This window comes from Calliphora vicina, chromosome 2 (assembly GCF_958450345.1).
Source record: "Calliphora vicina chromosome 2, idCalVici1.1, whole genome shotgun sequence".
Taxonomy (NCBI): Eukaryota; Metazoa; Arthropoda; class Insecta; order Diptera; family Calliphoridae; genus Calliphora; species Calliphora vicina.
The window spans coordinates 109,173,742-109,462,099 of NC_088781.1; the positions used below are offsets into that span (position 1 = coordinate 109,173,742).

The window sequence follows — 288,358 nt, forward strand, 5'->3', positions numbered from 1 at the left end:
TACAATACTCATTTAATTCTAAAAGGCCTTGCTATCGAATTTGGTTATAATTCTAATATATAGTCTAGTCTGTAGCAGATATACCTTTTTTGAATATAAATTTTGAATTTGATTTCAAAGACATCATAAGTTATTGTAATGGGCGAATTAGATTTTTTTAATTTATCATTGCGAATGATTGATATTAAATAATGTATGAAATTAATAATACTCATACGTAATTCAAAACTGATAAAACCAGTAAGAGTGCTATATGCGGCTGTACCGAATCTTTAAGATAAATAAAAACAATATTTATGATAGAAAAATGTTTAGGTAAAAAATAAAATCTCGTGAAAAAAATTAGTGTAGAATAAAATGGTGAAAAAATATTGGGGAACAAATTGTTAGAGAAAAAAATGTTGGTGGAAAGAAAATTAAAAAAAAAATTGTGAAAAAATATAGGGTGTCGCGGTGTTTTGATTTAGTGATTTTAAATAGCAATCTAAGTTAGATAACGGATATGTTGATGTATCATTCATGTATATAAGTTATTTGGTATCTTCGGAAATTTGATTTCAACAGACAGATGGACATGGCTATATCGATACCGCTTTATGGGGTGGCATTTGAAAAATATGATAATTAAGATACAAATGGTATGACAAACTTATATATACCCGTACCACTCATGGTGAAGGCTATATAAAGAACAGATTGCTTGAAAACTCTGCACATAAATATTCAATATTTTGTGTTTGTCTCTCTACGTATGTATGCCTTTGATAGTGTTTGTACGCTATGTACTACACTTGCATGTAATGCCTTTATGATAAATACTACAAGCACAAGTAGTTGTGCAAGTCTCAGTCAGTGCTCTCGTGTACTTCATCATCAATGAATCTGATTTTGGTATTTGATATCATGGATGTTATGGTTTCTGTCACTTTGAGTTAAATTACTTGCCACTACATTTTAAGCACAATTTGGCGTTGTTGCATGTATGTTATCTGTAAAACATATTTCTTCTACTTTTCCTATTTTTACATCTTTTTTTTCCAATTTTTCTTCTTTTTTCTTTGCATTTATTTATTTTATGCTGAACTTTAGTTTTTAACAGAAATGTATTGTGCACACAGATACTCTGACATCTATACACACCTACACAATTACATTCCTAAGTTATTTACCTTTTAGTTAGTTCAAGTTTCATTTTTCTCTTTTCGGTTCATTTTTAAAGCAGAAGAGAACGTAACAAATTGAAAATAAAAGCACACAGCAGAAGTAGTAGACTTTGAAATTGGATTTTTAAAGGGCGTAGAGTTTGAAATTGAATTAGGAAAATTCTTGAAATTTCAAGGACTTTTAAATAAAATTCACTTCAATCATAGCAATCAGCTTTAGAGAATTGTTTTTCTCATTAGTTGTTTAAACTAAAGAAAAATGTTGTGCTATTATATTCTATTCTTTATCTTTTTTTTTGCATTTTTTCCCTTTTTCTGCAAACATTTTAATTTTAGTACAATTTTTTTTTTTTTGCTATTTAAGTAACACACTGTAGAGCTGGTTTTTTGTATTGTGTCTCAATTTGCTGTTACAGTCGTACATCACTTCAAAAAGAGGACAATTATCCTAAATAAATATTTGGTAGAACATTTTCCTTAGAATTATTTTGTGTAGCATTTGAAGAAAATTTAACAGAAATTTGTTAGTGATTTTAACCAGGCTGAATGAAATGTTTACCTTTCATTAAGAAATGTTTATAAATACTAGTATTTATGTATAGAAATAAGAAAATATATTTAAATATTTATTTACATTAATATTTCACAGTTTTCTGAAGTGATTTGCAAAGAAGCTGGTTTTTGGTATTGTGTAACTATAAAAGGTTTCCAAAAAATCTCAGAACTTACTTTAACTTAAACCGCATTATGTTTGTAATGCCGATTAAGTTAAAGTAAATTCTTGAACCATTTAAATGGATTCCATTAATTTTAGTCTAAGATACATGCAAAACACGATTGTCAATATTTGTCGGTTTTTTGGATTGTTCGGAAAATTTCGCAACCTGAACTTTTAAAATCACACTCATTTTTACCCCAAGTGCTATTAAGGGTTAATTTTCATTTTTGTGCTGTTATTGTAAATACTAGACTTCATGTTATATTTTTTTAAGTTTCATCAAAATCGGCCTAAAAATATATAACATTTCGCTATCTTTCCATTACAAATTCAAAATATTGAAAAATTTGACCTTCACGATTTAAGGGATTTTAGGAAAACTTTCAGACTGTATTTAAAATTACCTGGACTATAATATTCTGAACAGATTTTACTTAAAATTAATAACAGTAACGAAATTGGGGTCATTCGCCAAAATATGGCCAAAATATTAGTTTTTCTCCAAAATCGTAAAATTTAAATCGAAGGTTCGAAAAAACTATAGGAGGTATTGTCTTATTTTTTCATATTTTTATTCCCTATTATGTTGTCAATAAATCCCCATATGATGATCAAAAACTTCTGAAATTTGTTTAACAAAATTTTTAAAAATTTGAAATTGGAGTTTTGAAACTGCCGTTAAAAAATATATTTTTTTTGGTTATACCTTCGAATAGGTTAACTGTATCCTATGAAGATAAAAACTCATATACAAGTAAATATGGATATATTTATTTTAAGTAAGAATAAACTTTTGTTTTAATATTTCTCAAAATATGTTATTTGTTCTTGTTCTAGTGGCCTGAGACACGTTAATGGCCTGGCAATTTTTTAATAACTTTAACATTTTGTAACCAATTTTTGTCTTTTATATCTTATTAGAACAGCAATTACGTACACATTTCGATTCTTTTAAATTAAATTGCAAAATTTAATTATTTAATGTCAAAAATTAAAAAAAAAAAAAAAAACTGAAAAAAATCACGTAGGTTCACTTCTCACTTATGAATTATATAAAAAGTGATTTCAAATATTTAAACGATTATAAAAAACCAACTTTTTTTTACGGTGTATTCTGGGAGTTTTTACCCATTCTTCAAAAATTTTGTTTCGTGAAAAATTGGAGGTCCTACTGGAAAAGCGAAAAAAATTTATGGCGGTCGAAAAAATACTCAAGATGTTTTTGATTTACCTTAAAGTGAACACTTGAAAGATTAACCCAAATATAGTTTTACACCGGAACTATCCAGAATAAATAGCTTAAAATCTACTTGAAAAAAGGAAATATTTTATTTTTTCCAATTTCTGATAAAGTATATTTCCCTGAAACAGAGCGTAATAATAATAAAAAGAATTATGACAATAAAATCACCGTAGCCTTCTTAATCATAAACCAAAGTCACACAAAAAATACACTTCTCTTTGAAATCTGAATTTACCTGTTGACAACAACTAACTTTAAAGCTGAGTTTTTCCTAAACATGAATTATAGTTACCTATTGTATTGACAAGCTCATTCAACGATCAGAAGGAATGTTGCCATTTTTTTTAATTTTGTCCAGTGTGGATAGCATTGAAATGTTCACATTTAATTTTATTTTGAATTTCCAAGTGGCCGTGGCACCTTCCATACAAAGTAAATAGTTATTATGGAATATCTGGTGAAATTTAAATGTGAAAGCCGAAGAAACTTTGCGGGATTAACTTCGGTACGATTGTGCGCAGCTTGACCGAAAATGGGCGTGGCTCTCACCACCCATACAAAGTAAATAGTGATTTTCAAATATTTGCAGAACTATAATTGTGACAGTCTTCAAACTTCATACAAATCAGTTTATTTTCACTGCATGATGTTTAACCAAAAAATGGGATGGATCAGTGGCATCTCCCATACAAAGTAAACAGTTATTTCTAAATGTTTTGATAACTTAAATTTTGCCTGGATAGTACCCTTTTCATTTTACATAGTTTTGCTGAAAATGGGCTATATTGGATTAGAGGGCGTGGCAACTTATACATCCATAATACTAATGTTTTTGGGCATAATTATCTCATGTTCGAAAATAATATCAATGACGAGGTATCGAAATTCTTTTGAACTCAAGTTCAACCAATCAATATGAAGAATGTCAAATATACTGATCTTACCATTGTACTTCGAAATTTATGTTTGGCTCTCTTCTCCTCTTACCGATTTCCTAAAATTCACTGTCCACGAAAACACCTTCAAAACATTCATGAGTCTACTTGGCTGTCCCAGATCATAAAGTATGAAATCAAACTGATCATGTTGTAATAAGCGGAAAGCTTGTTTCCAGTGTACTTGATGTAATAGCGAACCTAGGAGCCGCACCAGATTACACAGAGAAAGCTATACATGGAAAAAGTTGGATATATAACAGACAGCCAATGAGTTTTTCCATCACTCTATACCCATTGCTCCAAAGGAACATTCCTGCCTCTGATAATTTAGTGAGTGGTGGAAGCATATTTCCTACTTAATGTCGACAGGAAATTGGGTACCGAAATCCGCTCCCACGGAATCCAAGGTGCGACAACGAGTGTAAATATGCTACAGAAACAAAGGACGCAACCCTTAAAGCAAAGCTGCAGGATGTAGCAATGATATCAGCATGACAGAAATATCGGAAAGTGAGAATCGATTATTCCAAAAAAAAGAAAAATGAAGACGTCAATGGAATTGCGTGAGATGAGGAAAATGAGATGTATATAATTAGAAATGATGTCATAAAGTTCTACCAAAGAGGGTAACATAAGCCTGAAGATCCTAGAACTGGTGTGGACTACTGTATAGATGCAAATATAGATCGGTAAGTGTACTAAGAATATGACGATAACACTTATCCGACCTATTGACGCCAGAATAAGCTGTCGGACAGGACTACCCAGTACCAATCATACATGGCTTCGTAGATTATCCAGTCTAGTTGAAGTCAAGACTGCAATCGCGCATCTTAAAAATAATAAGCCGATTGTTAAGGATCATGCATTCATTAAACATAATCATGCAGATACGAATTGGTTTAATGAAAGTATGTCTGATGTTTGGAACGGTTTGCACCAATTACCGTGGTAAAAGTTTACTACTGATTACAACTAAGTTCTCTCGAGCATATTGTGTGAACTGCTAAAGACCCGTTAAATTTTCACGGTCAGATTTTCACATTGCTCCAAATCCAGCTCTTCGTTAATTTTAAAGCTGCCTTCGACAACCGGTGGCTTAGAACAGTATTGATTGCAAAATTCGTGTGAACTGTTCGATTCAGACAAGGTGACAATTTTTCTTGCAAACCGTTCAATATACTGCTGCAAAGAATTGTAGAAAAAGCAGCCAATGACATTGAATCGAACGTAGGATGCAAAATAATACCATCACAGAGAATGCTACTCGCATATGCATAGGACATTGACATCATGGAGAGAAATAAATTATCTACAGCTGCTCCCTTTGCGAGTTTACTGGTGGACAAACGAGAACAAAACAATTTTATTGGTTGAAACTGCTTGTACGACGTCACGACAACATCCACAAGGCAGGGAAGGTAATTCAGGTATATCGGATCCGCTTCGAAATTACATGAAGAACAATCAAAATGTAGTTCTAGCCTTCTATTAAGACTAGAATCAGTTATGGTCCGAACTGTACAGAATTTGATAGAGTGATTAATTTCTTAGGGGCCAATTATGGACCGATCCTCACAAAAGCTGGTAGAAAAATTTAGTTTCCCATAAAACTTGTTTACGTTCAATTTTATTAATTAATTACACTAATTTACAAGGTTTTTGCTCATGAATTGAAACATATGGGGATTTGTGTACTTATGTCTTCTAACTTCGGAAAAAATATTAAAAAAATCCTGGACGTCAAACTTTTGAGATATTTATTAAAAACGATACATATAAAAATGTACATTAAATTAGGACAAAAAATTAAAAGTGAAGTGTTTTAGTCCTTTTTTTATAATTATTTTCTTTTGTCTCTCTCACGACATTCCAACAGTAGTCTCCTAGCATATTCTGATCTCAAAAACCTTGATAATTCCTCTCGAAAAACTTCAAATCTTGATGGAAACGCTCTCCATGTCCATCACTCATGTGTCCGAGGTTTTCCTTGGACACATGAGTGATATATTTACACCCCTCAGTTCAAAATTATGTAATAAATTCGCAACAATATCTCTATAATTTTGACTTTTCTAATTCCCCAAAAATTCTTGAACAACAAGTTTAAAAGAATTCCATGCTGCATCAACATCGACACTCAAATTTGGTATCAACCAAAATTTTTCTTATTTGAGGACCCACAAATATCCCTTCTTTTAGTTTAGCCTCAAAAAGACTCGGGAACACGCTGAATAAATATTTAAATGCTGGTTTTGTCTTATCTAAAGCTTTTACGACATTTTTTAATGTAAATAATGTTTGTGTTATAGGAAAACCTCGATTTGACTGAATAATTTTTCCGCAAATAAAACAAAAATGATCTGGGTTTATTTTACATTTTCTAGAAGACATTTTAAAAAAGTTTTTACTTTAGAGTTTTGTATTTAATAGCGATTTATTAACGTTTATCTACAGGAAAGATGTACTTTTAAACAGTATTTATTTTTTTCACGTTAATTTTTTTTGGAATTTGTCAAAAGAATACAACTCTGAAAGTATCTAGTAGCTTCGCCAGAGTGTTCAGTACCCAAAAACGATGTAAATACTTAATTACTACCATTCGGTACACTACAGTATGCATTAGTAGTACTCAGGGCAGGTGAAAAATAAAAACCCATATATCTCAAAATTTTGACGTATAGGTGGGAAATAAAAAATGGTAAATTAACTTCTCAGGTTTCATTCCATGAGCAAACAAAAATGTTTGATTTGTAAACTAGTGTTATTATAAGACAGGGCCTTGTAAGAGGACTAGGACCAAATGTTACAAGCCGCTGTACTTCCTTATGACTCTGAAACATGGATATTTCCACAAGCAGGTAAAGCGATTTTGAGAGAAAGATTTTTCGAAAATTCTTCGGATACATATGCGTGAACGCAAAATATCGATAACGCACAGTGACGCCCGTAGAATAAGTAAGTTTGTCAAAATCAAACATTCCACGTGCCCCTAAAAAATATTGAATAAATCTATTTTACAGCAAATTGTCCAACGATTTCAAATATGGTACTCTTATTTCAATCAGATTGGTTCAGAAGATATAGCCCGTCAAAGTTGACTGATTTTCAGTTTTCAAAAAAACAGTTTTCAAAATACATGGATCTATTTATTAAGAAAAGAATAAACGAAGATTGTACAGTTTGCTCTGTATTTGTCCAATTAAATCGATATTTACCAACTATCCTTTTTTTCAATTTTTCTAAAATTTGATGGAAAATAAAAGCAAACTATCAATTTCTATATTTGCCATATTTTCAAAATAAATTCTTTAATTATTCCTTTGCCTAATGCAAAAATGACCGTGAAAAAACCAACCAAAAAAATTTAAAAAAAAATTAATCTTTTCTGGAATAATTTTAAATCATAAAAGCCTTTAAAAAGAAACATAAAAAATTAAAAAATTTTAAAAAATATTTTATTTTACTTCCAGTAAAATTGATTTTTCCACAAATTTCAACTTTGCTAACCCATAAGTAGACACCTGAAAGGCGTAGAAACATTTTCAAATACTCATTTCATAGGCTGATCAATTATCTATCATACACCTTTTAAATTTTTTGATTATCTCAGTTGGTTGAAAAGTTATGATTTTTGCAACGAAAAAACTCAAATGGCGCCATTGTGCGACGCACGTTGGGTTGAATCATGGTCAAAGTGGCGGTTAATTCATTTCTTAAAATTAATATTTATTAAATTTGGTACCGGGTAAAAGTAGACAAAATTCTACATCACCAATAGTTAAAATTGTTATTCTAGGTAGCAAACTTCTTCTGCAATATACTGTCAAAGTGGATAAATTTTTCGTATTTTTAGATAAAGTAATAACAATTGAAATTAAACATAATTAGGCAGGTTAACTTATCAAAATTTTAAACATAGTTAAAGCATAATCAATGTTTAAGTTTATTTTTTTCATATAAAAAAAATTATTTAAACATTGATTAAGCTTAACTATGTTTAAAATTTTGATAGGTTACCCGGCCTTAAAATAATTTTTTTTGTTTAAAACATTTAAAACCTAACTTTTTATGATGGAACCATCAACTTCAGATATTTGAGTATATGAATAAGAATCTTTTATTTAGATTTTTTTTGGAAAAGTATTTTTATTTATTTTTTTTCTAAATGTTCCAAATTTAGAGTATTTTTAAGTTTTGATGGATAATAACTAAATATGTTTGTAGTTGTTTGTTTTTCAACTATATAATGAAAAAGATACAACATTTAGGCTTTTATTTTAACAAAAAAATGTTGCGCATGTTTGAGCGCCTTTCTTTAAATTAAGATTTTATTAAAAGACTCGAGCTGCACTGTGGCGAAAATGAAAAACTGGAAATAAATGAAAAAAACCTGTAAATACTAAACGTATTGCCCGATTTTAATAAAATTACCCACGGCTATAGAGTATCTAAGTTTAAGTTTTGAATTTGGAGTTAAATCACTAAAAAGGCCTGAAAATGAGGTAACTCGGGATGAGAAAAAACACTTGTTTGATCAAAGTGTCATATTTGGAATCCCTCTAACTCAGAGAGTTTTTGACCGTCCTATCCGATAGGACTATCTTTGGTGCCAATTTCCTCCCTATCGGAATATATAGTTTTAAAAATTGTTTCAATTTTATTTTTTATTTTATTAAAATTTTTTATTTAAAATTTTTTCTATTTTTTTTACTTAATAAGGCATAATCTTTAAAAAAAATATATAGAAAAAATCTAACATTATTGCCTGAGTTAAGCGTCACTTTGGATGCGATTCAACCCACTGTGCGAAGATTGAAATTGAGCTGTATGAGCTGTTTTCCGACATCGATGTTGTTGGGTACATCAAACTCCAATGATATTATTGGAGCAAACTTCAATAAAACGAGAATAAAATCGTGATTAAAAAACTTAACACATCCTTAAATTAATATCATGCCAATGCGCTCTTCTATTCTGAATTATAAATTATATGCTTCAGCAAAAAACAAAAAAAAAACTACTTTAAGATAAATGCGACATACAACTATTTTTGCAACTCAAATTATATTTTATGACACCTCTTAACAAAAAAAATATTGAAATATTAAGAAACTCTGCTCACCTGTTAAGCAAAAATCTGTGCACTCATACATAAAGTAGAGTAGTAAAGAAAAAAAAACTTTAAATGTACATTTTCACACACCACACATTTTTGCCACATGCAACAACCGTAATAACTTGTGATGATCACAAACTGCCGTGTTGCCATAATCAAAACTTCGTCGCTTCTCTTTTTACTTTTTGTTCTGCACTAACAACTACATTGGATTTGTGACTGTCTGTCGGTCGATGGGTCTATCTATTCATAGAATAAAGACTCATAACACTCTCGAACAATACTCCAACTAACCGACCAAAACTTTTTCACTCTTGAGTGCACAAAACACATTTTCTGAATAGTGCAGTAAAATACAATAAAAACAAAAAGATCCTGAATACAAACACACTCTCACACACACATATAAGTTGAGAAGAAAAGAAGTTGGGAAAAAAAGGAGCAACCAACATATTTTACTATCCTCGTAAACTGCATAAACATGCAAACAGAGTCACACATCCATAATTTTACATACACTTTAAACAGTGTGTGAATATAGAGGATCCTCTAAGGATGAGGAAATCTGTTAAAGAAGAAATAGTTTATGAAAATATATTAAGAAGACTTTTAATATATTGAGAAATTGTTAAACGAAACTGAATGGATGTTTATAAATAATTAGAAGATGATTGGAAATAAAGATTTGGAAAATATTTGTGCGATCGGTAGAGGATCCACTCAACACATGGTTATTGGAGCGGCCCCTGTTTTGAAAGTTTTATTTTTCTCCGTCTTCTTTGATTTCCATTGATGGAAAGTAAAGATTTCAAAAAAATTGTGCGATCGCTATTAACTTCGAAATATTGAAAATAATTCATGCTGCGACATGTCTGTTGCCTTAATTTACCAGGGACAACTGTTTAACAAAGTGAATGTAACAATTGTAACAGTTTTACCATAAATTTGTATATAGTTTTTTTTTATATAATACTTATTTCAGCTCTAAAGATTTTCTTTATTTTTTCTGAAGATTTGCTATTGTGTTCTTTTATTTTTTTTTTAACGATTTTCAGTTTTATTTACATTTTGTTTGTTTTTTTCTACTTGTAGTAGTTGTTCTTGTTTCTCAAAGTCTTTGGAGGAAAAGAAATAACAATTTATACATTTTTATGAACAAAGGATAGAAGTTTCTCAAAAAAATAATAAAAAAAAAATAACTACAAAATGCAAGCAACACTTGAGAGAAGGGGGGGAGAAAAAATCATCATCTAACTTTGTGTTCTGCTCCGCCTGATGCCTTAACTTGTTAAGTGAAAGAAAAAGTTGTTGCTGCTGATATTTTTGTTGTTATTTGTGCACAATGAATGAAAGAAAAGCAAGAATGAATGAATGAATATTTGCATTATGGGTTTTAGCACAAATAAACCTTCGAAATCTCACAAAGTTACTCCCCAACATTCCCCCTTTCAAGTCAAATACAACCATCAACATCATCAGCGCAATTGAAACAGCCTTTTCTTGAAAAAACTTATACAGTATTGTTGCATAAAAGGCTACATTTTGCTGCTTTTTTGTAATTGTTTCAATTCAAAAGTCAAATTTATGTTTGAGATTTACTACAATTGTTATGGAATTTGTAGGTTCAAAGGAGCAAAACTATATATATGTATATTAAGGTGGTTAAGTGCTCCCTAAATCTAAAATTGTTTTCAGTCATCTAGAAGCCAAATACTGAAAATATGAGCAAAATCGTTTGACGTTTGAAGGTTGCACATTTTATTTGAACTTTCCAGTTTTTGGTCAAAGTAGCAATTATCTTCAAAAAATTTAAAGTTTTCACAAAACTTCTAACAAATCAGAGAGCTATTTTCGACTGTGCCGAATCTTATATACTCTTCACCAAATTATACTTTAAAATACAAATTTTAAATATTTTGAGGTAAACAAAATTTAAAAATTCTTTTTGAAAATTTACAAAACAAAAACTTTCGAAATTTGTTTCCAAACTTTTTTTCTATTTTTTCAAATTTTTTTTTTTTTGAAAAAAAATGAAAAAAATTTATGACAAAAAAATGTTTTTATTAAAAAAAAATTTGGTTTAACTTGAAAATACAAATTTTAAATATTTTTAGGAAAACAAAATTTACCAAAAAAAATTTCGAAATTCTTTTTGAAAATTTACAAAACAAAAAATTTCGAAATTGTTTTTTGAAATTTGTTTCCAAACTTTTTTTCTATTTTTTTCAAATTTTTTTAAAATTTTTTTAAAATTTTTTTCAAATTTTTTTAAAATTTTTTAAAAATTTTTTTTTAAATTTTTTAAAAAAATTTTTTTGAAAAAAAAATTAAAAAAATTGATGACAAAAAAATGTTTTTAGTAAAAAAAAAAATCGGTTTAACCTTTATGTCAACGACAACATACCTGGGTATGTTTTGCATTTTCAAAATCTCTGAATTGGATACTCGGATCGACTTGAAATTTCTTGATATCCCAGCAATTGTCGCAAGTTTGGTTAGGATAGGTTCACCCGTTTGGAAGATAAAGCTCATTTACAAAGTTGAACCCTTGCGTCAACAGCATACATACCTGGGTATCCATAGTAAAACTAATGCAAATATAATTGAAAAATATAGTATTTTTTCCCACCTACTCTACATTTTTGATAACCGCGGGACTAAATAAATCCCGATTTTCTACATTTGTCTTTTATTGGACTAGCAACAAATTTATATGTCAAACAGAAAAAGAGTTATTTAAAAATTGTGACTGACTCCAAAGTTCGCAAGTTTTTGGGAAAAAATATCTTTTTTATTTTTAAGTTATCTAAAAAGTTTCAAAGAAGATGTATTAGGAATTTATAACTTTTCAAAAGCTAGCTTTACAGTAGATATTTTAAATGAAAATAAATTTAAAAATGTTTGATACGGAGGGGACCAGGTCCGTTCAAATAACGCCTATTTTTTATTTAAAATTCAAGTTTAGGGCAAAAATTCACAAATCGCATAGTCGATATCAAAATAAAGTAACCTATTTTAGATGGCCAAATATGTTCTTAATTATTTTGTAAAGGGTTCCGATAACCACGCTCCTGGTGTGATTATTATAGCAAAAAAACTAAAAAATTCCATTTTTGGGATTTTTCAAAACTTTTTTAGGAATTACGGGATTCCTAATTATAAATTTCAAAATGTATTTTTATTTTTCTATATCTAAAGAAAACTCTATATAACTGTAAATTTTCATTAAAAACTATTAATAAATAAAAAATTAATTTTAATTAACAAAATTTGTATATTTGTAAAAACTCAATAAAAAGCATTTTTTGACATACCTACACAACCACTTTTTTCAAAAAACAATAACTAAATGTAAGGGGTAAAACTGGTTATCATAAAATGTTTGAACCTTTTGTCTATTTCTAAGAAAATACAAAAAATAATAATACAGATAATTCAACAAACGAGTTAGATATTACCATTTTTATGCGAACGGCATGCCATTCACCATACAAAACGTATGAACATACCCAGGTATGTTGCTGTTGACGTGCGTAAAGCAGTTCTGCTGTTGACATAAAGGTTAAAAAATATTTCATCAAAAATCATTAATCATTTTGCTTTAACGATCTCCAGTGACCGTAATGCTAGCTTAGCGGTTACGGTAGCCTTGACCTTGACTTTTAGATGGGGGAGAACAATTTTCGACCTAGGAAGCATCGAACATGTAAAATGCGAACCACCCTAATATATGTTTTGTATATATCTAACTGCATTTGTATGTTTGTATTGCTTGTACAAATTGATATGGCTATAGCTGTCAGAGATTTAAGCCAATTGGTTTGGAAAGGCATATCAGTGTTTGGATATAACTTCTTTCTTTTATTTACGAAAGGATTTTTGTATGTTTTGAAATTCCAACACACATACATATTATAAAGATAAGGAAGAAAAATGTTTTGAAATTTAAATTATATAACATTTTCAAAAAATTTAAGAACAATTAAGGGGATATTTACACACACAAAATCGGGCATTACCCATGACCTGTGAGCACAATTAGTCGGCTATGTTTTACAGTTATTTAAGATGGATCATATAGATTGAAGTATCGATATTGAAAACTCCCATTATTAGTATTATATCACCTTCCAAAAGGAGTTTGAAAATAAGTTGAATGAGAGAAATTACTTTTGATACAACCATAGAGAAACATAGAGCGGAAACTAGAAAAAAACTCAAACCAAAAAATTACTCAAAATAAACACACATACGAGTGTTGTTTTTGTTTTCCCATAGTTTTTTCTACTAATTTTTTTTCTACATTCTCACCACTTAGGTTTCTGACAACTGAGTTAGGTTTTTGACAGGAGAGTTTCCGCTCTATGGATACCACTACAACACTTATAATTGCGAGTAATAGAAACAACGGCTGCATTGTCAACTTTGTGTACCCTATACCACCATAATGGGGAGATTATATTGGGTTAGTGCTAATGCTTGTAACGTGCAAAAATATTGTCCCACCCTAAAGTATACCAATCTGCTCCGGATCACTTCTGAGTCAACTAAGCGATATCCGTCCGTCAGTCCGTCCATCCATGGAAACATTGTAATCAAACTACGGTTCGCAATTTTAAAGATATTTCTATCAAATTTGGTACAAGCATTTCTATTGCCCCAAGAACAAGGTCTATTCCTTCCATCCATTTTTTCTCCTAGCCCCCATACGATTGCCCTATCTGAAAATAGTTAAGCTCTCATAAATATCTTATTTATATAGATATCCAAACCAACTTTAGCACAAATAAGTCTTATATAAGCCTAACTCGCACCACCAAATTGTGTGCTGATCGGTCCATAATTCGTCATAGCTCCCATATAAGGCCCACTTCCGAAAATCACTTTTTCCAATAAAATTGAACATAAATAAGTTTCATAAGCAACATAAATAAGCTGGTCTGGGTGATCTTTGTCTTCCGTATCAAAATCAGCATTTCTGAACTGCTCAAACCAACTCTCACCATAAGCATAGGTGAGCAATTGGTGTGTTTCAGCGCCACTTTTTTTCAAATTAAAGTCAAGCAAAACTTCCCGCATATGAGGCTTTTTAGTATAAAATTCAACATTCTTTACACTATAATGTTCAATAACTAAGTAAGTGACCAACTCTTTTGATTTGCTGGAGTACCGACGCAATGTATGATGCTTTTCACTATTCTATCGGTAATACAATGAAATGCTTTCTGATGAAATTAGGGAACTTGTTCCTAATACCCACAGATTTTTACGTAATACAAGTTTTTCATCCAGAACACATACCTTTGTGGTAGTTTGGCCAGTGGACCGCACAACACTCTACTGGGAAAATTCGTTCTTCAGCCGTACTGTTTGCATGTGGAACAAACTTCCCGCTGAAGTCTTTCCTGTAATTTTCAACGTAGGAAAGTTCAAATCGCTTTTGCAGCCTTTGCTACTATACCTCTCAATTGGCAAATCACAACCACACAAATCTGTTTTCTAAAAGAAAATCCATTGCTTTTGTTATTATTAAACAATATTAATTTTGAATTAAAGGGTGTTTTTAAGCCCAATATAACTTACGAAAGGGTTAACTATCAAACGAACTGTCATACTGCGCTCACTTTTTGGCATATATGATCAGTATACTCTGGCAAATCATCATGAATAGATTGTCGCTTGAACAACGCTACCAAATTATCCAAATTTACTTTTAAAATCAGTCATGGATTCGCGCAACTTATAAACAACGGTTTTATCGCAGAATTCTGTTCAGCGATGAGGCTCATTTTTGGCTTAACGAGGTTGTTAATAAATAAAATTTCCGCATATGGAGTGAGACCAATCAGACTCCATTACATCCAGAAAAAAGCACCGTTTGGTGCGGTGATATTGTTGGATCTAATTTCTTCAAAAATTAAGCTGGAGCTCACGTTACGATCAGTAGTCAAATGGATCATTACCGCACCATGATCATTGTTTGATAATATGTTATTTCATCAGCATGGTTCTACGTGGCATCGACCGCAACCATCGATTTATTGAAATCAAAACTCGGTGATAACTTGATTTCGAATAATTGGTCTCCAAAGTCGTGCTATTTGACACCTCTCGATTATTTCCTGTGCGTAAAGTCACTGATTTATGGTGATAAACTACCAACAATTGACGCCTTGGAAATCAACAATGTTAATCGAAACATACGGCCAGAATTGCTCGAAAAAGTGTCCCAAAATTGGACGTTCAGAATGTGCTTCGTCAAGAATATGTTGGATTTAATCAATTTAATATTAAAATAAATTAATTTTTTCAAAATTGAATCTTTTTAAACTTTTCTACTCTCTACCTTGACATTTATTTTATTAATAAAAATAAACTAATACAATTTTTAAAGAACTCAGCTGGTCACCTCAATTTACATTACCAATTTCCCTTAATATTTACACTCGCCCCCTACTCCCTCCTCCACAAATCACATTTGTAACCTTTTTTTGCCTTTTAATAAAAACCCCAAAAACCTTTATTAACTTTTCTCTTGATATTTGTCCATATACCACGAAACTTAAAATGCCCTGCCTCGCAAAATAAAACACTTTAGAAAAACTTAACCACAGCAAAACTTCTTTTTAAAATTTTAGGGTTCCAATAAATTGTTCAAGTTTTCTTCATCTTTTTTTTTGCATTCAAGTGGTCATCGGCTTTGAAAATAAAACCAAAATAACATTAAAAACCAAGTAAATAAAAACAACAATAACTACAATTGCCACAAAACCTATACTACTGAATTGTAGGCTGTAAGGTGGATGTTGGAACTACAAAAAAAGGTGATTGCGAGTAAAGAAAAAAACAAAATATCTCGAAAGTTTAGTTTCTACTTGTTTTTAGTTTTTCTTTATTTGCGTTTTGTTCATTCTTTCTCATTGCACAAAAGTACCCAGTTGGAAGAAAATATTAGTTGATGGTAATGTATTTTTATTTGAACTATGTTTGTTCCAGTTTTAAAACCAGAGAGGTATTAAAGTATAGAAAAAGAGCTGAGAAAGGATTAATTCATTAAAATTAAAGTAAGAGATTTGTGAAGAATTGGCAGCATCCATTCACTTTAAAGATTCTTATCATTGATAACCTCCATCATGTCATCTCATTTCCTATTAATGAACCAATAAATGCCGAATCTCAAGTGTTAGAGATCAGGTTAAGAACTGCCAGGTTTGGACAAACACTTTTCTTTGACAGTCTTGATCGTGAAAAAAGCATGTACTAAGATATGTATGTATGTTCTTTTACACTGCTGCAGAGCATCCAAACAACTCCTCTAATAGTTATCGCGTAGGTTATATAAGTTGCGATATGTAGTCAATCATACAATGCACAATATTTATTTTCATAAGAAGTCTAATCGTATTATAACCAAGATTGTATTTTCTACAAGTGCACAGTAGGCAGAATGAAATAAATCTACCACTCCTAACTGGCTGATAGCCTTCAGTATAATTGCGATTGGTGCATGGAAACGTGTTTAATACGGTCACGCCAGTATAAGCAGAAGTATACAGAATTTTCCAGATAATATTGATTATTGAACTTTCAGGCCCTTCCTATCGGTTTATCAATTCCATACAACATGGAATTAAAACGGAGATCGACTTGGTGGAGGTGTCCACATTCCGGACTATGGAATTATGTTATCTTTCAGAATTCCAAAAGCTTGGAGCGTTATTCAAGCTGAAATATAGGCTATTAAAAGGATGGCTAACTGGCTCATTCATAATAAGATTTCAGGCAGGGATATTCGTATATGTAATTGTAGTCAAGCCGCAATAAATTCTCTAACAGGTGTTTGCAAAACATCGAACATAGTCCAGGAATGTCGGACATCCTTAAATAGGATGACGAGACATTCAATAGTCGTACTCATGCGGATACGTGGACACGTAGAAATTTTGGGCAACTGTGTTGCTGATCTTCCTGGCCTGACAAGCTCACAATTAAGCAATGTAGGGCGAGGAGACTTGGCCTGCCCTATAACGACTTCTGTAGAAGCTGTCAAAACGAAGAGGAGGATGAGACCATTTTTCATCTTCTTTGTTATTGTCCGGCATTAGTAGACCTACGCTTAAGGTTTCTAGGACATCGTTTCATCAATAGTCTTTCTTAGCTGTCGGACATGAAGTTAGATTGCATCAATGCCTTTAATAGGAATATCAATTGGCTCAAGACAGACACTGGAATATCCACGGAGTGACCTAATATCCGTCAAATGACTAGGGTGTCCCAAAAAAATTTTTTGTTGGGGCTCAAGCATATTTTGAAAGATTTTTCTAATGTGGGGCACATTATTGAGCCAATTCATTGGAAAAACTAATAGTTTTTGCACACAAAAATAAAGCTTGGACATTCTTCTTTTAAAATGTTTCCTCAAAAGTAAAGAAAATCGTGGGCTTTGACAAAGTTATGAAGAAAACTCAAAAAAAGCCCGACAAACCCGATTTTTGACAAAAACTCGACTTGACCTCTAAACCTCTTCCAAAAAATCTGAAAAATACTTTACCCTATAAGCTTTTCTATTATGTTTGAGCACGGAGTCCAATTTCGGGAGGACATTTGTATGGATGCTAGGTGAAATAATGGAACGATTTCAGCCAGTTTCAATAGGGTTCGTCCTTGGGCCAAAAAAGTTATATGTATCAAATTATAAATATTTTATTTTTCGATCCTGTTTGACTAATCGTAGGAAATGTACATATTTGCGTCCACTTTTAACTGAAATTTTTTAAAAAAATCGGTTATACACACATTCAGGCCTGTCACAGAATTCCATTCCATTCCAAATACGAATTAATTCCGTATTTCGCTTCTTCAGAAAAAGTAAAACGAAAATTTCTTTCGGAATGAAACAACTTTCAGTTTTGAAAGTGGAATTGATATTTCTTTGTAATTATTTGTTTTTCTAAAATTTTTAATCGATTTCCGCACGAAAAACTTCACTTTTAATATGGGGCATTTCATGTAAATTGAACCAACTTTTGAAGTGGATGTCTTCCGATCGGGATGAAATTTGCACCAAGGTTAGTTATTAGATAGTAATTCAGACACAATTTTTCAACAAGATCGTTCAAGAGCTCTAGAGGGGGTCAAAATTTGACATTTTGGCCAAGCAGATGTTTTTCCTTGTCCATGTAACTTATTACCTAGTTTAGATAGGTTTTTCTTCAATCTTTCGAAAAAAAATATTTAAAAAAAAATATGTTTAATATATTTCCGAAATCAAAAACTTTTTTGATTTTTTATACCCTCCACCACCATAAGTGGTGAATGAGGGTATATATAAGTTTGTCATTCCGTGTGTAACATTGAGAAATATTCATCTGAAACCCAACAAAGTATATATATTATTGATCCTTATGAAATTCTAAGTCGATTGAGCTATGTCCGTCTGTCTGTCTGTGTAAAACACGCTCACATCCAAAATAGACAAACAAAATTGGTAAACTTGCAAGAAAAATGTTTATTGTTCTCCTAAGCAGTTTGGTATTGAAAATCAGCAATATCGGTTCAGTGGAACCAGAGTTATGAACCAAAATATGAGACAACCTAAAAAAAAACATGATAATTTTTAAATTGTTTTTGTTATTTGTGCAAATATATTGCAGATAATACCATAAAATTTTACGTTATTGTTATGTTAAAAGGACTAATTCTGGTAAAAATAATAGAAATCGGTCCATGATTTCTCCTGGCCCCCATACAAATTTCTTCCAGAAATATGATTCTATGGTCTGTAAATGCCTATCCACACAAAATTCAGGAAAAATAAGTTTCGTGCTTAAAAAAATCACAACACCAAATTGTTTGTAGATCAGCCCATATTTGACCATAGCCCCCATATAAAGTTCACTTCCGAAAATCACTTAAATAAGCATAAATATCGCTATTAAGTTTAAATTTGTCATAAATAGTCCCCATATATACCAAAATCGATATACCTAATTCTATGAAGATCGGCCAATAATTGGTTATAGCTCCCATATAAGGACCACTTCCAAAAAACTCATTAACCTACATAAATATCTGAAAAATATCAATATCAAAACAAAATTTTATAAAAATCTCTAATTTATATTTAGAAATCATACAACAGGATTTTGTGAATATCGGTTCATATTTGACCATAGCTCCCATATAAGGTCCACTTCTGAAAATCATTTAAGTACTCATAAATCTCTTATCAATAGCTTTATCATGATAAAATTCGGCAAAAATAATAAGTATATACATAGAAATTACTGTTCCAAATTTTACGCCTATTGACCGACAATAGGCGTAAAATCCCCTATAAGGCCAATTTCCGAAAAAAATATTAACCTTAATAAATATTTAAAACAAATCGATATCAAAATGAAATTACGCAAAGATCAGTAATGTATAATATCCAGCAATCATACTACTGTGAGTATGAAATATTTCTTGGAAGACCTATTTGGTCGCTTAGTCGGATGCGAGTAGGATATCTGTCATAATAAATGTTTTGTAACTCAAAACATAAAATTTTTGACTTTTTTTGCAAAATCAAAAACTATGTTTACTTTTTTTCAAAATATTTATTTTTTTTAAGCTCAAACAAAAGCTGCAATATTTTCCTTGAAGACCCTTTTGGCCGCTTAGTGGGATGCGAGTAGGATATCTATCATAATAAATATTTTGTAACTCAAGACATAAAATTTTTGACTTTTTTTTTGCAAAATCAAACTTTTTTTTTTTCAATATTGGCCCTTTTTTAATTTTTGTTTGCTCTAAAGAAGGCTTAGATTCATTCCTTTAAGATATTTTAGGTCGCTTAGTGGGATGCGAATGGGATATTTATCAAAATAAATATTTTGTAACACAAGACATACAATGAAATTATAATTTTAAGTTAAAATTGTGGAGTGAGTCTGCCATTGTGAACGTAGCTCAAACAAACGAATACAAGTTAGTCAGAATGAAACCAATTGTATTTGGCGTCTGTATATTGTCGACTAGTTAAAATACAAGGAATATTTAGTTTAAGTAGTCAAAATTTAGTACTTGTAATGGCCTTAATCCTAAGATAATTCAAAATATTGAATTTTTGCAAATTATCCTAACTGAGTTGACTTGCAAGGTATTTTTCACAAAATTATATAAATACAGAGCCACAATAGCAACTGCGGAAAGGCATCTAAATTTCATCGATAGTAAAATAATTTGTGACCACGAAACAATTAATTAATTAAGTTGGAGTGGATGACCTATTATAATATCATGTTTATCGTAAAAACGTATGTCATTCAATTGAATATCCGCTCATAAAGAGTCGTCTCTGTGTCTTCATTAAATGACAAATTAGCATTCATACCATTTTAGTTTTCTTCATTATATTTATTTAGTAATTGATGCTGCCGGAATGTCCTCAGACTGACTTATGTCTTTAATATTATAACTTGCAGCAACATTCATTTCCAATTACAAAAAACTAAGCGGACATTCTTCAAAGAGATAGAAAACTTAAAAATATTTTTCCCAAACATCTGTAATGTAATGTTTGAAAAAAGTTCATTCCTTTATAGCAACCGATGTGATGATGTTCCTTTTCTTGTCGGAGCTGGTGTGCAAATTATAAAAGTTGTTGCCAGTAGTGTTGGACAGAGATGGAAAAAACTAAAAAGTTTTGTAACTTAAACTTTTCATAATGCTGAATATAGTAAAAATATTAATGTTAACTTTAAGTCTGCTTGCTAGCTCTCTGTTTTTTATTTTCTTCAATAGATATGAAAGGAAAATATATAAATTTCTGTTACAAAAACAGCTTACATTCATATATATATTCACACATTTCGTTTTTTTAAACTTTATACAATATTTTCTTTTTCATTTTTTTAAATTGGTAATTAAAACATGTGTAATTAATGAGCACTTTTTCCAAAGTCATAATTTAAATTACGAAACTTTTCTCGCTTTATTTTCATTTTATTTTTCACATTGTTCAACATTAATTTATAAATTTATTATAAAGTAAATCTGTTCGTTTAAGGGGGGTATCGGTTGGGTTTTTTTTCCAGTAAACTGTGCAAAGAGTACAAGATATAATGCTGCTGTAGTTGTTGATTAATCATTTTGTATGAAAATGCTACTAGATAAAATATGATAATGCTGGGAAAAGTTGGTCAACTCATAAAAATGAAGTAGAAATTTGTAAATTAATGCGATTTTTAGTCATCATTTAAAATATGAAAAAGAAATAAGCAACAAGCAACAAGTTGAGCAATGGAATTAGTAGTTGGAAGTATGGGATTATGCTGAAGTGAGATGAAGTAGAAATATTATTATTTTTTTATAGAATATTGTAGAATAAATAGTAAAGTAATGTGAAAATATAAAATATTAATAAAGTGAGAGAGAAGTGAAGCAGTAAAGTAAAATTTACATAGAATAAATAGTAATAATGTTAGGAATTTATTTGTTTCATATTGTGTGGAAATAGCCTTCCAGCTAATAGATTAATTTATAAATCAGCAAGTAGTTCTCATAAAACCTGCAGTTTTATTCCAGAAAAGTCCCATAATGTCCTAATGTAGAGAATATGGTGTACGAATCCGATAGGTACAATCTATATATATAAAAATGAAATGGTCCATGTATGTCATGGCATCACGTGAGAACGGCTGGAGCGAGTTGGCTGATTTTTTTTATTCGATTCGGTTTGTGAAGAAAAAAATTAAAAAAATCGGTGTAAAACTCGGAAATTTTTTTTTTGAGTCCAGCCAACTGTAATAAAAAAGCTCCCTAAAGTATGCATTACAAATTTAGATATTTTATTTACAAATAAATAAGAACAGGCAGGTGTATGTGGGTTGGAGAAACTTGAAGAACTAACATTAGTAAATGCTACCGGGCGAAGCCGGTGAGCTCAACTAGTTTTTAATAAATTCTCCTAACAGAATCAACTAAATTTGAGCAATGGCCTGGGTTATATTGACATTGAGGATATTGGCGGATAGCTACTTCAGAAAATATCTCAGGAAGAAGTCTAGCGCAATGTCGATGGCCAATTCATGTCTACTAAACGATAACTAGCCATAATCGTTCATGCTGAATGTTCGTTATATGAAGGCGGGTCCAAGGCCATGGCTTTTTGCATTTCACGCCTCTCAACTGAAAGAACAACATTTCTTATGTCAACAGGCATCTGTCAGTTGACTCTTTTCAAAATTTGAAAAAGCTGCGTCATTTAGTTTGTGTTTGATAGCATTGATAGCAGACTACAGCTTAACTTGAGTATATAATAGAATAAAGTGAATTGGCTGTATGGGCGTGGCACCACCCATACAAAGTAAATAGTTATTTTCGAATATCTGCAGAACAATAATTGAGACAGTCTTAAAACTTTATACGAATCATTTTTATATCATTCCATGAAGTTTAACCAATAATGAGTCGAATCAGAACTATAGTATCCAAAAAAAACCGGCAAATTTAAAAAACCGTTTTCCGGTTTAACCGAAAAATCGTGTTTGGATCAACATTTTTCCGTTTTAACCTCAACTGAAGAAACAGAGTATAAACAAGTAAGAAAGCTATATTCGGCTGTGCCGAATCTTATATACCCTTCACCAAATTATACTTTAAAATACATTTTTTTAGGTAAACAAAATTTAATTTTTTTTTTTAATTCTTTTTCAAAATTTTTTTTTAAAAAAAGTTTTTTCCAATTTTTTTTATTTTTTGGAAAAAAAATGTATGACAAAAAAAATTTTTTGATGAAAAAAAAATTCGTGTTATAAAATATTTTTCCCGATTTTGACCCATTGTAGGTCAAACTTACTATAGCCTTATCTACATCGTTGCAATGGACTTTGAAATATCTATCATTAGATATCCATATTTTCTATATCAATGACTTAGTAATCCAGATATAGATCAAAAATAGGTCAAAAATCGAGGTTCTCCCGGTTTTTTGCTCATATCTCCGTTATTTATGGACCGAATTTGCTGATTTTAAATAGCAAACTTCTCGAAAGCATGTCTGACAGAATTATTGAAGATTTGGATCCTGAAGATATCTGGGGTCTTCAGAAAATTGATTTCAACAGACAGACAGACGGACAGACAGACGGACATGGCTTAATCGACTCCGCTATCTATAAAGATCCAGAATATATATACTTTATAGGGTCGGAAATGAAAAATGTAGAAATTACAAAGGGAATGACAAACTTATATATACCCTTCTCACGAAGGTGAAGGGTATAAAAAGGGTATACAAATATATATAGACAAATTTCAAAATATTGGGTTGTGGGACTTATGTGGGAGCTATGACCTATAATGATTCGATTATCATAAAATATTTTAACGTTTTATGTATTTATATGAGAGATAAAATTCAGTATTATGATTTTTGAATATAAATTACTGATCTGTGTACTAGTTTGGTTTAATATATGGATGCTATGATCTATTATAATCTTAAGTATAATTTAGTAGAATTTCATATAAACAACGCTATTAACAAGAGTGGACCTTATATGGGAGCTATGCCGAATTATGGACCAATATTTAAAAAATCTTGTAGTACGATTCTTGGATACAAATTACTGATTGGTGTAAAATTTTGGTTCAGTATTGAATTTTTTGGATATTTGTGCGGGTTAATGTGTTTTTCTGAAGTGGTTCTTATATGGAGGCTATGACCAATTATGGGCCTATCATTATAAAATTTGGTACATTGAACCTGATAACTACATTTGTAAGAAATTTAGTGATTTTAGTGATTTTCAGGAGTGGACCTTATATGGGAGCTATGGTTAAATATGGACCGATGTTCACAAAATCCAGAAGTATGATTACTGGATATAAATTACTGATCTGTGAGTAATTTCATTTTGATATCGATATGTTTTAAATATTTTTTAAGGTTAATATCTTTTTCGGAAATGGGCCTTATAGGGAAGCTATGACAAATTATCTGCCAATCTGCATAAAATTTGGTACAGTGATATATCTGTATATGAGTATTATTTTTGTCGAATTTTAGCATAATAAAGGAATTTATAAGAGATTTATGAGTACTTAACTGATTTTTGGAAGTGGACCTTATATGGGAGTTATGGTCAAATATGGACCGATATTCACAAAATCCTGTAGTATGATTTCTAAATATAAATTACGGATCTGTTTGAAATTTTGTTTTGATATTGATATTTTTTAGATATTTATGTAGGTTATTGTGTTTTTCGAAAATGGTCCTTATATGGGAGCTATAACCAATTATTGGCCGATCTTCATAGAATTAGGTACAGCGATTTTGGTATATATGGGGATTATTTATGTCGAATTTCTACTTGATAGCAACATTTATAAGACATTTATGCTTATTTAAGAGATTTTCGGAAGTGTACTTTATATGGGGGCTATGGTCAAATATGGGCCGATCCACGACAAAATTTTGTAATATAATTTTTTTTTTCACGACACTTATTTTTCCTGAATTTTATGTAGATCATGCAATTTTGTAAGCATTTACAGACCATAGAACTATATTTCGGGAAGAAATTTGTATGGGGGCTAGGAGAAATCATGGACCGATTCTTATAATTTTCACCAGAGTTGCTACTTTTATCATGAAAGTAACGAGTGCAAAATTTTATGTTATTAGCTGCAATATATTTACAAAAATGACCAAAAATATGTGAAAATTATCAATTTTTGTTTGAGGTTGTCCCACATTTTAATTCATATCTTTGGTTCCACTGTACCGCTTTCGCTGATTTTCAATACCAAACTGCCTAGGACAATAATAAACATTTTTCTTGCATCTCTACTAAGTTTGTTTGCGTATTTTGGACGTGAGCGTGATTTACACAGACGGACAGACAGACGGACATGGCTCAATCGACTTGGAATTTCATAAGAATCAATAATATATATACTTTGTTGGGTCTCAGATGAATATTTCTCAATGTTACACACGGAATGACAAACTTGTATATACCCTCATTCACCACTTATGTTGGTGTAGGGTATAAAACGTAAAATAAACTATGAAATATAACACGCCGATAAATTTAGCTGTAACCCGCAACAGTGCCCTGAGGCACTCCTTAGTTTTTGCGTTCTCAGCACACTTTTTGTTAATTGTTTAAAGAAAACCGATCGAGTTGACCAAGATGCAGAAACCGGTTGAACGGTTTTCGGCTTCATAACTAACCTTTTCCCATCTTTTTGGCACCATATGGCTTCCGAGCCATAAGTACTGCTTATTTTTTGAGTCCAAGAACGAATCAAGCCAATTTCGGATACTCTATTCTGAACTGAAGCGCTATCGGTACTGGTTAACTATTGGTTGGCCGTGCTTCACATACGATCTTTTACTTTCAGGGTTATCTTACCAATGTTTTTGCAAGCTCTTGTTGAGTTTGACAACAATATTCATGGAGTAATGCCTCCAATTCTTGATATTCAATCTTTTTTGTTTGACTGTCCGATCTTTGTCTTCCGTGTCAAAATCACCACAAATCACTCACCATCGGTTTTAACGTGCGAGAGATGGTTTGTTCGGTTCAGCAGTGGTGATTTTGGCACGGAAGACAAAGATCACCCAGGACAGCCAAACAAGTTTGAAGACTAAGAATTGCAGGCATGAAGATTGTTGTAAAACTCAGCAGGATTTATCCAAAAGCAGGAAATTTGGGTAGAATTCGAATTGATGCCAAGAGACCTTGAAAGACTATTTCGCATGTCCGAAAATAAGCTTGAACGCTATAAAAGAAAATCATTCTTGCACCAAATCATTACTTGGGATGAAAACAGGATCCATTGCGATAACCGGAAGCTTAAGAGATGGTGTGTGAAGCCCGGCCAACTAGCCGAATTGACACCAAAGTCAATTGGATTGAAAAACACCCACAATATGCTGCCAGATATGAAACGGTAAAACTCCATCAAGACAACGCTCGGCCACATGTTACAATACCTGTTGAAACCTATCTAGAAAGATGTGGTAGGGACGTTTTGACTCACCCATTTTATAGTCCAGACTGTGCCCTGTCCGACAACTATTTATTTTGATCGATGCAGAACGCGCTTTCTGGGATAGGCATCACTTCAGAACAGATTATACGATATTGGCTTGACTCGTTATTGGCCTCAAAAGATAATCAGTTTTTTAGGCTCGGAATCCATACATTGTCAGAAAGATGGGAAAAGGTCATAGCCAACAATGGCCAATACTTTGAATAAATTTATATTGAACAAATGTTTCAAAATTTAACAAATGTTTCAAAAAATTTAACACATTTTTTTTTAAATTTTTTGATTTATCCTATTTGTGCTATAACATCCTTAACTTTTAGTTCATTACTTATTTATACAAGTTTTTCCTAAGGTCTTAAAAAATATTTGCCTAAAACTGACACCAAAAGTATGTTCTTTGTTCTTAAAAATAACTTATTTTCTTATTTCCAAAAATACTGCATATTTCCTAAAGACAACAAACTTACAAACTTTTGCCAATTAAAATTGCTCCCAAGTCTTTTATTATTTGTTGCTTTATTTCTAGGATCAATCAATTTCATGTCCAATCTACTACAAATAACCAAATTATTTTGTAACATTTTATACTGCATCTAAGTAACTACATAAGATGTAGGGTATATGTTCCTCTTAAAAACATAAAATAAATAAAAATAAAGAAAACTTTTTAATAATTTCAATGTGACAAAGTTTAAATGTTTGTGTTTGTGTGTATTAAGGGTTTCTAAAACATTCTTCCCATCCTCCCCATAAACAATTGCTGCAGAGTTAGAAAATTGCACAACATCCTCCGGGTTGATGGTTTTGCAAAAAGTACTTCAAATACTTAGTTTGTGTTTCTAATTGACGTTAAACTAAAAACTTTTCAACAGTTAAAATTTCCACACCCTTTTTTTGCCAGCATTTGCCAGTCAGTTGTAAAATGCAACTAACTGTTGGTATGTTTGATGGTTGCATGTGGCATGTATGTAGTTGCCCCAGTGCCAGCAGTACACAAAATGTTGTGGATTTCAAACTTGAACTTAATGTCTTCAACTTCCTTTAACGCCACAAACTTTATCCACTTTTCTAGGTAAAAATTTTCGCAACAATTTTTCAACCCCACTTCCTCGGTTAGAAGTTGTTTTTACGATAAGAATGGGCAACGACAACAACATTTTCGGGGGTACATTAACACTTGACTTTAAATTTACACACACTTGTCTTGGTGGTGTAGGGTCACTTGAAAGGGGAACTGGCGGTGATTTTATAGTTTACAAGTAATGATGTTTACATCACACTGCAATCCTAAGTGTAAGTAAGTATGTGTGGTGTGAAGATATTTAAAGTTAAATAAAGTTTATTTCATTGTTGGGAAAGAAATTTTTAAGATGTGTTTTTTGGTTAATAAAAATAAAATGTTGCTATTTTCATTGTCTCTACAAAACAGTGTACTAATGATATGGACAGACATTAAAAAACTATAAGAAGGAATGGCTTTTTGAGTAATTGTTTACAGTCAGCTTCTAAATTATCTAATACATTACAGAAAACACAATTCTAACAAACAAACAAACTGTCTTAACAAGACACTTTTCTTGACAAGACAATTTTCTATAAGAAAACTGTCCTAGACAAGACAATTTTCTATAAGAAAACTGTCCTAGACAAGACAATTTTCTATAAGAAAACTGTCCTAGACAAGACAATTTTCTATAAGAAAACTGTCCTAGACAAGACAATTTTCTATAAGAAAACTGTCCTAGACAAGACAATTTTCTATAAGAAAACTGTCCTAGACAAGACAATTTTCTATAAGAAAACTGTCCTAGACAAGACAGTTTTCTATAAGAAAACTGTCCTTGACAAGACAATTTTCTATAAGAAAACTGTTCTAGAAAGAGAATTTTCTATAAGAAAACTGTTCTAGAAAGAGAATTTTCTATAAGAAAACTGTCCTAGACAAGACAATTTTCTATAAGAAAACTGTCCTAGACAAGAGAATTTTCTATAAGAAAACTGTCCTAGACAAGAGAATTTTCTATAAGAAAACTGTCCTAGACAAGAGAATTTTCTATAAGAAAACTGTCCTAGACAAGAGAATTTTCTATAAGAAAACTGTCCTAGACAAGAGAATTTTCTATAAGAAAACTGTCTTGACAAAGACAATTTTCTATAAGAAAACTGTCTTGACAAAGACAATTTTCTATAAGAAAACTGTCTTCACAAGACAATTTTCTATAAAAGAAAACTGTCTTCACAAGACAATTTTCTATAAAAGAAAACTGTCTTCACAAGACAATTTTCTATAAAAGAAAACTGTCTTCACAAGACAATTTTCTATAAAAGAAAACTGTCTTCACAAGACAATTTTCTATAAAAGAAAACTGTCTTCACAAGACAATTTTCTATAAAAGAAAACTGTCTTCACAAGACAATTTTCTATAAAAGAAAACTGTCTTCACAAGACAATTTTCTATAAAAGAAAACTGTCTTCACAAGACAATTTTCTATAAAAGAAAACTGTCTTCACAAGACAATTTTCTATAAAAGAAAACTGTCTTCACAAGACAATTTTCTATAAAAGAAAACTGTCTTCACAAGACAATTTTCTATAAAAGAAAACTGTCTTCACAAGACAATTTTCTATAAAAGAAAACTGTCTTCACAAGACAATTTTCTATAAAAGAAAACTGTCTTCACAAGACAATTTTCTATAAAAGAAAACTGTCTTCACAAGACAATTTTCTATAAAAGAAAACTGTCTTCACAAGACAATTTTCTATAAAAGAAAACTGTCTTCACAAGACAATTTTCTATAAGAAAACTGTCTTGAGACAAGAGACTCTTCTAATAGAAAACTATCTTACAAAGACACTTTTCTAATAGAAAACTGTTTTAACAAGACACAACTCTAATAGAAAATTGTATTTAAAGACTCTTTACATACAAATTATCAGCAATCTGTATGTATTTATGTACTTGTATTAATGTATATTAGGGTGGTCCTAACAAGATGTCAATGATCCCAAATGAAATTACATTTCATCAGACTATTCCAATTTGTCTTTTAGTTATTCTGTAGCAACCACATATTAATTTAATATCCTATGAAATTTGTTTTTGACTCACTAAATACCGGGCCAACCAAATGTAAACATTTTTTGTTTTTCATTTATTGACAACAAATTGCCAATTAAATTTATTTATCTCAAATTAAAAACAAATTGTTTTCATACAGCATTTACACACATGACTGGCAAATTGTAGATAGATAACCTTAAATAAACTTAAGTAAGGAATTCGTTTTATTTTCACTTGTAATTTTAATTTCCTTTTTGCAAAATAGTAGAAAAAAAAACACAATACATGTGTAATTAATTGTTATTTATTTAGTATAAATGAATTAGTTAAATAATGTTTACCTTATTATACAAAAGAGGTTAAATATTGCTAATTATTTTAATACAAATAACAACTAATTTAGAACAATAGATCCTTTTTTAATCGATATATTAAGTGTTTGAGAGAATTATTTTATTCTTATTAAATGTATGTCAATAATCTATTAATTTATATAAAACACTTTAAGGTGGTAATTAAACTTTGTTTCCTAGAATATATACAAAAATTTTATTTCAGATTTTATTAATTGAATATTTTTTTATTAAACATATTAAGTTTCAAACATATTTTAATTTTATTTGTTTTAAATGTATATGAATAACTTGTTGTAGTAAACCTCTGTAAAAGAGGCAATTAACTAGTATTTCCTAGAAAATTTACACAATATTGTTCTAAATTAAATATTTTTCTAACGTACGTTTTTGATTTTCTTTCTCATTTCAGAATTTTGGTATATATGGTGAAAATTGATAAAATAATCTGGGAATCTACATAATTCTCTTTTAAGACACAGGTTAGTTACAATGAAATTTATGAAATATTTTATAAAATATAAAACTATAATTCTTCGGAAGTATACAATAATTCGCTGTGTTTACATTCTTATTATTCTCAAAGTTATCCACAGTATCCACAACAGAAGGTTTTTACGACTTCGAGGACTTTGGTTAATCCTAAATAATCGTAGGATGTAAGAATTTCTCGAAGAGATTAACGAATTAGCTGGTCTTTTCCGGTTGTATTCAGATTACTTAATAGGTTGTTATTCATTAGCAGACAGAGAAAACAGATTCGTGATAGCAACCGAATTTGTTGCCAATCGAATGATTCTACCTTAGTGACCGAATTTTACAGTTGTGGCTATAGAATTTTAAAAGGGATAACAAAAGTTTGGTTGCTTTAATCGAAGTTCTTCTTTGGCAACTGTCAAATTATATGTGTACAACCGAATTATTCGATTGGCAACAAATTCGCTCTTTTGGGTAAAAAATAAAATATCCACAACAACATCAAGAAACTGAATGAATTGTGAGTATTTTTACGCTCTATTGTTCACATTCGGGTTGTTTGACGAAAATCATCGTAACCTCAACAATATGAACGCCTACCATGGCTTTAAACTGACACGTAATCTTCTTTGACACTTATTGAGTTGATCCTTAAGGGTGCAGTTTCTCCATTATATGCAACTCTATGAATCGTATTGAGATCATTAATGATTCTGCTCTGATGATACATTAAAAAACCGGCAAATTTAAAAAACCGGTTTCCGTTTTTACCAAAAAAAACTGGTTTTGATTTTTGTATTTTAAAATGCCGGTTAACCGGTTTCAGTTTTTGTCTTCAAAAAAACCGGTTAACCGGTTTATATTAAAATTTTATTCAATATGAAAAAGGTCAACTTAGATTTATTTTTATTTGTGGACGCTAATAAGAAATATGTTAGGAATTGTGTACTAAATCGTTGGAAATTTAACATTTTTGATTCTTAAGGCTCTATCTTTATGCAATTATGTTAAATCTTTTACGAAATATTTTCAAATGCTACAATTTTCTATAAAATAAATCAATATTTTTAGAAATGATATCAAAGTTTTTCAAAAATATGTTTAACTGATCTTTAGAAAATATACTTCATTAAAACCGGTTAACCGTCTTACAAAAACGGGTTTTTCAAAAAATCGGTCGTATTTACAAATATGAAAAAACCGGTTGACCGGTTTTCGTTTTTGGATACTCTACATTAATTGTTAAACATATTTTGCATATTGGGTGTATTACGTAAAAATGCGGGATTTCTTCAAATGTTTAGTTTTCATTTTGAAACATTTGTACAATATAAATTTATTTAAAGTATTGGCCATTGTTTGTTATGACTAGGGGGCGGATTTATATGCAAATGCATGTTTTTTCTCGAACGTCCAAATACAATGTAGACTAATTATCTATCCGAATCGCACATTTTGCTGCAAAATGGCATCGATTTGTTAGTGCATATTTTTGCATATTTTATTGATAATGCATATTTTGTTATATTTTACTTCAAAATGCATATTTATATGAATATTATGCCAATTTTTAACAAAAAATATAATTTTTTGTCGTTAATGGGCAATACATTGTTTCGATAAAATTTTTTTTGTAGAATTTGTTATAGAAATAGCAATAAATTTTATCGACTAACTTCTTTCGACATCGAGAAACTGGCATAAAGTTCTTCATTTCTGTATCAGTAATTGAAATTTATCATTTCAAAACATTTTTCTTCAAAAAAGTTTAATTTTAGTATCAAAAATTCATTAAATGTGTCGAAAACATTCATATTTGTTTTCATTGCACATTCGATTTATAAGAGATTTCGTTATCGAACAATTTTGTAACTTCACCTACACAGTAACCGCTCCTGACAGTCATTTCCAAGCAGTTCTACGAGACTGTCGTAAACTAGTGATTTTAGATAACTTAGAGACAAATGCACTACACAATTAACGTTTAAAGTCCCTACACTATAGATTACTTAGAGACACTTAAGTGACAATTGTCTTTATGTTAGATTACATGGGATGTATAAAGTAACCAATTGACGAGATAAAAATTAAGTTTTGATGCTACTTTACAGCACGATCAAAATATTGATGATTTTAAAGGGAAAGTCACAATATAGAAGCTCTATGGCTTTAATCAAGTATTTATACCAAGATATTAAAATTAATATAAATATCCATCGTTTTTTAGAAGAAAAGTTATGTTAAAAATAGTTTTAGAACTTTAATTGTTTAATTCCTAGTATAAATTAAAGAGTTCTAACTGCTGGCAACAGTGTTGTGTATTTTTAAGACATTTCGAAATCCATACTTAATTATTTTATGTTTCTGCACAAAAATATAAGTGCATGTTTTTTAAATTTTTAGGTCATATTTTGATTTTTTTGAAGCATATTTTAGGCGCATATTTTCCAATAATAAATGCATGAAAATCCGCCCCCTAGTTATGACCTTTTTCCATATTTATGCTATCATATGGATTCCGAGCCAATATCGGATAATCTGCATTGATCGAAATAACTAGTAGTCGGGCGGGGCATAGTCTGGACTATAAAGTGGATGAGTCAAAACTTCCCAACCACTTCATTCTTAATACATTTTAGAAGGTATTGCAACCTGTGGCCGAGCGTTTTCACAATGGAATATTACGGTTTCATGTCTGGCCGTTTTTGGGCCAATGCTCGCTTCAAAGAATCAGTTGTGTTCTGTACAGTTGTGTTCTGATGGCCTGGTCAGATTTCAGCAGTTCATAATAAATAGGACCCTTTTGCTCCTACCAAATATAGAGAGTTACCTTAACGCCATGGATATTTGGTTTTGGTATCGACTTGGTTATTTGGCCGGGCTTCATATATGCTTTCTTACTCTTGGGGTTATCGTAATGGATCATCGCAAGTAATGATTCGGTGCAAAAATGATTTTCTTCTATAGTGTTCATGCATCATTTCTAGCATGCAAAATCGTCTTTCAAGTTCACTCGGCTTCAATTCGTATGGTACCCTATTTCTCTGCTTTTGAATGAATCCTGCTTCTCGCAAACGTTTTTTGCTTGCTGAGTAGCTCCCAATGCTTTTGTAAGGTCTTGTTGAGTTTGACAACATTATTCATGGATTAATGCCAAAATTCTTGGTGTTAAAAATCACCACTTCTGAACCGCACAAACCATCTCACGAGCATTGAAACCGATGAAATACATTTGGTGAGCTATCTGTGTTCTTCAGCGGCACTTTGTTCAAATTCAAATTATAGAAGTAAAGCAAAACTTTCCGCATTTGATGATTCCACATTTTCGATGTTTAGACTATAATGTTCAATTCCATATCATCGTACGCGACATTTGTACGCCTAGAGTGGAATAGATTTTCAAAAATAAGAGTATCTGAAAAATAATTTGATCTTTATGTTCCATTCAGAGGGTACTATATTTTAAAATAATAAAAAGTTCTTTCGAAACATTGTTGTCCAAAATATCGAGAGAAGTAAGGGTATATCGTACGTGATATAAAACGGAAGTCATTTTGAAGTACATGTAGAAATATGCGAACATTTTCGAATCGTGAGAGGCGTTATGTTTTCTTTTAATTTATTAAACTAAACGAAATATTTTTCCTTTACAATCCGTTATATTTAAATAAAAACAATCTTTGGATGATTTGATAATAAATAAAATTTAATATCGTACGTGACATACTGTACGTGATAGATTTTTCTCTTATAATAAAACAATACAATTATAATGCAATTTATTATAAAATATTATTAAATTTATGTAAAAAAAACAAAAAATTGAGTCATGTACAAATTAATATTATTTATGAACATGTTCTTATTCTGAATGAAAAAAGAATGGGGGAAAAAAGTCATGTTCGATTAATAATAACTATTACAAAATTCATTCCAATTATCAATTCCTTTTTTCTGTGTACAAAAACTAAAAAAAAAATTAATGGAAAGTATACATTCGGTTTCAATAAACAATTTTATAATAGCAAATAAACAATCAGAGTCAAATTCATTTCATAATATATGCTAATTCGGAACTTAGTTTTAACCGCAATTTTAGCCTAAAACATGTCAATTAAATTAAAAAATTAAATATAGCCAGTTTAAACTATTAGTATGCCAATAAAATGTTGTAATAAGCTCTAAATACTTACACATAGTAATATTTTAGTGTTTTCTCCTATTCAAAAAAAAGGTTTCAAGGGTTTTCGGTCGTGGTAGTCATTCTCGTGGAATTGCCCATATATATAAGTTATTTTTTGTTTATGCGTTTATTATAATATTGTTCCTGTCTGCAATGTCTAAACCGTACAATAAGTAATTAAATCGTTTAACTAAACAATGTGAAGAAGCATATTTGGGAAATTAGTCTCAAATTATATGAGTGGTTCTAAGCAGCCTTAATCTGTCTTGAGTTACTGTAAGTAGCCTTGGGTTGGGATGCTGATTTAATTTTGACAAATAAGCTTCACGAGTTTTTCTAAATTCGTCCTGTGGATGTTTCTTTTGTACCATGGAGCTCCCTTCATGGTTCTAAGAATTTTGTATTATGACCTCTGTATGAGATATGTACTGGTATTGCTTGCTGTTCCCCATAATTGGATTCCGTATGTCCAAATTGCTCTTATACAGGATTACTTTGCAGTTAAGACTTAATTTCGATTGATGGTGGATTAGCTAGTGTAAATTAGAAGCTTTTAGTTGCATGTGAAGCCACTGGGCTTCCATATGCCGACGCCAAGTATGGCGTCTATCTAAATGAATATCAAGGTATGTAACGTGATCAAAATGTGGGATGTTCACACTGTTTAGTGTCACTGGTGGACAACTTCCTCTTGTAAGTGAAAACGTTATGTGATTACTTTTGATTTCATTTACTTGTATTCTTCATTTAAGTCCACATAAGTACTAAGAATTGCATGGTTATCTTCAATGATGGAAATGGTTAATTCTTTGGACTCAGGAAAATCAGAGGTGTGTAATAGGTAAAGGTTTATTCCTAGAACACTTCCCTGAGCTACACCAGCATTGCTCACATATTTGCTTGTCAAATAATCACAGCATTTTATCCTAAACAAGCGATCCGATAGGTAAAACTCTAGTATTTTGTGTATTCCAAACATTTTCAAAAGCCTTGCCAATGTCAAATCCTTTCCTGGCTTGGGTATCATTATAATTTGGGAGATTTTCCAATCATGTAATTAATAATCATGTGTAATAGATTCGATTGTGAAAAAAAGATTTAAGTCGGACTATATTGATTTCCATGATCCTAAAAAAATCAAAAAATTCTCTGGTGTTTATTCACTTTTGAGGCTGTGTGTATATACGAAATTCATGTCACCAAATTTTGCTATGATCGGTCCATAATTAGTCATAGCTTCCATATAGACCCGTTTACGAAAATCACTTTAACATACATAAATCTCTTAAAAATGTTGGTATACACACAAAATTCAACATAAATAACTTCCATATACGTTCATAATTGATCGTAGCTCCCATATAAGGAGCTACGAATATAAATTATTGATATTTTAAAAAAAAACATGTATGAATGTTAAATCAGGCGCAAACGTTTATGTGATACCCTACACCTGTTGCGTGTATAATATAAATTATAAATTAAGCTTCGTATTTGTAAAGTATGGCGAAAATCCAGCATTATTTGTACCTAGTCCCCTTTACAAAACTGGGAACTAATTCTGAAAATAAATCTAAAAAGTATTATTTATTTTACAATATTACTCACAATACAGAACTCTAAAACTTTTAATAATCCAAATATATAGATTAAACCATAGAGAAAATATACATAGAGCGGAAACTATAAAAAAATTACTCAAAAAAGTTACACATACGAGTGTTGTTATTTTTTTCACATAGGTTTTTTTACTAATTCATTCTCATCACTTAGGTTTTTGACAACTGAGTTAGGTCTTTGACAGCAGAGTTTCCTCTCTATATATATTTCTCTATGGTTTAAACCAATAAATAAAATAGAAAAAAAAATTAAACTTTACTTTCAATTGAATATGTATGTATGTTAATGTATTTAAATAATAAATTTTGTTATGACATGATAACAAATAAATAAACATAAACTGATAAAGTATAACTTTAACAATAACAACAAAAAACAACAACAAGTCAGTTAGTTTAAACAAAAGTAAAAATATTGTTACATTTCATTCAATTTATGTATGTTTCTTTTATATTTATTCATAGTCAACAAATAAACTCTAATTAATATTTAATTAAAATTCAAAATAAATACAATTTACAATGAGTACACACAATATCCACACATCCATATGTACATCAATGGATGCATAAATGTAATGGTAAACATAGCCAAGGGGGGAATATGATGCAGTTAAGGGGCCTTAATAAAGGCCTTATTTTGCCGCATTGCTAAATCGTTTCTTTTTTACTCGTGTAATTGGGAGCGAGATTTCGCCTGCTCGCTATTGTTAGAGCACTGTAAACCAACATAAGAAGAAACATTTGAAAGTCTGCCGTTGAAGATCTGTAAGGAGAACTGTAAAGAAATGCCTCTAAGAATGGAAAAATAGGTACCAATATAAAACAAGTAAGAAAGTATGGTCGGTCAAGCCCGACAATATAAAACCCTACACTAAGTAAATGAGCAAAAACATTTTTCTTTTAAAATATCAATAATTTATATTCGTGACTGATTTTCGGAAGTGGGCCTTATATGGGGGATATGACCAATTATGAACCGATCATCATGAAATTAAGTGGTGTAATTTATGTATATATGGAAGTTTACTATGTTGAATTTTGTGAGTATACCAACATTTTTAAGAGATTTATGCACGTTAAAGTGATTTTCGGAAACGGGTCTATATGGGAGCTATGACTAATTATGGACCGATCGTAACAAAATTTGGAGACATGAATTTCGTATATATAAAACATATTTGGAGCGAAATTTGTGTGGATACATATATAAATTGAACATTTATGACCAATAAAGTCCAATTTCGGGAGGACATTTGTATGTGGGCTAGGTGATATAATGAACCGATTTGAACTAGTTTCAATAGCATTAGTCCTTGGGCCAAACAAACTATACGTACCAAATTTGATCCAAATATCTTCAAAATTGCGACCTGTACTCTGCGCAGAAAGTTTACATGGACAGCCAGCCAGACGGACGGACATCTTTTAATCGACTCAGAAAGTGATTCGATCAGTATAATTTAAGGTGGGTGTTAGACTAATATTTTTGGGCGTTACAAACATCTGCACAAACGCATTATACCCTCCCCACTATGGTGGTGTATAAATATTAGGGTATTCGAATTATTCGATTTTTCTCTTGTTCGAATAAGAGATTTTAACTTGTTCGAATAATTCGATCACACGTTTAAAATTAATCGAATTATTCGAATAATTTAATTTTTTTAAAAAAAGTAAATAATGAAGTTTTGATGTCGGTTTTTTAATATTTTATTATAAAAGAAAAACAAAAAATAACGTTAAAGTTAACAATTCAAGTACTGATAATGTTAAAAAACATTCGAAAACAAATTCCATCACTAAATTTTCAACAGAAATATTCTGATCAGATTAACTCCCGAACAATCTACATAACAATTCACTAGCAAACCCTTTAGTTTCCCTTTTGGAGCTATGCTTTAAAAAATTTGAGCTAGTTGGACATGATCCTGAATTCAAATACAATATAAACGTATTAAGAACTTTTTTATGTCGTTCATTAATTCGGGTTTTAAATTGAGTAACTAATTCTTTAGTAAATTAATTATTCACTATTTCTAAATTATTTATAACAAATTTTATTATACATTAAGCTCTATCAACGTTGTCAAATCTTTGCTTAATAAAGTTGTCTTGTGGAATTACACAATAAAGGGAATCTGTCCAAAGTTTGATATCATTGTCAGTGAACGTGGCTAATTTGAAGTCAGACAGTGCATGATCGATGCATTTACAAATACGCAAAAAGTTTATTACCATGTTAGACAAAGATGTTCAACGATGTTCAAAATCATGTATAAGACGAAACGTTAGTTTGCAATATTTGTATTTATCATTCGATTTATTAAATATTTTGCAATACTTACGCACGCGGTTAATAACATCACTTATATACATATATTTTAAGATCATGGCCTTCATCTATTTCAATGTAATCATTATAAATGTCATCCTCAATATCACTTTCGACGATTTTCATTGGTTCAAGTCCTAAGATAAAAATTTTGAAAGATTTGTTTTTAGAATTGTAACTTCTTGCAGTAGTATTTATATATTTATAGAAGGAGCTATCGGAACAGTGATCGTAAGTCCCTTTGTTTTTAGTTATTTGTCGAATTTCAGAAACAATACAATTTTTGTAGGTCATTATTACTTATTTAAATTTGAAATTATGAAAAATTTTAAGCAATTTAATAAATTTAAATATATATGAACATTTATTCGTTTTAATCGATTATTATACATAAAATTGTTCGAATTATTCGTTATTCGAAAATGGCAATTTTCAAATTGTTCGAATAATTATTCGATTAATCGAACGATCATTAGTCGAATGAATACCCTAATAAATATTAAAATGAAAACCTTTTAAAAGACCTACTACATAAATAAATCAATTAAAAGGAAATTCCTAAGAGAATGCAATGAGAAATGAGTATGGATTCTATTAGAAATCTAAATGAGCCTTTTATAAGGCCCTCAAAGTGAAGTCCTTGCAATTTGGTCCCGATGGTTTACTACAAGTATAAGTTTGTTTTGATCGAAAGATAAATAAACAAGTGCAGTACATGTACCAGAATGTATGTTTATTAACTCAATCAACTAATTCATATATGTATACAAAAATTACAACAGCAACTACAAAAAAAACACAATTTCAAGATACCCAAAATTTTACACAGAAATACAAAAACCAGTCAATTGTAAACAAAAGAAATTCGAAATAAATGTAACCAATACTTTTATTTCAAACGTATGAATGAGCATTACCCAGCAGTTAAGCAAGTAGTCAATGTCACTAAAGTCTGATCACTTGGCCGACTCCAATTTATATATTTGGGGTCATTTGTTCTCTTTGTAGTGTAGAGATAAGTCAATTGGTAACTTTATACATCCCAGGTAAACTGGCGAGAATACAATTGTCACTTTAGTGTCTCTATGTAATCTAGAGTGTAGTCACTTCAAACTTTTATTTTGTACTGCACTTTAGAAAGCAGTTATTTTAACCACCAGAAGTAATCTATTAAAGAGTTGTCGTAGGAAGGTTTATTTCGAGACACTCACCAAGAACTGCTGGAAATATTTGACCTCTATATATATACACATGTATGTATGTATGCATTGGTATGTATCCTTAAAACCGCATCAAGATATCAAATGTTTGGAAAACTCTTAATTTTTAAAACTCCACTTGTATTGTAAATAAAATGTTAGGATAAAGTGAAAACTATTAAGGGAAAACACTTCAGGGAACAATAACCCAACCAACGAAGCAATCAACACTTGAATGTAATGAATATTTATTCTCAACACAATATAAACTAAAATATAAAAACACAGTTTCAATCATAATTTAAATTCGATTACAAGGTTATGGTCAAATGATTCTCTAAACACTCTAATCTATATAAACATATATAAAAATGAAATGGTCCATGTATGTAATGCAGCGAAATGCAAACTCACACCACTACAGTTTTTAGATATTGTAGTTGTATGAGTTGAGAATTATTCTCTGGCAAAAACAAAAACAAATAGCTGAAATAATGAAATAAACAATCATAAAAGCGTAACACAACCTGCTTCTATCAATGCTCATGCGAGACTGACTGTTTTTATACAATGTGTGTGCTTGCGTACATGTGAAAATAAAAACAAGAGAGCTCATTTGAGAGCTCATTGCATTTCGCTGATGTAATGGCATAACGTGAGAACGGCTGGAGCGATTTGGCTGATTTTTTTTTACTCGATTCGAAATTTTCAGAAGATGGTTTGTAAAGAAAAAAAATTCAAAAATTTCGGGTAAAACTCGGATTTTTTTTTTGAGTCCAGACAACTGTAATAAAAAAGCTCCTTAAATTATGCTGTACAAATTTAGATATTTTATTTGCAAATAAATAAGAACAGGCAGGTTTATGTGGGTTGGAGAAACTTCAAGAACTAACATTAGTAAATGCTACCGGGCGAAGCCGGGGCGGTCAACTAGTAATAAATAAAAAGTTAGTTTGAAGTTCTGTTTACATATGATCTTTAGTTATATGCAAGCAAAAACTCCATTTACGAAATAATTTAAAAGTTAATGGAAGGAACTTAAAGCAAAATAGTTAAAATTTCGTTGAAATAAAAGCAATGAGTTCCCACGACACCAGGAATAACAATATTTACTCAGCCAAGAACTGTAAACCTTACCAACATGTCTACAATTTCCACCAGCGAACCAACATCTTCCGTCATTGCTCTGGACTTAATCACGAATGGAATGGTCGAAGAGTTTTGTCGATTTTTGTGGTGACACTTGTTACGAAAGTCATCGTCATTATACGATAAAAAGTATCAGATAAAACCAGATTAATTAATTTATTAAAGTCTGTACAGTTGCATCATATACAACATTCTCCGAAAATACCACACCAGAGGCAATAGTGGAGAACATTAGCGAGTAGTAATTTCTCTACTGTCACAGACCACTTACCCTTATCAAAAGAAAACGGATTGGCAAGTCTTCGAAGAATTCAAAAATCGAAGGTTCCCCCATAAATGATGACAGGAGATCCTTAAATTATTTAAAGATCTGCAACTTGAGTTTAGAAGTTGACAACCCAACGAAAAAGAACTATTAAGTTTGCGGCTTCCACCATATTAATGAATTGATCACACTGATAAAAAAAAGGTGAAAATAACCATTTTTAAGAAATTAGTGAGAAGCCTGATTAAGGGTAAAGTCAGCCCGATTTTAAAACGGGGAAGATAAGGACAATATCCCTCTCGAAGACACTTGAGGCTCTTCTCTTCCCCTGGCTTAAGTCATTCGACACAGTCAACCACTTCCAGGATATTCTGAATGTCCACAATATTCAAAAACATTAACTTATGGAGTTAAGCTAGGAGGCAAAATTATGCCTTAGGGACTATCACAAGCTGCATTAAAATTACTCCGGAATATCTTCTACATAGGGAAACGTAGGTTCTACAAGTTATGAAACATAACATCATGCTGACAAAATATTTTCTTCTGAGGAACCATCCCAGCTTCAACATCACTCAGTTGGAATCTCCTCGTGTTATATCATGAAGCACCTTCGAGTAAACGAGTAGAAGATATAGAGGTATGTACAGGATCCATTAGATCGAAGTGCATATTCGGTAGCTTTGAAAAACATTTATAGAGACTTCATCACTAAACAGCATAGACTGTGCCTTCTACATTTTATGTACAGCTTTTAATCAGGATTCCCATGATACTCCCACATATTCAACTGCCCTGAAACAAAAAGTTGAAACACAATTTTTGATATACCCTAGGTGTCCCACTTTGAAGCATTGTGGCTCTGCACCCCATTGGTGTGTTAACTTCAAATTCAAAACCTAAACTTATCAACACCTCCTCTATAGCCATGGGAAATTTTATTAAAATCGGTGAGCATAAAAATACGAATTTCATGTTCTCACTAATGCTGTTTATTGAAATCTACAAACATTAACATTAAATATAACACCTAAAAATATGCAGTATTTTTGTCAGTTTTTTTAATTTTACCGTAATACGAATAAGTAATTTGGCTGTTGATAAATTAAATATTACTCATACAACCCGTTGTACATATTAGACTAAAACTAAAACTTATTATAAAAAAATCTTTCTTAATTTATTCCAGTTTTCTGTTTGTATAAAAAACAAGCAGAAATACGGTGTTTGACTGTGAGGAATTTTAAATACCCAACACTAAAACTAGAATTAGAGTTAGATAAAACTCAGAATAAAATGAACTAATATTATATATTTAGATACTATGTGTAAATTTCCATCAATGTTGAAACGATATCTTTAATATCTAAATATAAAAGATTAGTTCATTTTATTCTGCGTTTTATCTAATTCTAATTGCAGCTAAAATTCAGGCACTTGAACATTTTGTTGGAATTTGACTTGAATGCAGTTGTAATTATGCTTTAAACTTGGAAAATATTTGAAAATATTAAATACATAAAACATATGTATATATATATATAATTCCAACAAAATGTTCAAGTGCCTGAATTTTAGCTGCAATTAGAATTAGATAAAACGCAGAATATATATATTTACTGCTTGTTTTATTACGAGAACAAAATATGTTTCCTCTATAGGACATATTAATGAAATAAATCTGTTCATGTACGAAATATGTCCATACTTAAAAGAAACAAACTGATCCAAACACTTCAAGCTTTTTTCATTTCTATAAATTCTATTTGCTAAAAAATATCCACAAATTTAACATTTCAATACAAATGACTTTGTATTTCGAGCAATTCTATATAAATGGAATTTTTCATAGTTTAGTTCTCCTCCCCAGTAGATTAAAACAAACAAACCGTGCCACACATCCCTAATTTACCTTCAGTCTGCAATAAAGACGCTGAAAAAATAATCTTTATTTCACAAAAATATAAACTAATAACTAACATTAGTGATGTTAATGATAACATTCTAATGTTAATTGCAGAAGTAAAATAAACTAAACTCTGGAAATCGACTCTAGAGGGGAATAAAAAGACATAGCTAAATTGTAAATCAAATAAATATAAAAGAGAAAGAAATATAATTTGCTACAGAGTGGTGTACTATAGCTAGTATAGATAAATACACGTAGATCGCAGAAACTCTCATATCAAAGACCTAACTCAGTTGTCAAAAACCTAAGTGGTGAGAATATATTAGTAAAAAAGTTATATGAGAACCAAAATAACACAAGTATTTCTGATTAATTTGAGTGATTTTTTAGTTTTCTATATGGCTTAAAGATTTAAATTTCTCTTTATGTGTTGTATTTAAATTTCCTTAACCAAAACTCTAGTTGGTTCTATTTATGATTTGTAAATACTGTCACTCTTTATGAGCTTAATTTAGTTATTTTTATTACATAGATTTTTTTTTTGAGTGATAGTATTTTGTGTGTTTTATAAATTTTTGTTGATTGTATGGCTGTTTGTTTGATTGGTTGTTACACTTACATGCACACAAAGATTTAACATAAATGAAAAATATATACATATGTATAAATATAACAAATTAAAACCACATAAAGGGTGTTTCAAATGTAACAAAAATTTTAAAAATCCAAATAGATCAAAAGTTATGATCCATCAAAAAGACTATGATTTGATAATTACACAAGCAATACAAAATAACTATGGTATACTTTGTTCAAATCAGAGATGACAAATATGAAAAATGCTGTGTTCTTTCCACTTTGTGATGGATTTTCCTAAAAACCAAATTACAATTTCATTCATTAAACAAATTGTCCAATTCTTAGTTGACGGTATTTGGCTCTACGATACTTGCTTTAAAGCTCTGGAATGTTTCTGGATTTTTACTTAATATATCTAAAAATAATTGAGTCCAACACGGTCAAATCGAAGCTCCGAGAAGCTCCTGGTTACCGTATTTCAATCTCTATAATGGCTCAGATGATATCTGACATAATGCCCTAGAAAGCTTCTGAATTTTAAGCATACTTTGCACCCATCAAACTAGGTCAACGAGGTCAAATCGACAAATTGGTTAAATTACTTATATGAAGGAATGATTCAGCCTTAATTATCAAATTTTCCAGTTTTGTGGGTCAATTATAGATGGCAACCGAACTTCAGTTGTTAGAGGCCAACCACAAGTTTCTCATTGCCAATTTGGCAATAGAAAATTTAAGCTGCAAGTTGCTATCTGTAATACCATTTTGAAAACCGACAACGCAACTTTAGTTCGGTTGCCATCCATAATAGACCCTTTGGTTACAAAAATTGGGCATACAAATTTGTTTCTTTCAATCATAATTCATTTTTATCTACCAATTTTCTTCAGCTTGAACTGATCATTTGTTTGGCATCAATTTCAGTGAACACAGCGAATCTCCTTTCTGTGAACAAATAATTTTAAATGTTTGTTCATTCTAATTAAGCCACAATATACCAAAAGCAATCGTATTTAATTTTTGAAAATATACTTGAATTTGGACCACCCTGTACTCATAAAAACTCTATAAATACATACAAAATAAATACTAACACATTTTTAACTTTTTTATATATAAACTCTTCCCAGCAGTTCTTGGTGACAGTCCCGAACTAGTGATTTTACCTATCAGTTAGGATGACAACTAGTTACATGACTAGTAATTTTAACACGTGCATGTCCTAAGCTGACCCTCTGATTTGACCCCTCTTATTAAAATGATAATCTCTGAGAGCTGGTACACAGTATTCAATGTATTGGATTCTTATACCGGTTACAAAGAGTCAGTTACCTCACTAGCTACCAAACTGGTTACATGATCAGCTACATAACTAGTTATTTAAATATGTACTGGTGCCAATTGACCTCAAATAGTCTGTTAAAAAGACATCTCATAGACAGTCCAATAAACGATTGCTTGTGAACAAACCTTCCTCCGACAACTCTCCTTTAGATTACTGCTGGTGGGTAAAATGGCTAATTTCTTAAGTCCAATACAAAATTAATGTTTAAAGTGACTACACTATAGGTTACTTAGAGTCACTAAAGTGACAATTGATTTCATGCTAGATTACATGAGATATCTGTGTATGGGTCCATAACTTTTTGAATTTCCCACCTGTTAATTGAAATGCCAACACTATTGCTGTCAAAAAGTTGCGTCATTTAGTTTGTGTTTCAAAAAAGTAAATTTCGTCTGCTCATTTGGCATTATTTTTGGCGAAAAAAACAATAAATACTATGAAAATACACCATTTCAATGGAAAACATGTAAGAGATCTATATTCGGCTGTACCGAATCTTATATATCCTTCACCAACTTATACTTCAAAATACTAATTTTAAATATTTTTAGGTAAACAAATTTTTTTTCCAAAGTTGTTTTCTTAATTTTTTGGAATAAAAATTTTTCGAATTGTTATTTAAAATTTTCTAAATTTTTTTTTTAAATTTTATAAATTTTTTTTAAAAATTTAAAAAAAAAAATTATTTTGATTTTAAATTTTTTTTTTTAAATTTTAAAATATTAAAAAAAATTTTTTTGTTTCACCAAAAAAAAAAATTCGGGTTAAAAATTTTTCCGATTTTGACCCATTGTAGGTCCAACTCTCTATGGTCTTATATACGTCGTTGTAATGGTCTTTGAAATATCTATCATTAGATATCCATATTGTCTATATTAATGACTTAGTAACCCCGATATAGGTCAAAAATCGAGGCTGTCCTGGTTTTTTCCTCATATCTCAGCCATTTGTGACCGATTTTTCTGATTTTAAATATGAAACTTCTGGAAAGCATGTCTGATAGAATTATTGAAGATTTGGATCCCGAAGATATTTGGGGTCTTCGGAAAATTGATTTCAACATACAGGCGGACAGACAGACGGACATGGCTCGACTCCGTTATCTATAAGCATCCAGAATATATATACTTTATAGGGTCGGAAAATTATATTGAGGAAATTACAAACGGAATGACAAACTTATATATACCCTTCTCACGAAGGTGAGGAGTATAAAAAAGTGGTTTACTTAATTTCGTTTTGGCCGTACAAGCACGGAATATGTTGAATGTTCTGGGTGCCCAGTTGCGATCTCTACACCCGAAATAATTGAAAGAAATTCACTATATGTTGTTTGCTCAATCTCAATATATCGAGCCCTTAGCGCCAAATTATCGTAAGCGACATTTTTAAAATTTTTGTTTTATTAAAATTTTATGGACCGACTGATGTTTTAGCGTTCTCAGAATATCAAAATTGTTAATAACATCAAAAATATAGGGGGTAAGATTTTATCGTAAGTCAATGTTTATATTTTACAGTAAACAAATTTTATCGTAAGCGACACTCAGTGGTATAGAAAAAAAGAGGGAAATAAATAAAAAATAAAAAATTTCACGTGCGCAAAGAAGAAGTGTTGTCGAGTTTAAGTTTTGAACGTGGACCTCATGGGCCCACCAGGGGCGCGACCAAGTCCCTCAAAGTAAGACACCTCGGGTATTTTACATTTTTAAAACGATATTATTTGAACGTGGACCTCATGGGCCCACCAGGGGCGCGACCAAGTCCCTCAAAGTAAGACACCTCGGGTATTTTACATTTTTAAAACGATATTATTTCTTGGTTTGAATTCCAATTTCAAAAATATTATACATGTAGAATCTTCTCATCGAGCACTACAAAAAACCTTGTCGAAGCTATCAATTATCTATTATAGCTTAGGAGATATTCGCATTTGAAAATTAATTTTTCAACATTTTTACCCAACCTACTCCAGTTTCTTGATAACAGCGTATCCAAATATTTCCCGATCTTCTCCAGTTTTCCTTTATTGGACTCATAACACATGTGTGTGTCAAATGGAAAAGAACTGTTTAAAACTAATGACTATCTCCGAAGTTATATGCATTTGAATTTAAAAAGTTTTTAAAAAACAATTTTTCGCTATTTTTAGGGAAAAAGGAAATTTTTTTCTTTTTAAGTTATCGCAAAAAATTTCTAAGAGGATGTATAAGAAATTTCTACTTTCTGAAAGCTTAGTTTTCATAAAATATTTTAAAGGAAAAGAAATTCAAAAATTGTTGTTACCGAGGGGACCAGGTCCTTTCAAAGAACACCAATTTTTTATGTAAAATAAAACTTTAGGGTAAAAATTCTCAAATCGCGTATCCGATATCAAAATATAGTAACCGATTATAGGTGGCTCAATATGTTTCTAATTATTTTGTAAAGGGTCCCTATAACCCCGACCCTGGTATGGATATTATAGCCAAAAAACTAAAAATTACCATTTTTGGAATTTTTCAACACTTTTTTGGGAATTGCTGAAAATAAATTTCAAAATTCGTTTTTATTTTTCCATTTTAAATAGAAAAATCTAAATAACTGTGAGATTTCATTAAAAACTATTTATAAATAAAAATTTAATTTCCATTCGAAAAATTTTTATCTATGCAAAAATTCAATAAAAAATATATTTATAGAAAAATGTTTGTCATATTTTTCTATAAAGTATTCCATGAATTTTTAATTGTCAAAAGTTATAAATATTTGTGAAAAATAGACAAATAGCTTGAACGAAATTGTATTATATCGCATCATAACATTTTTAATTCTATGTATAAATTTCAAAATAATCAAAAAAAAACCTTCTCCTGTAAAATTTGTGTTTTGTCGCTTACGATAATTTGGCGCTAAGGGCTCGATATGTGATTGGAGATTGAAAGTGTAAGAGATTGCTGAAACCATAGGCATCTCACATGGCTCAGTGGTTTGAATTTTTAATGATCACTTGGATATAAGAAAGCTATCCGCAAGTAACCGTAACCGTGGACGAAACGTGGATCCACCACAACACACCAAAGAAGGCCAAGGGGGTTTTGTCTGCCAATAAAGTCATGGGATTTTTGGGATGCATTGACTTTGACAAGGCTAAAACAATCAATGGCCAATTGGGTCGATTTAATGAGAATTTTCAGCTTCCATGTCAAAAATGCATTAATTGCATTCTCATCTGCCCTATTCTCAGAATTTAGCTCCGAGTGACTATTTCTTGCTTGCAAGCCTGAAGAAATGGCTCGGTAGAAAGAGATTTGACTCCAACGATGAAATTATCTCACAAAAAAATTCCTATTTTGATGACCTCGACAAATCCTATTTTTGGAAGGGATAATCAAATTGGAGAAACGTTAAACATATTTTATAGAACTCAAAAGGAGACTATGTTGAAAAATAAAATTTTTTTTTAAACAAAATCCTTCAAAAAGTCAAGGTCTTATTGATCCGCCCTTATACTTAAACAAATATCAACGCAATTTGTATTAAACCAATCTTTAGGAATTACTTATAAAAAGTACAGCACAAAATAAACAATTAAAGTGACTACACTCTAAATTACTTAGAGACACTTAAGTGAAAATTGTCACCACTTTAGATTACCTGGGATATATAAAGTAACCAATTGACTTCTCTATGCACTACAAAGAGCAGAGTCAAATGACCCAAAATATATAAACTGAAGTCAGCCAAATGATCAGACATTTGTGACAATAACTTTCTACAAGGGATACATTGACAAAATACTTGCTAAACAGCTGGGGTTAAGTCAATTGTCCCTTTAGTGTCTCTGTGTAATCTAGAGTGTAGTCACTTTAAACGTTTATTTTGTACTGCACTTTAGAAGGTAGTTATTTTGCACATCAGAAGTAATCTATTGGAGAGTTGTCGAAGGATGGTTTCTTTACAGGCAAAGAGTTATTGGACTGTCTATCTTCTAATTTCATAAAACAACTAGTTATGAAGCTGATACGTAGTTAGTAATGTAACTGACTCTAGGTAACCTGTATTTGAATCCAATGCGTTGACTACTTCGAATCAGCTATCAGACAATGTCATTGTAATACAAAATGGTCAATGCAGGGTGTCAGCATATGACATGAACTTGCTAAAATAACTATTCACTTAGCTAGTTAGTTGTCAACCTAAATGATAGGAGAAATCGTTAGTTAGGGACAGTTTACTAAAACTGCTGGGTGCTGGATAGTTACTCATACATTTATGAGCAGCTAGCAGCACATATACAAATACACAAATAGTTAACAGTCTAGTTAGATAGTCAGCCAGACTGAAAACATGATGAAAAATTTTGACAATTTAATTAAAATTTTTGATATAAAATATATGTACATATGTGCAAATATATAAAAGGAAAATGTCAGCTATTTTTAAATATACCACAAATACGCATACCAAAACTAAATGTATATGTATTTATAACAGTATTTATGTGTATTAGGGTAGAACAAAAATTTAAGAAAAAGTAAGGCTCATCTGTCTTCTGATCCAGCTCAAATTATAACAAATATTTTGTAAATGTTAAGTAAAATTTTAAGTTAAATTTTTTTCTCCTTAAATATTCGGTGCCACCCTTATATTCATATGTAAATGTTACTAAATAACTAAATTCATGTATTTAAGTAAAAGGGTTGCACAACATTTAGCATGAATTGTTATGTTGTTATGAAAATATTGTAGAAATTTGATTTATGTAAATCACTATTTCTGACAGGGGTCTCTTGTTACATAAAACTTTCATTTCATAAAAAAAAGTTCTAATATAAGTCAAAAACATGTTGAATCATTTATACACCCTACTTAGCAACGTCTTATGCTCATCAATTATTAATGAACACTTTAAATACCATGAAATGGAAACAGAATAATATAACAATGGTCACATATTGAAATTTCATAACTTCAAAATTTAGCTTAACATGTCAAACAACATAAGTATGAGGGGAGAGAAATCGTTAAGCATTATTACCTCATGTTAAAAAAAATTTTACATACAAGATATCAGTGATATAATAGACATATAATATGTAAAAATGGTTCGTTTGACACAAAATGTCGAAATGTATATTACCATCATCAAGTTTAAGCTTTAGCTGAGAAATATATTTAAACAAATAAATATTAATATTTCATTAAACACTATTAGCTGCATAACCCTATCTATGTATGCATTTCTAATAACTCCAATATATGTACAATACATTAGGGTGGCCTTTATAACATGATACCAAACAAATTATTAAATAAAATTTTTAAAACCCAAATTTTACATTTTCAAATATTTTTTAAACGAAATTTTAAACAAATAAGAGTACTATATTCGGCCGTGCCGAATCTTAAATACCCTCCACCTAAATATGATTATATAAGAACTGAAGTAATATAACAATTGTAAGTAGGACTAGTTTGCGCAAATCTAATTCAGCAATTTATAATTGAAATTCCTATTAGAACTTATGAAATTTAACAATTTATATACTTAATAATAAGTTAATACGTTTGGATCAACATTTTTCCTTTTTAACCTCAAGTGAAGATTCTTCACTGAAGAAACAGATTATAAAAACAGATTATATATACAAATAAATTTTTATAAAAATTTCAAGATATTGGGTTGTGGGACTTATATGGGAGATATGACCTATTATGAGTCGATTGTCATAAAAAATTTTAAAGTGATTTTTATGTATTTATATGGGAGCTGTTGCAAAATATGGACCGATATTCACAAAATTCAGTAGTATGATTTTAAAAATGACTGATCTGTGTACTATTTTGGTTCAATATATGGAACCTATGACCTATTATGGGCCTAAGTATTTGAGTGCTATTTTTGTACAATTTCATAAAAACAACGCCATTAACAGGAGTGGACCTTATATGGGAGCTATGACGAATTATGGACCAATATTTAAAAAATCTAGTAGTACGATTCTTGGATATAAATTACTGATCGGTGTAAAATTTTGGTTCAGTACAAATTATTTTGGATATTTGTGAAGGTTAATGTGTTTTCCGGAAGTGGTACTTATATGGAGGCTATGACCAATTATGGGCCTATCATCATAACATTTGGTACATCGATTTTTGTATACATATATTGAAAAAATTTGTTTCGAATTTCAACCTTATAACTACATTTGTAAGAAATTTATGAGGAGTTTAGAGATTTTCGGGAGTGGACCTTATATGAGAGCTATGATTAAATATGGACCGATATTCACAGTAGTATGATTGCTGGATACAAATTACTGATCTGTTCGTAATTTCATTTTGATATCGATTTGTTTTAAATATTTATTAAGGTTATTATCTTTTTCAGAAGTGGACCTTATATGGGAGCTATGGTCAAATATGGACCGATATTCACAAAATCACAGTATGATTTCTAAATATAAATTAGAGATTTGTATAAAATTTTGTTTTGATATTGATATTTTTCAGATATTTATGTAGGTTAATGTGTTTTTCGGAATATGGGAGCTGTAACCAATTATTGGCCGATCTTCATAGAATTAGCTATAGCGATTTTGGTATATATTGGAACTATTTATGACGAATTTAAACTTAATAGCGATATTAATAAGACATTTATGCTTATTTAAGTGATTTTAGGAATTAAACTTTATATGGGGGCTATGGTCAAATATTGGGCGATCCACAAAAAACTTGTTGTTGTGATTTTTTTAAGCACAAAACTTATTTTTCCTGAATTTTGTGTGGACTCTGCACTTTGGTAGGCATTTACAGACCATGGAACTATATTTCGGGATGAAACTTGTATAGGGGCTAGGAGAAATCATGGAGCGATTCCTATCATTTTTACCAGAGTTAGTCCTTTTAATATAAAAATAACGTGTGTAAAATTTGTTGGTATTATCTGCAATAAATTTGCACATATAACAAAAACAATTTTAAAATTATCATGTTTTTTTAGGTTGTCTCACATTTTGGTTCATAACTCTGGTTCCACTGAACCGATTTTGCTGATTTTCAATACCATAGTGTTTTAGAATCTTTATATTTTGAAAAATCTCTATGTCATGACATTTCAGGGTTTTATGGTAACTGTTATTCTGAAAATTTTACCCACATTTACGTTAAGTTTTCTTTCAGAAACATGTATAAAATATATACGAGCCAGATTAATATTTTTCTTTAAGAGAAATAATATTAAGGCTTTTTTGGGTATAAAATATTCTCTATGCTCTGTTTGGAACTTGAATATATTTTATATAAAATTTTATACAAATACAACAGATACTCCTGGCAGGTCCGTCACATAAAAAAAAGAAAACCAAAAATAGTCGGCGAAAAATTTCATTCGAAATACTGTTTAACATGAAATGGCGAGGGTATGGCAGCAGAGCCTGGGTGTTTTTCGGCCAATGCTCGCTTCAAACGAATCAGTTGCGTTCGGTACAGATTTCTTGTTATAGTCTGGTCTGATTTCAGCAGTTCATAATAGATAGGACCATTTATTGTAAATACCGCAGTTTTAAGTCATACACCAATATTTTTATACCCTTCACCATAAGTGGCAAGGGTATATACATATGTATAAGGTTGTCATTCCGTTTGTAATTTCAACATTTTTGATTTGGGACCCCACGAAGTATATATATTCTGGATCGTTATAGATAGCGGAGTGGATATAGCCATGTCCGTCTGTATGTTGAAAGCAACTTTCCGTAGCCCCCAAATAACTTACAAACATGATTGATACATCACTATATCAGGAATTCTCCTGGCTCGGTTGCTATTTAAAATCGAGAATTCAGCCCACAAATGACTGAGATATTAGGAAAAAACTGGGACAACCGAGATTTCTGGCCTATTTTTTATCTATATCTGGTTTCCTAAGTCATTAATTAAGACATTATGGATATCTAATGATATCTAATGATAGGTATTTCGAAGTCCATTGCAACGAAGGCTATAGTAAGTAAGACCTACAATAGGTCAAAATCGGTAAAAAGCATTTTAGACCGAATTTTTTTTTCACCAAACTATTTTTTTGTCAAAAAAAAATTTTCTAATATTTTCTATTGAATTTTGAGTTTTAAATTTGATAATTTTGACAATTGAATAGACAATTGAATATAAAAAAAATCAAAATTCAATAGAAAATATCAGAAAATTTTGTTTTTGAACATTCATGTGTTTTATACTGGATTCAATTATAAAATAATTGAAACCAGTTCAATATGTGATAGTTTAGTTTTGATAGTTTTTTCTGTGTATATAAGTTTCGGCACTGCCGAATATAGCTCTCTTACTTGTTTTTTGGTAAATATTACTTTGACCCAAAAATGCACAACTTTATTCGACTTTACTAAAATTTTCTGCTTTGTAGAAAAACCGAAAATAGAAAAAGTCTCATACTGGGGGCCACCTTAATACATATGTAAATATATATTCACTTACACAATTAAACAAAACATACTTTCAATTTATATGCACCAACAACAAACTCTTGCAAACATACACATTAACAACATGTATACATGCCATTTTTCATAGCTGTAATTGCTGGTAATAAGTGTATGAAATTTAGTAGAGTGTCAAATTTATTATGTCATTTTTGCACATGTCTCTAAGGCCCTCTGTCGGTCGGTCTGGCTGTCCGTCTGTCATTTCCCCATTGTTTGGTCTCACTCTCCATTTCTTGTCAGTACAAACACACACACAAACATACATTTATAAACTCCCAAACTCTACTACAGCTCCTAGTCCCAGTAATTGTGTTATGTGCATAATTTTGATACACTTGTGTATTGAATTATAATGCATAATCTATTCATATCATACAGTTAGAGAAAAAAATACAGGAATAATTTTAACATGATTACAGGTTTATTCAACAATATTATGGTCACCGTAATTATTTATATGATTAAGGCAACCATAATATGTTGCAGACTACCGCAGCAATAATTTATATGGTTGGACATAACACTGTGTGTTATTTTTTGAGTCATGGAAATATAATCATACCACTACGTGATAAAATACCAAAAAACAAAAGACCCATGTATCCCAGTTTTGCCCAAAGTCATGTACTTTTTTTATGGGCCCCCAAAGATTTGGGGCCTCGGTTTTACTTTTGCAAAACAAGTGATCATTTTCTCAGGCTCATATCTTGCAAGCGGATCGGAATTTTGATTTACTCTCTGAGGCATAGTTGTAGCCCTTATTATAAAGAACAGAAATTGTGAACAAATAAAATCAAAAAACGTCATCTTCAAGATCAAAATCGCAAAAAACTAAAAAAATCGAAATAAATTTAGAAATAATTTTTTTTTTAATGCTACCTAAAAGTATGCTTTAAAAAGTTGTTTATTGAGATCTTAGGTACATTTTTGTAGTTAATTGTTTCCTTGAATTTTGAACGGTTTGCTACATATGGACCTAAACAGGAGAAAAAATGGAAAACTTAAAAAAAATTAAAGCTGCCTAAAAGTATGCTTTAGTTTATAATAATTTAATTTGGCCCTTGATTCCTTTAGTTTTTTCGTACTAACTTATATTGACCTACCTAAACGGCGTTAAGAATCATTCCTAGGAAGTTCATATGTTCTAGAAATTTGTTTATTAAGATCTTAGCTACATTTTTGTAGTTGATTATTTCCTTGAATTTAGAACGGTTTGCTACCTATAGCCCTCAACCGGGTCCAAAAGGTAAAAAAAATCGATTTTTTTAAAGGTTTTTGTGATTTTGATCTTGAAGATGAATTCTTTTTGATTTCATATGTTCACAATTTTTGTTCTTTATGAGAAGAGCTACAACTTTGCCTCAGATAGTAAATAAAAATTCCGAAGTGTTTGCAAGATATGAGCCCGAGAAAATTATCACTTTTTTGCAAAAATGACTCGTATTGCACTGTGTAAGCACCGCAACCATGTAAATAATTACCGTTACCATAATATTGTTGAATAAACCTGTAATCATATTAAAATGATTGCTGAGATCATGTTCTACTACTTTTTTTCTCTGGGTGTACATATATAACTACATATTTGAGCCTGTATAATAGTTAGTATCTGTGTGTTTGCTTTTGTCTATGCCTTTAATACTTTGTTTTTGTGTGGATATTTTTTTAAATAGTTTAACACAAAATTTGCATTTTATACTTTCATCATCATCTGTGTGTATGCCTGGCTGTGGCTTTGTGTGTGTGATTTTCTGTGTTTTCCAAAAAAACATAAAAAAAATCTTTTTGACCATTTTCGGGTTATTTTTTTTTTTTTTTTGATTTCCACTATTAGTGCAAAATTTTCTCTATTCAATCATGAAAAATCTGTAAAGACCGATAAAATTGAATTTGGTTAGAAAACGGTTGTGGCGTTGTGAGTGGGCTGGCTGGCTGCATGCAGTGGCTGCAGTAAATGTGTGAATAGTTTAACAAGATTTAAAATTGTATATAGTCAGTCGTTTAGATAAATAGATGTATGTGTTTGCATATGTCTGAAACTAATACGTTTTAAGGGTTACAGACAGTATTATAAAGGAATTTGGACATTGATTGTATAATATTACATTATTACATATAAGTGGTTTTTTAAGATAGAAAAAAAAACAAAAGTTCTAATATGGTTTACAGATGGGTATGAGTAATTTCTTGATATAATCAAACAAAATTACAGTAACTCTACCAAATCTTAAATATGAAGCATTAATATGAAATTTGAATTACATACTGGCAACATTTTAAGGCAATGCTCAGTGGGGAATAGTCCGAGATTAGTATTATAATATCTAGAGCAGGTGAAGACTTAGTAGCATTTATAGTTATAAATATTAAGGTGTAGCTGAGATCAAGTTTTGGAAATGGACGTCACACAGTGGCTCATTATCGTTTTTCATCGGCCAAAACTCTGTAACTTTTGAAGCGATAGAGATATTTTAGAAACTTTTTTTGATGAACAGATAACTTCTTGAGTTTTTCTCCAGTTTTAATTTCGGGATAACATTTGTATGGGTTCTAGGTGAAATTATGGACCGATTTCAGTCATTTTCAATAGCCTTCGTCCTCGGGCCGATAAAAATTTATGTACCAAATTTTATCGCAATATCTTCAAAATTACGACTTGTACTTTGCGCCAGTCGACTGCAGTCATATGAACAGATAAAATAAAAATAGAAAAAAAATTTCGGAGTAATTTCATTCAAATGAAAAAAAAAGTGTTCAACAAACAGATCAAAACAGGTCAACAAGTATATATGGACTTAAAGAGGACACTTTGGCCTTTCTCCTGGTAGTTAAATTTGTTTAATCCCTTTTGACTCTAAGCACTTTTATTCCACTGAAATTTAAATTTGACTTAATTATAGTACCTGAGAAAAAATATTTATAACACAACAGGTATAAAAGGTACATTGACAAATCATACCAGTTCTTAAAGACTATTATCCTACCAATATAACAAAAAAATCATCTAATTATCGATAATAGTTTGCGAGTAATGATTTACTTCTGATCAAATTTACAAAAATCAAATTTTTTATAAAATGACATAAAATATTTGACTTTAACAGAATGCCACGCACACAATTAACAATATTTTTATTTAATTTTTTGGCTACCTTAGTCTCAATGTGTTTACTATTGTATAGCATTACAATTTTTGAAATCGGATTTAACAAAAAGTTGGACTTTTGGCCGATGAAATTGAGATATGAGCCACCGTGCGTCATCGCTGAAGGTGATTTTTTTAATTAAAATTAGTACAGACCCAAGTCACGATGCTAAATTCCTCAAGTCTGCGAGAGGCCAACATTTTGTGTGCGACGCGAAAACGATTGCCTCGGATTCTCCTGCACAATCTAACGATGTTTTCGGCAGATCTTGTGTTTCGTTATTTCGTTGGTTTTATGGTTAATAGCGGATCCAAATCTTTGCCGATTAACTACAATTTTAGAAGTATTTATAAGGAAAATAAAAAATTGTGTTTTTCACTATTTTAAAAATAAGAAAAAATAACGTATTTGTATTATTTGCGTCACGTTAACCAATCTTGATCACGCAAGACCGGCTTGATGCAAGATATGAAAAAAAACGTTAAAATGTTTGAAAGTGCGCAAGGTTTGTGGAGCTTCTGAAGAGTAAATATAAACTTTTTATATAAGTTTTTGATATTGGTGGAAACCTTAGGACTTGAAGTTTTCTAGTGAAATAAAATATTTTTTTTTTTTTTTGGAAGTCATTTACCTTTAAAAGATTTTAATATGGTGATTTTCCATCAAACAAAAAAAAAATAAATTTGAATTAATGTAAAATTTTAACTGTTTCAGACATCACAATAAAATTTGGTAGTAATATAGATCTAAATGTTCTTAAGTCGATAGAATCACTATTGTTGTCATTCTTTATTTCAAACACCGAAATTGCTAAAACGAGGAAAATGTGTTCCAAAAACTAAATTTTTTAAAAAAAGTGCCCACTTTGACATTATTTACAGTGCTATAGTAAAAATGTTTTGTATGTATATAAACAATATAAGGGGCTTTGCAAATATGAAGAGTTTTTGAGAATCGGTGCTTTGCGTTTTTAGAATTTTTTACTCAAACCAAACATTTTGTTTCAAAATTAGGCAAGTTTGGATAGGTCTGGGGGGGACAATGTCCACTTAAGTAAGTCGACTATACGTTTTTACATTAAGTTCTCTTTCCAGATCATAACAAAATTTGATATAGTCCTGAAGAAATTTTTTTTCTTTAAAAGAAAAAATATGGGGATCTTTTGGGAAAAAATTCATTGAAATATGGGGGATTTCACATTAAGTAACCAATCGATAAAATCGATGTCTTCCGATCAGGATTAAATTTGCACCGAGGTTAGACCTATTGGATAGTAATTCAGACTCAATTTTTCAACAAGATCGGTCAAGGACTCTCTGAGTTATAGAGGGTAATATTTAATATTTTTTTTTTTTAAATCAAAAAGTTTTTTAAATTTTTTTGAAATGGGCCCTTTTTTCTCTTAAAATAAAGCTTAGATATTTTCCTTTAAGACCTATTTGGCCGCTTAGTGGGATGCGAGTTCGATATCTATAAAAATAAATGTTTTGTAACTCAAAACATGCAATTTTTGACTTTTTTTTGCAAAAGAAAGCTTTTGTCTATTCCTATAAGACCTATTTGGTCGCTTAGTGGGATGCGAGTGGGATATATAGCAAAATAAATGTTTTGTAACTCAAGATATACAATTTTATATTTTTTTTTTTTGCAAAATCGATTTTTTTTTCCTTTTTAAATTTTTTTTTTTGGTCAAAAGATAGGCCTATATGATGGGCGAAAAATGCGAAAAAAAAGTTCGAGGAAAATTTAAAAAAAAATAAACCAAATATCTCTTGAACAAAAAAATAATAACCTACAGATATAAGGATATTTTTTGTAGACGTTCTCAAGGACCATCTATATTTTAAATTTCAGCTCATTCGGATCATAAATGGATTTTTGGCGAATTTTGTTTTAAATATGAGAGTATCAGGTTCCACCCATTGATCCCCATTCCGCCTACGAAGCTGAACAACTGTAAATCAACTCGAAAACACCTCAACTGAGGAAACAATAGAGCCCAACATAGAAGTGTAGACTTGATCATATTATTTTAACAAAAAATCATTGTTTTAGTGACAAAAAATAGTAAAAAATAGAAAATTGTTGAAGTACAAAGTAATTTTTGTGAGCTATTTAGAGTGCCAAGACCCGTTCAGAATGCATTCATATGTTCACAAGAGTTGTTCAGCTTTACAGTAGCTACAACTTTGCTAAAAATTGTTAGTGAAAAATTAGGAGTTCCTGGAAGTTATTCTAATCAATCTGAAAAAACACATTTTTTCTTCCTATATCTGTTTTCAAAAACTGAGCACGAAAAAGCTATTTTTTGGGAAAAAATTTTAACAACATTTATTTGGCGGACTCTTGGCTACATTATTGCTATATAAAGTTATGAGGTATCACCAAGTCTGAATTAGCTGTTGGCCAAAAACTGATGACACCATTTTTTGAGGGCCCACTGATTTTCAGTATTTTTGGGGGCCCATAAAAAATAATGGTCACCAAAAAGGACAAGTTTACTCGAACCTATACTGTCATGATCGTGTATTTTTTACACTGTGTAATTAATTCGCTTTGATTCGTACTCTTTTCACTTGGCAAATTTTACTAATGGGAAGAACCATGTCAAAGCGGACAGCAGTCGGATTTACCATCTCCGATTTTAATGAAATTTACCACATACATAATATATCCAATATGTTTTTCATATCAGTGACTTCTTCAATGAAAACTAACTCCGATTTAAAAATATCGCGATTTGAAAAATTTGTTAAAATTGTCTAAAATAATATACATATAATTGCCTATAACTTCGAAGCTAATCAAAGTCCAACATAATTTTTTTTTTATTCCATTTTAAATGGAAATATATTGTCCTTAAAATGGTGTTCCAAATAGACTGACTGGTTGATGTTCTCACGACCACCTTATATACACTGCAATACCATTCAGATGTTTTCAGCACCATCTATCGATGCTTCTTGAAAGTTCTACAATGATCAACTCAAAGTATTTATTCAATGATGTAATGTTCCACAGCTATGTTAGTAATATTCACAGTTATGTTAACTGCTGTTATTCGGCCGGTAAACAACATTGTTCACAATAAGAAGTCTCCAGAAATTGTAAGTTGAAACCAACTGTTAGAAGCCATTTTATTTGAAATGAAATAAAATTTCATAACAATATATTTGGACTGTTCTTCTAAAGTACCAAGTATCATAAGGGTTTAACAAGCATGTATTCAAATCTTATATTTAAACAAAATTATTTCTCCTACACTTAAGACTTTCTACCACTTACAATAACATTGTAATTCTTTCACATAATCCAAAGTATTACCTGATTATTTATACCCTCTGCTGCCATTTAAAATTATCCAATTTTCAAACACTTAAATATGTGCTGATATCGAAATTATAACGATAGCACTTGCTGACTGAAGCCAACAACAACAACAGGTAAAGTGAAATGTTTAAAATGTTTTCAACATGTTGCAAAAAAACGGAAATAAATCCTAGACTCTTTGATCAATTATCAAACAACACATTCCTTTTCTATGGGCAACCTTTCTATTAAATGGTTATTGAAAATTTCATCAGCATATTTACTTGGTCAAACACAAAATTTTCACACATCCTGACGCATATAAGTATTTGAAATAGTATAGAAATGCATATGAAATATGTGTTCAACAGTATGTATCTATATGCCACATATTTTATATACAATTCTATGCATATAAATACTAAACAAACCAAGTTTATGTACGCATTAGAAGGCAGGCTGAAAAGTTGTTTCGGAATAATGGACATATTTAAATTTTTGGATCAATAAATGACCACTATATTTAAAAGGATCCTTTATTAGACCCATGTTTATTGATCTTCTAGTTACCCGTTGATATCCTTACATTCCTGGTTTATCTGGAATCACTGAAATTTACACCATCTAATTTTATCTGAGAGTAGTGCTTAAAGTTTTGCCTTCCAGTATCGATTTACTACAAACACAGCTTTCGAAATATCAAAAGATCTTTTATTAGATTGCTCCTAAGTTTAGATCTCCTGAAACGAGACATCAGTTTTTTTCAACACTTCTTAGACTACCTACCATCTCTTATAAATATGTTTTTGTATGCAAACCACAAATGCTTACAAAAGCTATTTGAAGATAGTTTATAGGTTTGTATTTTTTTATTCTCTCTGCTTCCTTCACCCATACACATGTTAAGTATCTAAGGCATTAGTAAAAGTATTGCAAAATAGACAGATAGACAGACACACAGAGAGAGAGCAATAGAGATTGAAAAAGTTTATACATACAATAGTATACTTGGGATTTATAAAACCAATTGGCAAAAATCTCATGATAATGCACCAAAACCAAACCAAACTGAATCATACCAAAAAAACCAAACTCGTAAACTGAACCATACCATCAAAACCATCAATGAATGAAGAATGGCAAGAGTAGAGTTGAATTGTGGATGGATGAATGGCATGTTAATGTAACAAAATATCACCAGAAGATGAAAAAGTAAAATATATATAAAACACAAAACGAAAAAGTATAAAAAAAAATACTGATGATAAACTAGAGTAAATGTTAACCAAATTGCTACATAACATCAAAAAAAAGTGGACAAATATATAAGCGAGCAGATATAGATAGTTACTACTTGTAGTTTTACATATGCTTAAGGAAATATTTTAGTGATAAATGTTCAGTGTAAGCAATCCAGAGATTCTGAAATACATTGTTACGTTTTTAGATTTTAAAAACGGTGGTTTATTTCTTTCTATAGAAAATCTTGTGTATAACAGTATTTTCTATAGAAAATCTTGTGTATAACAGTATTTTCTATAGAAAATCTTGTGTATAACAGTATTTTCTATAGAAAATCTTGTGTATAACAGTATTTTCTATAGAAAATCTTGTGTATAACAGTATTTTCTATAGAAAATCTTGTGTATAACAGTATTTTCTATAGAAAATCTTGTGTATAACAGTATTTTCTATAGAAAATCTTGTGTATAACAGTATTTTCTATAGAAAATCTTGTGTATAACAGTATTTTCTATAGAAAATCTTGTGTATAACAGTATTTTCTATAGAAAATCTTGTGTATAACAGTATTTTCTATAGAAAATCTTGTGTATAACAGTATTTTCTATAGAAAATCTTGTGTATAACAGTATTTTCTATAGAAAATCTTGTGTATAACACTATTTTCTATAGAAAATCTTGTGTATAACACTATTTTCTATAGAAAATCTTGTGTATAACACTATTTTCTATAGAAAATCTTGTGTATAACACTATTTTCTATAGAAAATCTTGTGTATAACACTATTTTCTATAGAAAATCTTGTGTATAACACTATTTTCTATAGAAAATCTTGTGTATAACACTATTTTCTATAGAAAATCTTGTGTATAACACTATTTTCTATAGAAAATCTTGTGTATAACACTATTTTCTATAGAAAATCTTGTGTATAACACTATTTTCTATAGAAAATCTTGTGTATAACACTATTTTCTATAGAAAATCTTGTGTATAACACTATTTTCTATAGAAAATCTTGTGTATAACACTATTTTCTATAGAAAATCTTGTGTATAACACTATTTTCTATAGAAAATCTTGTGTATAACACTATTTTCTATAGAAAATCTTGTGTATAACACTATTTTCTATAGAAAATCTTGTGTATAACACTATTTTCTATAGAAAATCTTGTGTATAACACTATTTTCTATAGAAAATCTTGTGTATAACACTATTTTCTATAGAAAATCTTGTGTATAACAATAATTTCTATAGAAAATCTGGAGTATAACTGTATTTTCTATAGAAAATCGTATATATTATGGGTAGAACATGAATATTATTTAGATACTGAAATTTTTTAATTTTAATTTTTCATCCCTCTTTAAATTAACTCGACACTATGGGTCTTATCTGGACCAATTGTAAGGGTAGAATTCCAAGTAAGGACGAGTGGAGTGTTCACTGATGGGTCCAAGATGAAATCTGGCAGTGGTGTAGTAGATGAAGATATCAGTGTATCATACAGACACCCACACTAATACAACGTCTTTCAGGAAGAGATCCTAGCGATATGAAAAGCAACGATACGACACTTCTCATAGGTTTCTGTAGTTCCAATTTATGTAAGCAATGAGGGCTTTGAAATGTCATAAATGTCAAGCAGAGTGTTGTAAGAGGGCTCTAGAAACGTTATTGGAACTATACACAATCAGATTGTGTTGGATACCAGGGCACTGTAACATACAGGGAAATGATACAACAGATGAACTGGCCAGACAGGATGGGGATCTGGACTATATTAATAGGGACGACTGGAAGGTTAAACATCCTATGTGCCACTAGGTTGATAATCGAAATATTTCGGGACTCTACTAACCAATCCTGTTGTAGTAAGACGGATTGCAGGGTGTTCAATGCTATTTGGCCCAAGTTGGATGCAAAGGCAACCAAAATAGTAATTGGGTTGGATAGAAAAAGTCTCAGGTCTTTTGTACGAGTGATAGCCGGTCACTACTAAATGGGATATGACAGCACAGGACTTTTGTAGAATTTGCTATGATATTGTGGTACTAGAAACAGTAGAACATATTCTGTTGAATTTTCTAGATTACAGGGACACAGGCAAAAATGACTGGGGAAAGATTCCATGATGAACTGGGCTATACAGCTAGATATGCATTCGACAAGATATTAGGCTTTGTCAGTAAATAGGCGGGCTATATTAGGTAACAGGACTCGGGGAATCCTAGTCTATACTTATTTCCTGTCCTTTAAGACTGAGTTTTCACTTTATTTATTTTTATATCACCCTACTTCTTTCTTTTCTTTAAAAATCATTTTTACTCTTCACGTCTAGTTCACACCTAGTTATATCTCTAAAGGGTGTCACAATTAATGTTATGGGTCTCCGAGTGGAAGTGTTTTTCTTATAATATACACCACTTCGAATCTATCTATTTATCTTTATCATCAATAACTTCTTTGTAAAAGTAAAACATTTTTTACCCTTAAGGACCAATTTTTCAAACTGTTACTTGGTCTTGTTTGCTGTATTTGTTTATACTTTGGATCTAATAGAAGCAGATTCATATTCGAAAATTAATGTTAATGAATTTTAACTTTGATCATTGCTAGCATACCGAATATTCAAGAATATCAGAGATTTAGTCGATCTCATTAATACTCCTTCTTTGTGTTTAATAACTTACACACTGCACGACAAGGGCTACTACTTTGCCTCAGAGATTGGAAGATATGAGCCTGAGAAAATTATCACTTTTTTGCAAAAATGACACCGAGGCCCCAAATTTTTGGGGGACCATAAAAAAAGTGCATGACTTTGGGCAAAACTGGGAGACAAGAGCCTTTTTTTTAGGTCTTTTATCACGTAGTAGTGTCCGTATATGGTTATATTTCCATGACTCAAAAAACACAGTGTTATATGTCGGTTATTGCTTTTAATAACTTAAATGTCATTTTGAAGGGCATTTATTCTGAATTAGTTATTGAACATTATTGTGTAAACAATAAATCTTTTTTTGCTTCGCAATTGTCAATTTTGTATCAACAAAGCGTCATATGAGGCAAGTTTTGCTTTACTTCTTTTTACTTCCGATTGCTCACCGAAGCTTATGGTGAATGTGTTCCTTCGGTTTCAAAGTGCGAGAGATGGTTTTTGCGTTTCAGGAGTGGTGATTTTAACACGGAAGACAAAGATCTCCCAGGCCAGACAAAAAAGTTTGAATACCAAGAGTTTACAACAATCCATGACGATTGTTGTAAAACTCATCAAGAGCTTGCATTGGGACCTACTCAAGTAGCAATTTCAAATTTTTTGCGAGCAGCAGGATCCTTCTAAAAGCAGGGAAATTGGGTACGGGTCGAATCCGAGAGACCTTGAAAGTTTTTACATGTCTGATATGATGCTTGAACTCTATAAAAGCAAAATCATTTTTGCAACGAATCATTGCTTGCGATGAAACATCGATCCGTTACAAAAACCCGAAGAGGTAGAGATCGTATGTGAAGCCAAATATCCATGGTGCTAAGGTAATTATCTGTATTTTGTAGGAGCATAAGTGTCCTATATATTATGAGCTGATAAAATCTGACCAGACCATGACAGGGAACCTGTACCAAACGCAACTGATTCGTTTGAAGCGAGCATCGTCCGAAAAATGCCCAGAATATGTGGCCAGACATGAAACTGTAATATTCCATCATGTCGACGCTCGGTCACATGTTGCAATACCTGTTAAAAAGTATTTAGAATAAAGTGCTTGGGACGTTTTGCCTCATCCGCTTGGTTTGATCGATCACGCGTTCTGCTTTCTCTGGGATGCGCTTCACTTTGGAATAGAGTATCCGCTATTGGCTTGATTCGTTCTTGGCCTCAAAAGATGAGCAGTTCTTTTGGCTCGGAATCCATATGATACCAGTAAGATTGAAAAATGTCATAGCTTGCAATGGCCAATACATTGAATTAATTTATATCGTGTAATTGTTCCAAATAACCTAAGAATTTGAAAAATTCCCACATTTTTAAGTCATATGTACATCCAATATACATATTTTCTGAGTTTATATGATAATTCTTTCATTAAACCTCAGCTACTGATAATTACCACTGTATGGATTGCTTTTCTCAAGGGGTAAGTTTCATCAACGACTTCGATCAATTAGTGATTGTTGTTAACTATTTAGAAGTAAATTGATGATTTAAGAACCCCTGACCTCAATAGAAGTCCATCGATTTTCTGTAACACATTTAGTGGATTTTTAAAATACTCTGCAATTTTTTTTTGTTTATTTCCATTTCCTATAAGAAAGGAAGGAATACCAACTAAATGACTGATTAGGGGAAATGTAATACATATCGGTTCTGGTATATTTGTGTGTAAATAATAATTCCCCCATGTGCATGTACAATGTGTTGCGATATATTGGAATACAGTTGAAGTTAAGTTGTGCAAATTAAAGCTGTGAGCAGAGAATTACATTTTATAAATAAACAATCTAATCCTAATGTTTTTTCATCAATTTTTATTAACTTTTAAGTATATTTAAACTTTTTCATGTTTGTTTAGCTGGCTTCTATATTTTTTTTTTCGTTTGTCTTCTTTTTTTGTCGCAGACTTAGTACAAGCTACACGTGTAAGTATTTAGTATATTGTTTGAGCATTATCTAAATTGTTGCCATAGAATTTGTTGTTGCTTTGTTTGTCCTTCATCATCGGCATCATTATTATCAACGTCAGGCTCATTATGAAGGCAGTACTTGTATTTTAAATACAGTTGAGACCAGTTTTATTTATTTTTTTTTCCAGTCGTTTACTGGTGACTGTTTGACCCCCATTTATTCTTCCTAAAACCATAAATGTTATATGGTGCCAAGGCCAAAGTGTCAAACTAAATTACCCTGATTAGAGTTTATATTTTGGCTTAATTTTTTCTTCTTGCTTTACACACACATTTTAGAGCATAAAAATGAAAAACTATAGAAAGTGTAAAAAAATAAACGAAACAAGAATCGCAAAAAAACAGAATAATCCATTGTTCATCATGTATGACCAAGACCAATCATTAGAGACTAGACAATTGTGTAAAGTATGTTCGTTCCTAAGCGTATATGTGTCACCATTATAATTTGCTTCGTCATACGTTGAAATTTGTGCTGGGTATAGGATGTTTTTTGGTTTACATTTAAAATAAAATTTTTTATGATTTTGTTAATACTCTATGTGAGGTTTTGGGTTTAGAATTAAAAGGGATTTGTGAGTATGAGCATGTTTATAAGACGATTATTACTTCATTTACAAAACCTTTATTGAGTAGAGATTCTTAGGGTATTAAGGTAAATAGTTAAAGAAGGTAGATTTTCTGGGAACAAGCAATATAATCTTTTGAATTTTTTGTACTTTTTCCTCACAGATATTTTAAATAACATATAATTGCTAATCAATGTTCTTTAACACAATTATTAACGAAAATACTAGTGAAAAGGTAACTGGTCATGTGAAAAGTTCCTTTACATGATGGGACCTTTGTCACTTTTTACATTTTCATTGAAGAAACTCTATTGGCACCAATCAAAATAATGAAATTTTTAAATTCTGCTTAAATTCTTTATCATTTTGTAATTAAGTTGCCATTAATTTCCATTTAGTTCACCTTTTTATACCCTACACCACCATAGTGGGGAGGGTATAACGCGTTTGTGCAGATGTTTGTAACACCCAAAAATATTATAGTATACCCATTTACTTAGAATCACTTTCTGAGTCGATTAAACGATGTCCGTCCGTCTGGCTGGTCGGCTGGCTGTCCATGTAAACTTTGTGCATATTATTTTTTGTGCATATTATTTGGTACATATTATATTTTTGGCCCAAGGACGATGCCTATTGAAACTGGCTGAAATCGGTCCATTATTTCACCTAGCCCCCATACAAATGTCCTCCCGAAATTGGACTTTATCGGTCATAAATGTTTAATTTATATATGTATCTCCACAAATTCCGCTCCAAATAAATTGTATATATACAAAATTCATGTCACCAAATTTTGTTACGATCTGTCCATAATTAGTCATAGCTCCCATATAGACCCGCTTACGAAAATAACATTAACGTGCATAAATCGCTTAAAAATGTTGGTATACACACAAAATTAAACATAGTTAACTTTAATATAGGCATAAATCACACCACCTAATTTCATGGTGATCGGTCCATAATTGGTCATAGCTCCTATATAAGGCCCACTTCCGAAAATCACTCAAAAATATATATTATTGAAATTTTAAAAGAAAAATAATTTTGATCTTTTACTTAGTGTAGGGTATTATATGGTCGGGCTTGACCGACCATACTTTCTTACTTGTTATTGTTATGTCTTATTTTTAATTCGAAATAATAATGAAATTTTTAAATTCTTCTTCATTTCTATTTCATTTTGTAAATACGTTTCACTAAATTCCATTTTGTTCCTCTGTCGTTTCTTTTTCATGTAAGCTGTTGTTTGTATATAATTATGGTATAATTAATGGTTCCGATTTCTCTGCAATTATTCTTGTTGCTAAATATAAACCAAATTCTTTTATTTATTTCGGAATTTTCAAACAATTTATTGTCTTTTTTATTACCTTTGATTCTAATTTTTAGCTTTCTTTTTAAACATTTGTAAAATATAAAAAGTATTGGCCATTGTGGACTATGACCTTTTCCCATCTTTCTGGCAACATATGGATTACGATCCAAAATGACTGTACATCTTTTAAGGCCAAGAACGAATAAAGCCAATATCGGATACTATGTTCCAAAGTGAAGCGTATCCTAAAGAGATCGTTCTGCATCGATCGTAACAAATAGTAGTCGGAAGGGGCACGTTCTGGACTATAAGGCGGGTGAGACAAAACTTCCCAACCACTTCTTTATAAATAGTTTTTAACAGGTATTGCAACATGTGGCCAAGCGTTGTCATGATGGAATATTACGGTTTCATTGCTGTCCGCATATTCTGAGTATTTTTCGCCCACATCAAACAAATCAGTTACATTCGGTGCAGGTTCTCTGTGATGGTCTGCTCTGATTTTAGCAGCTCATAATAGATATGACCCTCTTGCTCCCACCAAATACAGAGAATTACCTTAGTGCCATAGATATTTGGTGTCGATTCGGCTGGTTGGCCGGGCTTCACATACGATCTATTAAGCTTTGGGTTATCGTAATGCATCCATTTTTCATCGCAAGTAATGAAATATTACAATTTAGAGAACAAATTTAAATATGAAATAAATTTTTTGGTTCATGTTTCTCTCAATTCCATTTTGTTGCTCTTAAAAAATTCAATATTTAATGGCAATATTTTAATCTTTTAAACTTTTTAACTAATTTCTGCATTAAGTCATTTTTAAAAAAGCCAAATTGTTCCTCTTGTTCAATAAAATATTCTAATTTTTGCCACGTTTTTTGTGAAATATAAAATAGATTTGTTAAATTCAAATTTTCACTTATGTTTTATTCAATTTTGTTCCCTTTGCTTAGTAAATATTGAATTTGTAACAAGTTTCTTTATTAAGGTTGAATTCCATTTCATTCCTTTAAGTAAAAGACTGTGTTTTAAATGTCATTTTCAATTTAATGGATTTTTATACATAATGATTTCAGTAAAAATTTATTTCAAGCAATTTTTTCATGTTTCAGTAAATACCATTTTGTTGCACTTTATAAATATTTTAATTTCATTATGTTCTCTGTTATTTTTATCATATTTAAGCATTATGTTATTTTAGCACTACTTTTAGATGGTGTTTCGCTTTATTCCATTTCGTTCCTTTAGGAAAAAAACATAGCTTTAGCTGCGGTTTTCAATTAAATAGATTTTTTATGATTACAGATTTCAGTAAAAACTTATTTCGAGCAATTTAGTGTTATGTTTCGGTAAATTCCATTTTGTTTCACTTTCTAAATATTTTAATTTCATTTTTTTATGTTAGTTTTAACAATTTTAGGCACTATGATATTTTAGGACAATTTTTAGATCGTGTTTCACTGAATTCCATTTCGTTCCAGTAGGAAAAATCATTGTTTTCTGTACGATTTTCAAATTAAAAGACTTTGATGTTTCTAATTGTTTAGAGCTTTAGTTTCAAATTAGGTTTTATGAAATAAGCTGTCGTGTTCCATTTGTTTCCACTTTTTTCCCCTAACAAAATATTATAATTCTAACGATTTTCTGAAGTTTTTAAAACATGTTCGTTTTTAGGCAACTTGTTCCTCTAATAAAATTTACTATTTAAGGAAAATTTTGATTTGTTTAAAGAACATTTATTTAATGCAATTTTCAAACATGTTTCATAACACTATGCAACAAATGGAGACTTTTGGAAAAACACAAGATCATGACAGTATAGGTTCGACTCTACTACCAAAGGGTAGTACAACCCTATACTCAGTTTGCCCATTTTGGTGACCGATTTTTTTTTATGGGCCCCCAAAGTTTCTGAAAATCAGTGGGGCCTCTAAAAAAGGTGTCATCAGGTTTTGGTTAACAGCTAATTCAGACTTTGTGCTACGGCTTAACTTTATATGGCAATAATATAGCTAAGAGTCCGCCAAATAAATTTTGTTAAAATTTGTTTCCAAAAAATAGCTTTTTCGTGCACTTTTGTTGAAAAAATATAGGAAGAAAATTTTTTTTTTTTACTTTTTTTAGAATAACTTCCAGGGACTCCTAATTTTTCAATAACAATATCTCGCAAAGTTGTAGCTACGGTAAATTTGAATAACTCTTGTGAACATATCAATGCATTCTGAATGTGTCTAGTCACTCTACATAGCACATAAAGATCACTTTGTACCTTAACAATTTTCGTTTTTCCTATTTTTTGACGCTAAAACAAAGATTTTTTTGTAAAAATAGTATTATCAAGTCCACACTTCTATGTTGTGCTGTATTATTTACTCGGCTGAGGTGTTCGGAATGGGGATCAGTGGGTGGACCTTCAATGTCACACATTTATAAAAAAATTACCAAAAAGTCATTTATGATCCGAATGAGCTGCAATTTCAAATATAGATAGACCTTGAGAAGGTCTACCAAAATATGATTTTATCTGTAGTTATCTCTTTTAGTTCAAGAGATATTTGGGTTTAATATTTTTTTAAATTTTGCCCGATCTTTTTTTCGTATTTTAAATTTGATGGGCCTACGAAAGGTCGAAATTTGTTTTTTTATATATGACGTATATTTGCGATAAAATTCTAAAGAAAATAAAACAAATCTGATAACAATTATTTCGTCCCTATAAAAAGTTACACGCATCCAAAGTTGAAGCATCTTTTTATATATTTCAACTTTGTATGCGTGTGTTTTTTAAGTTTTTTCCCAAAAAAGTCCCCATATTTTTTCTTTTATAAAAAACTAATTTTCTTCGGGACTATATAAATTTTTTTATGATCTGGAAAGAGAACTTAATGCAAAAACATATAAGGTAAAACTTGACTAACTTAAGCGGACATTGTACCCCCCAGCCCTATCCAAACTTGGGCAATTTTGAAAAAAAAAAATTAGGTTTGAGTAAAAAATTCTAAAAACGCAAAACACCGACCCTCAAAAGCTCATCACATTTGTATAGCCCCATATGTTGTTTATATACATACAGAACGTTTTTACTATCATGCTGTAAATAACGTCAAAGTGGGCTATTTTCTAAAAAAAACTTCGTTTTTGGAACAAATTTTCGCCGTTTCAGGAATTTCGGTGTTTAAAAACAAAGAATGGCAACATTAGTGATGCCATTGACTTACGAATATTTAGGTCTATATTACTTCCAAATTTTATTGTGATGTCTGTAACTGTTCAAATTTTACATTAATTCAAAGTTTTTATTTTTCTTGATGGAAAATCACCATTTTAAAATATTATTAGTTTTTAAGGTAAATGACGTCACAAAATTATTCATTTCACTAAAATGTCAATCTTTAAGTCATAAGGTTTCCACCGATATCAAAAACTTATATAAAAAGCTTATATTTACACTTCAGAAGTTCCACAAACCTTGCCCACTTTCAAAAATTTTAAAGTTTTTTCATATCTTGCATCAAGCCGGTCTTGCATGATCAAGATTGGATAAAGTTATGCGCCCGGATCATACCGATAATGATTTGCCCATTCTTCGTTATTCCAGCACAATAGAGAAGTATACACTCGAACATACATTTTTAACAAAAAATTATTGTTTTAGAGTCAAAAATTAGTAAAAAACTACAAATTTTAAGCTACAAAGTGATTTTTGACAGCTATTTAGAATACCTAGGTATGTTCGGATTGCATTGATATGTTCACGAGAGTTATTCAAATTTACCGTAGCTACAACTTTGCGGGATATTGTTATTGAAAAATTAGGAGTCCCTGGAAGTTATTCTAAAAAAAGTAAAAAAAAAAAATTTTCTTCCTATATTTTTTCAACAAAAGTGCACGAAAAAGCTATTTTTTGGAAACAAATTTTAACAAAATTTATTTGGCGGACTCTTAGCTATATTATTGCCATATAAAGTTAAGCCGTAGCACAAAGTCTGAATTAGCTGTTAACCAAAACCTGATGACACCTTTTTTAGAGGCCCCACTGATTTTCAGAAACTTTGGGGGCCCATAAAAAAAAATCGGTCACCAAAATGGGCAAACTGAGTATAGGGTTTTACTACCCTTTGGTAGTAGAGTCGAATCTATACTGTCATGATCGTGTGTTTTTTTCACTGTTGCACTGTGTAATTTTCCATTTTATTCCAGCTGCTAAATTTGTTTACTTTATTTGTCTTATTCTAATTTTTAACAACGTTCTGCATTGTGTTATTTGTAAGAAGCCTTGTGGACATGTTTCACAGAATTCCATTCGTTCCTTTAAGAAAATTTAGTGTTTTAGATGTGGTTTTCATTTTAAACGATTTTTAAGTATAACGATCTTAAAAAAACCTTATTTCAAGCAATTTGTTTTTATGTTTCAATAAATTCCATTTTGTTTCTCGTTCTAAATATTTTAATTTCATTATTTTGTACGTTATTTTTAACATATTTAGGCAGTAGGATATTTTAGAAGAATTTCTAAATCGTGTTTCATTGAATTTTACTTGGTTTGTTTAAGAAAAATCAAAGTTTCAGTTAAGATTTTCAATTAAATATACCTTTAATCATCTGCTTGTTTAGTTATTTTGTTCAAAATTATGTATTATACAATTTACTTTCAAGTTTCATTAGTTTTCATTTTGTTCACTACCACAATATTAATATTTTTATGATTTTTCTAAGTTTTTAATACTAATTTGTTGCATAAAATTATTTCTAAAACCAACTTTTGGAAACTGTTTCATTAAATTCCATTTTGTTCCTTTAAGAAAATTAGATATTTAAGGAAATTTTTATGTTTAATTTTCTATTTATTTAATGATTTAATTAAAAAATTATTTTTATGTAATTCGCGTTCTTGTTTCATAAACTTCCATTTTGTTCCAATTGCTTATTACTTAAATATCCTTAGTCGTTTAGAAATTTTTAATTAGGTTCAGCATTGTCTTATTTTAAAATTAGCTTTTATGCAATTTTCTTTCATGTTTAATTTTTTCCATTTAGTTCCGCTAGTAAAATATTATAATTCTTGAAAAATGTGTGAATAAAAGTATTTTTGTGAAGCTTTTGGAACATATTTCATTAAATTCCATTTCGTTCCTCTAAGAAAATTTGATATTTAATGGAATTTTTATGTTAAATTGATTTTTAAGACTAATATTGTTTAATTCCATTTCGTTCCTCTAAGAAAATTTTATATTTAAGGAAATGTTTATGTTAAATAGACTTTTGAAACTTATATTGTTTAATTCCATTTCGTTCCTCTAAGAAAATTTTATATTTAAGGGAATTTTTATGTTAAATTGGCTTTTAAGACTTATATTGTTTAATTCCATTTCGTTCCTCTAAGAAAATTTGATAATTAAGGAAATTTTTATATTAAATTGACTTTTAAGACTTATATTGTTTATTTCCATTTCGTTCCTACAAGAAAATTTGATATTTAAAGAAATTTTTATGTTAAATTGACTTTTAAGACTTATACTGTTTCCATTCCATTTCGTTCCTCTAAGAAAATTTAATATTTAAGGGAATTTTTATATTAAATTGTCTTCTAAGACTTATATTGTTTAATTCCATTTCGTTCCTCTAAGAAAATTTGTACGCTAAATTGACTTTTAAGACTTATATTGTTTAATAATTTAACTTAAAAATTAGTTTTTTATATTTTAAACTCTTGTTTCATCAAGTTCCCCTTGCAAAATATTTTAACTTCGTTAATATTTAAACAATAATACACATATATATTAGGCAATAAATTACTTTTAAGATGAGTTTTGAAGCCTGTTCCTTTAAATATCATTAGGTTACTGCAAGAAATATTAAATTTCCATAGTTTAATATTAAATCTTTAAACTAAAATGTAATAAACAACTAAAGATGTTTTAACTCTATCAATATCAATACTCTAAGGCCTACAGTAATGCTGGCAAATCAGTTCATATTCAATTCCGTTTAGGTTACTTTCATCCACAACTTAAAATGAAACTCTTCATTATTAATTTCATTTTGTTTTTTTTTTTTTTTTTTGGGTAAGCCAAAAATCTATTCTCTACCCCCTAGCTGGGCTTAGCAGCAGCAATGCATCATACAATAAAAATGTAGTACATGATGGTTGTTGGCAAGTGAAAAATAAACAAAATGAGAAAACATAGAAATGTGTCATGATTTGTAGCAAATTGAAAACTAACGCCAAATCAATTCCGCTAAGTTTAACGACTTAAGGCATTTTGAGGTCGTTCTTGACCAACTAAAAGGTCCTTGATCACACTCCTAACATATATGTATATATTTTCTAGATTGTGGGTGTTAGCCGCCATATACATATGTATGTACATTCGTACATATACAATTAGTCTACATATACTCATAACCCCATTCAGTGTTATGTACATTCCACAGCAACCATAATAATACCAGTACTAGCAGTTGAATGGACCAAATGGTCTTTTTATACCATCATGACAAGTTACAAAAAGATTTTAAGACTATTAAATTAAATCATTGGAATTGCTTTTTTTTGATATTTTTTTGTGCTGCCATTCGTTCGTTCAGTTTTTCCCTTGTCATACATTTGTCGTGTCAGTTTTTGTTGTTTCAAAAAAAAATATTTTTTTTTATTGTTCCAAATGTGACATATTTTTTTGTTTTTGCAATTCGTTTTTCAAATTTGTGCGACTGTTTGTTCTGTGGGTAGCAGCAGCACAATATGCGACAGGCAGTTTTTTATTTTTTTTTTTTTTAATTTTTGTACATGAAATTTTTAAACAACATGAAACATAAGCATAAATATAAATATGAAAAAAAAGAAATATTTAATTATTTTTATATTATGTATAAATATGGATTGTTGTGGATTGTTTTATTTTTATTTTTATTTGCGGTTTTTCATTTCATGGTCGTGCATGCATTTAGAATGAATTGTTCGTCATAATGTTTCTGGCCAATGATGCGTATGAGTAATATTTAATTATTAAAATTAAAATTGTTCATACCACCATGAATTTATACAAAATGTTTGCAAAATGTACTATAGATACATAGTACATTTGCACTTACAAAATGTGTATTTATGCATGTTTATAAGGGAAAAGCTTTTAAATGAAATTGAAATGGAAAAAAATATTTATTATTTTTGTGATTTTTCTGTAAATTGACACAACAAATAAATATACTCTCCCAACTAATTAAATCTTTAAAATTTTATAAACTTCGTATATAGAAAAGATCTGACAAACTGATACAGTAAAATTATTTATTAAATTTTAAAAACTTTAAAAGCTAGAGAGTAATATTTGAAATATTTTAATTAACTTTGACCTTTAATATCTCAATATTAATGTATCGCAAAATTTGATTTCTCTTAAAGAAATCAAGTGCAATTTAATGAAACACGATATCGAAATTCTTCTAAAATATCCTACTGTCTAAATATGTTAAAAGTAACTTACAAAATAATGCAATTAAAATATTTAGAACGTGACACAAAATGGAATTTATTGAAACATGCTAACAAATTGCTTGAAATAAGTTTTTATTAAATTCTTTAAACTTAAGAATCGTTTAAAAATAAAACCGCATCTAAAACACAAAATTTTCTTAAAGGAACGAAATGGAATTCTGTGAAACATGTTCACAAGGCTGCTTTCAAATCACTCAATGCTGATCACTGTTTAAAATTAGCATAAGACAAATAAAGTAAACAAATTTCGCAAAAGGAACAAAATGGGAAATTATGAAACATGTCTGAAAATTGCTTTAAATAAATGTTTAAGTTAAATCATTTAACAACTTGTAAAAGGAAATTTAACATAAAAATTTCCATGAATAATAAATTTTATTAGAGCAACAAGTTGCCTAAAAATAATTTTATACAACGAACTTGTTTTCAGAAAATCGTTAGAATTTTGAATATTTTATTAGGGGAACAAAGTGGAAATAAATGGAACATGAAAGTAAATTTCATAAAACTTAATTTGAATTTAAATCACTATTTTATTAGAGGAACAAGTTACCTAACAATATTTTTTCAACGAACTTGTTTAAAAAACTTCAGAAAATCGTTAGAATTGTAATATTTTGTTGTAATATTAGTGGAAATAACTGGAACATTAAAGCAAATTTCATAAAATTTAATTTGAAATTAAATCACTAAACAATCAGATATTTCAAAGTCTTTTAAGTTGAAAATCATACCTAAAATATAGATTTTTCTTAAAGGAACGAAATGGAATTCAGTGAAACATGTTCTAAAACATTTCCTAAAATATCAAAATGACTAAATTTGTTAAAAATCATAGCAGAACAAGCAAGGTACAATTATTAGAAAGTACGTTCTCAATTATACATTCCCTATAACGTCAAACAAAAGAAAATTAGAAAAAAACAAAACGAAATGTCTAAGACAAAAATAAATTAATTAAACAAATTTTTGTGTATTTACTTTTTTTCGTGAAATATTTAATTCAAATTAAATTTTTTCCAAATAAATATGTGTTAGTTTTAATATAACGTGCAAAACATCGCGAAAACAAAATAAAAAGTGATGAGAGTAAATGCGTTATTTGACGTTGTAGGGGTAAATATTGAAAACTCTCCCTAATAATTGTACCTGGTTGGTTCTACCATGGTTAAAAATATTGTTATTTTTAACAAATTTAGACATTGTGATATTTTATGAAAACTTTTGGAACGTGTTTCACTGAATTCCATTTCGTTCCTTTAGGAAAATCAAAGTTTTAATGAAATTAAAATATTTAGACAGGGAAACAAAGTGGAATTTACTGAAACATAAAACTGTTTGAAATAAGTTTTTACTGAAATCTCTAAACATAAAAATTCCATTTAATTGAAAATCATATCTAAACCTTTGATTTTTTCCTAAAGGAACGAAATGGAATAAAGTGAAACACCATCTAAAAGTAGAGCTCTTCTACAATTATACGCCCATTTCTGGATAAAAATTTTCGAATTTGAAACGATACCAATCCACATGAGATCCAAGAGCATCCAATGCATAACGAAAAAAAAATTGTATGGTGTGGATTTTGGCCTAGTGGCGTTATCGGTACATATTTCTTTAGGAACGACATTGGACAGCCATCACCGTCAACCGCACCGCTATAGGTCGATTATTATTAACTTCTTTTGACCTGAATACCAAATTCAGCCTGATTTAATCGCCAGAGTCATGAAAAATTGGATATTTCAGATGAGGTGGATATCTGCACGGTATTGTAGATCATACATAAAGATATCGATAGCCCTTTCTATACACACTCTGTTATACCCTACACCACCATAGTGGGTAAGATATTATGCGTTTGTGCAGATGTTTGTAACGGCCAAAAATATTAGTCTAAGACCCACCCAGTATAGTATATAGTTTATACCGATCGACTTATAATCACTTTCTGAGTCGATTAAACGATGTCCGTCCTTCCGTCTGGCTGGTTGTCTGTCCATGCAATTTTGAAGATATTTCGAAGAAATTTGGTACATATTATTTTTTTGGCTCAAGGACCAAAATCGGTCCATTATTTCACCTAGCCCCCATACAAATGTCCTCCCGAAATTGGACTTTATCGGTCATAAATGTTTAATTTATACATGTATCTACACAAAATTCGCTCCAAATAAGTTTTATATATACAAAATTCATGTCACCAAATTTTGTTACGATCAGTATAGTGAATTAGTCATAGCTCCCATATAGACCCGCTTCCGAAAATCACTTTAACGTGCATAAATCGCTTAAAAATGTTGGTATACTCACAAAATTCAACATAGTAAACTTTCATATAGACATAAATCACACGACCTAATTTCATGGTGATCGGTGCATAATTGGTCATAGCCCCCATATAAGGCCCACTTCCGAAAATCACTCAAAAATATAAATTATTGAAAGTTTTAAAGAAAAATGTTTTTGCTCTTTTACTTATATGGTCGGGCTTGACCGACCATACTTTCCTACTTGTTTTATTTGAATTAAAAGATAGAAAGCACTTAATGAAAGACCCTTTACAATATTCAATAATAGGAATGTTCGTTAACATATCGCAATGAATTGCTGAACGTCGCAATTCCCCAAAAAAAATTAACATAAAACCCAATTTTCATTTTTTTTTAATTTCACCCATAAAGTCCACATTTGGTCGGGGACTGTTAAAACATTAATATGAATGATTTAGAATACATCATAGTATCTAAAATTGTTGGCCGTTTTGGGAAAAACTACTTACAGTAAATTAAAAATTTTGCAACAAAAAAACTTGGTTAAATTCGGAAAGATCTACAGTCAGCCTCAAAAGTGAGTATACACCAAAAATTATTTGATTTTTTTAAGATAATGAAAATCCTAAAATTTATCCATTGATTAAAATTTCAAGGTTTCAGTTTGTTTGAGATTGGATTGAATAATAGATTCGGTTGTAAAAAAAAAGATTTAAGTCGGACTATAATGATTTTCATGGTCTTAAAAAAATCAAAAAATTCAGTGGTGTTTACTCACTTTTGAGGCTGTGTTTAGGTAAATCCATATTGATATTTTTTAGGCATATTCTATTTAAACGATATTGTTCTTAACATAACTTTCCAAAAAAAAATTAAAAACATTATAAGTTCCTTGAGAAACTTTTTTTTCTAGAAAGCAAAGAATAATAGCTGTGAAAAATCTAATCCAAAATATGTTGATTTTTAAATGCTTATGTACAACTCGCTAGCATATTTGTATTGGTCAGACATTTTCATATCTTAGATGCCCTACAATGAGACGCTTATGTGGGGTCCTTCATTTGTGAAATTCCATTCAGTTAGAAATAGCAAATTTATTTCCAAAATATTTAGATTCTGTCCCACTGTATAGGGGTCACCAGAACATGAACTTAAACACATTCAGTCTATTTAATTGTTGCTTTAAACAATAAAACGGAAATATGCTTGCTTAAACACAGAACTCACATATTCATTACAACAGCTAAGCAACAGTAATAATGTTGAAATTGTTTTCGTTAACAACATACAATTTTTCGAAGTAGTCTTTTATTATTGATTATAACTTATTTTCTATTGAACTGATTTTGCTGATTTTCAATACCAAACTACTTAGGAAAATAATAAACATTATGGATAAATTTTATAGAATTTGAGTTTGTATTTTAGGCATGAGCGTGTTTTACACACACACAAACGTTTATAACTAAGTGATTCAAAAGTTATATAAAGATCAGGACTGTATATATACCTTAGATGTGGTGCTAAAAGATATAAAAGTAAAACTGGTTTAGACGATACTATTCTATAATTTAAATTATATTTAGAGCTCTTCCTAATGATGCTTATAATTCAACATACCTTTAGAACTATATGTTGTGCAAAAAAATTTCCAATTTATTTGTAGCAAATATCAATAGCAACATAATCTTTAAATGTTCCTTAAATTTCAATATTAAATTTTATTTATTTTTTAATTTAGCATAGCAACTTACTACCTACAATATAAAATGTATCTTAAACGTATAAAATTCAATAGAGCAGCACCATTTCCTATCTTTTAGTCAATTCAGGCTCTCTATTTATACTTTCCAAATTCAAGTACAGTTCTATACAAATACTATAAAATACACATTCTCTTTGCTAGTGAATAAAATCTAAAACTTAGCACATCTTTGAAATCAAATTCGTATAAATATTTTGCTATAAAATGTAGGTATGTTAAGGTAGTATCGTTTTAAAAAGTTCTTTGAAGACAATCGGTTTTTCATGACAAAATTATATTTGATTCCTTAGCAACAAATATAGGAAAATTCTAAAAAATAAAATTTGTAAATAAACAGTAACTTGCTATAAAGTAAATTTAAATTTTACAGATTTTTTTCTTTGGTCCATCCTAATATACATATTTGTTTTATTTTTGTGTATGCAAATCCTCCATATACACTTATGATAAACTATTAAATATTTAAACGTAGTTAGGAATTTATTTAACAAAATTTTTGTATTTAAATTTCAATTTATACGATTTAAATTAAATACCTATATAATGCTTATGAAATGAACTAAAACCGAATTAGATACATTGGGGAGTATTTAGTTGATTGAATTGTTGTGTTATATGGTACAAAAATCAATTAAATAAATAACCTTGTTTTAAATAAAATTTATAAATATAAAGTAATTGTTTTTAAATTGTTACTTTTCTTGGAACAAGTTGGATAGTTGTTAAAAATTGTGCTTTTTAATATTTTTACATTTTTACCTTTTTAAAAAGGGGGTTTTATATTCTTTAAATAAACCGGATACTTTTGATTGCAAATAAAAGCCGTTTAGTAGTTTAAAAATTGTAATAACTCTTTATTTATTTAAAATGCACAACAACAACAGAATTAAATAGCCACTCAATGTTTTTTTATACACGTTTATAATGTACACGAATTTACTTGAAAAACACAACACACTTTAAGGCACTCAGTTGATGTATATGCGAAAAGCGTCTCTGATAAACTCACTCACGACTGCAATCTCTGCCACTATTTATAACACTGCATTACCATCTAGAAAGCTCTATTTCTACAATGTTCTTTAACTGAATATTCGAATTCGCATACAGCGTTGCCAACGATCAAATCAACTGAAAGCTTTTATTTAATAATGCCCACAGATATGTTAGTCCCGGTCCACACTGTGAAACATTTGCTGCAAAACATTTTTAAATTCTCTATTGAAACTGCATTCGTGTCCACACAGTGAAGTTTTTGCTTTTCAGTTTTTGACATTTCTGTACAGTACGAATACGAACGAATAAATGTGGATGACATACTCAACAAAAACTTCATGTACATGAAACAAAGTTCCCTTTTTCATTCCTCTTTCCCCTTTCATCCACAAACTCAAATGTTTTGCAGCAAATGTTTCACAGTGTGGACCGGGACTTACAGTTTGCTATTACAGCACTGTTATTTGAAAGCATTATGATACTTTTAAATCAGCCCTTAAATCGTTATATTTGAATTCAAGTACAATTTCGTAACAATATGAATGGTGCTAATTTTAATGTTTAATTCGAATTTAAAATTACACATGAATTACACATGGGCTACACATCCAAGTTAAAATTACACACAATATGTGTAATTACACATGAAGTGGCAACACTGTAACAACAGCATGCTATCAACATTGTTGATAAGTAGAAGCTTCTACTGATGGAAATGTTTATAAACACCATGAATGTTGCTGGCAGTTGCTACCGACCGTTAAATTCAAATCGCTAATGCAAATTCGTTACAATATATTAATTTATTTGAAAGATTTTTAGTTCATTAGATTTTAAACAAGTAAGAAAGTGTGGTCGGTCCAGCCCGACCATGTAATACCCTACACTAAGTAAAAGAGCAAAAAAATTTTCTTTTAAAATTTCAATAATATATATTTTTGAGTGATTTTCGGAAGTGGGCCTTATATGGGGGCTATGACCAATTATGGACCGATCACCATGAAATTAGGTCGTGTGATTTATGACTATATGAAAGTTTACTATGTTGAATTTTGTGAGTATACCAACATTTTTAAGCGATTTATATACGTTAAAGTGATTTTCGGAAGCGGGTCTATATGGGAGCTATGACTAATTATGGACCGATTGTAACAAAATTTGGTGACATGAATTTTGTATATATGAAACTTATTTGGAGCGAAATATGTGTAGATACATATATAAATTAAACATTTATGACCGATAAAGTCTTATTTCGGAAGAACATTTGTATGGGGGCTAGGTGAAATAATGGACCGACTTCATCCAGTTTCAATAGGCTTGTTCCTTGGGCCGAAAAAATAATATGTACCAAATTTGATCGAAATATCTTCAAAATTGCGACCTGTACTCTGCGCACAAAGTTTACATGGATAGCCAGCCAGCCAACCAGACGGACGGACATCGTTTAATCGACTCAGAAAGTGATTCTAAGCCGATCGGTATACTTTAACATCCCAACTATCTACAAAGGAATAATTTTATGAACGTTTTGGTAGAGTATTGGCAACAGTACACCGAGGTTATATTGTGATAGTGATGACTGATTTTAACGCACAAGTTGATGCAGACAATACTAGCATAGAGAGCACAATGGGAAAACATGAATTAGGACGGCTGACTGAGAATGGTAAATTGCTATTGGAAATATTCAAACCAAACAATTTGGTATAGAAGGCACGCTGTTTCCCCATCCAAGAGTGCATAAAAAGACTTGGGTATCACCTGACGGCAAAACTGAGAACCAAATCGATCACATCACAAAAGAGGAGCCGATATCGCAAGTGATCATATACCTGATACTCGCAACGATTTGCTTGAAAACTGCTGCTGTTGAAAACAATAACCAAGTTTCTCAAAGAAGGTATGATGTTGAAAAACTTAAAGAGCCAACAGTTGTAAACTTCTTCACGGGTTCATTGAAATCATCTCTGCAACTCAGTGTCTATAATTCAGACCTAAGCTGGGAAGAAACAAAAGTAGGCTCTAAGGCTGACATCTCAAGCCGCATAAATAAGGAAAGGCAAGCATTCGGAGAACTTAACCCAGTATGGAATTCATCGTACATATCAAGACGTACAAAGCTAAAGCTGTTCAACTTAAACGTAAAATCCAAACTGTTGTATGGATGCGAAACGTGGAATGCAGTATCACGCAAACAAATGCTTAAGGAAGATCCTACATATATATTGGCCCAGAACAATTTTGAACAACGAGCTATGGTCAGAAACCAGACAACAACCGATCCATCTGGAAATTCGAAATTGTAAATGCTGTTGGATTGGACATACATTGCGGCAATTATCGACAGATATTGCAAGACAAGCCATAGACTGGAATCCGCAAGACAGTCGACGAATAGCAAGACTATTCCATACCAGGAAACGACAATTCAAAATAGAAACATCTCATTTTAATGTCTGTGCATGGAATGGACCAGCTTAGTTGTTGTCAGGGAATCCAAAAATAAGCAAATTTTAATGGATAGAAAGAAAATTATTATTAACTTGTAAAATGAAGGAAAAAATCTAACCGAAATCAAGGATATTGTAAAAAGACCACGCTCTTCCATTCAGTACGTTATTCAACTGTTCAAAAAAACCGGAAAAATGGCAAATAAATAAAGAACTGGCCATCCAAGAAAAATATACCACCACTTGGAGAGAAGAATTGTACGATTTGTAGAAGGTAATCCAAAAACTAACGCATGTGTAATTGCGGGAAACTTGAAAACTAGTGATGAATTAACGGTAAATCCCCAAACTGTAAGAAACGCTCTTAAACTAAATGGATACAATGGTCGAGTAAGCCGTAAGAAGCCCCTTGTTCGAAAAGTGAACATGAAAAAGATATTGGATTACGCTATCGAGCATATTGGATTACGCTATTGAGCATATTGATAAAGATTTTTTATTTTGGGATCGAGTTATTTTTAGCGATGAAAGTAAATTGAATGTTTTTGGTTCTGATGGAGGAGAAATGTTATGGAGAAAGCCAAATACTGAAATGAATCCGAAGCATTTGACGCTAACCATAAAGCATGGAGAAGGTAACGTTATTGTTTGGGGTTGCATGGCTTCATCTGGGGTGGGAAATCTTATTTTTTTTGAAAACACGATGGATAAATATGCATATCTTAATATATTAAAAGAAAACTTAAAACAAAGTTCTGAAAAATTAGCCTTGGGACGTTTGTATTGCTTCCAACAAGACAACGATCCCAAACACACCTCTAGATTAGTAAAGGAATGTCTTATTTATAATGTTCCTTAGCACTTAAATCGCTCAGCTGAGTCACCTGATCTCAACCCGATTGAGTATCTATGGGATCACTTGGAAAGAAAGATTCGGCAGCACAATATAACGAGTAAAGATCAGCTAAAAGCCGTTATAATGGAAGAGTGCTATAAAATAGATTCTCCGACAACAACAAAGCTGGTCCATTCCATGCACTGCCATTAAAATGCTGCAATTGCTCAGAAAGGAGAACCTACCACATATTAAATTCCATTAAGATTAATATTGGAATTCCTTGCCTTAAAACGGTTAACTGTACGGAGACTTTTTTGGTGGTACTTTTCGTACAATTATTGAATTTATGTAAATTTTTATGTTTTTAATGAAAATGTTTGTAGTTTTTTTATGTTGATTTCCAGTTCATAAGAAAAGTATTGAAAAGTGTCCATAAATAGCTAGTTTATATTATGAGTATGTCTGTACGGAGACTTAATTGATTCAGTGTATATCACAGGGAATCTGTATCGAACGCAACTGATTCGTTTGAAGCGAGCATTGGCCGAAATACGCCCAGAATATGCGGTCAGACATGAAACCGTTGAAAACTATTTAGAAAGAAGTGGTTGGTAAGTTTTTCCTCACCCACTTTATAATGTGCAAATGTTTCAGAATTGCATTTTGAAGTCATAATCCCAATTAAAAGAAAATAAGTTTAATGAAAAAATTTCACCAAATACGACAGTTTGACAAAAGCTCTCAAATTTTATATAAAACGAAAATGTTTGCTAGTTATTTACATGGTTTTTTTTGGAACAATTTGAAACACTCTATGAAAATTATGCCACCAATATAAACACTAAAACTATATTTAAATTTAATCAAATTTCTCTATATTAAAAATTGTAATAAAACTGAATTTAATATCTGGCAAGTAGTTAAAACCCATTTTTACAACATCTTTAGTTAATATGTGAATTAATAAAGAACAAAAAATAAAAATGCAAGAATTATATAAACAAATAAAGTTCAATATCCTGTTGTTTAAACAAGTGTCCAGGATGTTTAAACTGCACTGGGCTAAAGTCAAACTGCACGGATATAGAAAGATGTACACATAACCAAATACACCCAGTGAATGGAAAGGATTAAAGAGTTGCCAATATTTGATTACTATAAAAGGAAGTTAAAAATCCTTGTTGAGATTGATCTTCTGTATTCAAAATTACCAGGACATTTTTATGACAATTCTATTGAACCAGCCTTAATCCTGAGTATGTTAGCAATTTGGCAACTCTATTGTAACATAAACGTTATATGTATGTGTGGAGGTTTAAGGATATTTATATCTCGAATTCTTTTTAATCGTCTGATATAAATGTTTGTTAAATATATCTGCTATCTGTGTACATACCCAGTATTTTTTGAAGACTGTCCCGAACTAGTGATTTTACCTATCATTTACAACTCTCCAAAAGATTACAACTAATTGTTAAAATAACTACTTTTTAAAGTACAGTAAAAAAGACGCGATTAAAGCGACTACACTCTAGGTTACTTAGAGACACTAAAGTGACAACTAACTACACTCTAGATTACATGGAATGTATAAAGTAAACAATTGACTTCTCTCTTCAATATAAACGTGTCAAATTACCTAATATATATAAATTGGATTCAGCCAAGCGATCAGACATTAGTGACAATTACAGTCTATAAGGGGTACATTGACTACTTGCTGAACTGCTGGGTACATTCATATACATATGTATATAAATGTATGTAAGTCCATATCCTGATGTACATACGAACGTGTAAATAACAACAACACTCATACATGTATATTTATCTTGTTGTTTTTTTCCTTCTCTTCATCCTTTTCTATTCATTTTGTTCACATAAAATGAAAGAACTAGTAGCAGAGCATAAAATGAAAGAAACTGAGAGGGGAAACCAAGAAGAAAAACAGCAGATTGTAGAAGAAAACAAGTAAGGGTGCTATATTCGGCTGTGCCGAATCTTATATACCCTTCACCAAATTATACTTCAAAATTTTAAATATTTTTAGGTAAACAAAATTTAATTTTTTTTCCAGTTGTTTTTTGAATTTTTTGGAAAAAAAAATTTTTCGATTGTTATTTTAAATTTAAAATTTTAAAATTTTTTTTTTTAAATTTAAAAATTTTTTTTTTTAAATTTTAAAAAATTTTTTTTTAAATTTTAAAATTTTTTTTTTTAAATTTTAAAATTTTTTTTTTTGTTTTTTCAATTTTTTTTTTTTAAAAAAAAAATTCGGGTTCAAAATTTTTTTCCCGATTTTGACCCATTGTAGGTCCAACTTACTATGGTCTTATATACGTCGTTGCAAATGTCTTTGAAATATCTATCATTAGATATCCATATTGTCTATATTAATGTCTTAGTAATCCAGATATAGGTAAAAAAATAGGTCAAAAATCGAGGTTGTCTTGGTTTTTTCCTCATATCTCAGCCATTTGTGGACCGATTTTGCTGATTTTAAATAGCAAAATTCTCGAAAGCATGTCTGACAGAATTATTGAAGATTTGGATCCCGAAGATATCTGGGGTCTTCAGAAAACTGATTTCAACAGACAGACAGACAGACAGACAGACGGACAGACAGACAGACAGACAGACAGACAGACAGACAGACAGACAGACAGACAGACAGACAGACAGACAGACAGACAGACAGACAGACAGACAGACAGACAGACAGACAGACAGACAGACAGACAGACAGACAGACAGACAGACAGACAGACAGACAGACAGACAGACGGACATGGCTTAATCGACTCCGCTATCTATAAGGATCCAGAATATATATACTTTATAGGGTCGGAAATGAAAAATGTAGAAATTACAAACGGAATGACAAACTTATATATACCCTTCTCACGAAGGTGAAGGGTATAAAAAGAGTTACAATATTTACTTAAATACGTAGAATACATGTCATTCAATAGCTAAAAACACAGTCAATAAATGGAAAATGTACAAAATGAAGAAGAAACATCGACAAACAAGCAATGGAATCATAAAGCTGAATAATAAAAGAAAGATTTTTCATCTCTATTTATAAGCTTTAAACACACATGCACACGTTTTCACAAGCCTGATTATATGCTACTCTACATGCATGTACCAACTATATTTATCAATTCTGGTTGGCAAGAAATTTGAAAATTCAAGCTACAGTTTATATCTAATGAATATTCCAGGAATCCGTTCCCTATATTCAGTTCAGTTCCCCATATACTCCTCCTTGTTAACACAGATCTGGATCATATATTTGTTGAAATGCATTAATTTCACTTAGTTCAGTTTCCGATACTTCAGACGAGATGTCAGGTAATATGTTAGCTTAAGAATCTATGTATGTCGGGTTACATAATATGGCTGAAGAAACACTTCTTGTCATTCTTTAATACTGATCTGAAATAGATATCCTTCTACATTATAAATTTTAATTCATCGACCAGTAACGGCTGCTTGCAACATTCATCATGTTTTTAAACATTTCCATCAGTAGAAACTTCTACTTTTCAACAACGTTAAACTGTGAAGCAGCTTTAAAAGCTCTAGCTCTAAAAGCATTCGATTTGTTTCGTTATATTATTCATGAGACTTCTAGAAGATGGCGCTGTGTATACAAATAGTAACAGCGAGTTGTGAGTGAGTTAGTATATCATAGGCGCTGTTTGATTTAACATTAAATGTATCGATATTTTACTAAATCTAGTATGCCAAAATTCATTGCATGAGCCTGAGGAGGCTGTAAAACCATATGTTAAAAGATTCATGTTCTGATTCTTTTAAAGGACTGTCAAATAATGCTTTGGCAAAAACATTTACCGAAAATAACTAGAAAATGTATTAAAAAATATGAGATATACTTTGTTTAGAGCATCCGCGTGAATTATTAGCACTGTCTGCGATCTTCGACATTAACTCGCTTTCAAGTTTTCTCATGTTATCTGGATTTCAATTTGATGGCTACCAATCTCAAGAAATAACGCAATTGTTCAGTTATGGAAAGTATAGCATTTGGAGTCTAACTAAATTATACCCCTTCTATAAGAATGATGGTGTTGGAATACAGCACTACGCGAATTGTTTTTGATGAGATATCATAAAATGAGTATCTGAACTGTATGACCATCTTTGTCGAAGTTTCAACTCTATGATATAATAAATAATTACAAATCAGAAGTTCATGATGTTGTGAACAAGGGAACCGGATCGTTCAACCGGATCGTGGATTATCACAGAAGCTCAAAACAGCTTTCAATTCTACCTGAAAAGCCACGTAGATTTGGTACTTTAACCGAACCAGAAACTCTTGATGCTGTGGACATGTGAAGTGCCGAAATACTCTTTCAAGCAATCGCAAGTCAAATTTCACTTCTCATCATCTTCTTGACCTTCTCAGATTTGGAAAGCCTTCCGATTGATATTCACAGTTAAATGATTTGAAATTATTTACTCTGGGTTTTCAATCTCCCACCAATAATGTCACATGATATCGCCAGCACACGCGAAAAGACGAACAGTTGTCCTAAAGCAGCTGCAATGATTTCCAAACTCCGATGCATCTCTTATAAGTAGGTTAAACAGGTTTATGTTACAGTACGGAGAGTCGACCGGTTTCACTCCTTTCTATAAGGAGCCCATAATGTTAAAGACGAAAGAATTCAGTGATATGTCTTTGGGGAGAAGCATAAATTTAAAATTTCAAGTGCCGAAAAATTTGAAAAGGCGGTCAGTTTTCCTAGAGCCACTGGAATACCGATGCGTCACATATACGTTAGTTAAAATCAGTTTGTGTTCTCAATAGTATCCTTTTATCGATGCATATTGTTGACATCCTGTCCGATTAATTTTACTGAAGCTTAAATGATGTCACTTATTTCTAGAGGTTTGTTGGTAGATTCACCGTTATCAACTGATCAATTTTCTATTTATCCCAAATTTCCAGAAACGTTAACTCCCTATTTTCTTCATGAACTTTTCATTTAGATAAATATTTTCGTGTCTGAATAAATAAACTAAGACCGATAGAACTTAAAGTTATAAAAAATAGCACAACAAGTAAAAGTAGGGGATATGGCAATTTTGGGCCAGCATTTCTGGTCGTATGTCATGAATATTGTTGCTGGTTTATCAGAGAAGTGTCAAATCGCACGACCTTGGAGCCCAATTGACTGGTCCATTTCTGGAAATCAAGTTGATTTCAATAAATCGATGGTTGTGGTCACCGTGTAGCACGTAGCGCAATCCTGTTGAAGCCAAATCTCGCCCGGATCAATGCCATCCATTATAGATCATGGTGCGGTTGCGATCTCCATTGAATGTAACGAAAGCTCCCGCTTCGTTTTTGAATAAATAAGGTGCGATGATGCCACCAGCGTTAAACCACACCAAACGACGCATTTGTATGGGTGGAATGGAGCAGATTTTGGCTTTTTTGAAACGTGAAAATTGTCACCTCTGTATACTCTGTGACATCTTGTCAGTTTGCAACTGCTCTAGAGCCCAATCAGCGAAAGAACGATACATATGATGGTCACATGGATTTAATTCCTTCACTACATGGATCGAAAATTACGTACTGCATGGTCAGAAGAGAGAGTATGTGGTATGAAATCTATCCACAGTTCGCCAAGTGGCTTGTTCAAATGAACCATTATGTGCGCCATAAAAATCGAAAACAAAGTCTTCATCATTGAAAATTGAAACCACTGAGCCATGTGCGATGCCTATGGCTCTCGCACTTTCAATCACCGATCGGCCAACAGTATATCATGATCTTTTTCATTTGTTTTGGCTGTAGTGACCTCAACTGGGCGTCCAGAACGTTCGCCAACTTCCGTGCTTGTCCAAAATTGATGATCCAAAGTTCCCATAGTATTTATTAAACTTAGCCTTGGTTTGAATGATGGTTTTTTTCCGCAAAATATTGCTGAATGAGCAGACGAAATTCACTTTTTTCCATTTTCTCCTCAAGTCAACAGGTAGTCGGCTATCAATGGCTGTCAAACACAAACTAAATGAAGCAGCTTGTTTAAATTTTGACAGTAGTCAACTGACAGATGCATATTGACAGGAGCAGTATTGCCCTTTCTGTTACGTGGTGGTAAATTCAAAAAATCATAGATTTATTGACCCACCATCGTATTTTTATAATTACAACATGTTTGACCACAATATTTACATAAATAAACAGCCGGAAGATCGACACTCTGAGTCAAGTGATCAGGTTGCTGGACAAGAACTTTATTTAAATATCACTTGCATTTAATAGTTTATTATAGCGGAGTTCAGTATTTGATGCTTATGGTCTTGCGAAAGTGTAAATGCAAAATTGTAAAGGTTTTTGTGTGTATTTTGTTATTAGATTACGGTAAAATTTTGCATTTGCAATGATGCTAGACCATTCGCACTTAATAGTGAACTCCGCTTATATATTTTTAATATATTATTACGAAATTGCACTATCAATTTCAATTTAATGGTCTTTAACGGCTGCTTGCAACATTCATCATGTTTATAAACATTTCCATCACCTTCTACTTATCAACAATGTTGATAGCACGCTGTTATTAACATTGTTTATAAGTATGACAACAGTAACTGTGAAGTAGCATTAAAAGCTCTAGGTGATCATTGTTGAAATAGAACATTCGAACTTTTTCCGTTAGATTATTCATAAGACTTCCAGAAGATGGCACGTATATAAATAGTAACAACGACTTATGATTAAGCTAGGATATCGTAGTCGCTGTTAGAGATAACATCAACTGTATTACCAGAATATTCTTGTAAATTATATAGTGTGTGTATTAAAAGAGCGAATATTTAAATGTTGGTTTTAATATAAATAAATAAAGAGTTGCAAATCAGAATCCAGTTTATTTAAAGGAAATAAAACACCATTGAAAGTCCCTTAAATATTTAATAAATACTAACAGAGTGTTATTGATATAGATAAATTTTTGGTTTAAATATAGGGTAATTTCTTGATTAACTACATACTATCGAAGTCGTTGATTACACAGGTCAACAGCAAAAAAAGGCTCCACTAACCACTATAAAGATTTGATGCATCATGGTTACGTAACCACAAAAATGGTAAAATTTTTCAATTCTATGGAAAGATTTTTTTTTAAAAAAACATAATTTATGATAATTCAAAAAGGGTTAGTCCGATATTATTGAAGTAAACTTATAAAAGTTCAAATTTACATAATCTTTAATCTGTTTATATATTGCATTTTAATCGGCTCAGTAGTTTCCGAGTTATAATAACAAATAAAGTCAAAAAATATATATTTGTGTTTTAAAAAAACTCATGAAAAATCGATAATGGCAGAACTTGTTCAGGTTTATTGCTTTATCGCAAAGCCACGTATAATAAAAACAAAACGAGATATCAAAAATACAAATCGATTGATTATTTTCGAAATTATTCACAGTAGTTTCGGAGTTATTATAACAAATTGAAGCAAAAAATATATTTTTTATGTAAAAATATCCAATTTTTTTGTTTTAAAAAAATCATGAAAAATCGAAAACGACAGAAATTGTTTAGATTTATTAATTTATCGCAAATCCACATGTAATAATAACAAAATCAGATATCGGTTATAAAAATCGATGGATTATTTTCCAATTTATTCGCAATTAAGTACATGTAAAATGTACACTCAAAGTTCACGCTTATACGCACACACAATTTTCTGAAAATAAGCGAATTCACTTAATTGTGAATAAATTCGAAAATAATCCATCGATTTCTTTGACCGATATCTCATTTTGTTTCCATTACATGTGGCTTTGCGATAAATTAATAACTGTAAACAATTTCTGCCGTTTTCCATTTTTCGTGATTTTTTTAAAACAAAAAAATTGGATATTTTTACATAAAAAATATATTTTTTGCTTCAATTTGTTATTATAACTCCGAAACTACTGAGCCGATTAAAACGATTAATTACTGATCTGTGTACTATTTTGGTTCAATATATGGAAGCTATGACCTATTATAGTCCTAAGTATTTGAGGGCTATTTTTGTAGAATTTCATATAAACAACGCTATTAACAAAAGTGGACCTTATATGGGAGCTATGCCGAATTATGGACCAATATTTAAAAAATCTTGTAGCTCTATTCTTGGATACAAATTACTGATCGGTGTAAAGTTTTGGTTCAGTATAGATTTTTTTGGATATTTGTGCAGGTTAATGTGTTTTCCTGAAGTGGTTCTTATATGGAGGCTATGACCAATAATGGGCCTACCATCATAAAATTTGGTACATAGATTTTTGTATATCTATATATATAAAAGAGTAACGTTACTGACTGACTGACTGACTGACTGACTGACTGATTCATCATCGCACAGCCCAAACGGCTGAAGCTAGAATCACGAAATTTTAACTGTGGGTTCCTCCCTCCCCAAAACGATCCGATAAGAAGGGATTTTTGGAAATTCGAAAGTTTAGGGGGTAAAAAAGGGTAAAAACGGGTAAATTCGGTAACCTTATATCTTCAAAACTAATAAAGATACAAAAAAACTTAAAATAGCATGTTACTCCATTTAAAAAATAAGCTGACAGGTGTTTCGTACTTTTTGGAAATTCGAACCTTTTAGGGGAGAAAACGGGTAAAAACTGTATTTTGGTACTTTTTTTGCACCCTATGTATCTTTTAAACCAATAAACATAGAAACAAATTTTAAATCGTATTCTTTAATTAACAAAAAATAAAAAATATAAGTTTGGTACTTTTTGGAAATTCGAACCTTTAAGGGATAAAAATTGTGTTAATTTTTGGTACTTTTTCATAAAATATGTTTTTCTATAATTTGACATAGACATACGAATATTTTATTATGAGCTCCCACCACGTTACAGAAATTTATTTTAATGAAATTGTACCACCTCAATGGGGATAAAAAAGGTACCAAAAAGGGGATAAAATCGGGAAAATACATTATATTTGAAATTATTAAGCCAATTTTGATAATTTTTTTTAACGTTGGTTCCTGGATTCATACAAAAATTAACTAACAGGGTGTTATTTGGAACTCGAGTACCAAGGTGTATATTGGGCCAAATCAGGGTAAACAGTTTGGTACTTTTTTTAAAACATATTTATTCTTGGGCACATTAACACAGATTTTAATATTTTGATACATGCCTGTAGCATAAACAATTTTGGCAAAATGGAATATTTTTAAATTTCAAACTTGAGGGGTGTTCAAGTAAGAAAAGGGAAATTGGTACTTTTCTCATAATGGTACTTTTTTAAAATTTAAATTATTTCAGTTATCGACATTAAAGTTAGCTGATATGTATTTGAGTGAAGTTAGTGTTAGGAATAGGGGATCATATTTAGGTACCAAAATGTGTGAACTGTACTATAGGTACTTTTTTGTTCATCTAATGGTACTTTTTTGAAATTTCTATAATAATGGACTTAGAAACATGAAATTAAACATATATGGTCCTAAGTGAGTGAGAATTCTAGCGGGAGACTTTTTGGTACTTTTTCTTTATTGGAATGGTACTTTTTGTAATTTCTTCACCAATGAACCTTGAAATATGAAATAAAGGTTATATGGACCAGAGTGAGTGGGAATCCGCAAGTGGCTGCTTTTTGGTACTTTTTCTGTATTCTAATGGTACTTTTTTGAATTTTCTATAACAATGGACTTATAAACATGAAATTAAACATATATGGTCATAAGTGAGTGAGAATTCTAGGGGGAGACTTTTTGGTACTTTTTCTTTATTCTAATGGTACTTTTTGAATTTTCTATAACTATGGACTTAGAAACATGAAATTAAGCATATATGGTCCTAAGTAAGTGATAATTCTAGGGGGAGACTTTTTGGTACTTTTTCTTTATTTGATTGGTACTTTTTGTAATTTCTTCACCAATGAACCTAGAAACATGAAATAAAGCTTATATGGAACCGAGTGAGTGGGAAACCACAAGTGTGGGCTTTTTGGTCCTTTTTCTATATTCTAATGGTACTTTTTTGAATTTTCTTTAACAATGGACTTAGAGACATGAAATTAAGCATATATGGTCCTAAGTGAGTGAGAATTCTAGGGGGAGACTTTTTGGTACTTTTTCTTTATTCTATTGGTACTTTTTGTAATTTCTTCACCAATGAACCTAGAAACATGAAATAAATCTTATATGGAACCGAGTGAGTGGGAAACTACAAGTGGGTGCTTTTTGGTACTTTTTCTATATTCTAATGGTACTTTTTGAATTTTCTATAATATAATGGACCTAGAAATATGAAATTAAGCGTATATGGTCCTAAGTGATTGAAAATTCAAGCGGATACTTCATGTTACTTTATGTTTATTCTAATGATACTTTTTTTAATTTTCTATAGCAATGGACTTAAAAACATGAAATTAAGCATACATGGTCCTAAGTGAGTTAGAATTCTACGGGAGACTTTTTGGTACTTTTTCTTTATTCGAATGGTACTTTTTGTAATTTCTTCACCAATGAACCTTGAAATATGAAATAAAGGTTATATGGACCAGAGTGAGTGGGAATCCGCAAGTGGCTGCTTTTTGGTACTTTTTCTGTATTCTAATGGTACTTTTTTGAATTTTCTATAACAATGGACTTATAAACATGAAATTAAACATATATGGTCCTAAGTGAGTTAGAATTCTAGGGGAGACTTTTTGGTACTTTTTCTTTATTCGAATGGTACTTTTTGTAATTTCTACACCAATGAACCTAAAGCCATGAAATTAAGCTTATATGGACCCGAGTGAGTGGGAAACCACAAGTGGGGGATTTTTGGTACTTTTTATATATTCTAATGGTACTTTTTTGAATTTGCTATAATAATGGACCTAGAGTTTCTAAAAAATCGAAGAATTTCAAAACCGCGGTTTCGGTTTTAAAAAATTAAAAACCGATCGGTTTCGGTTTTGTGATAATTTATTAAATCTTAAGTATTATAGAAACAAAATTAGTTGATAATATAGGAAATGATATACAAATCTAAAATTCAAACTTGACGGGTTATGGTTTAGTGAATGCGAATTTAAAAGTGATAATCAATGGTACTATTTCCTTATTGCAATGGTACTTTTTGAATATTTTATAATAATAAACCTAAAAATTTAAAATTAGGAACACATTTTGCATTTTCTATAATAATGGACCCAGAAATATGAAATTAGACATTTACAATTAGATTCACAAAGTGAGATTTGATAGTACTATTTCTTTCTGCGAATTGGGGTGGCGAAGCGCACCGGGTCAGCTAGTATTGAATAAATTTGTTTAGAATTTCAAACTGATAACTATATTTGTAACAAATTTATGAGCATTTTAGTGATTTTCGGGAGTGGACCTTATATGGGAGCTATGGCTAAATATGGACCGATATTCCAAAAATTCAGAAGTATGATTACTGGATACAAATTACTGACCTGTGCGTTATTTCATTTTGATATCGATATGTTTTAAATATTTTTTAAGGTTAATATCTTTTTCGGAAATGGACCTTATAGGAGAGCTATGACCAATTATCGGCCAATCTGCATACAATTTAGTACAGTGATTTCTATGTATATGAGTATTATTTTTGTCAAATTTTAGCATGATAAAGATATTTATAAGAGATTTATGAGTACTTAACTGATTTTCGGAAGTGTACCTTATATGGGAGCTATGGTCAAATATGGACCGATATTCACAAAATTCTGTAATATGATTTCTAAGTATAAATTATGGAACTATGTAAAATTTTGTTTTGATATTGATATTTTTTAGATATTTATGTAGATTATTGTGTTTTTCGGAAGTGGTCCTTATGTGGGATCTATAACCAATTATCGGCCGATCTTCATAGAATTAGGTACAGCGATTTTGGTATATATGGGGACTATTTATGACGAATTTAAACTTAATAGCGATATTTATAAGACATTTATGCTTACTAGTATCGCCCGGTGGCCGAAATTCGACCACTTTTAAAAGCTTTTTAAAAAAAAAAAAATTATGTTCTGCAAATCTAGAGAAAATAACCTTTAAAACCATATATGTTTCACCAATATTGGTGGACAATAACATACTTAAAAGTGTACCACAAAAAAACGTGTGGCCTATTTATATATAAGATTTAAGTGATTTTCGGAAATGAACTTTATATGGGGGCTACGGTCAAATATGGGCCGATCCACAAAAAATTTGGGGTTGTAATTTTTTTAAGCACGAAACTTATTTCTCCTGAATTTTGTGTGGATACTGCAATTTTGTAGGCATTTACAGACCTAATAACCATATTTCGGGAAGAAATTTGTATGGGGGCTAGGAGAAATCATGAACCGATTCTTATAATTTTCGCCAGAGTTAGTCCCTTTAACATAAAAATAACGTGTGTGCAATTTTATAGTATTATCTGCAATATATTTGCACAAATAAGGAAAACTATGTTAAAATTATCAAGTTTTTTTTTAGGTTGTCTCATATTTTGGTTCATAACTCTGGTTCAACTGAACCGATTTGGCTGATTTTCAATACCAAACTGCTTAGGAGAACAATAAACATTTTTTTTGCAAGTCTACCAATTTTGTTAGCCTATTTTGGACGTGAGCGTGTTTTACATAGACAGACAGACGGTCATAAGGATCAATAATACATATACTTTGTTGGGTCTCAGATGAATATTTCTCAATGTTACACACGGAATGACAAACTTATATATACACTTCTCACGAAGGTGAAGGGTATAAAAATCTATCCATAGAATTTAAAATTTTTACCATTTACTGGAACCACAATACATCAAAATTGAGTAGTGGTTTAAAAAGTCTCCAAAATTTTTTCGATTTCGTTGCCCTGTGTTATCTTTGTTCTAATTCAACTGAAATAATAAATGAAATGAGCAAACTTTTATAATAAATTTTTTCTAAAAGCTTGAAGCATATACATGAATCGGCTTTGCCACAAACCAATAATACAAATCGTTAAAGGCATACCTTTCTTTCAACTTCATTAGCATTTTAATACTTTCTTATAAGCTTATCAATACAGATTTACTTTCAAGATATAATAAAAATATCAGCAAGTCCTTTTTGTTTCCTGCTATACCTATATATATATAGAGAGGGAAAAATAAACTATTAATCATACTTTCAAATTGACTTTTTCATTTCTAAACGTTACAAAAATCCCCACCAACTTACAACACCTGCATATAACGCTGTATGATGCAGAATGTGGCACAAAAAAAACACATTGAAGAAGATGAAATAACTACCAGTAGGTAAAGAAGATTGTTTTATGAATTTTTATGTTTTTTTGTTCATACATTTTTGAATAGGAAAAAAGTCATGGGAAAAAAGCAAAAATCATAGTAGAAGATACTTGATACCGTTAAGAAGGCTATTTAAGATTGTGTAACTAATCACAGTGTGAACAGTTGAAGCGCAACTTTTGAAACGGAAACTCAAGTGGTATGGAAGTTAAAATACTTATACAGCAAGAAAAATAAAAAAAAAATTCATAAATATAAATACAGCAGCAAAATAAACTAACTAACTAACTAACACATTTACTATAATATATACAGAAATATTCTAGCAAATCCTTATCTATCTATTAAAAATAAATATAGAAAAAGTAGTTGTATCTAGAAAACGGAAATAAGTGATTTATTAAAATATAAAATTACGAAAAACAAAAAACAAAAAAAGAAATCGCTTAGAATGCTAAAAAACAAACAGTAACTGCTCGAGTTCTCAAAGTTGTTTTTATGATTTGAAATCCGTTTTTTTACCACGATTACTTTAAGCTCACACAAGATAAATAACTATAAAGCCAAGGCATTTCATTTCATTTTGTTTTATTTTTTGTTAATAGTTCGTATTCCTAGTTTTTTTGGCGCTCAAAACCAGTATTACTTATATTAATATTAAATATACTGCAAATAAAACTATGTGCAGAAATGTAAATGTTTGTGACTGTTGGCTGCTGAATTTGATTATTGTTTTTAGCAAAAAAAAATAAAACGCCAAATTTTGTTTAACTTTGAGGAAAATAAATGATTTCAAAAGAATTGTTGTTGACGGGAAAAATATTAAATCAAAATAAAAAAAGATATTTTTGCAAAAAGAAAAAGTTTAAGCAAGTCATGAAAGTTAAATTTACATTAAATGGCGGAAACTTATAAAATAAAGTTAAACAAATAATTGTCCATCAAATAGCAAAGTAATGACTTTAAATTATGTTTAATAAATGTTGTGATTAAAATCACTTTTGATGTGATATTTTTGATTCAAATTGAAATCTGGCTTAACTCTTCATTTAAATTTAAACTTCATTAAACTAGAATTAATCTTCCTCTAATTTGTAAGGCCTCATACCATAAGTTTGAACTTTATTTAAATATCTATAACATGTTTTCCCATCTTTCTGACAACACATTGATTATGAGCCAAAAGAAGTGCTCATCTTTTGAGGCCATGAACGAATCAAACCAGATACTCGATCGATTTTTATGATCGACATCTCATTTTGTTCCTATTACATGTGGCTTTGCGATAAAGTAATAAGTCTAAACAATTTCTGCCGTTTTTGATTTTTCATGATTTTTTAAAACACAAAAATTAGCTATTTTCACTTAAAAAATATATTTTTTGCTTCAATTTGTTATTATAACTCCAAAACTACTGAGCCGATTGAAACGCCATATATATACGGAGATTTGTACATGGTATGGGGAAAATGATTTCAGAATTCAATCAATCGAAATAAGAACATTAACTACTCAATTTTATGTATATCAAACAAAAAATTTAAATTTTGTGAAAATGAGCAAATTCACTTAATTGTGAATAAATTCGAAAAGAATAAATCGATTTTTATGATCGATATCTAATTTTGTTCCTATTACATGTGGCTTTGCGATAAAGTAATAAGTCTGAACAATTTCTGCCGTTTTTGATTTTTCATGATTTTTTTAAAACAAAAAAATTGGATATTTTTACATAAAAAATATATTTTTTGCTTCAATTTGTTATTATAACTCCGAAACTACTGAGCCGATTGAAACGCCATAAATATATGGAGATTTGTACATAGTATGGGGAAAATGTTTTCAATATTCAATCAATCGAAAAAAGAACATTAAATACTCAAATTTATGTATATCAAACAAAAAAGTAAAATTTTGTGAAAATGAGCGAATTTGCTTAATTGTGAATAAATTCGAAAAGAATTAATCGATTTTTATGATCGATATCTCATTTTGTTGCTATAATATGCAGGTTTGCGATAATGCAATAAACTTGAACAATTTCTGCCATTTTCGATTTTTCATGAGTTTTTTAAAACTAAAAAATTTGCTATTTTCACCTAAAAAATATATTTTTTGCTTCAATTTGTTATTATAACTCCGAAACTACTGAGCCGATTGAAACGCAATATATAAACGGATTAAAGTTTATGCAAATTTAAAATTTTCTAAGTTTATCTTAATAATATCGGACTAACCCTTTTTGAATTATCATAAATTATGTGGAGAAACGTCTAAAAAAATTAACAATTTTACAACAAAAAAAAATTAAAAAAAAAAAACTTCTCCATAAAATTTAAAATTTTACCATTTATGTACTACTGGAACCATAATCAAAAATCAAAATTCTGTAATGGTTTAAAAAGCCTTAAAATTTGTTTTCGATTTTGTTGCCCTGTGTAATAGCCGTTGCACAGAGGTATAGAAAAAAAAGAAGAAAATAAATCTGTAACTTCTAAACGGTTGGACCGATTTGAATTGAATTTGACATGCACAAAGGGGAAGTGTTTTCGAGTTTAAGTTTTAAATTTGGACCTCTTGGGCCAACCAGAGGTGCCCAAATTAGAACACAGGGGTCCCCAAATTACAACACCTCGGGTATATTAAATTTTTAAAACGATCATATTCCTTTGTTTGTGTTTCAATTTAAAAAAACCTTACATATATGGAATCTCTTTGTAGAGCACTAAATAAAACCTGTTCGTATTAATTACTTCTTATATTCGCATTTGAAATTTAAATTTTCAACATTTGTAACCAATCTACTTCAGTTTTTTGATAACTGCGGTTCCAAATATTTCCGATTTTTTCTTTATTGGACTAACAACAAATGTATATGACAAACAATAAAAACAATTGTTTAAAAATCATGACTAAGTCCAAAGTTTTGAATATAAAAAAAGGCAATTATTCGCTTGCTTTTTGGAAAAAAGCTCGATTTTTCCATTTTAAGTTATCCAAAAAATGTCTAACAATGTATATAAGGAATTTATACTTTCTGAAAAGCTAATTTTACACAAAAAAGTTTTTGATATCGAGGGGTCAAGGTCCATCCAAAAAACTGATATTTTTTATGTAAAATTCAAATTTAGGGCAAAAATTCTCTAATCGCATAGTCGGTATCAAAATATAGTAACTTATTTTATATGGGCCAATAATTATTGTATTATTATATATAATTATTCTTAATTATTTTGTAAAGGGTTTCGATAATCCCGCTCCTGATATGGATTTATGGTCAAAAAACTAAAAGTTCCCATTTTTGGGATTTTTCAACACTTTTTTGGGAATTGCAGGATTGCAGATAATAAATTTCAAAATTCTTTTTATTTTTCATTTTCAGTAGAAAAATCTATATAACTGTAAAATTTCATTAACAAATATTCATAAATAAAAATTTAATTTCAATTTTAAAAAATTGTGTCTTCGGAAAAAGAGTATTCCATGAATTTTGTAATTGTCCAAAATAGATTGATATATAATATTTCTACCTTATGTTTTTTACGTGTCAAGTTAATTAGGGAAAATTTGACAACTCGCAGAGAACATTCTATATATGTAATTTCTTTGAAATCAGAACACAGACGAAGAAATAGGATCGTTTTAAAAATTGAACATACCCGTGGTGTCCTAATTTGGGAACCCCTGGTCCGATGGGCCCATGCTTTCAAAATTCAAAACTTAAACTCAACAACACTTCTTTGTGCATGTCAAATTTCATTATAATCGAACTAGGGTTACAGATTTATTTTCCTCTTTTTATATATCACTATATAAGTTTGTTATTCCGTGTATAACATTGAGAAATATTCATCTGAGACCCAACAAGGTATATATTTTCTTGATCCTTATTAAATTCTTAGTCGATTGAGCCATGTCCGTCTGTCTGTCCGTCTGTGTGTCTCTGTAAAACATGCTCACGTCCAAAATACGCAAACAAAATTTGTAGACTTGCAAAAAATATGTTTATTTTTGTCCTAAGCAGTTTGGTATTGAAAATCAGCAAAATCGGTTTAGTAGAACCAGAGCTATGGACCAAAATGTGTGACAACTTAAAAAAAAATTTACAATTTTCACATATTTTTGGTTATTTGTGTAAATATATAATACAGATAATACCATAAAACTTTACACACGTTATTTTTATAATAAAAGGACTAACTCTGGTGAAAATTATAAGAATCGGTTCACGATTTCATATATATCAACCTGAAAAATTTGTGTGCAGGTGGAGGGTATTTAAGATTCGGCAAAACCGAATATACCGTTCTAACCATTTCAATACAAAATCGGCGTTCAAGGTCTCTGAGCTTCAATTCGTATGGTACCCAATTTCCCAACTTTTCGATGAATCCTGAGTAGCTTCCAATGATTTTGAAAGCTCTTGTTGAGTTAAACAAAAATCTTCGCCACACTACAATATGTAAAATGATAAGAGAGCTATTCGGACAAAGTTTGAATAATTATACAATACATAGTTCTCAAGATATTTAGAAATACCAAGTTTCTTTGTAATGTAGAAGACTCATGTAAAGTCACAATTATAGTTCTCCACATATTTCAAATTAACTATTTACTATGTTTTGGAGGTGCCACGCCCACTAATCCAATCCTGAACATTTTCAGCCAAACTATGTAAAATGATAAGAGAGAGAATCTTGCAATTATAGTTCTCAAAATATTTAGAAATAACTATTTACTTTTGATGGGAGATAACACACCCCTGTTTCGATCCGTCCCATTTTTGGTTAGACTTGATTTGTATAAAGTAAGAAGACTTTCACAGTTATATTTATGCAGATATTCGAAAATAACTATGTACTTGGTATGGGTGGCGCCACGCTCATTTATCCAATTCCTCCCATTTTCATCCAAGTGGCTCACAATGTAAATTCCAGAAGTTTGGCGGTATTCACAGTATTCCAGGTATTCCATAATAAATATTTTCTTTGTATGGGAAGTGCCACGCCCACTTGAAATTGATTTTCTAGATGATCGGTCGAGTGGTTTTGGCTCCTATAAGTCACAAATAAACAGATATACATTCATTATAATATATATGCTTTTAGATTTGACCATTCTTCTAGTTTAATACCTAAACTAAAAGAGTGTCCACTTTAAAAATGTGTACTATACAAAGTGTTTTTAAGACCTTATTACAGCACTTACTTATTTATAAGTATAAAACATAATATGATGTATTACATACATATACTTATAATTATTATCATTGCCCCTAAACATATTTCTTTTATTAACCATTATTATTTTTACACTTTGTTATTTAGCTACTTATTTTTTTATTTTCAATATTTCTTTCATTTTACACGTCTATAGACAATATTTTCTTTGATAAGAGTTTTTTATTTGTTCGTCTTTTGCATTGATGTCTACACGTGTCAGACAATTATTTATACATGGCTTCACCAGCAAATAATAATTTGTTGAGCCTTAAACCATGACAACCCATCAAATTGTTAAATCCAATCTTAAATAAGAATTTTTTTTTTTGGTTTAACAGTTTTTTTTAAAGGAAAGAGAATTTGTATGGAAAAGTTATTAACCTATTTAATCAAAACTTTATGAGAGCCACAAACATTGTAACAAAACAAAACTGCTGTTAAAATCAATTTTTAACATAAAAAATGTATTTACAAAATTTTTAGCTTTGTTACAGTTTTTTCATTGTCACAAAGTTTATTATAAGGGTTTATTTACAGTTAATTATACAGAAATTTGTTACAAGTACCTATTGAAAGTTAAAATAAAAATAAATTTTCATTTAATACAAACTAAATTTCAGTAAAAAAAAACAAAAAAGAGTGTTATAATCGGCTTTGCCGAATCTTGAATACCCTCCATTAAAATATGCAGTTATGGTTATAGTCCGAACTAGATTCATTACGATAACCCGAAGCAAAGATATCATATGTGAAGCCCGGTAAACCAGTCGAATCTACACCAATAAAATAGACATGGTGCTAAGGTAATTATCTTAATTTGGTGGGAGCAAAAGGGTCATATCTATTATTATGAGCTCCTGAAATCTAATCGGACCATCATAGGAAACCTGTACCGAATGCAACTGATACGTTTGATGCGAGCATTGTCCAAAAATCGCCCAGAATATGCGGCCGGACATGAAAACGTTATATTCCATCATGACAAATTTTTGCAATTGATTCGTTTGTCGCGAGCAATTGTCGAAAATCTCCCACAATATGGAGCCAAACATGAAACGGTAATACTCCATCATGACAACGCTCAGTCAGATGTTGCAATACCAGTTAAAAAGTATTTAGAAGTGGTTGGGAAGTTTTGCTTCACCCGCCTTATAGTCCAGACTACTCTCTCTGGGATACGAGAGAGTGTTCTGCATCGATCAAAACAAATAGTAGTCACTTTAGAATAGAGTATTCGATATTGGCTTGGCCTCAAAAGTTGAGCAGTTCTATTGACTCGACATCGATATGTTGAAAGATGGGAAAATATCATAGCTAACCCAATTTTTACGATATTTTGCACACAAATAAAAAATTTATTCTTCAACAAAGAGATTTGTAGAGATTCCTCAAATATAAGCACAGTGGGGGAACTGAGAAAAAAGTGGAAATAAATCTGTAACTTCTAAACGAATATACCGATTTTAATAGAAATTGCCATGGCTATAGAGGATAAGTTTAAGTTTTGCTCTTAAGGGTTAATTTCCATTTTTGTACTGTTATTGTAAATACTAGACTTCATGTTATATTTTTCTTACGTTTCATCAATTCGGCCAAAAAATATATAAAATTTCGCTATCTTTCCATTAGAAATTCTAAATATTGAAAAATTTTACATTTGACCTTCACGATTTAGGAAAACTTTCAGACTATATTTAAAATTACCTGGACTATAATATTCTGAACAGATTTTACTTAAAATTAATAACAGTAAAGAAATTCGGCTCATTCGCCAAAATATGGCCAAAAAATTAGTTTTTATCGAAAATCGCAAAATTTATATCGCAGGTACGGAAAAACTATAGGAGGTATTCACATATTTTTTTCACATTTTTATTTCCTATTATGTTGTAAATAAATCCCCATGTGATGATCAAAAAATTCTGAAATTTGTTTAATAAAATTTTTAAAAATTAGAAATTGGAGTTTTGAAACTGTCGTTAAATAAAAAACTCATATACAAGTAAATATGGATATATTTTAAGTAAAAATAAGCTTTTATTTTAATATTTCTCAAAATATGTTAATTTTGTTCCTACATTTCTTGTTCTAGTGGCCTGAGACACATTAATGGCCTGGCGATTTTTTAATAACTTTAATATTTTTTAACCAATTTTTGTCTTTTATATCTTATTAGAACTACAATTACGTACACATTTCGATTCTTTTAAATTAAATTGCAAAAGTAATTACTTAATAGCAAAATTTTTAAAAAACCTGAAAAAAATCATTTTTTCCCATTGTAAATGCTCCTCAAAACTAAATCGAAAGTCGGCACGGGTTGCCCTTCTTAGAACAATAAATAAAAATTATTTTGGTGGTATTTTAATTCATAACGAAAGTTTTTAGGGCGGTACCGTGTCAACATTTCAAAAAATTTAATTCTAAGGGACACTCTAAGTATATATTTTCCTTTTCTGCTAGTCAAATTTATGGAGTGAGACCATGAGGAAATCTCGAGATAATACGACCCATAGGATCTTCTATGCAGCCTTAAGGATTCATCATAGTAGATTTAGGCTGCATATGAAGAGATGAGAGATCAAATATTGGGCAGTCGCAAAAAATGTGTTCAGAGGTTTCAGCTTAAAGTTCACATAACCTCATTCGCAACATTACCTAAAATAAATTGATGACACCTATAACCACAGTGTCCCGTGAACAATCCAGTAAATATTGTCAATTCACCCTTTCCGATCGACAGCAACAATTAAGATCTACGTTGGGAGAGAGTAATGAACTTTTTGGACTGTTTAAGTCCTGGTAAATTGTCCCAAGAACTGGAAAATTCCGATTCAACCCAAGAACGAATTCGTTCCATAGTATATCCATGTGGGATGTCGGTCAAGCCCGACCATATAATACCCTACACCAAGTAAATGAGCAAAACATTTTTCTTTTAAAATATCAATAATTTATATTCGTGAGTGATTTTCGGAAGTGGGCCTTATATGGAGGCTATGACCAATTATGGACCGATCACCATGAAATTACGTCGTGTGATTTATGTCTATATTAAAGTTGACTATGTTGAATTTTGTGTGTTTAGCAACATTTTTAAGCGATTTATGCACGTTAAAGTGATTTTCGGAAGCGGGTCTATATGGGAGCTATGACTAATTATGGACCGATCGTAACAAAATTTGGTGACATGAATTTTGTATATATAAAACTTATTTGGAGCGCAATTTGTGGAGATACATTTATTAATTAAACATTTATGACCGATAAAATCCAATTTCGGAAGGACATTTGCATGGGGGCTAGGTGAAATAATGGACAGATTTCAGCCAGTTACAATGGGCTTCGTCCTTAGGCCGAAAAAATTATATATACTAAATTTGATCGAAATATCTTCAAAATTGCGACCTGTACTCTGCGCACAAGGTTTACATGGACAGCCAGCCAGCCATCCATCCAGCCAAACGGACGGACGTACATGGTTTAATAGACTCAGAAAGTAATTCTAAGTCGATCGGTATACTTTAAGGTGGTTGTTAGACAAATATTTTTGGGCGTTCCAACATCTGCACAAACGCATTATACCCTCCCCACTATGGTGGTGTAGGGTATAAAAAGGATAATTTTTTTTAACCCGTTAAACGGAGAAAAGGACCTTAGTTCACAATTTTTGCTGTAACTTTGGAATGGAAAGCGATATATTAATGATTAAAATTGGAAATTAAAGCAAACTTAATGTGCTACTAAAAAATTCAAATAATAAATTTATTATATGTATTTATATTAGTACAAATTTAATTTAAAATCCAATTTTTGTTTTACACAAAATTTTATAAAAGTAGAAATTTTTCCATAAAAGTCGCAAAAGAGAGTAATCACTTTAAAAAAATGGAAAAAAATATTTTTAACCTGGTTTATTTCAGCATATGTTTTTTAGCAACAGGAGTTCTTTCACTATAACTTAAATAAGTAAAAAACCTCAATAAACCCGCACTATTTTTGTTTGGAATATATAAGCTGAAGTATCATATTTTAAGAGCATTTAATGAAATATACCCGATCTCGCCCTGAATTTTTTTAAACTTCATCTATATATCGAAAAAACGCCAATAATGGAGCACTTCAAAAAAAAACATAAAAAAAAATTGGCAAAACATTTATCTAAACAAAAATATTTATTTATGTTCTTAAATACCTGAAGTTGATGGTTCCATTTTAATATTTATACTTTTAACAGACTTAACAAAAATATATGCTCTCGAAATATCAAAATTTTCAATTTTAACCACAGCTCGCAAAATTTTTAACAATTATTACTTACAACTGTACTTTTATCAGTTAGTGATGTATTATTTAATGTACTTTAACCCAATACCAAACATGACTTTAACAGATAAAGTTCAGCTTTTGAATTAATCGCCACTTTTGGAACAACCCTCAACCCTCTGTGCATCGGCAAAAGCACACTTAAGTGGCATTATCTTGTCACCATGTCATATTTATCCACATATATGTATATTATTCATATTTATCATACCTTTCAGATAAAAGGACCCTAAATATTCCTAGAATTCGCATATGCCCAACCATAGCCATAGAATAAGTAAGAGTTTTACTTGTTTATTATACATTTAAGTTTATTTAAAGCTTTTCATAAAATTATATGCACTTCCGCGTAAACTCTGTTAAATCGTAAAAGCTTTTTATAACTAAGACCTTTTAATATTTATTAATCTTGACGAAAATAAGCACTAAAATTATAAATTGAATTTAAAATGAATTTACAATTTCCAGCTGCCATTAATACCTCCAGAGTACTAAAGTTAATGTCTCTTCCACACAATTTTCATGCTAAAGCTAAGAGTTGATTTAATAGGATTATTAAAAATAGCAGCAAAAAGAACTACAAATAAAATCAACTGTTTTTTTTATTTTTTTTTTTTTTTGTTCTGAGAGTTACAAAAAATATTGTACCACCACCACCACCTAAACCTAAGTAGATTACCGGAATTGACAATGTAACAATTGTATTAATCTTTCAACATTTTCCTACATATTGTTTTATTTCTCAACTAAAATTTCGGTTTTCTGCTTTTCTTTTTTTCCATTCCAGATACAAACAATTCCTTACCTACTGTGTGACCTAAAAACAAAAACAAAAACGAAAACTTTGCCAAAAACAACAAAACTAAAGCTCTACCTCCATACTCAAAAATTTAAGAGAACTTACTTAAACAAAATAACGGGAGAAAAAAAGTATACAACAAAAGTAACCTAGAACAATAATAATAATAAAAATAAAAACAAGAGGAACTAAAACAACAACAACTCCAACAAAAATAACCAGCAACAAGAACAACAGAAAATTTTAAACAACAAAAACAAGTAAAAAAGTGCATTACCAATTGTATAATATTTGCCATCAATACACTAAGACAACAAAATGTTCATCAAAACAACAACACTGAGAAGATTAAAAACCCAAACGACAGCAGTGAAAATGAAAAGAATAAAATGGAAATGGCAACACAAGCAAAAACTAAAACAAAAACAACAACAACTACTGCTAAAGTTAAAGTTAAAGCAGCAACAGGAAACGGAAATCCTTACACTCAAAATATTAGCACAGTTAAAGAGCAGCAACAAGATGTTGAAGAGAGCTCTACACAAACTCAAAACAATAAAACGGAAATCAAAATTTCAAAATCCAAACAAAGAAATTACCTAAAATTTTTAATAAATTTATATTTAAAATTAAAATTAATTTTATGCATTAGTCAAATAAATAAATCTATATTAAAAATTCTTAAAACTAAAACCAAAACACATACTAATTATAGTAAGACAACAAAAACAACAACTAATGTTGATCAAATTTGTAATATACACTTAAAACAACAACAACAAAAACAGCAGTTAATACCAAAAACTGCAAGTTTCAAAACGATTTCATTTAAATTTAAACTTGTAATAAACTTTTTAACCAAATTCAACAACTATTGTAGTAGCCAAAGCATAAATCTAGAAAACCATGTTAAAATAATAATAAAGAAAATTTTACATAATAAGAAAATAAGAAATTTTGTAGGAATTTGCCCTAAAAGACTGATATCATTAAAAAGATTACAACAAATTCCTGAAAATCATAAAAATGTGGATGATGACACAAACTCACTTAGATCACGCAATTATTCAAATACCAAAGAGCTGCAACTATGGCAGCATATACAACCAGAGTTGTCGTTAAGTAAAGAATGCAAATTAAGCTTTGGAAAGAAGAGTTATAAACCTATAAAGCTAGAGTTACAAGAAAGCTTAAATAAATTATTAAGCTGGTCTGAGAAAGAGAGCGAAATGGAACTCTCTAAGAGTAATTATTCAAATACCAAAGAGCTGCAACTATGGCAACATATACAACCAGAGTTGTCGTTAAGTAATGAATGCAAATTAAGCTATATCAAGAAAAAGTATAGCTCTATAAAGCAAGAGTCACATGAAAGCTTAATAAGCTGGCCCGAAAAGAGCCGAGATTATGGCCATTTTAATGACACAAACAATAAATTAATTCGCCCTTTCAGGCAATTTAAAGAAGCGCACACCAGATTTATTCTGGAAGAAACTAAAACTCTTGAAAATTCTTATAAAAATTGTAAATCAATAATCGAAAATCCAACTGAATACATGACTTTAACCCCTAATAAAAACAGCAAACTATTAAGGCTCAAAGAAAAAGTTCTGGAGCACAATAATGAAGAATTAAGCTGTTGTAACAAATTCGAGAAAAGTTACTCCAAATTTAATAAAACAAGCCTTCAAACAAACAATTTAAACCAAACTAAAATTGATGTACACTCCAACTTTAGGAATATTGAAGATATTAAACAGGAAAGCAAAAATTTCCTTAATGAAGATCTGGGAAATGCTGATCAAAAATGTAAACACAGAGTTGTATTAAAACGCAATGCCAAGAATGCTAATCAAATCAGAAATGTTGTAGGACACCTTCCGAGAAACAAAACTTTGACAGATTTGCCTGGAAATATGGAAATTTCCAGGGAAAACTATAGCATGCAAACAAAACCAAAAGATTTTGAATTAAAACAACTTCTTGCAAATGCTCCACAAAAGTGTTGCCAACCTAAGATGGCCAATGAAGATCAGGTTAAATTTGAAAATTCCAAGGAAAACTATAGCCTATTAAGAAAACATAAAGATTCTGAATTACAAAAGCTACTGCAGTATTCTCCAGAAAAGTGTGGCCAACTAAACAAACACAGGGATGTATTTGATCACTATTTGGATAATGAAGAACAGAAAGAGCCAGAACTACAAAATAATCTTCAATATTTTTCTGAGAAACGCAGAAATACACTTAAACTCTACTTGGATAATAAAGAACAAATGGAAAATGAAAAGTGTGGCCAACTAATACAACACAGAGTTGCACTGAAACGTGAATTCGGGAATTTTGATGCAACTCCATACAAATGTCAAAGAAAATATTCAAATTTAAATGAAACTCAAGCTGCATTAAATCCTCAACAAAAATTTGTAGATATTCTTCAAGATTCACAAGAAACTTACACACAACATAAAGCTACATTAAACCAAAACTTCAGAAATTTCAAAAATGCAAATAAAAAGTGTAGCCAACCCGAAACCAAAAGAAGGGATTTGAACTCGAATATAGAAAGCTTTGAGCTCCCAGTAAATGACAACAGTTTATCCAAAATCACAGCTAATTCACAGAATTCCCTTACAAAGTTTGGAGCACTAAATCAAACTGGCCTCGATCTTATTAAAACAGAGCGTATCGATCAATATTCAAATAAAAAGTGTAGCCAACCGAAACCAAGGAAAGGAGCTTTAAGCTTCAATATAAAAGACTTTGATCAGTCAGTAAAGGCAAAAAGTTTAACCGAAGTTCCAGTTACTCCTCAAAATTCCCTTAAAAAGTTTGAAGCACTAAATCAAACTGGCCGCGATGTTATTAAAACAGAGCGTATCGATCAATATTCTAATAAAAAGTGTAGCCAACTGAAACCAAGGAAAAGAGCTTTAAGCTTCTGTATAAAAAGCTTATCTGAAATCCCAGATACTACTCAAAATTCCCTTAAAAAGTTTGGAATCCCAAATCAAACTGATTTAAAAACAGTTTCAACTCAAAATGTGTCCTCCAAAATGAATGGCCTATTAAAATCCACTACTCACAGCCCTTCCCAACGAGTATTGGCAAATAATACAAACTCTGCTAAAGAAATTGAAGAAATTGTGTGGCACAACAATAATTCCTGTACAAATTCCAGACATAAAGAAAGTAAACAGCAAGAATGTCTAAAGAAATGCCAACATTTCCTATATTCCATTTTCCTCTATTATTATTGCTGTTGTTGCAGTTGGCATATTTACGGATTTCCGTTAGTGTTAGTAAAAATTTTCAAATATCTTAAAGATTCAACAGTGCATGTGTTAACACGACGACTTAAAACATCAACAACAACAATAGCAGCAAGAATAACATTTTCAGCAACATCAATAGACTATAGGTTTGGAAATGTTATTGCAGCATGTGGTGGAAAATTGAAAAAACCGACAAAAGTGGCAGACTATAAGGCCAACATTGAACAAAATGTTTTGAAAAGGCAGACAACACATATAACAGCAGATAAAATAACAACAAAAGCAATTGGTTCATGTGCATATTCATCGTCTTGTTGTTCAACAAAATCGTTAACAGCATCTCCAGAGAATTTAATATTACTACACCAGCAACAACAACCCCAGCCATCATGGACGCCATATTGCCATTATCAACAACATCAACCTCATCATCAACAACAACTACAAACGCAGCAGCAACAGCAACAGCAGCAGCAGAAACAACAGCAGCCGCAGCGTTATCATCATCAGCCTTTGCCTTCATACAATTCCTGCTCGACTTTTCACTTACAACTGCCATCGTTGTTGGTATTCTCACGCACATTGATTATACTGATACTGTTGTCATCGTTGTGGCACACATCGGAAGGTTTTCATGGCAGTGGTGTAAAATTGAGCACAAATACGGTTAAAACGAAGTATGGTCTGGTGCGTGGCATTGTTGTACGTTCATCGCCATCATTAGTGGAAGCTTATCTGGGCATACCTTATGCATCGCCACCTGTCGGAAGTTTAAGGTAATTATTTCTAGATTTTTATAACAATTTCGTTTTCTTTAGTTTATTATTATTATTTTTTTTCTTTGTATACTATATATTTTGCCTTTCTTTTCAACTTCCTTTTCATCTTATCTATGGGGATACTTTTATGGGACATCCTTTTCTTTCAATGAGTTTTATGTGCATGCTATACGATGTATTGGACGACTATGTAGAATTTTTTATTGTTCTTGTGCTTGTGGTTTCATTTCTGGTAATTTTGAAACAATTTGGATTATTTATGTCTCTTTATAATGTTAATTTAAAGAACTTTTAATAATGTTTAAGTCTCCAATGTTCAATAACGAAAATAATCGTAATTGTATGAAATTGTATCGATCCTTCCAAAAGCAAAAGATCTTGATCCTTTGGTCAAACTACTATTAAGTATGAAATTGAAAAGACTCTTACCTCTTGCATTGGTGTCGCTGCATATAATGTGGTGCGAGTTGGTGTCAGCACAGATAACTAAAGGTATCCTGGACTCTTTTGACTTTTTCACCACATTGCAGACAGCATCGTTTGGCGGATTCTCTTCGTGATCATGCGCCATGTAGCTGGATATCAGCCATATCAAACTGCCTTCATTAGTTTCCCACAAGACTGCTACTGTATCTTCATTGCTGTAATCAGACTAAATGAAGATATTCAAAGAGCTTTTATCCAGAATACAGGATCTAATTTTATCTGCGCCTTTAGCGTAGTAGACCTTATAGCCCTTCAAACACTGTCCACAGATCCGATCCTGATGGATTCAAGATTCCTGGACCATGACTATTGCCTCCCCATACTGAGCAATTCGGAGGAGCAGTGCAGCAGATGCTGCTTTAGAGTGGTAAAGATTAATTTGCGTCAACCTCACCATACTCTATTTTTGAAGCTGGCATCCTCCTGGTCAGAGTTCAGGAGGGCTTCCATCCGTTCAATGAAGGTACCAACCACATCAGAGACAGAGTTGGTATCTTCAGTCGCAATTGTATCGACGGTTGCATTCCAAGCCTTTTTCCGAAAGCATAGGTTTAACATCAACTGAGGAGGTATCGCTTCCCTTGCGTTTTCCTTAGCATCCCCAAAGAGTCCTTGTTCAGAAGAACGATCGCCTTTCTCGAAAATCCCCCAGCGTTCGTAACCTTCACAACTTTCCAATCATGAGTTTGGTTACAGCACTGGATAATCTCCAAGATCTCCTCCGGGCTAAATGGCTCAGCTGGAATTTTAGTTATGGATCTCACTCACCGATATCACCACAAGCCGAGATCCCGGCTATACTTCACCCTTGATTCAACAGCTGTCTTGAATAGCACGTGACCCTGGGAAGCTACTGAAAGCAACCGAGGCAGGGGGTTTAACCGCTTTGACGATTTGGCTTTAGCATCTTTGGTGGTACTTTGGTAGAAATCCAAAGGCCAAAAAATCTCGCCGCTTAAGTCACTACCACCTATATCTTTGAGTTTTTTACAGTCATCCTAATTGGGTGTACCAGATTGACCTCCTGCCACACCAGTAGCATACAAACTAGTCTGGCCCGGTGTAATCAACTGACTAGCCTGTGTCGCAGTGACATTCGACTCACCACAGCCCGTAACCATCATTGTTGGAGTTGGGGCCCTGGAGATTATGAAGACTCCGACCGGGTATATGGGGAATAATTTTCGACCTTCCATGAGTATTTTTGGACAATGGTTGCATTGGTTGTATTTTATACCGGCTGGCCAATATGGGAGACAGATGCTGGTGGATTTCTGACGGACAAAAAAAATATGCCTTTGTGGGCATATTTTCATCAAACCACGCCTCTCAATGTGGGGCAAATGGATCGATGGAACATCTGATAGCTGCCGCAAAGGAGAATAGACGCTACAAGACAGAGGAAGAGGAGAGTTCGTAGTGTAATGCTCAAAATGTGCCCTTCTGGAATGGAGGCCCTCCCGGAGACAGTCAACTCAAGTTAAACTGTCCCCTTCAGCATCGTGTTAAGATGACTACCCATCATAAAGGTTGTAATATATAAATCTATGCCAAATTTACAAGATGAAAGTTTAAACATTACTGGAGAGTTTTGAAAAACACTTAGAAGTGTTAAGCCTCCAAAATTTCTACAAAGACTTTCCGCTTTAATAAGACAATGAAATTATGCCAAATTTATAAGAAGATATAGAACATTTAAAGAAAATGTGTAGACTAAGAAAGGATATTTGAATTTACTACTAACAAAACATACTAGGTATAGACTCAAATCACAAATCTAGATTGAGTGTTAAAATCTTGTGACAATCATTGAATGGGGTTGTGTGAATTGAGTCGATTTTAATGTACACATGGCTCAATGTTGTATGTTAACACACAAATGCTCGACAGATCGTGTTGTTCCATTTGTTTTAATGGGTGGTGTAAATATTAAAGAATCAGAAGCTCTTAATGTTATAGGCATGATTATTTAATGCGATGTCCGCTACACATTTCTCAAGTGTCCAACGAAATATTCAAGTATCTTGGTTTTCTAAAACGATGTAGGAAATACTTTACTCCATCTGATATCCTTACTATTTAACCCACTTATATCCGACCCAAAATGGAATACAACTCTCATGTATGGCCCGGTACTTCGAAGTATTTTTGGAGTTCTTCGACTGCGCTGCTTATAGGTGACAGTAGGGTATCCAGCTCTATTGACTCACTGGAACATCGTCTTAATGTGGGTTGTTCTACCGATATGAGCTCTGCTGGAATTAGGCAAGTTGTTCTCCGAAACCCGTGTTTTTTTACGCAATACACGTTCTTTGGCTGGGGCTCATCAATTCGTCGTTGACTGGACACTGGATAGGGCAACACATTACAAGGAAAATTCGTTCTTTAACCGTACTGTCCGTATGTATAATAAGCTTCCTACTTATGTCTTTCCTGTCACCTTCAATAGAGCAAATTCAAATAAAATATCCACAAACACTACTCTCTTTATCCTACTATTTACCTATTTTCCTAGGGTTATTCACTGAGTGCTGGTCCAAGCGAAAATAATAAAGACTTTACTCCGTATATAAAACGGTTAACATTTTATTCAAACGATCAACCGAATGACACATTTATAGTTCCGAATGATAGAAAGATTTCGTTAAGTATTATCGTCATTCTCAGCTAGATATCGATTATCCTTACCAACAATTTACAATAGAATTGGTCTTCAGTCATTAAGTTTAATATAAAAAAATGTTTTTCCTTATATGAAAGATGAATTTATTGACAGAATTATAGTTCCGAATGAATCGTCATTCTCAGCTAGATATAGATTATCCTTACCAACGATTCAGAAGGAAGGTCTAATTGGTTTTCATATACAAGACGTTACTCCTTATTTAAAATCATTATAATTTTACTCAAACGTGAATGAACCTTCAACAACGAGCTTGAATAATAACTTATATACAAAGTAGTTTTAAGTAATCTGCGAAATTCACTTCAAATGTTTCGGAAATTCCTCTCATAATAATGGGCATCACATTACTCTCCCTCTAAACGTATCCAATAATACACGATACAAAACGGTATAAACATTTAAACTGATTTAAAAAAATCCTACTTTGAGGATAAGCGAAAAATACAGTCTGATGGCTAGTTTGATCATCAGCCAGGGGTTATTGTGATTCTAAGGAAAGCCCAGATTATAAATTTCTGAGTTACTAAAAGAAATTATAATAGTCTATAGCCATTTATTTTGTTAATAAAAATCAGACCCAATATTAAAGACAACCTGGAAAATTATATCCTCTCAAAATCCGTAATGTCTTAGGTATATAAAATTTAACATGCTTTATCATCTTGAGAAATCACTTTCAATTATACTAGTTGTTTTTATTAAATATGAGTTATTCTATTCAAGTTTTTGCTTACACCGCGATCTAAGCAGGTTGGATTTCTCTATATATTGTACATTTAGGAAAATAATGTGCTTTTGCCAATTGTCTCCTGTTGCGAAAAAGTTGTACACTTTTGGACTTTCAGAGTGTAACAAATAATTCCTTGATGAATAACGAATGTATGAACTACATCCATGATATTTGACTCAACAAAGGTTGGCTTTAATAAGTTTGATGCGTACATTTTTTATGGTGTAGTGGTGGGGAAACTTGCTAATCCTTTGATTCTTTCTTCCCAGGGGTGGCGGACTGCCTGACCTTTACCATGATGTTATCCTCTTTTCCAGGGGTAGGGGTGGTCAGGAGCTTCTTGAATGGATTGTTTAGAGGGGGATTTATTTTAAAAACTCGAAAACCATGATGAACATTTTTCGTCCTCTGCCAGGGATTGAACCTGAGGTCCTTGGTTTTGTAGGCAAGCACATTAACCACTACACCATGCCGCCACATGAAGGGTACATATCTGTCATTTATTCTCACTTAGTTATTGAACATTATGTAAACAACAAAGTCCTTTTGGCTTCGAAAATGTCGAATTTTGTCCCAACAAAGAGTGATATGCGGGAAGTTTTGCTTTACTTCTTTAATTTGGAAAAAAAGTGCCGATTCCGACTGCTCACCGAAGCTTATGGTGAATGTTCCATCGGTTTCAACGTGACACTGAAGACAAAGATAGTCCAGGCCAGGTAAAAAAGTTTGAAGACCAAGAATTAAAGGCATTACTCCATGAAGATTGTTGTAAAACTTTGAGAAAAGCGGGATTGGGTACCATAAAAATTGAAGCCGAGAGACCTTGAAATACGAGTTTGCATGTCCGAAATGATGCTTGAACGATATAATAGAAAATAATTACGATAACCCGAAGCATAAGAGATCGTATTTGAAGCCCGACCAACCAACATAATCGACACCAAAGCCAAATATCCATGGCGGTAAGGTAATTCTCTGTAATTGGTAGTAGCAAAAGGGTGCTATCTATTAAGAGCTGCTGAAATCTGATCTGGGGAACCTGTACCGGACGCAATTGATTCGTTTGAAGCGAACTTGGCCACATGTTGCAATACCTGTTAAAAACTATTTAGAAAGAAGTGGATAAGGAAGTTTCTTATCCGCCTTATAGTCCAGACCTTACGACGTCCGACTACTATTTGTTTACATTGATGTAGAACGCTCTCTCTGAGATACGCTTCACTTCAGAAGAGAGTATCCGAAATTGGCTTGATTCGTTCTTGGCCTCAAAAGATGAGCAGAAACCCTACTATTTTTTTGTTATCACATCCTCGAGTCTTTTGTATTTTATATAAGTGGTTTTTTTATACAATATCTACGTTTTTATTTTTGTATATTCAATTTTTTATGATACAATTGTTATTAAATATCGCATTGTCGTAAGTTTCGTTACATTTCAGTCTTTTTGTAATACATATTTGCGTTTTTATTTATTTAAGTTTTTGTTGGGTTTTTTTTTGGTCCTTTATTGAAGTTGAGTATTTTCTCGATGTTTTCTATGTTTGCCAGTTATTTTATCTTAATATTTAAAATCTTAATGCATTTTATATCATTGTTATTGTCCCGGAGGATATTTGTGCTGCTGTTGATGTTGCTATTGTTGTTGTATACATAAAAACCATGGTGTGATAATGTGTGTATATTTTGTGAAAAAGCTGTTAATGCCTTAACAGCGATAACTACATTATACAAAAACAACAAACAACAACGAAGCCAACAATGGCACAACATTTTCGAAATTTGATGTTTTTGAATGATAAAAATCGATTTTATATCTTAACGAGCTTCAAGGTAAATTCATTTCTCAAAGGAGGCAATTTTCTTGAAATTTTCATTTTTTTTTTTTTTGGTCTTTTCTTTAAGCTAAAATATTGTATTAAAAGTTTATTTAGTTATTTTTGGCTAATCTATCATTGTCAAACCAGAAAGGTTTTTGCATTTGGAAAATGTTTACTTCCTAAACTTGTCAAAATAATAAGGATACAATTCAGCTGGAAGAAATTATGCATAAATTGATAGTTTTATTGTCATTGAAATAAATGATGAGGAAATGTTTAAGCATTACTCAATATTATGGTGACATTGTTTTGCTTTATTTTTATTTCTGGTAGATTTTGTCAGACATCCCCTTCTTCTTCGACGTCCATCCCTGTTGAGATGAAATTTTTGTTTAGCAGAGTTTTTGTTCCTTGTTGTTGCTTAACATTTTGGAATGTTAAGAGATAAAGTTGGACGTAAATAATCGGATTTGTCAAAGTTTTAAGGAAATAAATAGAATTTAAGCAAACATTTTGCCAAGGCAAATCAAAGCATCAAGAAATTTAACAAATAAGAATCTTATATACCCATCACCATTATAATAGGGGCAGTATTTTCTATTACTAGAAAATTTATTTCAGTGGTAAATTTCACATTGCTAGAGGATAATGGATTTTTCCGGATGTGGTCCTTATGAGAAATTATGGAATTTTTACGTGATAACGATATTTATAAGAGATTTATGAGTTTTTAATGGAAGTGATGCTTATATGGGAGATATAACCAATTGTGTACTGATTTTCAGTATTTATTACAATTATTTATGTCGAATTTCAACCTAAGAATTTTATGCCTATTTAAGTGAGTTTAGAAAGTGGATTTTTATCAAAACATATATATTTGAAGAAAATAGCAAAACATTTTTGAAAAATATCAACTTTTTCGAGGTTGTCTCACATTTTGGTCAATACTTCTGGTTCTGCTTGACAGATTTTGCAGATTTTCAATGCCAAATATTTCTAATCAACAGAGTCCTTCCCTGTGCTTTCAACAAACACACAGATGGACGAACATAGCTAGATCGTCTTAGAATAACGTAAGGACTCTGGATCCACAGTGATTTAGAAAAGTTTTTTTTGGAAATAATTCGGTATCTCGGAAACTATTAGAGATATTGTTACAATGGATGGAACTGAGGTGTTTTCGGGTTGATTTATGTTTGTTCAGCTTCCTAGCGCTAATAGGGGCCAGTGCGTAACCCCTCAAACGTGGTCACCTCGGGTCTCAATTTTTAAAAAAAATCGCCAAATTTTATGATCCGAATGAGCTGAAATTTTGAATAGTCCTACGGAAGATATGTAAGATATACGCTTACATGTGTATGATATCTCTATTAGTTGTAGAGATATTCAGGTTTATTGTTTAATTTTTTTTAATTTTGCTCTATCTTTTTATGGTTTTTTAGATATGGCGCGCCTACGGAGGGTCGAAATTTATTTTTAAAATATCAGCAATATTGGCAATAAAATTCTAAATAAAATAAAAATAAAATAAAATAATAACAGTTATCTTGTCCCTATAAAAAGTTATACTCATCCAAAGTTAGAACATGTAAAAAGGGCCGAATTTTTTATGTTTTTTCCCAAAAAAGTCCATAAATTTTTTCTTTTTATTCGTGCAATTTTTTTAGTTTAGTTTTTAAACCTTAGGCCAAGTCCTAAGGTTTTCATTAATATCAAATACGTATACAAAAATACTATATTTCCTCTTCAGAAACTTATAATGCCGCATTATATGCATTTTTCATATAATCTCTAATAGTTCCCGATATAACGATTTATTTCCAAAAAAAAAAAAAAAAACTTTTCTGAACCACTGTGCTATGTGGGTTTCACGTATCTGAAGATTTGTTTTTATTGGAATTAATGCCAAACATTATTGAAATAAAGAAATGTCTTTGGTCATATACTGTAGTAAAATACAAATGTTTTTAAACGATTCTGCTGAGAGCGACAGAGGTTCGAATTAATTAATTCAATTAAAACTTAATTTATTAACATTTTAATTCAGAATTAACAATTTCAGCAATTCATTCCATAAAACTATTCTTAAGTAAACAAATTCTTTAGCTTCATTCAAATAATTTTATTTAAATATTAACTCGTAATAAAATTCATTTAAGTTCAAGTTTTATTAATTCAAATCACTCAGTTTTGTTTTTGTTAATTGAATTAACAAAATTGTCTCAATCAATTTTAAGCGATTTTGTAATGAATTTGAATTAAAGAAAAATTGAATTATTCAACAAATAATTAATTCTCATAGAAATGAGAATGTACGTTTGAAGTACTTAGGAATTATGCCTAGGAATTAATTCATAATGAATTTATAAGAGAATAATTAAGTGAAGAAACTGAATTTGATTTTGATCTATTATAAGAGTTGTGTTTGTCTGGACATTAGAGTTGCATTAAAAATAAATGAACAAGTTCGTTCTTTTTGTTCCAGTGTTAATTTTTATTCTGAGGTGTGAGAATTTGTTAAATGAACAGAAATAGTATTGGGTGTATGAATTAAAAATGCGAGATTTTTAAAATTTTTTAGCTATTATATTAAAACATATGTACAATATAAATTTATTCAAAGTATTGGCCATTTTTAGCTGTGACCTTTTACCTCCTTTCTAGCAACATATGGATTCCGGGCCAAAAGAACTGATCATATTTTGAGGCCATCAATCAGCCAATTTCGGATGCTCTGTCGTAAGGTGAAGCGTATTGGTCAAGAACAGCCGCAGTGGACATATGCCCGAAATCATTTTCAAACTATTGACCTTTCGAATAAAAACAATTAAGAGAGCTATATTCGGCTGTGTCGAATATTATATACCCTTCACCAAATTATACTTCAAAATAAAAATTTTAAATATTTTTAGGTAAACAAAATTTATTTTTTTTCCAAAGTTTTTTTTTCATTTTTTTGAAAAAATTTGTTTTGTTTTATTGTTTTTTTTAAATTTTTAATATTAAAAAATTTTATTTTGGTTTTTCAATTTTTTTCAATATTAAGCGAAAAAAAACTTTTGTGATTTCCGATTTTGACCCATTGTAGGTCCAACTTACTATGGTCTTATATACCTCATTGCAAAGGTCTTTGAAATATCTATCATTACATATCCATATTGTCTATATTAATGACTTAGTCCCCTTTTACAATGTAGAAATTTAAAGGCAGACAGACGAAGTTTGTTGGTAAGGGGTTCAAGAGGTAGAGTGTGTATTAACAGGTTTAGGTTAGTTCAAAAGAGAATGAGAAAAATGTCTGTCTTTCAATTTCTGCATTGTAAAAGGGGACTTAGTAATACAGATATGTGCCGAATCTTATATACCCTTCACCAAATTATACTTTAAAATAAATTTTTTTAAATATTTTTAGGTAAACAAAATTTAATTTTTTTTAATTGTTTTTCAAAATTTTTTTTTTAAATTGTTTTTTAATTTTTTTTAAAAAAAGTTTTTTCCAAATTTTTTTTTTTGGAAAAAAATGTATGACAAAAAAATTTTTGATGAAAAAAAAATTCGGGTTAAAAAATATTTTTCCCGATTTTGACCCATTGTAGGTCCAACTTAATATAGCCTTATCTACATCGTTGCAATGGACTTTGAAATATCTATCATTAGATATCCATATTGTCTATATTAATGTCTTAGTAATCCAGGTATAGATAAAAAATAGGTCAAAAATCGAGGTTGTCCCGGTTTTTTGCTCATATCTCCGTTATTTATGGACCGATTTTGCTGATTTTAAATAGCAAACTTCTCGAAAGCATGTCTGACAGAATTATTGAAGATTTGGATCACGAAGATATCTGGGGTCTTCAGAAAATTGATTTCAACAGACAGACGGACATGGCTTAATCGACTCCGCTATCTATAAGGATCCAGAATATATACTTTATATGGTCGGAAATGAAAAATGTAGAAATTACAAACGGAATGACAAACTTATATATACCCTTCTCACGAAGGTGAAGGGTATAAAAATCGAGGTTGTCCTGGCTTTTTTTTATATCTCAACCATATGTGGACCGATTTTCTCGATTTTTAACAGCAACCGAGCCGGAAGAATTCCGGAAATATTGATGTATGAATCGCGTATGTAAGTTATTTGGGGGCTTCAGAAAAGTGATTTCAACAAACAGACGGACATGGATTAATCGACTCCGCTATCTATAATAATCCAGAATATATATACTTTATAGGGTCCGAAATTGAAAATGTTGAAAATACAAATGGAATGACAAACTTATATACATATACCCTTCTCACGAAGGTGAAGGGTATAAAAATAATTTGATTCAGATTTACTTTTTTGTATTATTTTTTGCAATTCCAAGTTTAATCGGGCTTAAAAACACCCTTTATAATCAGACTAATAAACCATGGAAAAAATATCTACAATTCAAATAATTGTCGATTACTGATTAAAACATTTAAAGTATGACCAACTGACCAATAAAAAAACCATAAATCATAAATAAATAAACTCATAAAAATTTAACAAAATCAATCAAAATTCTAACGAAATAGGGTATTTTGATTGATAAGAACTTTTTATTTACCACGAGTATTGATAAAGTACCTAAAGATGTTGATTTATGATTCTCAAAACTTTGATTGATTATTATTTTGCAGATTTATGCCACCCATTACACCCTCAACCTGGAAAAATGTACGCAATGCTGATCGTTTTTCACCGGTTTGTCCGCAAAATGTACCCATACCACCAAATGGGCCCGAAGCATTGCTGGAAGTACCCAGAGCACGTTTGGCACAATTGAGACGTTTATTACCGCTGCTGAGTAATCAATCGGAGGATTGTTTGTATTTGAATATTTATGTGCCCTATGAACATCGGAGACATAGACGTAAGTTTGAAATTTCTAATATTTGTTTGCCATAAATTAAAATTTATTAACTTATTTCTGAAGTTCTAAACTAAAGTGATTTTATTTAGAAAGTTTTGAAACTATAAGATCAGGAAATCTTCAATTCCGTAGTGCATTGCAGTTTGTTATTTTACAAAATTACTGCAAGCATTGTGGAAATGATGATTTTCTGATAAAGAGAACAGCAATTTGTGAAAGAAATAAATGTGAATTATTCTATTTTCGTTTAAATTCAAAGATCTAAAGTTTAAAATATATTTTTCTTAACTTGTTTTATTTGATTTTCAAATTATATTGAAATTTAAATTTACGTTTATAATACGATTTCCTTACAGGTTTCACCACCAACAGCGGTGAATTGAATGACTCGCCAAAATTACCAACCATACTCTTTATACATGGCGAATCGTATGAATGGAATTCCGGCAATCCATATGATGGTTCCGAATTGGCAGCTCATGGTAATGTTATCGTAGTGACCATTAATTTTCGTTTGGGCATATTGGGTTTCCTTAAAACCGGTGGCAAAGAAAGTGCACAGGGTAATTTTGGTCTCATGGATTTGGTTGCTGGTTTACATTGGCTGAAAGAAAATCTACCCGCCTTTGGAGGTGATCCCCAGGCCATAACATTGCTAGGACATGGCACGGGAGCAGCACTAGCTAATATATTAGTGGTGTCACCAGTAGCTAGTGGTAAGATTTAATTAATAACATTAAATTGGCTTCAATTTTATTACATTTCTAAATTTATAGATCTGGTACAACACACTGTTATGGTAAGCGGTTCGGCCTTATCACCCTGGGCCATACAAAAGAATCCCCTGTTCGTTAAGCGTCGTGTGGCCGAACAGACTGGTTGTCATGGCGACATGTTGTATTATGATTTGGCGCCCTGTTTGCGCACAAAATCAGTGGCCGATCTTTTAGCCGTTAAAATCGATCATCCGCGGTAAGTTATATGGTAATGGGAAACGTATGTATATGTTTTGACATATCATATTTCTTTACTAGATTTTTGGTCGGCTTTGCGCCATTCATCGATGGCACTGTCATATCACCCAATACAGATTCTATTGGTAAATTATCACTGCCCTTGGGTTCAGCTATAGTTAGGTAATTCCAAACCTATATAAAACCTCAAAAAGTCACATTTTGATCTATTTTATTCTTGTTTCTTACACAGTACATCAGGAATTGAATATGCAAATTTTCCTAAGCGTAATCTTATATTTTGTCTTACATCGGTGGAATCACATTTAGATTTGAGTGCTCAAGACTTGGAATTTGGTTTCAATGAAACGCGTCGTGATCGTATCTTAAGAACTTATGTACGTAATAATTTTCATTATCATCTAAATGAAATATTTGCGGTATTAAAGGTAAATAGCTTAAAATTTATATTTAGAATACAATAGAAGTTAAATTTAATATTTATAGAATGAATATACCGATTGGGATAAGGCCATACGTAGTCCTTTAAGTTCTCGCGATGCCACTTTGCAATTTTTAAGTGATGGTCATACGGCTTCGTCCCTTATCAAGCTGGGTTATATGCACAGTTTAAGGGGTGGTCGTGGTTACTTTTTACATTTCAAACATCGCACCGTAGAAGAGGAATATCCTCAGGTAAGGCTAGAGCAAAACTTTATTAGAATTTTATGATTTAAATTTCTGTTAATTTCCAGCGAACTGGTTCAGTACGTGGTGAGGATGTACCATTTTGGTTGGGTTTACCCATATCACCTCTATTTCCGCATAATTATACAACTCAGGAGAAACAAATCAGTCGTTTAATGTTAAGATATCTGGCAAATTTTGCCAAAACGGGGTAAGTTACTTCACTCTCTTTACAACAAACAACTAATGGTTATTTAATCTCTTTCTCAATTTCTTTCTCTTTTCCAGTAATCCAAATCAATCATCTCTATCATCTCCTTTACCTTCTTCGCCTTCCTTGATTGGTTCACCACCATCTGCCTCCTCGTCATCATCCTCTTCTGCGTCCTCATCTAGTCAAACTGCCGATGATCCTCATGAAAAAGTTAAAAGATCCTCATTTAACATTGTAAATGCTACTTCATCATCTTCCAGTGGTCCAATTAAAAGTAATGCCATTGTAGTAGACGTTGCAACTGCCGCCGCTAGGGAGGCTTTGAACTTGGCTGTGCTCTATAATCAACGTCGTACCAAACGCACTTATTATAAACGTCACTCCCGTAGTAATGATGATCATAGTGGCAGTGCTTCCAGTGAAGTGAATTATTTTTTAAGTACCAACAATAACAACAACAACAATAATAATAAATTAGACAGCGATGAGCTGCCATTTTGGGATGCCTATGATGTTGTCAATCAATTGTACATGGAATTGGGTAAGTTTGAAAGGTTTTTTTTAGAAAACTTCTTTCAGAAAGAACAGAGAATCGGGAAAGAATATTTAAAATTTTTTAGGTATAAAGATACTTTGTCAAAAATAAAATTGGGAAGCTTGTCAAGGCCCACAATTCGAATGTCAAATAGGAACCTGGATAGCTTATATAGAGACATCAACTGGGCAGGTCTGTGGTAATTCAATATTGGTACAAATTGATTACAAAGTAATTGAATAAGTAATTAAAGTAATTGAGTAAATGATTGGAGCCCTTAATTCATATACAAACGACGACCTTCCGTGATATGAGACAATCGTGCAGGCATCCTTCGTATGTCAAAGAAGAATCTGGAAAGTTGAAATAGAAACATCGACTGGGATGATATAAGACAACATTGTAAGCTTTCATCGAATGGATCGGATTTAGATGAAATTAAACCAATATCTATCCTTCTAAGTATATACTTTTGACAAAACAATTTAATTTAACTGATGATTGGACTACACAATGGGAGCTCCACAAGAGGGAAATTGATCCTAAAGCTATCATTTTTTAGTTTAGTTTGGAAGGTTGTGCTCTATTTGCACTTCCACTCGGTGACCATAAGGTGCATTGTGTTTACCTTCAAGAGTCCGAAAAAAAAGAAAAAGTATGGCTTTCCTGAAAAAAGAAAGAAGAGATAGCTAAAGGAGCACCAAATAGAAAACACCAAATCTGCATAAAGAGGAAAAGTAGTTACTAATTTGAATTCACTGTAGAATATCCTTTAAATAGCCAACCTATTCCCCTGATAAAAATGTGTATGTTACTCAATTTATAGCCAGTAACACTACCAAGTTCATCTAGAAATTGGTTAGACAGAAATGTAATACTTTGACTCTGTAGTCTCGGGCAGTTGCATATAATATGCTGCACAGTCTCCAACTCCTCTACATCCCCACACACAGTACAAAAATCCTTTGCGGTACTTACCTATGAAGGCAACAATTTAACAGTGACCTATTATCACTCTGAGACTACACTTATCAAGCCCAATTAGTATTTTGGTTGCCTTCGCATCCAGTTTTGGCCAAAAGACCTTGGACACTTGACAATCCATCCCAATATTCCAGGATTGGTTGGTGGAGTCACGGAATATTTTAAATATTAGCCTGTATTTGTGACAATCGGAGGTCTTACTCCCCGTTTCCTAGTACCATGGTCTAAAACTGAGCCATGTCTGGCCACTTCATCTGTTACCTCATTTCCCTGTATGTTACAGTGCCCTTTTATCCAACACAAACTGATTGAGTAGTGTACCAATAACTCTTCAAGAGCTGTCCTGCAGTCTTCCACTTCCGCTGGAATGTATTAAATGATATTTGAAGGCCTTAAGTGCCGACTGATTGCCCACATAAATTGTCCCCTCTGTGACGTGTGCTTTTATCTCTGTGGCTTTCCAGATCGCGAAGAGCTCTGCCTGGAAGACGCTGCACTCGTCAGATAGTCTATATGACCATTTAAGATCGTTGTCGACCATATAAACCCCAGCCTCTGTACCAGATTCCATCTGGGATCCATTAGTGAAAACTGCACTCCCTTCAAACAGTTGATCGGATCCAATCCATTCATCCCTACTGCTGAACTCTACTGGGGGTGAGACACCGAAGTTGAAGGTTGCAACCATATGATTAGAGATTCCCGTGAGAATCATGTCCTGATCGATAAGTCCTACCTCATACACTATCCTAGTGTGACCTACTACGCAATGGTTTCACTAAAGGGGACTAAGTAAGTTCCTGGAAGATTAAAAAGTAATAATAGCCCTAATATCAGATTTATATATCCAATTTACCATACTTGGTCACAAACCCCAATTCTTGCCAATGGAGTTCCTGCATTTATAGTAGTCATTAAGGCCCTTCATGAATCGTTCCTGAGTATTTATTTTCCATAATAATTTGCTATCAAGGAAGGTTCCTAAATACTTGGCTCACCCTGATAAAATCCGCTCAACGCCGTCATTGAAACTCTCCACCCTGTATTTCCTGGTAAAGAGCACCAATTCTGTTTTCGTTGGTTTTCGCCCAGTATGAGATATCACCAAGCGCTTACTGCATGATGTCACTGATAGTGGAGAGGTACTTTTAATTGGTTTACACCGGTTTGTTATTACAACAATTACTTCAGGAGTTGTTTGATCAATAAGAATCGGTGTAAAATCTTTTATCTGCCTTCCTCTTCAAGGAATGGTTACAAGTTTTGTTTAGAAAGCTTATTTTAGGAAGAACACAGAGGTACCTTATCAAAGAGAAGAGACTTGACTAGTAGGGTATTCGAATTATTCGATTTTTCTCTTGTTCGAATAAAACGAATAATTCGAATAAGAGATATTAACTTGTTCGAATAATTCGATCACACGTTTAAAATTAATCGAATTATTCGAATAATTTAAATTTTTTTAATAAAGTAAAGAATGAAGTTTTGATCTCGGTTTTTTAATATTTTATTGTTAAAGAAAAACAAAAAATAACGTAAAAGTTATCAATTCAAGTATTGATAATGATAAAAAACATTCTAAAACAGAGTCCATCATTAAATTTTCAACAGAAATATTCTGATCAGATTAACTACCGAACAATCTACAAAATAATTGACTAGCAAACCCTTTAGTTTCCGTTTTGGAGCTATGCTTTAAAAAATTTGACCTAATTGGACATGATCCTGAATTCAAATACAATATAAACGTATTAAGAACTTTTTTTTTGTCGTTCATTAATTCGGGTTTTAAATTGTGTAACTAATTCTTTAGTAAATTAATTATTCACTATTTCTAAATTATTAACAATTTGTATTATACCCTCAAGCTCTGTCAACATTACCGAATCTTTGCTTAATAAAGTGGTCTTGGGGAATTACACAATAAAGGAAATCTGTCCAAAGTTTGATATCATTGTCAGTGAACATCACTAATTTGAAGTCAGAGAGTGTATGATTGACGCATTTATAAATACGCAAAAAGTTTATTACCATATTAGACAAAGCTGTTCAACGATGTTCAAAATTATGTGTAAGACGAACTCCATGTTTTTCTTGCAACAAAACGTTAGTTTGCAATATTTGTGTTTATCATTCGATTTACTAAATATTTTGCATCACTTACGTTCGCGGTTAATAACATCAGTTATATACATATATTTTAAGATCATGGCTTTCATCTATTTCAATGAAATCATTATAAATGTCATCCTCAATATCACTTTCGACGACCGTTTCAAAATCACATTCAACTCCTCTTTAATCTAAGTTATAATTTTGATTATTAATTTCAATTCTTCTACTATTTCGCCAGCTAAATTACAAATATTTTATTTCGTACCTTTTATTTTCATTGGTTCAAGTAATAAGTTAACAATTTTGAAAGATTTGTTTTTAGAATTGTAACTTCTTGTAGTAATATATATGTATATATTTATAGAAGGAGCTATCGGAACACTCATCTACAGTGATCGAAAGTCCCTTTGTCTTTAGTTAGTTGTCGAATTTCAGAAACAATACAATTTTTGTGAGTCATTATTACTTATTTAAATTTAAAATTATGAAAAATTTTAAGCAATTTAATAAATTTAAATATATATGAACATTTATTCGTTTTATTCGATTATTCTAAATAAAATTGTTCGAATTATTCGTTATTCGAAAATGGTCATTTTTAAATTGTTCGAATAATTATTCGTAAGAAGTTATTCGATTAATCGAACGATCATTAGTCGAATGAATACCCTATTGACTAGACAGATCAGTGGTAATTAGAGACTACACTTCGTATATATACGAGGACTTTTAGCGATTCGAGATAAACTTTTTTTTCGAAAAGTTCGGAATTATTTGGAATTAAATGTTTAATAAACCAATTTACATACTTTGATGAAACGATTTAATATAATTAATGATTGAACTTTGAGTACCACAATTGTATAAGCATCCTTCTAATGTCAAAAAGGAATCATGGAAAGTTTATATAGAGTCATCGAATAGACAGATACAGCGATACTAGACAGGCTTGGAAGCATATTACGAATGAGTTGGATTATTGTGAAATTAAGTCAATAATATATGGTACTCTGAACCCCATAAAGGCGGAATATATCCTGAAGATTGTAGTTACTATTGGTTGGTTTGAGTAGGTTTATTATTACAACATTAACTTCCGAAGTTCTTTAGAACAATAGCAATCAGTACAAAATCTTTAATCTGCTTTCATCTACAAGGAAGTTGGAAATGGTTAAAGGTTTTGTTTAGAAAACTTATTTCAGAAAATTTTAAGATGCAAAGGTGCCTTGTCGAAGAGGAATATTGTTTGCTTATATACAGACATCGACTAGATGGAACTCTTTTAATCAGAGCCCACAATTCGTATATATACAAGGACATTCCGCAATAAAAGGCAAGCTTTAAAGCATATTAGGAATAGGTCATATTAAACAATTTAATGTAATTGATGTTTGGACTCACGAACGGAATAGATATTGAAGTTAATAAATTGTTGACAACATACTTAGGATCCTCTCTCAGCCTCACTCTACAAGATCGTTTGGGAACGGTTATTTTCGGATGCCATTGAAGCAAGGATAGATTTATTGTAATATTTCCAGTATACTGAATTTGTGGGCACCACAATGGGAATTTTAAATTCATGGAATATTGTTTGTCATTCGATCTCTATACAATTTTAACCATGATCCATTTCATTACAGGTAATAAAGCTGAAATCCAAAGTCACTACAGAGGACACAAGTTATCAATGTGGTTGAATCTCATACCTCAACTGCATAGACATGCCAATATGAATGACCAGTCCATGAGACATCATCAGTTCCAAGATGATTTAAACAATTTGAATTTATATGAAGGTTAGTAACAAACTAATAAACAAAATTGAAAGCAAGAGAAGATATTTAACAATTAACGAAATATTGCAGGAATTGTTAGAGCCCAAATACAAACCAAGCCGGATGATGATGACGAAACCTTATTGCTGCCAAAGGGAAGACCAACACCGCCGCCACCGCCACAAGAAACCAATACCACACTAAAACCTAATGCAGGCACAACAGGTGAAATTCTCGAAATTTCTTAAATTCGAGTTAAAATTTAGTTAATTTGTTACTTTTTCTATAATTTCAGAATGTGGTGTTGATGGTGCCATGTTTGTGGCCGAAATGACTACTGCCCCACCATCCGATAATCGCTCGTTGGTTTTGGATAGTCGTGAGAAAGAAATGGCCACCGCTTCCACCGGTCTCATAGGTAATCTAGAAGTGTTAAGACGTTTAAGTGGTAAACAATTTCAAAGTTATACTACTGCTCTAGTAGCCACCGTGGCTGTGGGTTGTTTCCTGCTCATACTCAACATTCTGATATTCGCTGGCATTTATCATCAGCGCGAGAAGCGTGCCCGAGATGCTAAAACTAAAGAGGAATTGCAGGATAATGATACTAGTAAAAACTCCAGTATGTTGAAATTAAATGCCCTGGGCAGTGAGACGGGTTCGTTTAATGGCAGTGGAGCTGGTGTTAGTGGCAAAACGACCGTAGTGTTTGGTGAATACAGCTGTTATGATGAGAAATCTTTACAAACGAAAGATGAAAAACTCATAGTTGAATTACCGCCTCCGCAAATGCTAGATCCTAATTGGGCCGCCTGTTCGACTAGTACCTTGGATTTATTGAAAACTAAGCATCACAACCCTCTAGATAACACATATACCCTCAGCAATGTGGTGCCCATTAATACAGAATCACAAACGGAACATTTAATGGCCATCAATGCCATGGAAATGGTAACCTATAATCCTTTGCCCATGGCTTCTGGTCTTATAATAGATCCCAGTTTAGCCGCTACCTCATCGTCAGGCTTACTAAGTAAACGCGGTTCGTTTGTGGGCTCAGCGGGCCAATTGAATCAGTATGATTTTGCCTCGGTACAATCCTCAGATCAAATGTCCTTTAAGGATATAGAAAATGCTGTTAAGGCGTCGGCTACTATGGATGATGATATAACGCAAGATGATGATATACCAGAACCACCACCACCGCCAAGATCATTTCATAGTATGCAACAGCAACAACAACAGGGATCAGCTAATATGCCACCCTCAGCTAGTGGAAGTGGTGGAGGAGGTGGTATATTAAGACAAGCGGGCACCACATCGGCCACACAAACTGGAGGAGGTAAAAAACGTGTACATATACAAGAAATATCTGTCTAAATTTAATGAAACAAAACTAAATTTATAATCGTTTTTTTTTAATTTTTTTGTTTAAGAAAAAAGTTTACACTATTAATAATGTTCTTCACAGAATTTTTTTAGAAAAAGTTAATTTAATAGATAGTTTCTATGCGAATTTTTGGTTTTGAAAATTTGATTTAAATCTTTCTAAGTTGCTTTATACTAAGTCATTATTATGAAGGCTGCGATCTGTTTTCGAGATTGTAATGGATATGTACATCTAATGACTTCAATAACTTGTCGATTTGGAAATACATGGGTTCCAAAAGTCAACATTTTTTCAATGTATTCCTAAATCCTATTTAAGAAGAGAAAATTCCATTAGAAGTTGCTCAGTTTATGTCTTTAAAATTGATTTAATAACTCTTTTAAATTCACCCAAATCAAAGGTTCGGAAGAATTAATTCTAAATTTTCAAATTCAATAAATACAATAAATTGTATCTATCGCCCGATCGGAGATTGAAAGTTCGAGGCATTGTGGAACTGAGACATGGCTTAGTGGTCCCTTATATATGAGAAAGCTTTCCGCAATATGGGTTCAGCGTTTGCTCACAATCGATTGAGTTTGTGCATGTGTGACAGCTTTGCAGGAGCGTTTGAATGAGGTTTGGCTCCGTTTCGTAACCGTGGACGAAACGTGGATCCACCACAACTAGAGTTTTTCTTTTCCCGCACTTTTTCATTTCCCGAGAAATCGGGATTCATTTTGAAATTTCCCGGGATCCCGGGTATTCTCGCCTGGAACAAATTATTCAATTTTAAGAATGTAGACTTCGTTAAAAATCAAAAAAATGTCTTTGGTTTTAAAATTTAATTGGATACATACATATAAAAAATCCAATGACACTTTAATATAAAGAGATTAGTTCTCAATTTCGAATTTTGGTTATATGTATACAAACCTGTCACCATTTGTCATTAGTATCGGAATGGCTTCAATTTCCACTAAATTTTGTTCTACTTTCGTTAGATTCCAATTAATACTCTTAATTCGCAAAAAATAAATATTTTATTTATGTATTTAATATTGAATTGGTAATGTTTTAATTATTAAGTAACGATGTCAATTAAAATTTGAAGAAAACCCAATAATCAGGCCTGTCAGACATTTTGTTACAAATGGTTTCAATTCCGTAGTTTTTATTCCAATCGATTTCGTTTTAAGTTCTTCAGATACCGTATAATTTGTTAATTCAAAAATATTTAATAATTCTGCATTTCTGATTTTAATTTGACATCGTTCTTTTATATTAAACTAGTTCTTCAAGTTTCTCCTACCCACATACACCTGTTCTTATTTATTTGCAAATAAAATATCTGAATTTGTACTGCATATTTTAGGGAGCTTTTTTATTACACTTGACTGGACTCACAAAAAAAAGAATTACCCGGAATTTTTTAATTTTTTTTCTTTACAAACCATCTCCTGAAAATTTCGAATCGAATAAAATAAAAGCCAAATCGCTCCAGCCGTTCCGTTCCGACCATTTCATTTTTATACCCTTCACTTTCGTGAGAAGGGTATATATAAGTTTGTCATTCCGTTTGTAATTTCTACATTTTTCATTTCCGACCCTATAAATTATATATATTCAGGATCCTTACAGATAGCGGAGTCGATGTCCGTCTGTCTGTTGAAATCAATTTTCTGAAGACCCCAGATATCTTCGGGATCCAAATCTTCAATAATTCTGTCAGACATGCTTTCGAGAATTTTGCTATTTAAAATCAGCCAAATCGGTCCACAAATGGCTGAGATAGGAGGAAAAAACCAAGACAACCTATTTTTGACCTATATCGGGATTACTAAAACATTAATATAGACAATATGGTTATCTAATGATAGATATTTCAAAGACATTTGCAACGACGTATATAGGACCATAGTAAGTTGGACCTACAATGGGTCAAAATCAGAAAAAATATTCTTTAACCCGAAGTTTTTTCACCAAAAAAAAAATTGAAAAAACAAACAAAAAAATTTTAAAATTTAAATTTAAAAAAAAAAAATTTTAAATAACAACCGGAAAAATTTTTTTCGATTGTTATTTATATATAATTTCATTTTCGTTCGGAATAGAATTCTGTGACAGCCGTAAAAATAAAACTAAGAAAAATAATTCCCGGAAATTCTCGGACAATTGCCCGGGATTTCGGTATTGAAAATTTTGCGTGAAAAACTCTAACCACAACACACCATAGACAAAAAAGTGGGTTTTTCGGAGTCATCGGTGATCAAATGCCTATTTTGATGACTTCGACATATTTAATTTTTTGGTAGGGATAAAATTGAAGATACTTTGGACAATGTATATAGAGCACAAAGGAGACTATCTTGAAAAAAAATGATTTTAGAATTCGAGAACATTAATTAAAGAGAACTAATGCTAGAAATTTAATATTTAATTCTTAACTGATGATGTTATAGCTAATAGTTGAGTTTCCCCTCCTAGGCTATGCAATTACCAAATACATATTCATATTCGACTGAATGTCATTTAGTTACCCATTAGATATTGTATGACGGTCTTTTAATATCGGCCTTTATTAATATTAAACCCCTTTATATTAGATTAAACTTGAGCCAGAAAGTAGCCTTTCTTAAAGATTCAGGTGGAAATTTTAGAACTTCTTATTGGCATCAAGTTATCTGTTAAAGTGTACTAACTCTGGTTTCATTATGTCAAAAGTGAAGGAAACAGGTTTTTGCAACGAATTTTTTGCGATTATCGCACTGGTTCCTCTAGAAACCAGCAAGAATTCGATGTACAGTGGCCATATCTACCCACTGTAAAATCGTACATCATTTTCTCTACTCTCATTGTTCAACTTTCTTTGTAATGTATTAAAAAAACAAGTAAGACAGCCGAATCTTATATACCCTTCACCAAATTATACTTCAAAATACAAATTTTAAATATTTTTAGGTAAACAAAAATTTTATTTTTTTTCAAACTTTCGAATTATTTTAAATTTTTTGTTTTTTTAATTTTTTTTTTGGTTTAAAAAAAATTCGGGTTAAAAAAGTTTTTTTCCGATTTTGACCCATTGTAGGTCCAACTTACTATGGTCTATGGTCAGAATATATATATTTTATAAGATCGGAAAATTATATTGTGGAAAATACAAATGGAATGACAAACTTCTCACGAAGGTGAAGGGTATAAAAACAGTTTCTTGCTTCTACTGAAAATTTTTAAATTTTGAGTTGCGATATGTACATTTTAATTTTAATACGAAAATCGAATTCTAAAAAATTAAATCATTTAAATTTCAATAGAGCAAACTGAGTTTTAAAATTGTTTGTATTTTATAAACATTTGGACCGGCACTTTGCATTTGGTTAAACATTTTGAACACTTCAAAATACAAAACAGATTTAACAATATTTTTTATAATAAATCATAGCATGAAAACTTTATAAATTCTTAACAAATATTCGTTAATCTGTCAAGACTAATTCACTTGTAAACTATAAACTTTTTTCTAATTTCTATTTTTTTTTTAATTTAAAAAAAGCTTTATTTAATTAAGTAACTTTTTAGGTAACTAAAAGTAATTACTATAAATCAATTTGTAAATGTATAAATGTTGTTAATTTCCCTTTAAATAAATTAAGTTGTTATAGAAAAAATCCTTTTGTTAAACCTTTCTTTAAATTAAATATTTATATAGTTAAGGAAATGAGACTTAAATAAACTAATGAAATTAATTATAAATCCAATCAAAAACTAAATTAATTTCAGCTAAAATTTTTTTTAAATTGTAACTTAACTTTTACAGCATTAACAACCAAAAAAAAAAACTAAGCTCTTAATGTTTAATAATTTCACAAAGTTTATATTATGTTAATAACTTTATTACAATAAACAAATGTAAATGTTATTAAAATAAGAAGATTAAAATAAGGTAATTAACAAAAAGGAATTTAAAGCTACAAAAAGCTTTGAAAATCTTTAAATTTTATAAAAGTTTAATATTTTGAAAGCTTTTAAACGTTCTTTGATCTCAGTTATTAAATTCCTTAAACATTTTGAGACCTTATTTTAACCCTCTCATTAATAATGATCTTTAAACTTAAAAATAATAAAATTAAAATAAATCAAACTATATGGTTCAATGTTGTGTACCTTTTGTTAAACTTTAATATTAAAAAAAAAACAAATAACTTCTAGTTTTTATTATAAATATTGTATTGTATTTTCTGTATATTATGTAAGTATATGTATGTATTTCTATTATATACATATATATGTATTTATGTAAATGTTATTGAAATAATATACAGATATGTCATTAAAATTAAATAATAATTATCAAAATTATATACATAAAATAAATTAAATTGAATTAAAAAGATTCACAGTTTTATTTTAAAAGGTGTTTTTACTTCAAAAAATAACGGTCAATATTAAATAGCCTACTTTAGCCATTTTTAATAAAACCCCTAAAAATATGCTTAACATTTTCATTATTTAACTTAATACCAGCCTTGATAAATAATAATGTGAATCTTTTATTAATAAAATAAAACAAACAAATTTTTTAAGAAATCTTAAAAAATAAAAGAATTATAAAAAAAAACTTTAGCATAAATAAATATAATTAATAATTTAAATAATCATACATGCATACAATTAATTATATGTCTAAAACTTGGTTTATAATTTTTATTTTCATTACTTTTGTTTTGTTTTTAATTTACTTAAGTAACTAAATCAAAAAAAAGAAAACATAATAAATCAATTATATTAGAAATAATAAATAAAACAAATATGAAAATAATACATTAAAAAATAATAAAATGTCTCTATCTGTGTGAATTTTTATTTGATATGTGACAAACAAAATATACTAAATTATAAAAAAAAAACTTAAAAACTAATAAAAAAAAAATTGAATATAAATAAATAAAATAAATTCAGTGATATAAAAACAAACTCAAGTGTTTAATCCATATTAAGTATTATTATCATATCTAGCCCTTAGCGCCAAAATATCGTAAGCGACATTTTCTAAATTTTTTTATTGCAAAAATTAAAATTTTATGGGCCGACTGATGTTTTAGCGTTCTCATAATATCAAAATTGTTAATAACTTCAATATTATAGGGGGTAAGATTTTATCGTAAGTCAATGTTTACATTTTACAGTAAAAGAATTTTATCGTAAGCGACACACAGTGGTATAGAAAAACAAGTAAGAGAGCTAAATTCGACTGTGCCGAATCTTATATACCCTTCACCAAATTATGCTTCAAAATACAAATTTTAAATATTTTTAGGTAAACAAAAATTTTTTTTTTTTTCCAGTTAATTTTTTGTTAAAAATGTTTTTTTGAATTGTTAGGTAAACAAAATATATTATTTTTAATTTTTAGTTAAAAATGTTTTTTTGAATTGTTATTTTAATTTTTTTTTTTTTTAATTTTAAAATTTTGTTTTAAATTTAAATTTTTTTTTGTAAAAAAAATTTTGGGTTAAAAATATTTTTCCGATTTTGACCCATTGTAGGTCCAACTTACGTCGTTGCAAAGGTCTTTGAAATATCTATCATTAGATATCCATAATGTCTATATTAATGACTTAGTAATCCAGATATAGGTCAAAAATCGAGGTTGTCCTGGTTTTTTCCTCATATCTCAGCCATTTGTATACCGATTTTGCTGATTTTAAATTGGAAACTTCTCGAAAGCATGTCTGCCAGAATTATTGAAGATTTGGATCCCGAAGATATCTGGGGTCTTCAGAAAATTGATTTCAACAAACAGACAGACGGACATGGCTTAATCGACTCCCCTATCTATAAGGATCCAGAATATATGTATGTATATACTTTATAGGGTCGAAAATGAAAAATGTAGAAATTACAAACGGAATGACAAACTTATATACAATGGTATATAATTTTTTTTCTGTACTTTTGTTATATCTTTGTTGTTCTCATCCGAAAGCAAAATTTAACTTTTTTAATGAGAGACAAATTAACGGTACTTTTTGAAAGTAAACAAGTTTTTTTTTCTTATTCTTGTTGTTTGCCTTAACTATGCGATCAAATGTTCTTGGTGCTATTTTAAGTGGAAGATTCGTATAAACGCAGACGTGAAATTTGTTTTTAAAAAAGTTACCAAAAATAAAATATTATCAATTTTAGTTCTTTTCAACCAAAGGTACGTTTCTAATAGTAACATCTCAATTTACTGCAACTTTTTCTATTTGTATCAATAAATTTCATCACTTTTAAAGATGCCCAAGGGAACTTTTTTGTCCGATCAAGAAAATATTCAAATTAAATTTTTTCACGACCAAGGATGTTCCAATAGAGAAATTGGACGTAAAATCGATCGTTTGGAAAGTGTGGTGCGAAATTTCTTGAAGAAATGTCAAAATTATGGAGTTCGCAAGGAGGGACCATCATCAGATTACATACTAGGCTGGATTTGAAAACGGAGTTCCTCAGGAAAAATGGTCTAGGGTTGCAGGAAATAATATGATCAGGAAAATTCTGATCACTTCATATTATGCAAGCATGTCCATAGGATCTATAATTCCATGCGTTGAGCCTAAAGGTCGTGTTCTGTACCAGCTTCTTGGTCATTAGATCTACTGGTAACCAGTTAAGTAATGCCTCTGTTATGAGGATTGCCATACTTCTCAATACCCTTTCAAAGAATAGAGGCCCTATCCATTGCCTTTCAACAAACAGATGCCCCATAGAATAATATCGGTTTTAGTAACCGTGTCGACTAGCTAGTTTACATTCCACAGTCTTATACCCCATTTCGTGCCTATCTCCAGAATAATTTCATTGATAACGCTACATCATCCGCATAGGCGACAGTTTTGTAGTTTAGGGAATCTAATTTCCTAAGCAGACAGTTCAATACCACGTTCCTCAAGAGTTGTTACCTAAGTCATAGGGAATAGACTTGCCACCTTTTGAAATTTCCAAATTCGTTTATAATTATTATCCTATTTTTTTATTAAAATCAACAACAACACATTAATTTTAATTGTGTAAAATCTGGAGAACTATCACTGTGAATGTCTTCGAACTTTATACAAGCCAATTTCTTATCTGTGTATGAAGTCTAACCAAAAATGGTTAGACTTGCGAGATTCCTTACACTTTGTCCGAATAGCTCTCTTATCATTTTACATATATAGTTTGGCTGAAAATGGTCAGGATTGGATTAGTGGGCGTGGCACCTCCCATACAAAGTAAATAGTCAATTTTGAATATCTGGATAACTAAAATTGCGAGATACTTCAAACTTTGTCTGACAATTTATTTTTTTTAAAATTTCACCTCATTAAAAAAATAAAATCTTTCACATTTTTTTATTTTAACGAAACTTTAATTAAAACTTTAATTTAAACTTTATTAATTACAATTTTAACCCGTTGCGCTTAAGCTTGTAATTAATAAAGTTTAATTATTTCAGTCCTTAATTTAAAATTTATATTTTTAATCGCTTTTTCAGCTTTTTTTATTATTATTTGAAGTTATAAATTCAACAAATTCAGTGATATTCAGTTTTTAGAAAATACTATATAATAAAGCATCCTTGTATATCGGTATTTCCAATTTTTGATTTTTTTATATTTTTTGTGGTAATTAATGAAAAAGTTATGTTTATTTTCAAAACGGGACAAATGGCGTCCCGTTCAGAGTATCGCCGGGACACGGGACATTCGACTCTAAAACTGGTCTGTCCCGACGAAAACTGGACGGTTGGCAAGTCTACTAGGGAACCTAGGGCTGATAGGGCGTTAGTATGTGAAGTCTTTTCGGGATGAAGGTCACATTACATTCGGTCCAACAATTGCGTATGTGAGACCATGAGAGACAGGCGTGATAAATTGCTATCAGCCATGGTGTGATTAGCTCTGTGTTATTTTGCAGGTCAGCCGGTAGATGTGTATTGGCCAAAGTACCTTATCCTTGTTATTCTCAATTGAAGATGATGTCCGACAATGCGGTTGGGATTCATATGCCGAAGTTACTGGCAGGCTTTCCGGGAAATGAGTGTCCTAGCTATCCAAGTGTCTCAAGTCCACTACTGGTCCATCAACCGTCCAGTTTTTGTTAGGGGTTGTTATTGGTTTATTATCTGCGAGGACAAAAGCAGCTTTGGATGTGCTTGGCTTGACGTCCAAGGGTACCTCTCTGCATTTGTTCATGCTGTCACCAGAAGGTTGGACAGTTGATTGTTTGCAATCAACCAGCATAATTTTCCCCTGCTGACCATTTGCCATTGTTTGTGTTTGTTGTTTGATTGTTGGTGCATTTGATTCTCAAAATCCAACTATAGGTAAGTCCGTCACATCAAAAAACCAAAGCATTTTGTAAATGTTTCATCATAAATATGTCGCGAACTAAAAGAGTTAACTCGACCATGTAAGCATATTTTTTTTAAATATTTGCAAGTACTATCTAAATTTCGTTACCTTAATATAGAAAGGCCATAACTCGTTTTTTTCAAAATCCAGTTTTTTGCAAATTTCGATAGATATCACCTAATATACCATTGATAAAATAAAATAAATTGCCACAACATTACATTGTTTGAAGACCTTCATAAAAATCTTTAAGTTTTATTATGTTTTTTACTTCTCTTGTGTGTCTATATTAATGACTTAGTAATCCAGATATAGGTCAAAAATCGATCATTTGATTCTCAAAATCCAACTATAGGTAAGTCCGTCACATCAAAAAACCAAAGCATTTTGTAAATGTTTCATCATAAATATGTCGCGAACTAAAAGAGTTAACTCGACCATGTAAGCATATTTTTTTTAAATATTTGCAAGTACTATCTAAATTTCGTTACCTTAATATAGAAAGGCCATAACTCGTTTTTTTCAAAATCCAGTTTTTTGCAAATTTCGATAGATATCACCTAATATACCATTGATAAAATAAAATAAATTGCCACAACATTACATTGTTTGAAGACCTTCATAAAAATCTTTAAGTTTTATTATGTTTTTTACTTCTCTTGTAAAGTATGGAAAACGTTAGTTAGGGCCTTTCTATATTAAGGTAGCGATATAGTTTCTGGCATTCGGGTAAGAACTGAATTTTGGGTGATTTATTTTTAAATGTTTGACTTTGGGGTGCTCTAGCGCCACAATGGAGATTTACATATTTAGAATAACCCATTAGTTTCGATTTTATATTAGGTTTGTTTAGAACCTAAAAAACCACTAAAAAATAAAATACAGCTGGAAATGGTGTTGTTCTTTAAATAATAAAAACCATTTTAGCATTATTTTAAATAAAAAATTTATCTTGACAATTTTATTAACAATTCAAATGTATACTAATTTTATATCGTAATATTTATACGTTTACATAATCACTGCAAAATGCTCACAATATTTGTACTACATTAAAATTGTATTGTAGAAAATATATGTATTTATACATTCAAACAATTGTAAAATCTTCTTAAATGGTAATATAGTTAAAAAGAAAGATCTATTAAACAAATAGCTAAAAATATATTATGGTGTATAAAACGAGTTGAATTTCATTACTCGGCATTAGTATCAGTCACTATCTGCATCTATAATTTCTTCTTCCTTTATTGTTATGTCCAAAATAGAGGCATTTTTTTTACTCTTGTGCTTTTTCGTGGAAGTGGCGTCCTTTTCTTTTTTGATCTTTTTAGGCGTGGGTGGCAAAGAGTCATCACTAAAAGTTAGTTCGCGTTTGATTTTCTTAGGTGAAGTTAGTGTCACGGCTTCGCTGTCTTCTGTGTTTGTCGTTATTGTTGTAGAGTTAGAACTTTTACGTTTTTTGGAAGATTTTTTGCTAACTGCTTCCACAGGACTCTCAGCATTAACAGAATCTTCAGTATGTTTAGATTTTTTGGATTTTTTAGATTTCTTTCTATTGCTTTGCTCCACGGCTTCTTCGAACTCTGAGGGTGCTTCAGATTTAATTACAGACAATAAATCATCAAGTTCTTGTCCTCCATCTTTTTCCTCTATACCAGAATCTCCATTCTCTTCCTGTTTGAAAACAATTTTTTTCTATAAAAAAAGGGACATGTATTAATAATTAAGTTTTTCTTAATAAAGATAATAGTAATTACCCCCTTGGCTGAGGCCTTTTCAGCTCCTGGTGTCATCAGTTCACCATCTATGTATGGGAATACATTTTGCAGATTATACTTGCGTATACAGAACTTAACTTCCTGATCCATTTGTACTTCGTCTTTATCCACCTTATGGGCTACTCTCAAATTTGCATTAAACACACGATACAATATGACACCAACTTGATGGGGTCCAATATGTTTGACTACTCCCGTGAGCACAGCTCCTTCTTCGGGCTTAAAAACGTAAACATCAGCATTGATATTGATATGTATACGAGCATCATCAGCACGCATTGCACCAGTTGTACCCAACACTTTTATATTCTTAACATCCAATACTATGCCATCCAAATGAACATCATAGAATCCAACTTTACTCCGCACCAAATGGGCCATTAGAATATGTTTGAAATCAGCCAAACAAAATGGGCCCATGGATAAATGTAGATTGGTATTAATTTTGCGCACACATGAGCCTTCTGTTTGTGTATATTGATCCAACTCCTTCGTGGTATACTTAACATACTCCTGCAGTCTTTTGGCCATTGTTTTTATTTAGTTTTTAAGTAAAGAATTAGTTTTTTTATAAAATTTCTATAAAAATTTCAAATGCAACAAGCACATTGTTCATGTGTTAACGAGAAATGTCAAAAATATTATCGTGGGGTGTGTTCAGTGTGCGAAAATGACATGTAGTCTTTCACTCACAAAAAAATGTTAGTAATAAAAAAATATATATATGACGTAAACAATAGGATTATATCGCCGTGAACAAAAATGGATTTTTAACAATATTTATACAAGGTTGTAAATCAAACACAATTTTTTTCTTATTAAAAACATAACAATAAATGTAAATAAAAATTACAATTATATAGGTTATATATGAAATTTAATTTTTAACGATATTGAATAGTGAAACACCTAATTTTTTGTTCGTCACTTACGACATTTAATTAATTAATGAAATGTTGAACAACTAAAAAAAACAATATTATACATTTTTTTAACTTTTCGTCTTATAAAATCTAAAAATCGAGCGATACCTAAAATTTAAAAAATGGAATCAATAGCCTATAATAATGGCTATCGAAAACAACAACTGTCATTTTCGAAAAAATAAGGAAACTAGCCCATGTTTCCTTAATTTTACATAACAAACTTTTAAATTTTTAAAAATAGCGTAAATATGACGAAAATGAAGCAAATATATTCAAAATAATTTGTTTATCATTTAAATTTAAACAACTCAAATCAAATTTTGTATGGAAATTTAGGTTTAAAACATTGTTTAAATTTAAAATTTTTTATGAATATGTTTTTTCTTGCAGAAATAAAAAGTTTCCATTGTTTTGCCAGTCTTAAAAACTATAACCATATTCTATCAATGCATTTTTGTTAAACTTCAATAAAAAACCAAGTAAATTTGAAGTTATTTTAGAAATATAAACTGAAATTACGGAATATATTTTTCAAAAAGTTTCCTTTGTATTGTCACTCACTCACTGTATGTATGTTTCAATCAATTAAAAAACATTTTAATTGATTTTGAAAGAAAATATCAAGTTATCATCCTACGATTACATACCTTTCCACAACTGTAGCAATGCATTTCTCTGCCTATTTTTTACAACTGTGTGTATTAAAACGGATTGACATTCGATTTGTTTTATTGTTGTTGTACAGTAGTAAAACTAATTTACATTACAAAAACAATAAAAAGAAAAACATGAAAATTCCCTTAACACAACAAAAACAACTTTAATTAAATAAACTAAAAATAAAAACAAGTAAAGTTATACAAATGGTTTCGGCTACACGTAAACGCATTCTCCTTCTATTGATTGTCATTGTACTGACATTTCTGCTAATACGCTTCCTGTTGTACAATGGAACATTATTGGCCGTAAGTATGCAGTATCCACAGGCACAGGTGGTACAAAATAAACAACACAAAACTAGCCACGTAGGTTTAGTATTAAAACCATAAATCACTGATTAAGCAAAAGTGATTAATAATAAAAAAAACTATGCTTCTTTCTTACCCTTGTTTATTAATAGGAAACACAAAGCTATAGGAGGGCGCCAGGGGCTCCGGTAATCGTTGCGGTTTTCTATGAAGCCTTGTGTCCGGATAGTAAACACTTTATAATGAAACAATTATTGCCAGCATATAAAGAGGCGGCTCCGCTAATGGATGTGCAGCTAATACCCTACGGCAAGGCTACAACTTACACCAATCCCGATGGCAGTTACCGTTTTGATTGTCAACATGGACACTTGGAGTGTGAGGCAAATACCTATCATGCTTGTGTCACTGAGGTTGTACAAGATGCGCTGGCGCGTCTTGAAGTTGTGGCCTGCATGATACGTGATAATCATTTGCCCAAAGAAGCTTTTCATAAGGTAAATCAAGTACTTTTTGTTAAATATTTGTAACATATTAATACTATTCTTCCGTTTTCTTATTAACAGTGTGCCAAACAGCATAATATCGAAAATATTGATCTCATACAAAAGTGTTATGATAGTTCCAATGGCAGTGAACTGCTGAAATTGAATGGCGACGTTACTCATGCCTTAAGACCCAGCATTACATTTATACCCACTATAACCTTGGACGGTTCCCAAGGACGCCAGGCAACTATTTTGAAAAATCTCTTAGCCGAGATCTGCAAAATAGCTGGGGACAATGAAAAGGCCGAAGAAATTTGTAGTAAACATATCTGAATGTGAATTTCCAAAAACAAATTCCATTTCTTTTTATACATTTTAATTTGGATGCGTTTTACTTTTCAACATTGTTAAGTTTTTTTTTTCTAATATAAAAAGCATTTATTTTTTGTAGTGCATAAATTTTATCAACGCAACAAAATTAAACCTATGACACCCTGCCACATCTTGGAAACGTGAAAAACTGAAACAAATCCAAAGATATTAAATTTTTTTCTAATTTTAATCTAAAGAACAAAACAAAAAATATTTCTGGTCATCTTTAATGCTAAACTTTATTTTAATAGTCTTCGCAAATGAATAACAAATAACTAATTAAAATAGTCATGCTACATACTAATAGATTGTGAAGAAAGTTATTTTTTAATATAAAATAAGTTAAAATTATTTTTCAATATTATATTTTAATAAAATGACAAACAATTATTTGCAAAAATTCGCAGTTTTAATCTTCAGTTTTACTGGATTGGGAAAATAGGTTTACGTACCAAAATAAATCGTCTGTACAACAAATATAAGGTTTGTATATCCTATAAGGGACAAAACATTTCGATCAGAACAACAATAAATCGCATATTTTAAAATTTTTTTTTGCTAGAAATTCGTTTCTCATCAAAACAGTGGCCGAATTACCGCACTCGTGGTCGAATGAACTATCGTATCGAAAAATGATTTCGATATCGAAATTATAACAAAATGTACTAAATTTCATGCTCGATATCGAATGCCGTAATCTCAAATCAGAAAATTACGATCGAATTTACTCGATATCGAATGATGTAATTCGGTCCCAGGATATTGCATAGAAAATCTTCCTTGATCAAAGGATAACCAAAAATTGTAGATAATTATGAGCAAGTGAAATTTGGAATGTCTTTTGCATTGTCGAAAATGTTTGTTTCTTCCCTGTATTATTATTCGGTATAAATCAAGATCAGCGAAACAGCTTACATTTTTATAATTTCTTTGGTGTTGATAGCTCTCATAATTAGAAGCACAAAAACGTTAATATTTTTGCGTGCTCTCTCTTAGTGTAAGAGTTATATAAATTTAAAGTCAATACATATAATAGTACATTCCTCATATATTTGGAAAACAAACAGATCGTTATGGGTATCATTGAATAGTGCTTTACAATACCTTTAATATGATATATAATATGGTACAGTTTATTAATATTGTGAACCAAAAATTCCTTTTTGAATTTATAGACAGTACTTCAGAAAATTTTGATATACAGAAAAAGTGATTTTAGCGAAGCCGGTGTTCGATACACCCCAGAGTTAAAATTCCCTTCACCCGGCCGAAGGCCGTCAATACAGAAAATGTGAATATTAACAGAAAAAAAATAATGAAAATATAAACTGTTACGGGGATCTTGATTTGTTCCGTTCTTTTTCAAATATAATTTAAATTTAACGGCCGTTTTTTAGTTAATATGCAAAAATAACAAAAGCTCTGTGTTTACATTGGTAACGGTTTTGTCAAAGATTATTTACATTGTGTGTTGACATAAAAAATAATAAATTTAAAAATTCTAATAAAAATTAAAATCTCTTTAATTCTGAAAAGCAACATTTTGACGCAAAATTTTGCTAAAATAAAAAATATAAAATAATCAGGTGAGTTTCAATAAAATTGAACTTAAAAAATAAACATCCCCTTAAAAAAATCTAAAAGATGCCAAAATAAAGTTTGTTTATTCTTTATTTGACAAATTCAATTTTGACAAAACCTATGCACTTGTTAACAAGAAATATTGTGTTTGTTGTCGAAACGATCTCACCTTACTTATTACATCATGATTTAAACTATAGGACAGAGTTACAATTTTTGGTATTGGAAATTCATATAAATTTAAATTTAAAACATATAAAACTCTGTTGCCTGTAGAAAATTTAAAAACACTCCGACACATGTGTAATATTGTTACTCACACATGTTTAGAGTCATAGGGTAACATACCCAGTCGGACTTTGAGTTAACTTAAAACTAACTAATGGCCAATCAGAAATGAGTCACAGGTGACTAAAAAACTAGCTCATTTCCCTTGTAAATCCCTATTCAGTTTTTCCATGTAGTGTCATCAGAGCGAGTCAGTACTCACTCACTATGCATAAGTTTCAGCTAACCACAAGCTAACTCATTATGAGTTAGCTTGTGGCACATAAAGTATGATTGCACTATAAGTTAGCTATGAACTGACTAATTAATGATTAGGTTTTACAAGTTAACTTATAGTTAATTTAAATAAGTCATTCTACATAAGTTTCAGCTAACCACAAGCTAACTCACAATGAGCTAGCTTGTGGTTAGCTGAAATTTTTTTATCATTGTTTTATTTTATATTTATATAGAATATATAGAAAAATCTAAGTACCCAGAAATTTTGGTTGAAATCGGTCAACCCGTTTCCGCAGTTAGTGTTAACATCAAAGTGTACACTTCTTTTTATATATTACTTTCGAGTGACTACGTTAATTTTCTACTTATCGTATAATTTAATAGATGCAGTTCGAGATAATGTAGAAGAAACCAGACAAAGTAATTAGAAATGTGCTGAAATTAATAAAAAGCGACATTTTTAAACCGTTTGCGTATGTGGTCTTCCTCAAATTTCTAGACAAACTGATTAAAATTATAAACAAAACAAATATATACAGCTTTAACTGTCATGATCATGAAGAAAAAAATATAGAACTTATTTTTTCTTATTTGCTTTTTACTCTCTTTAATGCTTGTTTATTTCTGCATCAGCTTTGAGTGAGTCAAAAGTTAGCTTAATACTTATCGAGAAGAAGTCAGATGTTTTAAAAAACAAATAGCTCATCTCTGCATCAATATTGAGTTACTTCAGAAGTTAGTTGTAAATGAGTTAGCAATAAGTCAACTTGATTTTGAGTCAGCTCAAAGTAAATTAATAAAGTAGACTCAGTAGAACAGCTGACTATTTTTTTTACTTTGGTCTGAACTGTCAATTCACTTGTGGTTGTTGTGGCGAAAAATACAACAAGCCCAAAAGCAAAAACAACAACAGGCAACTTTGACAGCTCAGACCTTAAACCAACAACAAAATTGCTTGTGGTTTTTGTAAATGTTGTATTTGTTGTAGTACTGTCGCTACTTTATTAATTTACTTTGAGTCAGCTCATAAAAGTCCGACAGGGTAGAGACGAGACGAAATTGTCAAAAACCTAAGTCTCTTGCAACAACAAAATACATGCTATTCAATGTATTTTGTTGTTGTACCAGACATATGATTTATTGTATTTTTGTTTGACAATTCGGAGTGTCTCGTCTCTATGTATAATTCTCTATGGTGGTGGCACTACTATCTCGACTGAAATTAAACTCACTGAACATACCACATTATTATTTTTTTTTCTTTTTTGACATATTTACCTTTTTTGCCCGACAAGTGAAATCACTTCACTTTCCACCAACAACAAGTTCCCAATTTTTTTTTTATGAAATTCTGGAAAAAGTCGAAAAGTTTTATACAAAATCTATTTACAAACATGGACACTGATGAACTGGAACCCATGGACATGCTAGCATATATAACTGAGGAGCTACAGGGACGTTATAAGGCGGCCAAAGATGTAGCAGCACAGGCACAAGTTTTTCAAGATTTTCTCAGGCGCTGGGAAGCAGATAGTGCTTTGGATGTGTTAAGAAAACAAAATTATAAAATACAAAAAGGTAAGAGGGTAAATTGTTTGGAAAATTTAACAGATATTCAAATTTATTTATTATTAAAGATCTTGATTGGTTTAATGTGAGTCAGCCCTTGACCTTGGAGGGTTTAAGGGGAAAGTTGGTGGTTTTGGATTTTTTTACTTATTGTTGCATCAACTGTATGCACATATTACCCGAGTTGAATGCTTTAGAGAAATTATACCCCATTGATCGTGGGCTGGTGGTGGTTGGTGTCCACAGTCCCAAGTTTGAAAATGAAAAAGATGCTGCCAATATTTTATCAGCTGCTCAACGTTATGGTATTGAACATCCTATAGTTAATGATCCACGCATGACTTTGTGGCGTGCCATTGGCATACGCTGTTGGCCCACCTTGATGGTTTTGGCTCCTAGTGGAGCTCCCTTGCTAATGTTAATGGGTGAAGGCCATGCCTTATTTTTGGAACGTTTCACGGAACAGGCATTAAGATTCTTTGCACAAAAGCAAGAGCTTAAAGACTTCACTTTACCCCTAAAACCTTCTTTAGATCTGTTGCCTGCCTCTAAATTGAGATTCCCCGCCAAAATAGCACGCAGTGAAGAGGGCAATTTTGCCGTAGCTGATGCCGGCAACAATCGTATATTGGTTTTTAAGCCTAATGGCGATGTGCTGCAAAAAATCGGTAGCGGTGTAGCAGGCTTGGCAGATGGTGATTTGGAGACCTGCCGTTTCAATTGTCCCCAAGGTGTCGTATTTCTCAACAAAGACACTCTAATAGTGGCCGATACCGAAAATCATGCCATACGTCAAGTCACTTTAAGCTGTAAATCAGTCGAAACCCTAGCTGGTACTGGACAGCAAGGACATGATCGCCTGGGCGGTAAAATTGGTCCGCTGCAACAGATATCCTCTCCCTGGGATGTAGCTGTTTTTAGGACACGAGATATGGATATGTCTTTTCATTTGGACGAACAAAATGTACCTGAGAAAACCATTATTATCATTTCAATGGCTGGTACTCATCAAATATGGGGCTACTTTCCGGAAGGCATGATTTGGTGGAAATTCAAAAAGTTCGAACCACGTACTTGTGTTTCTGTGATTGGCAATGGAATGGAGGAGAATCGTAACAATTCATATCCACAAAATGCTGCATTTGCGCAGCCTTCGGGATTGGCTATGGCCAAGAACTTTTTGTATATTGCGGACAGTGAGAGTTCGAGTATACGCAAGGCATCCATGGTGGATGGTAAAGTTTTGGCTGTTGTGGGAGGAGATCGTAATCCACAGGTGAGTGATTAATGACGGAGAGTGTTATATATGATGGTGAAGGGTATAAAAATTCCCAGTTAAGGTTTTATAGTTTTGCAGACTTATAATCCTAATTGAATTCATGTAGAAGCAATTACTTGAGAATTTTTAATTCTTTTCCTTTCAGAATCTGTTTGCTTTCGGTGATGTCGATGGTAAACAATATGCAGCTAAACTCCAGCATCCTTTGGGACTTACTTATAATCATATTAATGGAAAGGTTTATGTCGCCGATACCTACAATCATAAACTTAAAGTTATCGATGTTGACGCAAGCACCATTGAAACTTTGGCCATAAAACAACACAATGATGATACTAAACTGCAACAATTCAATGAACCAGCTGGCCTATGTTTTGACACAACTGGACAATATATGCTTGTCTCCGACACCAATAATCATCAAATATTACGTGTTAATATGCAAACCCTAAAAGCAGAACCAATTAATTTAAACTTCCAAAAGGCCAATAATTCAGACGAAACTGTTACCGATGGTCCTTTGCGTTCTGGCTTAGAATTACTTAAAAGTCTTCCTCTAAAACGTTGTAAACAATTAAGTTTACAAGTTTCCATTTCACTGGATGATCAGTTGAAATTTACTACAGATGCTCCTCAGAAATGGTCTCTTAATAGTGCCAATACAGCCTTAAAATCATTAAATACTAAAGGTTCTTTAGACGATGGTAAATTTGTATTACAATTGCAACGTCTGGATGAGCTTAATGCTGATGTGCCAAAGGAAAACATTAAATTGGATTTATCTTTAAGTCTTTGTGATGCCAAAAGTTGTCTTCTGAAACGTTTTTCGTTGGTTCTCAACGATGATGGGGATACTGTAACTGGAAATAGTTTAACTGCTGAAGAGTGTATTGTTCAGGTTCATATTACACCAAATGGTGTACGACTTTGTTAAGTTCTTAACGAAAAAAAAACAAACAGTAAAGTTGAGATTATTATTGTATTATTTTATTTTGTGTAACACTAACCCTCTTTTTCATAATCAATTTTTAATTTTATAAACAACTTCCATACAAAATTTGTTTTATAAACCTTTGATACATTTAAAAATTGATTATGAATAAGGCCTTAATTGTTTAATTGGCTTTTTTATTATGTTATATTTGTACTAAACTACTAACATAAAGAAATAAATTTAAAAAAAAAACAACAAAAATTTAAGTGTTCTTTATAAGATTTACATCTTACAATAAATAATTGATAAAAAATGACTGAGCATTTTTTCCACATAAATTAATTACATAACACTAGAAAACCTTAGGACTAAAGGGAGTATTAACATTTTAAAGAAAAAAATTTATACTATCAATTTTCAGAATAACATTTTCCAAAACAATCTGAAATTTCATAATTTCGGAATTTTTCGTAAAGAAAAATTTAAAAATCGTTTGTATTAATACTTTTATTAATGTAATTAAATTGATTTAGTTGTAGTCCTGCTAATTTTGGCCCTAAGGGCTTGCGGCATTTTTGAAATATAAATAAATAAAAAAAAAGTGTATCGAATAAATGTAAAATTTTAATGGATTATGATAACGTAATGAAATTTGGAATTTATATAGATCGAAAGGGGTTTTAATTAATGAGATCGAAAGGGGTTTTAATTAATGAGTTTATAACTTTTGCAATTGTCTTCATTTAAATACCGAAATTCTTAAGAGAAACTGAAATTGAAAAGAGATTCATATTCCAGTTCGGAATATGGTAGTAAATCTCCGAAAGGAAAATAAATCTTATGTAGAAATTGCTAAGACAACAAAATTAAGTCGGCTACTGTACAGACGATCTTAAAAATTATAATAACTCCAATAGAACCGAAAATGAGCTAAGATCTGGCAGACCTAAGAAGATTTCGAGAAGTGATGTTACCAATATTTTGAAAGTAGTGAACCACGATCCGAAAATAAGCTCCCCAAAATTGGCGGAACACATCAAAAATGTTCCAATAAAATGGTTTCTCCACGAACAATTATAAACATTTTACATGACAATGGATTTAATAGCAGAACAGCACGAAAAAAACACTCATTTCAGCGAAGAATCGTAAACTTCGGCTTGAGTTTGCTAAAGCTCATATGGACAAGGTTTTGTAGAAATTTGTGGGGAAAAATGAATTAGTAGGCGTGAAACATTAAAAACCGCTCTTATTCGAGCATGGGCCGAAGTGTGTGGAGAAATGGTATGCTAAGAACCCTTTCACACTAGGCAATTTGCTTGCGCAAGTCTCTTGTGTTTGTGTTAAGGAGAAGAAAATTTTGCATGCTGTTCTGTTGTTGGGCAAGATACTTGCGCAACTAAATTGCCTAGTGTGAAAGGGGTATAAGTCTACTTTTACACACAGAGTGAAGAGTGTATTGTTCAGGTTCATATTACACCAAATGGTGTACGACTTTGTTAAGTTCTTAACGAAAAAAAAACAAACAGTAAAGTTGAGATTATTATTGTATTATTTTATTTTGTGTAACACTAACCCTCTTTTTCATAATCAATTTTTAATTTTATAAACAACTTCCATACAAAATTTGTTTTATAAACCTTTGATACATTTAAAAATTGATTATGAATAAGGCCTTAATTGTTTAATTGGCTTTTTTATTATGTTATATTTGTACTAAACTACTAACATAAAGAAATAAATTTAAAAAAAAAACAACAAAAATTTAAGTGTTCTTTATAAGATTTACATCTTACAATAAATAATTGATAAAAAATGACTGAGCATTTTTTCCACATAAATTAATTACATAACACTAGAAAACCTTAGGACTAAAGGGAGTATTAACATTTTAAAGAAAAAAATTTATACTATCAATTTTCAGAATAACATTTTCCAAAACAATCTGAAATTTCATAATTTCGGAATTTTTCGTAAAGAAAAATTTAAAAATCGTTTGTATTAATACTTTTATTAATGTAATTAAATTGATTTAGTTGTAGTCCTGCTAATTTTGGCCCTAAGGGCTTGCGGCATTTTTGAAATATAAATAAATAAAAAAAAAGTGTATCGAATAAATGTAAAATTTTAATGGATTATGATAACGTAATGAAATTTGGAATTTATATAGATCGAAAGGGGTTTTAATTAATGAGATCGAAAGGGGTTTTAATTAATGAGTTTATAACTTTTGCAATTGTCTTCATTTAAATACCGAAATTCTTAAGAGAAACTGAAATTGAAAAGAGATTCATATTCCAGTTCGGAATATGGTAGTAAATCTCCGAAAGGAAAATAAATCTTATGTAGAAATTGCTAAGACAACAAAATTAAGTCGGCTACTGTACAGACGATCTTAAAAATTATAATAACTCCAATAGAACCGAAAATGAGCTAAGATCTGGCAGACCTAAGAAGATTTCGAGAAGTGATGTTACCAATATTTTGAAAGTAGTGAACCACGATCCGAAAATAAGCTCCCCAAAATTGGCGGAACACATCAAAAATGTTCCAATAAAATGGTTTCTCCACGAACAATTATAAACATTTTACATGACAATGGATTTAATAGCAGAACAGCACGAAAAAAACACTCATTTCAGCGAAGAATCGTAAACTTCGGCTTGAGTTTGCTAAAGCTCATATGGACAAGGTTTTGTAGAAATTTGTGGGGAAAAATGAATTAGTAGGCGTGAAACATTAAAAACCGCTCTTATTCGAGCATGGGCCGAAGTGTGTGGAGAAATGGTATGCTAAGAACCCTTTCACACTAGGCAATTTGCTTGCGCAAGTCTCTTGTGTTTGTGTTAAGGAGAAGAAAATTTTGCATGCTGTTCTGTTGTTGGGCAAGATACTTGCGCAACTAAATTGCCTAGTGTGAAAGGGGTATAAGTCTACTTTTACACACAGCAAGTTTTCTTGCCGCAAGTCTGAGTTTATAGGAGACATTAAAAAATGAAACACAGAGACTTGCTTCAAGTAAACTTGCTGTGTGTGAAAGCAGACTCACTCGTGTGTGGCCAGCTTAAGCTACCTTTAACGAAATAATTGTAATTACCCTTATCACTAAAATACCGAATTTGAAATATATGTAATAGAATACCAACTTTTTATTAATAATTTAATTCAGGATTACAACAGTTATCATTAAAATACTTTTACCGAAATAAATACCGCTACCACTAACATAACGTTACAGGAATAAGCCAAATACCGTTACCCCTAAATCGATATAATCCAAATTAGCGTTACCGTTACCTTTTACAAACAAAAATCGCAACATGTTCATAATAACGATTGACAACACTAATCAAACAAATTAACTGGCAACCCTTTGTAGTTTAAAGAGGAATGGATAAAAGAAAAATAATAATAAAACTAGTCAAACAGAAGACAGCAAAGAGAGAAGTTGTGCCAGTCGGGAAGAATAGAAAAAAAAGAACACATTTTCTTGTGCGTTTGTTTTGTGGTTAGAAAAAATAATTCTTTATTTCTTCTCTGCCTCGCAAGTGTTTTGATAAATTAAACGAAAAGTGCTAATTTTAATTTAATCATTTCAGTTTTCCATATAAAATAAAGTGAACACATTAAAACAGTGCTAAATACATAGAATTATTTAAGAATAATAATAAAAAAAGTAATGGAAGTTAAACCTTTGCCACGTTCAGAAAATTGCCAAAGACGGACTAGAAATTCCAATAGTGAAAATGTGTCTGATGAAAATAAAGAAATTATGATGAAGGAGATGGTGACCCCCAAAAAAAATATCAGTCGTTCATCGATAATAATGACGGCTAATAATAGTAATTGTGGTAGTAGAATTAGTGGTAGTAAACATAAAGTGAAAAGCGGAAAATCAATGGCGCGTCCTCACTCCTCCATCGTCTCCTCGACATCGAGTATATTCGCGACACGTTCATTTCGTCGTAATTGGTGTCCGCTGGTTTTGAATGCATTGATTTTCATTTTATTTACAAATGCAATCAATTTTTGTAATTGTGCCGTTACCAGTGCGGCGAATAGTGATTCATTAATAAATCAACCACAACATACAACATTTGATGATACCACAACAACAACATCATCGACAAAATTTAATAATAACAACAACAACAATAATAATAAAAACTCCAACAAATTAAATGACACTCAAAATTTATTATTGCCACAATTGGCAAATCAACAGAAAAGGTGAGTTTATCATTACAAAAAGATACAATTTAAAAGTTAAAAAAAACGGTTTGTAAAAATTTTCGCATTTAAAAATAAATAAAAGAACTACCCAAAACACTTTGCGTTAACTATGTCTGGAATGTCCCTCCCTCTAAAATTTTGTGTATTTATAAACATTGAACACATCCATCCACTAGTGTAAAGTGCTGCGTATATACGCATTTGTTTGTAAAAATGTTAAAATCTTAACAGAATCTGTTAAATTTACATTTAGAATTTTACATTTTGCAACTTTGTTGTTATTAGAGTTTTTGAGATGAGTATGTGACTCACGAAAATGTTGACATGAGTAATTTTAAATCCTATTGACTGAAAATGTTTTTAAAACAAACATAATTTTTACTTAAATATGAAATTGTTTAAGATAAATAAATATATGGTAATAAAATAATTTTTATCTAAGATACATACTCAAAAATATGTTGTAATTCCGTTAATATTAATTAATCTAATTTTTTTTTTTAATTTAAATTACGGGAAGTAAAAATTTGTTCACTAGATACCTATTTTTTTATTTATTAGTACCACAATAAACATTTTTTAATGCAAATTTAAACATAAAAATATCATACATCTTTTTTTCATAAAATTGGCAAATATTTAGTTTTCGTTATCTGACAGCTTTAAGTAATATTTATTTTTAATTAAAAAAAAAGATATAAATTTCACAAAGCGTGAGATGAAAAAAAAATATTTATAATATACATAATATGAATAAGAAATGTTTTATAGCCAGATATAAAAATATTAAGATGTATTTAGCATAAATACTTGATAAATCTTGAATTATTTAAACAAGTGTATGAAAATTCTGTATTGTAATCGTCAATGTATTTTGAACTAAATTACATTTATTACTAATTTTAAATGTTAATTAATAAAAAAAAAACAAAGTTGGCTACCAATTCAAATGGGTAAAAACATGGAACAGTAAAGTAAATTTGGATTATTTTGTTAACGGTATTTTCATCCTGAATTAAATTAAATTGACGTTGGTATTTTATCATATTTTAAATTCTGTAGATTTCAATAAAATCAAAAATTTTTAGATGTAACGGTTTTTACGATTATATAAGAACGGTAATTTCAGTTATTCCGGTAATGGTTGTTAGCGGCAATGACAGTTGACCTGAAATGGGACTTTAAGGTCAAAGGTAGCCAACATTGAAAAAAAAACAAGTAAGAGAGCTACATATATTCGAATCTTATACTTCAAAATGCAAACTTTAAATATTTTTAGGTAAAAAAAAAATTATTTTTTTTCCAGTTTTTTTTTAATTTTTTGGAAAAAAAAATTTTCGAATTTTTATTTTAAATTAAATTTTTTTTTTAATTTTAAAATTTTTTGTTTTTGAATTTAAAAAAAAAAAATTTTAGTTTTTTAATTTTTTTTTTGGTGAAAAAAAAATTTTGGTTTTTTAATTTTTTTTTTGGCGAAAAAAAAATGTTGGTTAATCCATTTAGTTCAAAAATCGAGGTTGTCCTGGTTTTTTCCTTATATCTCAGCCATTTGTGGACCGATTTTGCTGATTTTAAATGGGAAACTTCTCGAAAGCATGTCTGACAGAATTATTGAAGATTTGGATCCCGAAGATATCTGGGGTCTTCAGAAAATTGATTTCAACAGACAGACGGATAGACAGACTGACGGACATGGCTTAATCGACGCCTCTATCTATAAGGATCCAGAATATATGTATATACTTTATAGGGTCTGGAAATTACAAACGGAATGACAAAATTATACATATTTACCCTTTTCACGAAGGTGAAGGGTATAACAAGTAAGAGAGCTATGTATATTCGGAGCTTAGGTCTTGGTTCTGAATAAATGAAATGATATAAAATAAAAATTTAAAAAAATTTTAGGAAAACAAATTTTAAAACTTCTTTAATTTTTAAATATTTTTTTTTAAATTTATGTATTTTGAAGAAAAAAAATTTTATATTTATTTTAAAAAAAATTTTAGGAAAAAATATTTTTTTTTGTAAAAAAAAAATTCGGTGGAAAAAATATGTTTCCCGATTTTGACCCATTGTATGTCGGTCTTACTTTGGTCTTATATACGCGTTGTTATGAGTTAGTAATCCAGATATACGTATGTAGATCAAAAATCGAGGTAGTACTGGTTTTTTTTATATCTCAGCGGTTTGTGGGTCGATTTTCTCGATTTTAAATAGCGACCGAACCGGGTCTATAACGGATATATTGATGTATGAATGAAATCAACTGAAAGTTGTTTTCAACATTCAGATGGCCAGACGGACATGGCTACATCGACTCCGCTTTCTATAACGATCCAGAATATATATACTTTGTGGGGTCGCAAATGAAAAATGTAGAAATTACAAACCGAATGACAAACTTACATATGTATTAGGGTATTCAATTAATCGGGTTTCTGGTTTAATCGGTTAATCGAGCAAATAATTAACCGAGGTTTATATTTATTCGGTTAATTTAAAATTATTCGATTAACCGAATAATTTCTATTTTCATTTTAAATTGAAAATACAACAACGAATTTTGTGTACAAAAACATAAAAAACAGCAAATAAGGTATTTGAGATAATTTTTTTAAACATATCGCCTATTTGCTGCAACAACGTCATAACTTAAAATCCGTGTTTTATGAACTGTTCTATAATCTTTCATATAGTTTCATCAGTTTTCAAAAAAGTCAATTATTTTTTGTGTGAGAGTGTTTTTTTGTTGTAAACATCAAAATTAAAATTCATGTTTTCTCGTATATTTGATAAGTAAAAATTTGGGTTTAATACAGATTAGAAAGATATTCACCCCTATCGGCAATAACATGTGAAATTTTGTTCCCATGAAATATTCATTTCCCTCGAAGGGAAAATTGCTATCGGGAATATCATGATGAACTTTACATTCACAATAGTTGATTTTGTTCGTAACATCTGTTTATTGTTTACAAAATTCCATCTAAAAATTTCACAACAAGGGAATTTTTTTCACGTGAACAAAGTTGATGAACGAAAAAAGGAAAAGGGAAAATATTTCATGTGAAATGTTGATTCGCGATAGGGGTGATTAACATCTACTATTTATATTTATGAAATCGCATGATTTGTGTAATTTAAACGATTTTTTTCTTTAGATTTAATAAAACTTTTCTTGGAAAAAACTCTCGCTGATTGTATATGTTGGAGAAATCAAAAGCATGATAAGGAGTATTCATTTTTGAATTGTTTTAGATTTTCAATTTAATAGTTTCGTTTAGTTATGATAAAAGACTCATTTCAAAAAAAGTTTCGTCCATACATGTAAATACAAACAAAGTTTCAAATACATGTAAATTAAATATGTCAGTTGTTATACATACTCACTAATCATGTTTATTGGATGTTCCAAAATATCTAATTTTAATTTGAAATTTGTCTTTGAATTGAAATGGAAAAATAAATACAAAAAAATTGTTTAAAGTGCAAAAAAAAAGGAATTTCGGTTAATCGGTTAATCGACACAAATTAATCGGTTTATTTGTTATTTGAAAATCGGCAATTTCAAATTATTCGAACAGTTAACCGTCCAAAATTAATCGGTTAACCGATTAACGGTTAATCGATTGAATACCCTAATATGTATGTATATATACTCTTGCCAATCATGGTGAAATAAAAAAATTATACTCTAATGCCCAGTTTTTGACTTGTTATTTAAATACGTATTTACTTAATTTTTACTTAAAATTAAGTTGTATTTAAATACAGTTTGAGTTTTTCAGTGCTACATAATTTGTCTTATTTAAATAAGATAAAAGTATGGCAGCACTACTAAATATCAAAAAATTATCGATAGTTTTGCTTAAAACAGCTGTTCAACCAAAACAAAAATTGTTACATTTTACCCAATAAGAAATGAAAGTTTATTAAACAATAAAATTATTGGTAGGAAAATGCACAAAAGAAGCTCCAATTGCCCCGAATCGGAATTGTAGTTTTTGCAAGACGCTTTTTTTTAGCAAAACGCTGCAGCGCGCTGCTGTTTGTTTTTTTTTCACTACAATAGAGTCGAAAAAAAACTAAACAACAAAAGTCAGCTGTCAAAAACATATGGTAGTTTATGAAACTTAAATAGAATTTAAATGGCCAACGTTGGCCATTTAAGTATCATTTAAAAAAGCACTGAGAAACTCATTTTCGTATTTAAATAGAACTTAAATATAATTCATATTTAAATACGAAGTCAAAAACTGGCTCTAAGACTTTATAGAACTGGACCGAAAGGTAATTTAAAAAATGATATTATATTTTACTAAAATTTATTCAAAAAGTAATTGTAGAATAAAAAAATCCGGGGAAGTGTAAAGGAAAGTTATGTTTAAATCTTTATAGTAATTTCTTTAGTTATTTTTAGTTTTTATAAAAATATATTGTTAGATTTTTTCGTTGGGCTAAATTTTATTAAAAACGTGCTCATATATATATTCTATATTTTGTTTTATTTTAAAAAGCCCATTCATTTAAATTATATTTTAATTGAATTTATTTATTTTTTAAATCCTTTCCTTTCTTGCCTTCAAAATTTATTTGCAAATAAATAAAATACCTTAAAAATCAATGTTCTATATTCTTTTGTTTTCTTGCTAACTGCCTAAAGAGTGCCACATTTTAAAAATATCATCAACAGACATCAAATTAATTTACCCGACTGCACCCAGCACCCGGTGTTTACGTTTTGTTAAGAGATTCTTTAAATAGGTAGTATACATACATATATCTTTTCTGCTAAATTCATAAATCTTATAGAGAATTTGCATATAAACATTGTTATAATATACGATGACAGACGAACAGATGCCAACTGTTTCTTAACCATAAAAATAAAAAGAAGACACAGCCCACAGTAACTGAAAGTATAATGTACAGAACATATGAAGCTCCTCTGCATCCCGTAAATTCTTTCCCAAAGCAATAACAAAATATATATAAACCATATTGTTATGATTCTCCCACAGCATGCTTTTTTCAATCTCACATGTGGCGCACGCCCGCTTTTTTTCTGGTTACAATACGATGTTAAGGTCAGTGTGACGTGTAAATAGTTGTAAAATAAAAATAATAATCATCATCACGTCATCATCATCATCATCATGAACATTACAATCCACTTTCTAACAACAATTGGCGGCATTTATTTTGTTTGTGTTTTAATTTTTCATTTAATCTTGGGAATAATTTACAGTCTTGTTTATTTTGTTTTTAAATTTTTATTAATTCTTAGTACCATCTTTAACAAGTTTTTTTTTTATTTATACTCTGCCAATTTTTTATCTATTCATTTCCCAGTTCAATGGTACATTGTATTTTAAAATAAACAAACTATTCTATCTTAATAAAATTAAATAAAGTCTAGAAAATTTAATTTTTACATGATTTTTTAAGAATTCTACAACCACTGGTATCAGTTTCAAATGATTTTGTGAATAATTTTGAAAAGTAGCCCATATTTTTCAATAATAAATATGCTCCTAAAATATGCCTATGTCTAATATATTTTTATATGTCTAATATATTTTTATACCCTTCACCTTCGTGAGAAGGGTATATATAAGTTTGTCATTCCGTTTGTAATTTCAACATTTTTCATTTCCGACCCTATAAAGTATATATATTCTGGATCCTTATAGACAGCGGAGTCGATTAAGCCATGTCCGTCTGTCTGTCTTTTGCAATCAATTTTCTGAAGACCCCAGATATCTTCGGGATCCAAATCTTCAATAATTCTGTCAGACATGATTTCGAGAATTTTGCTATTTAAAATCAGCAAAATCGGCCCACAAATGGCTGAGATATGAGAAAAAAACCAAGACAATCTCGATTTTTGACCTATTTTTGACCTATATATGGATTACTAAGACATTAATATAGACAATATGGATATCTAATGATAGATATTTCAAAAACATTTGTAACGACGTAAAAAAAAAAATTTTGAACCCGAATTTTTTTTTCAAAAAAAAAAAAATTTAAATTTAAAAAAAAAAATTTTAAAAAATTTTAAATAACAATCGAAAAAAATTTTTTTCCAAAAAATTAAAAAAATAACTGGAAAAAAAATTAAATTTTGTTTACCTAAAGTATAATTTGGTGAAGGGTATATAAGATTCGGCACAGCCGAACATAGCACTCTAACTTGTTTAGGTTAATTATGAACCAATAAACTCAGAACAGCCATCAGAAACTAATTTGTAAATTAAGTTTAGGAAACAGGTGCAAAAAGGTGAACAGTGCCTAAGGGCATAGGTCAAAAATCGAGGTTGTCTTGGTTTTTTCCTCATATCTCAGCCATTTGTGGACCGATTTTGCTGATTTTAAATAGCAAAATTCTCGAAAGCATGTCTGACAGAATTATTGAAGATTTGGATCCCGAAGATATCTGGGGTCTTCAGAAAATTGATTTCAACAGACAGACGGACAGACAGACATACGGACATGACTTAATCGACTCCGCTATCTATAAGGATCCAGAATATATATACTTTATAGGGTCGGAAATGAAAAATGTAGAAATTACAAACGGAATGACAAACTTATATATACCCTTCTCACGAAGGTGAAGGGTATAAAAATTACACAAAATTTCACGTGCTAAAATTATGACATTAGAATGCATTTCGACCTTCGAGGAAAGTGTTAACAAATATGTAACTAAAGTCAAAGTTAAATTTAAAAAAAAATTATAATTATTTTTTGAGATATTTGGTGTTTTAGAGGGTTAAAGTCTTCCAACTAGTTTTGATCATGGCTGATTTTTTTTTTACAGAAACGAAAATTTATACTAGTTACCATAGAGTATATCGGGAATATAGAGATATTTTATCCAATATTGAACTTTTTCCGAACTGCCAAATGACAACTACAAAGATGAAACTATTTGTGAAAGTTTACCATGAGAATTAATAAGAAAAGAATGCTTATCAGGCAGATTTTCGAGGAGAAACATAGTTATCTGGTTGTCAGGGGGATGGATGTAATTTTCACCGATTGTTCCGTAATGGAGAACTAAACTGGAGTCGCTTTTTTTCACCCATGTCAGTTGAATTTCTAATGATTGAGAAGGACAGAATTTGGAAAAAATGGTAGAGAGAGTATGTGGATCTGAGCAGATCGAAAGGAAATAAATATTTCAGCCACATTCCCTTCACCGAATGCATTTTACTGAAGATGATCAATGCCATGTCTGCGATTAGTCAAATGATGATTCCCACATCATCTTTAATTTTACCTTGTACAACATACAGAGGACTGATTTTCCTTTAGTGGAGGGCTACAATAACATTACCAAATTCTTCATGGAGATTTTCACAATCGACCAGAAATTGTGAAATGTTATTGTTTGAAAGTGTTGGTGGCTTTATATCCCTGGGATCAGCCAAGTAAATCCTTGCAGCCATTGCAACAACAAAGGGGCACGAAGAGTGTAATAACATGTTATTATAATCCATGTTCTCTTTATGCCGTCCACTGCTTGAATAGTTTTCAAACAAATGTTTTATCTTCCTGCTCGAACTTCCTCTTGATGTACTATACATTTTTTTGTTAATTTTTCTATGCGTGATTTAATTAATTGAATGATATACATACGCGTATGTGAACAACTAATTTCAAACGAAAAAAATAATTTACTAACATCAATAAGACCGCAATTACATGAAGATATGTTTTTGCGGGGATTTTTCTTTAATTATTTGTAAAGCTACCAAAATCACAGAAACATTTTAAATATAATTACTAATAATAATAACAAATTGTATGTAGTTTGTTTTTTGTCGACTTTTGTGAACGAGGGTAGTTTGATAATACTATACAACAAAATTAATTTTTTTCCAAAATTACAAGATCCGACCAATAAATTTTGATAGATATTGTTAAATGGCATAAGAAACCATGTGATCCTTAAATTTTAGGTATAAAATAGGTTCACCAAATTTATGTAAAATGTTACGCAGAACATTTTTGTAGAATATGTATGCATTGGTCTGGATTTAAGGGGTTAAAATGTCCCGCAAAAATATTATCCGTGAAATTTTACTATAAGTTCTTGAATACACCAAAACGGAAAATTCAACCAGAAAGTCAGAAATAAGACACAACATGAGAGAGCTTAGGATTAATTTCGTATTTATTAAGCTCTGTTTTGTTGTGTGAACCGCATAGTGTGATTATAATTCAGTGATACAAAAGTGAAGGAAAAAAATATGCAAAGGATCTCATGTAGCAATACTTTTAGGTTTTCTTAAAATTACAACATCAAAACATCATAAATATGTTATTTTGAAACTAATTTTAAAATTGTTTCTTTTGAAAGATACGATTTTTGTCATTTAAACAGAAAAAGATTTGTAAAAATCTGTTGGAAAATGGGTGAAATACGGTAGCATAAAATTATGATGTTCCCCATTAGAGTGTCCAAAAAAACCGACAAATTTAAAAAAACCGGTTTCCGGTTTAAGCGAAAAAGAGTGATTTTGGAAAAACCGGTTTCGATTATTGTCTTTTAAAAAAACTTGTTAAGCGGTTTCGGTTTTTGTCTTCAAAAAAATCGGTTAACCGGTTTATATTAATTTTTTATTTAATGGAAATTTAGCATTTTTCAATTCTTTATTCAATTATTTTATATCTTTTACGAAATGTTGTCAAATGCTACAATTTTCTATAAAATAAATCAATATATGTTTGAATGAGCTTTAGGAAATATATTTCATTAAAACCGGTTAACCGTCTTACAAAAACCGGTTTATCAAAAAACCGAAAAGTTAAAAAAAACAAAACCGGTGGAGTTTACAAAGATGAAAAAACCGGTCAACCGGTTTTTTTTTTGGATACTCTATTCCCCATCTAAAACTAAATATGAGCTATGTTTTTTAAGAAGAACAAGCGTCATTTCAATGAAAAACCGGAAATATTCGAGCTCGATTGGTTAAAAATTATCGTGCCGCATGAGGGTTAAACTTCGTGAGAACGAAATTGGGGAAATGGATAGGAAAGCTACTCAGTAGTCACCTCTAGGGATGTATAAAATAATTAATAATGCTATATTAAATTGCGTTTTTCAAAACGAGGATATTTTTTGCGACGATCACCGATAACTTGAATTAAATATTAGTTCTCCTCTTCGTTCCTGTACAATATTTTATTGTAGTCCTCTATCATTTTCACGCCTCTTTCCGCGGTGACGTTAACAACGTGAATTTCATCGTCATTTTTGAAGATCACGTGTTCGGCAGATATCGTATAAATTCATGCGGCAAGTTGAAGTGTTGAACAGTTTCAAGTTTTCACAGTTACGAAAGCGCTGAAGTCATTCGACAAAAATTGCTCATTTACTTCTGCAAAATTAACCACCATTTTTTTTTGCTTCGAATAGAACCTTCAACGTCCGAGCCCGGAGGTATCGCAATCTTCATCTTCTTCTTCAGTTTCTTCTTCTTCTAGTTAAATTTCATTTTCATCGATTCGGTAGATGTTATTAATTGCACTGAATATGTTATTAATTGCACATGAATATTGAATAAATATAATAACATTGTTCATGTTCTACAATATACAATGCTTCCCAGTTGCTAAGGTATTAATTTCAGTTGTCGCCATTGTTCTTCTGTTTCTTCTTGTTCCAATTTTCTGTTTTCAATACATACAAGAGTCATTTCAATGCCAATCATGCTGCCTGGGCGCATGATCGCATCCGCTGCACAAACAAAAAATCTCTATGCTCCTCTATTATAATCGTGGTGAGTACATTAACATGGGCAATATCTAAGAGATCGTCTAATTCTTCGACAAACTTTTCCTCTTTTACCTTGTGCGACGGTCCTCCTTTTGTTGTGCTCTTGTTCAATTTTCTTCACTCCTGGTTCAATTTGTCAACTTGTTTTATGATCGAAGACTTGTCTCGAGTCGTAATTCGTGCTTTATCCCAAAAGATAAGCACTTCGTTTGCAGTCATTTTTGTACTTTTTCGCACTTTCAATTTTAGTGTACCAGTGTGAAAAAAATACACCAAAAACTTCTTTATTAGCCGGCAATTTCGACCCGGAAAACATTTTCAATAAAATAAGTGTTGTGTTGTTGCGATCACCAATTAATTTTTATGTCGGTAATGATGCCATTGAATTTCACAAATGTAGTTTTTAGGTTTTAGTTTTAAGTGCTTTATTTTCCTTGTTTTTCCTGGGCTACTGTTAATTTTAACTGAAAAGAAGAACTAATCACTCTCACAATATACTTTAAAATAACTCGCTTTAAAATATCAGTGTTATTTTTTTAATTTTTCGCTCTTAGTTTGTATGTATTAATTACAAATTAAACCCCCGTGCGTGCGGCACACTAATTTTTAACCGATCCAGCTCAAACTTTTGTCAAATTTTTGTTTATCCTAAACTCACACAAAACTACTTTTCGTTTTTGAAAAATCATAAATAAAAAATAAGGTCCACCTTACGGACCATAACTGATTCAACTCCCCATATATCTGCCATGATTTCTTATGTGTAAAAAGTATCATTTTGATTTTAAAGAAAACACAATTTTAGTTAGTGTTTTCTCTTCTAAAGATATTAGATATTTATTAAAACTTTTGAGATTATAACAATATTATTATGGCATTCTTCATAAAATACAATTTATGTTTTACTTGTTAATTGACACGTGTAGTGTCTATACATAGGCGTATTTAGAACTCTATGGTATCGTAAAAATCTACGCCAGAAAACTGTTAAATTTCATGTTTATTTTTTTTCTTCCTCGATCAAATATTAGTTTTTTTAATTTTGAATTTCTTGAATTCCATTTTCATTGTATCTTGATGACTCAATTATTTGTTATTTTTTGGGTTTGTTTTCTTTTATGTATTTCTTACTTGTAGTGTATGCAAATTAAAATATTTATTTGTTGATATTGTTGTTTCATTACAATCGTACAAGTTGTTTTGATATCAATCCCTTAAAGTATAATTTGTTTACGTTGTTGTTTTTCTTTTTTGTTTCCTTTATTAATTGGATCAAGTTTCATTTGGTTCAATAAAAATTTGAGTATTCTTGTTTTGCCATACAATACAAACCCTGCGGATCATGGAACTAGTAATATTAAATCGAATTTTGTAGGCACTAGGAACTACATAAAACATTCCAGTGCTAAGAAAGCTTTAAAATTCTTGAAAATTCGAGAGCAGGACAATAAGTCCATGACTTTTTGAATGAGACACAGGTTTGTCGAGTTCGTCAAAATAGGTATTTTTTGTGAGATGACTTAATCGTTGGAGTCAAATCTCTTTCCGATGAGCCATTTCTTCAGGTTTGGAAACAAGAAATAGTCACTCGGTGCTAAATCCGGGGAATAGGAGGGAAGAGTGAGCAATTCGTAGCTTAATTCATGGAGTTTTGCCATAGAAACTACACACGTATTAACCCTTTTGATCACCTGATTGTGAGCATTTTGCGGAAAGCTTTCTCGTACCCAAGTGATCATTCAAAATTGAAACTACTGAGCCATGTGATATACCTATTGCTTTCACAATCTCTCGCACTTTCATTCTTCGATTGGCCAACATCATATCGTGATTTTTTTCAATTGTTTCATCTGCAGAGTCCTCGACTGGGTGTCCATAACGTTCAGCATCTTCAGTACATGAACAGCCACAACGAAATTCAGTAAACCATATTTTTACCATTGAAATTGATGGTGCAGAGTTCCCATAACTTTAATAAAGCTAAGCCTTGATTTGACTGATGGTTTTTTCCGCAAAAAATAATGCTTAATGAGCACACGAAATTCACCTCAAGTCACGCTGTAGTCTTCTATCAATGACAGTCAAACGTAAACTAAGTGATGCAGCTTCTTCAAATTTTGACAGGTGTCAACTGACAGATTCCTGTTGACAGGAGCAATGTTGCTCTTTCAGTTAAGAGGCGGGAAATTTAAATAGATTGTATGTTTTTATCAGATTTTTTTGAATTTTTCCAATTTATTTTCTCAACACACAAAGCCAGCTACAATTTTCTTCTTCTTATTTATAAATTATTCATTGTTTTGACAATAAAATGTGACATTTTCTGACGTTGTGCTAAATAACATCACAGTGGATTGATTATTGATTATTTGATTATTAATAGGCCTTTAAATTCGCTCTATTTGTTTGTAGTCAAGCGCACTAGCTTAAGCTAGTTATAAAAGATTACTAATTGCCACTTTTAAATCAGCCGGATATATACTACAGATGACCGTGTTATCATATCACATGAATTTGTTTTCCTCAAATTAACGTGCAATGTTAACAATAATCTCAGTTATAACAACAGGATATAAATATTTAATATGGATTGGATTTTCAATATTTACCCTCATTTTCTCAATATCTGGTTATCGTTTTCCATAAACCTCCAATTAACATTTTTTTTGTATGAGAACTGTCAGTTTATCGTCACGATAAAAAATAACCAGCGATTGAGAAAATGGGGGTTAAAATGATTGCTTGAAGTTAGTCTGCTTTTACACACAACAAGTTTGCTTGAAGCAAGTCTCTTCGATTATCTTTTAAACTTGCTCGTCTGTTTACACACAGCAAGTCTGTGTTCAATTTTGTATGTCAAAACCTAATAGACGCCATAGTGAAAATGAGAAAACAAAAGAAAATTGAAGAGACTTGCCAGTGCAAGCAAGGGTTGATTATTAAACTCAGACTTGTGGCAAGAAAACTTGCGCTGTGTAAAAGCAGACTTATTTTAAATAAAATGTTCATATATTCAAAACCAATTCACGTGCTCATCTCTTAAAAGTATGAGTCAAAAACAGTTTTATACACAGTGTTGTTAATAAGAATGATAAATATTTTATGATAATTTTTAAAATAAGATTTCAATTCAACCATTAAGAAGTGTTAATTATTTATACAAAAAAAAACAGTAATTAACAGAAATTGACATTTTTCAATTCGTACCCAAAAAAGGAATTAACTTTATTAAATACCTTATTCATAATGAACGTATAAATGTATCAAAGATTTATAACAAAAAGTGTGTATGGAAATTTGTCTTTATAAAGCTTTGACAAATTCGTAATTTGATTATAAATATGGTGGTTAAAATCTGAAATACAAATTAAAACATTTGTATTTTGGAATCGAGTTTTGAATTAGACCCCCGCGGGCATTGTTTTAATAATTCTTAGCACATGCGATGATACATCAATTTTAATAAGTTTATATATTTATAATTTAAAACGCAAACAATTAAACAATTGACACAAAATAATTATGATAAAATGACGTAAATAAAACCAAATATTAAAATCTTTATAACAATCCATAAACAAAGTTCTTTCTGATAAATTATTTTGAATAATAAATTAAAAAAAAACACATACATTTTGTATTTTTTAAAAACATTCTTATGAAATATTGATGTATTAATATTTTTTGTGGCCTATTTTAATGCTCACAATGAGTGCAAATACCAACACTTTCGTCATGATAATATATGTGTTTTTATTTGTTATAGAGATAAATTAAAAAAGAAATATATAGTTCTAAAAATAAACAAAGAGAAAATTGTGTTTAATTTTTAATTTAGTAAAATAAACATAAATAAACAGTGTGGCCATTTGGTTAAATTTTGTTAAAATTTTCAAAATTTTAAAATCTCCAAGTTACATATTGCAAGGTTGGCTACTAGGGTATTCAATCGATTAACCGTTAATGAGGGATTTGAAAATCTCCAAGTTACATATTGCAAGGTTGGCTACAAGATTATTCAATCGATTAACCGTTAATCGGTTAACCGAATAATTCCTGTCGGTTAACTGTTCGAATAATTTAAAATTAACCGATTAAATCTAAACCTCGATTAATTATTTGCTCGATTAACCGATTAAATCAGAAACCCGATTAATTGAATACCCTATTGGCTACTGATAATTCCATGGTTAACTGAAACAGTTATTCACAAATATGTCACTTTTGATTCGTTTATATAAATATATAAAGAAAACGTTATCATTTTAGAGGTTAAAGCATAACATTTTGAAATCAACATCTGGCAACACTGATAAACAGGGATGGACAAGTTGATACGATCGTACTTTTTTTTGATACACGAGACATTGACACTTTCAAACAATTTTACATTTTATGTAAAAAGACTAAAAATTATTTGCTTTTCGATATCAGCATGCCTCTTCATGCCGTATTATTTCTTAAGAATCACCTCATTGCAATGAAACTGAACATACTTGAGTGTTGCAAAGACTAAATGAGATGACAACTGCATCCCTGTTTAATTTGGGATTGAATTTTAAAAAAAATAATGTTTTTAACTGTTACGCCCTGAAGATTTTGCTGTTTCAAATTCCATGAATATCTATATTTTAAAAATATCCAAAATTTCTTAAATTTAAACAAATTTATTGTTTTTGAACTTTTATAAATAGAAAACATTTTTTAGTCGGAAAAAATCCAACCAATTGTAGAGGCAATTGATATTTTTACAAATAAAGCTAGAGTGTCCGTAATTCTCATTCACTCTATAGTTTGATTTGTATAATATCGTTAGTTTTTCTAAAGCCTTTTGGGAAAAGGTTTCCTGATGATCTGGCCTAAGCAACCAGTGAAATGCGCATGGGAACTAGCTTATCCCTCAACAATAAATGTCAGTGAATTTATCAATAATTGGGAAATTTAGCACAACTTTTACTATAAAAACCGAAAAAACAAGACAATCAAACTCAAATAAGAGCTTCAAAAAGTTCGAACGTTGATATTTTAAACCCCTCTAGATAAAATCCTTTTAACATTAGAAAAAATATTGCATTTTCTATTATATTGTAGAATATAATAGAAAACGCAATAGAAAATTTTGTGTATACCAGTTTTTTCTATAGAAAATTCCCTGTATAAGAATTTTTTCTATAGAAAATGTCGTCTATAACAGTTGTTTATAGGAATTTTGTTGTATAAGAGGATTCTCTATAGAAAATGTTTTGTTTAACAGTATTTTCCATAGAAAATTTCGTGTATAACAGTTTTTTCTATAGGACATTTGGTATATATCAGTTTTTTATATAGAAAAAGTTGTGTATAACAGTATAAAATTTTGTGTATAACAGTACATTCTATTGAAAATTTCTTGTATAACAGTATTGTCTTTAGAGAATTTCATATAACAGCATTTTCTTTCGAAATTTTCGTGTATAACAGTTTTTTTCTATAGAAAATTTAATGTTAATACAGTTTTTTTCTTTAGAAAATTTCGTCATTAACAGTTTTTTATATAAAAGTTTCTGTATAACAGTATTTTATATTGAAAATGTTGTGTATAACAGTAAATTTTCATGTATAACTTTTTTCCTATTCATATTTTGTGTTTAACTGTACTTTCTATAGAAAATATTGTATTTATTCCATATACTAAGGTGGGTAAATAAGTCCGAGACTTTTTAAATTTCCCGGCTCTTAACTTAAAGGGCAATACTGCTCCTTTCAGCTGGCATCTGTCAGTTGACTCCTTTCAAAATTTGAACAAGCTGCATTCGAGAAATCTTAATTTTTGGAAGGGATAAACAAAATTGGAGAAACGTTGGACATAGTGCATAGAGCTCAAAGGAGACTATGTTGAAAAATAATATAATTTTCTATCCAAAAACCTGTGTTTCATTCAAAAAGGCACGTACTTTTCGACATACCCTCATATATAGCAGTTTCTTCTATTTAAATTTCGTGTATAACAGTTTCTTCAATGGAAAATTTTACGTATAAGAACATTTTCTATAGAAAATCGTTATTTTCTAGAAAAAATTGCAAAAGAATTTAAACTTTCTCAAAAGTGGAAAATAAAAATAAAAAAAAAACCCAAAATTTTTTGAAAAATTTATGAGATTACTGGACAAATTGAAATTTCTAACAGAAAAAATTGCGAAGGAAAAAAGTACTATTTTAATATAATTTGATAACGAATAAAAACTGTATTTTCCATCCCTGTTAATAAACACACTAAAAGAGAGAACGAGAGAGAAAATACACCCATTTTCTAAAACATATGTATGTATGTAGATAAGAGAACAAAATTTTTCATTAATAAATAATTAAACAAATTAAGTAAACGTAAACAAATCTTTAAATTGTAATTATCAATTTTAGCATTTTTGCGTTTAAATCAATTACGCATAATATTTCTACATATTTAATTTTTTTGCAACCTAGGCAATTTTTATGTGTGAATGGATAATGAAAAGTGTCAACACTGAATGAGATATACAGTACATGGATCATATTAAAGAAACTTTTATAAATAAAAATTTCAATTAAAAAATATTTATAAAAGTTAAACAAAACTTTGTAGGTTTTTTTGTGGTTATAAATTTATTAGCTAAATTGTTTTCTAGAAAGTGTAATAAATACATATGTGTTTTTTTAAAAAAGCACATGTTTAAATCAAATTTATTATTACACAAACAATTAAGTTTATTGGTTTAAATTTTTCAAAAAAATTCTATTGTTTGAACACTCTCTGTAAATAAAAAATAAACCTAAACTAATATTATTGTTTTGTTTCGCATCTTTTTTTTCGAATATTATACAAAATGACATCCTGTTATAAATTATAAATTTGTTATTATTATTTTCTTAGTTTTCATTGGGTTTTTTTTTTGCTCTTAAAGTTTATTTGTATTTCGAGACGAGAGCATGAACGTACGAAAAAATTATTAAATGTAAACAAAACCTTGTTGGGCAAGAATAAACACACTCACTTCTCAATTTGAGCAGTTTTTTATGCTTATGACGTTAATTTTGTTCTTCTATGTATTTCCGATAAATATTTGTTCCCGTTTCTTACGCAGAAGTGTCTTACAATTCGTATGATATTTTACACAAGTGTTGTGTGTAGTGTAATATTGAAAATAAATGTATTCTTTAATTTATTAAATATCATTTACATATCTATATAGACCAGTCAAATAAGCTTTTTGCTGTGTAAAGAATGATATGCAAAAAAATTTTTTTATGTTTTATTATATTGGGTGTATGACCAATGCAGGTTTAAAAACTTAACTGGCTCAAAAAGTTCCTGAAAGGAACTCTGCTAAAAATTTAGAGGCCAAATACACAGCACGGAAATTGAAGTCAAATTTTATACAAAAAATATACCTGCTGCATAATGGAAGATTAAACGTACGTATGGAACATTTTTCGCAGCTTCCGGGTCAATATTTTTTTGTTGCTGATGCTTGAGGAAATGTTCTAGAAAAGTTTAGGATCCAAAAGCAGAAAATTTTCCCAAAAAGTTTTTGGCATGGCAAGCAATATGCAGTTGCGCCGAAAGAAGCCAAACATTTGTTACAAAGGACTATATAAATACCGAAATTTACATCAAGGAATGTTTAAAAAGAGGATGCTTCCATTCATAAGACTTCTTAGTGTGTCCACTTATTTTTGGCCTGATTTCGCATCCTGTCACTATGATAAGAAAGGTCTTGAGTGGTAAAACAACAATAATGTGTGATATTTGTACCAAAAGAGGCAAATCCTCCAAACTGCCTGTACTTTTTTTTGGTACAATTTGATCTTAAAAAGTACAATGGTACACCAATGACTTATTTGGTACAATTTGAAAATTTATTTCACAGTTAATACAATTTTACAAATTTATGTTCTCTATCAATTATACCAAAATATTAACAATAAACTTTTTAAAATTATACTTATGAGTTTTTGAAATAGCGACATTAGACTAGTCTTGTCACACTCGTAATTTTAAGTGTTTTTCAAACCAAAAAGTGCATAAACAAATTTAAGCCATTATTATTGCCATTATTTTCTGTTGAATATGAATTTCCATAGAATTTGTAATTCTTAATGACAGAATTTTTCTGCTGTGGCTAAACAATGTAAGATGAATGACAAAAATTCGATAATTTAAACTACTATGCTTCATTATCAACTGAATAACTGTTGCTAGAACCAAAAGAATGAATGGATGTAATGGAATCGATCCAAATTTATACATTACAACTGTTCATTTATTCACTTTAAAAAAATACCGAAATTTTACTGGAATTTCAAAAAAAAAAAATATTTCCGGGAAAAATTTTTCCGTGGAGGAACCCTAGTTTTGGTACAATTACAGTCGAAAAAGTACAATTTCTGATGCCGATTGGTACAATTTTTAAATTCCATTTGCCATCCCTGATCTAAGGCCAATGGAGAGATATTGGGCTCTTGTTAAAAAAGAATTGAAGAGCACAAAAAAGGTGTCCAAAAGTGTGGAAGTTCTTCAAATTTCTCCAACCCACATACACCTGCCTGTTCTTATTTATTTGCAAATAAAATATCTAAATTTGTACTGCATACTTTAGGGAGCTTTTTTATTACAGTTGACTGGACTCCAAAAAAAAAAATTCTGAGTTTTACCCGGAATTTTTTTCTTTACAAACCATCTCCTGAAAATTTCAAATCGAATGAAAAAAAACAGCCAAATCGCTCCAGCCGTTCTCACGTGATGCCATTACATACTACATGGACCATTTCATTTTAATATATTGTTGAGTTTTAACCTTTTCAAAACGTTTGGTTTATTTCCTTTAAATAAACCGGATACTTTTGATTGCAAATAAAAGCCGTTTAGTAGTTTGAAAATTGTAACAACTCTTTATTTATTTAAAATGTACAACAACAGAATTAAAAAGTCACTCAATATTTTTTATACACGTTTGCAAATTCGCAGAAATACAGACAGTTTATAATGTATACGAATTCACTTGAAAAATACAGCACACTTTAAGGCACTCAGTTGATGTTTATTCAAATAGCGTCTCTGATAAACTGACTCACGACTGCAACCTCTGCCACTATTTATAACACTGCCATCTGCACTCTAGATTGTTCTTTAACTGTCAAAATTTGAATATTCTAGATCTTACTAATACATACGCCATCTGTGGTGTACTTTCTACAATGTTCTTTAACTGAATATTCAAATTCGAATACAGCGTTGCCAACTTACCATCAAATCAACTGAAAGCTTTTATTTAGTAATGCCCACAGATATGTTACAGTTTGCTATTACAGCACTGTTATTTGAAAGCATTATGCTACTTTTAAATCAGCCCTTAAAATCGTTATATTTACTAAGGAACCACCCCAATGTTCAAATCTTTCATTGGCGTGATAAAACTGGGTGACAACTCCTGTTTAAATATTTTTATTGTCGTCTCATCTGACTATAAACTTGTTTCCAGTCTTCCATAGTCCAGGATTCATGGTATTTTGCAAAATTTAAACCATCCTGGGTGACACTCCTGTTTAAATATTTTTATTGTCGTCTCATCTGACTATAAAACTTGTTTCCAGTCTTCCATAGTCCAGGATTAATGGTATTTTGCAAAATTTAAACCATCCTGATGTTTGTTTAGTTTCGTTTTTTTTTTGTTGGCCTTTCAGCAGGAATAATGCCATGTTAAAAGATATTCATACAGTCTAAGCAATAGTATTGCTTTTAATAATTTCTCTTGGGGTCTTTGCTGTCCCGACTCCAGCAATCTTCCAGCATTTTTCGAAAAATATTGGATTATTTTAATATTATTATTTTTATCATATGATAAAGTTTCAATAACTTCGTAATTTTTTCAATAATTTTGTCATATTTACTGATAGTGAGGCGGTCGTTAATGGAATAGCAGTAGGGAATAGTTGATCCCGATTTTCAATGAAAATAGATGCATCAAAAATTATAGTTGAACAGGTGATTGAATAGAAGATATCGATTAATAGAAGAAATGTTACTCTATTCATAGAGAGTGCACTTCAGTAAGCTTCAAAATCCTCGTCTTCTTGATCATTGTCTGAAATGAAGATGTCAAAAAATAGGTCAAGTTTGTATTAATGTGAAATAAAATCAGTACTACATCTGTCATGGAAAAAATCATCAATAATTTTAAAACACATGTTAGAATTTAATATTAAATTTTAATAAAATACATTAAAGTGATTGTTTGACAACCCTCATTTTGTGTTAGTAGGTGAGTGTTTGTGGATTATTTAAGATGTTTGTTTTACTTAGTATGAGACCTACATTTCCTTATTTTTTTTCATATCAAAAAATAAACAATCAATATATAGATAGAATATTTCTTTTTAGATACTTGTACGGCGACTATACAAGTAAAAATACATATGAATGTTTACATGTGTATACAATTGTATTTAGGTATATCGGCGTGTAATCGTAATACCCAGGACTTTGAGGTAGTCTCTGTATTAGCTGTAACAATATTATTTACTTTTCTATTATATTACTTCTACTGTTAGTAAAGACATATTATTATTGAAAGCAAGAACAAATATAACATTTCTAATTCGATTAATTATCAACTTATGACTATGTTTGTTTGTGCTTATTTTTAAGCATGTACGTAAGTTTATGAATTATAACTTTTCTTCTAGACATAAACTCAAGGTCTACAAATTTCTACACATACTTTTGTATATCTGGCAAACATAAATTTCTATATTGTACATATTTGCCATTTCATATCACTTACATTTCTACATAACTAGTACGTAAATACGTAATTTCAAAGTCCATTGCCTTGAATGTGTGTGTGTTTTTTTTTTAATTAATTTTACAAATAACATGTCTTTAGGGGAAGCGTCTGAATGAGTAAGTACAGATGTGTTTAAAACTTAAAATATATATTTATATCATACATTTTATTGATATTTTTAAACTCATTGAACCAATGTCTCACAATAAACGCAAAAAAAAGTGTTATACTAAAGTTAATATCTTAAAAGTTCGGAAATGAACAAACACTTCTTGTAGATCTGACCTAGAGTATCCAAAACCGAAAACCGATCAACCGGTTTTTCATCTTTGTAAACTCCACCGGTTTCGGTTTTTTTGACAAAAAGGTTTTTGTAAGACGGTTAACGGTTTTAATGAAATATATTTTCTAAAGCTCATTCAAAAATATTTATGAAAAACTTTGATACCGTTATTAAAAATATTGATTTATTTTATAGAAAATTGTAGCATTTGACAACATTTCGTAAAAGATATAAAATAATTGCATAAAGAATTCAAAAATGCTAAATTTTCATTAAATAAAAATTTACTATAAACCGGTAAACCGGTTTGTTTGAAAACAAAAACCGAACTCGTTTAACCGGTTTTTTAAAAGACAATAATCGAAACCGGTTTTTTCAAAAACACACTTTTTCGGTTAAACCGGAAACCGGTTTTTTGGACACTCTAGTTTGGCCACAACTTTTATTGCGGCAGCTGATTAAATGTAACAACCATGGCAAAACAACAGTTGTAACTGTAACTGCATGATCAGATCGACAGCTTAAAGTTGATTCCGAAATATCGGTTAATAAAAAGCAGTTTCTTTTTCTTGGACCAGCACTCAGGGGATGACCCCTACTCATGCAAAGCATTGTGTTGGAACTAGGAAAATAGGTTATGGGAGGAGGATAGAGGGAGTAGTGTTTGTGGACATTAGATTTGAATTTTCCTATATTGAAAGTGACAGGAAAGATTTCAGGAGGAAGATTATTCCACTTACGGACAGTACGGTTAAAGAACGAATTTTCTCTATAATGTGTTGTGCGATCCACTGTAACATACAACATTGAGTTTTGCGTGCGTTGAAATCGACTCTATTCGCACAACCCCATTCAGAGATTGTCACAAGATCTTGGTTAAGCGTATCATTCATGTTTTGCCTCATTGCCCCAATCTCCGACAGGCTTGGTCTATAATTGAAAGCATATGAATGGCAAATGTTGCTGTCATCTGCAAAAGAGTAGATAGGGTTGGAAGTTTGACTTAGAAGGTCGTTTATAAAGATAAGAAATAGAGTAGGAGAAAGAACCCCTGAATTGATCTTGAACTCGTTTGATGAGATTCCATCTATAACAACTCGTATAGTGCGATCTCTGAGAAAACTCGATATAAATCAAGAGAAGCTATTACCGACACCAAAAGCAATAAGTTTTGCAAACAAACGCTTTAGAAATATCCAGAGCCAAAATAAAAACTTTTTTGACTTTTTTTTTAAAATGGCGCTTTTTTTTCTTAAAATAAAGCTTAGATATTTTCCTTGAAGACCTATTTGGTCTCTTAGTAAGATGCGAGTGGGATATCTATCAAAATAAATATTTTGTAACTCAAAACATATATTTGACTTTTTTTGCAAAATTAAAAACTTTGTTGAATTTTTTTTTTCAAAATGGACCCTTTTTTAATTTTTTTTTTAACTTAAACATAAGCTGATATATTTTCCTTAAAGACCCATTTGGTCGCTTAGTAGGAGCGAGCGGGATATCTATCAAAATAAATGTTTTCTTGACCGATCTTGTTGAGTCTGAATTACTATCCAATAGGTCTATCCTTGGTGCAAATTTCATTCCGATCGGAAGACATCGATTTTAAAAGTTGGTTCACTTGACATGAAATCCCCCATATTTTAACCATATTCTTCATGCATTCTAAAGATTTGTTTTAATAAAGAAATGGCGGGAAAACAATATTTGAATCTACATACATTTCATTGATTATCGCCAAGAGTTTATATGACTTTAGTGTTCATACTATTCATGGTAAATTATATTCCTAAACAGTTTATAAAAAAATTTATAATGACCAGACTTTTTTATTTCTAAAATTAGTACATAACTACTACTAAAGTTTAGGCTGGTTTTTAGAATCTATATGATTTCGTTTCGATAAGACCACACCACTAGAGTATCCAAAACCGAAACCGAAAACCGGTCAACCGGTTTTTTCATCTTTGTAAACTCCACCGCTTTCGGTTTTTTTAACTTTTCGGTTTTTTACCAAACCGGTTTTTGTAAGACGGTAACCGGTTTTAATGAAATATATTTTCTAAAGCTCATTCAAACATATTTATGAAAAACTATGATACCATTTTTAAAAATTTTACAACATTTCGTAAAAGATATAAAATAATTGCATAAAGAATTAAAAAATTCTAAATTTCCATTAAATAAAAATTTAATATAAACCGGTTAACCGGTTTTTTTGAAGACAAAAACCGAAACCGCTTAACCGGTTTTTTCAAAAGACAATAATCGAAACCGGTTTTTTCAAAAACTCACTATTTCGGTTAAACCGGAAACCGGTTTTATAAATTTGCCGGTTTTTTGGACACTCTACACACCACTCAATGTTAGGTTAAAACTAATTAAACCCAGTAACAGTCTGGTAACCGAGTAATTTCAGATAATGCTCATCTAATATCATTATCAGCGTACATACGTTTGATTTATATAAATATGTCGATGATGATTGTTTAATAGCTTCAAAGCTTCAGAGTCAACAAGCGGGAAAACTGATTCAAAATCAAAATTAGCACACGAGTTACATATCAATTATTTCTTCTTGGAACATATCAGGTATTTCATCAATAGACATAATAAAGGATTTCGAAGTAACGAATTTTGCCAGATATCTCAATAGAATCATGGACTGTCAAAATATTAATGTAAAGAAGGAGATATAGATCAAAGATAAGCAATAATAAAATTATTTTTTTTTGTCAAATTAAAATTGAAAAATAAATTAGAATATAGTGTTTAAGCTTAATGGTTACCTGAGTCCTTCGTGGTATCCTGGAATGTTTATAAGGACTTCTATAAAGCTCGGATCCCAATTTCAGAATTAATTAACCAACTCCCATGCCAGCGCTATGTTAATGTGACAAGTTTCCTTCTTAAAAAGTGTTAGAACTAGAACCCTATCATGAAACTGGTTTTGTGACAGTTTCCTTCATTCTACGATGTATCTTTAGATCAAGTAAAACTCGAGTGGAACATTATATTTTAGATAAATACGGAAACTCTCCTAACTCAGACCTAACTCAGTTGTCAAAAACCTAAATTGTGACAACATATTAGAAAAAAAACTATGTGAAAACCAAAACATAATGAGGCTGGTGCAGTAAGCAACCGTAACCCTATTCATCCTGTGTTATAGGTTCAGTTTCCATAGTCATTTCGAGCTTGTTCTGAAGTGGTAAACAGAACAAGCATTATATAATATTTTATATACCCTTCACCTTCGTGAGAACAAGGACAACCTCGATTTTTGACCTATTTTTGACCTATATCTGGATTACTAAGTCATTAATATAGACAGTATGGATATCTAATGATAGATATTTTAAAGACCTTTGCAACGGCGTATATAAGACCGGTTAACCCGATTTTTTTTTCACCGAAAGTTTTTTTTTTCGCTAAATATTGAAAAAACAAAAAAAAATTATTTTAAATTTAAAAATTTTGTTTTTGAATTTAAAAAATTGTTTTTAAAAAAATTAAAAAACTGCAAAAAAAAATAAATTTTGTTTCCCTAAAAATATTTAAAATTTTTATTTTGAAGTATAATTTGGTGAAGGGTATATAAGATTCGGCACAGCCGAATATAGCTCTCTTACTAGTTTGTCCTCACATCAATTTGTCTTGTGTGGACAACTGCTGTCTGAGTTATGTTCGTGTATGTTCGAACAACGATATAATTGTCGAACTAAAATATCCTCTTCTTCAAAAATGATAAATACTTTAACCCCCCATCTTACCGTGCCATCAGATTATTCACTCTGAAAACATTTTTTTGTCCTCACATGAATTTGTCATGTGTGGACAGCTGTTGCCTAAGTTATGTTCATGTCTGAACAACGATTTCAGCAATCAATTATAAAACTACAAAGAAAATTATAAAGATCAACACGTTTTCCCACACAAAAAAACATGAACAAATTCATCGCAAAAAACGATGAATAGTCCCGACTTCTCCTTTAACTATCTTTTATTCGAAATTTTGATACCTTTTCGAATATTAATATTGGTTTAATATTAAACCTTATTAAAGAAATACAATTAGTTCTGTTTTCAGTCTGCTCTTTAAACTTTTCTTTACTCCCCTCGTAGTCACAAATCTTATTAATTTTTTACACACATTTCTTCAGTCACAAACGATTAAAGTCAAATGTGTGCAAAATGTTTAATTTTTTTTTCACTTGTTTAATAAATTTCTATTCAAGTTCTTATTATATTTCTGTTTTTTTTTATATATATTTTGTTCACCACCAATTTCATTCATACAAAACATTTGGGTAACCTTGCAAATATTATTATTATAGTACATACGATTGTGTACAAACAAACACGTTCAGACAATATTTCTTGTACATAAACAATATTGTTTTGTTTTGTCATTTTACATTTCTGCTTTAAATGATGTCATAAAACGTCTAAACATTTTTTTAGTATATAACAACTAAAATTCCCTACTTCATATGGGGGGATTTTTTTTTTTCAAACACGAAATGCACACGAGTGTAAAAATACATCACTTTTGAGTGTTTTAAAGCTAAACAAATTCTAATAAATTTAACTTGAATTCAAATAACATGGTTGGTTAATTTTTGGCCTTTTACTATTTGTTTTTTTAAAAGTTTTTGGTTATTTTTTAGCATTTTTTTGTTGTATATAGAAGATAATAGATCTTTTAAAAACTTCTAACAAAATATACTAGGTAATTTTTGTATTTGTATAAAAAACTATTATTTTATATTTGTTTTTAAACTTACACTTATTTTTTATTATAATTCAGACATCAAGTTTGTATTTGTATACATATTCGCTTTATAGTTAAACTTACATACATACAATTGAGTTCAAAATAATAGGAGTGGTGGTACCCTATATTTTTGTAAGTTCAGCAACTTTAGTCAACTTTATGCTACTTTTAACGGAAAGTAAAAATTAAAACAGAAACGAAATAATCTTGATATATACTTGTATTATGTTTTTGATTCTGTTTAGTAATTTAATTATTATATTTAGCATTTTCCTCGAAGGAAAAATTGCTATCGTGATATTCCCATGAACTTTTCATTCACAATAGTTAATTTTGTTCGTAACAGCTGTTTATTGTTTACAAAATTCCATCTAAAAATTTCACAGCATGGGGAATTTTTTCACGTGAACAAAGTTGATTAACGAAGAAATTAAATATTGATTCGCGATAGGGGTGAATATTTGTTTGTTAATTTTCATTAATATCGTATATGGTCAATTTAACGTTCATAAATCTCATAAAAATGTTGGTAAACATATAAAATTCAACATAAATAACTTTCACATAGACGTAAACCACGACCTAATTTAAAAGTGATCGGTCAATAATTGGTCGTAGCTCCCTTATAAGGCCCACTTCGAAAATTACTCACGAATATAAATTATTGAATTTTTAAAAGAAAAATGTTACTTTGTGTAGGGTATTATATTGTCTAGCTTGACCGACCATACTTTCTTACTTGTTTGTTAAGGAAATTTAAAGATATTTATGGGAAAATTCATGGTGATAATAATAAAAAAACATATGGAAAAATCGTAAGTTCGCGACCCGTACGTTCGATACCGGTACTTAAGCCAATAAAACAAAACCCAATAGAGATATTTTATTGTGTAAATACCGGATAGAGACGTACATTATTACACTTTTAAAATAAATTAATTGCTTTTAAATATTCCGTTCCATTTCGCAGATTTTTACATTTCACTACTGTCAGCTAAAGTTGACTTCTATTTTGCGTACGTTCATTACCACATGTTTATAACTATCACTATGAAAACTTATAGTCGATGGAATCCATCCTTTGCACTAAATATAGAGCTACCAAAATGCTATCGAATCGCAAAAAATGTTAGGAAATTTTTTTTTTCTATATTCTTTGGACATCAAAAGCGTACGAACATCGTTCGTGACCCCAGGAAATGCCCATATATTAAATAAATAAAAATTTAGATCAAAAATTAATTGCGCCAATCTAATTTGTTGGCAATCGAACGATTCAGTCTTAATAACAAAATTGTACTGCTTAATTATTTTTTTCCAGTTGTAAATGCATCTCAAAACTTCAGAGGGCTTGCGGCACGGCACGTCTTAACCCCAACCGATTTACCTAAAATTTTTTCAGGATGATTTTTTTTACTAATGTTCAGCAAACTGGGGGGGTGATAATGGCCAAAATCCAACTTTCGTTTATTAAGGGCCACCCTAATACACAGTGGCTAATTTTTCGTTATAGATACGGCCGCTAATAAATTTAAATATATTTTAGCAATATGAATTTATATTTGGTAAGATGTCATGTTTTTAAAAACTGAAATTAGGTTTTCAAAAAAAGTTTTAATTATATTGTCACTAACTGTATAGTGTACTAAGTATTTTACTATAGGCACACAGTAGACAAGACCACCTTGATTACTTGAGACTTTCTTATCGATAAGATTGTCAGCAAGAAATATATAAATAATTTATGTTTGTTTTTGTTTAACGTAAATATGTATTATGAAATATAGTACGAGTACTCCTCATACATAATTTTAGCACTACTTTTTAAATGAATTTATTGGCTAAGATAAAATGTATACAATCAAAAAGATAAGAACTATAATATTTCTTCCTATATAATTTTATTAATATGTAACAGCTTTGTAAATTTAAAACCTAATAATAAAATCCGTGCAATTGTTACAATAACTATTTTTAGCTAAAGAATTTTATGGCTTGTAAACACAATAAAGAATTTAGTAGTTAAAATAGCATTTGATCTCGTAAAAATTGTGTTTGCTAATGGAATAAAGCTTCTAATAACTGGTACAACCCTCTTCCTTATAAACATCTACACAAATACAAAGATGCGTTCTGCATGCGATGACCAACTTTAAGAGATTTTGAAAATTTTTCTAGTACAAGTACTCCTCCATAAATAGTAGTATATGTCAGTAAGTCTATTACGTACGTTAGTCGCTTTCAAATGTTCATTATCATTTGATTAAATCACGGCAAAAGTTTATCTCTTAATATATACTACAATATAACGAGTACGTTTTTTTTTCATCTATTTTCTTTTTCTAATTCAATTTTTGCCCAAATGTTTTTTCATACAAGAAGAGTGAGTAGTAGTAGTAAGTAGTTAGCAGAGTATTGTATATCAATCACGTGCATTTATGTATGAACGTATGTTTATATTTGTTCTTGTTGTATATTAAATGTACGAATATCTATCTATCTATCTTATGTGCTAATCGCTTTATCAATTGAGTCCTCAATTAATAATATATTGTATTATTAGTGTTTTATTCTGTCATTTATACCTACATCATACATATATGTATACGATTTATATTTTTATTTATTATAAACATTATAAATGTCCAGCGAATGCTTTTATATATGAGTATAAGTTTTTGCGGCTATCGTCAAAATATATAGTATGTACAATATAAGTAAAATAATCTTAGTAAAAATATAATAAATAATGAAATAAACATTAAAATCTTTAATGATTACGAGTATTTAGTTGAACAAGATCGTTTAAATATTACTTCTACTATGAATTAAAAAGTCCCTGACCTAATAATGAAAATTCTTTTTTTGGAATTTGTTTTGAAATGAGCTCAATTGTTTCACAGACTAAAAGTATGAATGTGAAGGTGCATTGCACTGAGGTACTTTTTGCAAAATAAACAAATATGGATAATAATAAATACATTGTTACGTTTTAACCTTTTCAAAACGTTGGTTTATTTCCTTAAATAAACCGGATACATACTTTTGATTGCAAATAAAAGCCGTTTAGTAGTTTAAAAATTGTAACAACTCTTTATTTATTTAAAATGTACAACAACAGAATTAAAAAGTCACTCAATGTTTTTTATACACGCTTATAAATTCGCAGAAATACAGACACACTTTATAATGTACACGAATTCACTTGAAAAATACAGCACACTTTAAGGCACTCAGTTGATGTTTATTCGAATAGCGTCTGTGATAAACTCACTAACGACTGCAACCTCTGCCACTATTTATAACACTGCCATCGGCACTCTAGATCGTTCTTTAACTGTCAAAACTCGTATATTCTAGAAATTTCTAATACATACGCCATCTGTGGTGTACTTTCTACAATGTTCTTTACCTGAATATTCGAATTCGAATGTACGAGTCACAGCAAACAGCGTTGCCATACTTACGATCAATGATCAACTTTTAAATTAGCCGTTAAAATCGTTATATTTGAATTCAAGTACAATTTCGTAACAATATGTAAGGACCAGTGGTGACGTTTGGTTACATTTGTTACATTTTTCGTATCATTTCAGTCCTCTACGTAACATGTATAATTTTCTTGTTTTGGACCTTATTTTCGTAACTTTTCAGACATGCGTCTAAATACAGTACAATATGAAAAACTAGTCAACATTTTTTTGTACTTTAAATTCATGCCACGGGTGTTTCTAAAACAATAGTGTGACTTATTCAAATCTAGGTGGTTTCAAATCAAAATCTAGGTGGACAAAATTATTTGGCGGTCTTTTTATATAGAATCGGTGTCTCCGATTCCAAAAAAAATGTTTAAAAGATCAATATAAACCTTTGTTCAAGTTACAGTAGGGTCTATATATGTATATAAAAATCATTAATTAAAAAAATACGTTTTCAAGTGTTTTTGAAACTAAATTTTTAAAATGATCTGTATTTATTATATTTCAAGTTACAGTAGGGTCTAGATATATAAAAATCAATAATAAAAAAAATATTTCTAAAAATTCCATTCCATATAAATAAAAAAAAAGTATTCCGGCGGGTGCTGGCGGCTAAAATTTTTTTAAAAAGACATTCCCCAGAAGTTTCTTTAAATGATGTATATAGTTATTGGACGGGCTGCGATGGTCTTTTTTTTTGGCAAGGTATATAATATTCTTAGAAAAAAAATATCAGTATATTTGAGACCCAAGTTTAAAGGACTATAACAGGAAATGGAGAGGCCAATAAATATAAGATATACACCTAATAAAAGCCTATATCAATGTTTATCTATGCTTTGAAGTATGAATTTCTATATGGTAAAACAATTGAGATATATGTAATTTATTAAAGCAGTAAAATATTAAAAAAAACTTAACGAAAATATGATTCAAAATGTTTGAATTTCTGGCGCTTCAGTCGAGAAAACGAAATGTCCAATTGAAAAACCCATTTGTATTGAAGTAGAGCAGATTGTCAGCTTCCGAAAAAACTTCGTTTTTCCAAATTCTGAAGATACAGATTTTTATAATTTTGTGCACGTAGATTTTGATTTGGAACCACAGTGCCCTGGCAACACTGGTAAGGACTGAGATCGAAAAAAATCTTAACACACGTTTTCATTAAAACTTTTATCCCAAGAATTTTATGGTTTCGTTTTTGATCAAGTTACCTTTCTAAAGCTTGTCAGTTATGTTTATTTGTTGTTAATCTGATTAAAATGAGTGATAATTATTAAATACTAGTTGATCGCCCTGGCTTCGCCCGGTAGCATTTACTAATGTTAGTTCTTCAAGTTTCTCCAACCCATGCACACCAGCCTGTTCTAATTTATTTGCAAATGCAATATCTAAATTTGTACTGCATACTTTAGGGAGCTTTTTTATTACAGTGACTGGACTCACAAAAAAAAAAACTTTCAGAGTTTTCCCTGGAATTTTAGAATTTTTTTTCTTTACAAACCATCTCCATGAAAATTTCGAATCGAATAAAAAAAAATCAGCCAAATCGCTTCAGCCGTTCTCACGTGATGACATTACATACATGGACCATTTCATTTTTATATACATACATATATAGATAGATTTTCCACAATCAAAGGTCTGCCGTCAAACTGATTCCAATGTTATGAAACAGTATCGGGATAAATCTATTTTTTCCTTGATTATTCGAATAATTTTTATTCGAATGATAACCCTAATTGTGCTATAGTTATTATTGTATTTAATAACAAAATAATACTTATGTATACAAACAATAACACGATGTTTGTTTAATAACAATGCTATTCAGATATCACTAAAATTGTTGATAATGATACAACTTTTACAATTATTTTTTCACATTCTGTACTTGAATTATAAAATATATAAATAAATATTTATAAGATTAATGTACAACCAAACAATGTAATTATATCAATTTGTTAATTTTTTAAAAAAATTTACAAAAATACAATTTTTACGTTAATTTTTTAAATATACACATCCATTTTTTTATATTTTTGAGTCTGCGATGATTCATAAAGTTGTCATTCCATTTCAAGAGAATAGCAAAACTTTGTTATTCTACCCAGCAAAAACTTTTCTTACAAATAAGCCGAAAAATAAGGGGAATTTGACGATTCAACTACTTATTTTTCTACTGTAAGAACTCATTATTTTTGTTCGCGATGTCCCAAAAGTAATCCTTTATATTTTGGCCAGAAATAAGTTGTTTTGTTAGTAGAGTTATTTATAGAATTTTTATTTACACAAAAAAATAAAAATAAAAAAAAAATAAGTCGCAGACCCGATTCGAACCTGCAACCTTCTGTTTGGTAGTCTGCCGTTGTGCTCACCACACCACTGCTTAGTTATTTCATTGTACATCAAATAATGGTTTTCACACAGTAATGCAATATTCTTTTCTGTTTTTCTAAAAATAAACATGCAATAAAAAAATGGGCAAATTGAAAAAAAGTAACAGTTTTTTGTTTTGTTTGTTTATTTTGTTTTTTTAGACTTTACTACTTAAAAAGTAAGTTATTAAAAAATACATTATTAAAAAGACATTGTAGCCTTTGTAAGCGAAGTTTTTGCTGGGTAGTAAACATAAATATAAATTATTCATTTTAAAATGTGTATTAAGAGTAATAAGACTGGCTGATTAACTATAATTATGCCCTACAAACGAGTGCGTCTAAAAATTTTTTTTATAAATTATGATAACAAAAGTTGTCTCTCAAAACGATTGTATTAGTCAGTTGGTTTTCATAGTATATTTCAAGTGTCTCATACAGAGTATTCAAATAATATGGTTTTTTAGAAAATCGGTTTTCGGTTATTCGAAAAACTGCTAAATAACCGGTTTCGATAACGGTTAACCGTTTTTTCATTATATACGGTATTATTTCAGGTTTTATTTATTTTTAATAGAAAAAATTTAATTACAAATAATTTTTAATAATTATTTATTTAGCAATTAAACTGTTCGCCAAAGAACGTTAAATCTACTTCAGATTTGTAAAATGTGTCAAAAGTATTTCCAAATATAAAATATTCACTGCTATCATGAAAAACATGTGAAAATTATGCTCCCATGAAATATCCATTTCCCTCGAAGGGAAAATTGCTATCGTGATATTCCTATGCACTTTTCATTCACAATAGTTAATTTTGTTCGTAACAGCTGTTTATTGATTACAAAATTCCATATAAAAATATCACAACATGGGGAATTATTTCACGTGAACAAAGTTTATGAACGAAAAATGGGAAAAGGGAACATATTTCATGTAAAATAATAATTCGCGATAAGGGTGATTATTAAAATGAAGATTTTAATACATATTCTTAATAAAATTGTTATAAGAAAGAAAATACTTTGTGTTGAAAGCGATTATTCTTTTTTTTCATTCCACTTCATTCTAAATACTTTTTAACAGATATTGCAACAGGCGGCCAAGCGTTGTCATGATGGAATATTACTGTGATGGTCTGGTCAGATTTCAGCAGCTCATAATAGATAGGGCTCCCACCAAATACAAAGAATTACCTTAGGGCCATAGATATTTGGCTTTGGGGCCGATTCGGCTGGTTCCCCGGGCTTCACATACGATCTATTACGCCTCGGTTTATAGTAATGTATCAATTTTTCATCGCAAGTAATGATTCGGTGCAAAAATGATATTCTTTTATATCGTCCAAGCATTATTTCGGACATGTAAAGTCGTCTTTCAAGGTCTTTCGATTTCTCGGCTTTTGGATGAATATTACAACGATTTTGATTTTCCTCCTTAAGTAGCTCCCAATGATTTTGCAAGCTCATGTTGAGATTGACAAGAATCTTCATGGAGTAATCACTCCAATTCTTGCTCTTCAAACTTTTTTATCAGGCCTGGGCGATCTTTGTCTTCCGTGTCAAAATCGATACATCTGAACCGCACAAACCATTCACCATAAGCTTCGGTGAGCAATAGGTGTTCTTCAAATTATAGAATTAAAGCAAAACTTCCCGCATATGACACTTTGTTTTTTTTGAACCGCGTTCAAAAAATACGCCATCTATTGTAAATCCCGCATTTTTCAGTCATGCACCCAATATAAAGACCGGTTAACCGATACAAAGAAAACCGGCTTGTCGAATAATTCGAAAATATAAAATATTCGAGATTGTTCGCTTTTACTAATAGAAAAAAAACCGGTTTCGGTTTTTGAATACTCCAGTCTCATAATAATGTATGTTTTTTACTTTTGCTGGCTATATTTTCCAGGGAATTTAACAACCTCTGCCGTGTCTAAATAAATATTAAGGTGGCAGAACATCACAAAATAAAACCGTTAGTTTAAATGTAAATTTAAATAATTTTGAGTAAGAAGCTCGAAAATCTATACTATTTAATTATAACTAGATTTGAAGAATGAAAACGTTTTGAAATTGTATCAGTTAATACGTCAAACTATATGTTTGTGATTTCCGATTTGTAGTATTTATACTGATGTTATCATATCGCAAAACATAAGTAGTAAGTAAACCTTGTATTTTACAACATGTTTGACAATTAGACAATTGAGCAAACAACATCTAAACTATTTTTTAATTCGCTCTATAAAAACTCTTGTATTTAAAAATTTTGGTTAATTAATACTCTTATTTAAAAAGTTTTATTAATTTATTAAAAAAAATATTAGATTTGACATCCATATGTATCTATGTCATGTATGTATAATATATTTATTAATCATAAATATTCTCAATATTTTGTTGTTATACAAAAACGTAAAAAGACTAATAATAAATACACTCACACAAAACCTAAAGTTCATTACAAAATAAATTGAAAATTGTCCACAAAAATATTAAAGGCAATTAATTCCAATTGTAGCCAAACAAACCTATTACACAATTTACTAATAAATCATAAAACAATTTGCTTGTTTTTTTATTATTATTATAATAATAATTTTCTTATTATGTACAATACAGCAACACACCACCATGCAAGATCATCAAAATTTATTTCTTTTTAAAGTTGAAGCTTACAAATTACAAAACAAATTTATATACATACATATAAAGGGTATTCACGATGTGTGGTATTTGTAGTAAAATAAATACAAATTTTTATACAGAAATATTATTTATTTATATCATTTATTCCAGGATAGATTTATAAAAAATATATTTCCATTTTTAATATTTTATATTTTGAAAAATTCTCGATTTAATTCGACCAAGTTTGTATGTTAGTGAATACATATCTTGCAAAGCTGTGGACAAAGAAGAATAAGGATATACATATGTATATAAGTTTGTCATTCCGTTGTAATTTCCACAATATAATTTTCCGATCCTATAAAGTATAGATATTCCGGATCCTTATAGATAGCGGAGTCGATTAAGTCCGTCTGTCTGTTGAAATCAATTTTCCGAAGCCCCCTAATAACTAACATACATGATTTATACATCAATATCTCCGGAATATTTCCAGCTCGGTTGCTATTTAAAATCGAGATAATCGGACCACAAATGGCTGAGATATAAGGACAACCTCAATTTTTGACCTATTTTTTTACCTATATCTGGATTACTAATTCATTAATACAGACAATATGGATATCTAATGAAAGATATTTCAATGACCTTTGCAATAACGTATATAAGACCATAGTAAGTTGGACCTACAATTGGTAAAAATATTTTTTAACCCGAATTTTTTTTTTCACCAAAAGTTTTTTTCGCTAAATATTAAAAAAACGAAAAAAAAATTTAAATTTAAAAAAAAATCGAAAAATGAAAAACAACTTTGGAAAAAATTAATTTTGTTTACCTAAAAATATTTAAAATTTTTATTTTGAGATATAAATTGGTGAAGGGTATATAAGCTCTCTTAATTGTTTTTATAAAACTTGTCTGCATTGGCTTTAACTTTTCGTATCTTTTCGTGCTATCCTATCGGATGTGTTGTGAGCTCTTTTGTGGACCATTCCTTCTACCTGAACAATGTTTTCTATCAACGGACAAGTTCTCCCGCTACTGTTTAATAACATTGGAATCAGTTTGACGGCAGACCTTTGATTGTTTGGCCAACTTTTTGTGGGAAATATTTAATAATTTTATTACGCACTTTTTTCTCGTCACTGATTTTAATCAGATTAACAGCAAATAAACATAATTGACATTAAACGTAATAATTGAAATACTTTTCAAAGGTTACTTGATCAAAAAAAAATCAAATAATACTTGGGTTAAAAATTTTAAGGAAAAAAGGACGGGCCAGATCTTGACTATAGGCAAAACTTGTTGACATGATGGAATATTTAAGTTTCATGACTGTCCGCAAATTCTGGACGTTTCTCGGCCAGTGATCGCTTCAAACGAATCTGTTGCTTTCGGTACAGGTTCCCCGTGATGATCAGGCCAGACTTCAGCAACCCTTTTGGTCCCGCTTTGGTGTCGATTCGGGCTAGTTGGCGTTCAAACATCATTTCGAACATTAAAAAGTCTTTCATCTTCTATTCCCTGCTTTTCGATGAATCCTACTACTCGCAAACGTTTTTAAATTGCTGCTTGAGTAGCTCCCAATGATCCTGCAAGCTCTTATTGAGTTTGACAACAATCTTCATGCCTCCAATTCTTAGACTTCAAATTTGTTTGGCTGGCCTGGGCGATCTTTGTCTTCCGTGTCCAAACACCACTTTCTTCGATTCCATTATTATCGAAACTCTCTTCATCATGTAGAATTATTAAACATGTAAAGAATATTTTTTGATATTTTTAAAACATCTAATTTCCTTAGTTGTGTTTCTTATTTTCTTTTATGTTGCCATCGATTTGCAACAAGATTAAATGTCGATTATTAATTAATACTGACATAGACGAGGGCAGTTTTGTTCTTCCATTTAAACAACCTAATTTTTTAAATAAATAAGTATTACTATAATTAAGAAAATAATAAAAATAAGTGTGCTATATTTAAAAGCTTTGTCAACCTAAGAGTATGCACAAACGTACAATACAAATTCATACAATAATCCGAGCAAAGAAAGAAAATAGAAAATAAATCTCGCATCAATATTCTATCAAAACGTGCTAAATTTCAATGACGTTTTTATGACGTACAAACAGGCCAATAAAAAACAAAATATGATTTTATTTTTAAATTAACGAAATCGCAAATGAACAAACTTGTAAATATTCCAATCGCTTGGTCGTAATAAACACGTAGCTATAGCAGAGCTGTAAATGAATCATTCTTTTTTGATTTTAATTCATTATGAATTAGCTAAATTTTGAATTAATTCATTGAATTGAAAAAATGAATTGAATGAAATTTGAATCAATTCAAACGAATTAAGCAGAAATGAATTTCAATTCATTTCTAATTCAAATGAATTTGTAAAAATGAGTTGCAATTCATTTACAATTCATTTGAATTGAATTCATTTTGAATTAATTCAAATGAATTAGAAAAAAGAATTAGCAATTCAAATGAATGACTCGAAAATGAGTTGCAATCAATCAAATTCAAGAGCAGATCTCTAGGGGGAATGAAAGATTTCTCCTACCAAAATGAAAATATCCAGTACAAAAATTGAAAAGCCTTGACATATATACGCGCCTGATCAATGAAAACATGGTGTTTGGAGTTTATTTCTTCAAGAAGAACTGATTTTTATTTTGAAATACGCTGAACGACAAAACATATTTAATATTCAAGAAGCAATTAATAATTTTTGAAATTTTGTGACCCACGACCACCCAACGACAAACTTTTTGCTAATGTTTATATTATATTTATTTCAAAAAAATAAAACTATCTTCCAAAAATAATCAAAAATCAGGAAAAATAACAATGTATGTAGTTCAAAACACAATTGAGTTTCATAAATAAGGCTAATTAGATTTAATTAGAATGCATTTGGAAATGAATTGCTAAGTTTTTTTCTAATTCATTTGAATTAATTCAAAATCAATTCAATTCAAATGAATTGTAAATGAATTGAATTAATTCAAAATCAATTCAATTCATTTGAATTGGAAACGAATTGCAATTCATTTTTACCAAATTCATTTGAATTAATTCAAAATCAATTCAATTCATTTGAATTAGAAACGAATTGCAATTCATTTTTACCAAATTCATTTGAATTGACTCAAATTTCATTCAATTCATTTTTTTGTGTGAATGATTCGCGAATTAATTCAAAAATGAGTGATTCATTTACAGCTCTGAGCTATAGCAACCGAAATTATGGCAATAGATTAAAGTTTGTAGTAGTTGTAGATAAGGTAGTTAAGTGTTAGGAAATTAACTAGATTTTAGTTTATATATAACTATATAGTATATTTAGTATATTCATATGCAATTAAAACGATATGATGCTATTATACATACGACTTAGTATTGATTTCAAAAATTATTTTTGATTTTGTTTTGTTTTAATTAGAATTATGTAAAAGGTCTGACAGATGATAGCGGCCATATTGTTGAAGCTACATCCACAGAATTGGCTGTCATTTATTAAGTTTGCGGATATAGCGTTCAACAACACGTTGAAAATGTTGTTTTAACTATTTTACGGTCGCCAGAATCGTCCTACCGAGAGGACTATTCGCAGTGTGGTGGATAAATTTGAGTTCACAGGTTCCTTACAAAATTTACGATTGTGCAGAAGAATCTGACCCCAATTTCCACCAAGTTTCACCAAGAAATCATCAGCAGCGATAAGGTTGAAAACAAAATTGTCGAATTAGAGACGTTAGCAATCCACATGCGATCCAAGAGCGTCCAATGCATCCTGTGTGGTGTGAATTTTGACTGGCAATGTCATCGGTTTATATTTCTTTGAGAACGACGTTGGCCAAGCCATCACCGTAAACTGCTATAGTTCGATGATTACCAACTTCGTTTGTCCTGAATTGGATGATATGCCACCAACGACATGTGGTTTCAACAGGACGCAACAACTCACGCAACATTGCACATTATGCACGATCGATTTGAGGACATGGTCATATCACGTGGATATTATGTGAACTGGTCACCGAGATCATTCGATTTCTTGATTCCCAGGTCTAAGCAAAAAAGCTAAATACTACAGCGGTCCTTAAAATCAACATAACCCATGCCTTCGGTCAAATTCTGATTTGTGTGACAAAGTCGAGGAAATTGGACATTTTGGATGCACGCCACCCAGCGAAACCGGGTCTGAAATTTGCATGTTGTTATATTCCATGCATGATGACGTTATTTTATTTAAATTTAAAGATAGGAAGCGCTTAATGAATGATAATTTTATTCCTTCATAAACATCTAAGGTATGTGGGTATTCAGAATGAAGAATGAGGCTGTTACAGCTTAGCTTTATATATGTATATTAGAGGATTTCGAAAAATCGGTCTGGTTCATTCATAAGGTATAAAGTCGATATGTTCTGCCAACGTCGGAACTTTCTGTACATGTTCCCCAAAATATAAGTTCCAAGATAAGGGTATTAAACCAATATAGCACCGTAAAATCAGCAGATAATTTAGAAATAGGATTCTGAATTATGGACTCCAATTGAATTTCAGAAATTTCTAATTGAATTTCAGAAATTTCCAATTGAATTTCAGAAATTTCTAATTGAAATATAGAAGTTTCTAATTGTATTTCAGAAATTTACAATAGAATTTCCGAAATTTCTAATTATATTTCAGAAATTTCCAATTGAATTTCAGTATTTTCTAATTGTATTTCAGAATTTTCCAATTGTATTTCGGAAATTTCCTTTTGTATTTCAGAATTTTCAATTTATCTGCCTAATTATGAATAAAAAATTTCGCGGAAGTTTGTTCCCCCGGAGTTTTTTCCCATTGAATTTGAATAGGAAAAATGAGAAAAGGGAGAAAACTCCCGGGGAATTTTTATTCATAATTGGGCTGTATACATAAAAAATGTCTAATTGTATTTCAGAATTTTCCAATTGTATTTCCTATTTGTATTTCAGAATTTTCTATTTGTATTTCAGAAATTTCCATTGGTATTGCTATTAGAATTTTCTGAAATACAAATTGAAATTTCTGATATACAATTGGAAAATTCTAAAATACAATTAGAAATTTCTGAAATACAAATGGAAAATTCTGAAATACAATTGGAAATTTCTGAAATACAAATGGTAAATTCTGAAATATAATTGGAAATTTCTGAAATTCAATTAGAAAATTCTGAAATATAATTGTAAATTTCTGAAATTCAATTGGAATTTTCTGAAATACAATTGAAAATGGTGTAGTTTACGAGATGTATTTGTGAAACCGATTTCGTAGATATTCACTCCGGAAACAGCAAATAAAGTCGAGGGAAATAAATATATCAAAAGTATCCACAACTACTTGCGACGGCACTGTAATAGAAACGCAAGCAAAAATCAGAAGCACTGCAGTATGCAAGTAAGGTCCATAAGAGAATTCCGTTTACAAATGAGAAAATTTTCGCAGTAAACGAATCAATCAACAAACAAAATGACAGAGTAAATGCTTCGATGTCTCGACAAGCAACGGAAGTTGTTCTGGAGTGCATCCTGCATCTGTGATTTTTCTGCGCAAATATTGTTAAAACATCAGCAATGGTGTGCCAATCTAACCTTTGGGGTAATGTTATGAATCTACTAAATAACACACTGTCTAAAAATTAACCAAGGCCCTTTTAACACTTTGCGATTTAGTGGTCACTTTTCTAACCACCTTTTCTAGAGTCTTTAAAACATTTTTATTGACATCTATTGGCATTTTGCTAAACAATTACATTTTTGGATGTCATCTTTTATGTTTAAACTACTGTATTAATTTGAAAATATTGTAAACCTTTGGTTTTCTAAGGGGTTTTCCCGGATTCAATAAAAAAGCTGTTTGGTTGTAAAAAGTAATATTTTATACTATACTCTTTGATAAATAACGTAAGTAATAGAGTGGTTAGATTACTAACCACTGTGACTGAAATAGGTTTTATATAATGTGTTTCTCTACATAATTTTATGTTATTTTGTAAGGATGTCGCGTGTACTCGATGAAAGTGAATATAGAATGTATTTTGTTGGAAGCTATACCTTCGGATGGTGAAAGTGTCTGCAGTCCTGAATCCGTCAAAGAAGATAATTATGAGAAGCAAACCGATGATGGTGCTCGGAGACATATCTTTGAAGCTCCAGTAAAAATTTGGTGATGATTTTGATTCGTATGATGACATACTTCTGTTAGTGACTTCCCAAACTGTTGTGGTGGAACCAAAATGAGGAACCAATTTTACATTGGAAGAGACGGGTGGTGGGGATATATAGCAAATTATATAATAAAATTGGAGAAAGTCTCACCTACACAGCTATTTCGTTTGTTTTGGCCAAGAAATTTAGTCAAAATGGATTAGCTTTCAAATTTATACACTACAAAATTTTTTATATAATTGTTTTTAATGACAACCGCATGGTGGTTAATAAACTAACCACACCATTATATAAAAACCTTTAGCTGAATTTTTTTTTTCTTATTTTTCATAATAAATGAACCTTAATTAAAGTAAAAATGGAATTGTGTTGATTATAAACTTTACACATAAAACAGTGGCTGAAAGAGTTAAAACCACACAAACCTGGTAAAAAAAATACATTTCGTCCAATCTTCATTCTACTGATGATGGACTGATATTGTAGTTCAGATCCGAATCCGATTTTATCACGAAAAAGCCGCGTACCCGATCTTATGAAAGTATTTATTATATTCAAATCCTTTTCTCTTTTAAAATTCCATAATCTATGTTTTTTCTTTATAAAAGATTGAATATTCGACCATATTCTGTTCGAATACCGAATACTAGGGGTTAGTATGTAAGAAATAAAACATTTTCGAATTAAAAAATATAAATTCGAATGATTTTCTTTTTGAATCAAATTTGTGTCCTAATCCGAAATCAAATATATTTATTATATTCGTAACTTGTTTTTTCTTAACAATAATGTTTTTCTTTATAAAAGTTTGGATTTTTGACCTAATCCGAAATAATCAAAAATTTGGTAGGACATTAGAATTTATATAAATTATTTGCAGTTCTTTATTCAATTAAAAATATCTAATAATACGTAAATTATAATTTCTCTCATTTCAGTATTACTTATCGCCAGGTAAATCCATTAATTATTACCGGCTTTAGATTAGAATCCAGTACCCACGAGGTTGAATATGATGATGGTATACCCAGTGTAATGAGTGAAACGCCATTTACGATACGAATTTTTGGTAAAGGCATCAATAACGATACCGTGCTAGCCTTTACCAACGAACCCAATGAAGCGGGTACATTTTGTCAATATCCAGCTACATTGCTACAAAAAATTTTACCTGGCACGGCCAATGATAATACAGGCCTCTATGAGGCATCATTGCCAAAGTCGAAAAAAGATTTTTATTTGTGTGCTAAAGTCGATCCGAATGCATTTAGAGATGATGCAAACGAAGAGCCAATAACACTGCAATATCAATGTACGGATTCCTGGTGTATTATACGTAGTCATGAGAGTTTTCTGCCACTATGGGTGTCCATAGTTATTATATTGGTGTGTTTATGTTTTTCGGCCTTATTTTCTGGGTTGAATTTAGGACTTATGGCCTTAGATCGTACAGAATTAAAGGTGGGTTAATAAATCATCTACTTATTTTAAACATATATTTTTTAATGTTTTTTTTTACTTTTTATGTTTAGATTTTACGTAATACCGGCTCCGATAAGGAACGTGAATATGCTAAGAAAATTCAACCCGTCAGAGATCAAGGTAATTACCTGTTGTGCAGTATACTGTTGGGTAATGTGTTGGTTAATTCAACATTTACCATTCTCTTGGATGGCTTAACTTCTGGTCTAATTGCTGTGGTGTTCTCTACAATCGCTATCGTTATTTTTGGTGAAATTACACCACAGGTTATTTGACATTTTATATTTAATACACTTCCTTATCGTCTATGTCGATTACATTTTCCATTTTATCTATTCTTTTTTTACAATTTTAGGCCATTTGTTCGCGACATGGTTTAGCGGTGGGCGCAAAAACTATTTTAATTACGAAAATGATTATGCTTATTACGTTTCCTCTATCCTATCCGACCTCGAAAATTTTGGACGTTCTGTTGGGCGAAGAAATTGGTAATGTTTATAATCGTGAACGTCTAAAGGAACTGGTTAAGGTAAGTTTTAATAAGTTTTAAGTATGTATTCATAAAACTATTTTAATAATAAAGTTCATAATCAGAAAGGAAAATAAAGTAAAAAGGAGATACAAATTTATCTTTATCAAATGTATCTTCTTATTAAATAAATTGATAAATAATTTCAGCTATTAATATAATTATTATTTAGTTCTGACCTGTAATAGATCGGGTCACATGTCGATGCAGTTTTTTTTTATTTCTTCACCATTTTCTGAAGTGTGTCTCCTTATGAGGAATATTGCCTGTTCAGCCTAACCTGTGCCCAAACAATTGGCCGGTTTTACTTTGATATTTTCAAGAATGCAATTTTAAAAAAAGTTATCAAAAAGGGAAAATTTGAATAAAGAGACAAAATTTTTTTTTATATAAATCGAAATACGAATAGAATTCTCCTAGAAATACATTAAGATTGAATATGCATTTTGCATATAACCAAATAATATAAATCATTGTTTATATAAATCATGATCTATATTCTTTGATATATCTCTTATTTTGTTCACACTGATTGAATACATTAAAAGTATTTTTCTTATATACGGGAAGAGACTTGGATTTAGGTTAAGCAATATAATAAATCTAATGCAAATTATTATATACATATGTAAATCTTATTAGTGTAAGGACAATGAATTCAATATTTATAATGGTCGTTCAATTTATTGGAAGATATTGGACTTATTATAAACTTTAAATTGAAATAAACGTTTTTAATATACATCCAATTGACATTATTAATTATTAATTTTATGGCATAAAGGTTTATATCGACGGCATTTATCCATAATGGTTTATCTGCAAAAACCTGATTGTTCAGGAGAAGCAAAAAACTGTTTAATTCCCTAACTAGTGAGTATTTAAGAAATCGATCTTCCACAATTTGATTGATAGGCTTGATACTAATTCCCTAAAATATACATAAATTATAAAATTAAACCCGTTATTCGCATTTTAACGGTAGATAAACCATTTTGTCTTAGACAATTTTCGATGGTAATATAAAAATGAGTAGAAAAAACATTTTGTTTGATACTGTTATTTTTCACTTTTAAATAATTTTAGGATTAAGAAAAATAGAAGAAGAACTTACTTCAGGTCCAAATAATTATTACTGGTTAGTGTTAGGATTTTTATTAATATTTATTAAATAAATTACATTTATTTTGAATGAAGATTATCATAGAAAGAATGATATTCATTCCTGTAGATGTTTCCATTTACTGGTGGATATTGGAAGATATTCTTGGTGAAGTGATTGATATAATGATGAGGAATATATGGATTGATCTTCAACTTTTTTTAAATTTTTGCATGTGCACTATCACATGCCATTTGAGTGTGTCCCTTTTCCAAATATTTTTGCTCAATAATTTTTTTGTTTTGTATTGAGTAATTAGACAAGGCATTTGCGATAAAATGGTCCCGATTTTGATAGCCGCAACCATCGGAATAAAAACCTATAGGCAAATCAACCTTTAGGCAGTGAAACTCCCATCCCAATTATCGAACATTCAAGCCTGTCACAGAATTCCATTCCGATCGAAAGTGGAATTAATTCCGTATTACACTTCTTCAGAAAAAGTAAAACGAAAATTTCTTTCGGAATTTCTTTCAGTTTTCAAAGTCGAATTGATATTTCTTTGTAATTATTTGTTTTTCTAATATTTCTAATCAGTTTCTGTAGCAAAAACTTCAAATATGCTTTAATATAAAAAATGCTGTTCAAATTAAAATCAGAAATACAGAATTATTAATTATTTTTGGAATTAATAAATTACACGGAATCTGAAGAACCTAAAATGAAATCGTTCGGAATTGTATCTACGGAATTGAAACCATTCCGAACAAAATGTGTGACAGGCCTGATTGTTTCCGTTAAATTTACGTTCTTACAGATTTTTAATATACGACTGCTATGAAAATCTCGCAAATACATTGTAGATAAACCATTTTGCCTTAAGAAAAGTGTTTATGTAGATAAACCAAAAAAAAAAATATGAATAAATCGCAAACAATTCAACATTTTGTTTAGAAATTCATACCATAGGAAAAGAGCATCACAGGAAATAGTTTGGCATCAAAAACTCATTTTTACAAAATCTGCAGATAAACCATTTTGGATAAACGCCGTCGATATATTGTCAAAACACCATTACATTCAGAAAAACTCACTGTTTGGTGCGCTTTATGGGCCGATGGAATCATTGGTTTTTACAAATTATAGTAAATGGTGAGAGGTATAGAGACATGCTTACTTAATTAGAAGGCATTAGTATTGCAGACATATGGTTTCCGCAGGATGGTGCCACATATCACACAGCTCAAGAAATGATCCTGTTATCTGGCCATCTCGTTCATGTGATTTGACGGCATTAGATTATATTATCTTGGGATATGTAAACTTCCAGGTCTAAACAGATAAACCAGAAACGATCGAGCACTTAAAATCGAATATACAACGCGTTATTGACGAAATACAGACTAATTTACTGCGAAGGGTGTGTGAATATTAAACCTTCAGTTAACGCCAGGTACACGTTAGACGCGGCGGCCATATGCCCGAAATCATATTTATATTATTAAATAGATATTAAAACGGGGTTTTCTGATTTATTTCAATTTAAAGTTCTCCGCCTCTTTAAATAATAATTCAAATTTCTTAAGAATTTCCACAGAAAAAACTATTATTTTGTTAAAGATTTAGCACTACTAAAGTGCTAAAATAAGTTTTGATACAGTTCTTATTATAAGGTTTGTATATATTGGATCTGTGCTTTAAACGTTATTTATTCAATTATAATAGTAGGCTAGAAATCACATTAAGTTTTAAAACTTCATCCGCAATCCCACCATTATTGGTATGGTGGTGTATACCCTACACAATGATTCAAAACATGTAAAAAAAATGCATTCTGATAAATAATGTAATTCTTTTTAGATGGATAATTTTAATGATTTAACATAAAATTTTCCTTCATAGGTCACTACTGGCATCAATGACTTGGATAAGAACGAAGTCAACATTATTTCGGGAGCCTTGGAACTGCGCAAAAAGACTGTAGCCGATGTTATGACACATATCGATGATGCCTTCATGCTGCCCCTCGATGCTACATTAGATTTTGAAACGGTTTCCGAAATCATGAAATCCGGTTTCTCTCGTATACCTGTTTACGAATGCGATCGTAAAAATATTGTAACTCTGTTGTATATTAAAGACTTGGCATTTGTTGACCCCGACGATAATACACAATTGAGAACATTGTGTGAATTTTATCAAAATCCCGTACATTTTGTGTTTGAAGATTATACGCTGGATGTAATGTTCAATCAATTTAAAGATGGTACCATCGGACATTTGGCTTTTGTACATCGCGTTAACAATGAGGGTGATGGTGATCCATTCTATGAGACAATTGGTTTGGTAACACTGGAAGATGTAATCGAAGAATTGATTCAGGCAGAAATTGTTGATGAAACCGATGTGTTTGTAGATAATCGCACTAAAGTTAAACGTAATCGTAATAAGAAACAAGATTTTACTGTATTTGCTGAACGTCGAGAAAATCAAACTATACATATTTCGCCCCAATTAACATTAGCTACTTATCAGTACTTAAGTACTTGTAAGTATAATATAGACCAGACCATTGTATTGTTTTCAAAAATTACCTGTTTATTTTTAATTTGTTGCAGCTATTGATGCTTTTAAAAAGGAAATTATATCGGAGCAAATCTTGCGTCGTTTACTTAATCAAGATATTGTTCACAGTATAAAATGTAAAGGTAAAGAGAAAGATGATCCTAGTCTTTTCATATTCACACAGAGTAAACCTGTTGATTTCTTTGTACTTATCTTGGAGGGTCGCGTTGAAGTAACGGTGGGCAAGGAAAGTCTACTCTTCGAAAGTGGCCCTTTCACTTATTTTGGTACTCAAGCTTTAATTCCCAATGTTGTTGTGGGTAAGTCTTTAGTTTATATTTAATTACTAAAATAATTGATTGATTAATTACACATTTTCTTTTATTTATTTTTTCAGATTCTCCCTCACAAATGGGTTCCTTGCAGTCTTTGAATTTGGACTCTAAAACTCGTCAAACTTTTATTCCTGATTATTCAGTACGAGCTGTTTGTGATGTTGTTTATATAGCCATTAAGCGTAGTTTATATCTGACTGCCAAAAAGGCTACTTTACTAGAGAAAACTCGTAAAGCTGGCACTGAACCCAATAGTGTTGATATTGATGATGAAGTTGAAAAGGTAAGTTTAATATCAGGCATTATTCGAATTTATAATATTGAAAAATATTCTTCAATATTGGCATTTGTATTTTTAGCTTATACAAATTGATAAAGAAATCGTTTGAAAAGAAGTATTTGCAAGAACTTTAATAATATGGAAATTTCGTGTTCAAGATTTCTTATATGTATATTTTAATTGAAAAAGATTCAAGATTTATTCAAATAATGAAGGTAGTTTATCTAATAAATAATAGCTCTGTTCATTTACTCTCCTACTAAATACTTGCTAAAAAAAAGTTAAGTAAAAATTTATGCAATTTGTCTCTCAAATATTCAAAAGATGTAAATGAACACTTTAACTGTTTTTGTAATTTTGGATATAAATAAGAAAGAAAGCTTCTAAAATGTACGTAAAATTTATATTACATTTAAAATGTTATCGGAAGTTAATTGCTTTTATTTAAAAATACACAATCAGCTCAATTATGAATATAAATTCCCCGGGAGTTTTTTCCCATTTTTCCTACTCAAATTCAATGGGAAAAAACTCCCGGGGAACAAAGTCCCGAGGAATTTTGTATTCATTATTAGGCTGTATATGAAACTGACTGACAATAACATAAACAAAGATTAGGTTAAGTAAACAGGCAACCTTCTAGTAGAAGCCGGAAAGAGAACAGCACACTTGGGTACATACAGTAGGTCCCTTTGTGTTACCTGAAAAGAAATAAGAAAAGATTGAGATGAAAAGAGAAGAGGAAAATCAGATAGAATAAGAGTAGAAGAAATATAGAGAAGGAGGTCAGAAGAGGAGAATAGTGTGTTCCAGTCATTTGATAGATACTAGGTCATCCGTGGAGATAACCGTATCTAGCGTCGGTAGTCAATTTCTATTCCATAAAAAGGCATTGATGCATTCTAACTTCATGTCCGATAGTTCAGAAGGACTATTGAAGGTATGATATCCCAGAAACCTGACATAAACACAAAATGCTGTCACTTATCTTACTGGATAATTGTTGCACGTAGAAAACATAACCGAATTTATTGCTAATCAAATGATTCAGTCTAAATAAACAAATATTTCTGCGGTGGCTGAAAAATTTTAGATGGTGTGACAAATATTACTTTACTTAAATTATAATTTGTCTGTATCAACTGATTTTCTGTTGCTAGTATCGAAAAAATCTGTATAATGGAATCATTTGATTGACATTTCCCGACAACATTTTTTCTGGAATTGCCGCGAAATTTGTCCGGATTAGGAATGTACGGCGACAGTTTGTGTTGTTAAAAAGAAACAATAAACATTTTGAAACATTTATAAATACTACCCACTTCTGTTTAGTACTGAGTTCATATTATTTGTTCAGATTACACTAGTTTACAAATCAAACATTTTTGTTTGCTCATGGAATGAAACTTATATTTTCGAGAAGAGCTATTGACGCTAGTTAATTGACCATTTTTTGTTTCCCTTCTATACGTCCAAATTTTGAGATATATGGGTTTTTATTTTTCCCCTGACCTGAGTACTACTAATGCACACTCGGTACACTACACCGAATTGTGGTAATTAGGTATTCACATCGTTTTTGGGTACATAACACTCTGGCGAAGCTACTAGATACTTTCATCAGAGTTGTATTCTTTTGACAAATTCCAAAAAAAATTAACGGGAAAAAAATAAATACTCTTTAAAAGTACATCTTTCCTGTAGATAAACGTTAATAAATCGCTATTAAATACAAAACTCTAAAGTAAAAACTATTTTAAAATGTCTTCTGGAAAGTGTAAAATAAACCCAGACCATTTTTGTTTTATTTGCGGAAAAATTATTCAGTCAAATCAAGGTTTTCCTATAACACAAACACTGCAAAATGCTTATTTACATTAAAAAATTTCGTAAAAGCTTTAGATAAGACAAAACCAGCATTTCAATATTTATGCAGCGTGTTCCCAAGTCTTTCCGAGGCTAAACTAAAAGAAGGCATATTTGTGGGTCGTCAAATAAGAAACATTTTGGTTGATACCAAATTTGAGTGTCTATTAACCGACGTTGAAAATGCAGCATGGAATTCTTTTAAACTTGTTGTTCAAGAATTTTTGGGGAATAAGAAAAGTCAAAATTACAGAGATATTGTTGTGAATTTATTACATAATTTTGAACTGATGGGTGTAAATATATCCCTCAAAATTCACTTTTTACATTTTCATGTGGATTTTTTCCCGGAAAACCTCGGACACATGAGTGACGAACATGGAGAGCGTTTCCATCAAGATTTGAAGATTTTCGAGAGGAATTATCAAGGTTTTTGGGATCAGAATATGCTAGGAGACTACTGTTGGAGTGTCGTGAGGGAGACAAATGAAAATAATTATAAAAATAGAACTAAAACACTTCACTTTTAATTTTTTTGTACTAATTTAATGTAAATTTGTATATGTTTCGTTTTTAAGAAATATATCAAAAGTTTGACGTCCAGGATTTTTTTAATATTTTTTCCGAAGTTAGAAGACCTAATTACACAAATCCCCATATGTTTCAATTCATGAGCAAAAACATTGTAAACTAGTGTTATTAGTCATCTATCCAGCATAGTTGTCAAATATGTTCAAAATGATATGATCTTTTTTGTATAATAAAACTTTTTAGCTACCAACTTGAGGAAACATTTGAAACAAATGCAATACAATGCAGTCTATTGTAAGATCAAACCTGTCTGGTACAAATGAAATTCAAACACTGAAGAAAGCGGAATATATAAAATAAATTGTGTTAAATAGATACGCAAATTGTTTCAGTATTGTGTTTCTGCTTAAATTCAGTTTTAATACTTATAAATCTCACTTACAAGATGTTTAAATATTTTTAAATTTATTTTATTAATTAATAATTGTTAATTTTGTATTTATCTTATTGCAGTTACTACATTCATTACATGACGATGATCGACCGAATCATATACGTGGTAGCCAAAGTATCCGCAAAACTTCAGCAGTTGGCAGTAATACAGCGTCACCTTCATTTAATGTAAGTTTCCATTTAACACTTCTCTAAATATCAATAAATAAATAAATCAATATCCAAATAGGACTTTTCACAGCAAAGTCGTAGTATAGCCGCTGCCACTACCCAACACAATTCACAGGGAAGCAACAACGATGTTGTATCGCTTAGTAGTCTTATGACTTCAGAAGCGGCTGCCATTGACTACAATACCATTGAACATCATGGTGATAGACAGAATGGGGAAAAGGTAAATAATAATGATGTTGTCACCACACCGCTGTTGCCCAAACCAGATCTAAAGCACAATAATACCAATTCAAAATAACAGGAGCCAATTTAACAGCAGCCTGCGTTGCTGTTAACATTGTTCAATAAATATTTAATAAGGTTTGCTTAAGAAACAAACTTTTTTAAGCCGAACAACAACCAGTTATGCACTTCAAACTTAAAGAAACCTTCCCCTCCTAACTAACCCCTTATTATTATGTATACGTATAGTTTTCAATTAAAACCTTATTACTAGCTATAAAACATCAACAACAAACTAAATTAAATTAATTTGAAATTTTAAAGTAGTGTGTTAAATGAAATGATACAACAAGAGTCTTCGTATTTGTCTATAATTATTTCAAATATATACTAATGTCTAAAGCCCCTATCTACCCTTTTCTCTTTTATATGTAAAACAAAACAACAACAAAAAATACCAAGCAATCGTTTAAAACTTGAACTTCCTGTTTTTCTTTTAAGTTAGAAAAAAATATGTGATTTATATTTGATTTAAAAAAAAAATAAAAAAAACTAATATTTTTTAGAGCAACCAAAAGATTAAAACTAAACGAAAATTGAAAATCAAAAAATATAATATACATAGAACATAAAGGTTATGATAATAATTATGACATTTAATTATAAATTAAAATATATATGTATAATATTATATCTTATTTCAAATTTAATACCTCATTGCGTACAACAACGTTTCTTTTTTTATATATAAATATATATGTATGTATACAACACACGGAAGAAGACACACCATATATAAAAATATAAAACACGAAGAAAAGTATATTAAATTTGTACGTGTTTGCAAAACAAAAATACTTATTTATGTACTTAAGCATATACACAACAATTATTATTATTACAATTACTATTATTATTACTATTATATAAATTCATAAGTATGTATAATTAATTATTCAAGTTTTAAAACAAATTTATTTCGTTCATTTATTTCTTTATCTGTTATCAAATATACTTTAGTTTATAAATATGTGCCTGCTTTTGTTGAAATGTTAGTTATTTATAAAATAATTAATTTATTTTCTTCTGCCTACATATTTACTATGTTTTCGTACTTGTTAGAATTACAAGATTTAGTCATTCAGAATTTACAGGCAAGCTTTTGCTGTACTCAATAAAATTTATAAAACTAAGTAACAGTGATAGAAGCAAAAACAACGATAAAATATTAATGCTATTTTAATTTAAAATACGATGTATGTCTAGCTTATTCCACTAGCCTTTTTTAATTCTGCCTAATGCCTTTTAATCTGTCAAGTACGGAAACACATCTGTTATTACCTATGAATTTTATGTTTTTATTTTCTATTCACAAAACAAAATGTGTTACTATTTAATATTTCTTTAGCATATGGTAAAAATTATTTGATATATTTGTTTAGATATACAAAATACATATATTTAGAAAATTTGAATTAATGTGTTATTTTTAAAAATAATTTTGTATTGGACCGGCTTACCAATATATTTAAAAATATCTCTACTGAATTCGAGGCAATTCAAGTTTTACAGAATTAAATTATTCCGGCATGTTCTGACACTCGCATCTCGCATAATATTTGCGTTTGTAACTTGAACTCGCAAAAACTGATTTTCTGTAAATGGTAATCACAAGACTATTGGCAGAAGAAACAAAATTAAGAATTAATTCAAGTAAATAACATTTCATTTTATTTGATTCAAAAATCGCAAGTAACATTTTTTTACAATTTTTATTAAAAATATGAAATTTAAAAAATGTTCGTTAGTTTTATTAATTTTGTATGACCATTGTTTTTTATGCACTGCCGATTAAAATAAGAAGCTGATGAAATAATTGGTCTGTTCAATAACAAAAAACTATTACGAATTATCACAAATTGTTTATAAATTTTCCAGTTTTTCAATACAAATTTAAAATGTTTGTGTGAAAATTTGTAATAATTCGTAATAGTTTTTTGTTATTGAATAGACCAAATATGAAAAGAATAATTTTTTTTATTTTTCCTAAAATTATTAGCGATTAGAAGAATGCAGAGGCAAATCACAAGAAAAACGCGTGCGCTTCAGAACATGCAGAAACAACTTTAGCGATTTAAAAATCACATTAGATTTGACAAACGCGCGAGTTTCAGAACATACCTGATTATAAATTATGTATTTAGGATTTATTCACTCCAAATCTTGTGTATTTTCATTTCATTTTAAGGGCTTACAACAAAACAGAAGACGATATATTTTTTCCTAACCTAAAACCAAATATTTAGGCCTGTCACAGAATTTCATTCCGATCGAAAGTGGAACTAATTCCGTATTTTGCTTTTTTAGAAAAAGTAAAACTAAAAATTCTTTCGGAATGAAACCATTTTCAGTTTTCAAAGTAATTATTCGTTTTTCTAAAATGTTTAATCAATTTCTGTAGCAAAAACTTCACTTTTGTTTTAATATAAAAAACGTTGTCAAATTAATATCAGAAATACAAAATTATTAAATATTTTTTAAATTAACAAATTACAAGGAATCTGAAGAACCAAAAACGAAATTGATCGTAATAAAACTACGGAATTGAAACCATTTCGAACAAAACGTGTGACAGGCCTTATTTTTTTTTATAAAAATCTTTATATTTTTATTCCAATATTTCGTTACAAACTTTGAAATATGTATTTGTCTTATAAAGATTTTTTAAAAAAAATAACCTTAAGCTTACATAAGTATTTTATAAAAGTTTAGCAAAAAGGTCAAACATAATATATACCCTAATAGTACACTGTATTAATTTAATGTAAGCACAAAATGGTTCACTCCCATGCCCTTATGTAGTAGTTTTGAAGGATTTTATCTGCAGGTGTTTAAAATATCGATGTTCACACTTTTGAACATTAATTTAAAATAATCTACAAACTATCTTTTATTAAAAAAAAGTCCAAAAACTCTAAATTTATTTTAATTTAAAAACATTGGGACAGTTTTTCACTTTGGAAATGCATTTGAAGGGTGTTGAAAACAAAAAAAGTCCGAATTTGGCATTTGCAGCAAATTGATTGAGAGCCATACAATTGTTTTGGAAAACTGTTTATGCTTCACTTTCTATATTTTATCAATAATAGGTTTATTTTCTTTCAAAGAAAGCCACTTATCTGCCTTTCATTGCCACCTGATATTAAAAAATGAGAAATTGTTCCAGATGCAAATAGAAAAATTAAAAATAATTTATCGTATTTCTTCTTTTGTTAATATTTTGAAAAAACTAAAGGTCATATTTTCAAATAATTTTGTAAATTATTATGACAAAACATTCAAAATTAGTCCTGAAACACCTGTCAGCCTTTTACATTGTCTATTCATATACCAATATATTCCAAAATATCAACACTGATTCCGAAGTCACATGTTGGCACCTCGTAACTGATAATGTAATTCATTTCACCGTTTTTTATCCTTTGCGAAAATGTGAACTTTCGATGCGTTTGTACAAAATTTCGGAAGGTTAAAAAACATGATGAAATGATTTACTTTATTATGTATGCTGCTGTTGTGTTTATTATACAATCCGTTCAAAGCTAGTTAAAATAGTAAGAACTGTCAAGCAAACGAATAAACCAATTGTTTATTTGTCAAAACTTTAGCAAAACAGTTTTCCTTGCAAATTTTGTTTTGTTAACTATTGATCAAATATATCAATAATCGCTACCACTTTTTACCATTTGCTCTAAGTATTTCTGTTATATTTTTTTTTTTCTTCTACATATTTTGATATTTTACCTTTACTTTAATTAATTTTAAGCTTATACGCCTTTAGTCTTGTGTCTTGTTTGCTAAATATATTATTGTTGCTGTAAAAACCTTAAGATTATAAATCTTATATTATTTTTATTATCATTTTTATTATTGTTTATTTTGTTAAAATAAAATCTAAATTTATAACGAATTTAAAAAAAAAGCTACTTAAAAAAAATACAATTATTTTTTGTTTATAACAAAACTGCATTATTAGAATAATGTTTAATAGAATATAAAGTGTAATTAAAAAATTTGTTTTCCTAAAAAATTATAAAAAAAAACAATAACAAGTCGCAAATAATATTAGTTAATTTAAAAATTCAGCTTTAATGAATAACGAACAAATGCTGAAAAAAATATGAATAATTAATTTTTTTTTTGTTAAATTTAAATGAACATTTTTTAATGTATTTTAAATAGGATTTAAAAAATAAAAACTAATAAATATTTGTTGCCTGCGTTAAGTATATGTAATATTAATTTAAATAAATAAAATGTTTAATTCACAATGAAACTTTTCACTTTTATTTTTAACGTAACAGTGGATCTGATTGGAAAATAAATGGTAATTAATAGAAAACTAAATCGTTCATATGTTTTATGCCTTAAATATATAAAAATTGTTAAAACAGGTAAGAGAACTATGTTCGGCTGTGTCGAATCTTATATACCCTTCACCAAATTTTACTTCAAAATAAAAATTTGAAATATTTTTAGGTAAACAAATATTTTTTTTTCTTACAAAGTAGTTTTTCATTTTTTGGAATAAAAATGTTTTCGAATTGTTTTTTTAAATTAAATTTTTTTTTAATTTAAATATTTTTTTTTTTTAATTTTTTTTAACATTTAGCGAAAAAAACTTTTGGTGAAAAAAAATTCAGGTTACAAAATAGTTTTTCCCATTTTGACCCATTGTAGGTCCAACTTACTATGGTCTTATATACGTCGTTGCAAAGGTCTTTGAAATATCTATCATTAGATATCCATATTGTCTATTTTAATGACTTAGTAATCCAGATATAGGTCAAAAATCTAGGTTATCCTGGTTTTTTCCTTATATCTCAGCCATTTGTGGACCGATTTAATAGCAACCGAGCCGGAAGAATTTCGGAGATATGATTTCAACAGACGGACATCCGCTATCTATAAGGATCCAAAATATCTATATCGGAAAATTATATTGTGGAAATTATGGAATACCACCCGTCACAAAGGTGAAGGGTATAAAAATAGGTGTCTCAACGGGCTAAGTTGATATAAAGGTATAAAGTAAGATTAAATATTGTGTTAACTAATTATTCATTGAATTGTTAATTATTATTCAGGTGTAAATCATTTTAATATAAGTTTATTGGCTTCAAGAGGCTTTTTATATTACTGTTTCAAATAAATAAAATAAATCATAATAAATTATAATAAAAATGAACTTAAGCCTAATTAAAAAATTTACTTTCAAATTATATATATAAAAAAGTTCGAATAATTACCAAAAATCTATAAAATAAAATTTTAATTTACTTTCAAATTAATAATAATAAAGGTAAATACTTTTATCCCCCAGATGACAATACTGTTATTCAGGCTGAGAAATGTCGATTACGGAGGATATTAAATATTTGAAGAGAATTGATGAAAAAACTTCAGCTCGTATTTTACGGTTAGTCAAGCGGTTATTAAAACCCTCAGAAATAATAATGTTTAATCTTGAAACGTTTTACAATGTAAAAAGGAGATAAATCCCTACTCCCATTACAAATATCTTGAGATGATATGGGTCCCAGGCCATCATGGCATCACGCTATATCGCCCTGGAAAAATTCCCTTAGTTTAAGAATGAACATGTCAGAAACTATACAGTCGGCAAAACAACAGACATTCTATGGGGAAATCCAAATCAAAAAAACCAAGGGAGACTAGTTAAGGTGTTAACTGGACAATCATTGTTGGAATCTCATCTAGCCCATATGTTTATATCCAACTACACGATCAGTAGAGCGAGTGAAGAGGACAGCAAAAAAAAATGTATCAGTCCAATTATGAATAAAAAATTTCCCGGGAGTTTTTTCCATTGAATTTGAACTTCCGGGGAATTATTATTCATAATTGGGCTTCATATGTTTCGTCGATATCGATAATGCACGAGATACAGTTTTCGGATTTAAGAAAAGTTTGTTTTAGTGCAACAAATACTTATTTTATATTTTTATAAATTTTCAACGAACATGCCAAACATCTTATTTCTAGTCTATATGTTTTCTAAAAGTAAGCAATAAAAATCATTTTTCACAGTTATTATTGGTATGTAATTTTTTTATTTCTATTAATTGGTTGACATAAACATTAATAAATCGAAATGTATTCGAAAAGTACTCTAATGTATTAAAAATGTTTGCAATTGCAGTTGATGTATGTTATATTTCTTTACATCAGTTTTCTTTGTTTCAGATATTTTTGTAATTAATTTTTGCTGATATATTATTACATATATTATTGTATGTATTGTGTATATATAAATTGTTTCACGATGAAATTTTTGCAGTCCAACTCGTTATTACTTGTTTAAACCAAATTTAAGTGGTTAAATGAATACACACAATGGACTTTGTAGTTTAGGTTTTATTTCAATTGTTTGCTGAATGTTGTTGATGATTTAGCATAGTATAGAAGAAGGCTGCTGTTGAGAATATATCGATTAAGTGTCCCAGCGTTATCGAGGCAACATTGGTCGTGACAAACGTGGCTGTTAGAATTTTAGATAAGGTTGGCAGATCGGGTTATTTTTATATGTGGAGGATGCTAGAAAAGTTCTTAAGATCAATTTTTTTTAATAAAAGAAAAACAAAAAATATTAAAAACAAAACACATTTTTAAATAAATGTATAAAAAAAATTTAAATAATATACTACAAATATTTGTAAAGGAAAAAAGAAAGAATTCTTTTTTTTGAAATTAGAAAAAACCCTAACATTTGTAATAGCGCAACAATAAGAAAATATTAATTGAAATATTTTTAACGTAAAATATACATATTTTTAGGGAAATTTGCGAAAATTATTGTTTGTACATAAAATAAAAATATTTCAATAAATATTACTTTACTCATTGCTTAATATTGAAATATAATTTGGTAAAAGTTTTGCTTTAAGTTCTCAAATACTAAGCAAAATTTATGTCTATACATGTGTATAATAATTGTCGATTTTGTTCTTATATCGCAATTATTATTGAGAGGTTTGAACTATGTATGTTTTCTTCTGAAGATGGGAAAAATACGATGTTACTTTATGTGTGTGCATCAGCCTAAAAAACCATATTTGATAATTATATAACATCAAGTAGAAATTTGATGATAAAATGTGATCTGCAATAAAAATAAATACCGCCACCTTAATAACGACGTCGATCACGGCTACGTGAACGCCGTCTATCACTGGATCTGTTGCTGCGACGATGATCTCTATCCCTGTCACGGTCACTTTGTCGGTTGCGTTCTCTTTCGCGCTCTTTTTCTCGTTCCAATTCCCGTTGCTTAAGACGTTGCTTTTGCTCTTCTAAACGTTTTTGACGGAGTATTTCCTTTTCAGCAATCTGAAAATCAATCATACACATAATGAATTTTAAATAGATAATAGATTTTTATAAAGTTTCAATAACTTACCTGTTCTGGTGTTAATGGTAGCCAATAAATACATGGTGTGGCTTTAGTCTTACGAAATAGATCGTCTAATAGTCTTAATGGGGGATCTTCCTTTTTCTTTTGTTTTCGCACTAAAATTAATTAATTGTTAAAAATATTAAAATAATTGTTTTTAGGCAAAGTTTTAAAGAAAATACCTGGTGATAAGGTGTTACTTCGAATATCTCTTTCACGTCTTTGTCTGCGTTCCTTTTCCCGGTCAATTCTTTCATTTTCTCGGTTTCTGGACATGTTGCGATCCCTGCTATTACGTTCCCTGCTACGATCTCGACTGCGATCACGGCTGCGTTCCCGTCGTCTATCCACATCTCTGGTTACCTTCTCACGATCCAAATTCTCCTTCTTACCAACATCCCATTCGCGCACTGGTCGAGAGCCCTTCAAAAAATAAAGAATTATTTAATATATTTATTAAGATTCAGCAACCCAGCCACTTGGTCATTATCAGTTACAAACTATAATAGTAAAACACACAGAAAACAAAAGCAATATGTGTGTGTATTATTTTCTTATTATTACAAAGTTTGTTATTATTAAGGTATGAATCAAAAAAACATCAAATTAAAAAAAAACCTGTTTAACCGAAAAAGCTTTGTTAAAGAAGAACAATTAAAGATGTTAATGGATGTTTCATAAGAAAAAAAAATAAATAGATTTTGATATTTTATTTTGATTTATATTTTACCTTTCATTTTTTCAGAATAATGAAATAAATCGTCCCCTCAATAAAACAATAGTGTATAAGCATTAGAGTTAATTTCAAAAATTTGATTTGCGGGTAGTATCATAATTTTCTGAAGGTTTATGCGTAAATAAACGCACCTAAAGACGCGGATTTTGAGCACATTTGTCGGTAGAGCAAAACGGTTGAATATATTGCAAATATGATTTCACCAGTCGATTCTGCATCAAAAATTAATACAATTGATGTTTTTGAATCCTTAAAAATAGTTCCAAAAACCCACAAAAATAAAAATAAAAAAATAATTGGGAAAAAATTTAGAAATTTTTTTATTAGTTTGTCTTAACAAATGTTTTGCCTCATAACTACCGTTTTGATAAGCTTAAAATGCCTTTTCATCGTGCATGTTGTTTTGCATTTTAGGTGACGATATGTATGTTAAGAATTGTATACTAAATCTTCGCAATTTTGAATTTGTTTAAGATTTTAGGAGTCTAAATTTAGCAATTATATTTTATACTTTACGAAATATTCTCAAATGCAACATTGTCTATAAAATAAGTAAATATTTTCAAGATTTAGAAAATATATTTGGTTAAAATAGGTTAACCGTCTTAAAAAACTGGTTTTACAAAAAACCGAAAAGTTAAAGAAAACCGAATCCGGTCGAGTTTACAACAATGAATAAACCGGTCGACTAGTTTTTGGGTTTGGATTCTCTAGTTATTATCCTGTAGTCCACAATGGCAATAGCAGCATGTATGTTTTTGATGTATTTTTTATCCTTGTGTTTTCAATGTATTCTTTAAAATATTACATAGTAAAAATGAACCTAAAGCCAATAAATTTAATTCTAACATAAACATGAAAATTCATTCCTGAGTCAAGATGCTTGACGGATTGGTATTTCTGGTAGAATGATTGAATGTGAAGGTATAAATCTTTCATAGACTGGGATTTAAATATATTTATTTCTGTCGGAGCCGGTAACAGAACATCGCGTTGGCAATGAAACGAATGATCTTCATGTTATCGACTGACTTCGATGAACTCTTGTTCTTTTTCCCCCAATTTTTTTTTTAACCAAATTTTTTTTCAAATTATGGTTGTGTTCGTAAATGCAGTAATATTGCATCACTGCAGCATGTTAAAAGTTTAGCGTTCGAAAAAAGCCAGTATTGCTGTACGTCAAACGTTTTTTAATGCAAATTTTTGGCAGTGATGCAGCAAATTTGTGCAACCAAAGCATCATTTAGTTATCTGTTGCAAAAGTTTGCAGGTAGTGGCATCAGTGATGCACTTTGGTGATGGGTATATAAGATTCGGAATAGCCGAATACAGCTATCTTACTTGTTTATTATTATTTTAATCTACACAAAATCTTCCTACAGTCATGTATGATTAGACAGTTGTTCTTTAAATTATCTCTCCCAATATTAATAGCAGATTTTCTTCATTTCAATTTGACAGTGAAATTGTGTTGTGACAAACGATCTAATCAGAAATCTAGTGTAAAACATCAATGGTATACATTTGCCTTCAAATGTTGTGATTTCAACATAATAAATTAAAATAATAATAATTTGATTCCGGTAAGACTCATGAAGATTACTTTTGGATTCATCAATTGTTTTTATAAATTGCAGTTGCTTTTTTATGTTGGAGAAAACAAAATCGTTGATCTTACCTTTTTATCATCTTCATGACGCTCCCTACTCCAGCCCGATCCAACTAAAAGGTTGTCTTTATTAGTTTCTTGCCCAAATTTAGGCGCATCTTCTTTAGTTGACTCGATAGCTTTAAGCATATCATTTTTGATACCAAAATCAACATTTAAACATTTTGGATTCGAAGCAGGCCAGCGTACACCATGTAATGCATGGCGGGTTTCAATGGCTTGACTGAAAAGGATAATTTTATAAATAAATTAGAATTGATTTGTTTTGGTTTAATATCCTCCCCTAAAAATATATAATTGCAACTTTATTTTAAAAGAATATCTCTTCTTATTTTCGCTTAAACTAATGTATTTTTATTATTTCAAACATAATTATACCAAAGTTCTGACAATATAATCATTTAAACAAAGCTATTACTGGGGTTTCTAAAGACTCACATGTATCCTCTTAATAATTGGATAAATATTATTTTCGATTTAAAATAAGAGTTTAGGGGAGTCCGTTATTATATGTAATTGTAAATAAAATATATACTTACTCCTCCGTTTCGTATTCGACATAGCATTTGGATTTAATGCGATCGATCCAAAAGCCATTTTCAACGATTTTACCCGTACGTACGAGTAAACCCTTTAACTGCAAAACAGTAAAAGGGCGTACTAAATTTGTTATGTACAAGACACTGCTGGATTGATTTCGGGCCGGACTAGGGGAACGTTGTATGGAGGCGGGTACAGCACCAACACCTGGAACAACCTGAACTTGGCGATTGTTTTCTTTTAAAGACTTTATAACTAGTTTGGAGGTTTTTTCCAGTTTCTCTACGGAATCACGACGTCGCTCCGGCTCCGGTGTTGGTGACTGTTCGCCTTCTTCGCGTTCTGATACCAATTCCTCAACTTCCGAAGAGGACTCTAACTGCACATCGCTCAACGGCACTGGATGAACGTCGGCAATGAGAGTCTTCAACGAATCTGTAGAAATGGCCAGAATTTGTTCTTTGCTCTCAGTGGCTTTCTTAGTAATCCAACGGCGTTTGCGGGTTGTTGTCGTATTCGCGTTGACGTTGTGGCGACCTGTATCAGCTGCTGCAGTAGTATTAGAGGATTCATTAGTTTTACCGTCTTGAGTGTTGTTTACCTCCTCCGACTTGTGATGATCCTTGGGGTCATCCTTAGTAGCTGCTGTTGAACCTTCTACCGAGTGACGTTTCAAAATGCGTTCCCTCACCTCAGTTCTGGGGTTGATTTTGTCATCTGTTTTATTGGCTTTCTCAACAACTTCACCCTCTTCCGGTTCGTCATCGTCATTATCATTTTCGCATTTCTTTGTGGTTTGCTGTTGATCTTTTCTCTCACTACTATTGCTACGCGACCGTGGTGAATTGTCACGAGTATGAAGTTTGACTTCATCTTGGTCATCCTTGTCATGAATTTCATTTTTGTCGCTTTTAACCGAAGAACGAGATTCATCATCATTCTCGTCTTTGTTGTTTTTGTCATCGTTAACGACTTGATTGACATTTTCCTTGGTTTCTTTCGGTTCCTCATCTTTTGTAGGACTAACATCATATTCTTTTTCATTTATTTTTTTTTGGTCGTCTTCATTGTTATTTTTCTTTTGTGGCGAAGCTTGTTTATTTTTTTCTTCATCTTTGGCATCTTCTTCATTGCCGGGCTTCTTACTGAGTGGTTTGTCAATGTCCTCCACATTGGATTCATTTTCACTATTAACCGTACCATTTTCTTCTTCGATTATAGTATTTATTTTATTATCCGGTGTGGTGTCACGTTTTGTACGACGCTTTGCGGGACTTGTACGCAGTTCCTTAACAGGAGTTCTCATACGCGAGCTACGCCTACGTTTAGATTCTGATCGTTCCTCACTAGAATCCCTTTCTCTTTCTCCGCCACTCTGTTCAACATCATCTCCAAGGGGTTTTTCATTTTTTAATTCACTATTAGATTCCGCATTCCTGTCATCCTCTGACACGGACTGGGACTTGCGGCGGCGATTTGTACGACGTGATGCCGGGGCTGGTGAAGACACATCTGTAGACTTTTTTCTTTCACTCCGTCTACGCATTATGTTAATTCAAAAAAACTCACTGAACCACAAATATGACCAACAATATTTCAGTTTAAAATAGGCAAAAACTATTTCAATATTTTACTTCACGTTTAATAAACAAAACTATGGTTTATTTCCAGTTTTTCTTGTGAAAATTCAATTAATGCTTTCACAAGCGGGGAACCATCTTTTTTTGTTCGGTACGTTCAGTGTAGGAAAAAACGAATATTTCTCAGTGCTACCACATCGCACGACGATTTCAGTTGTCATTTTGTACTAAAAATATATCAACTCTGTCTGAGTTTTTTCCTTTGCTCTACAGAGTTGTATTTTGCATTTGTTTTTGACACTTTCCACGACTGGAACATGATTCATGTTTGTCAAACAGACTCGTCAAACACGCCTATCTAAATTACATGGGTGTTTGACAAACACTATTAAGCAGGGATTTTTTACTCGTCGGACAAGTAAGGATTACACATGACTCGTTGTTCGACGGTTTGAAGGTGTTTTCTGCGACAGAATTTGGTTTGTGAATCTCAAAAAAAGCAGCGAAACGCAGCGAGAAACGCCATTTTTGGATTTTTAAAATAATTTCAAATTTCCTCGACACAATTTAGAAGGAAGAAGTTCGAATTTTAAAGTGTATTCAAAATTCTAAAAAAATATCAATCTAATTAATAACTTCAATATTTGCAAAGATATAAATTACAAATCAAGAGATAAGATATTCAGGGGCCGAATTACCGCATTCGATATCTAGTAAATTCGATCGTAATTTTCTGATTTGAGATTACGGCATTACACCACTATGGTGGTGTAGGTTATAATAAAATAACCTACTTTTAATAAAACTTTTTTGTATACTAATACAATTTTTTTTTATATTTTAATTTGAACTTTATATATATATAAAGGATGAAATTTTGACATTTAGTATAGAATATTTGGGTCTTTAACGCACTATTTTTTTAAAAGAATTTATTGGCAATCTTATAGGATATTAAAGGACATTTTTGATATCTTTTGATCCTTACAGGATAAAATAAAGATAATACGAAATATTTTACAACTCTTTTGTTATTTTGACATAACATTTGTCATTGTTGGATCAGCAGGAGTATTTTTAAATATTTTTTGAAAAGTGTACTTCTTGAAACTTTGAAGTCCTTTAAAAAGGACAGGATCACGAAATGAAAAACTGAAAACGCAGTTTTTCTACATTTAATTTATAGTTTCATACGTACATATATCATCCGGTTCGTGTCTAACGATTTTTTCTCTTTTTGTAGTACGGTGAATCATCATGTTTTATTAAAGATATTTCGATATAATTTGGTACATATAATTTTTTCGGCCCAAGGACGAAGCCTATTGAAACTGGCTGAAATCGGTCCATTATTTCACCTAGCCCCCATACAAATGTCCTCCCGAAATTGACTCTATCGGTCATAAATGTTTTATTTATGTAGGTACCTACACAAATATTGTTCCAAATAAGTTTTATATATACCGAATTCATGTCACCAAATTTTAAGCAGGGTCAAGTCCATTTGTCAGTCAGGTAAGGATTACACGTGTTCGTGTGAGGAACTGTTTGAAAAGGTTTTCTGTCGCAGAATTTGTTTGTTGATTGATGGGGCACTGGTGTGGTTATGTATGAAAAGGTATGAGGGATTGCACTCTTAAGACTATTGCACATCAAATCTAATTAATTTTGTCTACAATGTATGGTTCCATTTCAGATTTGTGGTCGTCTTCCGTTTTATAATCGAGATCAAGATATCCTTTTCACACTTATTCTTATGGAAGACGTAAAAGTTCCTCGTATAATTTCAAATGAGACCAAAAGTCTACTGGCCGGTCTTTTGGCAAAAGATTCTAAAACGTTTAGCTGGCGGACCTGGTGATGTGAAAGAAATTCATAATTTCGAAATTTACATACAACATAGCACATAAATATGTTTAATTTTTATTAAAAGTTCTACCATTTATTTAAGTGTTCCATGATTATATTACACGTTACATGACAAAGAATCCACGGAAATAGTGGCATCATTGGCTCAACCTGTCTGGCGAAAAACATATTTGCAATTGAAGCGCATGTCATGAAGAAAGGAAATTCAAAGAAGATTGGCAAGGCGAATTCATACAAGGTGGTGGTATTTCTACAAAAACAACAAATGGTCTTAATAAATGTCAAAAAACAAAAATTAAACAAATATGTATTAAAACTAAATATAGTGTAGATTGAATAATGAGGGCTTTACTTATTTATGCAAAATATAAATATTTTGTTAATTAGCTTTGAATATATAGATATTGAAGTATAAAAACAAGCTTTGACAGATGCTAGAACCAAACAAGTGAAAAAAGAGTAATCAGCTGATTGACTGACTCCACCTTGTATAAATTCGCCTTGGAAGATTGGGTTACGGTGAATTAATATAAGATGATTACAGCTGTTTTTTTAATTCGTTGTTAGCAATACTGTCAAATTTACGCTTTTTGTTGCAAAAAAAAAATACAACAAACACATCAGAGTGTCATAATATTAACTATCCATTGTATGCTTAGTTACCAGATCAATTTTGTATGAAATCGTCAAATCTTTAAATCCACAGGAAATGAGAAGGTAAAACTAATTTGTATTAAAGTGTTATATTTATTAATTAAATTTATTAAAAAATAAATTAAATTTATTAAAAAATAAAGTTTGCTATAGAAAATAAATCAATAAAAACCTGGTAAAATAATTATTTTCAATAGAATACTTGTCGAAAACCTTTCTAATTAATACTCGACCTAAACTTTTAAATAGAAAACTATTTTTATACCCTTCACTTTCGTGAGAAGGGTATATATAAGTTTGTCATTCCGTTTGTAATTCCCACAATATAATTTTCCGACCCTATAAAGTATTCATATCTGGATCCTTATAGATAGCGGAGTCGATTAAGCCATGTCCGTCTGTCTGTCTGTTTGTTGAAATCAATTTTCTGAAGACCCCAGATATCTTCGGGATCCGAATCTGCAATAATTCTGTTAGACATGCTTTCGAGAAGTTTGATATTTAAAATCAGCAAAATCGGTCCACAAATGATTTTTGACCTATATCTGGATTACTAAGACATTAATATAGACAATATGGATATCTAATGATAGATATTTCATAGACCTTTGCAAAGACGTAAGTTGGACCTACAATAGGTCAAAATCGAAAATATTTTTTAACCCAATTTTTTTTTCCAACAAAAAAATTTTAAAAACAAATTTTTTTTTTCAAATATAAAAAAATTAAAAAAAATTTAAATAAATTTAAAAAAATTTAAACAAAATAAATTTTGTTTACCTAAAAATATTTGAAATTTTTATTTTGAAGTATAAATAGCTCTCTTACTTGTTTAATATAACTTATGTACGTATGGACGAACATCAACGTGAAATTTGTAAAATAATCATTACATGCGGTTCCAGTGAACAAATCAAAATCCCAGTAACGTTTAATATCTTAACAGTTAACTATTTATAAAAAGCAATTCCAAAAAAATCAATGATAATCTTGATTTATGCCCAAACCAGTAATCAAGGGACGATATGACATTTTATATGTATTTTACACTACACTTGAGAATTTTACATGTGGTATAAATTAAAATAATCAGGAAAATCTACTTATTTAACATTGTTTTAATAATCGCCAAGAGTGGGACAAAAAATCAATAAATCTGGCAACATTGGACTTATGGCGAAATAAATTATGGCATTTTGTGAAATTGTCAAAACGAAAATCAAGAAGAAGAAAAACGCATAGATTGCGTATGTGTTAGTTAATTTTATAAGGAATTGTAATTCTCTTATCATTTTCTAATTTAACGTTGAAAAAGTAACAAATTAATTTCGTAATTAACTTTTACTCAAAATCAACATGTGAAAATTAAAAGCTTTTGTAATTGTTCAAACAAAAAACTTACTGATTTTTGGTTTTATAACATAAAAAAAAAATATTGACAGCATAAGATTTCAGTGTGTGCGTTTGTACATTTTTTGTATGCGTCTGTGAATCAAAGAAAAAAGACTAGAAAAATTTTAACGCGTGCCTCCAGCCGCTACATACTACGTGGGACTTTAATTTTTTGCAAAGCTATTTTAGTTGAGTTAAATTTTTGATTTCCAAAAAATTTCGCCTACAAAGGCAGGAGTTCAACAAAAACTAGCGGATACTGACTGCAATTTTCATAGGTGATGGCCTAAAAAGGCCGAAAATTAAAAGTGAAAAAAAAAAATTAAAAGAGAAATAAATTTATTGTACAAAATCCAGCAACAACGTGCTTTCACCTTTGGGCTGTCTACAAAGCAGCAGCTGCAGCCATATAAGTCTGTCAAATCTTTTGAAAACTGAAACACATAAAATGTCGGCCGACTCAAAGTCACAGTCATCTTCCCAACCACCTTTGTCCCAACTTTGGCCGGGGTTTGGTTCTACATCTAACGATCTTAGTAACCCGCTGGAACATCATCAGCATCACCCAACCAATCAAACTCCGACACAATCTTTGTCTATGAGTTTGCCTAAACATCATCATCAGCAGCCAACGAATATCAATAATAATTATGTGAATTTTAATCAATTTATAATGCAACATAACTTGAAATCGCCTCATCAAACTAAATCACCCTTGTCATCATCTCTCGATGATAAATTTACAAAAGTAGAGGGTCAAAATTCCAAATACGATGACGTTTTCAGTTTTATTCAGAATATGGAGGGCATGTATAATAACAACAATGTTAATGCTAAAGGCAGCAACAATAATGCCATTAGTGGAAGTAGCAATGTCACCAATAATGGTGGCAGCACCAATTCTAATCATCAGCAACAAACACAGCAGCTCAAACATCAACAATATAATGTAAGTTTCTAATAAAATTTCGCAATTATATAGAAAATGTTATACTTAAATGACAGGCCAATTAGAGGTGCCAACTTTTTTCAGAGCATTTTGCTCATAATCAGGGCTGAGATTTTCATGTACATAAAATATGCACTATAAATTGAAAAATATGCTCAAAAATATGCCGAAATATGTACTAAAACCATAAATAATACACTATAAAATGTAAAATATTTACAAAATAACATAGAATTTGAATAGGAAAAATGATAACAGGGAAAAAAACTCCCGGGAATTTTTTTCATAATTGGGCTGAATATTTAATGGAAATTCAACCATGTGGTTCTTAAACATATAAAAAAATGTTCCAAACTAAAAATGTTTCAGAAACACGGGTGAATTCACCTTAAAACTTCGAAATAAATTTTAAATTCAAATTTTATTTGTATACACATTTTTATATTCCATCAACAAATATGGAGGTATATTGACTTTGTCATTCCATTTGTAACAAATTAAAATAGTTTTAAGTACACTGAAATTAAATTGTAAAGTATAGCGAAATTAGGACATTTGACCATAGTCCCCATATAAGGCCCCGCTAAGAAAATGACGAACATACATAATTGTCTTATAATTCGTGTTAATGTGGGTAAGGCGCAAAAAGTTTTTATTCGAATTAAAAAATTGTTAAATATACAAAAATAAAATTTAAAATATTCAAATTATATGCGGAAAAACGCATAATATGCGATTATATCTTTATCTGATTCGGAAAAATAATTGATCAAAATTGATTTTGGGTTACTAAGTACAAACATGCATTTCCATGAAAATCGCTGCCCTTCTCATAATGAATGGATGAGAAAGAATCGGTCGCAGGTATTTCGATCAATATTATATACTTTTTATACGAACGGTTCAATGTTTAATTTTGGTGAACTCTAAACAAATGTATTGTAACATATGAATAGAAAGTTATTTCCACTGATTACACAGATACGAAAGAAATGACAGTAACATCAAACCTTATAGTTATTTTCATATTCTACATCCACTTTCAATGGTTGTGGTTTGCAGAGCTAGAGAAAAAAATAAATTTTTGTAAGCTAATCTTTTTGTAAAAATATTGATTAAGGCTATTATGATAATAGCGGTATACACAATGTAGAGTACTTGGTCTGGTAATGTAGTAAAATAGCACATTAGCACAAATTAAAATCAAAATACTGGATTATTGAATTCATTTTTTTTTTTATAGAACTCGGATATTTTTTAAGAGTGCAATGTAGTTAAATATGTTGAATTTATTTGGTCGATTCACAAGGTATCCTATCATGTCATATTGTCATAATCAGGGAAACCGGAAATATGCTATAAAAAAGCGTTTTAAGCGCTTTAAATATGCAGTAAAAACTTTAAAATAAAATTTAAAAATTATGCTCTTAAAATACAAACTTTTACATAATTTTTAACCAAAAAATATACTTTTATTTAAAATAATCAATACAATTTATTTCTAAAAAGGTAAGGTAACATAAAACAAACAAAAATAACAAGAACTAAAACAAGAATAAAAAACAAATACAACATAAAAACAATAGGAACTTAAGTTATACAAAGGCCTCGAGAGGTATTTTTTGATGATATTTTATATAAATATAAAGTCACTTCTTCAATTAAGGTTATTATTGCAATTGCAAAATGTTGACTTAAATTTTCAAATAAAAATCATCTATTGAATCTGAAAACATTTTTATACATAGAAAATGTTCTTTCGACATCAATTGATGTTATAGGAGCAAATTTAAAAGATAATATTTCTTTAACACTTAGAACGGTTAAATTTCAATTAGAACTAAAATTTGATATTTAGATGGCGCTACTATTAAAATAGGGCTTACTTTATATTAAAAAAAGCCATATATTTTTCAATTTTGAATTCTAAACAAAACAAAGGAAGTAAAAATCTGTAACACAACAGCGAAAAATAAGTAAGACAAAATTTTTTTTTGATAAAGTCAAAATATGCTATTAAACAGTAAAATATGCTCTAAAAAGCAAAAATATGACATATATATTCTCTTAAAACAAATATATGCAAAAATATGCATTTAAGGGTAAAATATGCACTGACAAATCGATGCCAAAATTCTTAAATAGTTCTGAAACGTGTAAATATCTTATCAATGTGCCCATTAGACTCACCAGAAAAAACATGCATTTGCATATTTTGGTTTCCCTGCTAAGTACAAACATGCATTTCATGAAAATCACTGCCCTGCTCATAATGAATGGATGAGAAAGAATCGGTCGCAGGTATTTCGATCAATATTATAAACTTTTTATACGAAAAGTTCAATGTTTAATTTTGATGAACTCTAAACAAATGAATTGTAACATGAATCGAAAGTTATTTCCACAGATTACACAGATACGATATTAAAAATACAATTTTCTATAGGCAACGAGTGTGATATATATTTGTCTCTATTTCCAAACCACAACCATTTTGACATTTTCTTTTGTTAGTTTTCTATAGCCATATTACTGGAACCAGCTGATTTATATCAGTGTAATTTGTGGTTTATTTTGTAGCAATACCAAATTAGTTATTTAATTTGTGTATGTAATTGTTAAAATCCTAAGTCTGATATAAAAATTGATTAAATCATGACTGGCTACCGATTTGAAAATTATTTATAGAATTGCCGTAACAGTATTTACAATTATAACGGAGACGTTATTTTAAAAATAACGGTAATTACAGTTATTTCGGTAAAATAACGTCTTTAAACATTTTTATATTTGAGGAATATTATAACATTATGGCAATATGTCATGATAGAATACCTTGTGAATCGACCAATTTTATATTTAAAGTTAAAAGTAGGCAATATATTCGACATCTACTTTATTCTGCTTGTCAAACTCAGTGCACTGTGAAAACAGTTAAAATATTTTAAAAATTGGTGGTACTGCTATTATCTTCTTCGCAACTGTATAATATACGGAAGGCATGTCCCCTAATCACTGTGCCAGTTGAAAAAACTGTCAAGCGGGGCACCCAGTAGGTTAAACTAATTACGCTGAATTCATTATTTTCGAGATATACCTTTCCAATCTTTCCAATCTTGTCAACATTGTTTACAAATTGGTAATTTTATGAAAAGTTGTGCCACAAGTGTACAATAATTAATATTTTTTATGTATTTTTATTTTGTTTCAGTACTTTGATCCCACACTACCCCAATATCCATTTGCCAACTATAATAATCAAATTTCCAACAACAACAGTGTATTTTCGGATGGTTTTCAACAATACAATATTAATCCTAACACTGGTCCTGGTATATCAACATCAGCCGCCATCAAAACATCATCAACAGCATCTTCAACGGCAAATCCAAATGTTTATGATAATACTAATTCATATGGTAACTTTAATACAAATGGTACCACTTACTATGCCAATCCGTTTGCCACGGGTTTTGATTTTAACAATACCAAACTACAAGCCAGTGCTCCCGAATTTGTGCCAAGATTTGATAAACTTTCGTTGAACGAAACAGCTCTAGAAGCAAAACAACAAACGGAGAACATGGCTAAACATCCCGAAAACACCAACGTCTATAAAGGCAAACCGCAAGAGCAGTACGATGCTAAAGATGAGGGCAACATACAAGCTGAATCTAAAGATATGGCGAAAAATTTGGATTCTAGTTTTGAAAAAGAAGAGAAACGACAACAGCAGAGACATGAACGTTCTCGTGGTAATAATCGTCATCAGAATAAACATGATAAGGAAAATAACAAGAGAAATAACAATCGTTTGGAAAAGAATATGGAAAGATTTTCTAGGAATTTACAAGAGAAACATCAAAATAATGATTCAGCCTCAAATTCGAACTCTTCCACACCTTCCTTGACCATGAATGGTAGGGAACGGGACCGAGAGCAGCAGCAGCAACCGGGTATTGCTAAAACTACAGGAGCTTTTAGCAAAAATAATCGTGGTTCTTTGAATGGCAACAATGGAGACAAACAAAGAAATTCTGAGGGCCAAGACAAGGCAAGCGCAGATAAAAACAATTACAATAATAAACGTTATCAAAATGGCAGACGTTCACAAGATTATACAGAACGTGAAGATCGTTACGAACGTTATGCTGATCGTGGCGAACGTTCTGATCGTGGCCACAATCAGCGTAATCAACAGCGCAACGACTACCATCAACGTTATGATAACTATCGCAGCAACAAGAGACGTGATGATTGGAATCGTAATCGTGATCGCATCAATGGTTTTCGTGTAGAGGAAAAATATTCCAATGATAATGGCAAGGAAAGTCCTTTGGCCTCGCCTGAAAAGAGGTCTCCCAAAAAGACTTACGAGAAAGAAAACGAAAAACTGTCGCAAAGAGAAAAACTTATAAGAGATATAGAAAATAGACGTCTGGAATGTTTAGTTTGCGTAGAGCCCATTAAGGCTCATCAGGGTGTTTGGTCTTGTCATAATTGCTATCATATACTCCACTTGCAGTGCATAATAAAATGGGCCTCGTCCTCGAAGTCGGATGATGGATGGCGTTGTCCTGCTTGTCAGAATGTTGAAAAAGATGTTCCTCGTGACTACTACTGTTTCTGTGGCAAATTGAAAAATCCCACAAATAATCGTCAAGATATTGCTCACTCTTGCGGGGAAGTATGCGGACGTGTAGAGGGCTGTTCACATGCCTGTACTCTGCAGTGTCATCCCGGGCCTTGCCCTCCCTGTCAGGCTCAAGTTAAACGCGAATGTGGTTGTGGCAAGACTTCCAAAACCATGCAATGTTGTTTAAAGGAGACCATAGAATGTGATTCAACATGTGAGAAACTCTTGAACTGTGAATTGCACACTTGCGAGGAGAAATGTCATGAGGGAAAATGTCCCGCCTGCAAGGAGAAGGTAGATCAAACTTGTCACTGTTCTAAGCAAGAAAGACAGGTTACTTGTACTCGCGATTCCCATGATAAACACAACTATTCATGTGGCAAACCTTGTGGTAAGGATTTAAGCTGTGGCAATCATAAATGTAAAGATTGCTGCCATCCCAATGAGTGCAGACCCTGTAAATTAAGTCCTGATACTGTGACTTCTTGTCCCTGTGGCAAAATGCCCATTGTTACCGAACAGCGCAAATCTTGCTTAGATCCCATACCCGTATGCGAAGGTGTTTGTAGTAAGACTTTAAAATGTGGCAAAGCCACCAATCCCCATCACTGTACATCCAAGTGTCATTTGGGTAATTGTCCACCATGCAACAAGCAAACGGCGGTCAAGTGTCGCTGTGGCCATATGGATCAAATGATTAAATGTCGCCAGCTGTCGACACGAGCCGATGATGCTAGATGCAAGAAACGCTGCACGAAAAAACGTTCCTGTGGCAAACACAAGTGTAATCAAGAGTGCTGCATAGACATCGACCACTTTTGCCCACTGCCTTGTAACTATACGCTCTCTTGTGGCAAGCACAAGTGTGATCAACCCTGTCATCGCGGTAATTGTCCGCCCTGCTATCGTTCCTCCTTCGAAGAACTCTTCTGTGAGTGTGGTGCTGAAGTTATCTATCCTCCTGTGCCCTGCGGCACTAAGCGTCCCGTTTGCAAGCGCCCCTGTTCGCGTAAACATCCTTGCGATCATGCGCCACAACATAACTGCCATTCAGCAGCCACTTGTCCTCCCTGTATGATGTTCACCACCAAATGGTGTTATGGCCAGCATGAACAACGCAAAACCATACCCTGTTCTCAGCACAGTTTCTCATGCGGTATGGCTTGTAATAAACCTTTGCCTTGTGGCCGCCACAAGTGTATTAAGACTTGTCATGAGGGTCCGTGTCAAGTGCCCGGTGAGATATGCAAACAAAGCTGTACTACTGCCCGTTCCAATTGCGGCCACAAGTGTATGTCGCCATGTCACAATGGAGATTGCCCAGAAACACCATGTAAAGAAATGGTAAGAAACTAAAATTATGAATCTAAAATTACACTGCCGAATATAGCATTAAACATTTTATTCACCTAAAAATTCTTTTTCCTCAAAAACAGGTTGAAGTTCAATGCGAATGCGGCAATCGCAAACAAATGCGCACTTGTGCTGAATTGGTTCGCGAATTCAGTCGCATTGCTACTGCCCAGCTGGCCTCATCCATGGCTGAAATGCAGCGTGGTAACTACATGGAATTATCGGAAATTTTAGCTCCTGTCAAACTCTCCGGTAAATCGAATAAAACTTTAGATTGTAACGAAGAATGTCGTCTACTTGAACGTAATCGTCGTTTGGCTATTGGTCTACAAATACGCAATCCAGATTTGCCGCAAAAACTCTTAACAAAATATTCGGATTTCATACGCAACTTTGCTAAACGTGATCCGGTTTTGGTCAAGTCGATTCATGAAGCTCTAACCACTCTGGTGAAATTGGCCAAAGAGAGTAAACAAAAGTCACGCTCACATTCATTTCCCACCATGAATCGTGAAAAGCGACAGTTGGTTCATGAAATGTGTGAAATGTTTGGCGTAGAATCGGTGGCCTATGATGCTGAACCGAATCGTAATGTGGTAGCTACTGCTTTTAAGGATAGAGTAAGTTCTTTTATTTTATTTGTAAATAATAAACAAATTAATTTTTATATTAATTTTTATTTTTATTTTATTTTTTTTAGTCTTGGCTTCCTGCTACCAGTATTATGGAAGTAGTAGCTCGTGAGGCTGGTCAAAGACGTGTACCAGTGCCGAGTAATAATGCCTGGGGTTTAAAGAGATAATGCTATTAATACCACACACACAAAGAATTAAGTTAAACCTTAATTGGAATATATATATTTTTTTTCAAAATCATCACTTATACCTATTACATATAAACAAATACTTTACAAATGATAAACTTACCCAACTAAAATGAATTTCGAACTGTCTCTACTACTCCTCTCTAGCCCTAGCAACTTCTTGGAAATCATAAAACCCAACTAACCACCTTTTTGATGAGAAAAAATAAACTATTAATCTAAAAAAAAACAATGTTACAACATGAATATTTTGCTATAGTAGTTAGTCAACCATGTCAACCATGGGCTTACTAGAATTCGAAAAAAAATCAATTACTTTTCAACTTACTTTTTTCCTTTCATTTATTTCTTTATCTTAAAAAACTGGTAATTTTACTTTTGTTTCATATTTTATATATTTTTTCTTTTGTTTTTATAACGTTATGCACATATATTCTTTGCAAATGGATTGATTGGTTAATGAATGTTATTATTATATTTTTCTTCTTTATCTTAAAGTATAATTATATAAAAAATTGTTTTCTTTTTTTTTTGGTTTCAGTAAACTTTAAAATATTATTCTTTATTTAACATACAAATTTATAATCATTTAAATTTATAAACAAACATTTAATACAAAACTCTAATGAAAAACTATATAGAATAACAAAAAAACACAAAAAACTTGTTTATTAAATAAAAAGTTGTTTATTAATGAACTGTAAAGAAATTGAAATTCTTATTATTTGGAAATCTACAACGACTATAACTGTATTCAACAAAACGTTTAAAGTAAAAACAAGTGGATCCGCTTTACTAAAGTAGAATGGTTAGCGATGGCGATCTAACAATACTGATCAAACAATTCGGTAAGCCAAAATCGTAGTGAAGACAACGGTGATTTTTTTTTTAAATTTATAAAATTTTTTGCGACAAAGGATCATCGCGATTCTTATTCTTTCCAAGAAACTTTGCGGAAGAAACCATAACTCAAATCATTTCGATCCACCGGATTTTTCAAAATACAGTGCAACTTCGACAATCCGGACACATATAGTTTTAGGCTCGGTCGGATTATCGAGTTGTCCGGACTATAGCAGTGAAAATTCTTGAAATAATCTGAGTGAATTAAAACATGAATTTACTCTTTTGGTGCATATATATTTACTCAAAAACCAAAATTCTGCTTATTTCATAACTTTTCTATTTCCTTAAAGAAATTTTTATGTTCAGCCCAATTATGAATAAAAAATCCGCGGGAGTTTTTTTCCCTTCTCCCATTTTTAACATTGAATTTGAATACCAAAAATGGGAAAAAACTCCTGCGGATTTTTTTATTTATAATTGGGCTGATTATGAAAATGGTTCAATACACTATGTTGATTCAAATGTTAACGGGTCCAAGTTATATGTATTCGAAATACATTTTTTTATCTTCTAATTATTTTTTTTCGAATCAAGACTTTGGTAAAATATTCACTTTTCCTTTGAAGTTTGTGTGTTTTATGTTTGCGAAATTAGACAAACACGCTTACGAGGGAAAGAACGGATACTGAAGTAATGACAGTGCAAAATGTGGATCAAAGTCTGAACAACAAACCATTCGAGGTTAAAATGGCATTTAATTTTTGTTTTGCATACACAGAGAAAACATATTCGTGCTAGCAACCGAATTTGTTGCTAATCGAATGGCTCTCTTAGTGACCGAATTTTACAGTTATGGCTACAATATTTTGGAAGGGATAACTAAAATTTGGTTGCTTTAACTGAAATTCTTCTTTATGAACTGACTTTCTGTTGGTGGAACTGACAAATTCTATGTGTCCAACCGAAACATTCGAATGGCAACGGACTCGGTTGCTATCACGAGTCTGTTTTCTTTGTGTAAAAAAACATTTGTCCGGATTCTAGAGGTAAAAATTTTAAATTGTCCGAAATGTATAAGCGTCCGAATTATTGGAGTGACCGGACTGGCGCATGTCCGAACTGTCGAAGTTGCACTGTAGGTATTTGTTCAAAAAAGAATCCAGAATCGATGCAAAAGAAAATTTTATTTACTCTAGCCAAATGTGAGAGAGTTGTTTCGAATGTCAAACTCCATATAAACAGCACTGTCACAGAATTCCATTCCGATCTAAAGTGGAATTAATTCCGTATTTTGCTTATTCAGAAAAAGTCAAACGAATATTTCTTTCGGAATGAAACCACTTTCAGTTTTCAAAGTGAAATTCATATTTCTTTGTAATTATTTGTTTTTCTAAAATTTTTAATAAATTTCTGTACCAAAAGCTTCCCTTTTATTTTAATATAAAAAAACGCTGTCAAATTTAAATCAGAAATATAGAATTATTAAAATTTATGGAATTAATTAATTACACGGAATCTGAAGAACCTAAAACGAAATCGATCGGAATAAAAACTATGGAATTAAACCATTCCGATAAAAAATTAAAGAATTCGCTCGTAATTGCCTGAATTCGCCACTGCCACCACCTTGTATATAAATTCGCCTTGATGCAATTCATCGAATGGCTGTCAACTCAGCAAATCACTGTGTAACTAAAGTACATATAATGATGGAGATTTGGTTGTGTCATCCATATATGTATTTTCCTTTATGTCATTCTGTTAAATGTGAACACTATGAGCATAGATGATAACTAGGGAAGGAAACCTTAGGCTGTTGTCAAAAACCTAATTCATGAGAATGAATTGCCATCTATTTTGCTATTGTATCGCCGGAGACTGTCCCGAACTAGTGATTTTACCTAATGACTAGTTATTTTAACACATGCATGTCCTAAGCAGTGGGGTCAATAGAAGACTCTTTTGGATTACAATGAGATTGTCTGATAGCTGGTCCAAAGTAGTCAATGCATTGGATTCACATAGCGGCTACATAGAGTCAGTTACCTTACTAGCTACATAACTTGTTACTAGATCAGCTACATAATTAGTTACTTTACATGTAGGGCTATTTAAAATCGAGAAAATCGGTCTACAAATGGCTGAGATATGAGAAAAAAGCCAGGGCAACCTCGATTTTTTAATCTTTTTTTGACCTATATCTGGATTGCTAAGAGCTAGTTTCTGGGATAGAGATAATCTACATTCTTCGCTTAAACCTAAATTAAACTAAAAATTGTGTTTCTCACTTATTGTTTATATGCTATATAATCTAGGTTTAACTGAGCATCATTGGTGAGTTAAACCTAAGTATAAAATGCCAAAGCACAAACAGATGGAAAATAAAATAAACAATTCAGCACAGCAGCTCTTTGTTTTTATTTGCTTTATTAACATCAATATAATTTTTAATATACATTTTATATACTTTTATGTCGCTTTTTCTTTTAGAAAGTTAAAATTTACAAAAAAAATTATGTAACGCGGTTGCTTTTTCTTATAAAATGTATAGTATTGCCATATTTATATGAAAAAATTTGAAGAATAAACATGTGATTTGACTGAAAAGTATGGCAATGCTAACAAAATTAATCCACTAGTGAGAAACACAATCATTGGTTAAATTCCGGCAAACTATATTTCAGGATTAATATAACAGCGTGTTAAGCTGAGTTTAACTGACAAGTAAGAAACTAGCTCTAAGTCATTAATATAGACAATATGGATAGCAAATGATAGATATTTCAAAGACCTTTGGAACGATGTATGTATATAAGACCATAGCAAGTTGGACCTACAATCGGTCAAAATCGGAAAAAAAAATTTTAACCCTAATCTTTTTTTCAACAAAGGTTTTTTCGCCAAATTTTTAAAAAAAAAATTTTAAATTTAAAAAAAAACAATTGGAAAATTTTTTTTCCAAAAAATAAAAAAACAACTTTGGAAAAAAAAAAAATTTTTGTTTACCTAAAAGTATTAAAATTTTTATTTTGAAGTATAATTTGGTGAAGAGTATATAAGATTCGGCACAGCCGAATGTAGCTCTCTTACTTGTTTACCTAAATATTAGAATAGTTGGCGTGACCTATATAAAGTAAATACATTTTATTGAATATATTTAGAACTAAAATAGTTTAATACTTTGCATGAGTTATCATAGTACCATTGACGTAGTTGAGACAAAAATGGATGCAAATGCGTGATACCTCCCATACAAAAGAAATATTTATTTTTGAATATCCGAAGAACTGTAATTTTGGGAGTCTACAAACTTTTCCGTTTTTTGATACCAGTCCGCAAAAATGAAAGGGTTAGTATAAAATATTAGCGGAACTATAATAGTGAGATTCTCAAAACTGTGTGAAAATTTCTTTGTCGCCAGTTTCAGGTATTGAGGCGGGATCGAAATAGTGGACGTGACCTCTTCCACATAAGGAATGGCTATTATTAAATATCTGAAGAACTATTGTGATACTCAATACTTTACATGAGTAGTTCTGAAATTATGCAAAGTAGTATGTTAATATCAAGATTTTTGAAAATTACAAGATAATCATTTTACACTATCAATGACATATGTATATCATGGTATAACATTAAAAACTTCAAAAACTTTATTTTTTATAAAATCATTATCAGTTTTAATTTTACTATGAAGAGCATCGGATTAATAATCTGCCGTACCCAGCCTATCTCAAAAGTATATAAGATTTTTTTTTGAACTTGTGTTATTTGACAATTAAGGTCCTTATACTAAGCAAAATATACATATGTATTTATATTAAGCACTAGTAAATGTTTATTTTTCTACACCTCTTGATTGTTTTTTTGTATTTTTCCCCAAAAATTTAATTAAGTCATATAAAAACCCATAAAGTTTATTGGTCATATACATTCGCACTCACACAGTCAGTTTTGTTACTGAAATATTCCATACTTGTATATTTTGTTGTATTTCATTGCCTCATTGCCCATAAATAACCACAATAACAACTGAAAAGGATTCAAAAGTCTTACGAGCACATGTCTGTGTACTTGTAAAAATAACAACAAACTAACTTTGTATGTAGACAAAAATAAACAAAAATAAGTAAGAGAGCTATATTCGGCTGTGCCGAATCTTATATACCCTTCACCGAATTATACTTCAAAATACAAATTTTAAATATTTTTAGGTAAACAAAATTTATTTTTTTTCCAAAGTAGTTTTTTTTTTATTTTTTGGTAAATTTTTTTTTTCAAATTGTTATTTAAATTTTAAAAAAATTTCTTATTCATTTTTTGGTGAAAAAAAAATCGGGTTAAAAAATATTTTTTCCGATTTTGTAGGTCCAACTTACCATGGTCTTATATACGTCATTGCAAAGGTCTTTGAAATATATATCATTAGATATTCATATTGTCTATATTAATGACTTAGTAATCCACATATACATAGGCCAAAAATAGGTCAAAAATCTAGGTTGTCCTGGTTTTTGCTTATATCTCAGCCATTTGTGCACCGATTTTCTCGATTTTAAATAGCAACCGAGCTGCAATTTGGATCGCGATCCAAACAAAATATCGTTTTCTGATTTCTTTTTACAGGGAACAAATTTTTGCTGCATTTTTAATGGATAATGTTACTCCATAGACATTTATATACCATAATATATAACGGAATATGGCTCTTCCGGGAAAAAATGTGTGAAATGATGGACCGATTTTTACCATTTCAACGGAGCTAGTCCTTTTACCATAGGATTTTTGAATAACATTAACTTTTGTCCCACATTTTGACAGACTTTGACCATTTTCAATACCAAACATTCTTCGTCTTCCCCATACATCATTCCCTAGATACCCTATCGTGCCAACAACAGACATACGGACATAGCTGAATTGTCTTACAATTTCTTAAGGACCCAGAATTCATATACTTTTTGGTTCTATAACCAATATTTCGATATGTTAAAAACGGAATGACAAAATCAATATACGTAGGCTTATTGACTTTTTGAATTTTTCGCCTCTTAACTGAAAGGGCAACATGGCTCCTGTCAACAGGAATCTATTAGTTGACTCCTGTCTAAATTAGCACGAGCTGCGTCAAGCTGCACAAGTTTGTGTTTGACGGCCATTGATAGCAGACTACCGCGTGACTTGAGGAGAAAATGGAAAAAAGTGAATTTTGTTAATTAAACACTATTTTTTTTTGCCGAAAAAAAACATCACTCAAACCTTGGCTAAGTTTGATAAATACTATGGGAACTTTGCACCATCAATTTCAATGGTAAAAATCGCAAAAATCACGGAAGACGCCGAATGTTCTTTCTGCACGCCGAGTTGAGGTATGAAAATAAAGTCGAATCCGTGATACCTTTTGAACATATTTTTAAGATTTTCAAATTGTTTACTGGTAAACAAATTTGAAAGTTATTGAAGATCATTTGAAGGATACAGTAAATGGTTTTAAATCATCAGTCTACTATATTTGAAGTTGGAGGACATTGAGATCATACATTAGTTAGCTAAATCCCAGATATTATATTTTAATATTTTTACTTACCGCATTTGCTTGGGGAATTTATAGTCTCCTTATAGGTTTTTTCATTCTGAGATATTAACAATCTAAAAGTCCACAAATGAGTTTTTAGTTACAAACGTAACGAATTCTTTATTCTCTGATGTAGCGGTTTGGGTAGAAAGAACAGAACAAATACGATTAAATACATACATGCTTTATGCGTTTCTTGGCACACATAAATAAAATTGTATCTTAGAATTTATAAACGTTTTATGTTTTGTACAAATGTGTTATTTATTATTCCACCCATCTAAAGCTCATTAATATATAAATGTTCATATGTCCCATAGACGCACACACAAACGCACCCAGACACACTCCTACCCAGCAAACATTAGACAGATGGTAGTCAACCGTATGGAAAAAGTCTCTTTTCGAAATTATTTTTTTTTTTTTAAATACAACTTAATTTAAAATTGTTTCGAATCCAAGAAGAAAGCATGTCTAAGAAGAATCAGCCATCAATTCCATCAAGAATATTTTCAAAACAAAATAGGTAAAGGTTTTAATGGTTTAAAGAAAATCTGCAGAATAAAGTCTTGAAATATTTCTAAAAAAATAAAGATGCGTGTAAAAACGTTAAATATATCGGTACTTCACCCGCGGAGTCAAAGAAGCAGTGTTTTATTTAAAACACTAAAGGAGAGTTGGTATCCCACCAGTCTTAAGCGTTTGTCTTGAAATGTCTTGTCTGGCTCCTCATTGTTGAAACTTGAATGTTTCAATCCTTCAAGTCCCTCGAGATGTTCGGAGTTCTCATCCCAGGAGCTTCGCAACCAACCGAACTTGCTCAGTCATGACAACAGTAGTTTTATTCAGACGTTGGAGGTTTTTGCATTTTCATTAAGGGGAGAATTTGGCAGTTTATGCCTCTACTTATATCATAGGTTCTCCAGAATCATATTCAGACCGTGATGCCGCTTCGGGATGATTTAGACGCTTCATGGAAACTTATACAACATCCATCTTGCCGACTAATGCTAGATATTAAAGCAGATATTATAACAAACTACTATGAAGCTGAAGAAGGTTAGTCATGGCCACATAGATGACTGCAAAGTTGGTCAAGTTATTAGACGATAAACACGTATGTGGACTAATAGGGTTATACTAGAATACGTCTTTTCTAACAAGCTTTCCCTACTTATGTAGGACGAGTAAGAGTGAGAATAGATTCTGATGTACCGGCTCAATAATTAAATTTGTATTTAATTTTTGGTTGAATATAGGTAGTATAATACTAAGGAGACATGATGGAGAGGATAATCGAGGTACTTTCGATACTTAAATCATTCAGCAAACACTGAATCCAATTACCAGAATATTACCTTAATATTTATTTAAAAATTTTATAGTCCATAAGATCAAAAGCTTCCGATTCCCATTACACTTAATTTGTTATGCCCACAACATCAAGGGTTTTGGATTCCTTAATATTTAAATATTAAATATAATTATTAATTGTGATTGCTCAGAACATCAAGAGCTTCTAATTCCCTAGTATTTATACCACTCATTGAAAAACCTTTTAATTGTACAGGTTAAATGTTCAGTAGGGACTAACTATCAGGGGCTGCAGCATAAGCATAACCTTGGAGCTTCTATTGAACGAGATAACAAAGGTACAGTTCCTCCTGGGATGTCATCAGAGGAGTCAACCTAGCTTCAACATCACACAGTTGGAGTCTCTCCCGATCCATGTCCTGAAATACCCGAGGACAACATGCAAAGGTATGTGCAGGGTAGAAGTTACAATGCAACCTTGAAAGACATTCATAGACATGCCATCAATACCGCGGTCGCAGAATATGGCATGAATGTCGTACTTGGTTATATATAATAACTGAGATCGGGATGAAGCAACAGGATTATTGCCTACTGGTCCAGTGTAGATCGTGCTATTCTCAATTTATGCCCAGCTTGTAGTGTGGGCACTCATTCTAACTCCACATATTCAACAATCCAGACAAACCTACTTCACTTCGTCCAGCAGAAGTAACAGAATTCCTAAGTCTAGACCTTGATGCAGAACGTCCGCAATAGAAAATTCTATAATTTGTTGTTTAACAACAACATATCTAAGTGCATTTCAAATTCAATTTGTAGCTATAAAAACTGGATGAAATCAGTCTGAATATTCTTTCCAGTAAATTCGAATTGATCCTGTTTATATTTATAAATAGCAGCTATCAAATCAATATAAACTTTGTTTTAAAACGATATTGTTTGCTGGACATTATTCAACTACAAATGTTATTGTTTTTCTCAGCTTTTCAAAACAACATTAGATTCGAATATGATTCTTAAATCACCCAAACAATAACATCTCAACATTGTAGGGTTGGATTTTATTATTTTTGAAATTTGTTCATAATTTGCGGTCACATCAAAAATAATGCAAAGGGAAATAAAATTTAAAAAAATTATACATGAAATCACAGTTAAATTTCACAATAACCCTCATTAACACGAAGTCTGGTTAACAGTTTTCATACAAAAATAATTTTAACCGACTGTATAACTATTAGTTAATACCTTACCAGACTTCTTGTTAATGGGGGTAAGTCTCAAAATTGTTTCCTCTGAATATAGAATTTTGAAAATACATACATATGTTTATATATTCGAATATCTGTCAACACTATTATAGTGTTGTAAGTATTTAAGTCCCATTGTGTATGTTATTTATTTTTTGTTTCCCAACTTTTGTGGCAATTACAATTGTTGGCATATATTTTACAACTGCAACAAAAACTACATAAATACAACAATATAAATGCAATATATTTGTCTGTGTAGGTAACACCCCTTGTCTGTTGTTCTCTTACTTGACAAGTAAAGGAGTCGAGGAACCACAAAAAAAGTCAAGTCTGTTCGAATAAATAAAGAAATGCATAAATAACAAAATGGAGATTTAAAACTAAAAGTTAATGTTGCATTTTTTTTTCATTATTATTACAAGTTTAACAGAAAATAGTTGTAAAAATTCAATTGAAATTTTGGTATTTTAAAATGGAGTCTTAAATAATTTGTTCAAACTGCTGAATAATTTGGATTTGTTTGTTTTACATTGTTTTTAAATTTAATTAAATTAAATTGTATCTCTAAAGATTCTTGTGTTTATTATATTAAGCATATGTATATTCTGTAACTGAGTATTATCTTATATATAAATAGGCTACACGTTTTTTTGTGGTACACTTTTAAGTATGTTATTGTCCACCTATATTGATGAAACATATATGGTTTAAAAGATTTTTTTCTCTAGATGTGCACAATATAAACAATATTTAAAAATTCTTTCCATAAAAGTGGTAAAAAGCATTTTAAAAGCAGTCGAATATCGGTCACCAGGCGATCCTAGTAGAATTAAATGTAGATATTGTTACGAAATTGCTTTATAAATTTGAATTTAACGGTCTGTAACGGATGCTTGTAACGTTCATCATATTTATAAACATTTCCATCAGTAAAAACTTTTACTTAAAGAAAATGGTGATAACACGCTGTTATTAACATTCTTAGATAATTCATGAAACTACTAGAAGATGCCACTATGTATATAAACAGTAACAGCGAGTTGCAGAGCAGTTAGTACGCGCTGTTATATTATAGGTAACATCAACTGTGTGTTTTTAAAGTGTGTATATTAGAGCTAATTTCAAAAATTTGATTTGTGGGTATCATAATTTGTCTTAAGGTTTTTGTGTAAATAAAAATAATGGAGTCCTTTTTTAGGAAAATTTTCACTCCTTGTGATGGTTCAACGCACCTAAAAATGCAGTTTTTGAGCACATTCTTTTGTAGACCAAAAAGGGTTGAATATATTGCAAATATCATTTCACATAACTTTTTAACGGGTTGTGATAGAAAGGAAATATTGGTACCGTTTTGATAAGCATATAATGTATTTTCATCGTGCATTTTTAAAAAATCTAAAATTCTTTTTTTATATTTTTATGAGATTTGCGCCCCCTGTTGTGGGTTTTCGGAACTATTTTAAGGATTCAAAAAACATAAATTTTATTAAATTTTAATGCAGAATCGACTGGTTAAATCAGATTTGCCATTTATTCAACCGTTTTAGCTCTACAAAAAATGGTCTCAAAATCCGCGTCTTTAGGTGCGTTGAACCACCAGAAGTAGTGAAAATTTTCTAAGAAAAGGACGCCATTATTTTTATTTACGCAAAAACCTTCAGAAAAATTATGATACCCGAAAAACAAACGAAGTGACCTGGTCACAAACGAACGCTAGTGTATATATTAAAAGAGAGTGAATATTTAACCTCCTCTGTCCTGGCGTGCAACCTACTGGAAAATAATTTTTGGTCTTACGACTATTTATACAGCTAGCTGAACATGTTTTTTGTTCTAAAAACCGGTATTATTTTTCAAGCAGGCCACACAACATTTTTTTTTATTTATTTTTGTGATCAGTTGTTCGTAGAACACGTTTCCTTGAGCACTTAACCATTTCAATTTAAAGTTGTGACGTACAAAAATACAATTCAATAATCCAGGTAAGGTACATAAATTTTCATTAAATTTATTGCTAGGCGCTTATGTTAGCATTATTTCCAGCTGGCTACACCTACAATATCTCAGAATCCTTTCGTCCTTTATGTCCTTGAACAAATTTTGTATTCTATTGTTTCTCCCAGAAGCATAAAAAAATATTGTTGAAGACATCCGACGCTTGGTTTTTCCTTGGGACTGAGGAGGTTAAATTGTTGTGCTAATTTAAATAAATAAAGAGTTGCTACAAATGTTAAACAACTGATCGCTTTTATTTGCAATTAGAAGAATACGGTTTATTTAAAGGAAATATACCACCGTTTTTAAAAGGTATAAACGTAACAATATAGAGGTTTTCGGACAAATACGATATGAAATTTGTACATTGCTGACATAGCTGTCTTTGCTTCAATCGGTAGTTTTTGACCATTGACCATATTGACGCAAGCTTTCATGAAATGTTATTAGATGACATTATAATTTGAGTTCACGAAAAAATGGACATTGCAAATCGGTTTATAAATAGCTGAGATATAAGCGAAAAACGATTGTACATTGATGTGGATGATACATTCAAGAATAATGTCTAATTGATCAGAAATAGAATTCTTTAAGTGGTTTTGATAGAATTTTGAACAAATATTCAAAAACTTCTAAATTTCAGGAATCTTGGCCTGGACTCAAACCTGCGCGGGTAAAAACCAATGTATTTCATATCCATATTCTTAACCACTTGGACACCGCAGCTTGGTTTAAAAACATGTAAGAGTGCTACAATGTAGCATACTATATATTCTTTTGTGCCGAATCGTATAGACCATTCACCAAAGTATACTTTTAAAAAAATGTGTTGGTTAAAAAAAAAATTGTTAAAAAGAACTGGATGAAAAAAATTGGTGAAAAAATCGATATACTCACGGTTTTTGCTAATATCTCAGCCGTTAGTAGCCCGATTTTCTCAATTTTAAATAGCAATATAAGTTGTATCAATAATGTATGTAAGTTATTTGGTGGTTCGGAAACTTTATTTCAACATACAGGCGGACATAGCTATATCGACTCCTGTATCTATAAGGATACTTTATGAGGTCGCAAATGAAAAATGTGGAAATTACAAATGACAAACTCATATATAGCCTTACCACTCATGGTGAAGGTTATAAGAACATATTCTTATAAAAAATGTGTATTTAGTAAACATATGTTAGTATTTATTAAATATAAAATATCTTTCGCTGCGGACAGGATTCGAACCTGTGCGGGTAGAACCCAATGGATTTCAAGTCCATCTCCTTAACCACTCGGACACCACAGCTTGATTTAAATAACATATTCTTATAAAACATTTATTAATATTTGGAAAACATTTTAAACAAATGGATTTTAGCTAAAACATAAATAAATAAATTAATTAATGTGTAATTTGTATGTGGAAGTATTTAGATATAAATTTAAAGTGTTTTAGCTAAAATATAAAATAACATTCGCTGCGGACAGGATTCGAACCTGTGCGGGTAAAACCCAATGGATTTCAAGTCCATCTCCTTAACCACTCGGACACCGCAGCACTATATGAGTGGTATTTCTTTAAAAAATTTAAATAATATTGAATAGAATTTATTAAAAATAAAAATACATACTTAAAGGATACAAGTTCAACCATAGAGGGTTTTGAGAACTTTGAAACGAATTTAAAGACTAATATTTTTTTTTAAAATATCCCAAAAAGCCAACAAAAACTTTAATTTCAAGTGTTCCAAATTAATTTTGAATTCCAAACCGAAGAATAACAAGAAGAGAAGGCTCTCAATTTGTGCACAACAACAACAACATTACTCTGTTCTCACATACAAGTACTATCCCAATAAGCATTTTTCTGGAATTCAAGTTGAAAGCTAAGATAAATCAAGCCTTGAATTATAAACATAAATTCAAGCCATATGTTTTTTGTTTGAAAAATAAGCAATTTTTCAAATATTTTTCAAGTTTAAAACATAATTACATTTGCATTCAAGTCAAATTCAAACAAAATGTTCAAGTGCTTATTGGGATATGAATACAACACACTTGACAGAGATGTATTGTAAATGAAACACAAACTTCAAAACTTTTTCTTCCAATTTCCACTAAAATAGCAAAATCCGGCGCCAAAAATGCTCACACATTTTGTTTTACATTCGAAAATAATAAGATTTTAGATTTTATTTTAGGAATGTATCTCCAAGATTTGGGAATAAGCTGATTTCTTTTTAAATTGATTTGTATTTTAATAAAATATAAAACATGTTTTTTTTTGTTTGCAAAACAAAAATAATCCAATAAAATTTTTGATTTGAGATTATTTAGAAAAATAAAATAATTAAAGTTTGAATCCGATTATGTTTTCGACTTGAATTAGACAATTACATTAAATGATTGAATGAAACTATATTTTAAAGCCTGAATTCAAGTATTATTCCGATTTGAATTGCATTTTAATTCAAGACTTGAACTCAACTGTATTAAAGTGTATTTCAATCCTTGAAATTTGAATGTATGACTGGAATTCAAGTATAAAATACATAAATTGAATTCCGTTCATACATTATTGGGCTTATTTATTAAATCTGTGTTCAAATCGTATAACTTAAATTGAATCTAATAGCTTTCTAAAGAGAAATGCGCCTCATATTAGCGGGGTGGTAGATCTTTATGAGAAAAAGTCCGTCCATTTAAGAGGTGGCCTAGGTTTTGTCAGTTAAAAGCCTCCGATGCTGGTGAATCTTGACTGAAAAAAACACATTGCACTCATTGAGATCTTTGTCGAATAGCAGAGTTTCAGAAAATAAACTTCTCCCTGGTTACAAAAGAATTTTATTTGGTGTAAGACTTAAAAATGCGAAATTTTTTAACTTTTTAGTTTTTATTTTGAATAAATTGTAGAATAAAAATATATTCAAAGTATTGGCCATTTTTAGCTATTCTCATCTTTCTGGCAACATATGGATTCCGAGTCAAAGGAACTGCACATATTTTGCTGCCAAGAACGAATTAATCCACTATACTCTGTTCCAAACACTTCTATTAATGAAACCTGCGGCATAGATTTCAGCTATGAGTCCAATTAACTCGACTTTTCTTATCCAGTCGCCAACATGCTCTGAATGAGGTAAAAATGAAGGCAGCTCATAATACATAGTACCCTTTTGGTCCCACCAAATACAGAGAGATTCTTTAACGCCTTGGATATTTGGCTTTGGTATCGATTCACCTGGTTGACCGGGTTTCACATACGATCTCTTACGCTTTTGGTTATCGTAATGGATAAATTGTTCATCGCAAGTAATGATTCGGTGCAAAAATTATTTTCTTTTATAGCGTTCAACCATCATTTCGGACATGCAAAATCGTCTATTAAGATCTCTCGGCTTCAAGGTCTCTCAGCATAAACAATTTTACAATATTTAATCAGGGAGTTCTGCATGTTGTTCAAGTCCAATAAATTGTGCTATTTCGACTGGATGAGTCCATACCCAATAAGCACCAAAAATTCAAGCACTTGGAACATTTTATTGGAATTTGACTTAAATATTTAATGAAAAATTAAATATTTTTTTCATATTTCATATGACATGAATTTATGTTTCCTTTTTACTAGAGAATGCTATTGAAATAAAGTGTAATACAACTGTAATTCAATTGCTTGACTATAATTCAAGGCTTGAATTACACTTGCTTTCAACTTGAATTCCAGTAAAAATGCTTATTGAGATAAATCCAAAGGACGTAGTTAAGTAGAATTAGCGGAACAGTTGAATATGTGGAGGCTGTCATGAGGACCCTGACCACATGCTGGCCATAAGTTGAGTACGGCTCGGTCTATGCGGAATCAAAATGCATTAAGCCTATTGTTCCTTCCTGATCTTATTTGTGCCAGAACGACTCTTGTTTTACGCAGCAGAATCTTCTCGGCGTCTGCTATCGGTGATGGGCGAGTTCAAAGTACGAAATTCACACGTTATCCTGCTCCGCGGAATTGTTAGCGTCTTTATGAATGTCGTTCAAAGCAGTCATATAAGATCCAGCACATACATCTGTATGCTCTCCTCGAATTTGCGTAGGTCATGTCCGACATGCCTCGTGGGAGACTCCAACTGTGTGATGTCGAAGTTCGGATGACTCCTCCGGTGACATCCCAGAAGGAACTGTTGCATCAATAGGACGTTATGTTCCTTGACCGATAGAACCTTAGTTTCCTCATGAAAGTGGTGTTGGGAGGTCACATGAAGGCGAACTGTGACGGTCGTTAAGGCTGCATTTTGACAGCTTTTAATATTTCTCCACTGAGTATCACTCAACGAAGGCGACCACACTGGAGCAACATAGTTAACCACTGACCGACCAATCGTCTTGTAGATAACTAGCACGACCCCAAGTACTGCCGACTAGTGCCTAGAGGACCTTGTACCTATCCAGTTTATGCGTGAGTGCTGGGGAGGTAAAAAGGCTATCAAAAGTGATACCCAAGATTTTCGGCGTCAATTCGTAATTCCTGCTGCATGCAAACATTTTGAAATTGCTGATTGATGAAACACAAAAGCTTTGATGATCAATCGGCGTGCTTCAGCGGCACTTTTTTACAAATTAAAGAAGTAAAGCAAAACTTCCCGCATAACTAAGTGAGAATGAAGGACAGATATGTATCCTTTAAAATGACATACAAGTTATTGAAAACGCAATCTACGCCATAGTCAGTGAAAAATACTGTTTTATCCCAAACAAAATTCTCAAATTAATGGTATATAAAATTCCTTTTAGCTCCACTTGTTAAATTTAACTCTTCTTCCAATGCAAAAGCTAGAAACATCAAAATATACATTTGTAATTTACGCACATTATCCAGCAAATACGCCAAATTGCGTTTGATCTAATAAAAACCAAAATTAAATGAAATTTCAGATTTAAACATTCCAACACACATGCCAATGCAAAACTATGTACTGAAATGCATTTAACTGCTAAATTCATTTGTAACCTGTAGGTATGTACGATCATCAGCAACACCAACTACAGCAAACAATTTGTCTGTCTGCCTGCCTCGGTGTTCCTGGCCTTTTGTCCATTTCATTTTATCCTTATATTGTTGTTGGTTTTTTCATGGTGGTTTTTGTACCTCTTAAGCATATTTTCGTCTACACCACAATTGCAATAAGAGCCCTTATTTTTTTTTGCTGTTGTTTTTTTTTTTTTGTTTCGTTTAAGTGCTGGGAATTATAGCAAATTGTATAGAGTGAAAGGTATGAGAGAGAGATGAGAGGCTGCTATTTTTTTCCGCAGCCTTTTGTTAAATAATGGCGGAGGATTTTAAATTGCCAAGTGTGTCTGTCTGAGTGTAAGTTTTTTTTATATCCGTGGGCTAAAAATAAATGAAATAAAATGTTTGTTGTGACTGGTCAGTACGAAGGATTTTGGGGCTGAAAAAAATTAGACACTACAGTGATGATGTAAGGAATATTTTATTAAAGAAAACTAGACTACAATATTTTGAGGCCCGATTTAAAATTAATGTATTAAACAAAGTCTAATATATTGTATTTTAAACTACTTTCAATTAAAATGTTTACTAAATTTTCTTGCAATTTTCTAGCATTTGTATCACTGTTATTAACATTTGTTCATTTGTTTTTGTGCGACTCTCATATGTAGACAGGTATTAAATGTTGGAGTTAAATGTGTAAAATGGCATAAAAATATGTCTGTTGTACATTGTTAAACATGATGTCAGACATTTCTTTTATTGTATATAAAAATACAAACAACAAAAAAACATTAACAAGTTTTTGGAATAAAGACTGGTTTTTTTCTGCACTTCAAATTTGTTCACATAAAATAAATAAAATGGAAGGAAGGAACACCTTATATTTCTTAATGAATGCAACTTTTTATTTATTTTTTTTTTTGATAAATTTAATTAAGTTGAAGTCTTTAAATATTTAAATAGTTTTACATAACTTTTCAGCTCTTCACCAAAGAACAAGCATTTCAAAATCCAACATGGATGCTTTAATTTTTATAAACAAATCAGAACAAGGACTAAACTATCTTAATGGTTAGTAGTGAAAGGTTAATACAGTGATCCCAATATAGTTTTTCTATATTTATATTGTTACGAAATTGTATTTGTATTCAAATATAACGGTTTCGGTTTCAAGTTCCATCATGTTTCTCAACATTTCTATTTCTGGAGACTTCTAATTGTGGACAATGATGTTTAGCGGCCGATTAACACCAGTTAACATAACTGTGGAACATACAATATTGAATAAAAGCTTTGAGTTGTTTATTGTAGAAAGAAAACTTTCATGAAGCTACTGGAAGGAAGATGGCGCTGTGTATAAGTAGTGGCAGGGAATGCAGTCGGTAGTTAGTTTGTCGTAGGAGCAGCCAAAAAAAAGTTTGAAGACCAAGAATTGGAGGCACTACTACATGAAGATTATTGTCTAACTCAACGAGATCTTGAAAATCATTGAGAGCTACTCAAGCAGCATCTTCAAAATGTTTGCGAGCAGATGGATTCATCCAAAAGAAGGGCATATGAATCCATACGAATTGAAGCCGAGAGACCTTGAATGACGATATTGCTTGTCCGGAGTGAAGTTTGAAAGCTATAAAAGAAAATAATTTGTGTGCCATATCAGGGTTTGGTTCTAAAAGTATCAAAAAATTGCATGTAAGCGGCTGAATTTTATTCAAAAAATAAAGAATAAAATATGTATGTGTCATTCATATTTTCATTCAAATTTCGGATTACATATACAGGGTTTGTCCAAACAATCATATACGTTTTAAAAGCATCGAAAAAATTAGGTTATTCATGTAAATGCGTGAAATTTTAGTCCAAAAATGAATAATAGCATAAGTGATTGAAAAAAATGATCGTACAGGGTTTGGCCAAACAAACGTGGACGTTTTGAAATAATCTAAAAAGTTAGGTTATTCATGTAAAATTTGAAATTTGATGTAAATTTAAGAAAAACACACTTGATCCATCGCAAAAAATATTATAAATTGCATATAGGAGAGTTGGCCAAATAAACATTGACGTTATAAAAGTATCGAAAAAAGTATGACATTTTTGTAAATGGCTTCAATTAGGTTTATAATTAAAAATAACAAATAATCCATTGAAAAAATTTCTACATACAAATACATGGTTTGGCCAATTCAGCATAGACGTAAATAACCCTCAAACTTACTTAATTTTTGAAATTGACCAAACAAATACAAAAAAAAAATGTGTAAAATATGTAGGCACTGAAATCGTTCTGGTTATTAGAATGGCAGATAATTGCAGCTGAAATGTATAGTACTTACTCTTTATACTTTACAGTATTAGATGTAATTTACACTTAACCTCTAATAGTCCCTTTTAATTTGTTCTGGACTTTCAAACTTTTTTTCAAATCATTTCACTTTTATATAAAAATAACACGCAAAAACACCTTAATAACTACGTAGAATGGTTAACTGCTAACTGTTTTATAAAAGCATGTGCTAATTTGCAAAAAAAAACTTTAAAGAAAAAAGCACAGGCTACTTCAATTCAAAAGTAAAAAAATCACATTTTTCTAATATTAAAATGACAAGAAAAAACCTTTGACTTTACAGCTCTATAAATAACCATATATGTAGTTACTTTTTAGCCAAAATAATTATGATACTGTATATTCTGAAGTGTTAAGAAAAATTTACCATCAAAATTTTATAAAAATTATAAAAACAAAACATTTTTGGCCGGAATTTACCACCGTGAAATGTTTCAAAATAAAAGCTAAAAATTTAAAAAAATCTCGTATTTTTAAGACATACACCCAAAACATTACTAATAAAATGTCACTCTGATATAAAGCCCCTATTATTCTTTACAATTTCAATAAAAACCCTAATTAAAGAAAGAAAATTTTATTATTTAAGCACACAAAATAGCAATGTGTACCTGAACCTATGATTAATATTTAATTAAAAATAATTAAATATTAAGTATACGCTTGCTTGAATAATATATACACGTGGCTTAATGCTCATATGGTTTCTATCTTATCATACTGCTAAGAATTCTTTTGCCATCACTCAAGTAACAAGGTATTGTTTAAATGCCAGTTTATTGTTTTGGTTATTAACAGGGCAAGTTTAAATATTCACAGACAAACTATAAATAAGAAAGCGAAAAAGTTAAAAAAAAACTGACAAAAAATCACGGATATTAATAGGAAAACTCTGAATTAAGGCTATAAATTAATTTGATTGTAATAAAAATATAGATTATAATGAACAATATAGCGTTTTTTAAAATTTAATTATGTTATTTGATACATAAAATGACAAACAATTATATAAAAAGTCATGACAAACTATATTTTTGCCTTAACAGACAGACAATCCGATAGTAAATGATTTTTATGTTTTATAAGGAACCAAAATATACATATGTAGGTTATGGGGTCTGTAAACAACATTTGCTAAGACTTGGTGGATGAACACTCAAAATAATATTTTCTTTAAAGTTCAGGAAAACATCAATTTTTTCCAAATGCATAAGATTATTTTTCATGAAAACAGCTTGAAAAACTTGCCCTGGTTATTACTGTCTATATAAAATATCAGGTACATTAGGGTATCCACAAAAGAAAATTACATAATCAACTATGGTGAGTTCAGTTCTATTTCTAGTTCAGGTTCTAGTCCAAGTTCTAGCTTAGATTCTTAAAATTCAGTTTAAATAGATTACTACATTTATTCCAGTAAACTTAGAAAATTTAATCGAATAAAATTTTATTCCCATAAGGATTTATTAAGAGTAAAATTCAAAAATATGCTTTATTCGAAAAAAATATAGGAACAAATTTAAATTTATTCGAAAAATTTATAAAACTTTTTTTACATTATTCGAATAAGTTTTATTATCGTTCAAGAAAAAACAAAACGCATGAAATATAAAAATATTTGTGAAAATTTAATAACAAAATTTACTAAAACCAAAATTTTTAAAATGTTTGTTAATTTATTCCAGTGAGTTTTCAAAATTTATTTTTAATCGATTAAAATTTTATTCACATTCCTGTTAAAAAATAATAATATTAAAAGTAAAATCCAAAAACCATATTTTATTCATATAAAATATAGAAAGAAATAAACAATGGTTTATAATTTAGTCGAATAAATTTAAAAAAAACGTATGACATAAAAATATTTGTGAAAATTTAATAACAAAATTTATTAAAACTAAAATTTTTAATAAAGTTTGTTAATTTATTCGAATAAATTTTTAAAATTATTATCTTATTTCGTATAAAAAATAATAATATTTATAAACATATTTTATTGAAATAATATATATACAAATTTATTCGAATAAATTATAAAACTTTTTTATTTTATTCGAATAAATTTTTTTTATTATCGTTGAACTATTAAAATATTTGTGAAATTTAATAACAAAAAGCTAACAGTTTTAACATGTTTGTTAATTTATTCTAGTAACTTTATAAAATTTATTTTTAATCGATTAAAATTCTATTCTAAATTTAAAAATCATATTTTATTCAAATAAAATATAGGAAGAAATTTAAATTTATTCGAATAAATTATAAAACTTTTTTTTTATTTTATTCGAATAAATTTTATTATCGTAAAAAACCGCATAAATTATTTGTGAAAATTTATAAACAAAATTGATTAAAGCCAAAATTTTTAAAATTTTTTGCTTTATTCGATAATAATGTTTTTGATATAAAATACAAATAAAATATAGGAATAATTTTTAATTATTCGAATAATTTATAAACCTTTTTTATTTTTTTGAATAAATTTTATTACCGTTCAAAAAAACGTCATCAAATATAAAAATATTTGCGAATATTTTATAATAAAATTTTTAATATGTTCGTTAATTTATTCGAGTATGTTTTTAAATTTTTAATCGATTAAAATTTTATTTTTATTTCGTATAAAAAATAATAATTCTTTTATTTAAATAATATACATATACAAAAAATAGCAATTTATTCGGATAAATATTATACAGATTTTTATTTTATTCGAATAAATAATAAACAGATTTTTAATTTATTCAAATAAATTTTATAATCTTTAAAAAATCACACGAAATATGACAATTTTTTTGCAAATTCAATTATAAAATATATTAAAACAAAAATTTATAAAAAAACTTTATAAAATTTATTTTTAAAATTCTATTTATAGTTAAATTTAAAAATTTTTCAAATAAAATATAGGAACAAATTTAAATTTATTCGAATAAATTATAAAACTTTTTTTATTTTATTCGAATAAATTTTATTATCGTAAAAAAACCACATAAAATATTTGTGAAAATTTATAAACAAAATTGGTTAAAGCCAAAATTTTTAAAATTTGTTACTTTATTCGAGTAAGTTTTTAAAATTTATTTTTAATCGATTAAAATTCTATTCCTTTCGTTTTAGAAAATAATAATATTTTTATTATAAAATACAAATAAAATATAGCAACAATTATAATTATAATTATTCGAATAATTTATAAACCTTCTTTTATTTTTTTCGAATAAATTTTATTACCGTTCACAAAAAACGTCATCGAATATAAAAATATTTGCAAATATTTAATAATAAAATTTAATCAAAATTTTTAATATGTTTGTTAATTTATTCGAGTATGTTTTTAAATTTTTAATCGATTCAAATTTTATTCTTATTTCGTATAAAAAATAATAATATTTAATAACATCTTTTATTGAAATAATATACATATACAAAAAATAGCTATTTATTCGGATAAATATTATACTGATTTTTATTTTATTCGAATAAATAATAAACAGATTTTTAATTTATTCAAATAAATTTTTTATGACAATTTTTTTCCAAATTCAATTATAAAATATATAAAAACCAAAATTTTGAAATTTTTTTGAAATTTATTCGAACTTATAAAATTTATTTTCATTCGATTAAAAACGAAGTATGACAATTTTTTTTTCAAATTCAATTATAAAATATTGTTACGTTTTAACCTTTTCAAAACGTTTGGTTTATTTCCATTAAATAAACCGGATACTTTTGATTGCAAATAAAAGCCGTTTAGTAGTTTAAAAATTGTAACAACTCTTTATTTATTTAAAATGTACAACAACCACAGAATTAAATAGCCACTCAATGTTTTTTATACAGGTTTATAAATTCTCAGAATTACAGACACAATTTATAATGTACACGATTTTACTTGAAAAACACAACACACTTTAACGCACTTAGATGATGTTTCTTCGAAAAGCGTCTCTGATAAACTCACTAACGACTGCAACTTCTGCTACTATTTATAACACTGCCATCTGCACTCTAGATTTCTCTTTAACTGTCTAGAGGTTTCTAATACATACTTTCTACAATGTTCTTTAACTGAATAATCGAAATCGAATACAGCGTTGCCAACTTACGATCAAATCGACTGAAAGCTTTTATTTAATAATGCCCACAGATATGTTACAGTTTTACAGCACTGTTATTTGAAAGCATTGTGCTACTTTTAAATCAGCCGTTAAAATCGTTATATTTGAATTCAAGTACAATTTCGTAACAATATATAAAAACTAAAATTTGGAAATTTTTTAAAATTTATTCGAACTTATAAAATTTATTTTGATGCCGTTGATGTCGTTTTCTAAGAAATAAGGACCGATGACGACGCCAGCCTAAAAATCTACACCAATCAGGGTGGATTATTCAGGATGCATTGGGAGTTCTTGGATCTAATGTGAATTAATATTGTCCCATATTCAAAAATTTTGTTTATTGACGAACCCATCCATCCATAAATGGGCGTCATGGGGTAAAATGGGCGAAACGCGTTAAGTTTCTACTTCAGGTTCTAGTTCAGTTGTAGTTATGGGTCTGGTTCAGGTTTAGGTTCCCGTGCAGCTTCTAGTTCAGGTTCCCATTCTGATTATAGTTTTGGTTTCAGTACAGTTCTAGTTTTTTTCTTATTATTAGTAAAACATTCACATATATTCTCGGGAGACCCTTGCAAATATATAATAAGCACATCCAATGTATAAACTTTTATAAATTCATATAAGTACGTGCATATTTAAATATGTTTATGATTTTATATTCAGCTCAAGGCCGTCAACGTTTTTGAAATACAAACATATAAGTATATATTTTATGTATGCTAAAGCTTTTGCCTGTAAAATTTAAGAAATGCCTTAACAATAACAACAGCAACAATAATAATCTTGCAAACAATAAAGACAAAACAGAGGAAAGTAAAGTAAAGCAAAAGAAAAATCCATAGGATATACTATTTGCATAAATACTTCCCGCTTAGCTATGTGACTATACGTACAGCATAAATTTGTGTCGCTTGCTTCTCTGGCGTCTTCTTTTTCTATTTTTTTTTTTTGTTAAAGAACTAGTTTATGCTTTTCGTAGCATAAAAAATTATTATGTTTATGTTGCAACATTATTATTGTATGTAGAGCCGAAAACAAGATTGGCCAAAATTAAAAACAAGCAACAATTGAAATGGAAACTGATTTTGTTTTTATGTGGTTGAATTTTTGTAATTAGTGCTGGTATTTTCAAGTTTTTTGCATGATATAATTTGCTCTAAATTTAGTTTTTTATTCAAGTTCGTCGTTTGCAATTTAAATAAACAAAAACATGAGATTGTTGTGATATAAATGAAGAAGAGTCCGTTCGTCTGTGCATTAAATTCTAGTTCTTTTCTAATTCACCGTGATTTATCATGAACTTATTACCAGTAAACTCTTCGAGTTCGCCTAAAAAAGTATCTGTCTTAGAGAAATAATTAATAATACTCAATGTAAAGAGAGGTCAATACGAATAATTCCAGAAATTTTTATAATGTATTCAAGTTCCAGCATGATACATATAGAATTCATTTCCGCCTTGACGTGAAACGGAGCAGAATTTCAATAAATAATTATGCTGATTAAATAGTTGTACTACAACGCAAGTGAGGTGACAAGCACAAGAAAAAAATACAAGACTTTGTGATGGATATTAATGTTTGGTCAGACGAAAACTGTTTTTTTTCTACTAAAATTTTTTTTCACAAAATTTGTTTTCATTAATATTTTTTCACTCCAGTTTTGTGTTTAATATTTTTCTTACGGTATACTTTGGTGAAGTTTACATAAGATTTAGCACAGCAGAATATCGATTAAAATGAAGTGGTTAAAATTGTATTCGAATAAAGTTCTAATCGCTGATAAACCGTATGATATATAAACATTATTCTATTGAATTGTTAATTATTTTTTTAAACGGTTACCATTTTATTTGCTATTTTAAATCATATTTTATTGCAATAAATTATATACACGCAGAGAAAAAATATAATTGGGCATGGTTACTGTAACCATTTATATAGTGTTACAAGTTTTTTAACTATATTATAGTCACAGTAACCATTTACATGATTGTGGTAACCATAATATGGTTAACTTACGATTCACATGATTGTCCCAACCATATATATGGTTACAGTAAACATATATATGTTTATGGCAATCATATTTATGATGAATAATTTTATCATAATATGTTGTTCTCAGATTATGATAAGCCTTAAGCCGAGAGCACCATAATATGATAAGTCCTTCATCATATAAATGGTTGTCACAAACATATATTTGTTTACTGTAACCATATATATGGTTGAGACAATCATATGAATCGTAAGTTAACCATATTATGGTTACCACAATCATGTAAATGGTTACTGTGACTATAATATAGTTAAAAAACTTGTAACAATATTGAAATGGTTACAGTAACCATGCCCAACTATATTTTTTCTCTGCGTGTAGAAAAATTAAAATTTAAAAAATTTTTTGTATTTGTTAAAAACGAATGATATATACAAATTTTATTAAAATTTTACTAAAATTACTCTAGAAAATTTGTCAATTTTATATTAATCGATTCAAATTTTATTCGGTACAGGTTTACAAATTGTAGTACTATTTAAAAACATCGTTTATTAAAATAAAATATACAGAAAAATATTAATATATTAAACTAATTTTTATTTTATTCGAATAAATTTTACAATAACTAAGAAAACTCCTTAAATATAGAAATTTTTGTGAAAATTCAATAACAAAATTATTTAAAATATTTTTAAATTTATTCGAGTAAATTTATTTTTAATCGATTAAAATTTGATTCGCCTATTTATTTAATAATATTAAAATTTAAAAACATGTTTTATTAAAACAAAATTTACAGAAGAAATCTATTTATTCGAATATAAAATTTACTATTAATCGATTAAAATATAATTAACTCGACTTTTCACTCACGTTTTATTTTAACAAAATATTTTTTCACAATTTTCTCACAAATTTTTTTCTTCACAAAATTTTTTTGTTTACTTTGCACATTGGTTTACTTTTTTTGGATTTTATTAACAGTTGTTCAGCTTCATAGGCGAAATGGTGGCCAGTGGGTAGCCCCTCAAAGTTGGTCACCTCGGGTTTCACATTTCTTTAATCGCCAAAAATCCATTTTCGATCCGAATGAGCTGAAATTTAAAATATAAATAGTCATAGAGAAGGTCTACAATAAAACTCTTACATGTATAATCTCTTTTAATTCAATAGATATTCAAGTTAATTTATTTTTTTTTTATTTTGCTCGATCATTTTTTAGTTTTTTATGGCGAGCCCAAAGAGGGTCCAATTTTTTTTTAATATCAGCCTTATTTGCGATTAAATTCTACATAAAAAAAAATGTTTTTAACAGTTATCTCTCCCCTATAAAAAGTTACAAACATCCAAAGTTGAAACATGTAAAAAGTGCATTATTTTTAACGTTTTTTTTCCAAAAAAGGCCCTATATTTTTTTCTTTTATAGACAAATTTTTTTCTGGACTATATATAATTTATGTATAATTCGGAAAGAGAACTTAATGCATAAACTTTAGAAATAAAATGTTGCTCATTTAAGTGGACATAGCCCTACCCAAACTTGGCAAATTTTGAAGAAAAAAATTTTGGTTTGAGTAAAAAACTCTAAAACGCAAATTACCGATCCTCGAAAAGGATCTATATTTATATAAGTTTCTGAAATAAATACAAAGTTTTATTTTATCATACGGTAAATAACGTATTATAGGAAAAAACATTTATAAAAAAACTCAGTTTTTGGAACACATATTCCCCGTTTTGGGAATTTCGGTATTTTAAAAATAAAAAATGCCAAAAATTATAATTCCATTGATTTAAGAAAATTCCGTTATAATTTTACATTTATTCAAATATTATATTTTGCTTCATGGAAAATCACAATATTATAATTTTTTAGTTTTTAAGTTCGAATGAAAACACTTAAATAAGAACCTTGCCACTTTTGAAAAATGTTTGTTCATATATATTGCATGCAGGAGTCAAAACTGGCCCTTATTCCGCCGACGAAGCTGAACAACTGTAAATCAACTCGAAAACACCTCAGCTCCAACCTCATTCAATTTCGTTACGATATCTCCAATAGTTCCCGAGATACCGAATTATTTCCAAAAAAAACCGTACCTAACATTGAAAAATCGTATCTAACAGCCGAATTAACGATCATGGATCGTATACTTATTAAAAAATTCATGATTTCTTAAATAATAATCATACGCCATGTTTAAATGCTAAACTATAATTTATATGCCATGACCATGGCGTATACTTAATAATTTTGTTTAAGTTTGTTAAATATTCATTATACGCCATGTGGAGTATTGCACTTTACTATTGAGCGTAAATATTAGGAGCTTTCTCTCTCACACTCATCCCTTTCTCTTGTTTTAGTATCTTAAATCAATTATATAATTTTAGCGTATCGAAATTTCTTTTAGATTTATTATTTGAAATATTTGTATGTTTTCACTAATTAACTAATTAATTTTACTAAGTTTTTTTTTTGGTTGTTTATGCTGATGATTTTATTATTTTATTGGCTTTTCTTACATTGAATGTGTGTTGGCAGCTGGAACCCCGTGTATTTTTATGGCTTATTTGTTTGGCCTTCCCCCAGTTATTTTTATTGTATTAAATTCAATTTTGTTTTTATTAATCTGTTTTTTTTTATTTAATGCCAAAACACCAAAAAAAAAAAATGAAAAAGAAAAATATACGTTGGAACTATAAACACTTTAGCACACATAATTGCATACAGTTTTATTTTATCCTGTCGTGTTTTTTTTTTGGTTCAAGGACATGTTTTGTATGTTTTTCTCTTGGTTTTTTAAGGCCAAAACGTGATTTATGATCAAATAATATATTTTGTTGCTTTTTTTTTTTGTTTCTTTCTATTTACTGCGGCAACAAATGGCGAAAAATATAAAATAATAAAGCGCAAATAAGTAAAGGGGCTTAACGTGAGTGTTTTTGGTGAGAATTTCAAATTGTTTTTTAAGGTTTGGGGTTGTGTTAAGAAAATTGTAAACTATTTTTGTTTTTTATCGAATGACCTGTTAACTGTCAATTGTTAATCTTAAACAGTTTTATGAACAAATTAGGTGGGAGGTCAGTCTTTTCAAGGATATTCAGGGCTGTTTTATAAAATTTTGAAAAAATTTAAATTTAATTTATTCGAATAAATTTTATTACACGAAATATGAAAATGTTTGTTCAAATTCAATAAAAAATCATATTAAAACTATAATTTTGATTTTTTTTGAAATTTATTCGAAAAAATTTATAAATTTTTATTTTATTCGATTACAAATTTATTCGAATAAATTTTATAATCGTTAAGAAATCATGAAGTTTTTTGTGAAAATTCAGTAAAAATTCTATTAAAACTAAAATTTAGAATTTTTTGGAAATTTATTAGGATAAATTTATAAAATTTATTTTTATTCGATAAAAAAATTATTCGAATAAAGTTTACAATCGTTAAGAAATCACACGAAATATGAAATTTTTGTGAAAATTCAGTAATAAAGTCTATTAACACTAAAATTTTGAATTTTTTGGAAGTTTATTCGAATAAATTTGTAAAAATAATTTTTATTCGATAAAAAAATTATTCGGATAAATTTTATAATCGTTAAGAAATCACACGAAATATGAAAATTTTGTGAAAATTCAGTAATAAAGTCTATTAACACTAAAATTTTGAATTTTTTGGAAATTTATTCGAATAAATTTATAAAAATAATTTTTATTCGACTAAAATTTTATTCGCATGCCGGTTTATTAATAGTAAAATTTTAAAAAATCTTTTAATAAAATTAAATTTACAGAAAAAATACAATTTATTCGAATATGTATATTAAAAAAGAATTCGAATAAATTTTATTAACGTTGAGAAAAGGAAATCTAATTTATTAAAATAAAAATTTTGAACATTTTACTTAAATTATTCAAGGAAAATTATTAAATTTATTTTAACCTTTACCACGAAATTTTGTATTCGATAAATCAGGCTGAAATTACATTCTAGTATTGCGGAGCCGCAGAACAGAAGGTACTTTTCCGAATTTTTTTACAAATTTAATTTTTGTTTTTTTTTTATAATATTTAGGTTGAAATCTTCTAGAAAAAATCAATTTCCCAAAATTTTTAAATTTTCAAAAAAGTACCTTTTGTTCTGCGGCTCCACATTTTATAACATAATTCGCTTGTTGCTAAAAAAACAAAAATAATTATCTTTTGTTCATTTAAAACAATTTACAAATGACCTTTTTATGAAAATAATTACCAAAACATTTAAGTAATCTTAGCGGTAACAAATATAGTCATTAAAATTACCAAAGAAATGAAATTTACAAATCAGCAGCATCCTTTTTGTTATGAAGTAATTTTCTTTTTATAAATTTGTCTCAAGTATAGAACCAAAATATGTGCTTTAACCATAATATCAGTTTATTTTATTGTGGTCATTAAAATAATGTTTTAAAAAACAACCACATTTTTTATCTTTTCCACAAATTTGTAAGTTTCTGATAGAGCTTTCCTGTTACTTTCTTTGTGTCAACATGGAATTGTTGCCACTGCCGCTATTTTTTTATTATTTCTTATTTTACAAACATAAATCCAATTATAACTTACAATATTACAACATAAAAAATAAACTACTACTTATATTTAAGTTATTTTATTACAATGTAAGTATTTTACACTCTACTACTTACTTGCCCCCTAAAACGGAAACGAGGGAAGTTTGTTAAGGAAAATACAAGGAACAAATAACGGAAATACTCATAAATATTGAAGTAAATAAAATATGGTTTAAAAAGAAAATGAAAACAATATGGCTTGTGGAAATTTGTGTAGCCTTCATAAGGTCGGCCAAAAAAAGGTTGAAATCCTGGAAAGTAAACTGGCAATGGCAATATTGGTGTTGATGTTATAAATAGTGAATTCTTAAGAATTCTTCATATTTCGGCAGGTGTTTGAAAGTCATTTGAGCTAATGACGAATGCCTAGAAACGTGTAAGAAATAGTAATAGTTAAAAACATATTTGGGGGATTCAAACGGTCTCCAATTAGGTCGTATTGTCATAATGTCGTAAAATATTTTTTTAGTTTAAACAAATTTTTGTTGAGTTTCAAACAAAAAAGTTATAAACTAATAAGACTTTTTGAACTATGTTTATTGGTTTGTCATAAAATAACACTTTTTTTGTTTGTAGCACAACAAGAATTTGTTTAAATTAAAAAAATATTTTACGACATTATGACAATACGACCTGATCCCCCAATTATATCGAATGAAAATGTATAAAAATAACATTGAATTTGTTCGAATTAATTTAATAACCAGTTTATATATTATTCGAATAAAGTTCGAATCACTGTGAAAACATATAAAATAAAAATATTTTTATCCAAATTTATTAAAATAAATTTTTTCTAAATTTTTTCGCAAATAAATATTTTTTAATCGATTAAAATTTATTCGAAAACATTTTTAATTAATTTTTATTCCCATACAGTTTTTGTGAGAATAATATTTTATTGAAAGAAAATAAAAAAATCAATTAATTTATTCGAATAGAAATTTTTTAATCGAATATTACTCGAATACAATTTTTGAAATAATAATAGTTAAAAACATATTATATTGAATGAAAATGTATAAAAATAACATTGAATTTGATCGAATTAATTAAAAACCAATTTATATTTTATTCGAATAAATTTATAATCACTATGAAAAGATATAAAATGCAAATATTATTATCAAAATTTATTAAAATAAAAATTAAATTTTTTCTAAATTTATTCGAAAAAAAATATTTTTTTAATCGATTAAAAATTTATTCGAATACATTTTTATTCGGATACAGTTTTTGGTTAAATTAATATTTAGAAACATACGTTCTTAAATGAATATAAAAATCGTTCAATTTATTCGAATAGAAATTTTGAATCGAATAAAATATTACTCGAATACAATTTTTGAAGTAGTAATAGTTAAAAACATTATATTGAATGAAAATGTATAAAAATAACATTAAATTTGTTGGAATTAATTTAAAATCAGTTTATATATTATTTGAATAAATTTAGAATCGCTGTGAAATCATATAAAATACAGATATTGTTATTAAAATTTATAAAAAAAAAAATATTATTTTTTTCGAAAAAAAATATTTTTTTTTAATCGATTAGAAATTTATTCGATAACATTTTCAATTATTTTTTATTCGGATGTAATTTTTCTAAATGCAATATTTAGAAACATATTTCATTGAATAATTTATTTTAATTTTTATTCGAATTGAAATTTTTAATCGAATAAAATATTATTCGAATACAATTTTTAAAAAAGTAATAGTTAAAAACTTATTATATTGAATGAAACTTTATAAAAATAACATTGAATTTCTTCGAATTAATTAAAAACCAGTTTATATATTATTCGAATCGCTGTGAAATCATATAAAATAAAAATATTTTTATCTAAATTTATTAGAATACAATTTTTCCGAAAAAAATATTTTTTTTAATCGATTAAAATTTATTCAAATACATTTTTAATTATTTTTTATTCGGATACAGTTTTTATAAAAGTAATATTTAGAACCATATTCTATAAATTGAAAATGAAAATCGTTTAATTATTCGAATAAATTTTAAACCGAATTACAGTTTAATCGAATAAATTTGTAGTTTATTCGAATAAATTTGTTAAGGTAGTAAGAACGTATGAAATATAAAATATTGATTTAAATAGAAATTTTAAAATTTCAATCGATTAAATTTTTAAAATTTATTTAAACGAAAAATTTAATTTTTTTTTTCTAAATTTATTCGACTAAATTATAAATGTTTATTTTTTTTCAATTAAATGTTATTCGAGTGCAATTTTTTTGTGAAAATACATGATAGTTTTATGAGAATAAAATTACAAAATTTATAAAAGATTATTTAAAATTGTTTTCTAAATTTAATCGAAGATATTTTTTTTAAATTTTATTCGGACAAAGTTTTCGTAAAATTTATTCGAATAAATGTATGAAGTATACAAATGTTTGTGGAAAGATAACTACAAAATTTATTTAGCCCATAATTTTAAATTTTGAATCGAGTAAAATTATGAAATTTATTTTTAATCGATTTAAATTTTATTCGTATACAATTTCTATAGAAATAACATCAAATTAAATGAAAATAAAAAATAAACACAAAATTCAATTTATGCAAATAAATAGTAAACCTGTTTATATTTTATTCGAATCAATAAATTTTAAAATTTTTAGTCGATTACAAATTCGAATTTTCGTTGGAATTATTTTCACAAATATTTTTATGTTTCATATATTTATACAATGATTAAATATTTATTCGATTAAATTATAAACCCGGTTAAAATTAATTCGAATAAAAGAAATTTTTTAATTTTTATTTTTTACATAATAAAACATAGTCTTAAATATAACTGTTATGAAAAATTTATTCGACTAAAATTTTAATAGATTAAAAATTAGTTTTAAAACGTTATTCGAATAATTATATATTTTCACAAATATTTTTAAATAGTATGCGTTGTATAAATATATGAAACATAAAAACATTTGTGAAAATAATTCCAACGAAAATTCGAATTTTTATTTGAAAAAAATTTTAAAACTTATTTTTAATCGATTAAAATTTTATTAGAATTCAATTTTAAAAGGATTTATACATCCAACATATTTTATTGAATGAAAATGTAAATAATGTTAAATTTGTTCGAATAAATTATAATCTGGTTTATTCGAATAAGTTTTTAAAATTTTATTCGAATACATTTTTCATTACAGTTATATTTAAGAACATGTTTTATTATGTAAAAAAATACTAAATTTATATTACTCGAATAAATTTTAACCCGGTTTATATTTTAATCGAATAAATTTGTAATCATGAAACATAAAAATATTTGTAAAAATATAATTACAAAATTAATAATTTTTTAATCGAATTAAATTAATTTTTAATCGATTAAAATTTTATACGAATTCAATGTTAATAGGAATATTCTAAAACATATTTTACTAAATGAAAAAGTAATTAACTTTCAATTTGTTCGAATCAATTATAATCCGATTTATATTTTATTCGGATAAGTTTTTAATCGTTGTGTAAGTATGTGAAATATAAAAATATAATAAAAATATGTAATAAAACCGAAATTTTAAAAATCGTATTCAAGAAACTTTTTAAAATTAATTTTTAATTGATAAAAATATGATTCGTATACAATTTTAATAGAAATATTTAAAAAAACATATTTTATTGATTGGAGATATGTAGACAATAAAAAATAAATTTATTCGAATAAATTATAATATAATAATTTTATTTTATTCGATTAAATTTATATTTCAAAAAAAAAATTAAAAATTTTTACATCTTTTCAATTGAATTTATAAGATTTATTTTCAATCGATTAATATTTTATTCGTTTAACTTAATATGGTTTTTGCCCATTACATCATGATTCCAAGTACATCAAATTGATTTCGAAAATTCGAATGAAACATGTCAAATTTTATCATCATTAAATGGTTTGAGGCTTATTCATTAAAGTTAAAAAACTAATATTGAAATCTTACATTCAATTTAAAGCTCTTATTTATGCTTAATAATTTGAATCTTAAGATTTCTACAAACTCTCACCTAACCCTTATATTCAGCACTATCATTTGTATTGAAAGTAACATTCATTGCATTAGAATATGTTAGCATAATAAAATTTGAGAGGACCAACGACATAAAGACGAATTGTTAATGTTGGTAAACTAGATTTTGTTACATAGTAAAAATATTTGTTTAAAAAATAAAAAACATAATCGTCTTTCTGTCTCTTTACAAGTAACAAATAAGATGATAAAAGAGGTTTGTTGGAAATTACAACTATACAGTAAAAGCTGAAGAGGTGTTTGTAGTTCTGTTATTAATTAAAAGCTAATTAACTAGTAGTATTTGTGGCATAGAAGAGGACGTTTTTCACAAGAACTAAAAGCAAATTCTTTCATTATGCTTCACAACATTTGCATTAAGGTTTATTATAAATTATGATTATAACTCTGGAATACAAAGTCAGAGCAGAGCAAAACACAGTCGAGATAATGAGCTGTTTGGTAGGTAAAAAATGGATTTGTATAGAGTTGTAATAGTGTAACAAGTATAAAATATGAAAATGACCTTCGGTGTTGTTAGTATTAAAAACAAAGTGTTCTATAGCAAAATAAAGTTAATAGTAAATAAAAGTAGTAAGATTTATTAAGAAACATGAATGTAAAAACAAACTTTAAGTATTTGTTTAAATCAAAAGAGTAGCTGATGTATAAGAAATTTTTTCCTTAAAGTAATTAACATGGAAAAGATGCTAAATGTAATTAGAAAGAAAAGAAATATTAGAAATTTTGTATAAAGAAATAAGTTGGCTTTGATTGAGGAGGTTTTAGGACAGGCCTTATTATATGATTTTAATAAAATTTAGGTCATTGTTAATAATATAAGATATTTGGTTTATTCCATAATGAATGTAAAAAAGAGAGAAGAAATAATTAAATTTGGTCACACATTTTACTGATTATCTTTAATCGATTAACATTTTATTCGGATACAGTTGTTATAACTGTTATATGAAACAAATATTTTTTGAATAATTTTTTTTATGTTTTATTCGAATAAATTATATTTTATTCGAATAAATTTTTATTCGCAGTAAAAGCGTATAAAATAAACAGATATTTATGAAAATACAATTTAAAAAATTTAACAATTTTAATACATTTATTCGGCTAAAATTATAAAAAAAATATTTTTAATCGATTAAAATTTTATTCGATTAGAGTAATAATATTTACAAAAAAATATTTAATTGAAAGAAAATGTAAATTAACAACATTCAATATGTTCGAATAAATTAATATTTTTCAAATACATTTTTGAACATAAACATGTTGAAAATTTTACATTATTTATTCGAGTAAATTTATAAATTTGATTCGCATTGCGCGAATATAAAATATATATTTGTTGAGAACAATATCTATTTTATTCGAATAATTTTAATTTTTTTCAAATAATTTTAATTTTATTCGAATAAATTTTTAATCGTTTTGAAAATGTATGAAATGCAGTAATATATAAAAAACACAATTTAATAAAATGAAAATTTTACTAAATTTATTCGATTAAAATTTTATTACCAGTATAATAATATTTTTTAATATTTGGTCAATTCGGAAGGTCTCTTATCAGTCATATTGTCATAATGTCCTAATATATCACGACTCGGCGGCTCGGCTTAACCGACATATAAACCTTTTAATATGTTAATAGAATTAAATGTATAATCCTTCAGAAAACTCTTGACATAGAAACATGTTTTTATTGAAAGTTATTAAAACGATATTTTTGAAAATTTTACATATTTTATTAATTAATTTGCATTTGATTAAAATTTTATTAGTTCAATAAAACATCGTTTATTCAAATAAAATATACAAATAAATTTCAATTAATTTTAATTTTATTCGAATAAATTTTTTTTTAAAAACACATGAAATATAAAAATTTTAATTAAAATTTAATAACAATATTTATTACAACAAAAATTTTAGTAAAATTATTCGAATAAATTTATTAATTTTATTTTTAATCGATTAAAATTTTGTTCGTACGGGTTTAAAAATAATAATATTTAAAAACATATTTTATTGCAATAAAATGTACAGAAGAATTTAATATTATTCGAATAAATTTAATAATCGTTAAGAAAACTCAAGAAATATGAAAATTTTTGTGAAAATTCAATAGTAAAATTTATTAAAACTAAAAATTTTAAATTTATTCGAGTAAATTTATTTTTAGTCGATTAAAATTTTATTAGCATAACTGTTTAATAATAGTAACACTTAAAAACACATTTTATTAACAAAAATATACAGAAAAAAACAATTTATTCGATTATAAAATTTATTTTTAATTGATTAAAATTTTATTCGGATAGAATTTTAAGAAGTGTAACCTTTTACTAAAGGAAAATATAAATAAAATTTTTTCAATTTATTCGAAAAATTCTTCGACTAAATTTATCAATTTTATTTTTAATCGATTAAAATTTTATTCGGTATGGGTAATATATAAAAATATATTTTATTGCAATAAAATGTACAGAAAAATTTTATTTTATTCGAATAAATTTAATAATCGTTAAAAAACTCAAGAAATATAAAAATGTTTGTGAAATTCAATAGTAAAATTTATTAAAACTAAAAATTTTAAAATTCGAGTAAATTAATATTTTTATTATTGACATTAACATTTCATTTGCTAGTTAAAAATATATTTTATTTTTAAATTACAATTTATTCGAATAATTTATAAACCGGTTTAATTTTATTCGAATAAAATTTCGAGTAAATTAATTTTTAATCGATTAAAATTTTATTAGTATAACTGTTTAATAATAGTAACATATTAAATAAAAAAATATACAGAAAAAGTCAATTTATTCGAAATTTATTATTAATCGATTAAAATTTTATTCGGATAAAATTTTAACAAGTGTAAGTAAAGGAAAATGTAAATACAATTTTTTTCAATTTATTCGAATAAAGTAAAGAAATTCATTTCATTAAAATCAATTTCATATTAATCGATTAACATTTTATTCGGATAAAGTTTTAGTAATTGTGATTTTTATTGACGCAATTTATAAAGAAATAGTTTTTAATTAGTTTGTATAAATTATTATTCGCTTTATATTTTATTCGAATAAATTTTTAATTGCTGTTAAAACTTATAGAATCCTAAAATTGTTTAACAAAATAACATAACAAAATTTATTAAAAACAAAAATGTTGAACATTTTACAAAATTTATTTTTAATCGATTACAATTTTATTCTCTTACCGCTTAAACAATAGTAATATTTAAATACATATTTTATTTAAATTAAATAAAATGTGGTAAATTCCACAGTCTCGAACCCGAGAACTCTGATTATTTTTATTTACAATTTTCGATAGCTTATTTGTAGCTGTATATTTAGTGCAAAATATAGAGTTTGTCACTTAGTTGTTTCCAACATAATAGTAATAAATATGTTATCCCGAACGAGACAAAAAGAAGAACTCGTAGTCGTCTGTATCTAAAAAAATGCAAAAACCAAGCAATTGGAACATAATTTATTGAAGATATTTTTGTAAATTAAAATGGAATTATGTAGCTGTCAATTGAGAGTTGTCTTGTTTTTTTTATTTTATAATCTTTAGTACGTATTGTGATGCGACATTCGACATGTTTGTAATTTATTAATACGAATATTTTATTTTTTTTTTACAAAATTTAAGCGAGAAAACTTAAATATTTATCGATTAGAATTTTATTCGGATACAGCTCTAATAATTATAAATTTTTATTAAAAGAAACTGTAAATAAAGTATTTTCAATTTGTTTGAATTATTGATCGGTTTATATTTTATTCGAATACATTATTAATCAACTAAAATTTTCTTCGAATAGAGTTTTAACAATTGTTACTTTTAAAAATAGCACTTATTGAAAGAAATTTTAAATAAAAAATATAAATTTATTCGAATAAATAAGTAACCGGGTTATAAATCACATGTTGCACCCTTTATGTTTAAAATTAACTTTCAATTTTAGGCTACTGTACGGCTTCTTGTACTTAAATTGTATACCTCTGCAATCAATATTCTAAAAGCTTGACTCCTTCTCTATTGATATGACAACTTTTGTATTGATCGCTTAATCCTGAAGTATAGTAGTTCCGTTTTAATTAATATTAATTTTGCTATAGAAGCAGTACACCATTGCGTATGATTAATATAAATTTAATATTAAATATATTAAATTATAAAAATATCTTTTACATACATTATTTACAATAGAAATTTCCTATTAAAGGAAACTCCTACCTTTTTAAATAAATTTTAATCAAAATCCCTTTTAAGCTTCCTTCAGAAAAATATTCAATTATTATAATCGAATTTTCTTGTATGTCACTTAGATAAATATATTTTGCATGGCTGACTTAATTTTTAATATAATTTTGTTAGTATATATAAATCATTTAGTATTTTTTCGAACTGTTAATTTTTAACCATTTTTAACCATTTTGGCTACATTACAAATTGTGGTATTTAAAATTGAGGCTTTTGTGGGAGTTTAAGATGGAGCAAGAGTGAGAGATGGTGGTAAGTGTAGTATTTAGTTAAAGATAATTATACACAAAAGGACATGTAGAATAGCTTTAAAGGAATGATAGATAATAAAACCCAATGAATAATATTCAAATATTGAAAATAGTAATTATTACTTGTTAAACAAAAATATTATGAAAGTTCTAATAACTCACTACATTTGTAACAAATTAAAATTGTTAAAAAAAACATTTTTTTCCCAAATGTCTGTGAGTAATTGATTGTTTTGTCTCTTTAAAACATATTGCTGGGTTATTTAGATTATAACCTCCATAAACAACTGTATTAAATGGTAAATGTGTGTATTTGCTTTGTGAGTGTATAGGTTTCTAAGTAGAAATATTTGTTGAATATATTGTTTAAATTGTCTCGCCAGCTGTCTGTCCTTCCCTCGACCGGTATCCTTATATGTGTATATATTTCTCTCTACATGTTCCACTGGCCCTGTACATGGCCCATTCAATAGAGGATACTAAATGATGCTTGAAAAACCACAAAACTCCATTAAATCACGTAAAAGCAATAAAATACACATGTGACATTGGTTTCATTTTTAGTTTAACTGAAGCAAAATTAGAGTAGAAACACATACACGTACGCAGGCATCCTTCAAAAACAAAAAATGAGGCAACATATAATAGAAACCATTTCAATAGAATATGGTACAATAACTGAAATGAAAATAAGCAACAAATAACCTAAATTGTTTTATATTAAATATAAATAAATTTAAAAAGGACATTGTTCTACACAGATATATAAAAAAATGGAATAACACTAAAAAATTTGAGGTTTTGTTCTTTTTCACAGTACATTAATATTTGCTGGCAGAAAGAATTTGTTAAATAAAGTTTTTTTAATGGAAACAAATTTGTTTTACTGTAATGTTAAGCAGTAGAACCAAATATTAAGAAGCTTAAGACCAGCCATAAATCAATAATCTTTATCCTTATTGAAAGATAGACGAGTGATCTTCATTCCAGAAGTTTCACGAATGATCTTCATTCCAAAATCTAAAAAAATACGAATGATTTATTCCAGAATATAAGAATATTTCAGAATGATCTTTATTCCAGAATAGTAATGGATTCACAAATGATATTTATAAAAGAATGTTAAAATATTCAAGAATGACCTTTAATCCAAACATTTGATCTTTTTCCATGTCTACTAAAATAGCCACGATTGATCATCTTATTTTATTAGATTTATCTTCTTCCATATCTAAGAAACTATCCACGATTGATGTTCTCCCTTGTCTACTAAACTATCCATGATTGATGTTCTTCCTTATCTACTAAACTATCCACTATTGATGTTCTTCCTTGTCTACTAAACTATCCACGATTGATGTTCTTCCTTGTCTACTGAAATATCCACGATTGATGTTCTTCCTTGTCTACTAAAATATCCTCGAATGATGTTCTTTCTTGCCTACTAAAATATCCACGATTGATGTTCTTTCTTATCTACTAAAATATCCACGTTTGATGGTCTTCCTTGTCTACTAAAATATCCACGATTCCTTGTCTACTAAAATATCCACGATTGATGTTCTTCCTTGTCTACAAAATTTCCAAGATTGATCTTCATTCTTGTCTACTAAAATATCCAAGATTGATCTTCCTCCTTGTCTACAAAAATATCCACGATTGATGTTCTTCCTTGTCTACTAAACTATCCAATATTGATGTTCTTCCTTGTCTACTAAAATATCCACGATTGATCTTCTTTCTTGTCTACTAAAATATCCACGATTGATGTTCTTCCTTGTCTACTAAAATATCCACGATTGATGTTCCTCCTTGTCTACTAAAATATCCACGATTGATGTTCTTTCTTGTCTACTAAAATATCCACGTTTTATGGTCTTCCTTGTCTACTAAAACATCCACGATTGATGTTCTTCCTTGTCCACTAAAATATCCTCGATTTTTCTTCTTCTTGTTATTCCTTGCCTACTAAGACATCATAAGCTGATGATTATCCTAGACTATTGATAGCAAAAGATCCACGATTGATCTTTTTCCTTGTCTACTAAAATATGCACGATTGTTCTTCGTCTTAGTATTCCTTGTCTACTAAGACATCAATGACTGATTTTTATCCTAGACTTTTAAAAGATCCACGATTGATCATCTTCCAAGTCTTGTAAAAGATTCAGGACTGATCTTTATCCTAAACTACTATTGCCCTTTATCCTGGACTACTAAAATATCTACGACGGATGTACTTCCTATTCTACTAAAAGATTCAAGCTTGATCCTTTTCCTGGATTTCTAAAATATCCTCCTAGACTACTGAAAGATCCATGATTGATCTTCATTTTAGGCTACTATATACCTACTTTATCTCAGACTATTTCAGTATTGATTGATCTTCCTTATATACCAAGAGAACCAAGATTAAGATAATTCCTACAAAAGTATGATATCTGTGAGAAGCTTTCAAAATTGTAATAATCGATTGTTTTGGAACTAATCATACAATAGGACCACAAAAACTTACCAAGACTATAAACCTTTGCTGCGGAGGAGTGGTGCTACATTATATTAAAGGAAACTATATTATACTTTAATTTTAAATAGATTTTTTTAGCGGTTTGATGTTGTTGAATGCATCTATCAGTCTTATTTCATTTTTATATTCATACTTATGAACAGATTCAACTAATTTCTAAATTTCCTTACCAATTTCAAACTTTCTGTTCTTATTAGAACTTTTTATAACAAAATATCATCAATACCTTTATTTACCTTTTTGTGTACACAACTTTTAAATCTCCATTATTAAAAAAAATATGCGCGTACTTTAATACTCAATACTTTGCCACAACTTGTTCAAATTCTCTTTTACTTTTGCAACTACAAGTACGTACGACTACGAGAAGAATTCTAACTCGACAATAGTTTTTTTTGAGTTCTACTGCAAGTTTATTTATTTTGCTGTTTCTTTAAAAAAAAAAATTGTTTTAGTTTTATTTGTATGGTCAGTAAATTAAGGCATTTTTAGACACACTACTTTAGAAAACAAAACTTTTTTGTTTCATATAAATAAGAACAAAAGGATGAGAGCAACAAGGGATATGGTATTAGATGGAATTCACTGCGTTTGAGAAAAGTGAAGTTTCAAAATATACAATATGATATTACAATTAATTCAACGTGTTTTTATTAATATTTGGTTGTTCTTTTCAATATTTGTGTAGTTTTTTTGGTGTAAATAAAAGATCCACGTTTGATCACTTAGACTTCTCAACATCTAGGATGATGATATTAGACTACTAAAATAATCGATCTAGGATGATCATCTTAGACTTCTAAACATCCACGTTTGATCTAGGATGATGATATTAGACTACTTAAAGAATCGATCTAGGATTATCATTTTTTAAACATCCACGTTTGATCTAGGATGATGATCTTAAACTTCTAAACATCCACATTTGATCTAGGATGATCATCTTACACTTCTAAAACATCCACGTTTGATCTAGGATGATCATCTTAGACTACTTAAAGAATCAATCTAGGGTGATCATCATAGATCTAGGATGATGATCTTTAGACTACTTAAAGAATCGATCTAGGATGATCATCTATCTCAGACTTCTAAACATTCACGTTTGATCTAGGATGATCATCTTAGACTTCTAAAACATCCACATTTGATCCAGGATGATCATCTTAGGCTACTTAAAGCATCGATCTAGGGTGATCATCTTAGACTTCTAAAACATCCACATTTGATCTAGGATGATCATCTTAGACTACTTAAAGAATCGATCTAGGGTGATCATCATAGATCTAGGATGATGATCTTAGATCTAGGATGATGATCTTAGGCTACTTATAGAATCGATCTAGGATGATCATCTTAGACTTCTAAACATCCACGTTTGATCTAGGATGATCTTCTTAGGCTACATAAAGAATCGATCTATGATGATCATCTTAGATCTAGGATGATGATCTTAGATCTAGGATGATGATCTTAGGCTACTTATAGAATCAATCTAGGATGATCATCTTAGACTTCTAAACATCCACGTTTGATCTATGATGATCATCTTAGACTTCTAAACATCCACGTTTGATCTATGATGATCATCTTAGAATAATAAAAGATCCACGTTTGATCCAGGATGATCATCTTAGACTACTAAAATAATTGATCTGAGATGATCTTCATGGACTAATAAAAGATCCTTGTTTGACCTAGGATGATGATCTTTATGGACTACTAAAAGATCTACGTTTGAACTAGGATAATCTTCATAGACTACTACACGATCCTCGTTTAATCTAGGATGATGATCTTTGACTACTAAAAGATCCAAGTTTGATCTGTATGAACGATTCATGTTTGAACTAGGATGATCTTCATGAACTACTAAAAGATCCACATTTGATCTAGGATGATCTTAGACTACTAAAAGATCCACTAAGATGATTTCTATAAACTGATAAAAGATCCAAATTTGATCTAGGATGATCTTCAGGGACTACTAGAAGATCCGTGTTTGATCTAGGATGATATTTGAAGGATTATCTAAACTGCTAAACCTGTCTTAATGTTCAAAAATGCTTATTTTCAAACAACTGTGATTACTCCCAATTTCTAACAGTCTTTTTTAACTTTTTAGTTGAATTTCTACATTTGAAATTCAGTTCTTTTCCCTATTGTGTATTGTTTTATTTTCGGAGGAGTGGGCAGATAGAGTGAGAGAGGCATTTAAGTTGCATAAAAGTTTCAACAACCTTTAACATATGTTTTGCATACTTTTTTACTCCAGATTAAATTACATATATTTATGTATTTAAATACAAATGTGTAAATATGTATAAAATACAAGAGATAGAAAAGAGTATGTCTAGGTATATCCTTATGTATAGCTAAATATGTGGGTGTAAGTGCATTACAAAACATGTCATATAATGTAGTCCTGTCTAAAGTTTTTAGTTTTACACACACAATTTTTTCCATTTTTTTTTTTTAAAAAATTTTATTTTAGTTTTTTTAAATTTTTTATAATGCAAAAAAAATATATTGTGCTTGCCAGCTGGAAATTGAGTGCTGCAAATATTTGGGATTAGGTACATAGGACAACTAAATGGCATTTCAGCATTAAGTCTCCTAAACACAATGAGTTTTCAGCACTTTGTCAATAGTTGCATCATTTGATTTGTATTATTACAAAACCCTCTATACTGACATGTCCTTCCTAAAGTCCTCAAAAAATATTCCTACTGGCTTTCCATCCCCTTAACTTTGACTACACCTCGTATATATGTAATTGTGTTTGTAAATATATATGAATGTAACAGTTGTGCAACATGTAAACGCAATCCAACAGAGACTTTTATGTAAATTGGAAAAGTTTGTAAATTTTGTGTCTTTGTTGTTGCCATTGCCATCGCTGTTGCTGCTGTTACTGATATTGCTGTTGTTGATGCTGAGCTGTGTTGTATTGCTTCAAACAGTATAAGTTGTTGTCACAAAACAAAGTAATGATAGGATTCATTTTATTTGCAGCTAAATATTATGCAACAAATATAATTTCTATTCATTTTTTTTATTTTATTTACTATTTTTATTATTACGTATTTTATGTTATTTCCAGAGTGGATAAATGAATTTTAAAATTAAAATAAAACAGGAATGTATATAAATTATGTTTATAACATTTAAGAATAAAAGCAGGCATTTTAATGTAATGTTGATAATAAATGAAGTAATAGTTTTGAAATACAGGAAAATACTTTTGTGGAAGTCATAAAATATCACTGATAATATATTTGATTCAATAGAGTTAGATACTACAATCACCATTAATCATTTTCTCTCTGAACGAAGAAAGTAAAGCTTAATCTTAGCGTCATAGACGATGACCTTTGAAACCATGTTTGAGCTCAGTTACGCTTTGCGATTGGACAGTGAGCAGAAAGTTTGTGAGATCCATCACAAAGGCTGTGGCAATGCTGACATTTTATAATTTTGATCCTTACCAGATCGGGTGGAGGATGTATCGATGATCCGTCTTAAATCATCAAATCCTTGAGCACTTTTAAATCTGTGAATATATACAACGGAATATTTATTTAAGCCAACAGTAAATATAAAATAAATAAAATTGGTATTATCATGATGTTTAATATGTTTGATAAGCGAGATATGCGATTAAATATAAATCTTGTCAAATCCTACAGAAAAAAAAGAATTTCAGTTTTTTTCCCTTAACAAAATTGGCAAGTTAAAGGAAAGCTTTTTAAAAATCCATTCCGCGATGACAATAGGTCAAATACAAAATCATCATACCAAATCATCTGCCAAATTGAATTCTGAACTGTGATTTAAAGGATTAAAGGAAGGATAGTCAGATAAGATAAGCAATGTTTCGGAAAGGACGAACTCCAATTCAAGACAATTAAAAAGACTTTTGCCCAATAAGCCTTTATAAAACCTTGGAAAACTCATCGATTCTTATGCAAATAAAAGCATACGTTGGAAGACTATTCACTATTCTCGATATGACAACAAGAGTTTATAAGGATCATTTAATTTAAAGAGTATACATTAGGGTATTCGAATTATTCGATTTCTCTCTTGTTCGAATAAAAGATTTTAACTTGTTCGAATAATTCGATCACACGTTTAAAATTAATCGAATTAATCGAATTATTCGAATAATTTAAATTTTTTTAAAAAAGTAAAGAAAGAAGTTTTGATGTCGGTTTTTTAATATTTTATTGTTAAAGAAAAACAAAAAATAAGGTTAAAGTTAACAATTCAAGTATTGATAATGTTAAAAAACATTCGAAAACAAAGTCCATCATTAAGTTTTCAACAGAAATATTCTGATCAGATTAACTCCCGAACAATCTACAAAACAATTGATTAGCAAACTCTTTAGTTTCCGTTTTGGAGCTATGATTTAAAAAATTTGAGCTAGTTGGACATGATCCTGAATTCAAATACAATATAAACGTATTAAGAACTTTTTTATGTAGTTCATTAATTCGGGTTTTAAATTGAGTAACTAATTCTTTAGTAAATTAATTATTCACTATTTCTAAATTATTTATAACAAATTGTATTATACCCTCAAGCTCTATCAACTTTGCCGAATCTTTGCTTAATAAAGTGGTCTTGGGAAATTACACAATAAAGGGAATCTGACCAAAGTTTGATACATTTGATAACTTGAAGTCAGGCAGTGCATGATTGACGCATTTACAAATACGCAAAAAGTTTATTATCATGTTAGACAAAGATCTTCAACGATGTTCAAAATAATGTATAAGACGAACTCCATGCTTTTCTTGCAGCAAAACGTTAGTTTGCAATATTTGTGTTTATCATTCGATTTATTAAATATTTTGCAACACTTACATATGCGGTTAATAACATCACTTATATACATATATTTTAAGATCATGGCCTTCATCTATTTCAATGTAATCATTATAAATGTCATCCTCAATATCACTTTCGACGACAGTTTCAACATCACATTCTCCATCACATTCAACTCCACTTTAATCTAAGTTTTTATTTTGATTATTTGATATTTTATTCCATACCTTTTATTTTCATTGGTTCAAGTCCTAAGTTAAAAATTTTGATAGATTTGTTTTTATAATTGTAAGTTCTTGTAGTAATATTTATATATTTATAGAAGTAGCTATCGGAACACTCATCTACAGTGATCGAAAGTCCCTTTGTCTTTAGTTATTTGTCGAATTTCAGCAACAAAACAATTTTTGTGAGTCGTTATTACTTATTTAAATTTGAAATTATGAAAAATTTTAAGCAATTTAATAAATATAAATATACATATATGAACATTTATTCGATTATTCTACATAAAATTGTTCGAATTATTCGTTATTCGAAAATGGTCATTTTTAAATTGTTCGAATAATTATTCGTAAGAAATTATTCGATTATTCGAACGATCATTAGTCGAATGAATATCATAGTATACATCCTTATCTGGATAGTGAATATGCGAAAATAGAGGTGATCACAGATGAGCGTCCTTTTTCCATTTGGACCACTATTTACAGACTTATAGCCACTTTTGTGTTTTACTTGATTTTCATATAAAAATAGATTTTTGGTTAAAAATGTAAGTGATGTCCTTTTTCCAATTTTATCACTATTTACAGACTTATAGCCACTTTTGTGTTTTACTTGATTTTCATATAAAAAATCGATTTTTGGTTGAAAATATAAGTGATCACTGATGAGCGTCCTTTTTCCATATGGACCACTATTTACCGACTTATAGCCACTTTTGTGTTTTACTTGATTTTCATATAAAAAATCGATTTTTGGTTGAAAATATAAGTGATCACTGATGAGCGTCCTTTTTACATTTGGACCACTATTTACCGATTTATTGCCACTTTTATGTTTTACTTGATTTTCATGTAAAAAACCAATGTTCGGTAGAAAAAAAGGTGATCACAGATGAGCGTCATTTTTCCATTTGGACCACTATTTACCGAGTTATAGCAACTTTTATGTTTTACTTGATTTTCATATAAAAAATCGATTTTGGTTGAAAATATAAGTGATCACAGATGATCATCCTATTTCCATTTGGACCGAGTTATAGCCATTTTTATATTTTACTTGATTTTCATATAAAAAATAGATTTTTGGTTTAAAACATAGGTGATTACTAATTCCATTATAGTCACATTTATGTTTTATTTGACAATTGGAGGTTCATATTTAGTATTAAATATAAGATTTACTTGCGAGTAACCTATTTTTTTCAAAAATACAAAATACACCTCCACGTATAAGTAATGAAAGTTTCCCCCTTCTCTAGCAATAAATAACACTCATACGTCTGGATAAGCTTTAGTTTAGTTTAGTTTCAACAAATTAATTTTTCTATTTTAAGATGGGGAGAGAGAGAGTGTTTTGTGTTGGGGTCAACGAAATTTATTTACTAATTTTTTTGTTTTCTAGCAAATTGTTACAAATTTATATATATTTTTGTTAATATTGATGTATGGAATGTTATAAAAAGTTTTCTTTTCTTTCGTTTGTATTTTTAGTAGCAAATAAATTGCTTGTAAAGTTGTTACTTTTTTTTCGTGTTTAATTTTGTTTTCACAATTTTTACCTTCCAATACATTTTCCTGCAAGATTGTTGAAGAAAATGCTACTTGAACAATAAAACTAATCTCAAGTTATTTTATGAGTTTATTTTCCTCTACCTTTAACATAAATAAATTGTAATTTTCTTCGATTTCTACGGAAAAAAGTAGGAAAATAATAATAAAACGAATTGTTACAGTGAGCGAATGAGAAGAGATTTGCACAAAAGTGCCATTAAAGAAAATCTTAAGTTATTTATGGGAAGATGCATGTTTTTGGAGTGGGGATGGTGGTGGGGTGTTGGAAAATATCCTGGTAGTTCGGTCTTGGCTAGATAGTTGTAGTTGTTGCTGTTGTTAGACTTTTGTTGTTGTTTATTTTGTAGCTGTAGGATTATTTTTAAATAGAAGAAAACTAACCTTCATAAGCGTAATAATTAAAACAAGCAAAAGATTAAAAAACTTATCAACAGCAAAATCATGTAGAACAGCAGGATGTTTAATAACTGGTAATGATTTCAAGCTGTATTATGGCTCTTTAATGAAATTAAGTGGCTGGCTGGGGAAAGCTAAAATGAAGGAATTCCGAAAAAAAACAACAGCAGGTTTAACATCCAAATACTGACAGTATTTACTATGTGTAGTAGATACTGACAGTATAATGCAATTTATTTAAAATTTGTCTTGCATTTTCTCTTAGCTTTCACTGTTTCCCCTTGAAAATTTATGAAAAACACAAATGAATAAGAAAATTCATGAGAAATTCATTATTATGACAATTTTTTTTCCTTATTTAAGAAAAAATTATCTTCATGTATACTACATTTAATTTTATTTTACGTATTTCTCCTTAATTCATACTTTTCTTCACTTTCAAAAAAAAAAAAAAAAGATTTGGAATTTTGTTTATTTTTCTTAAGATTTTCGGGATTTTTTTTCTTACTGCAACAATAAAGATTTGTTAAAGAAAGAGGAAAAACTGTTTTTTTTTTCGTCAACAATTTTTATGTACATTGTCTGTGTTGGCTTTAAGCTAAAAAATAAATAAAAATATTCCAAAAAAAAAAAAATTTTTAAAAATAATGGTTTCTTTCATATCCGTTGTCTTTTGGCGGATATGCCAAAAAATTTATATGTGTGCGAAGTATATGTTACACACATGTATGTATTAAAGTATATAACTGCAGACTATAATGATGTCTTGTTTATGGCAGGGATATATAAAAAATTTACTATATTTTTTCCATTCTATTAAGATCTTAAGTTTTAAACTTTAAATGGATAATAATGGTTAAAATGGCAAAAAAAAAGAGTTTGTTCAAAAAGAAAAACTAGGCTGTGGGAAATGGCAAAAGTTTTTTAAGAATATAAAATAATGATATTTAAAAAACAGCTTAAAATCACAAACATCCGTTAAACATAAAAATCCTCCCGTTTTAAGGTTAATTATTTCTTATTTCTGAAAATCTTGATTTTTTTTTGCTCGTTTTTGAAACAATGTCTTAAAATATTTTCTTCACTCTCTGTTTTAATTTTAAACTCTATTATTCCTTTATACTGGCACAACACTCTTGGGTATGCTTTATATGAATACACCCTGCCAGCATTTTGGTATCGTAGAAGTTTCAGCCTCATAACTTCATATTATTTAAATTCGTCGCGGATGAAATCGTATTCTACTCGATATAGCAAAACCAGTGGTGTTTTTAATTTCCCGAATATTTTTCTTTCTCGGGAAATAATAAATAAATCTGTTCATTACAGTGAAATTTTTTTTAGTTTCATGGGTGCTCAAACATATTTTGAAAGCTTATAGGGTAAAGTATTTTTGAGATTTTTTTTTTAGAATTTTCGGAAGAGGTTTAGAGGTCGCTCAAGTTGAGTTTTTGCCAAAAATCGGGTTTGTCAGCCTTTTTTTGAGTTTTTTTTCATAACTTTGTCAAAACCTACGATTTTCTTTACTTTTTAGGAAACATTTTAAAACAAGAAAGAGAGAAGTGTCTGTCAATAAAGGGTAATGGAGTGCAATAGTCAATGTCCACAGGGATGAATCCTAGAATAGACGCATGGCCGGTACAACTAGACCTCCATGCTCCTACAGTTCTTAGCCTAAGCGCCGAATTTAGGTTCTATTTTATTTTCTTTATTTTCATGGGTGCTCAAACATATTTTGAAATCTTATAGGGTAAAGTATTTTTGAGATTTTTCTCCGATTTTTCAGAAAATCGGGTTTGTCAGCCTTTTTTTGATTTTTTTTCATAACTTTGTCAAAACTTACGATTTTCTTTACTTTTGAGGAAACATTTTAATAGAAGAATATCCAAGCTTTATTTTTGTGTACAAAAACTATTAGTTTTTGCAATGAATTGACTGAATAAATTTTGAATTTTTCAATAAGGCTTTATAACTTTTAAAATTATTATGAAAATGAAAAAACCTAACAATGCAGGTTAGGTTCAGGTTATAAAGTCAGCCAGTATTACCAGCTCACTTGGATCTATGAATTGGTCCCTTTGTAATACCCTAATGATCACGTTCAGGTCCTCCAGAGTAGAGTTTCCAAAAAACCGAAGAATTTCAAAACCGCGGTTTCGGTTTTAAAAAATTGAAAATCGGTTTCAGTTTTTTTCGGTTTTGTGATAATTATTAAATATTAAGTGTTATAGAAACAAAATCAGTTGATAACACTATGCAACAAATGAAGACTTTTGGAAAAACACAAGATCATGACAGTATAGGTTCGACTCTACTACCAAAGGGTAGTAAAACCGTATACTCAGTTTGTCAATTTTGGTGACCGATTTGTTTTTATGGGCCCCCAAAGTTTCTGAAAATCAGTGGGGCCTCTAAAAAAGGTGTCATCAGTTTTTTGTTAACAGCCTTTGTGATACGGCTTAACTTTATATGGCAATAATATAGCTAAGAGTCCGCCAAATTAATTTTGTTAAAATTTTTTACCAAAAAGTAGCTTTCTCGTGCACTTTTGATGAACAAATATAGGAAGAAAAATTTTTTACTTTTTTTAGAATAACTTCCAGGGACTCCTAATTTTTCAATAACAATATTAAGCAAAGTTGTAGCTACGGTAAAGCTGAACAACTCTTGTGAACATATCAATGCAATCCGAACATATCTAGGCATTCTAAATTGCTGTCAAAAATCACTTTGTAGCATACAAATTTTATTTTTTTACTATTTTTTGACTCTAAAACAAAAATTTTTTGTTGAAAATTTATGTTCGAATGTATACTTCTCTATAGTGCTGGATTAACGAAGAATGGGCAAATCATTATCGGTATGATCCGGGCGCATCACTTTATCCAATCTTGATCACGCAAGACCGGCTTGATGCAAGATATGAAAAAACATTACAATTTTTGAAAGTGTGCATGGTATGTGAAGCTTCTGAAGAGTAAATGTAAACTTTTTATATAAGTTTTTGATATCGGTGGAAACCTTATGACTTGTAGATTGACATTTTAGTGAAATGAATAAATTTTGTGTTTTTTCGGTCGTATTTTACCTTAAAAACTAACAATATTATAAAATGGTGATTTTCCATCAAGAAAAATAAAATGTTCTTAAGTCAATGGCACCACTAATGTTGCCATTCTTTGTTCTCAAACATCAAAATTCCTAAAACGGGGAAAATGTGTTCCAAAAACTGAGTTTTTTTTAGAAAATAGCCTACTTTGACGTTATTTACAGCATAAACAATATATAGGGCTATACAAATATGACGAGCTTTTGAGGATTGGTGTTTTGCGTTTTTAGAATTTTTTACTCAAACCTAAAATTTTGTTTCAAAATTGGCCAAGTTTGGATAGGGCTGGGGGCTACAATATCTGCTTAAGTTAGTCAAATTTTACTTTGTACGTTTTTGCATTAAGTTCTCTTTCCAGATCATAGAAAAGTGTATATAGCCACGAAGAAAATTAGTTTTTTATAAAAGAAAAAATATGGGGATTTTTTTGGGAAAAAACTTAAAAAACACACGCAAATTCGAAATATATAAAAAGATGCTTCAACTTTGGATGCTTGTAACTTTTTATAGGGACGAAATAATTGTTATCAGGTTTGTTTTATTTTCTTTAGAATTTTATCGCAAATATACTTCATATATAAAAAACAAATTTCGACCTTTCGTAGGCCCATCATATATAAAATAAAAAAAAATGATCGAGCAAAATTTAAAAAAAAATTAAACCTAAATATCTCTTGAACTAAAAGAGATAACCTACAGATAAAAGCATATTTTGTAGACCTTCTCAAGGACTATCTATATTTTTAATTTCAGCTCATTCGGATCACAAATGGCTTTTTGGCGATTTTTTTTTAAATGTGTGACATTGAGGGTCCACTCACTGATCCCCATTCCGAACACCTCAACCGAGTAAATAATACAGCACAACATAGAAGTATGGACTTGATCATACTATTTTAACAAAAAATCTTTGTTTTAGAGTCAAAAAATATTAAAAACGAAATTTGTTGAGGTACAAAGTGATCTTTATGTGCTATTTAGAGTGACTAAACACGTTCAGAATGCATTGATATGTTCTCAAGAGTTATTCAACTTTACGGTAGCTATAACTTTGCTAAATATTGTTAGTGAAAAATTAGGAGACCCTGGAAGTTATTCTAAAAAAAGTAAAAAAAAAATGTTTCTTCCTATATTTTTTCAACATAAGTGCACGAAAAAGGAATTTTTTGGAAAAAAAATTTAACAATGTTTATTTGGCGGACTCTTAGCTATATTATTGCCATATAAAGTTAAGCCGTATCACAAAGTCTGAATTAGCTCTTAACCAAAAACTGATGACACCTTTTTTAGAGGCCCCACTGATTTTCAGAAATTTTGGCGGCCCATAAAAAAAAACGGTCACCAAAATGGACAAACTGAGTACAGGGTTTTACTACACTTTGGTAGTAGAGTCGAACCTATATAGTCATGATCTTGAGTTTTTTTCACTGTTGCACTGTGTAATAAAGGAAATGTAAATATATAAATTTAAAATTGAAACTTAACGAGTGTCCAAGAGGATAAAGGTACTTTTTTAATATATTAAATTAGATAGCGTATATAAATTAAAGTTGGCTAATATGCTTCTCAGTAAAGAAATAATCAATTATGATAGCAAAAAAGGAAAACTACAACAAACTAACGAGTAATTTTTCGTTCTTCAAAATGGTACTTTTTGAAACTTACTTTTATTTCAAACTTGATAAGTAAAAAAAAAATTTAATTTATCAAATTTTGTTAAATTATGTATGAAAATGAATATAAAAGTCTTTGTTACAAAAATAAATAAACAGTCATATGAAGTTTAATTATCAGCAAATACTCGTGTGATTAGAGATGCCAAACTGGGAATCCCGTTCCCGAAAATCCCGGGGTTTTCAGGATTTCTTAAACCCCGAAGCGCGGGATTTTTTAATTTTAAATCCCTGGATTTTCGGGATTTTCCAAATCCCGTTTTTCAAAAATAAATAGGGGAAATAGTAATTTTTGTGTGCCCTTTTTATGCATTTTGACATTCTACATGCCCGAATATCGCAAAGTGATGTTCAGCAAAGTTGTTAAGCTCAACTCCTGCTACAACATAGTTAATAAAGGAAAACGGTATTTTTGGTTTTCCTAGAGTGGGGCTCTGAAAAATCAATTCTTCACATTTTTTTTGTAAGTTATCTAACAAAACTCAATTTAAATCCTTTTCAAACGAAATTGATTTTATCTCAGATGATTTTATTGCTCAAAGGCTAAAATATATTATTAATAAATGTAAAAAACCCAAACAACAATAACGAAACCAAGTTATAATGTAGATTTGCAACTTGCTAAAGAAATAGATCACTTTATTTCTGAAGGAACAAGAGGAAAATACTTGCAGATTTGTTATAAGTATTTGCAAACGGTTTTGCCAATATGAAAGATGTTTTTCGGCAGCAGCATATGTCGGAAACAAAATTCGTTCCAGAAAGGCAGACGAAACCATAGATGCAATAGTATGCTTTTTAGTGTCTAATAAAAATTAATTGCTAAATAAAAAATTTACTTTCAATTGTAAAGACATAATTATTTACGTTTCTTTCTTATAATTTTCGGGATTTTGGATTTCACGAAAATCCCGACCCGGATTCTTTACCAAATCCCCGGGATTTTCATAAATCAATCCCGATTAGCATCTCTATGTGTGATCAATATTTTTAAATGAGTTTTTGTCATTCTTTATTAACAGGTTACCTTGCCTAGCCAGTGAAAGATAGCCTGAAGCAATTATTGTACATCGATTTGTTTTTAGAGAAATTGTGTAAATCATTGGATGAACAAGTTTCTTTTTTATTTCAAAATTTTGTATTTCTCTACTGAAAATAGATTAAAAGTAAAAATCGAAGAATAATTGTCGGTTTCGGACATGAAATTCTACTCCAGAGGTCGTTCACATGTCGCAATGGGTTTCAATGCCGAACCAATCTGACGCACGAATGAACGAATTCATTTTCCTAACATCCACACTAGATAGGTCCGCTAGGCCCTGCAACAAAGAACTACCTATTGTCGTAGTTCATGCTACCGATAGAACAGAGCAAAGACAGATGAGATGTTCAACCGTTTCCTCCTCGTACTCATCATGACAACTTCTACAGAAGTCATTGTATGCAGTTTTCAGTCTTAAGCAGTAAGCACAGATATCAAAATTCGTAGCCAAACCTGTGATAGCCCCGTGAGGGACATTGACCTATGATGATCAAAAACAGGCCATGTGAGCCTCGATATCGAGCATCTTGTCAAACTAGACCATCTGAGTTGAGCAGACTCAAACAATTTACGCTTTATGAAAGACTTGCAGCAGGAGAGCGGTAAACCGACCAAAAGATCGATCTCGTCGGCTTGTAGACTTGATCCTTTTTTGGCCAGTTCATCCGCAATAGCATTGTCAAGTACACCAGAGTTACCCGGCACCCAGAATAACTCCAGGTTAGAATGTCTAGCAATCTCATTAAAAGATACCCGGCATTCATGTTACAATCTGGATGTCGAATAGACACCACATAGGAATTTGATGGCAGGCATACTGACAGTAGAAATTCGGATATTCATACCAAATAACCTATAGTACTTCAATGCACCGCCCTTTTGATGGATGAAATCGCAGCTTGAATTACACTATATTGATCATGTAGCCTGAAACACATCCCCTTCTGAGAATATAAGGAGTGAGATCGAAAAATTCTTAACACACGTTTTTCATTACATTTTTTAACCCAAGTATTATTTGAATTTTTTTTTGATCAAGTTACCTTTGAAAAACATGTCAGTTATTATGTGTAATGTCAATTATATTAATTTTTTTGTTAATCTGATTAAAATGAGTGACCAGAAAAAAGTGCGTACTGAAATTATTAAATATTTTCAACAAAACCCAACTTGGTCTTACAAAAAGTTGGCCAAGCATACAAAGGTCTGCCGTCAAACTGTTTCCAATGTTATTAAACAGTACCGGGAGAACTTGTCAGTTGATAGAAAACCTGGTTCAGGTAGAAGGAATGGTCCACATGATGTTTCTAAAGCCAAAAAAATAGAACGCATTTTCAAAAGAGCTCTCAACACATCCGGTAGGAAAGCAGCCCGGTTAGCTCAGTGCTCGGACTATTTGGTACGAAAAGTTAAAGCTAATGCAGGTTTAAAAACATACAAGGCTCAAAAAGTTCCTGACAGGAACGCTACTAAAAATTTAGAGGCCAAAAACAGAGCACGGAAATTGAAGTCAAGTTTTATAAAAAAATATTCTTGCTGCATAATGGATGACGAAACGTATGTTCTGGCAGATTTTTCGCAACTTCCAGGTCAAAAATTGTATGTTGCTGATGCTCGAGGGAATGTTGAAGAAAAGTTTAGGACCCAAAAGCAGACAAAATTTCCCAGAAAGTTCTTGGTATGGCAAGCAATATGCAGTTGCGGCAAAAGAAGCCACTCATTTGTTACAACGGGCTCTATAAATACCGAAATTTACATCAAGGAATGTTTACAAAAAAGGCTGCTTCCATTCATAAGACTTCATAATGTGTCCACTTATTTTTGGCCTGACTTGGCATCCTGTCACTATGGCAAACAAGCCCTTGAGTGGTACAAGAACAATAATGTGGTATTTGTACCAAGAGAGGCAAATCCTCCAAACTGCCCGGAGCTAAGGCCAGTGGAGAGATATTGGGCTCTTGTTAAAAGAGAATTGAAGAGTACAAAAAAGGTGTCCAAAAGTGTGGTAGATTTTAAACGGAGATGGACTACATGTTCGAGCAAAGTGACAGAAAGCACTATAAAAACGTTAATGGAAGGGTTTCCGAAAAAGGTTCAAAATTTCATCACTAGTGATTAAAACTATAAAAATAATTTTTTTTGTAAATTGTAATAATAATTTCAATCAAATAAAAAAAAAATTAAAGCTGTAAGTTTAGTGGTTTCTTTTTTATAAACATATATGTATGTTAAGAATTTTTCGATCTCACTCCTTAATAGAGAGAAGCATCAGTTCATAAAGGGTAAGGGAGTGCAGTAGTCAATTTTCACAGGGATAGAAGATATACATCCCAGAATACAGTGCTTAGTCTAACCGCCGAATTTAGGGCCAATTGTTTGGCCATGAGATCAGTCGGTAACCAGTGTAACATAACGAATAAAACACGAGACGGTGTGCTGCGCACCCGTAATCATTAGTGCAGAGATTCGTAAGTAGGTGGCTTTACTTAGTGTCTTCCACCATACTAGTGCTCTATATATTAGTATGGGCTTTACCATGTCAAATAACCATTTTGCATTCCTAGGGCTTATTCCCCAGGTCTTCCCAATGGCACTTCTGCAGGCATAAATAGCAGCCTTGTACGCTCTCGCTGGATATTCGGTCTCCATGATAGCTTGGAGTCTAGGTACTTCGCACCAAAAGCTTAAGTTCCATACCGTTAATGCACGGTAATGGGAAGGAGGGGAGTTTGTACCTTCTTGAAAAGAGCACAAACTCCGATTTCCCAGGATTCACAACAAATCCACTATCAGTACTCCAATGGCTAAGTGAAGTTTGTAGGCATTGTGGTAATGTGTCAAGATGTTTCCCAGTAACAGCACCATCATCTGCTTATGCGACAGTTTTGCACTTCATGGAGTCTAATTTCATAGCAAGATTTCACAAGAGTGACAAGAAAGACCTACGATTGAAGCTAATTTTGGACAATAGAATCCCTTTGATTGAAATTAATTTTGCACAATAGAAAGACCTACGATTGAAGCTAATTTTGGACAATGGAAAGACCAACGATTGAAGCTAATTTTGGACAATAGAAAGACTTACGACTGAAGCTAATTTTGGACAATGGAAAGGCCTACGATTGAAGCTAATTTTGGACAATAGAAACCCTTTGATTGAAATTAATTTTGCACAATAGAAAGACCTACGATTAAAGCTAATTTTGGACAATGGAAAGACCAACGATTGAAGCTAATTTTGGACAATAAAAAGACCTATTATTGAAGCTAATTTTGGACAATAGAAAGACTTACGACTGAAGCTAATTTTGGACAATGGAAAGGCCTACGATTGAAGCTAATTTTGGACAATAGAAAACCTTTGATTGAAATTAATTTTGCACAATAGAAAGACCTACGATTGAAGCTAATTTTGGACAATGGAAAGACCAACGATTGAAGCTAATTTTGGACAATAAAAAGACCTATGATTGAAGCTAATTTTGGACAATGGAAAGACCTACGATTGAAGTTAATTTTGGACAATAGAAAGACTTACGACTGAAGCTAATTTTTCTGTTTGATACAAATGTATTCTGTTGTTGCTAAATTGACTAAAATCATCTTTTTAACTTCTAGATGCGACACAGTAGTCACATTTATCCCTAATACACTTTCAAATGCTGGCAGGTTAATTTCATCCAGTGTAATTGTGCGTGCGTGTGTTTCAAAGTATAGGAGAGAGTCATAACGCTGAAAATATTTCATTGTTTATGCTGTTAAAGCTGCAACAAAAGCACAACTTTTGTGAGCAAATTTTTCTTTTAATAACTCACGTTTATTAGCTACAAAATAGCAACTACCAGCAACAAATTTAAACACTTTTAAATCATGCCATAAAACTTGTATACAGTAATGATCATTAATTCAACTCGAAGAGGAATAAGTTAGAATAATACGCATATTTAACTGGGTTATGTATTTAAAATGCAATATTTGTTGGATAAAAAATTTTAAGTAACTATCATTGAAAAATGTAGTTTGTTAAAAAATATTTTAGTTGAATTTTTACTTGCGTAAAAAGCACTTAAATTTATTAATGAAATTAACTATTTGTCTGTACTTGTTTGATTTTATGGTGAAATTATTTGTCTCAAACTAGAATTATTTTTTGGGCAAATATATTTTTTATGGGGATAATAAGTGCTTTTGCTTTACAGAATTGTGAAATTAAAAGTTTATGGAGTGATTCTGCTCATTTTTAATAGAATAATCATCAAATTTATTTGTGACATTTCTACAATATTCATTTGCGAACGTAAAAAGTAAATCATGAATTACATCAATGAGCACGGAAGTTATCTAAAATAGCACCAAAAGATTTTTTTTGAGAATAAAAAAATTGGTTCGATATTTCTGTATGACGTAGTGCTTGAAATTCTAGATCGATTAGTGTACAAATTTCCAAATTCATGAAGGAAATTTTTCCACATGAAATGGATAATGTTAAGCTCGAACCACCAATTCATTTCCAATTCAAATGAATTGCAATTCGTTTCTAATTCAAATGAAATTGTCAAAGTGAATAGAAATTCATTTCCAATTCATTTCAATTGAATTGATTTTGAATTAATTGAATTGAATTGATTTAAATTTGAATTGAGTTTGTAAGTAAATCTACAGTAATCATCACTATCGTTTAGTTATTCAACTATTTATACCCTACACCACCATAGTGGGGAGGGTATAATGCGTTTGTGCAGATGTTGTAACGCCCAAAAATATTGATCTAACACCCACCTTAAAGTATACCGATCGACTTAGAATCACTTTCTGAGTCGATTAAACGATGTCCGTCCGTTCGTCCGTCTGGTTGGCTGGCTGTCCATGTAAACCTTGTGCGCAGAGTACAGGTCGCAATTTTGAAGATATTTCGATAAAATTAGGTACATTTATAGGTACAATAGGGACCATTCCTATTGACACTGGCTGAAATCGGTCCATTATTTCACCTAGCCTCCATACAAATGTCCTCTCGAAATTGGACTTTATCGGTCATAAATGCTTAATTTATATAGGTATCTACACAGATTTCGCTCCAAATAAGTTTTATATACACAAAATTCGTGTCACCAAATTTTGTTACGATTGGTCCATAATTAGTCATAGCTCCCATATAGACCCGCTTCCGAAAAACACTTTAACGTGCATAAATCGCTTAAAAATGTTGGTATACATACAAAATTCAACACAATTAACTTTAATATAGACATAAATCACACGACCTAATTTCATGGTGATCGGTCCATAATTGGTCATAGCCCCCATATAAGGCCCACTTCCGAAAATCACTCAAAAATATAAATTATTGAAATTTTAAAAGAAAAATGTTTTTGGTCTTTTACTTAGTGTAGGGTATTATCTTCCTTACTTGTTTTATTTTGATTATATGCTAATGACATAATAATCTACCTATATAAATAAAAATTCATGGTAATTGCATCAGTTGAGAACGGCCGAACCGATTTAGACCATTTTTTTTAATGTTGGTCATAGTCCAACATAGGTTCTTATGTAATGAAAAATTGACCACGCACACTTTTAAGCCACTTTTTACGATTTGTTCAACATCGGAAAACGGCTGCCCCGATTTGGCTAATTTTTTGTTTCAATGTTCATAGTAATCCAATTTAAGTTTTTACTGAAAGAAAAATTGACCAGGCGTCCTGAAATTTTGGATCGATATATCCAAAATTTCAGGACGCCTGGACCGATTTGGCTAATTTTTTTTTTAATGTTCGCAATAGTCCGAAGAAGTTTTTACAGAATTAAAAATTGTCCACGTCCACTAATTCGTCCACTTATTAAATACATTTGCAAAATACATCAATCTGTGATCACTCATATTTCAGACCAAAATTCGACAGACGTTGCGCGTTGGGTTGAATCATGTTCAAAGTGGCGCTTAATTGATTTTTTAGAATTAATATTTATTTATTAAATTTGGTACACTAATAGATAAAATCGTTATTCTAGGTTGCATACTTTTTCTGCAGAATACTGTCAAAGTGGATAAATTGAAATTAAAATAATTTTTTTTTGTTTAAAACATTTAAAAGCTAACTTTTTATGATGGAACCATCAACTTCAGATATTTGAGTATATAAATAAGAATCTTTTATTTAGATTTTTTTTTTTTGGAAAATTATTTTTATTTTTTTTTTCTAAATGTTCCAAAAAATTAAAAATACTCTAAAATTTTTGATGGATAATAACTAAATATGTTTATAGTTGTTTGTTTTTGAACTATATAATAAAAAAAGTACAATATTAAGGATTTTATTTTAACAAAAAAAATGTTGCGCATGTTTGCGCGCCTTTTATTAAATTAAGATTTTATTAAAAGACTCGAGCTGCACTGTGGCGGAAATGAAAAACTGGAAATAAATGAAAAAAATATGGAAATAAATCTGTAAATTCTAAACATAATTACCCATGGCTATAGAGGAGGTGTAGCTGAGTTTAAGTTTTGAATTTGGAGTTAAAGCACTAATACACGCCGGAGCCTCAAGGCCTCAAAGTGAAGTAACTCGGGATGAGAAAAAACACCGGTTTGGTCAAAGTGTCAAATTTGGAATCCCTCTAACTCAGAGAGTTCTTGGCCGATCTTGTTGAAGAATTATGTCTCAATTATTATCCGATAGGACTATATTTGGTGCTTGAAAATTTTTTCTTTGGGAAATTTTTTTTTATAAAATTTTTTTTTATTTTTTTTACTTAATAAGGCATAATCTTTAAAAAAATATATATAGAAAAAATCGAACATTATTACCTGAGTTAAGCGTCACTTTGGATGCAATTCAACCCACTGTGCGTTGTCCTGTCCAAATTAAAAAATGCTTGTGTTCGATTTGTGAGAACCGGTTTGAAATGTCTTGCAACATCAGAATACTTGCAAATCAATATACATATTTTGAGTTTTTATATAAGTAATACAATTTTGGTCTGAAATGTGAGTGATCACAGATCAAGTTATTAGAGAATTTAGATATTTTGAGTTTTTATATAAAAATCGAGTTTTTGTTCAGAAATATGAGTGATCACAGATCGAGCTCCTTTTCTTGATTAAACGCTTATTGGTCAAGTTATTAGCGAATTTAGTTATTTTGAGTTATTATATAAAAAATCAATTTTTGTTCAGAAATATGAGTGATCACAGATCGAGCCCTTTTTCTTGATTAAACGCTTATTGGCCATGTTATTAGCAAATTTAGATATTTTGAGTTTTTATATAAAAAATCGATTTTTGTTCAGAAATAGGAGTGATCACCAGGGAAACCAAAATATGCAAATGCATGTTTTTTCTGGTGAGTCTAATGAGCACATGGATAAGATATTTACACGTTTCAGAACTATTTAAGAATTTTGGCATCGATTTGTTAGTGCATATTTTTGCATATTTTACCCTTAAATACATATTTTTGCATATATTTGTTTCAAGAGCATATTTATGTCATATCTTGCGTTTTTAGAGCATATTTTACTGTTTAATAGCATATTTTCAGTTCATCAAAAACAAATTTTGTCTTACTTATTTTTTGCTGTTGTGTTACAGGTTTTTACTTCCTTTGTTTAAAATTAAAAATTGAAAAATAGATGGCTTTTCACCAAAAAAAAAAAATTAAAAAACTGAATTTTTTTTTTAAAATTTAAAATAACAATTCGAAAAATTTTTATTTATTTAAAAAATGAAAAAACTGAAAAAAAATTTTTGTTCACCTAAAAATATTTAAATTTTTTATTTTGAAGTATAATTAGGTGAAGGGTATATAAGATTCAGCACAGCCGAATATAGCTCTCTTACTTGTTTTAATATAAAATAAGCACAATTTTAATAATAGCTCCATCTAAATATCAAATTTTAGTTCTAATTCAAACTTAACCATTCTAAGTGTTAAAGTCAGTTGATGTCGAAAGAACATTTTCTATGTTTAAAAATGTTTTCAGATCCAATAGACAACGATTTTTATTTGAAAATTTAAGTAAATTTTTTTTGGTTAAAAATTATGTAAAAGTTTGTTTTTTTAAGATCATATTTTTTAAATTTTAAGAGCATATTTTAAAGTTTTTACTGCATATTTAAAGCGCCTAAAACGCTTTTTTTAGAGCATATTTCCGGTTTCCCTGGTGATCACAGATTGAGCTGCTTTTCTTGATTTAACACTTATTGGCCAACTTGATTATATGCTAATGACATATTTAATAATTGATAATAAGAATGGATTAATTTATTTAGAAAATACATCAATCTTGTATACCCACCTTCAATTCATTTTATGAATCTTTACAGTATAATTTCATAGTACTTGAACTAATTTGTACAAAATGTTATCAGGATTTACGCAAATTGCTAGATCTTCTTAGAATCTTATGAGGATTCGGTAC

At 30.1% G+C, this 288,358-nt stretch overlaps 7 protein-coding genes and 2 non-coding genes across 11 annotated transcripts; 5 read left to right on the forward strand and 4 right to left on the reverse strand.

The window, feature by feature from the left end:
• The first annotated feature begins 85,177 nt into the window (after positions 1–85,177).
• Nlg2 (Neuroligin 2) lies at positions 85,178–130,279 on the forward strand. Its single transcript, XM_065500308.1, has 13 exons — positions 85,178–85,263; positions 107,264–111,004; positions 121,401–121,633; positions 121,990–122,349; positions 122,410–122,605; positions 122,668–122,769; positions 122,840–123,035; positions 123,094–123,282; positions 123,342–123,484; positions 123,562–124,028; positions 128,765–128,920; positions 128,990–129,124; positions 129,195–130,279. The coding sequence occupies exons 1-13, from the start codon at positions 85,178–85,180 to the stop codon at positions 130,277–130,279; spliced, it is 7,089 nt and encodes a 2,362-aa protein (XP_065356380.1).
• Positions 130,280–139,572: 9,293 nt separating this feature from the next.
• On the reverse strand, positions 139,573–141,050 carry Polr1F (RNA polymerase I subunit F). The gene is made up of 2 exons (XM_065500440.1): positions 140,404–141,050; positions 139,573–140,341 (listed from the first exon to the last, which is right to left on the reverse strand). Exons 1-2 carry the CDS (start codon positions 140,953–140,955, stop codon positions 139,856–139,858), a joined length of 1,038 nt encoding a protein of 345 aa, XP_065356512.1. The 5' UTR covers positions 140,956–141,050; the 3' UTR covers positions 139,573–139,855.
• Positions 141,051–142,082: 1,032 nt separating this feature from the next.
• LOC135951813 (gamma-interferon-inducible lysosomal thiol reductase) lies at positions 142,083–143,578 on the forward strand. 2 transcript variants are annotated; one of them, XM_065501541.1, is made up of 3 exons: positions 142,083–142,375; positions 142,471–142,815; positions 142,885–143,578. In XM_065501541.1, the coding sequence occupies exons 1-3, from the start codon at positions 142,214–142,216 to the stop codon at positions 143,137–143,139; spliced, it is 762 nt and encodes a 253-aa protein (XP_065357613.1). In that variant the 5' UTR covers positions 142,083–142,213; the 3' UTR covers positions 143,140–143,578. The 2 variants fall into 2 exon arrangements, with proteins under 2 accessions (XP_065357613.1, XP_065357614.1); XM_065501542.1 differs by having other exon boundaries at positions 142,084–142,315.
• Positions 143,579–146,535: 2,957 nt separating this feature from the next.
• Positions 146,536–149,364, forward strand: LOC135951119 (NHL repeat-containing protein 2). Its single transcript, XM_065500700.1, has 3 exons — positions 146,536–146,844; positions 146,904–148,111; positions 148,260–149,364. Exons 1-3 carry the CDS (start codon positions 146,610–146,612, stop codon positions 149,046–149,048), a joined length of 2,232 nt encoding a protein of 743 aa, XP_065356772.1. The 5' UTR covers positions 146,536–146,609; the 3' UTR covers positions 149,049–149,364.
• A 3,117-nt stretch (positions 149,365–152,481) lies between these two features.
• uex (metal transporter uex) lies at positions 152,482–207,522 on the forward strand. Of its 2 annotated transcripts, XM_065499867.1 has the most exons (10): positions 152,482–152,556; positions 152,648–153,278; positions 194,586–195,108; positions 195,180–195,395; positions 195,485–195,658; positions 198,663–199,308; positions 199,379–199,645; positions 199,723–199,943; positions 202,851–202,958; positions 203,020–207,522. In XM_065499867.1, the coding sequence occupies exons 2-10, from the start codon at positions 152,728–152,730 to the stop codon at positions 203,260–203,262; spliced, it is 2,949 nt and encodes a 982-aa protein (XP_065355939.1). In that variant the 5' UTR covers positions 152,482–152,556; positions 152,648–152,727; the 3' UTR covers positions 203,263–207,522. The 2 variants fall into 2 exon arrangements, with proteins under 2 accessions (XP_065355939.1, XP_065355938.1); XM_065499866.1 differs by having other exon boundaries at positions 152,488–153,278.
• A 1,775-nt stretch (positions 207,523–209,297) lies between these two features.
• On the reverse strand, positions 209,298–215,342 carry Acn (Acinus). The gene is made up of 5 exons (XM_065502653.1): positions 213,605–215,342; positions 213,075–213,288; positions 210,843–211,083; positions 210,667–210,776; positions 209,298–210,596 (listed from the first exon to the last, which is right to left on the reverse strand). Exons 1-5 carry the CDS (start codon positions 215,149–215,151, stop codon positions 210,396–210,398), a joined length of 2,313 nt encoding a protein of 770 aa, XP_065358725.1. The 5' UTR covers positions 215,152–215,342; the 3' UTR covers positions 209,298–210,395.
• Positions 215,343–218,935: 3,593 nt separating this feature from the next.
• On the forward strand, positions 218,936–227,570 carry stc (nuclear transcription factor, X-box binding stc). Its single transcript, XM_065502542.1, has 4 exons — positions 218,936–220,049; positions 223,261–226,029; positions 226,122–226,658; positions 226,739–227,570. Exons 1-4 carry the CDS (start codon positions 219,549–219,551, stop codon positions 226,838–226,840), a joined length of 3,909 nt encoding a protein of 1,302 aa, XP_065358614.1. The 5' UTR covers positions 218,936–219,548; the 3' UTR covers positions 226,841–227,570.
• Positions 227,571–239,062: 11,492 nt separating this feature from the next.
• Positions 239,063–239,144, reverse strand: TRNAS-UGA (transfer RNA serine (anticodon UGA)). The gene has a single exon. It is a non-coding gene; the product is annotated as a tRNA-Ser (tRNA).
• A 170-nt stretch (positions 239,145–239,314) lies between these two features.
• TRNAS-UGA (transfer RNA serine (anticodon UGA)) lies at positions 239,315–239,396 on the reverse strand. Its single transcript has one exon. It is a non-coding gene; the product is annotated as a tRNA-Ser (tRNA).
• Between the last annotated feature and the right edge of the window lie 48,962 nt (positions 239,397–288,358).

Coding starts and splice junctions, on each gene's coding strand:
- Nlg2 (XM_065500308.1), top strand. CDS start 85,178: ATGAAAGAACTAGTAGCAGAGCATAAAATGAAAGAAACTGAGAGGGGA. Junction 122,350..122,409: donor GGTGTCACCAGTAGCTAGTG/GTAAGATTTAAT, acceptor CTAAATTTATAG/ATCTGGTACAACACACTGTT. Junction 128,921..128,989: donor CAATTTGAATTTATATGAAG/GTTAGTAACAAA, acceptor GAAATATTGCAG/GAATTGTTAGAGCCCAAATA.
- Polr1F (XM_065500440.1), bottom strand. CDS start 140,955: ATGGCCAAAAGACTGCAGGAGTATGTTAAGTATACCACGAAGGAGTTG. Junction 140,342..140,403: donor AAAAGGCCTCAGCCAAGGGG/GTAATTACTATT, acceptor CTTTTTTTATAG/AAAAAAATTGTTTTCAAACA.
- LOC135951813 (XM_065501541.1), top strand. CDS start 142,214: ATGGTTTCGGCTACACGTAAACGCATTCTCCTTCTATTGATTGTCATT. Junction 142,376..142,470: donor AACAACACAAAACTAGCCAC/GTAGGTTTAGTA, acceptor GTTTATTAATAG/GAAACACAAAGCTATAGGAG. Junction 142,816..142,884: donor CCAAAGAAGCTTTTCATAAG/GTAAATCAAGTA, acceptor TCTTATTAACAG/TGTGCCAAACAGCATAATAT.
- LOC135951119 (XM_065500700.1), top strand. CDS start 146,610: ATGAAATTCTGGAAAAAGTCGAAAAGTTTTATACAAAATCTATTTACA. Junction 146,845..146,903: donor AAATTATAAAATACAAAAAG/GTAAGAGGGTAA, acceptor TTATTATTAAAG/ATCTTGATTGGTTTAATGTG. Junction 148,112..148,259: donor GAGGAGATCGTAATCCACAG/GTGAGTGATTAA, acceptor TTTTCCTTTCAG/AATCTGTTTGCTTTCGGTGA.
- uex (XM_065499867.1), top strand. CDS start 152,728: ATGGAAGTTAAACCTTTGCCACGTTCAGAAAATTGCCAAAGACGGACT. Junction 195,109..195,179: donor TAGATCGTACAGAATTAAAG/GTGGGTTAATAA, acceptor TTTTATGTTTAG/ATTTTACGTAATACCGGCTC. Junction 199,944..202,850: donor TTGATGATGAAGTTGAAAAG/GTAAGTTTAATA, acceptor ATCTTATTGCAG/TTACTACATTCATTACATGA.
- Acn (XM_065502653.1), bottom strand. CDS start 215,151: ATGCGTAGACGGAGTGAAAGAAAAAAGTCTACAGATGTGTCTTCACCA. Junction 211,084..213,074: donor GTCATGAAGATGATAAAAAG/GTAAGATCAACG, acceptor TATTTTTTGAAG/GGCTCTCGACCAGTGCGCGA. Junction 210,777..210,842: donor AAGTAACACCTTATCACCAG/GTATTTTCTTTA, acceptor AATTAATTTTAG/TGCGAAAACAAAAGAAAAAG.
- stc (XM_065502542.1), top strand. CDS start 219,549: ATGTCGGCCGACTCAAAGTCACAGTCATCTTCCCAACCACCTTTGTCC. Junction 220,050..223,260: donor TCAAACATCAACAATATAAT/GTAAGTTTCTAA, acceptor ATTTTGTTTCAG/TACTTTGATCCCACACTACC. Junction 226,030..226,121: donor AAACACCATGTAAAGAAATG/GTAAGAAACTAA, acceptor CCTCAAAAACAG/GTTGAAGTTCAATGCGAATG.